General features: G+C 40.7%; 1 protein-coding gene across 2 annotated transcripts; it reads right to left on the bottom strand.

The window, feature by feature from the left end:
- Window positions 1-29,917: 29,917 nt before the first annotated feature.
- NEDD4L (NEDD4 like E3 ubiquitin protein ligase) lies at window positions 29,918-225,846 on the bottom strand. 2 transcript variants are annotated; one of them, XM_075138130.1, is made up of 31 exons: window positions 225,458-225,846; window positions 182,339-182,412; window positions 144,021-144,102; window positions 138,170-138,208; window positions 135,258-135,311; window positions 92,630-92,680; window positions 86,815-86,876; window positions 86,609-86,711; window positions 85,531-85,697; window positions 83,128-83,260; window positions 81,808-81,984; window positions 75,881-75,955; window positions 73,758-73,817; window positions 65,781-65,912; window positions 65,165-65,284; window positions 62,453-62,650; window positions 61,034-61,111; window positions 58,885-58,939; window positions 54,061-54,119; window positions 49,554-49,619; window positions 47,972-48,201; window positions 46,178-46,299; window positions 45,242-45,312; window positions 43,193-43,288; window positions 38,707-38,780; window positions 36,331-36,391; window positions 35,861-35,920; window positions 35,205-35,312; window positions 34,205-34,301; window positions 33,557-33,629; window positions 29,921-31,078 (listed from the first exon to the last, which is right to left on the bottom strand). In XM_075138130.1, the coding sequence occupies exons 1-31, from the start codon at window positions 225,503-225,505 to the stop codon at window positions 30,976-30,978; spliced, it is 2,928 nt and encodes a 975-aa protein (XP_074994231.1). In that variant the 5' UTR covers window positions 225,506-225,846; the 3' UTR covers window positions 29,921-30,975. The 2 variants fall into 2 exon arrangements, with proteins under 2 accessions (XP_074994232.1, XP_074994231.1); XM_075138131.1 differs by lacking the exons at window positions 135,258-135,311; window positions 138,170-138,208; window positions 144,021-144,102; window positions 182,339-182,412; window positions 225,458-225,846 and adding an exon at window positions 130,521-131,699 and having other exon boundaries at window positions 29,918-31,078.
- Between the last annotated feature and the right edge of the window lie 41,157 nt (window positions 225,847-267,003).

Below are 267,003 nucleotides of genomic sequence, written 5' to 3'. Positions count from 1 at the left end.
TTACTTCATCCAGCGAGACTGATTTCATCAATTTCTCAGATCACAGTGCAAATCTTACTGTTCACTGCCCGGTCTTACCAATCTTTTCTTCATTTTTTAATGTTGATTTACTGTCTTTTCTGCATAGGAATTTTCAGAACTCTCAAAGAGCCTGTCACATTTTTAATAGGTTTTACATTCCAGCACACCTATGGGACGGGGAAAAAACCTGAGTTCAGTTGAGCCTATCTGAACACCTATGGCAAAACCAGAAATTAAACACACATTTCAGGACCTCATCTGGATAATCAACAATTAGACTATTGCATAAATTCCCAAATTTAGGGCATGATAAACGTCACATTTTTTGTGAAGGCTAGTATGGGATTTGAACCTGAGATTTCTCTAAACATAAATTGAAGTCACACCTTCAGTATGATAACCTTCCTGATAGTTAACTAATTAGTATTTAATTGCTTACTTCCACTACCTGCTTCTATTCCATTAGGACATAAGTATTTTGTAACAGTCTTAAGTAAAAGTAATGTTTTTTTTAAAAAAGCAAAGTTTTCAATATAATACCTCACAAAAGTGAGGAACCAGGTCACTTTACTGGCTTTGGCTGCATGTGTTCATCCAGCAGCAGCAAACCACTGTGAAAAAAAAATCTGGAAAAAATTCTGTATCTTGCACTCTCCTTGCTTTCCAGCTTTAGTATAACTAGACCTTCGATAGAACCCAAATGCAACTTCTGTCCTTGTTAAGGTACCTTCCCTCACCACTGCCAGGGTGAGATGAGACAGGCCAGTATAGATGAGCTCTAAGAATCAGAGCTCTCCTTTTGTGAGAAGGGTCCTGCACATAATCGATTCAAACACATAATACAATACCGTGTAATGGAAAAAAACCTGAACTACAAAGCCACTAGAACACCCTCATCTTTACCAATTTATGGCATGCCTTTTCTCCTTTAGGTTGCCATGTATTTGGACTGCAAATTTGTCATGGCAAGAACTATCTTCTGTTTCCTAAAATGCTGTTTCCTAAAATGCTGTTTTCTAATCACAGTGTAGCTACAGCTTCAGATACACCAGTAACACAAATAATAATGTTAGCAGTCATGAATAAAACAAGGTGCTGAACTCTGCTTTCTATGCAATAATGAAGCTATATTTATAGGCTATTAGCAATCTTATCACTGCATATACAGTTGAAGATTAGTTTTTCCCCTTATGAAAAACTCCAGAATTTATAATTCTCAGGGATTTAATGAAACATTTTTATAACCTTAGCTGTAAAAACTATGTTAATTGCCTAATGTAGATAATCCAACTGCTTGACTGTACTTTTTTCCAGTTTTGTTAAAGAAAAAGATTTTAATTAGCACAAAGCACAAATTAATGCTAACAGGTGACATTTAGTAGGGAAGCAGAGAATTAAATGAGACGGGAAAAGAAAGAGAGCACATGCCTGAGTTTTAGCTTTCATATTCTGTGCTATATGGCAGGGTATTGGACAAACATAGTGAAATGAAGAGTTTTGTAACAACACAATCCTAGTCACTTGCTTTTAGGTTAAAAGTGCCAGTAATCTGTGCTACCTAACTTCAGGTGCTGTACAAGAAGGGACTCCATGGCTACGTATCAATCTCAGCTGGCTATGCAGCCCCTTGGATGCACTGATGCAGTCTCACTTTTTATCCTTATAAAGATATTAACAGGAAGATGACTGGTGAAATTCTGGAGTGAATCACCATCTGGCTGATCTCTAAATGTCAGACAGAACCAGAATCTATTGAAGAAAAAGAAACATTTCCACTAACTTCTGAAAGATTAGGATTGCATCTACAGCATTTTATGTCTGTATATTCTTTGTGTATGCAGACATCTTGTGCAGTGGCCCGACTGTGCCATGATTGTTACTACTAATAGACTTTCCTGTAATATTAGGAAAAATATACCCCCAGTTACAGCTATTTTCTTTGTTTAGAGTCCCAGTGGTTAAGGCTTTTCGATGGTGCTCACAACCTTTGTGTTACCTTCTGCTCTTGGTCTATTTAGAAAACCCTCCTGAAGCAGGGACTGCTTTTCATTTGGTCTTGATACTACTTGTTTTTTGGTGAAAAGTCTCTCATTTGGGACTTGTACATGCACACAGTATAAAGATGACAGAATTACTAGTAGTAGTACTAGTTCATAGTCTGCCCATAATAGTAGAACAAGGTCTGGGGAAAATATTTATTTAAAAATTACCTAGAAAATTATACCAGAATCCTGTGTGCAAACTCTGTATACCATTCTCAAAATATGGATGTGCATTTTAAGTCTACAGAAGGTATCTGACAATTTACTTAATCATAAAAAGAGGGCAAAAGACCTCCAAAAAAAAAAAAGCCACATCTTGTCCAAAAACAGCAGAGAGACTAAAATGTGCTACTTTTACTCACAGAGGAAACACCACTTATCTGGTATTTCTGGTGATGTGTTTCTGAAAAAAAAGCTGTTTTCCTCAAAATGGTGATCTGCAATTTTAAGTGAAGCCACTGGTGACAGTCTGAAACAGCATTGCAACATTCATTACTGTTGCAGAGTGGTTTGGGTCCAATTCTTTGAAATTAAATGCCAAATTATTTGGAAATTCCTGAAAAAAAAAAAGGAACTGGTTTGTTTAAATGTTAGTAAAGGTGACACAAGGACAAATTATGCAATACACATTGCACATTTCATCTGAGGGCCAAATTCTGCCCTTGAAAATATGTAGATATGACCCCAAGCAAAATTATCTGACTTTGAAGTTGGCACTGCTCAGAGCAGAGGACTGAGTCCTGTGACCTCCAAAGGTCCCTTCCAACCTAAATTATTCTGGGATTCTGTCATTCCATTTTATGTGCATAGCTCCTGTTGACTAAGGTGTCACTATACGAAGGATGAAATTTGATCCATACAAGAGTTCTTTCCTACCATTTTTCTTATATAAAATGTGGAGGATACGAAGAGTGAAATAGAAATCTGAGGAATGGCGTCTTTTCTATGTGGAAAGCGTGAAAGACCAACTGCAAAACTGAAGGAATAATAACTTACAACAGAGGCAAAAACAGGGCTATGTTCGGAAGTTTTTCACACTGGGAAGATTTAACAAACAGTAAGAAGCTATAGTTTGGCTCTGCAATACCTTAATTATGAAATTTTTCAATTAAGAACAACCATTTTGGCAAAAAAAGGGGTTAAATATTCTGTGCATGAAGATCTCACTAGTGTATTAGGAAAATTGTTTTATTCTGTTTCAAAATGTTATGGGCCTACAAGGGTTTGTGAGTGGTATAAATCCCTTTGGAAGAATAAACCTTTTTTGCAGCTGGTTAATTTTGATCATAAATACATTACGTGTTCAGCAAAGCTTATTTAGAAAGCCTGTTTGAAAAGGCTCAAAAAACACAATTACTTTTTTTATTTAAAGTAGATTTCAAAAGCCAGTTTCACCAGTCAGTTCAAACTGAATACTTTCAAATCAGGGTTCATTTACATGACATGAAAGAGGCTCACCTGAATCAGTTCTCGTTCTTTTTGTTTCCTCTACACTTAAAATCAGAATAGTATGAACTTTACATGAAAAGAAAAATAACACAGAGGAGGATCATGGTGCACATGTAAAGTAAGTGGGGAGAATCGAGTGGATTGGGAAGAACTTTCTCTTCCTCATTTGGATGGCCTAAGGCCTCACATTATCCAGCTAATTTATCACAAACCTCAGGGTAAAGTCAGTTGGAGTTTTGAGGGAGAGGGGAAACCAGACCCTCAGTTGAGGATGGAGTTAGAGCAAAAGATTCTGATCTGAAAAATCTGATGCTATAAGGTACAGAGGTTTAAAAAGGAACTACTGAGGCACCAGTCCAGGGAGACCCCAATTCTGCCACCCTCTGGAACCCTGATATGTAACGATTTTCCTTCCCTAGATTCCAGCTTCAGAACGGTTGCACTAATGGCCATTCACATATGAGAACTTGAGTCGTATCTTTATGGCTTTACTCCAGCTCTATCTTTAATGAGCATATGATCAATACTCTTAAACTGACTTGGGGTTGGCTATTTCATCTATGGAAAAATCCTGTTACAATCTGCCAGCTGTGGGCATGGCTTACTTGGTTTAAAACTTTCAGACAAATCTGGGTCAAAGATTTAGGCCGGATCATTTTATGGAGAAAACTGACACGTATCCAACAATATAACTGAATTTATCCCCTTGCTATGACCTATTAATTTCAGTCAATCTATGCTGACTTATATCAGTTTAGGATATAACCATATAATTTTTGAGAGGAAATTGCTACAGGAATTCTTGGGCTCAAAGTAGGCAAAGCTGATATTTACCTGTTTAAACCAGATTACTTCAGCATTCAAGGGGCATCAACCTTCACAAACATTGAAGGAAGCACATTGACCAGCGCTAATACCACAATATAATAGACAAAGGTGAGGCATATGTAGTGCTAGGACAATTTAAATCACAGAAGGGAAAATGCTGTGACCCTTGTAAGTCAATGGCTAGTGGTTAAAGATTACTTGTTCTGGTCATTCTGACTACTAGATAGAGAAAGATTAACTTAGAGCAGTATAAAGTAGAGCAAAGGTATTTAACCTGGAAACCATGATCTCTTCTGATTTCTAGTGGGGCTCAGTAAACGAAATTGATTTGAATTTCCCAATCATCAAACTCATTCCATCAGTTCTAGATCATCCTGGCATTCCCCATAACGATTCACCATCTGACACATCCGACACAAAGAATTCAGGTTGAGGATTATCTTCAGATTAAGGGTGTAAAGTCTAACAATGTACCGGCCACGAAATTTCTGTTTCCCCAGCAAAACAGCTGTGGATAGAATTTAAGCAATTTTGATGTAAGCAGATGGCTAACAGATAAAACTTACGTTTATTTACTTGTCCTTAGGGGGGAACTCCCCACCCCCCAAGACAACTACTCCCTCTGCAAACACTGTCATTTGGCTCCTTAGCGCTAAGTCTTTTGCCCAGGCCAGCCATATTACTTCATTAGCTGAGAAATTAACTGTCCATCAGCGGTTATCAAAGGCACAGAACTTCCTTTTTCCTGTCAACCACTGCTGCAGCCGACACATTTCAGGCAGAGCATTAATCCTATAAGTCACAAGCCACAGCAAAATAAACTGCTTAGTGGTGGACACTTACAAAGAACATAAGATTTTTTAACTTCCCTTCCTTCCTACATTTTACCAGGAGGTCGATAGGCCTCCCTCTCCACATACAGCCAGCTGCGAGCACCGAGTGGCATGGCCATAAACCTGCCCTGCCCCTACGTTATATACAGTATTTTTCTGGATTTGGGTCAGGGAATCAATTTGCTACGCTGCTGTATAGTGATTTCTTTTTGTCTGGCAGCCACTAAATGCATGGAATTTAGTCAATATGCCATAAATGGTGCTCTGATCAGAGAAATGTGTATCACAGCCTCTCTCGTGTCCATGACTTCAGTCTCTCCGTACCACATTAGGTACTGACATGCTAGACACGTGCGATACAGGCAGTTTAATCTTTGAACAGTAAATAAAGGCAAGTCATTTCAAGACTATTGCCCTAAAGAATTTTGGATTCCAAGGCCCAGTAGGATTATCTTTAGGAATCGCCATAGTAAATCAAACCTTTGCTCAGCGGTGGCCTGTGCCACCTACCTCAGAAAAGACGGAAAAACCCACTCAGCATTTGCTACTCTTTTTTGTTACAGATTAATTTACTTTAATGTCTTACTAACTTCTGCTCATATGTATTTATGTATCTGCATGATAGCTTTAAACTCAGCACAGGTCTCCAGGGCTTTACCTGCAGGATTTACCCCACACAGCAGCCACGACGCAGTCAATACGCCGCAGTGGATTTGAGCATCCACTACCTTTTCTTTCGCGCCACGTGAGCTGCACATGAAACAGAGCAGACAAAGCACAACATGAAGGTCTTTGATGCAGATGAGGATAAGCAACTTTATTCATTTTTTATATTTGCAAGTAAAAAACCTGTTTAAATCCTCTTCTCAGAACTTAAGAGACTTTAGTGGCCTGAAATCTGTCCATCGCCAGTCTGATCACCTCAAAGAAGACACAGAGCGCCACGTGCTCATGGAGCAGAGGCCCCACGCTTCACACCGTGAAGAGCGGCCTCGCCAGCCGGCTGAGACCCCATCCCGCCTCCGGCTGCTGAAGGGCAATGGCCTGAGCGGGGCGGGGCGGGGCAGGCTGGGGGCGGGGCCTTCCAGAAGGGGGCGGGCCCCAGGCAGGGGCAGCAGAACCTTCTAGAAGGGGCAGGGCTCAGGGCCCCTGGTCTCCGCTGAGGCAGTGCATGTTCTCTCTCTGCGTGTTGACCGTTCCCTTGGGCGCTGTCTCGCCAGAGGCGGCTGGGCCTGCGGGCGCCCGTTGCTGTGCGTGCTCAGAGGCCGTGGCGAGTGCTGCTGGCGCAGGGCTGGCAGCGCGGGGGCCGCGGCTGCAGAGCCGTCCTTGCCAGCCTCGCCCAAGCACCGGGAACCAAAGTGTCCCTTTCTGGAAGGAAAGGTCAGACTGTCTGGGGGCGTGAAGCATTGCACAGGTGAATTCAACTCCAGCGGCCAGCACCGAAGCAGTTAGTGAAAAGACTGTGGTAGAGAGCATTAGAAATAGGGTGGAAAGGGTGCTCCGTACCTTTTGCTTGCTGTAGCCAACTATAAGTAATCATTATTTATTTAAACTTCTCAGTCATTGGTGAAGTTCATTCTAGATGTGAGTAGTCACAATGCACTTTCCGCCTGCCTCCCCTTGTGCTTCAGGTGAAACCTTTCAGCTTACACAATTAAAAATGATTCAGTATAGACTTTCACACACTTTTTATTATTTTTGCTCTTTTGATAAAAATTGCAGACTTAAAAATTGGTTTGGCATGTTGACAAAATCATTAAGACAACGTTTTTATAACTCCATGTTGAAACTTTAACCTATTCTTCCTCTGCCAGTTTGACCTGGCTCTGGCCAAATGGTGACTGGAAAAGAACTCCCTACAGCTGGCCTATATAGTAACAGTGCATAAAGTAAAAGCCAAGAAGTAGCCAAGATAAGGCTACTTAAATACAGTTTGGTAAGGTGGTTTTTTTTCCTTTTCTATGTTCCCCTGCACCTATTCCCCCAATTAAACAGAAAAATGGTGTGGCTATAATGTCAATGTTTTGGAGACAAAGAGTAGTGACAAAAAAAAATTATCATCAAGTGTTTTGTGTGACGTTGCAGACACTTTCCTTTACACAGCTATGATATTTAGTCTAATCAGATAGTTTACTAACTCGTTTACTATCCTATGCAGCATGAAATTGAATTTCACGTGGTTATTCCAGTCCTGGATGCCATAGCTCTGCTGAACTGAAGTATTTTTCACAAAATCATGATTTCAAGACCTCAGAGAAAATGAATCTGCTGTTTCTTTTTCTAGTCTGTCTCTACAGGTAATCACTGTTCCTGTCAACAGAATGTATCTGTAGGGGAGGGTATAGGCTTCTCAGGTGCAGCTGGTCTTTATTTGCTTAGATTAATGCAGGTGCTGAGTGTCAGGCATCGTAAGTTCTCTTTATGTGTTAAAAGAGATTTCTACAGTGAAAAGAGAAAAAGGACTAAAGCAAGGAGAAAAGGAAGGCAGCTGGTCCTGTAAAAGAGTTGAAGAGCTCTCTCCCTCTTTCAACAAGAAAAGTTTATTTGTTAATACTATGGAAGGGATTTTCTTTCAGTAAGCAGAAGCTGGTTTTCAGTTGGAAGCCTGAATGGCTATAGCATTTGTTAACTGGCCAGTGATAACTGAGCACTTCACATGTTGCAGATAACTTGCACATAGAAACAACAGGTGAGTGAAATATGGATCTTGAGCGCAAGATAAAATGAAGCAGTAGCAATTTCTGGCCTAGCATTGAGAAATGCAACATTATTTAACAAAAATATTGAAAGAGGAACTATTAATCTACTTTAGAGGCTGTAGAAACAGGGTTTGGGAGTTACACAGGTGTTTAGACAAATAGGAAATTAGTAAGTCTTCATTAAGATCAGGTGTGAGGGTGACTCAGGGACCTTTCTAGAGACTTTTGAGTCTGTAAAGTACTCGATGTGGCTAGGTCTTCAGAATAGTCTCTGTTAAATTGGAGAAGCTTACCTATTGTACTGGGTGTTAAATTTACTGGGCAGTAACAGCTCTGGAGTTCTTGAGACTGCTCTTCTGGACTGACTCGGCTGGAGTGAGGAAGCTTATAACTGACAAGTAAGTAGACTTCTAATCTTTGGTGATAATGGGATGACTCTGAGGTTCCAGTACTCAGCAATTAAAATAGGAGGTGTTGCTCCCTTGGCATGTATTAGATTTGATGCCCTTTATAGTATGGACATCTATGGGAAATGAGCTGGATCAGAAGTAAATCACCAGAAAACTTGCCCCCCCCCATCTTCATGCTATCTCTGAGGGTAGAATAAAAAAAAGGGTGTGGTTAATGGAATCGGAGGTGGCCTTGTGTTTCAGCCTGGGCAAGTGGGATGGTGTCCGGTCACTTCTGCTGTTATTGTGTGCAGAATGGCAGGGTGGCTTTCTGGGTGAGGTTGTTCAGGGCAGAATAACAGGGCCTTTTCCAGATCAGCTCTTGGAAATTGGTGAGTTTGCAGACTACTAACTAAGCAGTGTGGCACAGAGCTCCCAAAAATATTTTGCTGGGGTTGATGGACTAGGCTAAGGCATTCATGTCCCAGCAATTTAGAAGGTCTAGGCCTTACTAAATACCTGCTTGATGTTTACACTAGCATCTGCAGCATATGCATTGATAGAAGAACTTAACTGAAACAGGAATGTTGACACTGGAGTCCCAGTAGCTGAGACAAGAGGTCATCTTCCCCCTTGTTTGTGAGTCCTCCTTGATGGAGACCTTTTATTGAAAGGTTGGAGGATAGCTACAGAATGCCAGATCTCATGCAGGCGTCAAGGGATCCTCAGTCAAAATGTGGTCTGGTGTGTTGTGAAGCTGAGGAAGAGGCTAGATTTAGATGAGTTTTGCTGAGGAGCTATTACAGCCCATGCAGTGTTTTGACGCTCAGTATTTAATGGTGCATCAGGTGGCTGAACATCACGCTCACTGAGGCAGAGCAGATTTGTAACAAATGGCAGGGCCCACTTGGAGCCCTGAGTACGTCATGCTACGCATGGATCATGGGACTTGTTTAGCAGGGCAGTGTTAACGGTGTAATGGTTAACCTCATGGGCTTGTTACCCTGTCCAGTAGGCAGTGGGTGGTAGTGTATGTCCAATGCTTTTTTGGTGTAGTGCCCTACAACTCTCTAATTTTTTTAATTTTTTTTTTTTTTAAGTGAGTATTCTCAACAAAGCTTCAGGGCATGCTTTTGCTGGTGTTTGAGAATAAAGAACATCCTATCCTCTACCTCATCATGAAATATCTGGCATGAAAACAAACATTCAATAATATGGTTGTTCCTTGTGCATATTCTTATAATACACCATTGATATGTGACTCTGTGCAAACGTGGGCTTGTTTTCAAAAGAAGGAGCTTGAGCTCAGTGTAAAAGGGAAGAGTTTCTCATTGTCTTGTTGGGTGGGGAGGGGAGATAAGTGATTGAATGCATGAGCTCTTTAAGAAAAACACCTAGGTTTTTTTAAGCTACTAGGAATTGGATGCAAAAATAGGAATTAGCTGCCTATGTAATCACATACCAATTCAGATCAGCAGAGCTTTAAATCTATTGCCATGACTTCACTAGTTTTCCAGGTTATACAATGTTCTGCTCAGAATACAGTTAAAAGAAAAATTGAGACTTCCTTTTTTCAGTGCTTCACTTCTTAATATCTCATTGCATTGGTATTAGTGTTTGAAGGAGGAACTAGTTTGCTGGTCAAACTCATTTCCTTTTTTTTTTTTTTTTTTTGAAATGGAAGAATGAAGATCTACTTGTGAAAGAGAGGAGGGGTTTTTTTAAAGGAAAAAAAAGTGGGGGAGCAGGGAGGAAAATTCTGTTTGCTTTGCAACAAATGCCTAGTTTAAATATCTATGTCTTGAAAAATTTTTTTTGGCGATACTGCTGAGATGTTTCAGTAGCTTTTTTTGGACCAATTTTTGCTGTATTAGTCTATAATAGTCCCTATAGGGATTATATTTCATAGCCACTGTATAGTCCCCATAATGCAATATGACACCCCTCTTTTGCTGAATCATTGATATAATCTTGCTGTTGTTTCTCAGAACACAAATCATATATCCAAGCTACAATTTTCTCTACGTCATGTGAGCTTTTTAAAATACATGTTTAGTCTCGGAGGAGTCCTCTTCAGCTGAAGAAGCTTGAATTTTCTGTTTGGGTTTTTTAATTTATTTTAAAAGCTAAAAATTTCTATTGGCACTAAAATAAAACAACACTTTCCAACCTCTTGTTATTTTTCTGTTGTATTGGAAATCAATTCAACACATGCAATTCTTGTTTTAGTAATCTCAATGAATTAATTTTTATTTTTATTAAATAGGAGATAGGCTTGAGTTCACATAAAGATCAAGTAAAAATTAGTTATTTTCATGTCCAAGTGAAGATTCTGAAACTATGCAATTTGCAGTCATTTCAGCATTATTTACTTTCAAGGCTTATTCAGGGATTCAGAGATTATTCTCTCTGCTTACCCAGTAAAAAAAAAAAATTGTTTTTAATTTTATGTTTGCAGGATAAATTCTGTATGAAATGAAATTTAGAACTCACCTGCTGTTCCTAGAACACTCCTGAAAACTTGTTTTTCTTCTGAGGAAGTTTATTATGACTGGAAAAAAAACAAAATGCCACATGTACAAATCTTAATCTATATCCGCAGTGGAAAGTGGGTTATTTCCTCCAGATATTAGCTGATGTTTTTCCAACTTACATTAGAACGTTATCCTACTGTCTATGTTATGCAGCTTCCTTTGACATTGTGTGGTAGGAATGGCACTGTACAAAGGTGGCATTTGTATCTGCTGTGCCAAAGCCACAGACTGCATGTGCTGCTCTGGGGTCAGAACTGGACCCTTTCCGTGGAGCTGGGCTTTGTTAAAGATTACTCAGTCTGAAACGTATCAAGCACAAGCCTTCTCTTAGATTTGATTATTACTGAGAGTATTATTTCTCCAGGACTTGTCAGTCTGGGCTGTTGTTTACCCTTGTGATAGGGCTTCATTTCTCAGGGTGGCATTTGGAAAGGTCTGTTCTCTAGAAAAATTCATTGCAATTTCAACACCTGTCAAGAGGTTCGGTCACTGGGAGCCTGTTCTGTTGCAGCTGTTAGAGACTGTTAGGTTTTAGGAGCACAGTGCTGTTCTTCCGTGCCTCTGGCATAAAAGAGGTTGTAACTGCAGTACTCGGACTCTCTCGGCAGACTGACAATGTGCTGAACTGAAGTATGCTCTAATGCTGCATGGTCACTGATGCAGAGAGGAATGTATGCTTTAATGTTGTGAAATATGCCTTCTGGTGGGGAAAATGCACAGGCGTTTTCAGTGTGACTGGTGAATCAAGGTACGGTATTCTCATGGATAGCTTATTGGAGCTATTTCACATATGTGAACTTGAGAATGTTAAATATTAATCATTCTTATCAGCCCTCTGTGAGCAGTAAGCCAGCGCTCTGTTTTAACTTCACGTAAATGAACAAATGCTCTGGGGTGATTCATGAAACTAAGTGGTTTGTGTACAAGATTCAGTTTGTTTCACAATTCTTAAATGCTAGTGGAACATAAAGTCCCATTTTAATTTAGGATTGGTGAGTAACTCAACCAGACACAAGAACCATACTGCTGTGACAAGCAAGTCTGGGAAATTCCTGAAGTTTGTGAAGATAGCTTCTCATCACAAGTACTCAGTGAGCCAACTAGGAACGATGCCCTCCTAGACTTACTTGTGAATACAGGGGGACTCGTGGGCAGTGTGATAGTAGGTGGCTGTTTTGGCCACAATGATCATGAAATGGTGGAGTTTAAATTTTTTGGTGTAATGAGAAAAAGGTCAGCACAGCTGTTACCCTGGATTTCAAGAGAGCAAACTTTAAGCTACCCAGGGAGCTAGTTAGCAATGTCCCCTGAGAAACTGCTTTTGAGGGCTTAGAGGTCCATAAGTGTTAGTCAGTTTTTAAGAACCACCTTTTTCTGTTTTGTTTTGGGGTGGGTTGGTTGGTTGGTTTGGTTTTTTCCCCCTTTTCTTTTTTTTTTTTTTTAAAAAAAAAAAAAAAAGAAGAACCTTGCACAGGAGCAGGCAATCCCATTGTGTCGAAAGTCAAGCAAGTGGGGCAGATGACCAGCTTGGCTGAACAGGGAACTCCTCTTGGATGATCTCTGGAAGCTAGGTCAGGCTTCGCAGGAAGATTACAGAGTTGTGGTTTGCCAGCGGTGTTCCTCAGGGCTCAATCCTAGGGCCAGTGCCGTTCAACATTTTTATCAATGATCTAGATGCAGGAGTTGAATGCGCCATGAGCAAGTTTGCTGATGATACTAAACTGGGAGGTGCTGTTGACTCTCTCAAGGGACAAGAGGCCTTGCAGAGGGATCTAGATTGCCCAATGCTCCAATCTATCATCAACTACATGAAATTGAACAAGTCCAAGTGCTGGATTCTGCATCTGGGACGGAGTAACACTAGGCACAAGTATGAATTGGGAGAGGAGTGGCTGGAGAGCAGCCCTGCAGAAAGGGATCTGGGGGTGCTGGTCGACAGCAGGCTCAGTAGGAGCCAGCGGTGTCCTGGCAGCCAGGAGGGCAAACCGCACCCTCGGGTGCATCAAACACCGCGTGACCAGCCAGTCAAGAGAGGGGATTGTCCCGCTGTATTCAGCATTGGTGCGGCCTCACCTTGAGTACTGTGTGCAGTTCTGGGCCCCACAATTTAGGAAGGATGTGGCGGTCCTTGAATGTGTCCAGAGGAGGGCAACAAAGCTGGTGACAGGGCTGGAAGGCATGTCTTCTGAGGGGCAGCTGAGGACTTTGGGCTTGTCTTGTTTAGAGAAAAGGAGGCTGAGGGGCGACCTCATTGCTCTCTGCAGCTTCCTGAGGACGTGGACAGGGAGGTGCTGATCTCTTCTCCCTGGGATCCATGGACAGGACGCCTCGAATGGCTCAAAGATGTGTCAGGGGAGGTTTAGAGTTGGCATTAGGAAGCATTTCTTTACCGAGAGGGTGGTCAAACCCTGGAACAGGCTTCCTGGGGAGGTGGTCGATACCCCAAGCCTGCCAGTGTTCAAGAGGCATTTGGACAATGCCCTTTATAACATGCTTTAACTTTTGGTCAGCCCTGAAGGGTCAGGCAGTTGGACTAGATGATTGATGTAGGTCCCTTCCAGCTGAAATACTCTTTTCTAAAAGGTGTGTGCACAAGTTACCTTGGTTCTATATTGTAATATGCATTAAGTGAAAGTAAGAAAAAATGGGATGGTCCCATGTTGAATTTGTGTGCTAATGTGATCTTGAGAAAACAAGCTATGCCCAGAATGGCACTGAAAAATCCAAGCAGGGTTAGTTATCTCTCTTCTAACCATGTCTGATTTCTTCCTATTGAAGCAATGAGAAAGTAGCATCGCTCTATCAGCTGGTAGGACTACCGAGCATTAGCTGCACAGTAAGATCATATGATCCTGGGATAATCCAGGTTGGAAGGGCTGTCAGGAAGTCTCTAGTCCAACCTCCTGCTCAAAACAGAATTAGCTGTAAGGTCAGACTAAGCTGGTCAGGGCTTTATCCAGTTGGATCTTGAAATCCACCCCAGATGGAGACTGCACAACCTCTCTGGGCAACATGTTCTCAGCTTGAACAGATCTGAGCCTGTAGATCAGCTGTGTGACTACCAGATATCGAACAAAATAACATCAAACAACTGCTCTTTGACCTGAAATATTCCCTAGGAAATTGGTAACGCTGTTGCCTATTTTTGGACCTACACACAGAACATCAGTTCTTTCTTTCAACTTTCGTGTGTCAAACCACTTCAGATGAGCTGCATTGTCAAAAAGCAACCTACTCAAATCAAGGGACGCTTTCTACAGAATGCGGCAGGTGCAGACACCTCTGTTTTGGAAGTCTGCAAGAAGTAATGGACAGTGGCTAAAAGGCCTGGGTTCTTCTGTTTGCTGATTGAACAAAACCAGAATGTCTGAAGTGCACGTAGTGAAAATGACCATTTCTTCCATAAGGTTTTTACAGTCTCGGTAAAAGATGAATGAGAACTTGATGAAGAAGCTCAAGGAAACAATGAGAATTTGCATTATTTTAAAAACACTAGCAGCCTACCTGCCATGCTGTGTTGTGGGGTTTGTTTTTTGTTTATTTTTGCTTCTGGGTGGGTCGTTTGTTTATTTTTGTAGTTTCAAAACAGAGGATTATGAAGGCTGCTAATGCTTGGTTTTTGAGAGTACTGATGTGTCTGTTCTATCAGGTGTGAAAGAATGAAAGCCCTTCATTAAAAATTGAACTGGTAGGCGATGGTTCCCTTTCTAAATGGTAGACAGCTGACATTTCAGTGTTGAACGAGAGTGGATAGTTAGTGTGAGGCTAGGCCACAGAGGCTTTGAGAAGAGGAAGAGTTTATACTTGGGCTTGAGAAGATTTACAAAGAGTAAGATGATGTCATCAGAGCAGCAGCAGGTGAGAAACAGTTGAAACAACATTCAACATCATTTTTTCCCCTTGATTTTACTTTTTAAGCCTGCTGTTTAGGAGGTTCCTTGGCACCACCACAATGTGGGTAGTGATACTGCTTTCTAGGGGCCATAAAGAGGAAATGTCAAATGGCATAATTGTTACTAAAAACTGATTAAAAGGAAGATCAGAGGTGGTAATTAGGTAGTAATCACACACTCAATTTTCTGAAGTTATGTTCAGGCTTATTTCAAAATGTGAAGAATATTGACTGAGAAGTGAGTTATTTGTATTTTTACAGTTACTGTCTTAAAAGACATTAAGAGGGGGAAAATATCTACTCTTGTAACTTTTTTCAGCTCTATCTCAGACTATGTTACATGCCCACAATACCAAAGTAGTCCAGAGGACAGCATCTCTCCTTTCCAGGACAGACCGCAAGGACTTTCAAACTTGCATGATTTGTTATTTGTAAAATTCCAAGGCCGGGGGGGAATGTCTTGGGCTGTCCAGGCCTTTTTCTCAAACCTGTCTGCACTGCTGTAGTTTACAGTGATTCTTTGGGAGTAACAGGTTGAACAAAGTACGGGGTACTGCGGCAGCGCTCAGGAGATGTAACAGCGAAGTGCCGGAGACTCTGAGGGACTGGCCAGAGGCTCCTTGTCAGGACCTCTCTGCGCTGCAGCAGAGCGCGTGGAGTGCGAAGAGAATTGTAACCAATTGTTGTGACCGTGGTTGTGATAGAAATTGGTGAATATTCTGGGGAAAACCCCATGGCAGCACCACTGGCAGAAGAATTCCCGATGATTCCATAGGGCCTGGATTTCACCCTATATGTACTATTGCAACAGGCAGTTATTGTACGAATTAAAGGATTTTGCTGAAAAGCGTAAAGATGAATGACTTGATCTGTGAGAAGGAGCGTGGGATACAGTTATCTCCAAGTCAGGCAGTGTCAGCCACAGGGTTCGCGAGAACTGGCTGAATCACCTCTGCCCCAAAGAGTGAGGTTTTCTTCAAATAAAATTTTCCTGAAACGGATCATTTGACAAAATATTTCAACGCAAGTGGAAATTTCAAACCTAAAAAACTTTCTACTTAATTTGTAACTGCATTTTTATTTAATTCTTGAAAGCTGGCATGAATATTGCAGTTTGAATTAAAATAAAAAATGTTGCTTTTTAAGTCTTATTTAAAATTATTATACTTTTTATTTTATTTGCCTGAAGTTTTGGGGTTTTGGTTTTTTTTTTTAATCCAGCTTTCAGATATTATGGTTGGGAGCATGAGGAGAACAGGAGGAAATTGGGCACAGACCAGCGAAGGGTACTATGTATTGCTTATTTGAGTTCTCTGATCCAGCACCTATTGAAGTGATACAAATTGGAAGTGACGGGTATTGGATTAAGTCCTTAACTTTTAATAGAAATCAACTTCTCTCTCTGTTTTTTTAATTCAGCTATTTTAAGGATAAATTTTTCAATCCAGAGGACCTTGTGTTCCATGCACGACCATTTTAACAAGTTCATTTGATTGACAGATTAAAACCGGTGGTGTGACAGTTTAGATTTAAAGACTTTTTTCATCTTGTTCGCTATACCTCATGAATGAATGTATGTACCTAGCTTATGTCATGTCAGACAGACTATAATAAAGTGTAGAAGTTGGGGGGGGGAAGTATGATACTAGGAAAGAGTTGGAATGCTTTTGTGTGGAAAAAATCATGCATCCCAAATCTGAAGGATGCCATGGCCTTCAGAGAAGGGAAATCTGCTTGATATGGGGCTTTTTGTATTTGCAAGAAGTCTAACAAATTCTTAAAGAACTGAAGCTGATGGGGTGAAAGGGGAAGTCTTCATGTAACCAAATACCGAGCTATAGGAGAGAAAACAAAATGGAGGCAGTAGTTGTCAGTTTGGTCTTTAGGAGTTTCTCAAGGATCTGTAGTGGGCTTTTCAATGTATTTTAGGATATAATTCACATTTCACAATGTGAATGGTTTTGCTGAATCCCTGGCTTGAGTTTTTTGGGTGTTGTTACCCTCCCGCCCCCCCTTTTGGTCTGCCAATAGAGACTGATAGCCAAGAACAAACAAGCTACTTGGTAGATGACCAGATGAACTAACTGTTTGGTCGTTGGACTCCTGTCCTTCAGGATATGGACAGATGTGCTCAAACAAAGCTATTTAAACAGATGCCAGTGGTACAGATAAAAGGTGGTATGGATATATATGTGTATACATACATCGGCCTTAGAGGCAAAAAAGAAAAAAGGAAAGAAAAAAAGGCATTTTGTTATTACTAATGGTCCAACAGTAAAACCTGATGGTAATTCTTTTTGCAGATTAACTTAAAGTTGCTGTTACAGTTAAATGAGTCTCACTTCTCTCTGTTACATGCCACTCATGCTTGTATTCTGTGTTGTTAGATATTGTTAAGTTTTAAAATGTTCTGGATTTTCTTAGGTAACACTTATTTGTGCATGCAGTAGGTGTAGAAAGACCTCTGACTCCCCTGGAGATTGTGTTTGTTTCTCTCGTAAGTTGTTTCCCTAGTAGTTTGTTCCCCTAGCAGCTTGATGTGGACTGCTACTTATACTAGCAGTCTGACTAGTTCTCCCTTCATTCCCCACACCCCAATACGGTCTTATGTTGCCTGGCTTCTTTTTCTGGGGAGAAGATGCATGGGTCCATACCAGAAATATTTCCATAGAAGTTGCTGTAGATCAAACTGTCATTCAATACAAAATTTAAGAATCTGTCGCTTCCTACTAAACTGTGGTGAATACTGTATAACTGCCCTCTGAAGTGCTTTGAATTGCTTCCATCCATTCTTTTTTTCTGTGAGTTTAGATATTAGTGATAGGCTTGGTTTTAATAGTTATTTGTCCTGTGAACAGAGGGGGAAGAATAAGGGATACAATATGTTCAGACTTTGTGAACAAGAGCTAAAAGAAGTTTAGGAGTGGATGGTTTCTTCATCCCTTTCTTTTCTTACAGAGCCAAGTGAAAGCTGTGTAAGGTAATGTTAAGAAAATGGATCTTTTCAATGAAGTTGGAAGGAATGTTCCCATCCATATTGCTCAGAGCCAAGCCAGACTCTGTCCTTACTGCTCCGTGCAACTACAGGGGGTGAAAAATTATGCTTTTATCATCAGAAAGAAAAAAAAAAAAATACAGAGCTACTTGTACTGATGCTGTTAGAAGACTCTGTTTGCCATGCAACAAATAATAACTTTGTAGTAAGAATAAGTAGCAATTGAGATGATAACGGTATACTTCACAAATCTGTAATTGTTTATGGTAAAATTATCAATATATATTGGGTATGTATCACTAAACTGTATTTCAGGGATTTCATGTGCTCTGTAAATGCATCAGAGGCCAGAGGTTTGGGAACTGGATCTGATCTGAGTTTTCTGGCTCCTGCATTCAAGACGTGAGAGAGGCTAGATGCAAAAGCAACTGTTAAAAATTCTAAGGAGAAGGGGTCTCCTTGGGAAGCAGGGATATTTTTTCATTTGTTTTTCATCTAAGTTAGAGATGAAGCAAAAACTTGCTTCCGGGAATCCACACTGGGGGAGATTCAAATTCTGGTCCAAATGTCTGGTTTAGAAGAACTGATACTGTGACTCTCTTTAGTGTTTGTCTCTACGTTTAAGTCCTGATTAATTTCTCTGTGTTCTAAAAGCCACTGAAAGAGGTACAATGCTCGTGACAGTTCACCATAAAAGGTTTTCTTAGCAAACAGTACATCAGCTTCTCCATTATTATGAGAATTCAGAGTCCAAAAAATCTAAAGATAGTTGCATTTTTTATGTTACTGGAGTTCTTACCAGTTCTTCTCCATGCCAGTATGCTGCCAAACTGTAGTTGTTAACAGTAGATAAGCATAGAGCCTTTGCACCTGCGCTTAAACTGTTCCAGTTCGTGTTCTTCTGGTACAGTGCCACTGCCCACATGTAGGCCAAGAGAGCATTTGTCAAATCTATGTTTCTGAGGAACACTTTGATTTGTCTTGAGCTGCTTCCTTGTAGTGTAACACTACCTGCCTTTCTGACTTGCGGGTTAATTCTCCCTGAATATTGGATGATCTGCAAACTCTTGTATTAGGTGGGCACTGTTACAAATAAAAGGCAGAAAGGAGCGACAGGGAGATGTTTCCTGCCTCGCTATCAAATAACAAAGTCCTTTATAAAAGGGGAAGAAAGAATTCATAATTTGGACTGACTGCATGTTCTTTTTTTTTAAAAAAAAAAAAAAACAAAACTAGGGGCACAGTTGGGAAATATTGAGTCCAAGATGTGCATGTTGTAACAAGCCATTGAGATAATGTGTAATCACAATTTCTGTTTACATTATTATTAAATAATCAGAGACCGTGAACCATCTGCATGCTTGATTAGGAAGTAGAACTGCTTAAAACTTGACAATTTTCTTAAAAGCTGTTGTTCACAGAAGTAAAGCACTGGAGCAAAGAAGATTACTGAGATGGTAGGGAAAATGTTGTCCGTTATGGGAACAAGTAGCCCTCAATTCCCTGAACTCTGGATGGACTGCAGAGGAAGGAAATTCCTAGACTTGCACAAAATATTAACCTCTAACTGGTCAAAGTGTTTTCTGGTTTTTGTTCTGTGTAAATAAACCCTTAAAACTAAAGATACGTTCTGCATCAGCATACCGAAATATTTAGAAGTACAGCAGAGAAGTGTCTGTCCACTGCATGCGACTAATATTTGCCAAGTATTGATCTAATGTCCATCTCTGTTATTCTTTAACTTTAGTCCAAGGTTCAAAGTTTACCTTCTGTTTAAAAACTGATTTCACAGGGAGGTCGTGTCCTTTAGCTAATCCCGTAGTGATAGAGGTCTGTAGAATGAAAATTGAGTTTACCACAACTTGGAGGAAAACTCTGCAGCTCATACAGAAAACCTCTGTGGCATAGAGATGTGTACATATCCACAAACACAGCAGTACATAGTGAGCCTGAAAAAGTGACAAAATGGAGCGAGTAATTAGTCCAAATTAGCAGAACAAGCAGAAGCCCCAGGTTTGTCCCACCTGTTTCTGCACATAGGCAGCAAAAATGAAGTTGTGTTTGTAAGTTGTGCAACTGCATCTGTGCTAGCTTAAACTGGCAAGTCTAGATTGTAAAAAAGGGGAAACCAGAGTACAAAAGTTATGTTTGTATCTTTGAACATGTTACTGTGACTTTGCTGCGTGAGTTACTTGCACTAGTTTGAGGCAGGGGTTATTGCTCACTTTGCTGTGTAAATGTGCATTACAGCTAAATTTTTTGTTAACTGAGAGCGAGTGCATTCAGCACTCTGCAAGCTCACTGTATTCAAGTCATAGAACCATAGACTCGCAGAGTGGTTTGGGTTGGAAGGGACATTTATAAAGATCACCTAGTCCAACCCTCCTGCCATGGGCAGGGACATCTTTCACTAGATCAGGTTGCTCAAAGCCCCATCCAACCTGATCTTGAACACTTCCAGGGATGGGGCATCCACAGCTTCTCTGGGCAACCTCTTCCAGTGTCTCACTGCCCTCGTTGTAAATTTCTTCCTTATGTCCAATCTAAACCTGCCCTCTTTCAATTTAAAGCCGTTGTCCCTTGTCCTGTCACTACAGATCCTGGGAAAAAGTCTCTCTCCATCTTTCTTATAAGCCCCCTTTACATATTGAAAGGCTGCACGAAGGTCTCCCTGGAGCCGTCTCTTCTCCAGGCTGAACAACCCCAACTCTCTCAGCCTTTCCTCATAGCAGAGGTGTTCCGGTCCTTGGATCATTTCTGTGGCCCTCCTCTGGACCTGCTCCAACAGGTCCAGGTCTTTCTTGTACTGGGGATCCCAGAGCTGGATGCAGAGCTCCAGGTGGGGTCTCACATGAGCAGAGTAGAAGGGGAGAATTGCCTCCTCTGACCAAAGGATAATTTCAACTTTATCAGGTCTGAGCATCTGAAAGCTAGGCAAAAATTAGGTTTAAACTTCCATGGTTAACCTGATTGCTCTTCCTGTGAATACGTATCATTCCCTATTTTATATTCCCAGAGTCTTATGTCTGGGACCTAACTCAGAAACCAGGCTTCCTTGGCTTCAACAAGTCAATGGCAATTGACTGAACAGCCACAACACGTCATCCAAAAATTTCTTTGCAAAGTCTTCAGCTTCCTGAATGTTCAGGCCTGCAAACCCACCACGTGTCTGTCTCCTGTTCAAGTACTGGTAGCTACCAGATCTCGGTGAGAGCTAGATACCTGCATATCCTGGTGAATCTGGACTTAGCCAGTAGAAAATCCAGCTACGAGTAGGGTGGCTGTTGCCTTCCTCTTTGCTTTCATAGTATAACTTGCTGGAAATGGTAGATGTTTCAAAATGGTAGATGTTGCTTCTAGGTTGTTAGCAAAAACATTGTGGCAAATTATTAGAACACTTAAAAATTTGAAAATACTTGAATTTGAAAAAATGAGCTACAGTCATAAAACTTTAAAGTGGTTGCATTGTTACACACTACTGATAGAGAATTATCAAAGGGAGGAAAATGCGCTGAAATTTAAAATCAAAAACTTGTATTAATAAAGTTGAAATATGATAGGTTAAAAGATAATAGATTTGTGTATTTGTAATCAATATATCTTAAGTTTATATTGTATTTTTTTTTTTTTAAACTTAAGAGTCTAATCTGACAAGCTAAAGAAACACCCACAGCAGATGGCAGAAAATAAGTTGGGTGAAAACTGTGGGTGCATTCGAGCAAGAATAAATTGAATTTGAACAAGGCTCTCAATCAAAAGCTGGGGAAAGCAATCAATGGTAATCATCAACAGATTATTTGTCTTTATGATCCTTGTATTGGAGATGTTTGAAATGGGAGCATTTCCTGTTGGGTTGCCATAGCAAACCCTGGGTGCCTTTCTCATGATAGTATTACGTCGGAATGTAAACGATAGTGGGTTTTATGTAGAGTCAACCTTGGAAGGAAAGAAAATCCTGAAATTCAGCTTGTCGTTCAGTTGGATTTAAAACACTGAAGATTGCTGAAGCAGAGAAGAGGTTGGCTTTGGGAAGAGGGTATGGGCCAGATTTTTTTAAAGGCCTTTTGTGGTTGCCAGTAGATTTTCAATGCCCAAATACTCGGTCTTTTAATGCCCAAATACTAAGTCTTCAACAATAACTGTAATTCTCACATGCACAAATTGCTGTACTGTGTTATCCCTACCTAATTAATGTCCTAATATACATAATAAATTTCTGGGCATTAGGATATACTAGTTGCAAGGTCTGTCTGCCCTGCCATTCTGCGGAGCAGATGGAGTGTAGCCAAGCACAAGGCACAAAGAGTTAATGCTGTAGCGGCAGTGGGTGCCTGATGCTGTCTTTGGCACTCCTGTGTCCTTTTTCCTCTAGCTACACCCTGGAAGTTGTTTTGCACCGGAATTGCGGTAGGCAATTCTAAATGTTACCAGAAGTTCTTTGCCAACCTGCAGAGTTGATGGACTTGCTGTTTGGGTTGTTGCCAGTGACGGAAGTATGACTGTACTCGTCGTCGGTTTTATCTCCCCTGGGTTGTGTCCTGAACCACTGCTAGGACTAGTTTTCACATGAGGGAACCAGCTCCAGGGACCATTTGCGTCAGGCTTTCTTGCCATGGGCCTATAGTCAACCCTTATCTGAGAGATGCTGTGTGAGGCACGGGTGAGCGTAAGAGCCTTTGTTGACATCCGCATGAGTTTGTAGGAAGTGTTGCTCTGACAGCCTTCTGGATTGGAAGCCATGGCAACCGAAGGAAACCAGAGACCTCTGGACTGTATACACAGAGGTAGCAAGTAGGGTAGAGGTGTCTAAGGAACACAAGGATGAACGTGTATGAGATAAAAGCTAAGAGGCGTCAGGTTCAAAATAAAGGGAGATACTCCTTCACACTGAAAATGATCACGGACACTGTGCTCAAGCAGCTGTAAATACTAGAATTTCCCATGACACCAGAAACTATTTATTTAAAAAAAAAAAAAGGCTATTTATTGCAAAGAAGCCATCACCACTGTAGTAGGTCCTTGAGCTGCGTATCACTCGTGTTTGAAAGTGCATTTGCTGGAGGCACTACTATTTGCCCTACTCCTAAGCTGTTTTGGCAGAATCTGCAAATCAGATACTTGGCCAGCTGGACCTTTAATTTGATCTGGTATGGTGGTTTTTATTAACGACAGCAAGCTCAAAAAAGAAAAGAAATTAATTTGGGTAGTGTAGGATTTTTCCCTTGTCAGGAGTAGGAAATGTCAGGGTAGGAAGCAACCAAGTTTCAGGGCTGGAAACGTGAATGTATTCACTGCTGATACAGTTACTGCAGCGGCTCCTACGGGTGGCTACCGAGTAGTGTTGATAGATAGGTATTGATTTGGGATTTGAAGATATTGACGTGGCTTTTTCTTTTTTTTGCTTGCTTCTTTCTCAAGGGCCTTACAGCATATAGTAAGGATTTGCACAGACATTCTTTAACAACTTCGAACACTATCTTGCCAAAATTTATTATTCATTTTCAATTAGAAACACAAATGGAGTTGATGTGGTGGTGTTGTGGGGTTTTTTGTTTTGTTTTTGGAAACCTACTGGAGGTAACTATGCCAAAACATTAATACATGAGTAGGTATCACTGGAAGAGAGGTATGTGGAGGTGTGTTTTGTTTGTTTCTAAACTTTTGTTGTAAAGAGTGCTGGTTAATTGTATGTTTCAGCATTACACGGAGTTTGTCCCTTCACAGTGCAAAGATGTTTGCTCATGTAAAGGAGTACATTAACAATTCAGCTGAGTTAGTTCCAGCACAAGGAAGGCTGCAATATTAGCTGGTAGAATTGACTTTGAAACATGTCGCCTGGCTGCTCTAGCTTAGGAAGAGGTGGCAGCTTGAAGAAAGGGGAGGAGATGGGCAGCCCTTTCAGAAACCAGTGCCCAAGGAAGGAAAATACAGATGGGCACAAATAAAGTTCATGCAAAGTAAATTAGTTGCTGCTCTGTGGTGTTGGTAGAGCTGAACAGTAAAGAGACTGGTGCATTAATTAATAAGGCAGAGTAAGTCATGCTGCAATTGCAAGCTGAGATGATGTACCACAACATCACACATATGCACAAAAATAACTCAGTTGCAAAGCTTAATAGGCCGAGTCGTCTAGGGGTTTGGTGTCTTCAAGAAGTCGTATGCAGCATTAGTGAGCTCCTCGTAAGTTGATTCATAACAGATATTCACATCTATTGATATGTTGAACGGTATTTCTGATGGCAGGTGGGGTTTCTGGGTTGTATTAAGAGATTCTTTTTTGCCTCGTTGCCTTGGCCGCCCTTGTTCCTCTTCCAGTTCCTGGACTCCTGGACACTTGCTTAAGCGGATGGGGGTGTGTGTGTAGTGCTGTGCCTTTTTTTTTTTCTTTTTTTCCTTTTTCTTCAGCAAATTGTGGCTGAAGGTAGCTGCAAGAGTATGCTACATGACCCTTGATGTGTATTAGTGCAAGTCAGATCAATGTTGCATGTAGGCTGTGCTTCATGTGAAGCTCAAAAGCCAGGAGACAGTTTGTTACATACTGATTCTATATTTAAGACTAGCAGATAATTTAGTCCATCTGCAACTCTCTTAAGCGCTGATATTAGCTGGGGGGAACGTACTGTATTCCTGAAGTGAGCTATTAAGTCAGAAGTATGACTTGTGGTGTTTTGGTTGGGTTTTTTTGTTAGGTTTGGGGTTTTTTTCTGTGGGTTTGTTTTTGTGTTGTTGGTTTTTGTTTTGTGGCTCTTTTAAGTTAGGCCTTCGCACTGATTAACAGAAAAGGCAACATTAGTTCCATTGCTGCTACGAAGTTGTTGTTCTTAGTACTACAACATAGGAATTGCAACACTGAAAATCAAAACGAGTTTACCAATGCCTATACTTGCATTGTTAAACTGAACTTTGTTGAGTTTGTTGCAAGTAGGGTGTTTTGTTTGTAGTACATACATTACTATGGGCTGCAGAAAATTCTGCTGTAAAGATAGAAAATATGCAATAAAAATGATTCACACTTATTTCGGGTATGGCTTAAACAGGAAAAGTTTGTAAGTGTGCTGCTTTGTATGGTCACTGCAGAATTGGGTAATTCAAGAACAGAACATCTCATGGAAGTCTGGTGGACTGTTACAGTTCTTGTATTGGAAATGATGATGGAACAGAGGAGACATCAATAAGAAGTTGGGAGAGGTGCAATTTTTGTATTTTATCTAATGACACTTCTTTAGAGAACACTGCATAATCACTAACCTTACATTAATTGTTCAAATCCTTGTAGAGAAAAATTACCTTGAATCGTGCCGTCTGAAGGTGCGTGATGTTGTACTAATCATCTCAGCTTGCAATTGCAGCATGACTTACTCTGCCTTATTAATTAATGCACCAGTCTCTTTACTGTTCAGCTGTATCAGCACTGGTTGTGCACCAGTGACCAGTATCCACTGTAGACTTTTCTCAGGGACACATTCTTACTCAGACGAAACATTACACACATTACTGTTTCATGAGCGCAGTGAGGATCGTGGGGAAAAATCTGGGAACCACTTTTGCAGAAGCCAAAATATGTGTATAGTGTGTTTAATGACTTAAAAATAAACCAGGTACAGATGTGACCCCACACAGGCTACCCCAACCACATCCCAGGTTGTGAAAGTGTTCCTGCAAATTCTGACCTTAAGGCAATTTTTTTTTAACAAAACAAAGCTTCAGTTAGACAAAAAATATATTTGAAGTATAAAATGCTGTAGCTTCCATAATTCTTTATTAAATATTTAATTAAGTTGCATCATTTCATTACAACAACTTCATTTTGTCACATTGAGCTTTCGCTGTCAGGAAAACAAACTACAACTTCTTTCACTGCTCTTCAGAAAATATATGGAAAAAATGACTTTTGTCCATAAACAAATCCTTTCCCCACAGTGTATCAAATCCAACCACTGTTTAAAGCTGTATTAATTGTGAAAATGAGCATTATTTATAAGTATTACTTTTAAAATCGATTTTAAGGTAGTTCAGCATGATTTTGAATAGCCTTCTAGTATAAGGTGATTTTACAAAAAAAGAAAAAGATTAAACAGTGTGATGTAATCTGGAATGTTTTACACTTTTGCATGTTTGGAAATATTAATCATATCAGTTTTAAATTTGGTTTAAAATTTATGTTCACAAACACAGAACATGGCAACATCTTCTGGAGTTTTCCATTTGGGTTTTAAGAATCATAACCTATTCGCTACTGCATGGTTGTGGCAAATCTGCAGTGGAGACAGACGGCTCATGAGCCTCTTGAAACCAATAGAACGGATTAAAGTATAAAAATGCAACATGTACTATTGTATGTGGATGCATACTGTGTATATTTTTACAGCTACATATTAAAAAATTAAGGAAAAAAAAAAAGCAAGGTCTATCTGAAAATAATACAGAAAAGGAAAAAACCCCAACATGTAAGTGGAGGATAAATGTGGACAAACAGATCGTTAGAAGTGTGCATCGACAGACAGGACTAAATATGGTTTGCACGGACAGTGATGGTATCTGATAGGGTTCTAGGTGCACCATGACAGACCTGATGGGTATGTAACATTAATATGGTTAGATTCCAGTTTTATACGTTTCCCATGCGTTTCAAATATGGGTTACTTCTGAGTGCAACATCGTAACAGATGGGTGAAGACTGTAGGGTTTTTTCCTTGTTGTTGTAATTTTACATACAAAAGGAAAATTTATTAAAAAGATAAGAAAATTAATGTACATTTTAAGATGTCCAATCTGGTAATCTACCTTTCTTTCTACTCTACATACTGATAACTAGCCCTTGCAATCACATGGGTATCATCACTTATTTTGAAGTCTTAGAAGTGCAGCCTAACTATGCACTTCCCCTCCCTGGCTCCCTGGTTTTCACAGTTCTGGCCCTTTAGTGTCCTGTAAAATGCTTCACCCAAGGCATCGGGAACAGGTTACCGCTGAACGCTGCAGTCACGATTACCAGTTTGACCGGGCTGAGCACACAACTGCAGTGCGTCCCTCGGGGTGCAGGACAGGCGCTAGCTGCGTGGTTAGTACTTACGGCAGCATCCGCTGCTAATTTATCAGCACACGCGTCACGCTAGCACGGCGCTCGTGCTCCTTTCGCGCAGAATTGACAGAAGGAGTGGTCAGCATGAGAGAGACAGAAATAAGATAAATCTTGTGGTAACAACCAGAGTTGTGGGGTTTTTGTGTTTGTTTAGTTTTGGTTTGTGTGGGGTGTGGTTTTTTTGTTACTTTTGGACTGAAAGATAAAAAGCAGCAGTTTCCAGCACCTAGGCATGCAAAGGGGAGTTAATGTGATCGGTATGGTGTACATTAACTACAACCTTACAAGGCACAGATCTATAAGCCTTAATGTGAACAGGAGGTGACAGTTGCAGACCCTGTATTCTGTATTGTGACTAAAATTTTTATAAACTGGTTGCCTTAAGGCTTCTTAAGAGCAAACAAGTAATGGTTTAGTTACCACCTTTATGGTTACCATTTATTAACAAAAAAAAAGTAGTTGAATAGAACATTTTAAAATACTATTGAGCCATTTTGTGTACTGTGTTAAGAAAGGCACGATACTGCGGTACAAGTCTCACTGGAGTGTTAGTTGCTTTGTTTTAGATGTTTTAAGTAAATGACATTTAGCTACCTTTTTTCCTTCAAATGTAGCTTCAGGAGCTCCAGAAGGACTCCTAGATGGAAAGTCTGGAATCTAGCTTAGGATCTCAGGAATAGCACTACGGCTTTATGTTAAAAGAGCCGCTGCAGAAGAAAATCCATCTCCTCTGCAGCTGCTACTTTGCGCAGCTAACGCCACTTACTTAGCCTCAGTTTATTGCAAAACTGAAGGTAACTTCCTGGTTTTGTCATAGCATGGATCTTAACTTTTCAGCTGCTGTGAGGGACGTATCTGCCCAAGGGTTTAGCCATCGACGTAGCCACCAATAATAAAATCTGAGTTGCATGGGTATAGTACGTTGTAGCAGGGGCTTATGTCCCTGCTACCACTGCGATGCTAAGCCTGATGATAGTTCTAGCTCACAGGAAGGCTTCCGATACCCACAACAAAAGCTTTATGCAGCAAGGGGACTGGGCTGAGCAAGTCCCCTCAGCTTATCCTACAAGTAGTCTTGCTCGTGTGTGAACGGCGACTCGAGGACTTACGGACCCCAACAAGAAAAGGAGTTTCACTTCCATAGCGAAGGGAGCTGTAGTGCATCTGTAAAGGCAAAACACAGTGCTGTGTCCTAATAGTGAAGCTAACTCAGGTAACAAAAGGTAATGAGCCAGCCTACTGTTAGGGTCACCTGGGCTGTTAGGAATAACACCTTCACGGAGCGTTGAACAAACTGGTTCCAAAACAAAAGCAAACTCGGATAGCTGTGCATGGCCCTGCATTGGCAGTGATGGTAGGTTTGCAGTGCAGGTGAGAGCTGTGTCTAGGGCCCAAGAAGCACAAATAGCATTTATTTAGCTATTTGCATTAATGGCATGAAAGGCAAAATAGCACAGATTTCAGCAGGAGCGGTACATGTCTATCAGGGCACTGCATGTTGGGCCTCATTGTCAATGCTGCCGGAGCTGCATCAGGTCTCTTCGTGTGCTGCGCTCAAGGCTGCCACTCTAATGGCACACCTTGAGGGAGTCAAGGGCTTTCTTTTAGTATTAAACTGTTTCCTAAAAAATGAAAACACTTTCTCTGAAGTAAACCACAACAGTCCAAATGCACATTAATTACAATATAGTGGAATTCACCTCACTATTTTAATACCTAGTGAATGCCTTTGCAGTGTCTGTCAGTTTGTGAGAGAAGTGGATCTGAGTAGGAGTGGATCTGAAAAGATGTTAAGCTAAGTCATTCTAAATTTTCTTTAAAAAAAAAAAAAAGAAGAATCCAACCAACAAAAATTTTCCTTTCAGTCAGATCTCACTATGTAATTCTAGCTAGCTGAAAGGACTTTGATGTAGATAAGTATTAGTAAACCTGTTTTAGAAGTCGAGGGTGAGGGGAGGGAAGGAACCAAAGCAAGATCACAAGAGAAAAGGCAGATTCTTAAACACAACCTGACTCCTGGTTCTACCTCAGCTGCGCTGCTGCTAGGTCACAGCCTCCATCTGTGCATGAGATTACATTTCAGTTTCACAACCAAAAAAGTCTTGGGAGTTCTTAAGGTTCTGATGCATGGCACTGGACACGGACAGAGCCTCCAACTGCACCAAAAATCCTCCAGGTTAAGACAGAAAGAAAACAAATGTCAGAGTATGCTGCTTCCCTCAAGGGAGTCCACGCTATAACCAGCTGTGCTTAACATACCGAAGGTCAGTGGAAATACCTGGATTTACCTCCTTCTCTCCACCTTCCCCGCACTCCTTCCCACAGCTAAACGATCGGTACAGTGTTTCGCTGTCTACTCAGATGCAGTCCATTTCTCATGTTCAAGCTCACTCGTCAAATGTAGAAAGGAACGTCAGGAAACTTACTTAGTAGAAAATGAATCTTAACCTGTGTTCCAATAATAGAATAACCCTCCTCGTGCATCTATTAGCGCTTCAGACTTTTTACTAGCACACAACCATTTGCTGAATGTTATTAGCGTTAAGGCTTCTTTCCAGCAGCTGTTTCAGCTGAAGTATTACCGCGCTCAAGTCTCTGCAGTACGGCTGTTCATTCGCGGACGCAGACTGTACTTGCCAGCGGGTGCTGGGGAGGGGGTCAGGGCAGGGCTAAAAAAGCTATCGGCAATGAGGTGAAATTTTGTTTTGGCATGCGGTGTCATCTTGCTTCACAAGCATTAAATGGGCTTTTGGGGATAAAGCCTATATATAGGTGAGTATGTGGGCAAAACTTACAAAATGGAACACTACATTGCTGAAGCCATACCCTCAAACCTACTCTAGGAGTATTGTAACCATTTAACTTCAGCGGATCAAATACAAATCTTTCACTTTTAATCTGTCACAAGAGATGCAACTCAGACATTATAGTTTAAGCATGCAACATGTCATAGGTAACAAAATTGATCAGAAAGCAGTGTATATTAAATAAATCTTTGTGATTAAGTAAAAAATAAATCACAAAAACAATTGCTGAGGAACATGTCTGCAGGCTCAGCTCTACATCTGTTTGTGTTGTTTTTTTTTATACATCAGCAGCAGCCAAATTCACAATTGATAGATATTGCACCAGAAAGACATGTGCAGTGAGAAGGAATATAATCACGTTAATGTTTATGATAAAAAACAGATATGACTTCCATGTGTTACATAAAGTGCCTTTAGAGTTGGTGCAGTTAGAAACAAACAAAAAACCATTGTTATTTAGATATCATTAGCAAATGCATACAAATAGGAGACAAAACAGACCTGTTTTCCATAGTGCCAAATCACATAGTGCCAGGTTTCATTCAAAATGCCTCCATTGCAAACAGTAAAGAGGAAAGGATAATAAAAGAATCACTATACAAAGATAATGACAGGGTTAAGCATCTTTTCCTAAAATGATTAATGCCAACCCTACCCCAAAATGCTTTATAGTACATGTAAATATTACCAATAATGAGGCAATTTCTTTATTGAACATGAGATTTGGCATGCTATGTTATGATTCTCCCTTGACTTGTAACTATTCTAATATTTATACAAAAATGCAACATCCAGTCCATACTTCTGGATACAGAAAAATATTTATGTGCTCAATGAAAGAGTTGCTCTCGATATACAGCCCATGTAGAGAAAATTTCCAGCATAACTTTCTCCTACTTTCTCAATGGTTCGGGAACACAAGGCTCAAAATGTGCTTTGAAAAAATGACACTGGCATCAAGTCTGGTATGAAATTAAGAAAAATGCTCATTTTTCCAAGTATATGATATTTAATTGTAATGAAATAAAATCTGAAAATGTCTAAATCAATTAAAAAGTAAACATGAGTTGTAATACTATACCTGTAAATGATTAATTTCATTCATTGTCATTAGAAATTAGGTAAAATATTTATTAAGGGCTTTGCCTAAGAGGCACAACATAAATAGAGTAAGTCCTGCTGAAATGTGATCAGAGTTCATGTTGGTAATCTGCTGTGGAAACCTCAGAAAAGCCACCCACAGATTACAGTTCAGACTTCTGGATTCAGGCAACTGCACTGTCGAAGGGTTTGCTCCGTGAACCAACGCTGTGCAACTGTTCCGCCATAGTCACTCAGAGTCCTTTAGGCAAACGCAAAAGCGCAAGCAGAACTTGCTTGAAGGGGGGAAAGAAAGTCGACGTTTTAGTCCACTCCTTCAAATCCTTGAGCATTTTCAACAGCCATAAGTAGCTTCTCTCGCAAATCTTCAAAAGATTCATAAAGAGGTAAGTCTAGGCGATTAAAGCTGAAATTTAAAAGGAAAAGAATCATTTAATAATCCACTGAAAAATATACATAATTTTAAAGACATAGAAAACGTTAAATAACTTGGGGGCCTTAACAGAGGATATATCTTATTGTCCAGACCGGGGGCAATCTCCACAGTGTCCTTTGCAAACCTAACTAATGCTTGTGTTCCCTGCAGGTAGCTTCTGAAACCAACCCTGCCTGGACCAAAGTGAGTTGTCAGAAATAACTGTGCGCCTCCTTTCTTTTCAGAGCTGAAAGTGGGAATTTGTTAAAAACCACTTAGGAAAAGAAAAAAACCAACAGAAACCCCCCACCATATTTAGTTGATTTAAAGCATTTCATCTTTGTCAAACGGCTGGTTTCCTAAGACTCAGCAAAGATGTTCTGAATTTATAGGACAGACTCTCTACCCTCCGGGGGAAAAGAGAAGAAACATCCAAAAGGTGGTCTTGAAAAGGTCCTGTAAAATCTAACAGATAATTGAAATGTAAAGAGGATGGGTTGATTTTGGAACGTGTTTTGGGTTTTGTTGTTTTGGTAGTGGTTTTGGTTTTAGTGTGTTTGTTTTTTTTTTTTTTTTTTAGTAAAACTTTTTATTCTATAGCATGATTATTTTTATGGAAAGATCACTATTCTGTAATGTTCTAAAAATCAATACAGCACAATTTAAGTTACCTTAAAAAGGCCATATTCTTGATATGCAACAGAGCAAGACAAAGGTTTGTATTGAATGCTTTCAACATTTGCAAATTCTATAAATTAGGATTGAATTAAGTCAAATGGACTATGACCTTCACTTTTAGTGAACTGTCCAACGATTTATGGCCTTTATGTAGCACGGCTTTCTGTGGCCATGTTTTGTTACGTCAGACTTCCTGTAGTTCATTATATCCACTTACTTACTAGGATGAGGAACAAATAAAATCATGGAAAATGAGAAAGGCAAAATGATGGTGAGAGTAAAAGCTGCCTGCGGCGTGGTGATACCTGAAGTAGAATCACAGCACCAAGGGGAAAAAAAAAGCATCAACCCCTATTTGTACAAGTGGTAGTCTTGCTTTTTCCACTCATAGATATCCTTCGATTTCTTAGTTTTCCAGAAAGAAAGAGGAAGAGGTGATAAATTTCTAAGACATATAAAATAAGGCAATGAATAGTATTAGCCTTACAACGCGAGGCACTATTTTTCCTTCCACTATGCCCTGTCAAACTCCTGTTACCCTTTTAACAGTCTCTCTCTTGGACAGTTTATTGCCTATCCTTTATTTTTCAAAGCCTTCAGACTGAAGGAACAGAAAAGAACAGAGCCTATGTTTTAACATTCATAGAAAAATTACTAAAGCGTAAGATGTAATTCCTCTTGCTGTTTTTCCCTGTCCCAGTTTTGACAGGAACCACGAAGCGGATAGCTGCTCCCATCCTGCCTTTGCCACTACTCTGCGGTATCATGGAGGAGTCATTGGACTCCTCTGTGACTATGTACCCTTACCTGTAATGTTTGCTTGTTGTTTCCCAGGAAACCGGGGGGGGGAATCTGAAGTTGTCCTAATGTGAAAGGCACTGGGAAACCGTAGGTGTTTGTGGTGGAACGGACTGCAACCTGAACGGGATGCTCTGGTAGCGCGATAGGTGTGATGACAATCTGTGAGATCTTGGGACTTTCCCCAGCAGGCACTGAGGATCCTACTCCCGAATTCAGCACAAGATGTAAGCATTCAGTACACCCTGTGCTGTGCCTCGTGTGCTCCGATCTGGATCGTGTTACAAGTACCTTCCATGAATGGATTCTTATGTATTTGATACGGGGAAAAGCCTTCTAGCAGAAGGGATTCAAATTACTTCTATTTTGTCAGAATGTCAGTTTAATTGGCCAGTGCTTAAAGCAATTTGCAGGCTACTATATGGCTTCAAATATGATAGTTAACATTTGGTATATATGGGGAGCAATTTCTTCACATGTAGTATAAAATAAAGTGGGGAAAAGCGATCTCTTCTCTCTAACACACATTTTAACATGCAAGCAATTACTAGAAGAAAAGTCCTGAGTTGAAAGGGTTACTTGGAATACAACAAAATAGCATTAAAAAGTCTTCATCAGAAAGGCTACGATGGAAAGAGTTTATTTTCGATTAATTTACCTGCATTTATTGTAGAACACCTACACCTGTTACTCTATTAATGCAGCCTTTCACAGCTTAGAAACTGTAAGCAGCAATGGCACGGCTCTGCCTCCTGGAATTTTGCATGTTACGGTCTGCAGCTGTGTGTCAGCAGATAAACACTAACTATTCTTTGCCTTTTAAAGACACACACAGAGACACGCGTGTGTGGGTTTCAGCGTATCCCATTTTATAACAAGCTGTATGATCCAGAGCTAAAATATGTTTGAGATAAGCACAGTCATCAGTTGCCCCCTTTCTTGGCAGTATAACAATACAGAAAAGCTATATAATTTTATGCTTTTATGACTTACCACGTGTGAGCTCTGGGCAGTTTATCAGGACTTCCCCATTGCTCTATTGTAAACAGCTGAGGACCATTTGAACCTGGTTGAAAATGAAAATCGTATGAAATACAAACTGCTGGACACTACAGAGACTACCTAAATATTATTTTAAAAATTAAATGTTTGCTTAAATTGTAGGCTAGATTTTTCAACCGGCACAAAATACCTGGTACAAACTCTCTTAATTAAAACTACATTAAAGGAAACAGGAATGTGGTTATTTATTTCCAAGTCCAGTTAGCTTGCTAAGTTTATTGAACTACCTTTGTGTAGAGTATGTATAATGAAAAAGAAGCAAGCTCAGACATTAACACTGAAAAATTAAAGTGCTTGGTTAAACATGCGTTCTGCTCTTCTTCATATGACATGAATATTATTCCAAAATTTTTTCTGTGGGAGCCAGGAGAGCGTCTACGTAACACCCATGGTGTACAAAGCTTTACTCCTTCTCAGTGTGCCCCCCCAAATTCTCCAGCGCTCTTGGCATCCAGAAGGAGAATTCTTATGTGGGGGTCAAAGGTTGGCTATGACTGAATTTCAGTCGTGCCCCGGTTTTCTCGTTCAGAAGCGGTCTGTACAGCCATACGACCTGCGGGCAGTTGACAGAAAGCTCACCATAAAGTTCAGCAAATCCATTCATAGGCACGCGTGACGTCCCAGTAACAAACTGCAGCAATCGAATCCGCTTTTCAGCATCCATCAGTAAAACGGCCTATTGACAAACAAGAGTCATGGTCTTTTCACTTTCACAGCTGTAGTATCATTGTTAAAAAACAGAACAAAACCTGAGTAAATTATCTATAGTAGACTGTAATAGACACGTAGCTCTGAAAGATGTGATACGGGTCACACACCAGGTTTTCTCTGACTACATAAGGAGCATCCTTTTCCCGCTGTCACTGGGCCACGAGGAGACCCTGCTCTGGCGGCAGCTGGGAGCTGCGAGGGCTGTTCACCTGCCGGAGGTACGACCAGTTACCGGTACCTGCCGGGAGCGACGGGGCACAATGGGCGCGCTGCAGTTGTAAACGTGCCCGGGAGGGGAAGCAGAGAAAGAGAGGTGACAGAAAAGCCTTAACCACCAGAGACTGCAAAGGTGCACAGAAGATCAGATCGGTGTTGCACTACAGCAGGACCTCAGAGTCAAGCCTTTTGCGACCGTATCACCATTTGGGTTGATACAAGTACAGAGTCTTCATGCATACCACCCACGGTCGTGAAAATGGTGTCAGAAACCCAGAAACCAAGTTTGAAGTGCATACGTGAAGCTGTAAGGTTCCAGTATTTTTAAGAAAAACAGACATTCCTTCGAAAAATCTACAGCTGTTATGGGAAAAAGCATTTTAGTAGTTTTTCTGGGGACACACACTTTTCATAAAAGTATTTTACTTCACAAATACTGCAAGACACTTTAGATAAAACCAAAGATCCGGACTTCCTATCTTGGGTCTATTTCTAGTACAGTCTCTGATGAGCCGTCATTTCCAACATACACAGATGTATTCTTCAGCAGTTTTCATGAAGAAAAAAGATTTCATAACGGACTCCGCAAAACAATACAGGAACGTTAACTTTAGGAATAGTCGGAGAAGCCAAATGCGGTAAACAATATTACCTTCCAGAACCACTGGATAACGGGATGATTTGGGCAGTAACCATTTTTGTAGATTGTATGTTGTCTCCAGTCATTAACATCCACATCGCCAAGGCCACACATCAGTAACTACATACGGAAGTAAATTGTTAGAGTGTTAATTGAAGACGGTATTGTGTTACCCTGTACGCTGTACCAGAAAAACAAGGCTACGCTTTCCCTCTGTTGTCTGACCTTTTAAAGAGCTAGGCAGTGCAAATATAAATGCAAACGTAAAGGAGAGCTGAGCTGCTCTTCAGGAGAATTCTCAAAGAATATTTCATTTTACTGGAGAAACACTGTACACTATGATGTATTGACAGCATCTTTTATGGTATTTTGCTCAAAATATGACTGGTGTGGGCATAATGGCATTAATTCAGTAAGCCACTTACATGCTTTTATATGCATATACTCAACCACCTCACTGAATAATTACAATTTTTTGTGCTTTCATGTGATCAACAGATTTATTAATCAGGGAGAAAAATCTCATTTCCCACTATAAACAAAGCATCTTTGTCTGCAAATTCACCTACGATGAGTAAGTGATGAATGATGAGCCTAGAACACATCGCATCTTTTTGTGATGAGCATTACTGATCTGTTGTCTCTGGACGTCAATTAAACAAACTCACCTCTAGTTCATTTTCATCAAAAATTTTAATCAGATCAATAGGGAGAAGTTCTGTGAATCCCTAAAAGAAAGCAAACCAAAGTTAAAATTCTCGTACCACATAAAATTAAGTTTTTATCTAACAGGATCTTTGGCTTCAGCAAACCTAACTTAACAACAGAGGATGAAAAAGGGTTTAGAAAATGAAATATTCAGTTGCTGAAGTACGAGTCCCTAATTTAAAAAATCAATCACTAAATTATTTCAAGCTCAAATAATTTAAGCTTGAAAGAGAATGACCTTATTCTCATAAAGGAAAGATTATATATTCTTATACAAGGTAAAACTGTGAAATCATAAAACATAAGCATTCCAGAACTTGTGCGGTTATGCAAAGTGCCCCACTCCCTTAACGCAGACACTGATGTATAAGAAGTCTGCATTAAAAAAAAAAGTATTTTGGGGAAAAAATAAGCAGCTAAAGAACCTTACCTCCAAAAAAGCATTCATCTGTTTTTGAACTCTGTTTACAAACCTCCACTGGATGACCAGGCTGTAGTAGATAAACAAAACCACATAAGCACACTCATTAGAAAACTGCAAACTAAGTGTTTGGAGATTTTAGCAACCCTAATAGTTTCAGTTTCTCGTTTACAACTTCAGCCATCTCCCAACCACACTCTGATGTTAAGGAAACCGAGCAGCTTTTTATTAGTTGTTCAGATTTATCTTGTGTGACTGATTGAAATGTGAAAAAAATCAGTGACTATGAACAAGTTACACTATGAGTATTTTCGCTTCAGCATGCAACACAAACTCTATACATACATGTCCATATTTTATAGCTATGACTTTTCCACATCACCAAGAATTTTTTAATGTAGCACTATCAGATGATATGACATTAACCATTTTGCTCCTATGGAGATTAACTCAAGGATGAACATGGCAAAAAGGCTTGCCTGTGGACCGAAACAGCCTACAAATTCTTTACTGTGCTTTATTTCTTTCTAAATGAGGCTGTAATCTAGGCTCCAGGTGATGTATTTACTGTTACTATTAGGTACCTAAATGACTAGGCATTTTATTCTTCCACAGCTCTCAGTAATTAACAATTCCCAACAAAGTCTACGAAATTTGAGGATAGATATAATTACATTTAACAGCCTGCCTGTAAATAAATAAATAGATGAATAAAACCTGCAATATCAAAGGAAAAGGCTTGTATTTCAATGCTACCTACAGCATAAATACCTCACAGGTTCTAGAGTAATGCTTCAGAAATCCAATTCCTTTCCTACTGAAGCACGTTTCATTCCTAATTTGCACAAATATAGCAATTACCGTGTTTTCTCCCCTTTGAAAAGGCACTAATTAAAAATGCCAGCAAGTATAGTTGAATTTATTATTTTACATTCTGGTAGGCAGAGAAGCAGAGGAAACTTAAAATTAAGCCTAAGCAGCCTGTTTAGATTTGGCCAATTTTTGACAGCAACACTGGCACGGACATCACGGACCTGGCCTGTGTAACCAGCAGAGAAGGATAACGGGATGTGGCCACGCTGCAGAGCGCTTTCTGGCTCATTTTAACCAAGGCGCTTTGAGCCACACTTTGGAGAAGCACGTCTCCTATGTGGGGATTTCAGGAAAACCTACAGTTAATTTAATTTACCCTATTTTTGTTCTTGTATTGGCCAATGTTACGTTAACTGAATTTGGATACTGACAGTGACTAGAAAATTCCTTTAAAGTATAACAACTAGAATAGCTCTATCATAATGGAATTCTGGGGAAAAATGTTTGAAAAATTTTAAGTTGCACTAATCACTTCCAAATGAGAGCACACAAGTAAGATCACACAAGTATTGACTCTAACGTGGTAAAAATACTGTGACTAGCCATGAAAGAATTATCTAGATGTAAACCTAACTCAGTTCTGAATTTTGGCCCTCACATTTTCAAAGAGCTATTAGTTTCTGCACTGTATTGAGATGATGGAGATAAAAAAAGTTTACGATGTCTAATATTTTGCATCTGAAAACTGAAAAAAAAAAAGACACCTGAAAAATTAGAGCTGACAGTGCAAATATATTACACACAAAGTAACAAAAAAAAAAATCATAAAAGCAGAAATTTCTTATTGTTCCACCATTACAGCCAAATCACTGTAACACAAGATTGCAAATGAGATTAACGAGCAAGTACAAAGTTCTCCTTTTAGAGGAATGCTTAAACATTTACAGAGTTCCTGAGTTCTTCCTTGAATGAAGACCACAACGGCAAGCAAATACGAACTTGGTAAATTATACAGACATCCTGTTTTCCTTCTTTTTTCTAGATCTAGTTTAGCACTCAGCAGTTCATCAAGAAAACCTGTACATCCTAGGGTGGAAATTCATCACTACTTTGGAGGTCTCCAAAGCAGAGCTAGTTACCCCAGGCACTCAGGCAACAGACAGAAGCAGGCAAGAAACTGGGCAAAATTCGTACGTCTACTTTAACATGACAAGCATGGCATCCAAAAGGTGCCACTTCTTTTCATCGAGTAATTCAGCTGCAGATGTCTGCCATTCAGAGCAATCCCATCCCTTCTTGAATGTTCCTCATGCCTACCCATCAAGAAAATAGTTTCCTATTATGTCACAGACTCCCCTGATTAGTGTAATTCATAGAACAGTGACGGTTAAAATTCAAACTTGCTAAGGATTAGGGTTTAAACCAACTATGTTAACCACAAGATTTTCTTTTAAAAGGACCTCTGATGATCTATCGTAGTGCAAACTACAGTAATTGCAGGAGGGTAAATTCTAAGACAAGTGCAACTGTTCTTTCTTACACCCAGGACAAATTCCAGAAATATATACATACTCAATATATTCCCTTTTGTTTTCATTTGTTACCATGATTTCTGACCCGTTTGGCTTCAGGTCGACTTGATATGTCTGTATTTCGAAAGAAAAAAAAACAAAATACAACATGACATTATTTCGGAACACACTTCTCACAAAATCGACTCTGCTTGCAGCATTTTACAAGCAGTATCAGAAAATTATCATGCCATAATAGCTAATGAGACATCAAAACATTCCACATTTAAAGATGGCATCACTAGGAACAAATTATTATATGATCACTTACAAGAATGAATTCTTGTCATTAGCAAGTGAGCAAACCATTCAAAAGCAAACTTTTAGTCCTGAGCAGCAGGTTCATTTGGGTAAAGAAAACAGACATTCCATTGCAATAATGCCTTCTAGTTTTTCAAAATGCTTGAAAAAAATGGTTACTTACAATCCACAGAGAAACAGTTTCATAAAAAGGCCAAAAAAGTGAAGTAGAAAAACAGATCACAGAGACTACAGAAATGGTTAAGCACAAATTTGCTAAGGATGGTGTCATCGTGGAGTATAAGATAGAAAAAACCAAATTCATTACAGTTCACAAGAAATTACAGCAAGTCCAAATAACGTATTTATTTCTTCAGAAAGTGGTTTATTACTAGGAATTCACAGAATTAATGCTGGGTAGGTACCAGGAAAGCTAGAAGTTGGTAGCTTTTGTCAGTTAGTGCCCACACAAAATTGTTACCAAACCGTACACTCCATAGCTGCAGCTATGAAGCAGCATTTTTCTGACTGCAGATCCTGGTGTTTACATACAGCATAGGCACAAGACGGGATTAATTTCCTGTAAAGCGTGCGCGCTCGGGTAGGAGAGAAGGAAAGTCAAGTATTTTGTTGCTTGTAAGTCGTCACTGTGATCCAGTCAACTTGTTCCATCACTTCAAAACCATGGTTCCACTGGAAGCAACCAAGATGTGACTCTGTGCACCCTCATTCAACCAAGCCTATTTTTAAAGCTGTTACTAATCTTTAATAATTAAATCAGATGTTGTGGTTGAGTAACAGTAAGACAGTAAATTCATTAGATAATAATTGGAGCCGTAAAAGGAGGAGGCTTGGAAGCTCTTTTCAGGACTGGATTAACACTCACTGCTTCAAGAAAGAGAAAAACAGTACAATAAGACTATTTGAATAAATATACCTATTACTGTATAGGAAAAAAAAGATGACTATGCTACTGAGGAAAAGTAATTAATAGGGAACCTACACCCCTCTGAAACAGTAGTTTATTCATTCCGTAAAGACCAGGGAAGACAGTCCAGAACTAATAAGGAAAAGGTTTGCTATACTGTCAAGGTTAAACAGGATAAAGGGATGAAGATCACAGATGTGGTGGCACAAACAGAAGGCTTCTTGGCGCTTGTTCCTTCCTGCCCACCAGAAGATATGTGGTTTTTAAGAAATGAGAAATGGTATTCCAGAGCCATTAAGAACTTAGGAGAAATGCAGACCTTTTCTTTCTCTGCTTTTTGAAGACAGCTCTCCATCCTCTACATGTTGAAAATATCTACTTTGTATTTCTTACTGACTTTTGAGAACTACCGAAACCGTATTTTTGGTTATTAAGTAAGGAAGAGTAGTAAGAAGATAAGATTTAGGGGCTTCTTGTTTTTCTCTAACTCCAGAAAAGATTTTGGTGATAAATGAAGTATAAATAAATATAGAAGCTTATAGCAATGCAAACCTCTCCCTCTTACATACACAATGTCCTTGTGGAAGCAGTATCATCTCCTACTCAGGTTCCCAAGGGCACCTTCTTCAAGCTTCAGCAGTTTAGCAGTAGATGAGGCAAAACAAGTGGCAAAGTGGGTCAGGTCCCTTGACTTCTAGTAGTCCCCACAGTGCTGGCAATGGCCAGTGGTACATGCAGAAAAAGCCAATGTAGTCAATATTTGCCATAACTTCTGCATTGCTGGAAAGCGTCCTGTACGCATTTGGACTGATAAGATGTTTCAATCTCTAGCTAGATAAATTCCTCCTCACTATAGCACATCCTGTCCTTGTACTACTGAGCTTATTCAGGCTTTTCTTCGATAAACTTTGTCCTGCCAATTTTGCATCTCACCAGCAGTATGATGGAAACAATATTATTGTATCTACTACTATTGGCACTTGTCTGTAACTCAGTGAGCTTATCTGTAAACTGAAACAGAAGTTAGCCAAAAGGACTTCATCGCTACTGCTATAGAGCTAGCCAAAAGCGCCTTCTCCCTCCGAGATACAGGAAGACTGGGATAATCAGCTCAACACCTGGAATTTACATTACAATAATTAGAACAAGAACTGTTATTTCTGTTAATAAACTGGGCACTAAATGAGCACGTGAAGTCGGTTACTCATTACGGGTCCCTCCAACTTGAGCTAAGGCATAATCACAGTACAGAACTAACACCTGCACGGCTGCAGCAGCATCCTGTGGATTTCTACATCAACGAAGACGTGAATCTCCAAAAACCTATAAACACCTGCCATATTATGAAGAAAAACTCTGGGGGTAAGAAGGTGAATAGAAATTTCAGCAACAGCAAGACAGATGTTTTTGATGCCTTTATTTCCCCCCCCCCCCATATATTTCCCCCCATATGTTTCTCTAAAGAGGACAAAGCCTGACTCGTGTACTCTTACAATTATATGATGGGAACTTCCCAAAAACCCCCATGCATACTGTAAGAACGTGGTAAAATGTTATGTTCAAGACAAAGGAAATCATAAATGCCATTAATTACTTTGCACCCATGATATACAGAAACAACACAGGGAGAGATTTAATAAAAAGGTAAACTAAGAAATGAACCAGTGAGCCTCAAGCTGCAGCTATTTTTAATACCAGTTTGTAAAGTTTTCCCGAGAGCATAAACACTCCCGGACAGTCTGCAACTTTTTTTAACTGTGTCACACTTTAGCAGGGATCTGCTGCTTGCCTATACAGTGCTGACCTGCTGAAGAATGGCATCTAGAAGATTAATTCTCTTCTGGAATGAGATGCATCTGTTGTAAATTAAACAAAAATCAATCTTGCTGACAATGCCAGAATTAGCTATTTGAGGTATTAAAAGAGTTAGGAGAAGAGCAAAAAGTATCTCCACAGAAGTTCATTTATGCTTTGAGTCAGGGAACAAACTTCTGCCAGCAGAAATAAAAGCTGGCAGTGAAAGGCTATCAATAATTTGAAGCTAAATTGTTACAGAACAGAAGATAATGAAAATTACCAACACACAACCCAGTATATTACAAAAAACTTTTCACCCTGTGGCTTTAATATTCTCCCTAATTTTCCATGTAACCGATAAACTTATGTTGCTTCAGGAAAAAAGTAATAAGCACCGAGAAGCGGATCAGAATGTTCTTGACAGTACATTGTGTGCATATGTTTTGAAATCTTGAAGTCAGCTTTTAAAAAAGGCACTGTGGTCCGCAATACCAGTGGTACCTGGAACTTGGAATCCAAGATATCTAGGTCTAAGAGTTAAACGAAGTGAAGACACTAAAAAAAGGGCATAAAAGCCTATAAGCAAATTAATTTAAGAAACATAGGTAGGTATTATTAAGTCCCAATATTGTAAAAAATCAGTACGTTTTAGTCATTACTTGTGTGCATGCTGTACAAAATGGTTCCGCTCCATAGCTTGTAAATAAATAAAAAAACCCCAATCGTGGTAGGCAAGTAAGTTCCAAGCTTATGTAAGTAAACTCATGATTTATTTGCCTCAAATTAAATTTAACACATATACTTATGTACAAGACGTTTATCTGCACCCCAGTTACTTCCATCCAGAAACTGATACAGATCTCTGAAGTTCGTTTTAATAGGATTCTCTGTAAAGACCCACTGTAAATCCAAGACAAACTGTACCATAAGCTGTTTTTACACCTTCTTCTGATAAAATGAGTTACGACTTTGGCCAATGAATTATATTCCCACCTACTCACTTTGCAATTGTTAAACATGTATCTAACATTTTTCGTTTGTAACAGAGAAAGTTATCCACAGATTGTGGACCTTTCTACAATAGGCATGCTTGCTTTTGTTGTATCATCTGCCTGCATTATATAAAAGACACTATAAACAAAGCACTTCACTAATTATAATTCTACCACTTACTTTGTCCTTTGAGAACGTATTCAACCTATAAAACCCCAAACAGTCCCAAGCTGAGACTGTTGCTAAGATGGACTGTGAAACACCTTTATTACTCCTCATTGCAAGTATTTTACTCAGCTTCAAGTACTGCTTTTCACAAAGATGTCATATGGCTCACTGACAAGAACATCATTTCCCTCTTTGGCATCCCCAGTCTTAGACAGTTCAGGAAGAACGACAGGTTAAAATTCATAGTCTGCCCGTACTGATCAAGTTCACAACCATGAGATACTGCTCAGTATTTAATTACTTTCTGGCAATAACCAATAATAAGATGGAAATATGGTCTTTCGGGATAACATTTACATACCTGTCCAAAGTTTTCCTCATCTATGCAAAACATGAGATCCAACTCTGTAGGGTCATTTTCCAGGATCCACTTCAAAGAGTTGTAGTATTCGCTATCCTACAGCAGATTGTAATTTAACAAAGTTTGAAAATGTGAACATTAAAAGCATAGTTTAACTTCAAATTGAACAAATAAAAACATCTAAAACTAGAACTCCAAAGGGACTGGAAAGATGAGAACTCATTTATTTGCACAGCTACTGTAAAGCATGGTAAGATGGATTAGTTTATTCATATGTATTTTTCTTAGATGCTATATTATTAGAATCACGTAACTTTTCTTAATTGACTTGTAATTGCATTATTATATCATACAATAAATTGACTCTACATATCTATTTGGTAAATATGTATATAGCAGTGTGAAATAATTGCTTAGAAAATGTCTCCTTGATAAAACTGTACATTCTTTTCAACACAATTTATATACTTTATTTATATACTTTATTACACCAATAATATATTATGCAATAACTGATTGCATTGTTATTATTAAAAGCCTTGAAGTTTGCTGAATAAAAGACCCCTCTAATGTCCTAAAAGGATTGAATCTTCATCATGTATTAGGTTCATAATTAAAGATTGACCCAAGAAAAAAAGAAAGGAAAAAAAAAAGTATGTGTAGCTATCACTAAATATTTCCAAGCAAGGAGAGCCACAAAAATTAATTTCAAAATAAAGTTACAATATTATTTACTCATGTATGCCTCAAGAGAAGAATGACCTGCCAAAATTTGGTGACTATGAGATAATGGGAGCTGGAGGAGAGATTAAGCAGTTGAACCAGCGTTTATCTCAGTAACTGAAAGTCTGTAAAACTCTAAAACATCAAAAAGAATAAACTGTGTTTTATTCTTCTCGTATCGAGTATACTTTTGACAAGACCAAGGACGCTATTGCAGCGTTAAAAATAAGAGGAAAAGGTTTCCCAACTACTTGTAGGAATACAAGAGCCTCAACTTCCTTTTAAGATCCTTCTTGGTATGCACCTCATGAGGTTGGTTTTAAGCTTGTACTTGAGCTCAAGCCATCTCATCTTCTGTAATTTTGCCTCTGTGCTGGGCTTTGAGTCAACTGACTTTGCTGTTGAAGACAGTCTTAGGGAAGCGCAGGACGCGAGTGGCCAGCTCTCAACCAAGTCCTGCCCCTACAGAGGCCATCTGGAGCAGTCTTACCCAGATAAACTATTCTGTATAATGGGTAACAGAGGAAGATGTTAGAAAGGGGACAAGTAACAGTTCCAAGGTTCTCCGAAGCCCACAGCTGTGGAAAAACCGGACAGCCCTCAAAAGGTTAAGAAGACAAAACCAAGTATCATCCTGCTAACGGAATGGAAACCATTTGTATTTAGCTATTGTACATATCTGAAATGTACTGTGTTTCAATACTGGTACACTACACATCTAGATTGGGCATCTGCAGGATCCTATTTACTACGGTCCTTCATTTTACAATACAAAGTTAGAGATTACTAACTTGTAAAACAATTCGTTTTTCTCCCAGGGAGTGCCAAACACAAAAGTACTTGATTGCAATTGATGTTGAAGGTGTGAAAGTAGAGGAAGTGCAGGGAACAAAACCAAAACGGATAAAAGGGCATAAGTTGTGCTGCATTCATTAAGTATATTTTGGAGAGAACTGTTTATCATTTGTTTATCATTGACCCTTTCTCCTTGCAGCACTGTGGGCAACTTCCCATGTTTCCAGGTCAGAACTAAGCCCTTGCATCCCCCTCTTCCTGCATGACAAGCTGTCGGACTTGGTGGTGGTGCTCCCTGTAACAGGGAGAAAGTTGACCCAGGGGAAAATCTGCACTGGTAGTGAAACAGCTGTCCTAGCAGGGAAAATTTGTTTTATTAAAAAAGTACGTACATCTCTTTCTAAAGTTGTTCCAGCTATGACCTTCTGTTTTCCACCATGCAGTTTACTGGAATTGTTAGCTCTTACAAATTTCCCCAGAGGAAAAAACCACGTAATTGCTAATGCTGATACGGCTTAAATGTTATCTTACCACTGACTCCATGTCTTTCAGAGTTATTGGTTTCCCCAGCATCATCTTGTAAAAAGGTCTGATGAAGAAGCCTAAAAGAGGGAGAAGAGCGTTACCTCCACTGTTCTAAATTTTCACCTACAGAAAGATACGATTGCTCAAGGATAATACACCATGATATTTCCTAGTGTGCCAGCAAGAAAGAAACCTCCTGAAAGTAACAGCGCTGTAACTGCTCAAGTTAACACAGCAGGCTCATTTTTTATTTAGGGACAGAAAGTCAAATCTTTCAATTACAAGAATGATGCCATTAATTACTATATGCCATTAAACACCATAACATTAATGGTAGAGAGACACAAAAGATGGAGAATTGAGCTCAAGGTACTCTAATCCATTTAGAATTGCCATTCTTCTCTCAAAGGAGGTGCTACAAAAACAGGATGGTGAGCTTCCTCTTCTAATGTGCTGCACTATTGCTAAATAAAATATAGTCAGTTTATGTTTGCTTGCTTGCTTATTTTGGGATGTCAAAGTTTGGCAGAAATCATATTTTCTCATTAAATCACTCAGTAATAATTTTACAGATCAAAATATGCTGCAGTTGACACCCACACAACTGCTTTGGCTGCAGGATTGCATGGGAATGGCTGATAGAAATTTAGTGATTTTCCTTAGGAATAGTGATTATTTAGCAATGCTGATTCTGTAGTTTTAACATGAGTGGAGAAAGGAGCAAAACTTTATATGAAATGTATTTGTTGAGTAAGACACTATAATTTTTCAATCACCATTTACATCAGGAATGCAATTTCCAACAGTTCCAGTTCCATTTCTTTCTCTCAGACTTTGTCTCCAGAAATACTACACTCTAAAGCATATGAATTATTGAAGTGATTTATTTCATTTAATAAAAATCCAGTTACAGTAGCATAGCCATACAGTGTAATAACTCACCATCCAATAGCTTCCCATGATACACTGCCAGACCAGCAACCCGACCAATAAACGTGAAATACGACAGATGATCTTCATTACACAGACCTGAATTAGGATTAATCTGAAGTGTATAGTTGTCCCTTTTTTGGGGAAAGAAAAGAAAAAAATCTAAATAACCAAGTCTTTAAATAACCAGATATTCAGATATGTTAATAAATAATTTGAGCTTGGGCCATTTCTTGTTCATTTTTGCGACAGTGTAATGATGTAATTTATCCATGTCTTCCTCAACAGAAGTATCTGACAGTTTGTGGGTAGGCTGATCTAATCAAAACTGTCTTGCTATGACCATAATGATTATTTGACAAAGGTAATTAAAACTCCTGCTTGTGGGGTAACAGGATTTCACCTGTGGCAAGTGTAAGAGGGCTGTGCTAACCTCTCTAGTGGATAAAAGCCTGGCATAATTGAAAACAGTAAAATTTGCCATCAGCTTCAGTGGAATGAGAATTTCAGCTAAGTTCTCTCTTCTGCCTTCTGCTGGGCTTGGTTATTCGCTCTTTCCATGGCTTAAATTTCAGGGCTTAAAATTTTAGGATTCTCTTTTGCAGTAGTTATTTTTAGTTCTTGAAATATCTGAAGGTACTGAAGAGGAATTAAGCATAGGCCCACGGTCCACCCATCCTAGGATAAAGAACGTTTTCTCACTAGCATCTTAAACTGCACATACTAGAGAACATCTCTGAAATATGCTTAACCCCCAGGATATTTGAAAAAGCCGTCAAAAATCTTTTAACTTTGTATTAAACACAGTTTAACGTAACAAAGCGTTAAGACTCGTGTGAAAGTGTGTGTCACAAGAAGACATTAGCCTAAAAGCAGTATTTGTAATTTGCAGTATATTCTTCATCTGTGAAGAAAGATATGGGGCTTTTAAGTAGATTTTTTTCCTTATTTCTTAAAATAACTAGTTAGATTTCTGAACCGAAAATGAAATAACATTATATTTAAAATATCTACAGTGACCTATATCCCATAAGTGGAAATATTTCAAAACAAATGTTTATCCAGTGAACTCTATTACTAGTCAATGTTGTTTAAGTTGTGTTTCTCTTCAACAGCAGAACATGTATTTTCTGAGACACAAATGTGAGAAAACTCTCATTATGCAGTCTTTGTTCATCTACTTTACAATCTATTCGACACTTATAAGAGAAAGGAGTGCGTTTGGTATTGACATAAAAACATCAGAACTACTGCCTGCAATTAAGAAATCCATCCTCACTGTAGCCAAGTACACACTGTGGAATTACACACAGCATATTAAAACAAATGTACTTTAAGCAAGAGACTTGCCTCTCATTTACACTAATGCATTGGTCAAAGATTTTAAAATTGGACAAAACCAAATTTAAACTTATGTAAGGCCACTGAAATGAGAAGCCGTTTTATGAGCTAGTTATAAAGGAGCACTACAATTCTGGACAGCAGGTGTTTTACAATGTAACAGGAGGGCATAAAAAGAGTCTTTTGTCTGACATTGCTCCTTTCACTATTACTAGCCTCAAAAATTGCAGTTTTGCTGCAAGCAAGGCAACACTGAATATTGTCTTAACAATGAAAACGTTTTATAAGATTGCAATGACAATTTGAAAGGTTCTCAGAAAAACAAGTAAGAAATGATAGTACAGAACAGAGATTTGACTGATGAACCACGAAGGATGATCTAACTGTTTTCCGGTGTAACTTTGCCTCTTATGCAAAATCTAATGTATATCCCGTATGAATGGAAATATTTTAATGGACACTTACGTTGCTGAATATTCAAAGAGACCATAATAAGGGTTAAACATCTCCTTGGACAAGAGGAAAAACCATTCTCTGGCCACACCTCCATAGTCAAGTCCTTTTTCTGACTCAAATTCAATCCAGAGCCTGGCTTTTAGTACATCAGGTCTCTTCACAGACATGATTCTTCTGTAGGACTCCTCAAAAATATTATTTCTGTGTAGCTTCATCTCAAATCTGTTCGGTATATCAGCCTATATGAAAAAAGATTATAATATACTTGTTAGTCTCAATAAATAAGTCTTCAGGCAAATTACTGACCAGTGGTAACAACTAAATGACAGATTAGACATACGATGTATAAAATTTACTCTTATGTATGTTTTCCAATGCTCTCATATAGTGAACTAGGTAAGTTCCAGTATAGTGGTTCAGAGATTGCTATGATATTTGACAAAACAATGAAAACAACAAGAAAAGTAACAAACAAACAAACAAACAAACAAGGTAAGAAAATGATTGATATTACTATGCTCTATTATAAGGGCACTTTAGCTTAAAATGGTAACAAATGCACAAGATTTATGCAACCGCTTTACTCACATATCTGTAAAGGCCAGAAGAGTTTCACAACAAGAACACCTACAGTACCATACACACAACAGAACTGAATTGCAAAGATGTAAACAAAAGAGAATCGGGCTGCCAAAATGTTTTAGAAGTTCTGTCTAACGCCCATTACGATTTAGCCCAGGGAGCTAAATTCAGAAAAGGCAGAAGAGAACCGAGTTAAGAATTTGTAGAAAGAAGACTGAGTGAGCAGATAAACATGACTGTTACAGCCATGTATAGTTTTCCTGATAAAACTGACTTGAAACAACTGTTTCAAAAGGTTTGCTTTTTCCTGACAACTGAAGTGCTTATTGTCTGCAATCACTGGTCAAACTCAAGCTGAAAATTCAAGGACCTATCAATAAACAGGTAAAGACATTGGCAAGTCCCTCTTCAAATTATAGTTGGTGTTGCCGAGGCTGTTTACTGTTAATTATGAGTCAACATCACATGCAAGCTAATACCGAGTGCTCGCTTACATTAAAGATGTTACTGAAAATACTTTTTTTCACAGAACAAGAACACCAGAAGCTTGTGCCAGACCCAGCACAACTGTGGGCTCTGCTCTGCCATCTTGTTCCACCTCTGCCCTTCAAAGTCCACTGTTGAAGATGAAGGAAACATATCAATCCTCAAGCCTGTTTTCAACCTAAAGGCTTGTAAACTAACATACCAATTAGTCTCAGTTGCAGTGGGAAATAGTGAATCATTGCTACTTCCTTGCTGCCTCATCACTTAGATTTTGCGTTCATACAGAAAAACGTGAGTCTTACAGATTTGTAAATGTTTTTGTTCAGAAACCAATCAAATTCAAACTTTTCTTCATTTTTTTGGTTCCTACTCAACCCCTTTAGGAGTAGCACAATCAAGAAAAATTGGCAGGAGTGTTACAGCAAGATACACCACCATTCTGTATCTACGCTTGGGATAGTCTGTTGTTTCTCCTAGCCATTGCATAATTGATTCCAACACAAAGCAGCACATTTCTACTCACTGGTTTCTTTAGCTTCTTCCGGAAATAGTCATATTTCTGTTTGAACTCCCTGGAATACGGAACTGCCTATCAGAGAGAGAATCATAAATACAGATTATTCCAGCTATTTAGCAGTTTGATATTGCAACATTATTTAAACAAAAACAAAATGTAAAGACATGCTATCTACATATGGATGCCATAGGTCATCTAATAAAACCCACCATGCGTGAAGTACAGCAGCCAAAATTTTCCCATTTCTCAGTGTGTAATTTGAGTTAAAAGGTACGAAAACTTTCGACCCAGTTCTTCTGTTTATCAACTACTTACCCTCATTTTTTTTTCTTCTTTTAGGAGCATGAAGAGCAAAACCAATTTTTAAGACAGACAAAAAAAATTGGAAGGTATTGCTGCCATCCATGTGTCTCATTAGGAAATAATGAGCATGCCACATGATGCTGAATTTTAAAAATGACTAGTGTTACCAAAGAATATGGATTTGCACAGCTGAAAGTGCTAAGCATTGTTAGATGCTACTCAAAAGACACAAAATTCAAAGAATTTTGAAAATGAACCTAAGAACAAATTAAGAGGCTCTAGTAAAGCTATGACTTTAAGAACAAACACTGTTTGCCTCCAAAAATTGCAAGTATACCTACCCAGCAGAGTTAACTAGGCAGGGGAATGTCCATGACTAGAAATTATCTTTTCAGCCCAATGTGAATGAATCCAATTCTTAACAGTTATCAAACTATCATCAAACTATATCAGAACTATTTTGTAAATTACTTATAATGAAAATATACACCTTCATAATGTCTTTAATCCAGAATCTGAAAGCATTTCATAAACAAATTAACGTTCTTTTGAAGCAAGTACAAGTCACTGTGTAATATTTATCTGAATACTCACTCAATGCAGCTGCTGGTGTGTTAGACCACATTTTTAAGTAACAGCAGCATAACAGAACAATTTTAGAAGTTTAAAAAAAAAGGGTACAGTGAAGGTTGGTAGAATTACATTAATCGGCAGAGCTGGAAATTGGTTTCTGGCATATGTAAACACCCCTTAACAAATGCCACAGGTCTCCGAAATATTTACGTGGATTTCCAGATACGTGAAAGGCCTCTCAGGATGATTCCAGACGTGCACAAATCAAGGTTCAACAAAGGTTCTCACAAGCTCTGTCATTCAGAGTTTTGAAAGACATTTCTATTTTAACACTGTGCTTCTCTTTCCTGCTAACATACTGTACAGGGAAGCAAGGATTTGACACTAAGCTAGAAGATGGCCATGTTTGATGTCGATCCGTGCGCCACTCACTGACCATCGCAGTAGTCAGCAAGATGACAGTATTCTTTTCTGCTACCTACTTGTCTTCATCAGACTCCTTTGCTTTAGCACCAGATAGGAAATGCAAACAAAAGTCCAAAAAGGCCAAGCCTTTTAAGGTACCAGGTAGCACCAGACACAAAAGCATCGAAGTGCATCAGCCATCAAGCAGGAGTACAGGTAAGAGCCATCCATACTGCTGATGGCCAGTCCTATGACTGCAACGTACATCACTCAGCCTTCAGATGAAACGACCATAAACCGAAGCTGTTAATTAAACTAATGAACAGGAACAGGCTGGAAAAGTGATACTATGACAGGTACAGGTCTGGCTCTAACAAATATCTGCTATGTATTTAAGTAAGATTCCTTAATTCTCTGTGGGTTTTTTGACAATTTTTTGAGAATTGAGAATCCTTAATTCTCTGGTTTTTGACACTATATACAACATCAATTTAATGAGGGTTTGGAAAGAGCCTTGGAAAAAAGGAAAAAAACCAAAAAGTCTTCCTGGCCTTGATCATAATATTTTCCAACTATATCCTTACTTTCCTTTGCTCTACTGTTCCTTCAAGATGAAAGAGTAGACCTAGTAAAACAGCTAGCTAAACAAACGAAGTGTGATTTCTTGGGAGCAAAAGAACGATTTTGAATTCCACAGGACTGCAAAAGTTACATTCTCTGTTCCCTGAAGGCTGAATGACAAATTGCAAAGCTCTGGTCCAAGTTCAGTTTCTGGGTGAGGACTAGGATTTTGGGGGAGGGAAGGTATGGGCTGGTCTTGAAGTGGATTCATGACTACTTCATGAAAGTAGGTGAGAGCCGGAGGTGGAAATATTTCTATATGAGTTTTCTCTTCTGCACGATGAGACATGAAAAATTTAAAAAAAAAATCAAACTAAATCATTTTACTCTGATGATAATATGACTTTACTATAGCCATTAAATAACCTTTCAACATGTTTCCATTGTTTAAATGCAATGTGAAATGCAATTTAAATACTTCTTTGTTTTTGTCATGGCACCAAAAATACTATTAAAAGCATCAAGATGAATCCTTAATGCTCATATGGCTGTAAAATGGATTTGATCTTGCTTTCTCTTAAAAAAAACCCAACACAACCACACACACAAACACAAATAACTGTTATTTACTTAATTGGATCATGATTGACCCTTATTATCTTGAAACAAAATTTCCCAGATAGTCTTTCTCATTTATGCTTAACATGTCTGGGAAAATAAAAATTAAGCAGTTGTATAGCATACTGTATATTAGTAACTCAAGCATTAAGTGCATGCTAAATAGGTAAATCACTCCAAAAGCAATTACGTTCAAACAAGTGATTATTATTAATCTTATTAATAAACAAGAGCAATTGGAATTACACCATGCGGTAGTTAATCTGCTGTGTCCTGAGACCCTAAAAATCCCAAGGATTTACCCCAAATAAAATGGTATTCTTGGCACCTGGAAACATCTTAGGGTTGGAAGTCTAATCATTCAGAATACCATAAAATGGCATAAACTAGCACAAAAAGGTCATAGAATCACTCTATATATTTGATGTTTTGAAAATTTGGTATTAAAGTAAAAGCATGTATTTAAGGCTGATATTCTGAAATCTCTTAGTTTATCTGCAGTAAGTTTTAGGTCTCTTAAAACTGATAGACCTGATTTTTGTCTTTTTTACACTCTGAATCCACGTCACAACTCTCCCATATCAAGTGGAAACAGCTTTTTATTATCCAGAAATCCAAAAAATTAATAGCACAGTGTCTCAGCTCAGTAAAATTCTACTGTCAGTAATGACCCAGATAATGGGTAAATAGGAACATTTATCCTATACACGTCCCTAAAACCTTGCAATGTAGGATTCAGCACAAAGAACTTGTCTGAAATTTCCAAGATCTTCTGACTTACGATTCAGAGCAGACGTGCCCTTCACATAGCTTAATAAAGAAACATGCTATTTTAACACAATGGAGGAATAAAAGATAAGATGCAAAGATTTAATACTGTTTGTTCCATACGAAGTAATTTATAATATCAGGAAGTGTGGAGAAAGAAAAAATCTGAAGAATATTTTATACCTGCATTATTTTAGATGTAATTTATTTAAAATCACATTTTTTGCCCCAATTCATCTGTTTGGATGTCAAAAGTAAGCTAAAGATATCACTCTACTACTTTTGTCCTGGAATTTCATCATCACAATAAGCAGCAAAAACAACAGCAAAACCCATGTTGTAATCTTCATTTTTTTATTTTTCAGCCAGGGATCATATCAATAATTGATCTCTTTCAGAAACCACATTCATCATCATCACCACTTAGTGCAGAAAGCTTCGTGTTGCAGGAGGAGGAGAATGGAACAAATGAGAAATGATGGGTTTCCCTGTGTTTCAGAGCGTGAAACACCTTTCGGACTATTTAGCTATGCAGCTTCCGAATGGATGGAGCTTCACTCAGAAATAACACAACAATATAAAAAATTAAAACCAGCCAAACAAAAGTCTCCATCCTTCTGAAGAGCCTTCTCTTCCTCCCCGCTGAAACAGAGGTATTCTGCAATTTACTGTCACATCTAATGATGAAGAATGTTTCCTAAACATTCCAAGGCAGAAGCCAACTTCACATCCTAATGGCTGCAAGACAGGAATCATACTGTACCACTGGAAAAATTCCCTAGCTAGGTAGCTTCTGCTAGGAAAGCCTCCAAACTCATCGAATCCGAGCTATTGTCTGACCTGGGAATAGTGTGCACAGCACTGTAGTTCCAAATGTTCCAGTGATTCCTAATTAGGCCACTTACTGCTTTGGACCACTGGCAGCTGGCAGGCTGGAAGAATCCCCAGGGCACTCCAGCCTGTGCGAAACAAAATAGGGTCCACAGAGTGTACAACCATTTGAATGGCGGGGACAAGACATCAGTTTTGGGGCACCTTGGCAGGCTGTCACATGATGGCAGCTCCCCCTGCCCTTGCAGACTCACAAAAGCTGGCACCTGAGCCCCCCATGTCCGTCAGGAAAAGGCAATGCAAGGCAGAGGTCCTGCTTCCTGGTGTGTTCATCGGGCACAGTCTGACCTAATCTGGAGAACAGGCATGACCTGCTGCTTGGTAATGCCTCCTGCCTATACCAAAAGTACGTCAGTCACAGCATTTAATGGAAAAAACCCATAGCAGTACTTACTGGACCAGTAATTGCCGGGTTCTGCAGTCTGGGGTCTTCCCACTGGGTAATTTTATTATCTGTAAATAATAAAAGAAATTATATCATTACTTCTCTGTAACCACACTGTGAATTTATATTGTTTTTTTCTCCCTACAAATGCTTTCCCTACCATTTCCACAACTTAGTATTTCAGGGTTAGAAGAGGCTGCATTCACCCATCTACATCAAAACCCCATCACACTGTTTAGTTGAAAACACTCATTCAAAAATGCAAAACTACAACAGAATCCAGTGTATTTACACGGCTTTTATTTCAACGTCTGTAGTAATAAACATGTTCTATTTGAACATGGATTTGGATTCAAGTCATATTAGAAATACACAGACTTCATGCCTGAAAGGTAAAGGAACCCAAAAATTTGTCAAATGACAGACTAAGTTTACTTTTTTGAAATTTCGCATAAAGATAGCCAAAATGTAATACTTATAAAAGACAGTCTGCATTTAAATTTGGAGGGCATAACATCTCTTAAAAAAAAAAAAAATCCTAGACACTGATTTAATTAAAAGGTTGTAGGACCTTTAAGGGAGGCAAAATTACACAGTTACGGTGTAAGAGATCATTCAGTTTTGGCCAAAGGAGATTTTGGCAGTAACACGACAGAATCCAGTTCTTTTCATCTACAGCTTTTAAGAGCACCAGGAGGGTGACATGGTAAGGTTATAGAGGACCATGGTGAAACTCTCCCTGCCTCCAGACAACTGCTCCTCACGAGATTCTGAACACAACAGAATCACAACAAAATGATGATGTTGCAACAATAAGACAATGCTCCAAAAACCAAACTAGATGCCATCTGCAATGGCAAGGTTTAAGACATCCGTCTCCTGCACTGAAAGGGTAATAATAATACATCTGATTTTTTACATGCACTGCTTTGATTTATGAACTGTGTATTAAGATAGTAGTCCAGATTTTAAGTTTTGGAATTGCTAGGTTTGGGAATAAACACACTAAGTTTCAAGGAAATTGTTTTTATGACTACTATAGGTAAAAGCAAAGAACCAAATCCACTTATATTAAGACACAAGTATATTCCACGTTTCTACAACTGGAAGAGACCCCTAAGTTTTGAGCATCTCAAGCTAGTTTTAAAATGGACTGGGATTTGAAAGGTGACATTCATTAAATCTTACTGAAGAAAATTTAAAAAGATCACAAGTACGTTTCAAGAAATCTGATCTACCAGTTAATTTAATATTAAAATACTATTTATTTCCCTTTACACATTAAGTCTATTTAGTGCTTATCAAAATTATGGAGGAAGGCTGTTAGACTGACAGCTCCAGAAACCATATGAGATCCACAGACCAAAGCCTGCCACAAAGGTGTGACGCCTAATCTGGCCCTTTTCATCTTGCTTCAATCTGTTCAGTCAAATTTCCTTCTGCAAAGTTTACTGGTTTTATACCAATTCATTTCTTATACCTACTTGAAATTGACAGCCACAAATCATGGTGGTAATTTTCTATGAAATCAAAGATAATAGAACTGGAAATGACTGCAAATTTGTCAATTCTTTCTTACTGCCCTACATACTTAAAAGTGTACGACGTTACTGACAAATCTTTGTCTCAATTTTTTTCAGAGTATTACAGTGACAGTGACTTCATATTATAAATGCTATTCCAGGGCTTAAATGCCTCAACAACTAGAAGGGTCTAACCTGACCACTCTACCTGGAATCATAGCTCAAGATTCTCTGTCTTATCCAAAGTGGATGTGGATAACAAATTCATTCCTTTTGTAGCACGTTTTTGAAAATCTCCCACCTCTCTTCAGTTTTCACACAAATATGATACTCTGTCTTTCCTCATAAATTGGGCTCTAGGGCCTTTGAGGATTCCTTCCTCTCCTCTGTTTCCTCTGGTCCCTTTCCAAGTGGTCCACTATTTTCTTGAAGTTTGGGATCCCATGCTAGATACCGTATTATCATAGCCAAGACATTACCAGTGCTGGTGAGATTAGAAGAATTACTTCAGGTCTTACTTAAGACACTCCTGTTGATACATCACAGGATGAGCTAACTCCTGTTCAGTTGATGATATTTTTCATGCCTTTTTCAACCAAAATTCTGCTAATTATTCCCATTCTGAGTAATACTTTGCAATGCTTATTAAACAGCATCTTATTTCACACTACAGCGGCAATTTGCCAGACTCATTCTGATTTCTCATCCTGCTCAGTGAGCACCTCTCACCTCTCCTACACTGTTGTTTTCTGCTGAACTAATGTGTACATTCCCCCTAATTCATTGTTCAAATCACTAATGAGTATACTGAAAAATGGTGGATCCAAGACAGACTTTGAGGGGAACCCATTTAATATATCCATCCCTCTGTCAGTGAACCACTGATAACTGTTCTGCATATAGTTGGAAAACTTTGTGTTTTCCTTCATGATACCTTCCAAGAGGTAGATCATATTTTCGTACAAGGCTCCTAGGAAATGCAGAAGTATATGCACGCTACAATGAATAGAGAATACTATTTTATTAATGGATGGTAAATAATGTTGACTTAGCTAGCTAAGGACAAATCACGGAGAACTTGAGACTGTATTTTTTCTTAAAAGATTGACCGCTGCAGAAATTAGAACTGTTTGCAGTTAAAATCTAAAAAGATTATATTTTCAGGCTACTATGATACAAGTAATACCTAAATTATTTTAACAGTACTTTGCTTTACTAGTTTATATGGCATGCTTAATAGCAATTTGTATTGCTCCACAAGAGGAGGTTTCTGTGCTGGTTGCATTAGACTTTTTTACAGTTTCTCTCAGGGATGAGACAAACATTTCAAAAACAGGACATCAGTATGGGATTATTATGCAGAAAATTACAAAATTTATCTGGGGAATCAGAACATTAATAGTAGCTGAATCTATTAACACTTTCAACATTTCTATTGTATTCTAATAATGAAACTGACTACATTTGTTGCATCTTAACTAATCGCTTTAGCAGAGAATGACTGAAATGATGGCCAGTTTATCATAGTAATGGACTAGCGAGACTTGCATACTTAGGGTGAGCACAGCTGATCGCACCCATGACTGATTTCAGCCTATGCTCTCAAGTTAGCCATGAGACAAGTAGGAGTCAGCAGGCTCTGTCACAAACCTATCATTATGGTCAAATGTTATCGCGTTTCCTCATCGATACTGTAAAACAAATGCTGTTACTGAGATTGCTCAAGCCAAATCTCTGAGCACTGAATGCTGTTTGCAGTCATTCCCTAAATAGTGAGCACAACATTATCACAATGGAGCTGCAACGTGTCCACTGTAATATCACTGGCACCACCTCTGCTCCTACAGTCCACTTGTAGTGGTGTGGCACCAGATTGAGACCAAAAGGATATTTGCTGCAAACAAGCAGCATTATAAAATAACCCTCTAAACTTTTGTAAAAACTGCTCTATAAAAAGCTAAAAAAACTCAGGTCAAAAGAGGGACCAGAGAGAGATTTCAGCTGCAGATAAATTTAGTTTTGTAACAATTATAAATTCTTTGGGGAATTCTAATTGACGCACAACTTTAACATTCCATTTACTTTTAGAGACTAACACATGCTGAAGTAGATTTAGGAGACTGAAAAATTAAAACTTTTTAAGGGAGGTTGGGAGGCTCAACAATTATACAGATACTTTAAATAAGACAGTTTTATTCTGTGACTCTTCAGTGGCATATTTATTTGCCATATTTAAGTTTCCAGATATCTGTTGGGAAAAACAATTACAGAAGCTTTAAAGAATAATAATTCTGTACTGATGTTTGAAAGAGGTTAATCTTGTGCTTGACGAGTGTATTACTTCTAATTTTTATTTCAAACCATTTTTACAATTTCAAAATTCATATTACTTTAGAGACAGTCTTTTAATAATGATTTAAAAATGTCATATATACAACTACAGATAAGCATAGGAGCCAGTGTTACTGATACTGAAGGAAAAACTTAATGCTATCAAATATGTATAATAGTTTAAGATTTTAATTCTTTAAGTTTTGCATAGCATATGTACCCTCTTCTGATGGTTTTGTGAGTTAGCTATTTCTGTGAAGGTTATGCCATCAGTAGAAATAACTCATTAAAAAGTCCAGCTGAAGTCTTTAAAAAAAAAAAAAGAAGGAAGAAGCAGCAGCAACCCAACCTTTCTGGGCTGCTTTATTTTCAAACAACAACAAAAACTCACACAGTAGTTCTGAGATGCTGTAATAAGACAAGTCTACAATGAAACATCACTTACACTAGAACTTCACTAACAGAACTGCGTAATATTAATGGGCTGGGTGCAGTTTAACATGCTATAAATAGGAAATAAGATCAGAATCAGCACTGCCACAAGACCTTCTTAAAAGAGAGGGAAGAGTACTTATCAGTGCTAATTTCTCCAGTGCCTATATGTGGAGTTGTGGCTATATGATCTTTTCTCATCTTATTTTCTATTCCTAGTGTGTATTTTAATTTATTAAGTGCAAATAAGCCACGGGATCATCAACAACAACAACAACGAATCCAAAATATCAACAAGAACAAAAGAAACCACAAAGAAGAAATGTTAATGCTTCACAAGTCAGAGAGGGACAAAGCTTGATGAGCCAATTAAAAGCAAGCTTTCAGTGAATATACAGTACCGTATGAGGGCACTAAGTCTCTGGTATCAATGTCTCCACATATCAACACCTGGCTTCCTAAATGAAGAGTAAAATTATAAAGCTTTCACTTCAATATTTATTACCTCCCTTTGTCTATTTGCTGTAGTACCTGAACGCTTACTTACTATGGTCTATATAAAACGTTCTTCCATCCAAATGTATTCTTTCCTCCCAACCAGGCTGGAATTGGGAAATGAAAAAAGAGAGAGAAATTAAGTGAAATACTACCACTCTCACACATCATGAAGCAATACATTATCCACACCTACTTAAATTGTCTGATAGATGCTTGTGAGGTAGAAAACACAAAACGATCACAGACGCATTATGTCAAGGCCAAAAATCTAGGAAGATTCAAAGAACTGGCTATTTATACAGGTAACTGTATCCAATACAGTAAATACTTTTTTTAAAGCTTGGAAGTGGAAACTTCTTGCATCAGGGTTTATACCTGTTTCCTACTATGAGGAAATGATCACAAAGAACAGATTGTCTATCATTGGTTAGGTTTCAGAGCTTATGCTTCTACTTCTGAAACACATGTGGGTTATTCACAGTAAATATGTAAGCCAGGATCCCATTACTGGGGGACAAGAATGTCTAACCTAGTCCTCAATTCTACCCTTTTTATCCATTCCCTTTTCTCATTTTCCAAATGATTATAGTATAGCAAGGAGAATAAATGGCACACTGTTAGTATATGCAATGCTGTCCAGTCTAGCGCTCATTCCACCTGTACGCTCTACATTCCACCTGTATCAGCTTCTATAAAACATAGATGAGAAAAAATTTCATTTCAATCTTTTTTGAGAAACTCTTGTTAAATTCTGTAGTCATTCCTACCTCACTCAAAAACAGACTGTTTAACTGAGTTTCAATCTGTTACTGATTATATATTTTTAGTGATAAATGTCAGGCTATCCTGATTTCACTGCATGTTTTACCTCTTGCAATTAACAGAATAAATTGTAAATTGGCCCTTCAGTTACTCCCATGCAATCTAAGCAATGTGTCCTCGAGATTAATGCATGCTTAATGTATCTGAAGAACTGCTAAAGAACAGCTACTTCCACAGCTGTTTTCTTAAAAACAAATTGCATTACTGCTGTGTTGTAACCAGGAAATGCATCATAGTAAATATGTTCAGCTGCGCATAGTTTTCAATCTAATCAGTGATTCAAGACACTGGGCCTGACAAATGGCCTAGCTTGATTTAAATACAAGGCAAAACTTTTTGCTAATCAAGACAAGGGCAGTGAGATTTTAGGATGTTTTAGAGGAGGATGTCTGATCCTAGGTGGTAACAGAGGTTATTGCCCCTCACCAAAGGTAGCATTTGTCACCACTCTTGCCCAAAAGCAGCACTCATTTTGGTCTGCTGGCAGAGTGGTTCATCTAAGTAAACTGTAAGCCAGCTCAATGAAAATGAGTAGAATTAAAGACTTGTTATTCAAACTGTTTAAAACTAAAATAATTTAACCTGCCATGTCCTGTAGGGTGGGACAGTAGCCTCTTCCGCTGGCACAGCTCTTTGCAGACAGCTTGTCCGTAATACATGCTGGAGCACTGAGAGTGCTGGTGACAATTAGTGGCTCGTCACTAAGGTTTCCAGTGTTGCAAGTACAATTTCAATGGCAATTTCTCAAAAGTATGCTTAGTATATATGAGGCAACGAGCTGAATTAACACTACACCGTAAAAATCAGCACCTTAGAAAAAGTGCTAGCTTTCATAGACTAGTCTCTGCCATTAAGGATGCATTTTTTTAAAAACAAAGCAAAGCTCTGTATTTGCCATGGCTGTAAATCAATATTATGCTTTGGTTACAAGTGTGACAAAATTTCTGACGTTAAGATGGTAATTTTCTCTGCAGAATATGGAAGTTTAATTGAAAAATCAAAATTTATTTAGATTTCTGAATGCGAATGTATGGTGGTACGTTAGTAGCGCTCGCTTTGAACAATCTGCTCTAGCAACAGGTAATTATCTAAAAGCACGTAATCAGAGATAAAACCAAGGTAACTTTCTTCAAAGCTTTAGATAAGGAAAGAAACATGCTAACATTTCAGAAATACTATGGGCTGGCTTCAAAGAGCCTGCCTGATTCACAGATCACAATAAAGCTTTTTGGTGCTATATATAAACATAGCTTTAATATCTTCAGAAAAGTGATGACAGCAACATATGTGTCCACATACAATATATGACTGCAATAATAAATCATCTCACATAAGATAGCAGGTATATATTAAAATACATACACATTATCACTTACAGGAAGAGGGCCCAAATCATTAGGGTTCAAAGATGCTTTTGATCTCAAATGCACTGGAAATTTCAGTCGTGGATCCTCCTGTAACAGAAATATAGAACTGTAAATCCAACAGATCAAGTTAGATCTACATACTAAGTCAAACACAGAATTATCTGGAAAAGAAATCTTCCTACATTACAGTTATTCTTTTTTTTTTTTTTTGAGAATAAAACATATAAAACAAAACATATGAAAGTGATAGAACATTTAGTATTTGGATGTGTCACATACTTTATTAGGATTCATCTATTGAAATGATTTTTTAAATGTTAAGAGTTAGTTAGGGTGATATAAGATTTTGACTCCATTAAGTGTGCTCTATCCAGAGATACGCTTCAAAAATACAGCCCTATTCTTAGGAATGCATGCGCTCCCCTAAGTGGCATTTAGATACATACGCACATTTTGGCTCTTAAACACATAAAAGAAATAAGCCATCCTATCACAAAAAGGCTCAAAAAGAATGAAAATGAGCTTCTTGCATTTTTATTAATGCACAGGTATTATTACATCAATGTCCAAATGAGGCAAAAAGGGGCAAGTAAAACTGATCACAGAAGACAAATCTAGACAAAAAATGCTTGAGATTTCCATACACATAATTTACCCACATGCACCTGGGAACGCCACTAAAAACCACCATGAAAAACATGTCATGTAAAGAGTCGTCACTGGGAATCTTAATGATGCCTAACAAATTAAAGTACAACTCATATTTCAATGATGATGTGAAATGCTGGGTTGTCTTTGACATTTTTTCCTAGTGTAATTTTATTTCTTCAATTTGTTGACCAAAGTTGCAGAATTACTGAGAAATGGACATGACATAAAACAAGTAATAAAATGGATTCTGTTAACTGAAGATGAACGTAGATTATATTAATAAAAAAGCAGTGCTAGTCACAGTGAAATACAATACAATTATGGACAGTCTCAAACTAAACGACATTGCACTGTATGCCTCTAAAACTCATATTTGGGGAATTTGAAGGCCAGTAGTAGTATGCAATGATTTATTCAAGTATAAAAAGGTCAAATACAAAATGCAGAACACTATTGCATGGTATATGATGTACAAATGCACCAAAATCTAAGAGGATATGAACAAATAAGTTTTCCTTTCTCTGAGTGCAGCAATGGCAGCACTATAGCCATTTCAGGAAATTAGCTGCTCCAGTCTATAGCTACTGTGCATGACTGCATGGAGGATTCAGTGAGATTCCTACATCAGTGTTTTTTTAAAGTTAGGTTGACAAATCCCCCCTTAAAGACAAGACAAATGCCACAATAAAATGGAGGGTGTACAGGCAGGAAAACAGAGATAGAAACATTTAAAACATGGCAGCTGATTTAAAATTCATTATCTAGAATTCCTCTTACCCATGTAGTAGTTTTAGTATTATGATCAATGAAGAAGGGCCTGCCATTGGGTGCTATTCGCATCTCCCAGCCAGGAGGAAGGAAGCTTTGTGCAACTTTGTGTTGTGGTTTAGGAGAGTTGTAAGGTGAGGGCTGTGGAGACTGTGGATTGGAAAGGGTGTCCTTCACTGCTCTGCGCACAGGGGAGTCCTTGATACCCTGAAGAAAATTAAAAATATTAAGATTTGTCAAATGTCACTCAATACTGTAAAATTAATAACTTGGTACCACAGCAAATAGCTTTCATCCCAGATGTAATTAATACTAGAATTAAGTGCTGGGACTGATTTCCTAGAACTTACTTAGCTAAGGTCTGCTCCTTATAACATACAGAGCTTTTTGCTGTGAAGGACACAGTGTTTTATCACTTCCCTCTGCAATGATAATGTCCACAGTATTTACATTTGATTATATATTTTACTGCAGCTGCCCTGTACATGTCAGTATTTCATTTTACGAAGGAAAAAATAAAAGCATTGCTTCGTGCTTCACGATGCAAGAGAGTATCCTAAATGTGAGGCAATGTTACCCACTTTTCAATGCATTTCTCAAATATAGCTTCAGACAAAACATTTAAATATGAACTTAAAACAAGTTCCTAAAATAAATGGAGGTTTGCAATTACAGATTTTGGACAGTTGGGGGTTTTTGTTGGGTTTTATTTATTTATTTATTTAAATAAATGATCGCAGCCGCAAAACTGCTTCACTGATCAATGCCTATTGGTTAAAAACAGGAGTTACATGATGTGTTTGGTTTTTTTAAAATTTCGCTGGGAAACTGCACATTTAGATGCCTAAACAGCTTGAAGAATTTGATCCAGATTTACTCACCTTTGAAAATACAGACTATCACAATCAGAAAACAAGACTTAAGTAACATGTTTAAATCTTGTTTGCATTTGTACTTTTCGGTTACTTTCCAAAAACATGCTCTTGTTGGCTGATGTAACAGTTTGTTTTCTTCTTGTTTTACTAATTATTAAATTCAGTAAATCCACGCATTCTTATTTTGGCAATTCTCTAACTCAGCCTATATTTAATCACTATTTTTTGAGCATTATATTAGAAAACGAAGCATCAACATGGATATTTACAAAATTATTCTAGCCTTATTTGTGGCTTGTTTTGTGCTGCATTTGGATAGAAAATGCAGTTAGATTACAGTGTTCAAAAGGAGCATTTAAAATAGCTTGCATTAAATAAAAGCTTTCCATATGTCTTGTACCCAAAAAAGTTGAACATTTTACAATAAAATAACTATCTAAACAAAGGAAGTAACTTCTAAAAAGTTGAACTCCTTTTTTTTCTAGTGGTTGTATCCTTTAAGATTTTAATATTAGTAAGTCTACACCTTACTTTTTAAAAAGAAAAAACTAATTCAGAGGTGGGTATAAAAAGACAAGTTTGTTCTCTTCAGCACCCTTGTGGTTTCTGAGCATTGAACAAACTAACCACCAAACTGATTAGTTGAATATTCTGAAGTGAACAGAATACAGGTTTTGTAGCTATGGAATAGGTTATTGCCCTTAAAAGTTAGCTTATCGCCCTGAGAAACTCAAGTTTCAGATGCTTAGTCAGTGAATTCCACCAGCTCAACTGTTAAAAATGTCAGTAGGGAGAGGAATGCCCTTAATGTTTTGGTTTAAGATACTCGGAATTTTTAAATTTAATTTATTTAAATTACAGTAAATTTGGTCTTCAAAATTAACACTGGCAAGGGTAGTTTTAAGTAGTTCATTGTTAAAGGATTTATCTGAATTACATATAAGTACAGATAATTTATTTTAAATATGAACCATAATCACCTCACTACAATCTGTCCAATAATCCTACCTTTGTTTAACAATTTGCTCAATAGTTTGAGTACTTTTCAGTATAAGGAACAAAGAAGAACAATGCATAAAATGAACTAAATGTTACAATCTTCACTTGATTGTTGGCAAACTTTTGCAGGGGCAAAGGGGACACAAGTAGGAAAGAGACGGTGAGAGAGGACAAATAAGGTGCCATACTTCAAGTCTGAAGAAGAAATTTTTAAGAATTTACTCTCCTCAACACAGCCATGTTTAACTCATTCAAGAGTTTTAACCACACTTTCAGAAGTAAAACACACATTGTCTTTGATTGCGTAAGAAGCCACTTCAGTTATTCTTCAGATATGTCGCAGTGAACATCATTCAACACTATTCTGAATTACTTTTAAAGATACTTAAAAGAAATTAAATGTCCTTTTGAAAGACAAGGAATATAAAATGCAAGCAGTATCTTAATTCAAAGATTTTCCAAACTCAACTGTGTGCATTATTTTCAAAGATATCAGCATCACAATAAATGTTTCCACTTAAAAAAATATTTCTGATCTTATACACTCAGAGCACTTGAAGGGAGTCACAACAACATATATTTCAGACATGCACACAGATTATGTTTTAGCTGACCAAAATAAATAATCACATATATATTACATCATTCAATGACCATAAAAGTTAAGCAATACTATTGTACAACATAAAGATCCAGATGGAAAACTGCTAAAGAAAACAGCAATATATTATGGCAAAATCAGTAACAGGGAAAAGTGGCTGTGTTGTGTAACTAAAAAGGAAATAAGAAGTTACAATGAATGAGACATCAGACATAAGTGATTTTTGTTGGTATCAGCGTCTCTCACCTCGAGTGGAGCAGATAAAGTTACTGTGGGTGAACTGAGGCTACGAGGCCGTCTTATCTGGGGTTCGCTTAAATGGTTGCTGCTGTTTGCTGTTGACCCAACCATGCCATCTTCTGCAAGCTATTTCAGAAGGAAAACTAAGTTAGCAAGTTGTCAAAAACACAGATCATCCATAGTTAGGAACTTAAAAAATGATGTATTTATTTATTTTTTTATTATTTTTATTATCATTAAAATATTAAATATACTTTCCTAAAGATCAAGTATTTAATTTAATTCCATTGGAAGAGCAAATAATGTATGATACTATTAAGAGATCAACACAACTTTCAGATTCAATCCTAAGAATGCATTTGCCTCCTTTTATTAGTTCACATGTACCTCTCTGTATATTCCTTCCATTGTAGCAATCAACTTACTCTGCACCTTACTATAGTTAAAAGTAGTAACAAAAAAATCCCGATCAATTTATGATTGTCCTGAGTTGTCATGACAATTCTTAGGATTTTTTTTTTTTTTGATTTCAGAGTTCTGAAGAGCTGCTTCAACTGACATTATACTCAATACATGCTAAGTGTTTGCTATTTAAATTGAGCATTATACCAGATCTTCATACCTGCATAATGGGCCGTGTCCATGTTGTGGTTCGATTGTTATGATTGACATAATACGTACGGCCTTTTGCATCCTTTCTTTCTTCCCAGCCTGAAGGTAAGCCTGGTGTAGTATGTACATAGGCCACTGAAGGCTGTTCAAGCAAGAAATTACTGTATTGTTATTTTATAATAGCTAAAAAAAAAAATATTTCATAAGTCTCTTGTTTAAAAAAAACCAACTTGTTAACTTAAAACATTCTTAAACACAACAAACATATAGAAAAATATGGTTTCTTATTTCATTTAATATCAGCTCTTCTTCACATACCTTAGAGTCAGATCATTTTTTCTCACAACAGAACTTTTGATTCACTTTTGCACAGATTCAGGTATCTTGTTCAGAAAACAGCTAACCTTATACGCCCTCAAACTTTTTAATTTGTAGATTATACATAATGACAAAAAGGAACTTGGTGTTTTAATGATTTTTCCTTAAAAAGGTGGATTTTTTTTCCTTTTATTAGTATGGGTAAGTAAGAATTGAAGTAACTGTGCAGTCCAGTCAAGATCTCCCAAGTTTCTGTTCTTTTCTTTACCACAGGGTGTCTTGAATCAGCTGCAAGAAACTATTGTGGGTTCAAAAACTGAAGTTCAACCATTTTGTTACATTCAGAGTTAGGTGTCCTGAAGACACCAGGTACACCCCAAACTGGAGCCCAAATTTTGGTGTGAAAGATTTTTTTTACTAGAAGTTGCACAAGAAAGACATTGTTCTAAAGAACATACACAGATAACGATAACAATGCCAAAGGCACGAATTGTCATTAAACAAGTTATGTCACTATTCAACACAGTAATTATATTATTGCGTGTTGCTGATGTTGTCTTGTGTACTTCCTGTGAGGAAAATATTCAATGCTTAAACCAACTGGACATTTTTTGCTGGGACATACAGAGGAAAAAAAAATAAATGCATTGTAGCACAAACAGCAAAGCTTCTTGAAGAAAAATAGCCTAGAGAGAATTTTTAACACTGACCCTGTCTGCATCTGAATACGTGTTTTAGAAGGAGAGCATGCCCAGGGAGTTATCGTTTTTAGAGCATACCCTCTACATAAATCTACATGTTTATTAAGCTTAGTCACTTTCTAGTTTGGGACTCCTCTTAAGACATCACTTGCTTTTATAACAGATTAAGAACAGGTATCCTGGCTGTCAGTGAAGCAAACAAGAAAATCAGAAAACTCAGGATAGGTGTTTTTCTCAAGTAATTGATGTAAATACTAGGAGCTAGAGAGATACAGGAATTCTGTCATTCACAGCAGATAGAAGCAAACTGCTAAATTCTGCAGGACAGTATTTTTGCTCTCTAATGAAGCACATGTATTAATAATTGCATCAAAGACTTAGCACGTGCAAGGTGCTTTTCAGTATCTATGTCTAGATCTTTGGTTCAAGATGCATTTGGTTTAATTATTACATTCATCACATTAAAATATACATTCATACATCAATTATCAGGAGTCTATAATGCTAGAGATTACTTTTCTCTTTCAAAATATCTGCCTTGAAAGCAGAAGGATGATAAAACCTAAAGGTCTTTATCACATGACAGAGTAAAAAACAGTGCTTGAACTGCACTGTCTTATCAGTTTGTGCAGTGCTTTAATTCATCATCAATAACATTAATTCCTTTAGAAATAGGCAGCTTTGTAGTGCTAAGAAAACAAACCAAAACACCTTCATCTAGCAGTCTGCTTTTATCATGGCTTCCCCTGAAGGGGCTGTAGCAATGTACGTGGCATTTTTCTTATGGATGTAAAATATGAACTTACTGGTCCTTAAAGAATTTCAGGTTTAAATGCTGACAGGTAGAACTGCAAAGCAGCACAGCAGACAGAAAGGCAAAATCTGTACTTGAACTGCTAAACTTATTGTGCTTGTTGCACCTGAATATCAAATTTTCTGTAACGCTGCAAGTTCTTGAGCTGATGCAATAGTTAATGCCAATGTCAGATTGGGAAGAAATGGTTCTGACATCGGAGCTAGAGAAAGGACTTGTATCAATGCCCAAGATGCAGAAAGCAGCTCTGGTTGCTGCCCCTTCCACCCCCAACAATCTGCTGCTTACAAGAAGAACATTTATGAACTCTTTTTAGACTGCTTGGAAAAGAGAAGACGTTTTTTGTAAGACCTTTCCTGAAAGAAGCAGGATGCTGCATTTAAAAACATGGTTTGAAGAAAGACTGACTGTAAAACCAAATGTCTGACAACAGACAGTTACTGGACATAACAAGGGAGGAAGGCTAAGAAACACATGCATACTATGAACTGTCCTTTGCTCTAAAGGTCAAATTACTCCAATGCTCATTAATCCAATTCGCTTCGCGAAGGACTACATATTTAAGGCAATTGCCTACTGCAGAAGTCAAAGTCATGTCTTTATTTCAGACAATAGTATTCTTTACATCTTAAAAAAAAAAAACCTAACAAACCAAAACCAAAAAACCCTTTTTAGGTGGTAAGCCCAAAATGGAAAGAATTCTCATTTACAGTCATACTTTCATTCATTCTCTTCTTCCACAGAAAACATGTTACCCTGTATCAAACATGAAGGTGTATCATTGTCACTTCTGCAATTTCAGGGCATCTCATGGAGAAGATGTGCTGCTGTGCTAGATAAAGGAGAAACAGAGCATACAGACTGAATTTTGTGCACGACGTTAGATATTTTGTTGCCACTTCATATGCAGTCTTTGCTCATTTTGTTAATAACAGGAGTCACTTTAACTACTGAAAGCCAACTTCAAATTTGGAAGTCAATACAAATACAGCACTACACAGTAACACTATGATTTAGCATCAATCCCGATATTTTTATTAGATGTAGAAAATATTTGCTGGGAAGAGTTGATCACTCGCACAAACTCTGGAAGGAGATGTGAGGCTGAGACGTACTACAAGAGAACGAGTAAGCCAATGAACTAGGGGTAGATACAGGGTTTTCTTTCATCCAGCCCTTGGGAGCCTGAGTTAAACCACTGTAGGCAGAGGCATATATGCATCACAGTAATGATATCCACAATTTAGAGTAAGCAAAAGGTGCCGCCTCTTTTTTAAGTATTTTGCCCATATTTGATATGACCACCAGAAACACAGCCTCTGTTTCAGGGCTGATTAATATACAAGCAGCCTAACTGCAGGCAGAAGGAGATCAGCATTACGGGCAAATGATTTTGGCAAAGATGAAAGACTGAAGACTCAGTCCTACAAAGTATTAACATTCATATATGGCTCTGAGCTCTTAAATTCTCACTAGGTGAATGCAAACTGAATTCCATGAGCACTTGGAATGAATGTTGGAATACAACATGAGTAAGAGATTATTAAGGAAGACTCTTTAAACTTTTTTAGTATGATCTTAAAATAAAACCAAGGGAAGAATCAGCCTTGAAAATTATCAGATACCTTCAACATAGGTTAGAAACCAATTGTGAAGCTTTCTAGTTTTAGAAAGGAGTCTTCCCGGTAAAGTAACAACTGCAGTGATGACCATTCTTCTGATGGAAAAAAGCTAAGTATATTTAACATAAAAATTTCTAATCCTTGTAATTAAATTAAAAATCCAACACATTATGAAAAAGTGTTATTCCTACCTTACCATTGCCCTGAACATTTAAAGAGACATTGAGATTGGTCTCCTGGGAATTCAGGGTATGTTCTTCCTCTTATCTGTCATGGCTATCTATAATAAATGATACTTTAACAGTAAAAGGAAGAGTAGTAAAAGCTTAAAAGGACTGAAATTTCAAGTCATGTGAGAAATATCACAAACAGATTTTTAATTATATTGAATTTATATTAATTTAAAGGAAATCTTTTTTTTGCCAGATTTAAAAAAAAATCATTAGCAACTGCATTATGGCTGACAGTATAAGAAAAACCTATAACCACTTACAGCATAGATAGGATGAATAGGATGAATGCAAAATTAATTGGTAAAACTTAGATGGCTAAGGATGATTCCAGTTTCCAGTTCAATATCTGCAATCCATTCATTAATATCTTAAACGCTAAGAGTTTCACTGTTTTTCCTTATTTTACTACTTAGATTTCTCAGTGCAAGTATTCTACATCTTACTACAAAATATATTTTCTTTTCCTAAAGTATATACTGTCCATACTTCCAGTTACTATGCAGACTCACAAGAGCATGAGAAGTATTAAGCTACAACTAAGGCTACTTGCATAGCTGACTCTCTGTCTCTAGATCTTTAGCTTTATTCACCACACTAACCACAAAGCAAGCAAAAAAGTTACTCTTTCCACGTCCTTACAAACAGTGATTTGAGTTTTATGATGACTCCATTTAAAAATATGTATTCAGTGGAAAATTACTACCCAAAGATGGAAGACGTGAATTACATTACACAGTCGAACTTGATAACTCTCTTTAGGCTTCTGAAGGCTCATGTTGAAATTGAGCATACGTTCTTTTTCTACACTCTACATTCTTTGCTCCAGCAAAGTAATAAACTGTAATTCTTGTCTTGTTGCCTTGCTTCATATTCTTAAGACTTTTTCCCAGGACTCTTGCTTAAGTCAGTATATTTGCTTTTTAAGAGAAAAGCATAGTTGACACAATGAACTGCAGAACTGCCTAGATAATCAACAAAGGAAACGAGAAAAGATATTGAATGGGTCAGAAAGTTGACATACTACAATAGGAAATAGAAAACAGAGGAAAACAGATGAGGAAACTAAGTAATACCCACTGAAACAAACTATGAGACTCCGATTTATTTCTTTCCTAAACAGTCAAGTGGTGGAAAGACTATGCTATTTTTCCACTTGTCTTAGTTCACAGAGCTGGCAGGCAATGATAAGGAGACTTCCTTTTCCAAGACTGTTCTAGTGGCTTCCAAATCATTAATCAGTGGTCAATAAGGCCACAGTAAGTGGCCTGAAAACAGTCCACAGACGATGTTCAAGTTAAAATTAGATAATTAAGGTAACTGATTAATCTGGGAGAAATTGAGAGGGCTGACAGTGATTCACAGATTTTCTGGACCACTGGATGACTGCTACACATTCTTACATGTTTGCTCTATTCAGGCTGTTAGTATTGTCTACAGTACAGAGTAAACATAAGGTGTGGATAATTCAGAGATTTTAAAATAAAAAATTGAATCATTTAGTTGTAATAATAGGCAATCTATTCACTATATGATGGCATGCTGCAAATCATCAACTTCGACTGTGAGGATACAGAAACACAAGAAAGATGCTCTAGTTACGCCACCTGATCTTTCCTTTCTCTTTAACACACTGTCAAAATAAATCAGCTGTCAGCAGCCTTTCTCCTTACTATTCATTGTGCATTAATGCAACCCATAATGCAATCTGCAAAACAGAGTTTGCCCTTCAACTTCCTTTCCATATGTTAGATACTAGTGTAAAAGATATTCTACCACATAGAGTAGAAACTTCAGAGATTTATCAAGAGCCTTTTTCCCCAAAACTGAACACTTTTTAACAACTGTCTTAAATAAATGGGGGGGGCGGGGGGAGAGTATTATGGTTAAGGACAAAATGTCACGAGAATAGAGACGTTGGGACACATGATGCACTAACTTATGTTTTGCACAGCCTAGTTTTACAATGTAGCCTTCACAGAGGAACGGTAAAGGATCTTGGGGACTTAAAAACATACATAAATCCTGAAAAGCAAAGTGGTTAATAACCACAGATATATTTACCCAAACATGCACTTCATCTACAATCATCAACACCTACTTCACTGCACACACTCAAGTAACAAATCTACTCATCTTCTGTCACTGACAACATAAAAAGTCAGCCGTGCTATATCTTCGGCAGATGTAACGTTTTTACAGCTATACATAATATTCAGTGTATCTATTTCTTATGAGCTATCTAAATGCTTAGACTTGGACCCATGGGGGGGGGAAAGAAATCAGGTAATGTTGGTTTGCATGAATATGCCCTTTAATAGCCTCCTCAGGCCCCCCAGGTTTGTCTTTGCTAAGACAAACCACAAATCAACACAGAGTTTTTCCTACTTTAGTCACACACTAAAACAGATGGTAACTGCTATGACAGTAATATCAACTCTCACACAAAACAACAGCAATTAGAGCAATCAATCAGGATATGCCCCTCTCGGGTTTAACTGCTGTTCCTGAAGAGGCTCAACTCGCCAGGTGCGTTGGTCACCAGGCTAAAGATCCAAGCATGGTTATCGCTCCCTCGCCAGCGCAACGCGTCTTCCATTCTCATTGCAAAACAGATTCAAGAGGAAAGACAGTCCTGCTCTGGGACTATTCCTGAAAGAGCCATGTGGATTGAATCATCTCACATGTAGGAAGGCACGGAACTCTGTGCTTGTTGCTCTTAAGTAACTCAACGAAGCCAGTTATAAAAAGGGGCATCATCACTTCTTAAGATGCCACAGCATCGCATTTTTGTGCAGTCCAACCCTGTGCCTCTGTGCTAGGCATGCTCCCAGCACGCCTGCAGAATTGTGCTTCTTTAGGGACTGAGGCTGAAGACCGTCTAATTTGCGGGTCCCAGGCCAATAAGGGGTTTTACAGGGATTCTGAAAGCAAAACTAAAGTGACCTAGAAACTTCTACTACTGACAGATTGTACGCCTAGAAACTTTAGGTGCCTAAAGGACAAAGAGAACGGCAACCTTTGAAGATGATGCTTTTGGATTTAAATGCATGAATCCTATTTAAGTCCTAAGTCCTCTGCAGATTTGGATTTCAGAGTATAAATGCACGCTGAATGAAGACAAAGTTGGGGGGTAGGGTCCCATTGGTAAGCTACAATGCAATTAGGTAAAACATCTTTGATATAGCTGTATTAATTATGAGTCAGTGAAGTTTGAACTCAGTTATTTGCAGAAAAATATTAATATTTTGCTCTAAAAAGTATAATCAAGACAAGATGCTCTACCAACAAAAGACCTTTACATTACAGTTCGATATAGCATGCATTTTATCTAATGATTAAGTCGTCAAGCAGGTTTTGCAAGGACACAAAAAAGTTTGCTATTTGCAGGAACAAAATACAAGTATGCTTCTCTGATTCTAAAATTCAAAAAGCAATAAATATATATACAATATTACAGAATGATGCATCAACACCGAAATTAAGATCTGACATTACCACTTACAAATAGGAAACATATCAAGTCTAAATTATATTTCTTTCCCTGAAACAAATTATCTAAGAGCGCATATATTCGTAAAAGCTATTTATGATAGTTACTAAAAGGATTTCTATGAAATAACTTGCTTCAGACTGACATTTAATCAGGTTAAAAAAGAATGGGATGTTTTTGACAAAGTCCAATATAAATTAAAACCACTTTCTTTGTACTATACTTTCAGAAAAGCACTTCCAGAATTTTATTGAACAATCAAAATAAAAATTCAGCCTTGGACTGCTGAACAACTACTGGAAAATGAAAACTGGCATTAAATAAGACCATTAAGAACTGTATGATATATCACTGTACCTTCACGGTTCTCAAATTAAGATCAGCTTTAAGAATTAAAATGAATTAGTCTAATGGAGAATAAGGGAAGACAGAAGCAAGCTAAAAACACAGCTACATGTATATTGATTTAATGTCTCTAATCCCTGATTCTTTCAATAGACAGTTTTTAAAGAATTAGGTATTATATCTTTCATTTTTCAGAAGCCTGTGGTATTTCCTTACTGCACAGATTTGTTAAAACTCAGTGGCACATCCACATCATAAAAACATGCTAGTATTTGGGTGAAATTGCACTGGTTTGAGAAATTTTGAGAAAATTTGAAACAACAACAACAAAAAATAACTATTGATTCAGTGGCTGTGTTTCATTCAACACACTGCTGCTCTGTGAAAAAAAGTTCCGTGCTTTACAGGACCTAAATCTACCCACATTTTATTTAGAGATAGTGCTTGATAAAGAGTATTATTACCGTTGGATCCTCACCACCTGTCACAGTTGAAGAACGAGCTCTCCTAGATGGACCACTCTGCTGTTAAATGATAATTAATGTTAAAGATAAGTATATTTAGTGATGAAGGTCATAGATTACCATCACATCTTTAGGAGTAAGGAATCACAGACACTCAAATTTATTAAAAGAGGGCAATTAGATGGAAATAATGTTTAAGATAATAGCAAAAAACCTGAGTCATCAATCACTGATAACCAAGTCAGAATCTCATACAAAAACCACCAAGGGAACTAATTTCAAGAGTTCTTGTATCCAGTTCTATATGTTCAGTATTGCTAATGATAATAATAAGAACATTCACTCTAAATGTAACATGATCTCCTTTGTTTTTCCCCCAAACAAATTTTGCATGTTCTGCCCATAAACATGGTATTTAAAACCGAAATGGATACATTCTGGTCATCAATGAGTGCACAGAAAAAGTCAGATGAAAAAGATGGAACCGGTACTTTGAATCTTCAGTAAGGATTAATACAGTCAAGAACAGCACTGTACTTAGAAAGAAAGTACATATTTAGTTGCTAGAAGATAAATTATTATTAGCTTAGTAAGATTAAATATGGTTAAGATCAGGTAGCAGCCTTGTTTTAGAGCAATGCTTTCAATTCCGCTGTTTCAAACATCTGCAAATGAATGTTTGAAAGATTCATTTCTACAGTAATAAAGTGAAAGAACTGAGTGTTCTACAGTAATAAAGTGAAAGACGTATCACCAATCCCAATCTGACTACACCAGTTAAAGAAACCCAGACTCCATAAAGTGATGAGAAACCCAAACTCCATAAAGTGATATTAAATACAGAAGCAGAACACCTCTGGAACAGACTGCATTAGGAGACAACTTTGTCTAGTAGAGAGAGAAGACAATTCAGGTGTAATTGTACCGGAAACCACACCATTGTTTACCCAGAAGAGAAAGTAAAGAGGCAGATAATACTTCAGAAGCAGTTCTTTGAACAACAGCTATTACATGCATCTGTAAGCAGCAAATGTAGATAAACTAAACAACTTCTAGAACATGTTAAATTAAACAAGGAGAAAAACACTATGGTTATTGCAAACGTCTGCCCAATAGCAACAGTAAGAACAAGCAAAGGAGAGACATCAGCTTTAATAACAAACTTATTGATATACTCTATTTACTCAATATTTCCATAAAGAAGATAAACAAATTTGCTATTTGTAGATTCACATGTAATGTATTTCTAATAAAAAATTGGAAAAAAATTCCTGGAAGAAAAGTATCGTTTTTAAAAATATTAAATTATTTTGAAAATCTGAACAGTTTTGTTCAAAAGCATATCTTGCACAATCCTATTTTAAGTAGTCTCTCTGTAGCTTACCACCTTTGCAATCCTCATACTTGGTTTGTGGGACAAAATACATAGAACTTTCTATCAATTAGATCAAAGGTGTGCATGGTTATGATGTGAAAGAGAATCTTTTTAAAAAAAACATCTTTGTGTCTTTTCCTGTTTGAAGAATCTACTTAAATAAAATTGCAGAAGAAGCTACTTACCTAAATCACTCAGATTAAAAAACTACAGATGCAATGCTATTGGGTTCTATCGTACAAGGACTATCACAAAAAGGCTCCTTTTAACTACAACTAGGTAAAACACCAATCTTTTTTAATGTTATACAGATTTATATATTCCAAGTAAAATCAATTTACAGGACACAAAAATATACCTGATAGCAGAGTCCTGTGGCTGCTACAGTTCCAAGTGTAGATGGTGCCGCTGCCTTCTCCTACCCCAGCTGAAAACACCGCTTGGAGGATTTTCTGTCTCCACTGACTATATAGCTACGGTTTAGTAAACTAGATTTCTATGCTAGAGAACTAAAGTTAGTGTGAGACTATGCTCTCAGTCTCAAAACATTGTTCCCTCTCATGAATGTCCTAATTTTAGTTGCTGACCATGATGATATTAATTTGGTATCCATTACTATTTGGGATAGTCATATGCCCATACCAGTTACTGATCTATATCTGACCAGAACTGACCTAAGAAAAGATATTATTCAGAATCAGAGAATGTTGAAACGAAAGGAAAGAAATAGAAGTTAGCTTTGGTTTACCAAGGATAATTGAGACTGTTCAGCAACTGTGTCTGTTACGCTGCAAGATCTTAATCTTGAAGAAGGATCCCTTTGCTGGAAACAAAAAAAAGAAAGATGTCTTTAAGTTAAGGTGTCTTAGAAAAATGGGCTTTTATTCAGTAATTTCATTCTTCTCCCATTTAATCCAACCCCTCAAAAAACCCAATTTGTGTTGCGGTGTCTTTAGTTTTAATACTTCTACAGAAACGTGGCAAGCAATGAAAAATCTAAATTCTCAGCATTCCATCCTGGACTGTTTCAGATTAATTGAGAAAAGGAAAGTACTTTGATACACATTTTGTACTCATCTTTAGCATCCAAGTCAGAATGTTTTATTGACCTAATCTAAGAGAAGAGGATAGGCCATCCCATCTGGGAAAACACGCAGGAAAATCAACAGTTGTGGAATCAGCAGTAAAGGGGAAGATTAACAAAAGACATAATGGGACGTGAAAATGCCATGGAACTTTTGAGAAACTACTTTCAAGTACCTTTGGAAGACATTTTAGAGAACCTGGAGGGAGCATAAGCAGCATAAGGAAAATGTAAAACTTCTGGCTGAATGCTGGCAATGTAGTCCTTGGAAAATCAATAGGCTAGAGTTAATAATTTTCTACATACGGCTTACTGCACCAGTTAACCCCTAAATTCGTTACTCGCACAGGGGCACGAGAGGATGCCAATCCTACACAAGGGATGATTATGTGGTTCTGATGTCTATGACATCCTGAGCCTGGGGCTGGGAAAGCAGCAAGTTCTGCAGAACTTTCACTGGGATTACAGCCACAGTGCGAGCCTTGCTGAGATCATCTGTTGCCCTATTAAGAAATTCCCAAATTTGCATCTTAGTACATGATGCTTAGCTTACTCTTCAATAATAACATTAAGAACAGCTTTAAAGTTTACTGTTTAACACATGGCAGAGAAGTGCTCAGAAGTTTGCTGTCTGGAGTTAATCCAGAAATTTCATACGAAACCAAACTAACTGCTAGAGATAGAACTCTATATTATAATGATCATTAGGGCACCTATAAATATAACATAAATAATACCAAAAGAAAAGGACATTAGAATATACCCAATTACTAGACAGATTACTTATGATTTACAGGTAACAAACCTCTTTGTAACAAAATCTCCTGTAAACAGTTAGTATCTACTTCTACTTTACCAGGTAGTGGTATATACAATTTCTCTGTTGATAGTGACCCTTCATATATATTATAAAATGAAAGGGCTCATTCATTATTCTAAGGGAGAAATGTCAACATGAACACATTCTGATAGAAAAAAGATGTGATTTTTTTTTTTCCTGCTATCATAAAAACAGTGGCAGAATGCAGCAGTATTACCCCTGGTCAAAATACTGACTCCAGGAATTCTGGTTTGAACTTGGTGAGGATCAGGTGAATTGTTACGAATTTCTTTGGAAAGGTCAAACAGAAAGGGCAACTCTTATGTTAAAAATCCTCTGTCCCACATGATTTTGTAAGTGATGGGAAATCTTTACATAAAAGCAGGCCAATTTGTCCAGGAAGAAAAAATTATAAGAGGGATGGAAAAAAATGTGAGCAATTAAGCCAAGAACATTGTTTCTTAGACAAAAATTAAGCAGATGACACTTCTCTTAAAACCAGACATTGCAATAAAAACTGTGATACAGCTCTTCAGGGGGTGAATGCTTCACCTTGGTTTTCATTACTTCATGGTGAAATTCACAGATGGCATGCATTATTGACAAAAATTAGGCATCAAAAAATAAATCCAAAATCAAATACTACGGATGAGACCCCAAAGTCTTAAAAAATTATTTACTTTAAAATTTACAGTATTTCTTTTAAAAAATTCAAATCTTAATTTTTCTCTTTGCCTTCTAGTTTCTGAACTTCCCAAGACACATCCTTCATGATCATGAATCAGAAACAAAAAAGCCCTAACATATGCTAGCATGTCTGCTTGGTACTAAAATGTAATTCCTCACAAACCTGTGAGATTTATCAAAAATAAGGTGGTAAAGCACAGTGTCAAGTCACTGAATTCCATTGCATATGGGACAGGCTCAGAATATAAAGGGACAGCACCTCAGAAGTGACAAGGATCAATAATTACATTTTCAACTTGCTACGAGATTGTTTTTGGAACTCTCAGCCACAGAAGCTTCTTCACATACCAAAATTACAAGAAGACCTCCAAAGATAATTTCAGCTTTTACTTGTTGCTATCCTTTTAAAAAATGTTTCAGAAGGAACTAATGTGCCATGCTAATAATCTTTAAGTTTAAGAAGGGACTGCCTACATCAGTTAGCAACCATCACCCTGTAGAATTAATGCCTGGTCTACAAGGTGTAGTCCAACATAATCAATACGACAGTATTACAGTAATTTTGGAATATCCCCATAGCTGGTACCAAGACATCTAGAAGGCATTAGGCATGGCATCAGGAATCGTTTTTGTTACTCACAAGAAATCCCATATAATGAAAAAAATATACAAACACTGTAGTCATGAGAGCTGGCAACAAAGCAAGCCATGAATAGAGTATTTCACTTGGAAGGGACCTACAAGGATCTACTCCAACTGCCTGACCACTTCAGGGCTGACCAGTATTCAATAAAATACTGTATTTATAGAGTATTCAATAAAATCAATCAGCATCTAAATAGCATTTCACTTCAAATGCATTTTCTCACACAGCTTTTCTGTGTGGTTTGATTGAGGTTCTAAGTTCCATGTACAGAAACAAGCCTTGGGTAATTCTTAAACTTACTAATTTGCATAACAATACCTCATCCTTAATCAAAGAGTAACTAGCATTACACTTTTCTGGATATAAATGGTACGGGTATGAATGCACTAATAAACAAGCAAATGACCTAGCATGTTTATAACCACTCATATGGGCACCCTTATGTACCACTGAAAGACAACGAAGCAACACCATGAAGCAAACTATTTGAGAGGCATATTAGAAACTCCAACTCTTACTTGAAAACATCAGTCTTAAGAGCACATTCTGTTAAAAGATCAGTACTTAAAAAAAATACAGAAAAAAAGATGTAATTACACCTTGCTTCTTATGCTAAAGATTAATGTGAAAGGATTTGTCTGACAAATGTATTAACCAGCAAGTCTGAAGTGTTTTCTGGCATTACATAGATATATGAGGAGATTGACAAAATACTTTAATGCACATACAATCACTCCTCAACTATCTGTTGGCAATTTAGCTGTGTTGTAGGTTAACTATGTATGGATGTAGAGACATTGAAGGTGTCTCCATGTAAAACAATCAAAGGTCAGGCTGGATATACTAGCATGGGCATGCTGTTGGGGAAATGCAACTGTAAGGGCTTCTAGTTTCAGCCCACGACCTGCAGATCTGAGCCAGCGTTATGCAAAGCCAGTTTAGAGCTGGTGGGTTTGGGAAAAACCCTGGATCCAAGCTTCCTCCATGCAAAGTTGTGAAGCTGATCTCACAAGCCTTCGGGAACCTGGATCAAGAGGAAATGTCACGTGGGCATGCCTGAGCACATGGATTATAGCTTGTGTCCAGCTGGAAGTGCCAAACTTCTCCTGGCTCAATCCAAAGGAAGCTCTTGGATGTCTCTGTACTGTGCTTGCCAACCTCCAAATTGGGAGGACTTATTAGCCCGGGGTAAGCACTGGTCACTGACCCAGCTCAGACTTAAGTGCTGGATCAGGCCAGTGAGCCCTCAGAGAGGCCAGGGCTGTGGGAAGCACAGTTCAGAGACACCAGCTGCCTTGACAGATAGGCTAGGGCTGCACACTAAACACTGCTGACCCACTCAGCCTCTGCATGCAGGCTTCTGGCTGCCCCAGCAAGGCATCTTAGAGTAATTTCGTGGCTTTTTTCCGTCACTTTCAGTATCCCAACACCCTCTTACACTGGATAATGCACAGTAACAGAGATTTCAAATGCTTTGACAATTTCTTACTTTGCAAGCGTGTCTGATTATAATTTTTATTGCACTGATAAGAAAGATGTTATCACTTAATGGCTCATAAAAGTTTGTGTAGGAATATAATAATTGAATTATTTTAATTAAGGTAACTTTGCAGCTAAACCATTTATTTATTATTTTTGGTGTAAAAAATGTAGGCCCTGATCTTGCCACTGAAACTATTTGATTAACCTCTTGCCCTCCAAGTGAAGGTCTACTAAAAGCTGCAGTTATCTACAAAAGCACAAGTGCAGATGGTTAGCCATCAGAGCTATAATTTGCTAACTAACCTCTAGATAACATTCAAATCATTATAAGACACCTATTGCGTAAGCTCTTTCTGAAAAACTTGCACCTAATCAAGATTCTATTTAATCAGAACAAGAGTAAATATGATTTCTTATCTCTTGAATTGCAAAGGTACCATGATGGCATACACCAAGAATAAAAAAATGAATAAATCATAGCATGATGTTCTGTTTAAAACTTAAAATTGTTTTCTGTAATCACAGACATAAGACATTCCTCCACTGGCAAGTGTATTATCCTTATTTTTTGTGGTATCATCAGTCTGACAAAGTAATGGATAACCCAAATATAGAGAACATTTTTTCGTTTTACCTCAAGTAAACTCTTACAGTGAGAGACAATTGTTTTCCAGACTAGCCATTTACAAACTTGTGGAGGATTTAATCAGAATTACCTACTTTCAATTCCAATCCTTTGTTAGTGTTATAATAGTTAATCCAGTAAACTACGAGGGGTTTATACAATCCTAATATAAGAAAGCACATGCTTTAATATAAACATGTATAGTTAAAAAACTGAACTTAAGAAAAATTATCATGTAGTAAAATGGATGATGACTGAAAGAGTGTTAGCAGTTTTGCCCCTTTTCTTTGGAAATTCTTAGCTTGATACTCTCTAGTATTACATATTTTGTTTCACTAAAGGTATAACAGTAGCAGAGTCTGAAGTTAAACTCACACTAGAAGACGACATTAAATCTAAATTGAGGAATTCTGTTGTTCAAGGCCGTTTGCTCAATGGTGAAATTATGATGCATTTTTTTGAAGGTAATTTTAACTGTATGCTCAGGGTTTCCCGAGACCAGCAATTTCCTGAGACCAGGCTTGGGGAAGAGTGGCTGGAAAGCTGCCCAGAGGAAAAGGACCTGGGGGTGCTGGTCGACAGCGGCTGAACATGAGCCGGCAGTGTGCCCAGGTGGCCAAGAAGGCCAACGGCATCCTGGCCTGTATCAGAACTGGTGTGGCCAGCAGGAGCAGGGAGGTGATCGTGCCCCTGTACTCGGCACTGGTGAGGCCGCACCTCGAATCCTGTGTTCAGTTTTGGGCCCCTCACTACAAGAAGGACATGGAGGTGCTGGAGCGTGTCCAGAGAAGGGCAATGAAGCTGGTGAGGGGTCTGGAGCACAAGTCTGATGGGGAGCGGCTGAGGGAACTGGGGTTGTTTAGCCTGGAGAAGAGGAGGCTGAGGGGAGACCTCATCGCGCTCTACAACTACCTGAAAGGAGGTTGTAGTGAGGTGGGTGTTGGTCTCTTCTCCCAAGTAACTAGCGATAGGACAAGAGGAAATGGCCTCAAGTTGCACCAAGGGAGGTTTAGATTGGGCACGAGGACTAATTTCTTTACTGAAAGAGTGGTCAGGCCTTGGAACAGGCTGCCCAGGGAAGTGGTGGAGTCACCATCCCTGGAAGTACTTAAAAGATGTGTAGATGAGGCACTTAGGGACATGGTTTAGCAGGCATGGTGTTGGGGTTGATGGTGGGACTCAATGATCTTAGAGGTCTTTTCCAACCTTAATGATTCCATTCTATGATTCTATGAATTACTACCCATCTGTGTAAATGATTCAGATTAGGTCAAACTAACAGAAGATTACAGTAATAGAAGTTTATATAGAAAGAGCAGCATGTCACGTACAATCAAAGAACTGAGTTGTTCCCCATTGGAATCAGGAGTGACCTGAAGTCTTCTGCTCAGTTCCTCAGATAGCTCCTGAGGACTGGTACGGGATACTGGAGATGCAGGAGGAGGTGGCAATGACAAGCTTAAGGAATCTCCACTTGCACTTGCCTCCTCTGAAATGGTTTCCCAAGGCTAGCAAAAGAGAAGAAACTATGTTAAGGATTTATAAAGACAGATTGAGTCTTCTTTCCCGTTGCCTTCTGTGTGACCACCTCATTGTGGCAAAACCAGGTGTGATAATCAGCCTTAATATTTAACAAAATAAACCAATCTCTGGAACACACAAACAAACACTCAGTGTGAAGCAGTCACAGGGAAAAATGGTTTTCATGTTGACTTCAAAATGGTCTTCATGTTGATGATGACACAAAGCTTTATGATTCAACACAGAAAATGAAGTAGATGAAAAGATGCATAAAAAAGAGCTCTCATTAAATAAATTCTATCTGAAATTTTGTTCGAAATTAACTAATTCTGCACTCTTACTAAAAACTTGTAAGAAACAACTGTTAATTTTAATTTAGAATAAAATGCATAATAGAAAGGACTCATTAGCATCTGTGATTCAAATATTAACAGGTGACGAGTGCAACAATATTTTCCGCAACCTATTTGTCGCTCTGAATAACATCTAGTGAACTAAAACTAGCTTTCACGAAGAATTTTGTCTGTGATTCACATAATAAAATATTCCTTAAAGTTGAATGGGATTCGAGCTTTGCACAAGCTCTCACTTAGGCCTACAAATATCTATCAAATTTAATTTATTTAGTCTAGCTATAAATTAAACAAACACTCACCCTGATTAATAAAATCTCAGAATTCTAACTAAAACCAAGTATTTTGGGGAAAAAACCAACAGCTTCTCTTTCCTCTAAATCAAGACATTAAAGAAAATTGAAGTACATGGCAGTTACAGCCAGTATGTTTCCCTTCTTTTTATGACTTATTCCATTGTTATTCAAAGCAGAATATTGACAGTGTTTCTATCAATGTATATATAACAAGCAATGCTTGGAATTATAAACGTTTCTCCCAGCATTTGTATGGTATTTAATATTGTGCATACATTATCAGTTATGCACAAATGCATGAGTCCTTAGAAGTATAGCTCTGTTTAGGATTTTTATTGTGTCATTGGCATTTTACTCAGGCAATTTCCATAAACACCATGTAAAAACGTTACTATGTATGTTGTATAGTAACTAGCTTACAGATGAGAAACACATCAGCTTGAAGTTTAGTCAACTTCTTAAAACCAAGACCTTTACATACCTCAGGAATGTCTCCACTCTCCACAGGTTCTGGTTCCAAATCCTCACTAATGTGTCTCCGAGAGCGGAACCGCCTATGGGCTGCTTCTTGGTTTATTTGTCTGATATTGTTATCTGAATCAGATCCCACATCACTGGATAGTGGGGAAGAGAAAGCATGTGAAGGAGAAAAGAACAAGAAAATAATGAATGTTAAACTAAACCACCTACTTTGTCCATTGCTTTCAAAACCTCATTAATGCTTTTGATTTTAAAAATCATTATTCTTGCATACGCCAGGCTTCATAAATAGGAGACCATTTAATCCCTCAATCCAAAGTAAATAAAACTGGAAGCACTTCACAAATGTCATGTAACAATGGAAATTACCATTCTTTATACATCACAGTTGGGTGAGCAGAAATGGAAGTCCACACTCAAATGTACTAACCCATCATTACTCTTCCTTTCCTGTGATGACCAGAATCATTCCTGACACAGAGATTTTACCTTTGCCCCTGTCTTTAACTCAACTATTACTTTTCTTTTTTTGATAGCCAAAGCAAATGCAAGCTGTTGCGGTATGGATAACTTTTTGAATTGGCTGCAACCACTAGCTTGGCTCACACCAGCAGTGGTGGAAATGGAAAATACCCCAGTTCCCTTAATGGAGACCTGCCTGGCTTGTGGAACTTCTCAATGTGCACAGCTAGATATAAATCTCTATTACAGTACTCAATGGGCAGATGTTGTTAGAAGGCAGTATTGCCTTTAAACCTCTCCTTCAGGATGAGGGACTGTAACTGTGGAAGATGGTTATGTTCAGGAAAAACTTCTTTGTGCAATCATTTTATCATTGCACATTTTAAAGAACTATGATAAGTGAACTACTCTCATTTTCATACTGCAGACACGGACTGTACAGCACTCAGTGTTTTTCCTTGATGACCAACTGAGTCACTGGCCTAAAAGTGAGAGGTTATGTATCCTACTTTCAGCCTCACGAGACCTTCCGCTCCTAGTGGTTTCATAGAATTTAAAGGCTAAACAGCATCATTCTAAACTCTTCACTTCACCAAATCTGGTGTCATGCATAAAGTTTATCAGTAGTAATTACGCATTTGTTTCGAAACTACCTGTGATGATACTTAGTTAAAAGCGAACCCCTGAGGCCTTCATTTTATATACCCATCTGATAATGACGCTTTCTAGTGATGATTACTTTTTGGTATCTGCCAGTCAAACATTTCTGAATCCATGTACTCTTTACTTCATTCCGCATAATCGGGTTACAAGTAGGTGCTAAATCAAATAATTTATAAAACCTGCCTTTTTATAGACGCTTATTGACCATTACCAATCATAATGATAGTAGTTGATGAGAATTACTTGACAAAATACGCATTGCTTAGTAAATAGCTCAAATAGTTCAATAGTAAATAGTTCAAAACATACAGAACAAAATGTAATTCCATTCTAACTAAGATAAATGCATCAGACAAGAAGAACAAATAGTGCCTTAAATAAGGACAACACACATTTGTGTAATTTAGCTACGATTACGAATTTTCAAGAAAGAAGAACCACTACTGTTGTAATAAGCAATAGTGGAAGAATAGTCGCTACATAAAAATAATGCAAGATGTTTACCTAATACATGATTTCAGTATAACTCTTAACATTGTCAAATATACATACTTTTAAAAATGTAAGCTTGCCACAGCTTTATAAATCTAATCATAAGAAACATATAATGAAGCTTGAACAGGAACTCCACATAAGCATAACCAGTGTACATAGGTAATGCAATCTATACACTGAATAATAATCAGGATCTCCTCAAAGTTAATCAGTTTTAATTAAGTTAAACTAATAGAGTTGACTTCTTTTTCTCCTTACCTTTTCAACAAGTCTCTATTGAAGAAAGTAATTCATTCCTTTTAAATTACTTACTGAAAAATTCCACATCTGTCTCCCAATATTCTAAGGTACATTGTTAATGTACTGACTTCCCTCCCACCCCTTCAGATTTCCTAGAATTTCCCAGAATACCTATGTGAATATGTGATTTGCTGGGGGTGGGGAAGTCTCTTCTCATTCTTAAAAAAAAAAAAAAAAAAAAAGATTTTTTTCTTTTTAACTGAAGATCTCCAGATTTTGGTTCTCAATTTACTAGCACATCTGTGAAAATTTTTCCATGAATAAAGTAGTTTCAGATACGTAGCAGAGTTAGCACCAAAATCATAATTAATCTGTTACTGAAAAGAATAGTGTGCCTTTATAAAGTGCTTTGTAAAAGTCTTGCTTAAGACTTTTTCCAGCCTTGAATTTGTAAATACAAAATGGTTATGTTTGTTGGAAAAAATCACCACTTATTGATAATTTTGCATACATCCACTAAACGTTGCACTACACTGCCACTTACATTAAACTGGGTCGATGCCACTGAGTAGTCCTGTTGTTATGGTTGACATAGTAAGTCCGCCCCAGGTTGTCCACCTTTTCTTCCCATCCCGGAGGCAGCGGAGGAGGTGGTAACTCCTCCTGACGTTGAGATGCAGAGTCACTGGAATCAACCACATCCCATCCATGCTTAGGAATGGGAAAAAGAAAAAAAAAATTAAATTTTAAAGTTCAAGTTAAAGAGAAGTTATTTCATTGTTACTTGCATTAGCATATAGGTGCAGATTCTGAAAATTTTCCAAAGAAGTTCAAAATTACTTAAACGTAAACCATATAGAAATAGAGTAAGCTCCGTGGTTATAGTGTGCACCTCACTTCAATGTCAAAAAACCTAAAATCCCATCAAGTCTATTACGACAGAGATTCCCAAACGTATTTGGGTGGTTGCTCACTCTAGTGGTGGCCAGGTGCAGATTCCCAATCAAGAAGCCAAAGAGAACCAACTGCCAACTTTTGAGCTCAGAGCTGTATGGTTTGGGATGAGAACCCTCATTCCCAAGTTACAGATGACTGCTGCACACTATTAGTAAGTAAGGCAAACTGGGGCTGACATTCACTCTGTCAGCCCTAATTGCAGCTAATTCTTAAAGTGGATGATGGTTGATAAGAGTGCTGAGAAGTCTTTAAACCTGCTGTGCTTGCATGAGCTTTATTCTCTGCAAAGTCAACGCTACCAAGGAAATAAAGAAAAATGTTATAACACCTATTTTGAAATGGCCTCTGAGGAACAGCTACCTAATACATTAGGTTTATAAATTACTTGCATAGACTTTCTGAATTCTTCTACTTGGCATGAGTTCTGCTTCTACTTGCTCACAAACTGAGTCAGACAGACTTTAGAATTCATTGTGGCAGCTGAAATACTTTGAAATACTTGAAATGGTTGAGAAAACACCAGGCTAAAGTTAAAAAAAAAAAGTTGGGGGGGGTGGTGCTACTAACACTGCTACCAGGGTTTTATCTTTCAAAGGTACAGCTTTTTCTACAATTATACTTGAATCTCTAATAACTCGAATGCTTCCACAAGCATTAAGCCTTACCTCAGATTCATCCCTTTGATCATTGTTTTCTTCCTCTTGGCCACCATTTTTAGGCATATAAGCCATCTTCAGCCTCAAGAAACCCTTTACACGAGATTTGTGGCTAGAAGACAAGGAGGTACATTTCATTCAATAACCTTAAATACTTGCAAATAACAAACCTTGAAGTAAGAAATGTTTTAAAATACAAAGGTCCTCTCCCTCACCTTCTTGGTCTGAGAAGGAAATCCTTAAACGTGTATGGCCTTTCCATGGTTGGGTCTTCAGTCTATAAGCATTTAAGAAAATGGCAAATTAAAGGGCTTGCCCACAAGTAGAGACATATAAAGAACATTCACATCACAGATGCGGTAGAAATGCTAGAGAAGACGTTTAAATAACGAAGTTATAGCAGGCAGGCCGATGTTAACAGACAGTTGCAGCAGCAGCCCACTAGATGTCACTGCCAATAGCAGTGGTGGGCTGAACCAAGTCTCATCTGAAAGCGTACACAACATTCACAATTCAGAAAGAGGTGGAAAAGACCAACTAAATAAACCCTTTCCAACTTCTTCCAGTCACCCAACAGCAGTGTCAGAAAAGGTTGCATCCATTTCGAAGCAGTATTTTTTTGCACGATAGAAAGCAATGAAATAAAACTCCTCCTCAGTTGGCCTTCATTTTTTATTTCAAAGTTGAGACTTTCAAAAATAATTAAGACTTTGAAATCCTTTATGAAGTACATATGTAACATTATTAGGCTGACAGGTTACATCTTCTGATTTCCATTTAATTGTAAGTTTCATAAAGCCTTAAATCTTGAAAACTTTCTATTACGTGAGAATTTCCACTTTCTTATCAAGTAAGTTACATCCTTCATGTCTGTGAGAACATGGACGCTATAGGTACAAAACTCGGATTTAAAAACGACAAGGTAAATAAGAGAATCAGAAATCCATATACATACTTAATTGTTTGGGGTACTTTATTCTAGTCGATCGTACGATTTGGGCTGATAAAATTGGAAGCATGAACTGTGTTACACTGAAAGAGTAAGCACATTATCATACACATTCCAGTGAGACTAGAGATCTAGTACCTCAGATTAACACCAAACTTTCTCCAAATGAGCACAAAGTTAGTGGGTACTTCTCAGAATGTTGCGCCCATCTGCCATCCACTAAAAAAATGATACTATATCTGTAGATCCCTTCCCAGCCCTAGCCCTACAAATAGGAATACTTCTCAAGTCCAATTATTTAACTAAACCTTTCTAAACACAGAATAATCTAACTCCCAGACTATTATTCATTAAAAGCTTTGTCATCTCTTGTATTTCAAAGTCAATAAATAAGAATTTAAAAATCAATCCTAACTCATTATTTCAGGTACTGTACCAAATACCATACAGACTTTCACGGAATGAACTCTTCTCCTGCAAGGCATTTCCTGCACTGAGTGCCCACTTAATCTGAGAGACAGACTTCCCATTTTTTCAGAGTAGATTTTAACCAAATGAACAGGACATCAAAGCATGCATGATCAAGAAGTACTGCTTTTTAGTACTCAACTGTAAGTAATATACATCAAATAAGAAGCTGTATATTTTAATCAAATTTTGCAGATAGTAATTAGACCATATTAGAGAAAACAAGGATTTTGACAAACACATCAGCAGTACAGCTAGAATGTGAAAGCAAACATTTGTTAATACACCACGATGTCTCTTATTAAGGTACTGGAAGGATGAATGAGGAAAATATCAATTAGAACATAAAGATATAAGTATGTTTCCCAGAGCATCAAATTAGTACCCACACCTTAATAAGCATATAAATAACTAATTATAACAGAGTATGAGAACACACCCACGGGCAGGTAGGTAAGCACCCTGTGGAGACACTGCTACGTTACAGCTATAGAAAGAATGACCATTCCGAGACACATATTGCGAGCTTTCCCAGAGGAAATTTTTTGGGGAAAAAAGTGGCTTCTGGAGCTGCAGAAATTTTCTGCGAAGATGGGGAGTGAGGAAGGATTTTGTGCAGGAATCACACTCACTTTCTAGTGAGCCTAGAAGAAATGGGAAGTTCTGGACTGCGAAATTTCATCATTTTAGCGTGATGATTTTATTCTTCAATGGCAGTTAAGTAGCTGAACCAGGAAATTTTACAATCTTGGATTTTCTATGTAAAGACAATAGAAGACTTTAAAACCATTTGAAGAAGTTTAGCATTCCACTCAAATATGAGCTAGAAAGAGATATGCACACTCATGTTCTATGTAAGTCCCCAGTAAGAGGAGAGTTGTTCTCTTCCTACAAAATATGGAAGGAAAACAAAAAGCTTCTAATTCCTCAAAATAGCTCACAGAAAGTGTGTGACATGTCTATAGCTCTATCTCAAATCTTGCTGATGATTTTTAATTATTAAAAATAATGTTTACTAAAAAGGAACTTTAAAATACTACCTGACTCTACAAAATAGGCATGCACTAATATGTCCCTCTTAATTTTATATTTCATAGTACATTTTTTGCAGGACACACGTAGCTTAGCAGTAGAGGATTTTTTCTACAGTTATGTACAGGCTATTTAGATAATGTCTGTGCATATGGATACACGTAAATGGAAATATACACACAAGTACGGATAAAATAATACTACATGAGAATGGAACGATGCATTTTTCATCAGAATACATTTCTGATCGTTCCATCATACTTTTCAACTATTATATTTTATAAGCCAACAACAACGTTATGACTCAAGATCAACCGTAACAGACATAGCAAAATACGCATCACTGTGAAAGTCATTACAAAGCCATTTTCCTCCTACAGTAACATCCATCAAGAGCAAGAAGTCAAATTCAGGCACAAATAGCAACAGTCATGCTAAAATCGACACCTTATTTTGATGTAAACATTTTCAACAACTTCCATCATTCCCACGTTCACCCATTCAAATACAAAAAAACCCCTCCAAGCTCACGGAAGTGAGATTAACATGTACAACATTTTAAAAATACTAACTACATCCAGACAATGTTAGTCATCCAAAACATTATATAATACCAGAAAACACTTATACCAAGCATAAAACAATCACTGTATAAATATATATGTATATATGCATATATGTAGAATTTACTAGAAAACTTTGTGAAGTAGAAAGTGTATTTTTTACTATTTGCATAGAAGGTGAAAAACAACTGCAGTGTTTCATGCTTTTTGTGCCCTGTGACCTTCTAACTTCAGTTCTTTTGTCAGTGATTGAATTCAGCTTTGAAGTATAGGGTAAAGTACAATATGAATACAAAAAGCCAAAAGAAATGCTTTTTTGGCACAAACATTTGCGGCAAAGTTCATTTTGGAATTTTGTCTACTAAGTGAAAAAAAAGAAAGACCATACTACAATACTGAACAACTGAAACTGAAGCAAATCTACCCATGAAATAAAGAATTCATTTTTACTTATCTTTGAAAAGATGAGGCTTGGGATTGTAGTACTATAGACAAATACCTAGCATCGTATAAAATTTGATTACATTTAGGACAGCATTCACTAGTCTCTGAATGTTGAGTGTCTTTCTCTGTACAGATTATATGCACAATCTATAAAAACCTGAAGATGGAGTTTCACATCAAAATTTACAGACAGCCAGTGCTACGTCAATTCTATGCTCGTAGAATTAAAGGAGGAGAACCCCATCCTTGATTAGATAGTAAATAGAAATTCCACTTAATTTAAGCTGGAATTTTCCTCGCTGTGTGAAGACCATGCAGAATCCTGGCTGCCAGGAGGAAACCAGACAACTGGAGCTTTACAGAATTACAAAACAAGCTTTACGCTTAGAATCCCTCCATTTATTAAGAAACAAAAACAAATAGAGAAAACATTACCACCCTCAAATCAAACACCTCAAATATTTGATCGTTGACAATAAAATGATTCAAACTCTGTGTCAATTACTTTTAATTTTTTGCTATTAGAACTCTTACTGCTGTCAAAGAATTCAATTTCAGCTAAAATAACGAATATACCACATAGTTACTGCAGCCTTTTGGCTTTCCATGCATTTGCTGAACAAATCTGGTAAAATGAAGCTGAATCGGGCTTATCTATACCACCTGTTTTTTTACACAAAAGGTTTCTCTGACCATAGATGTGCATCCCTTCCCATGCAAATCTGATGCAAACCAGCAGAACACACCTCTATGTCACCACTTCCAACAGTAATGCAAGTCGCTAATTGAAGTCACGGGTATGTCTTTCAGCAGCGGTAAGAGTCTCCCCTCCAGTGATTATTCCTGCCCCAAAGCCAGCACAGCTGTTTGCGTGGCCATTTCATAAACTGGACCAAGGAAACAGTCTGAGTTAAAAAATAAACTATGCAAAACTAACTAGTTATGAATAATGCAGATCTAGTTCAACACGTGAGCATTAGACCCAGGATAATTAAGCAGGCAACCAGAGGATGCGAATGAACAGCAGGGCTCTGCCCAAGCAGACGCCACTGCTTACAGAAATGCGCACTGAAGTACACGCCCAGGACACAGCGACAGCAACACCTACAAAACCTGGATTAGCACCCACAGTATGTGTGTCTACTGTGAGCGTGACCTCTCCCTCTCCTAGTCAGAGTTCGTAACACGCGAGGGGAAGCAACCAGCCAGGCACTCGCTGGCCCGACGCAGTGGTGGGGCAACCCTCAGTTGACGCGCTCCAGTCACCTCACGGCTCACCTCTTACGCGTTACAGAGATGCCAGATGTGAAGCTGTCACATCTCAGTAACTAGGACTTTACCTCTCTACATAAAACAAACTGAGGTACCTGTACAATGATACGTTTGGTGTTTCAGAAACCATGTGTAAATAAATGACACTGAAAGCAGGCAATAACCCAAGTATTTAAACTCTAACTTTAAAAAAAAAAATAGAAGAAACCCCTCCAAATATCAGCTTTTCTAAGTTATTTGATTCTTTTTTTTTTGCATATAATGTATTTAAGCTGCTTAAAATTGGGAAAACATCCAAAATACATACTTCCCTATCACACAGGACGGGCAATAGGCACCTACGTGTCTCTTACAGAAAAAATCTATTTATACACATATAGACATTAAAAGTTATATGTATGCATATTAAAAGCTACAATGTATGCTCCGACAATATCACAGCTTGTATAATTATTATTATCAATAATGTCCAACGTCATTGTCTAACGAATGTTGTTTTATGTGCTATGGCACTCATGAATATCTCACTATTTCCATTATTACTTAGGAGTCCTTCAGATATGTTTACTTTCAATCAGTAAGAAATACAATAATTTTACTCAAATTTGTTACAAAGATCAGTAATTTTGTAACATTTTCAGAAGAACTGAATTCTTGTAACTTCTTAAGATCCTGTCATGCTGGTTCAGCAGTTTCTCTGATTTCAGTCTGTGGGTATTGGCTTTACAAGCTTTGAAGTAATATCAAAATGTACTATCCACTTTCCCAGACAGAACTACTATCCCATAACCTTAACAGCATATTATTTAGACAGAAAACGTTTTAACAAAAGTTCTGAAGGAAATGGAGTTTGCTAAGGAAGAATACAACTGTTTCAACTGTAAGGGAAAATCATGGAGAGGAAGAAGCCAGAAGATTAATAGGACAACGATCACCAATGGTAAGGTGAGAAACAACCAGTCTATTGGCCACATGTCATTCATCAGTTGACTCAGACCAGACAAGGATTTTAAGAAAGAAATAGGATGAGAAGCGAATCCTGGATGTTGAGAAATTTAACTGATACCAGAGAACAACTGTCTTCCTTGTCCCTGCAAAGGGAACCATTTCTCCCAATTCCTATGCATGGTGGGGCTTTGTTGTCCATAACCTTTTTCTTTAAGCCTCCAATGCTATGCTGGGAATGCTTGCTTTAAGAAAATTTAACTGGACTACTTATGGATATAAATTCTACATAACATCAGGGTTTTTCACATCTGGTGATGACAAAAAAGAGCACACTGAGACAAAAGCACTGCTTACCGGAAGGTGACTAAGTGGCACATCCACTTGACCCAGGAAGTCGTCTCTAGTCTGTCAAATAGAAAAAAAAGGCAGAAAAAGGAGTAATTTTACCTCTAAGGTCATCTTTACATCAGAAAAGCAAAAAATGATAAACATCAACCCAGTCACAATGAAGCAAAAATAAAGATGGTTGAGAACCATTATTTTAGCAATTACTGGTTTCTACCCCTTTATTGTTGCACATTATCTGTTGTTATAATTTATCTATTTCAGCAGAGCATTTTCTGTGACAGTCCACAATGGCTCCTTAGTCCACAGTACATATGCTAAGTACTGACGAAATTCTGTTTCCTCTGACAACCTATGCACAATTCAAAGCACAAAGTAATAACCTATTCTTTCCATGAATTAGTCTCCACATGCATTAAAAAGCAGAGTGAAATTAACGTTCACCATGTCATTGCAATGTTCATGCCAAAACTTGGTGACTTTTTTTTTTTTAAGAAAAATGTCATATGCACATCTGACAGGGAAGGGAGGGGAACCCAACATCCAAACAGTGAAGATAGAACTGCATGAATTGTAAACATTTTTTCCCCCAAATAAAAATTTGTTTTATCACTTTACCAACCAGAAACCAAAGTATTAGAACTTTGGGGGTTTTTTAAAGAATGCTCTGCCATTAATTCAGAATGCTTACTTTGTGAGGAACAGTTATACATCCTTATAACCAGCCTTTTGAGTAATCCTGTATTTCCCACTTGAAGACTTGACCATTCATACGCCGCTTCAGGTTAAGCACGTGGATTACCCGAAAGGCTGGTTATACTGACATTAGGGCCACACAGCGCCATCACAAATTCACCTATACACAGCTAGGACCACATAGAAGTGATAACACTACTTTTCTGCACGTTCTTCACTGTCTATTCGATCACCATATTCTCTCAGAGTGAAAAATCCAAAGGCACCATCTCCCATAAAGGTAATCTCCAACAAGCTGATTGTGGGACTGGGTGTCCATCTAACTATACCTTTATTACTGGGTATTTGAAGCATTACTCTCAACTCCACCAACTATATTCCATACCCATTTTACAACTATGAAGATGAAAAGATAAAGAGAGCCCTTCAGGATCTAGAAGTTCAAAGATCTATCTAATCTTTGCAATACTCAGTGGTTCTTCAAGATGCTCAGACTGGACTGCATGCAGTGGCCTAATCACCCATTCATACCTACCACTTTAAAGAGCATAAAAATTCACACAAGAGACCTCAGTGCACTTCTAGCAATCCACTTACAAGGACAGACAGAAGAAAAGGAACGTGAAATATTAGCAGAGGTGGACAAACTAAGGTAAAAACTTCGAGAGGGTAAATGTGCACTGTTATCACTTACTTTACAGCTCAATAAAGCCTAGAAAGAAATAGCTCTCAACAATTTTCTCACCAAACAATAATGTCTGTTCAATCTATATATTCAATTACACTAGATATTACGTTTCTAGCTGAAAATATTTCTGTACTGAATGGACTGTGATTGCTTTAAATAAATTTTAACTTTAAAGCACTGCTCAGGTGTTATCTTTATCACTTAGAGACACCTCAAAACTACTTCAGCATTTAACAATTTTTATGATTAACAGTGTCACCTAAAGAGCAAAGTTGCACTGGTACCTTTTATTACCAATTAATCTAAATCTCAGGGGTGATTTTTCTTTAAAATGTGGCTGTTACTATCCATCCAACTTCAACGCATCCCTGTGCAAACCAAAAATGCAGGCCATCTCCTTGTTTGAATTATATACATGTGGATCAGTTGATCTGCCCTGCTAGTAAGTAATAGAGGGCAGCCCAGAAATAAAATCAATGAAAAGCACAGACAGTACAGTCAGGCACTGCATGGAGAGATTCCTTTCTGTCTCTTAGCACCGCATTACCTCAAAATGCCATGCGTCTGAGTAGCTTACTGCTATTATAAAGTATCCCGGAATGTGACAGAGTACTCGCACGCTGAAAATGAATCAAGTAACAAGTAACAAGTTCCCACCAAAATACAGTTCATAATGAGAGTAAGACCACAAGCAGCAGCGTACTGGCCTGCAATGCCAGGCCCAGGCGCTCTCAAGTGCTGTAAAGAGAAGGAGTAGTGACTGGACCAACGATATTCAGAAGAAGCTGTGCAGACACCAGATAAATATTCCAATTTTTTCTTTATAAACAGTTCACCTTTCTGACAGATTTTCATCGACATGTTTGCACTTAACCTAACTGGACGCACACAGTACCGCTCTGGACAATATCTAGGGAGGGTATCTTCAGCGCTGTATGGAGGTTGCCCACATGGTAGTCATGTGGACGTGCTGAAAGCCAGCTCGGCAGCTAATCTAATCTACTCATTGATTATGATCATCATTTGCTCATTTATAACAGCAATTCACTGTTCTAGCAACTCGGATTAAGATTCCTTCCTTCCTTCCTGTGATGAAAGCCATTAAAGACATGGGAGAAAACCCAACAATCCAGAAACTCCACAAAACCACTGAGGAGCCCCAGGCGACTTCTTGTTGAAGGGAGACTGTGGGAAGACAGTCCCAAGCCTCCCTTCGTGCAACCAGACCGCCAGAGGAATTGGGCAGCTTCTGAGCCCCCATGGAAGTGACAGCGGCATCTCGGGGCACCAGGGGGTCATTCCTCTGACCCCTCACCAGGAGGGGCCATTCTCCTGCTCTGCGTCCCCCAGAGGTTAACCAGACGCCTACCTTCAGGGCTGTAAAACCTCTCCTGAGGCCAACACAGGGTCCTCACAGAAGGGATCAAAAGAGGGATATCACACTGCTGTCTCTACACTCCTAATTCCCACCGGTGCTTATTATTTCCTTCACAATCCACCCACGATTGAGGAAACCTTTCATCTTACAATAATTTTGGCCTGAAACGTGGCCAGCCCTGAAACAAATCATCTGAAATGTAGATACTTTTTCATAAATCAAAAATACACAGGCTGTTCTAAACACAGGGTAACCCAGTAACGTGGCCATAGGGACAGCTGTCACAAGACCTACCCAAAAGCACCATGCCGACAAAATGAGGCCCGGGCCGCATCTGCTCATCTCTCACTGACCAGAGGCGGCTGGTATGGGCCGGAGCAGCGAGACCAGAGATCCCTGCCCTGCCGCGGGGAGGCCGAGCGGAAAGCTCTGCCGAAGGAGCCTGGGCGGCGTCTGCCCGGCTCCCAGGCTGCGGTGTGGGCAGGAGGGGCAGAGGAGACAGGGACGCACTGCAAGCAGCCCCACGGCCCTGCCACGCGCTCAGGGAGGGAGGCTGGAGGTGGTGACCCAGGAAACCGCCGATAATCTGCGTCACGGGGAGAGAGTGGCAGAGACCAGCCGGAGCCCCTCCACTGGAGACCACTGGTGGCGTGCCGTGGGAGCTGGGAAGAAGTGAAGAGCGGAAACAGGCCCCGGTGGGGCCAGCGCACGCGGGTCCCGGGCGGTGCGGGCCGCTGAGCCCGAGGGGAACCGCCACGGCGAAGGCGGGCTGCTGGGGAGGACACAGACCGTGTCCCCGAGCCCACGGCAGCAGGCACCGCCGGGCCACCGCGGGGCCAGGCACCGCCGGGCCGGGGCTGCCCCGGCCCCTTCTGCTGAGTGCCCGCGTGCAGGGGGTCAAAGAGAAACCTCAGATGAGAAACCACCACCCACTCGTGACACCCAGGTTTTATTAATACATGAAATTTAAAATTCATGCCACTGAATGGGGTGGTTCTGTTCTTGCAGCTACTCCATCCCAAACTCCTCCATAACAGCAAGTTAATAAAACAGAACAATGAAGCAGAAAACACTGATTCTTGTAGCTTATTAAGAGCTTGAACAGTAAAGGGAATACTTTTCTAAAGATTTTTAAAAGCCTATTTAATTGAATACAAATATATGATGTTTCCAATGCTATAGACACACGCACAAATAAAGGACAACTCCCTTTAAAATTAGTTTATTTTAAAGCCAGACTTAAACCATTTCTTGGCAATCCTACGCTTATCAATCATTTTAGTATCTTACCTAAACATGATGAATTCTAGCATTTTGATCTAGATTGGAAATGTTATATTCAGCATTCAAAGGAATGAAATTTGGGCAACAGATGAGGTATAAAGTAATTAATTAGCATAGATGTGTTTGCTTTGTGAGTTGGTTACTGTGCTCGATGTATACTTGGTATTCATTAATAAGATACGAATTTTCAAATAAAGCATAGTGCATGCTTCAAAAATCAACTGTCTGCCAGGGAAAACAATTTCTCCCAGATACTGTTTATGATACCAGATATCAACCCTAGTGATTCCCAAATAACCTGCTGCTTATTTATAACCACGCTATGCACAGAATTCCAGGAAGTGCATACTGCTGCTCCAAAGCCAAGTTTACATATTTCTCATAGCAGAGCATTAAGTTTAATATTAAAATTCGTATTTTATATGATAACATCACAAGAATTCTGTTTCTACTACAAAGATAGCATAAAGTCCCGTGATCCCCAAAGCATGGACACATACTGCTGTGCATATTATATGCCCATGGAACAACACAAAAAGAGTATCTGCACCAAGGAGCCTGCGTTTTTTCCAAATTTAAGTAAAAATTGGTAACAGATTTTTCATTACGGAATTTTGACTATTAATCTTCTTCCTAGCAACTACTGGAAAAAACTGGTAGCATGCACTGCTTTTAGAGAATTAACATATTTCTCCCTTCATATTGGCAAATACCAAGTACCTTCCACCTCCTGCTTCAATACAGTTACTCAAATATCAGAAGAAAATATATACCTATTTCTAGATCTCTTCATGCAGCTTTTAGTTCAAGAAAAACACAACTCATGGACATGGAAAATTTTCAGGTTGGTTAGAAACAGAACTGTGACCAGACATGGATGCAGTTTCACTCTGTATGTGGGGAAGAGGGTCCTTCCTCTGCGCCCGAGATGGGGAGGAAACCCCACCGGGGCTTGATGCAGATGGTGGGGACATAAAGAGACGAGTCTACAACGTTCCTTCAGGGTACTTCTCAACAGACACACACACTGGTGACTTACATGCAAGTACCAAGCCTGAGATATCCGATATATTCTGTAAGTAGTGTCATAGACATGCTGTAAGTATACCACATATTTATCTGATTTTAACATATCTAGAAATCATGCGAACTGCTGCATCTACACTGAATAACTGATTTTATCTGGTATTTCCAGATGCTCTACAGCCTGGCTGTGGCTACAGGCACAATGGTAAACTGGGCTGTAAGAACTGTGCAAATTCCAGACTGATGTTAAAAGTCTTCACTTCTACCCAGACCAAGTTTTCAAGAATAAAAGTAAACCCAGCCTCAAAAGCAGCTGAACCAACAAAATCTGTTCGTCTGTGGTTTTAGAGTGGAACTGGAAAACCCTTAGTTTTAGCCTGGCTCTGCCAGTGAGCTGCAGTGACAGTTTAAAAAAAATTACTTCCTCAGCTACTCCTACGGTCATCTCTACTGGGACTAAGTAAAACTGGATTCAGTAAAACTGAATCTTTATGCAACACGTTTGACTATACACATACATTCATAAGAAAAATTATTTAGAGGGGGTTAGTATATTCATATTTAGCATTTTAGAACATTTTTGTTCTGTGAACAGAATTTTGTCTTGCAGGCCTCCACATTTCTAATATTTAGGCATTCTCATCTTGGGGTTTCCTGCTTCCAGAAAAGGTACCTCACAAGCCACATGAACCTTTTTTCCTGGTATACCATGTATTGAATTTCCAGTACCTTATTTTTCACATTTCTCATTATAATGCCTGTTTCAAGAATCTCTTTCTCACTAAAATAAAAAGGGCTATCCAATCCACAGGCTTGCCTGTTTAACTGCATATTGCACTGCTGATTCCTGCTCAAGTCGGAGCTTCCCTCCCCACCCCCCAAGACAGAGAGTAATCCACTCTTAACAGTAAAGACACAGTATGCAGATGCTTATCAACCTACAACTTGAAACAGATTTTACCAATCAGAATTACTGAACTATTCTTCAGAGCTGTTGGCTAGGCAATGATGCTTCTATGTATCATTGTATCTTTTATTTTATATAGGTCATTATATAACATTATATGAAGGTAAGCAGTTATTTAATTTTTGTAAGCAGTAAACAAAAGGAAAAGTTAATTCACTGGAGAGAGCCTGCAACTGCCAGCAAAATCTTTGCTGCCAGTTTTATTGTTTCAGGTTTATGAGAAAATCTTGATGACCAGCTGGAGTAGTCAGAAATAGTCACTCTCAACATATGCCTTCCTCTTTAGAATGCCCCGGCAGCACCCACGGCTGTGTAACGCCTCGAGCCGCTCTGCCCTCGCCCATGACTGCTGCACGCAGCAAGATCCCTGCAGGACCGTGCCTGCGTGTTGGACGGACTGCAAAACAACGCTTGTGTGAAGCATCTAAGTAAGGCCCTGCACAAGTTACACAGCTGGGAAGGATCACGAAGGGACAAGAAAACTGCCAGCATGCATTGTCTTTTGGAGGGGCCAACCCCTGCTTAAATGTCACTGTTGTCTCAGTATTTATTCTGTGCTATCTATAACGTGGCTTCTGTGTGGGCCAGATAAGATCGGAAAAGCACACGGCAGGGAGGGGTAGAGGCATGTCTTAGATGTTTTATAACAGTCTTGCTGCAAATCCTCAAAGTATAACAAAAGCTATCCCAAAACTTTCTATTTAGTCTTTAACACTCCAGAGCAATTTTTAAAAGTTACGCCATCCTCTGTTCCAAACGACCACTTGCCAGAAGGGTTTTGTTTGGTTGGTTTAGTACATTTACTTCTGAAGAGAAGAAAGTCAGTGAGAAGATGAACCAATCTGCTTGGTACAGAAGAGACTCCTAGAAAGTTTTATTTTTATTTTGCACGTCGCATCACAAACTGACAAGTATTCCTCACCATCCATTTTAAGTTGGAATTAAAGGAGGACAAAAGCCCACTTTAGAATAATGATATTTGAAAGTAACAAAAAAGCTTATGACTATTTGAGTTAGTAAATAAGTATTATTTTAAAAATCTGGTATTTATTCAGTTTTACAAAGGCTCTTTTACAAAGTAAAATCTCATTACTTCAGATACTGTCCTATTTTCCTGCTAGCTCTCTCAAAATGAAAGGTAATCACTTCTATTTTTTGACAGAGACATAAATAACATCCTGTCTATTTAGGAAACCCCAATCTGTCCAACCATCTAGTTTATTTAGGCATTGATCTTGTAGAAAAGCAGCACTAATGCAAGAATCCTTTCATTTCTCTTCTGTGTGCTCAAACACATCAGGCATGTTAGGTATTCTGTACACTCAATTTTCTTGAGTGTGTGAGAGTTACCCGTTACATCAGCACAGACACAGACGTTACAGTGAAACCTGGTCACTATCATGGAATCCCAAGTGTAGACAAAATCTCAAATATCCAGCAAGTTACAGTGGGAAAAAGGATGCTTAACCTGTTGAGGTTCATGGAACCCATCCAGCACAATACATTTGTTTTAAGCCATGTCCGACATAAGGGAAATAAAGGGAGACACTCCTGCTTCAGTACTCAAACAATTCAATAAGACATTAAAATATAATATAATGTTAAATGTTGCAGCTCAATCTGCGAGTTAAACCGATCACTGAATACCATTCACCTCAAAAAACAATACCAAAAATCTAGTAAGTCAAGCAGCTGCTGAAACGGTCAGGAGCAAATTTTAATAAAACGCAGTACAAGAACCACCCAACACAGGCCCTCAAAGTTCCCAGAAGCCCCAAGGAGAAAAAGATTAACCACCCATTCTAGCCTGAAACTCACAAAAATCCAACTGCAAACCCAAAAAGATTGCACGCAGGTATGCCACCCCATTGCAAGAAGGACTGAAGTCGCACGGTGAGAGCCAACAGGAGGAAGTATTTTGCTACCAACCACTCAACTCTTGTGCGTATCTCAGACAACCAGTACAGATGGTAGTAGAAGCTTAGAAAAACCAACAATTAAAGAATGATTCACTTCTTCCTTGATGCCTTCTATTCCCTCCCATCCCACCTCCCAAAAACCATCAGGAAATTTCAAGGTCAATAAATTGCTTCCTCTTAGGCATAGCACGCAGAGACTCTGTGTTAAGGAACCTTTACACTGGACTTTACACTTGCATACTCATAATTACTTTTCACTTCCAAAAGGAAGTAAGTCTCAGAATTAGGTACTGTTGTTGGGAGCAGTAGGAGTGGCACGGTTCAGGCACCTGATTTTCCTTTTAATTTAGAAAGTTAATACAGAAAAGGAGATAACGTGCAATCGAGGAGGATAAGGACAAGTAGCATAAGTAATAACTGCTGGAAGAAAAAAAGATACGTTTAAAATAGATGTAGAACAGAGTAAATGTATGTATAATTCTACTATCTAGTAAAGTTTGTCTGTATTTTACCTTTTACCTATGGTATCATTAAAGATCAAAATTAGAAGATAGCTATCATTAAAGGCAATGGCACGAGAAAACACTTCATTACTATTAAGTGTTATTAGTAGTCAGTGACTTAAAAAGCTTTAAAAAAACAACTACTTTAAAATTCTAACTTGTGCCAAACAACTTACAATGTGAAACAACTGTTCAGCATGTGAGATTTAGGTGACAAGGTGACACTCGTAAGCCAAATGCATGTAAAAATTAGTCTGCAACTTGATATATATCCAAGCTGCAAAGCCAGTAAGAAAAGTCTGGGATAAAGTTACAGCACCCTAAAAGCCCTTGGTCTAGTAAAAAGTATAGAAAGGAAAGCATCCATCAATATCTAGGTACAAAAACATGAAAATTTAGTTGGAAGGTATACATGGACTTCAATTTTACTTAATACTGATGCAAAATGGGAGTCACATTTAAAAAGAAAAAGTATGAATAAAGTATTGTATTGATCTTAATTTCAAACATTTAAGTTTGTTGTTTTCCAGCAGGGAAAGTGTCTGTAGTGAACAGTTAAGCTGTTATAGACCCTTAATAATTGACAGCTGATTTTTTAACAAAATTACAGAATAATCTCAAATTCAGAAAGACAACACTTCAAGAAGGGTTCTAATAAGCTTCCAAGAATGAGAAACATGCTAATTGGTCTGAAAAAGGGTCACACGGATAAAGCAGCTCTTCGGAGAAGGAAATCCCAAGGAAAACTGGGACGCTACTTGGTACGCATGAGCTTCTAGATAAGCACGTACCAATGAAAGTCTTCCTCCCCATATATTTTCGTACAAGACAGGTTCTTGCAGGAGTACCTGCTTATTTCAATTCTTGAATAAAAGATAAATATTACCTCAGAGGTACCCTATTATTTATCTTAATTCTTTAAGTATGCCTAAATACAGTATTCACTATAAGATAAAACAGGATATTACAGTAACCATTGCAAAGTAAGACAAGATCTGAGTAACGGCTGAGCATATATGAATAATTACTACAGGCAGCTTAAGTCCGCTTAGCTTTATTCCAGCCTAAATAGAAATTAGAAGTTCAGAAAATAACAGAGGTACAAAACAGGTCAGTCAGGACTTTCATCAAAATGTTGCACGAATGATTTGAAGGATCTGCAGGAGGAGCGGGCAGATCTTGTAGGGCAACAACTACTTGCCGCAGTTGGTATTGACAAAAGGGATTGCGCTTTTTAGCTCTGTGTACAAGTATCTGATTGCAGGGAGTAAAGAAGATTAAGCCAGACTCGGCAATGCCTAGCGACAGGACAAGCAGCAATAGGCAGAAACTGAAAGACAGGAAATTCCATTTAAACATAAGACAAAACTTACTTTACTGTGAGGCTGGTCAAACGCTGGAACAGGCTCCCTAAAGACTGTGGATTTTCCACCACTGGAGATACTCAAAGCCCTATCGGACAAGGCCCTCAGCAACCCGCTCTGTTTGACCTGGATTTGAGCAAGCAGCAGACTAGCCAATCTCCAGAGGTCGCTTCCAGCCTCATTCATTCAATGATTCTGTGACTAGTAAGTAGAAAAAAATCCTCTTTTTAAATTGATTTAGGTTGGATAAGATGGTGTGGTCATGTCTGACCAGCTGCAGGCACACTACACTGAAAGAAGGCCCAGCACGCAACTGCAGTTCTCTCCCAGGACCCACTGTGTTCGCGCAGAGGCGTCCGGTTCCAGACACTCAAGACCTACTTCAGACGTAACTGCTGAACTCAAGTATGTCAGGCAACCTCTAGTAGATAATTTCTCTGTTAAGTGTTTTTTTAAATACACTTTCCTGCTAAATTTTCACACATACCATTCTGGTTTATGTTTTTATTTTCATCTCGCATCTTCTAAATGATTATTCATATATATTTCCATGTAAGCCAGTGGTAAGTTAACACATTATCATTTAATTGATATGTCTTAGAGGGACTTGAAAAGAAAAAAAATCCTAATCAACAGAAAAATACTGTTAAAAAAAACCTACATGTGTACACAAGCAAACACTCCTAGTATACACAGTTCTCTTCCCAACCAAAGACTTTAATGCTGCAATTTACTAATAGGTCAAACTGGCGAAATCCTGTGTTGCATCTTCTGACCCCTAAGATGCACTTACATCATCGACAACTGTCTCAATAGCCCTGGGTCTTGTACTTTTGAAAACCTTCCTGTTTCTAAAAACAGAACAATATACCATGTTGTTAAAACTGATCACAAGTAATGCAGCACGAACTTCTGAAAGTGCCTGAAAATTTTACAATGTCCAAACAGCAGTAAAAAAAAGGCATTTTGGCTATGCGGCAAAACTTGATCAATATGTACTTAGTTATGCCAAAAGCACAACTCTCTTGCAGAACCTGAGATTTTATTTCCATGTTAATGAATTCATGTCAGTGACATGAATCTAAAAAGTCAACAGCCAGGATACTTTGAGCGGTTTACAAGCTATCAGCTGAGATGTAGTACCTCAAACACCTACATCTTGTTATGGTATCAGTGCAGACATCTGATTGTGAAACAGTGTGACTCAGGTATTCACGCGATACTGTAAAAGTAGCATATCAGCAGCTGCATCCAGTCATTTACTAGGTAAACATAAGAAAATAATTTAGATAAAGGATTGCCTGATGTAAGAGTTCCAATCCGTGCAATGGAATTTCCATTTACAATCATTACAATTAGCATTTAGCGACAAAAGCAGATCAAGTCATTCCTGATGCCATGCCTTCTGCTTGTTCCCTCCCTGGCACTGTAGTATCTTGCACCTCCCATTGTGCTCGCACGAACTAGATCAAGAAATTAAGCTGGCTTTAAAAACAGAACATTAATTGCCTGATCTGGTTCACTAAGCAACGCTATTAATAATTTCATTGGCATAACTGAGGAGGATGGATGGTACAGCACAAGGCAGGAGCCAGAGCAGGAGGGGCAGGACAGATGTGTTGGGAACGATCACAAATGGGTTCCCACTGAACACTCTGCTTGTCTGAAAACGTGCTGTTGGTCGCCTTGGCCTGGGAACCAGCCACACCTGCAAACCACCGGAGTGATGTCTCACCAACATTTGTAGGTGAAATTGAAGTACTGGACAGAGAGACAGGGAAGATGCAAAAAGAAAAAAAAAATTAAAAGATACAACATAATCTGTGTTGCTGTATGTTGACACCCCTCTGTGATGTGGAGGTGAGTCCTGATCAGCTGTGGTTATCAACAATCCCACAGAGGTTTTCAGAGATGTTTTGGTTCCCTGGCCAAATACCAGATTGGGTAATAACACTCCACCCACCTACGATTCCCTTGGCATTTTCAGTTGATCATGATGTTCCCAGCTTCCTGACCTAAAAATTGTTGTGTACTATTTCTGTGCACTGTTTAAACAGATGCCACATTCCAACCCAGATATTCTTGATTTCAGAGCTGGGTGACACGATCCCCATAGTAAATTTTACTGTTTTTTTAATCCCTGCAGCTTCTGCTTAAAGTAAAATACTCGAAGTCCACACTCTTCTCAGACCGCAAATGCCCTCCACCATGTTTCAGCGCACAACTATGTGCCTAAATTATTAGGGCCTGGACTATCCAGGGCTGATGGCAAAACAGTCTGATGAAGTTCCGAGCCCACCTTATATTTAAATTTATTCTAAGTAAATTAAAGCTATGTTATTCCCAAACTTTTCAAATCATTGAAATACTAGTGGGTAATACCTAATGTGTCAAGAATGCTTGTGTGAAGGACACTCATACGAACATAATTTGGTGGCTCTGGATCACAACAGAGGTACCCGTGCAGGCAGTGATCTGATGGACGCACTTCCAGGGTCAGGTGATGAGCAAGGGTGGGTGTGATATTAAACTGTTCTGAGACCACCCTCTCCCAGCAGTGCTCCACCACAAACATACAGGATGGAGAGGTAAATGCATGGAAGAGACTGCAGAACTGTGTGCACACTTCTGCACTGTACTCATCAACTAACTGGGTTGCACATGCGAGACCTTCAAGCTGCAAACAGAGCTAGATAATAAAAAATAGAAGATGTTTTGTATTATAAATTCAGACCTCGTGTCCTGTGGGTGCCTATGGGTCAAATCTTTATTTTCTGTGTTTAGCTCCTCATCTTTCTTTCATGCCTAACACCAGGAGCTCCTGGCGCTGGGGGAGGGCAATCCACTGCAGCGATGTGCCCTGTCACGTAACCAAACAAGGCTGAGGGGCTATTATCATTATGGGACAATTTTAACACTGGCAGCCTTAGTTGCAAAGAATGATCAGTATGTCAGTGTAAATCATCCCCTGAAGGTGCAGAAGTACACGAGGCTTTGGGACATACAACCAAGCTTTAAGCTGATGTTTTCCAAAAGCCAAAAGCTAATGACACAGTTTAAGCTGGGAGAAACTGGCAAAATAAACCAACCTGGCAAAGAAAAACATGAGACTGCAAAGAGGCGATTACCACCACTGAGCAAATTCAGCAGCCAAATTGTTAGAATACAAAGTGTAAAATTAAGCAAGAATTAAGCAAATTTTACTTACGTATTACTTAAGCCCTGCACTTGAGATACGATGTACCATCACTGCCAAGTGCCAGGGAAACCGTTCCAAGAGTTCTAAAGACTGTCTCGCTTATATACCACTAAATTTTCACAACAGGAATACAATAGAGTTGCACATACCAAAAAGCAAAATACCAATCCGATAGCAGAAAATACCTGCTACCTTTCAATAAAACTACATGAAATCACACATAGAGCGAGCTCTTTTCCCCCTTAATTAGCAAACACAGAAACACATTGCAGTGATGTAACAATGTAGCAAAGTCCTGGTTTTGTTACTTTATGAACAAAACCAGCATTCATTTTACAAGAGCAATTATTCTAATATAGGAAACCATTGTTGCATTAAAAATATTTTTACAGATAACACAACAAAAATCAATCTTTTTGTCCTCCTCAACAGGGGAATGTGTTTAAAGAAAACAACAGAAGAAATGACAAACTGAGACACATACATTCCCTTCTCCCCACAAATGCAATTAGATCTTCAGTTCCCTTAATTTGTCTCTTCACTCCTAGAGCCCTTAAGATTTATAATAAGGTAAGTGAATGGGGAAAACACCGAACTTCACTTTTACTGAAGGCTTTAAAATGACAGGGACCCCAAAAAACAACAAGGATTTGTGTTCCTAAGTATTTTTTAATTATCTTTTTGAAAACTAGCAGCAAAACATGATTTTATTAATTGAAACAAAGCACATTCATCTTTAACTGCTTTTGACTATAATCTTAAAATATTAATTAGCCACCACAGATCTCTTTCTGCACGTAAGGCATATCAACTCTCTGATCTCATTCGCATGAATAAAGCTACAATGATAATTTTATTATATTCATTTATCATTTGATGAAAGGAATACCAAAATTAAATTCTTAGTTGGCAAGTTTCAGAACTTTTTCTCTCTTCTTACTAACTGAACTGCAACAAAACTCTTTTCATTTATATAAACTTAAAGGAATTCTGTCAGTTGCTAGTGTAACCTCTCCTTTCTTAAGCAAAATATTTTCATCAGTACTTCCTAGTTCCCAAGCATAACTAAAATTCCATTTTTCCACTTGATAACAATGGCAACTTATACTTTTGCAGTTAATCTAAGTAACATGGACACAAAGATTTCTAATCTATTCTTAATCAAAAATGTTCTAACAAATTAAAGGTTTGAACGGTTGTATCTCGAAATCTGAGCTGAAATTGAAGATGGTTATCACTTTAGAGTAACATATAAGAAAACAAAAGGTCACTCTCCCCAGAATTTGCAAAAGTTTAATTGAAAAATCTCATTTAACAAGACATGAAGTCAAAGACTACTCCTGTGGCAATCCCTGAAATCATTACTATTCCAGTGTATTTCAAACATAGTCACCTGGATTTGTATGACAGAACCTTAAACTCTGGTTCCAGTTAAGGAGGAAACCAGTCTAATGAGCTGATTTGTCTAACTGTACTTGCAGTCTCTCCTTCCTTCCACAATCATGATAAAAATAGCTTAAAATAAAAAAGAAAAACTGTCACTGATTCTGCATTTTAGACCAAATGAAACACTTTCTTCCTTGTAAAATTATTCCTGTACCAAGCTTTTATTAAAATTGCATTATTACAAAAGTAAGGCTAACCTTTTTGCATACAGAACTCATGCTTTATTTCTGCACTTAAGACATGACAAAGTAGGAACTAAAAGCAAGAGGAGGAACAGTTAACACTAAAATTATCAGCTTAGAAATCATTAGATTAGAACTAATTATAGTTCATTACTACTGGAATTAATTATTAGAACTTTTATTTAAAAGGTGGCATTTTAAATTGTATTCCAAATACTGACAAAATAGATAAATATTCATAAATCTAAACTTAGTGTTCTTAAAAGCACAACCAACGTGGAGCAGTAGTTACACCAGTCCTTACTAACTGCTTTCGTATTTGGAAAGGCACTGCACTGTAAAATGTTTTTCTCATTACCAATGCTGCCTTCGCAGGGAGCTATTTCAACAGCAAATCAGTGATACCCTGTCTGTTTCCAGCCTCTCCAAATACCTTATTAACATCCTCTCCAGATTTCACAAATCTGACTACCTTATCTGTGTTAGATATGAATTCACAAAAAGGTACTATTAGCACCTTGTATCTTAAAGAAGTCCACACTGTGCTCTTCTCTTTTCTGCAAGCTTCAAACCTGCAATCGTTTGATCTCATGCCAGATTGAGAGAAGGCAGAAGTGCAAAATGGGCAGCGACAACTCAAACGTTTAACTGACTAAAAACTTTTTTAGGCCGTACTTTCAGCACGTACAATTTGACTGCATCTTTCTTAAACACATTAAAAAAGTTTTCCTTCCCCCTGGCTGCACTTTGAAGGAAACGCTAAGCGTTGCTTTGCACTGTGGCACAAAACTTACCAGAAACCAACTTCTGGTAACGCCAGCCAGCCCATCACATTCACTGCCACCCCTGGTGCTTAACACACTTGCTCTTCTTTCTAATTACTATTAAACACACTCTTCTTAGACAGAATAAAACAGAAACGAGAGGCAGCCTCTCCACTGTGCAGTGCAGGGCATGAGAGCGGGAAGCGCAGCGAGTGACTAAAAATGGTGGTATGGAAGTTGATAGATAAAATGCACAAATCATTTGGCTTTTACTCCTGTGATGTATGGTGATCACAACTAAGGGATACTAATTATTCATACGCAGGTTGCAAATTGGCTATGTCCAACAAAAAAAAGAGAGTTACTAACTTCCCTGGTATAGTAAGGATGCAACTAGAAAATTTTAACTTCTAAATAAATACTGCAAACTTTGTGTTTCTGTAGAACAAGCTTATGATCCCAAGGGCTTGGGACCCCCCCTATGCCAAGGCAGGTGCCCAAAACAGACAGGGGATGTCTTTTTCTACTGACCAAAACCAGATCCTTGATCACAAGGATCACAAAATGCCTAATCTCTAGGTAGTTAAGTTTGGTAAAAATACTTTCATCCAAAATCTGACTTCTTTTTTTAATGCCTGATCTAACATGTTGTTCGTGACGTTCAGGATAACAGTACCTTTAAGAAGTCTATTTCCTAACTAATAATAGGTAACTTGACACAGCATAGATGATTTATTGAGTTGTTTCTGTCAGATTCTTTAAGTATGTAAATACTATCTTCCATTTTTCAACCAAAATATCTGAATGCTGGATTTTTAATTTTTAATCTTTTTTTTTCCACTATTTCTTTTTGTGACATAAAACATTCAATATTTTTGTAAAAAAAAAAAGATGTTTCAGTAATTCTTTCTAGAAAGCAAAGTATTTTAGAAAAAATATTTTACATTGCAAGCTTAAGTTTTGTGGTTGAATGTATAAATTTTTTTTTGACTTGGTGTTTTCTATTTTTAATTCATTTTTACAAATAGCTCTGCTGATAGAGGCTCTACATGAAATTTTTACTTGGGGACAGAATTTACTACTTAACAGTAATATAAAGTTATTCGGTGTTTGTATTCAACTGAGGCATACAATTTAACCGTGGAATAAAATAGAATAAATTCTGGTGGTAGTTGTTTTTCCTATACCAAATCTCTAAGTGAAGGCAGAGCAAAATACAAAGATTAGTTTTATTTCCTAAACAATTATCTTCAGTTATTCATTTGTACAAAATAAATAAATACTTACTGTTCCTCTAATAATGTTCACAGAAACTTAATACAAGAACCGTGTCAGTTATATTTTAGTTTCCACAACACTTTCTTTCTCAACCCAAAGTCAAGTCTGTTGTGGGGACACATTAATGTGAACAATGCCTTCCAACTACAGGCTAGCTTTTTAAAATTTGTCCATTTACAATGCTTTGTAACAACTTGGAAACAGCAAAGAAAAAACAGGGTACATCAGGTATATTAATAGACTCCAAGAGATTTGTATGTATTATTCTGTGTGTATTAATGATACCCCCTAGAATACTGCTGCACATCAGAACAAATTTATTCTCATTCAACCAGATCTATCACACGTTAAGACTTTTACTTTAAGGCTTGATTACTGTAAACCCTCTGGTATCATTTCCATCCACTAAGGATAGTTAACGATGAGACTCTGCACAACTGGCTCCCAGGATATTACATACACTTGTGCGTGCCTGCTCAAGACTAATGATCTTTGACAAGATAAAAACGTGTAACATGCAGGCAGAGGCCCTTCGCGAATCAAACTAGAAATACAAACCATCATGTTTAAGTTGCAATTTCGGAGATGAGGCAGTATTATTCAAAAATTGCCACAGCTGAGTTAAAAAAGTCGACTTCCTAGCAAGCATGGACAACCAGGGCAACTAGGTCCTTACTTAAACGGATTAAGCAGCTTGCAGTACATAAGCATAAATTATTTAAATTCTAAAATATTTCTCTTGCATTGCCACTGCTTATTTAAACGTACTAAAAAACATTGGGCACCTATGCCAAGATCTGATGCATTCCTGAATCATGAGTAACATCCAAAAAAACCTCTGGACGATGCCAGGGAAAAGACAGCAAGTTAAAGATTGATTCCATTCATTATAATAAAATGGCTTCCTATTTAGATCCCTCTTATAATTAAATGTATGACACACAGGAGTGCTGGAAACAGACTTCTATTTCCTCGCTCTAACATGGGTCACAGTTATAAAAGGCTATATCTGTGACGTACGACAAGAGTAAATACCTGCTATTATTAGTATTACTGCATTACGAACTGCCTCTGAAAAGATGAGAAACCATTTTTCTTTAGATACTGAACAGACCAAATGGGGAATAAGTAAAGGAGTAGCCTTCGCAGGAGAAGGGAGTTGATGCCTGAGAGATCCTTGAAACAGGCCTGAGTTGTGAGAGGATTTGGAAAATAGGAACAGAATCAATATGCATAAGTGAAAGAGTAAGTAGAAAATCTAGAACAAATTACACGTGTTAGGGCAGTTTCTGTCCCTTGTTCCATAAGAAATGAAGGAACTATTGACAAAAAAAATCTCAGAACAAAAATGAAAAAAATCTATGAAGTTTCAGTATAACTCTTCAAGAAAGAACAGCGAGGCACAGTGAGAAGATGACACTGAAATGGACTACAGATTCACAATGTGATAATCAAGTAAGCACCAGCAAGTTCCAAAATATTCAAAGTATTGTGCATGAGCTGAATCCCAAGCGTTGAAATCACGCTAGTGACAAATTAAAATGAACAACCGAAGCTATAAGTTTATGGCTTCTCATTAAAATTAGGATGGGGAATCACCACACAGAAGGAGCCATTACTGGAATCATAATGCTGAGAGAGTTGTATGTTCTTGATGACAGAAACTCATCTGTAATTGCAAAACGGAAGACAAAAATACGGCAAAAAATGGGACCCTTACCAGTAAGTTCCTACAGCCTTATTTATGTATTGATTTGAAGTCACTCCTACCAGCTTTTGTTTATACCCTTCTCCATTCCTGAAGGAAATGCCTGTCTAAGTTTCTCATGGCAAAACGTGAAGTATTCACCAACAAGAGTTCACCTAGACAACCATAGCTGTATTATGGAATACTCTTAATCTGTTAGTGACATCTAGCTGTAACTTTTCTTTTAACCTAAGTCTCCATGGTTGAAAAAAGATGGGACAAATGTCTCTCCATCTTTCAGCATTAGAAGAAGCCACTAATGCAGAAGGAACAATAAGAACTGTAAGCTGGTGGGGCAATTTTGTCCCATAATCTGCTCTATGACATAATAGAAAAACCTGACCTCTCCAATCTATATCAATAATTTCAGCACATGATGCTAAAAGAGCATCCCCTTAAATGTTAGCTGCAGTAAGGGGAGTAGCACAGAACTAAGGAAATCTCTAACTTGTCCAGATCAGTTCATCTACTCAAAATCACCAGATCGCATGTAAAGGCATTGCATTTTGATAGTTAATTTGCAAGCTGTGTAACGATGTAAGCCAATCTTAACCTGTTTTTACTTCACACTGGTTTTGTCACATTTATGAAAAGGGCAGCACTGTAAGAGCAGTTTTCCAAAGAACTCTTGCTGAAACCCTTTTTTCTTCACAGTTACATGAAGTAACTTCCAAGTTACACAAAGTACAATCTTGCATATATACCTAACTTATTCGATGACTGTATTTTAAATCAAGGTATCTATATATTTTAGCAGCATTAGGACACGACGCTATAACCCGCTTTGTGCAAGTCAAATCTTTTTAACTTCCTTGGGACATGAAAGCATTGCAAGCAGTCAAAATTTCAGAGCCATCCACCAGTTGGAGGCCAGTCAATATGGTAAACCCTAGGCTGGGTCCTATAGTGTTTAACTTCTTAATTAGTGACCTGGAAGATGGGACAGAATGCACCCTCAGCAAGTTTGCAGATGACGCAGAACTAGGAGGAGCGGCTGACAGACCAGGGGGTTGTGCTGCCATTCAGAGGAACCTGGACAGGCTGGAGAAATAGGCAGAGAGGAATCTCGTTAAGTTCAACAAAGGGAAATGTCAAGTCCCGACCTGGGGAGGAATAACCCATTCCCCAGGAAAGGCTGGGGGCTGAGCGGCTGGGAAGGTGCCCTGCAGGGAAGGACCTGGGAACACCAGGCTGACCATGGGCCAGCAACGCGCCCTTACGACAAAAGCGTCCAACAGCCTCCTGGGCTGCGTTAGGCAGCAGGTTGAGGGAGGTGATCCCTCTGCTCCAAGTCCTCAAGCCTTTCTTCCCTGAGTTACAGCGTCAGAAAATAATGGAAGAAAGCAACATTCTCTCTTGATGTCAGGTTTGGAAAACGTTGCTCTTCAAAACAGCAAAGAAATGTTTGTTTTATGAAGCAGAAGTAAAGTACAGAGAGTACACGCAGTGCTCCAGCAAATGGTATATAACACAAACACGTGCAAATCTCTTAATAGCTGAGGAATTACTCAATTTCCAAAAGCACACTACCCGGGCTTAGAGGCCTCTCCAAGAACAGTTTACTGAACTGTGCTCGAAATGCTTGTGTGTTTCAAGGTACGAAGAATCAAACATTGAGGAAGACATCTTAGCAATCTACCATTATCCTACCATTATTCCTTCTGTTAATAGTCTAACGGCTCTAAAAAGTTTTACCAAGTGCTCCAATACTTCTTGTCCTCAAAGTTGTATGTCTGCTGTCTTTATAAAATTAAATATGTATTGCCACTGGTACAGGGAATAGAGGCAAAAGCACTTTTCATACTGAATACGTTTGAGACTGCACGGAAGGATTCACTATCCCTCATATCTAACAGAGTAAACTTTATTCAATTCTACATTTTTGTGTATAAAAAGGTACAGAATTTAGAAAACAATGATATTCAAAGTTGAAAAATTTTAGATGAGAGGCTAACTTGGTAAAGTCAGAGAGCAAAATGAAGCCAGGTTTACAATAGGAGGACTGTTCCAAGGAAGAGAGGCTGGTGTCTCTCCAAAGTACAAACAGCTGCACTTTGCTACTTGGAACTTTCACAGAGGCCCAAAAATTCTTCATTTGCTCAGACTCACATTTAGCATTGCTTCTTGCCTGGGAGAGGGCAGGCCCTGGGGAGGATGCACAGAAGCACACTACAGCACACAGCGTTTGTGAACGGGCACACAACCTACCCACAGCTACTTGTATCCTATAACTAGTGATATAGGTGAGGTATGACCTTGAATTTCCAAGTTTATACTGTAGAAAAATGATGATAAATCAACGCAGTGTGGGATACAGAAAACACCAACAACTTTTTTTGTGACCATGTGAAGAAAATGACTAAACAGTTACGACATTTCACAAAAACTTGTGAAACACAGTTAAATGGAAAGCATCAGATCCCATCATTGTGGGATCCAATGTGGTCCAATTAAGGGTCAGAGAAATGCATTTTTTCTTTCAGATGTGCAGACTGGCAAAGGTCTGAAAGACTGAGAACCCAGGTCGAGTTGTGTTCTAGCTGACTTGGACCTCCAACACAGAAGGGCACCTGCCTTCAGCTCCCTCTGTCAGTGAAGAGATGCAGTTCAGTCGGATTAACGGGTTATTAGATCTGCTCAGACCTCCAACGATGACGGACAAAAGCCTCCAGTAACTGCATTTCTCAGTCAGCTAGGTGCTTAAAGTTAGCTGCCATACATGCAGGACCTTGCACTCACAACACATGAATTCCGCGATCTTCCCCACAGAAGTGCCTATTTTATTTAAACTCACTCCTTGTGTATTAGCAAACATATATTTTACTTCCTTTCAGAATTATTCACTACGAAGTACTGTTGCTCACACAGCTCACCTTCAAAAACCAATAATTCACAAAACTATAGCGAATGGATTTCTAAACAGCGAAGTATAACTGTAGCTGCGAACTACTTCTGCTAATACTGGTAAGCAAGTGAGGTAGGCTTGGGAAACTCTGCTATGGTATACAATATTAAGCAGATTAAAAAGAGGATAATTAGCTGGCAAATTGTTCATTAACATTGCTTTGTGTTGCAGACACTATGAAGCATTCAAATGACACAGAGGTTTTTTTGTCTCTATTACCATTTCTTCTTTTCTCCTCTTCACTAATCTACTTATCCTACCTTTTTCTTTTGCTCAGAGAGATGTCCTACTTTTTCTGTTTCTTCTCCTCACAACAACAACAAGTTCAGCCCTTTATTCAGACTTTTGGATTTCACTATACATCTGTCATGACCAGTTTTTCTATATATGTGCTTTCTTGGCAGAAAGCAATTAAGAAATATAATCCTCAGAAAAGCCAAGTACTGTAAGAGTATAAATGCGCTAGTGTGCTAGGGGGATTTATCTTCCCTCTAAAGCCATTCCAATGCTTATAATATATCCTGAAGAAGTGCAGCAACTGAGATCCAAAAGGTGTAAGAGTTCAAGATGCAGAACGTATGCAACTCTTGCAACCATGCTGAAAGATTAGCAATAGGATAGCAAAAAAAGTTAAAAATGGACATCACCTCCTCTTCTAAAATGTTAACTTTTGCCTCCTGCTGCTTCTTGAAGAAGGCAGCTGAAAAGTAGGACAGCATTCTTCTCCTATGTTGTCTTGGCCATACACTAAGATTTGACAGGGGGAAATCACAGAGAGGTTTAGAGCCTGTTGGAATGCAGCTGCCTTTGAAAAATGCTAAGACTGTGACTTCTATGGGAATTGAACATGGACAAAACTGAAAAAATCCAGAAGTCATAATTTATTTCTCTTAAAATTGGTCAAAAGTGGACCTGCTATTTCAATAAAGAGCTCAGAAAACAGAGGGCTTAGTGGGGGATCACTTCCATAAGGCATAACATATACATATTCTGCATACACATGCGTAAGCAAGCAAAATGGTGTACTTCGTAAATTTTCTAACTACTGATTCTTCTCTCTGCAGCTCTTCTTCCACAATTTCTGGTCAAATTTACTGGCTTTCTCCATATAAATTAGAATAATTTTCAAGCAAAGAATTCTGCAGCAAAGAACCATTTCAACGGTGCAAAAAAAGTTCTTGAAGAACAATCATATTTTCAGTCATCCATCACACACGCATCATAACACTGATGTAATATTCCTTTATTACTGAATAGTATTCCTGAATTTGTTTTCCTCAATATGTACACTACCGTACTAATTTCAAAGTGGCAGTAAAATATAACAAAACATGACTCAAGGCGAAATAAAAGTCCCCAATTTTCCATTCAGTACACAGACTAATTTCTGCTATTTCATACTCTCCTTGAACATGCTATACGCTTGGGCATAAGCCACTATAAACAGTTCACAGCAGCCTGAAGGACCAGTAATCCCCACAGTGCTTTGAAATTCACTGTAACTTGACCACATAACACAACGTACTCAAATGACCAGAGACAGTTTTTGAAAGCCACTAAATGTTTATCTGACCCCTTGTGAACTCTTAATAAAATACTTGGCTGTATGGGCAGACAAACAACCAACATTTATACAAGCTACAGTTCCCACCGAGAGCATATCGGTTATGCCCAGCTACCAGAATTACATCTCCTTCACCTCAAAGCTGAATTCTCGCTTAGTCTGGAGAAGCTGAAGGTGCGTCTTTATTAGCAACATTCTAGAAAACTGCAATTGACGTCAGCCTCAGTAAAAGTGTAGGATCGGGCTTTTTTTAAAAATTACATGCTAGACCTTCAGCAGAAATTCTGTTCCTCCTAAATGATGTGTGTCTTATAAATTGCCAGAGATGAAAGGGAGCAGAAGTCACATTAAGCACTTTCTCTAAGTATTCAGTTATATTACATTAGGACCCATCAGCATGTTTATCTTGGACCGTGATGCAGTACTTTAGGTATGTGGCTGATGGAAGAATCATAGACTGAGGTTAAACAAAAGAGAACAGTGACAAAGAAAAAAAAAAGTCGTGAAAGTATCAGGAGGCAGAGAAATGAGATAGCAGTAACGGAATCAGAGAAAGCATGCTGACATTTATTCAGATGAAATTTTCCAAAGGTACTAAGTACGTTCTTTCAACCATCTGATCCGAGCACTTACGTTCAAGAAGGCATTAGACTTGGCAATATTTGACTAATATTTTGGCTTTAGTGATTTTCCTAATGTTAAGGAAAAAAACCAAAATATATTGTAAGAATTCTAAATGCCAAGTTTATCTGACACAAGAACGCATTATACCTGTTACTTACTAGGACACTGAGGAGAAACATGGCTGTGCGCTGACAGAGAGAAATAGAAAACTGCTTTATGTTGAAGCCATTGAAATGCTGATTAGCGGACAGTTAACTAGTCGTCTGAATTTCTTTAAATGAATGATCATTTACACCAATACATGTTCAACCACTTTTTTTCTTGCTGAGACAAAGAACCTTGAGACCTGCTAAATTCTAAAGGTTAGAAATAACACGTTTGTTCGTAACAGAAAGGATAGCCAAGATTATGTTGACGTACTGGTCTCTCACATTTCCAGTTCTGAAACAGACATGCCCATGCTTCCCTACAAGAACTTGTTCAGGAGCCCCTTTTCAACTGGGATTATATTTTGCATAGAGGAAGAATGCAGCGGCTTTGTTTGTACTTTGGCTTGTTTGATGAATTATGCTATTGCTAGATTACTCCTCAGAAGTGACCTTTTGGAGAGTTCACAGACTGATACAAAAAAAACCCTCCAAACAATCTATATTATTACCCTAGCTCATACTTTATGACAGGAACCCAAAAATATACCGATTTTAACTATTTCATTTGGTCAGTGAAAGTTTTCCTCTAATATAACTTGTTTCTGATGGAATTTAGGACGTTATGAAAATTCAACTTAGACTAACGTGATTTTTTTTTTTTAATTAATTCTTCAAGAAAAGGATAGTTATTAGTTCATGTAGATCAGTCAATAATATTTACTGCAAGGTCTTTATGGTGGGTAATTATTCATTTAAATTTCAGTCAGTAAAAAAACCACCAGTAGGGTAACTGGTAATACAATCTCTCAGCGTGAAAAATAAAGAACACAGGGAAAAACCTTGAAAAGTTTGTTTCATATTGTCCAGTTTTTTTTAAAGTCAGCTGCCAATCTATTTTGTTTGTATCCTGAAATGCTGCACAATGAGTTGATGTTTATATATTTAAAATTTGATTACGACAAAAAGCAGGAAAGCCAGGACTCCAGAAATATTTGCTGCAAATGTTTGGTCAGAAATGCTAATCCCCATAAAATTCAGGAACGTAACAAAAGGCAAGAAAGAGTTCTCTCTAACTCCAAGCTCACAGAAACTGATTTGAAGGAGACTGCATTTGCTGTGGAAGGGAACACAATACAAGGAAAACACAGACATCAGCTCCATGGAGAATGGAGCTGGCACTGCAAACTGACGACTCCAAATTCTTTTCTCCATCCTCTTCCCACATCTGTTTTGGCTGACATCCGACACAAGAAATCCAACTGATGTCAACTGCCCAATCCAGCACTGCTGTAACTCACTGCTCAAGACAAAAACAAATCCAAAAAGCGGGCAGACAGCTCAGCAATTTGGGGACAGGAGAGGCAGTTTATGCAGAACTGCTGCCTGGAGCAGCGCAGCGTAAACTTGCCAGTGAAGGCTCTCTCCATCCGCAATTGCCGCTCTGTCACCTCGCAGATCCCCAGCTCTTGCTCTTTAGTGAACAGTATCAGGGCAGCGTGTGGTGGGTCACAGAACAAATAGATCAGTAACAAATGCTGATCGTAACAGCTGTAAAAAAAAAAAAAAAAAAGAAAGAAAAGAAAAAAAAAAAGAATTAAGTATTTTGAAGTCATGCGCAGGGAACAGGTCACATGCAAGCTCCCAGAGACAAAGTGTGTTTTGCAAACAGGACTCCCAGATTTGGGATTTCCTATAGGAAAGGAAGGCATTGTTCTCCTGCATAATGCTTTCAAACAGAGACATACGTTGTTGCATACCCCACAGTTAGAAAGTTTAACTGCCTTCTCTGTTTCCATGTGCTCTTAGCTTTATGATGGAGGAACTATCGAAGATAAGATTATACTCCGTAACTCCAAATAAGTAATAAATTACATGTGTATTGTAATAACACCCAGTTTTTAGTATCAGGAAAAATTAGGCAGGATTGATAAATTCCAAAGATATCAGGTCCTCCTGTGGGATAAAGATGCATCTATTTAATGGAAAATTAAAATATTTTACATTTTTATGTACAGATACACTCTGCAAAGTTGGGCAGTTACTTAATTGCACCGAATTCACAGTATTTACAAGCCTATAAAGGGAGAGCAACCAAATTCTCTACAGAAACCCTTCTCTATCCCCTTTTCTAATTTCTCCTAAGTTAACAGAAAACTAAGTATCAAAAAACTAGCATAATGCAATGCTAATTCCCTAAGATAAAACCACCACAAGGTTTACTGTGGGGATGGCAACAGTAAGACACAGTTTTCTTTTCAGTTCTCTCATTAAATATAAAGCAGGTAAGGTTTGCATTCACTTAAGACGTTTGCATTAGGGCAGATGTTGCAAGGCCAAAAAGATATTAAAAAATGGTGACGTCAGACAAAACCAAATCTATCAAGACCAGTTTCCCACATCTAAAGGGTTACTGTAAGGTTTTCCCATACTCAGCTAGTGTATCGTTGTTACCCACAAAGCCCACATCTGCAAAGAAAAAAAATTGTATTTCACTTGCTCAGTTAAGATCAAACATTTTAACACAGTAAATTAAAAACATGTAATAGATCTCAAATAACGGCACCACAAATTAATTGATTTCTGAAAACCCCTTTGGTTTTGGCTTTAAGCACCAAATTGTAGCTGCTTTTTTTGCATTTCATACTTCATGTATTACTAAAAACTTCCAGGAGTTGCTAGTACGCAGCCTCACTTCAAAGAAATAGTAATCGTTTGAAAAATGGAAATATAATTTATTTCATGATGAAATTTTTATTCCCAGAATTGACTCACAAAAGCATATTTAGGCCCTGGGTTACATCCAGTTATGTAATTAATTATGTTTTAAACTCTACTTCCATTATAATTCCTAATATTCCTCATTTTACTTGTTCTTTTTTAGTGCTGTACGTGTGACTGCACACAACTCACGGGAGAGCAAAAAGGGCACCAAACTATTCAGTGGACAGATGTTAAGAGATAAAAGTAATCACAGAGTTGGCATCAGATTTGTTTTCTAAAATTCAGAATCAGATTAGTCTTAAAATAAAATGTCTATCTTTGAGGTGCTTACTGAACCATAATGCCGTAATACCGTTCATCCGGGATCAGGAGAAAATATTCAACATATTTCTGAATGTAAATCAATAAAACAAGCAAATCTTAAGTACATTAATATCTCACTGTCAAAGAAACAGCAAAGTCTGCCTTTTCAAAGGTGTATCTGCCTGAGTAACACCAGCAAAATGCAGACAGACTTGCACGTCTCCTTCAAAACAGTTTTTCTTCCCTGATGGTTGCTATGCAAATAGAAGCAACCTTTTATTGAGAGTACAGATTGTCCTTTTAGATGAATAACCGTCTTCAGCACATTTCCTTCACATTTACTGAATCTTTCCTGCAGAGAAGTATGTTCAGAGAAAGCTCAATTTACAGTTCAGAGTGGGTTTTTTTGTTTCTTTTTTCCCCAGAGCTGAATGGTAACTTCATCTAGAGTAGGAGACAAAGCAGACAATCTGCAGTATGTTGCCAATATATGAACAAACTAAAATAATTTTTTACTTTAAAATACGTGAGAATTTAAAATTCTTCCAATGACTCAGAAAGACTGATAATCGCAGAAGCTGACAGACATAATCCTGAGGACTGGAGGACCTGCCACCACTTTTGAAGATGTTAGTACTTTCTGCATGCTCACCTGTCAATAGAGAACAGACTGAAATATAGAGTAAATTGAGACCTGCAGACTTGTCGCTGAGCAAATAAATTCTGCAGTGTAGCTGTGCTGACTGGCAAGCTTTCCTAGTGGCAACCAGATAATACTGTGCTTTGAAGGTATGTTGTTTCAGCAAAGCTTGTATGTGTTCCAAATTGTCCGTCTCCCTCCTCCGCCTCCCCTCATCCTGTTTAAAAGGATTACTTGTTTGCTGCTATGCCTTGAACAGCACTTTGGCTGGAATTGCTGCATTGCCATTACGGTTTGGGATTCTGTCCCGCACTCTAGCAGATACGTGTTTACATGCAGAGTAACGTTTAAGCGTGGACCGTACGGACAGTGAAAATGACCTCTGAGTCGCCAGTTTGAGCAGCTTCCGATGACCTTAGAAGAGCTACTGAGTTGAAGCTTTTGGAATTACTATGACTAAATGTAAGAAAAGAGCAGTAAAAGGAAGTTAATGAGGGCAGCTTCAATCATACTGAAGTCAATGGCAGAATTCCTAACAACTTCAGATTGCTCAAGATTTAACCACGTACCTTCAAATCATACAAACCAGCCAAAATCTTATATTGCTGTCTGAATCTGCAACACGTGGGTGACAAACACGAGTGAGTTGGACCTCCTAGAAGATCAGGCACAGACACCTTTGCTATCTTCACTGAACGTTTTCATTTACAGTGGTTACGATTAGTTCTTTACAGGAAGCAATTCCTACCCCTCTTTTTCGCCCAGCTAGTTTCTCATTTATATTTGGGAGGTTTTATCTCAGCCTGCAGGGAACAGAAGCCTGTTCCTGTGACTCACTCCACGGCGCGGCCGGGAGCGAGTCACACGGCAGCGCAAAGCGCTCCCAACGTCAGAAAGGACGTTTCGCAAGACTGGAAGTGAATCAGGAAAGCTGATAGTGTCACAAGTACCGTAAACTATATAAATAAATAAAATCTTTCAGAGTTACTCTGTAGCTTGACTAGCATGGCTTGTAGAGTAGCTCTTGCAATCATATACCTTAAAATGTCAACTATTACAAAAAACCTTCATGAATCTGTCTAGGGCTAGTAAACCCATATTACGGCTTACTGAATTCTGAAAAGCTGAATGTGAGCAAACACACTGCTACATAACTGCAAGCTGCATCACCAAATACACTGCAATCATTTCCCAACAAGTAGAGTTCACTTGTGTTTATAATAATTCAGTGTGCTGGCAAGCGCACTCTGATAGAGTTTCTAAAAATAATGAAGCGTTAGTAATACAGCAACTACAGCAGCCTCCACTTCCAAACCTTTGGAGAAAGAGCATAGGACTTTGCGTGTGTAAGTTGAAGGAGATTCTGTTCAACTTTTCAACCATAAAGTTTAGTTCCACTTCCACGGAATTTGAAGCAAATAAATGTCTTGTGGTAATATGATTCTGTGAATGTAAAACCATGCTTGAAGCAGATTTCAAATAACTAAATGGTTAGCATATTTGTAATTTAAAGTCTTTACCACACTAAGTACTAAAAGATAAATGTATTACGGCTAAAATGCACAAAACTTAAATTAGAGGAATTTTCCACTATTCAGGATGATATGTGCAAAATGTAATGGGTATAATTCTTAGTGTTGATAATAATGCTTTAAATTTTGTTTAGCGACATGAAAATATTTTAAACAATTGTGATTTAACGTAATCTCTCAAACAATATTGCTATTTCCACATCTTGATATGCTGTGGTTTTTATTTACAGGACGTGGAGTAGAAATAATTTTAAAAGCAGAAAAACGTTTGGGTTTTTTTTTTTTTGACAAAAATTACATAAACTCTTTTAAACACTCACTTGAGGTAAAACTTAGGCTATAACTTTCTCAAGAAGGATTATTACTAGCCTCTAATGTCTTGTTTGAAAGGGTTTTCACCGATGAATACCTTCCTTTTTAATTTTAAAGTAGCTTGCTTTCGATAATAAAAGTATTTAAGATACCATACTCCAGAGTTTTATGCTTTTGTGTGTGTCCAGCAATCTGTTGCATACTAAAGTTAATGCTGAATAAGTAGGCTCCTGTTGCCTTATTTATTATAAACAGTGATTATATATTATTCTTCGCCATTAAAAAAAAAAAAACTCTACATAGTAGGATTAAGAATATAAGACTTCAACAAGTAACTGAAAAGGTGGCCAGTCAGGTCATAGAAATTTATAGCTGAATCTTTTACTGAAGATAAAAATCCCACCTTATAACAAAGTTTATATTCTCTTACTCCTTTCTAGAATACATAAAATACAGCCTGGAAACGCTAGTCACCCAGAAGGTTATATTTTTCAACCTAGGATGAAAGGGAAGATGAAGCTTTTTACCAAAGCAACTGAAAAATTCTGAATTTACACCACAATATATAGTGCAGTTATGTATTTTATTTGCACAACTCATCTACTCAGAAGCAAATTTTTCTTTTGACTTTCACTTCCAACACACTGCACCCCTCTCACCCCCATGGCTTGAGGAGTCAGCACATGACAGACCTGGAAACCGGAATATCACTAATTTGGTAGTGATAACGCCTGGGCCTTCAACTCTAGAATTAGCTTTTCCCATCTATATAAGACACAGCCCAGCATTTTGCTAGGTTTATAATATCAGAGGATTTAAATAAAGTGAAGATGAGCTTTTTCCTTTTTATTTATTCATTCTTTTTGGAGACAGAAACCTGCATGGTCATACTGCTGATTTTATTAATGTATTTTTCTATATGTAATTGCTGACTTTTGGAAGCTACCAATGCCATCCTGTTAGATGAAAAAAACAGATAAAAGCACCAGATTTCAGATGAACGTATGCAGTAATATGTTTTACAATGAGATTTAACCTGGAAACTAAGTAAGCAGGATAGATTTGGATTTAGAATAGCTTTTTGGATTTAGAATAGCTTTTTGAACTAGAACAGTCATAAAACATTCCTAAATTCTTCATTATTTGACAGCTTTTCTCAAATAGGAAAACAGCTAAATAGTACCAAAAGCAATCAAAACTCTGTATCTGGTTTATTATCTGTAATTTTCTGTGGCTAGATCTATACCAGAGCTGCTCTGGCTGGCACCTTCAGCGTGAAGACTGTGTCAGCATTTCCATTATAAACTGAGGGCCTTATAAACTCAGCTTTAAAGAGATCACTGTGTACTGAAACTCGGCACACAATTTTTCCATGCAGGAGCAAATAGTTTATTACCGCTATTAAAAAAAGTTATGTGATTTCCAGCTCTTCTGCTCGAAGTTTTATTCTGGTTTCTTTACAGAGAAATACCAAAAGATACAGCTTTCAGGTAGAAAAACGCCTAACAATGAATTCTAATAAAATCCAGAACTGTTTCCCAGGGAACTTTGAGAATGTGTAGGGATAGGGTAAAGACAGCACTGCCAATTCTTGAGTCAAAATTATGTATGGGTTTCTTGATTCTGCAAGCTAATTTACACTACTTGCAATGTGTCATTTGTCCTCCACTCACATGAAAAGAAAAGAAAAAATAAAAAAAAATCAGTCTGCTCCTTGGTACTTTCCTTCTTGTAAAACGAGCTTCTAATTCTGTTTGAACACCACAGTCTGCCCCTTCCAGGACAGGAAGATCTTTTAAGAACAGATGTGCAAGCTGATAGAAAGGCTAATTAAGAAGGGGGCAGGTGATTTCTGAAGGGGAGTGTGGGGGTGTGTGTATATAGAGAGATATATATACGTGCGTGTGTGCGCGTGTGTGCGTGTGTGTGTATTTATTTTACACATGAAGGAAAGGCCCAAAGTGGGCTGTAACCTATGGCAGATCCCTGAACAGAAAAGGATGAGAAGAACGGTAATCTCTAGGCACAGTCTACTGTGGTCAGGGAGATACCTTTCTTTCAGTGCAACCCAGAGGTCGGTTTGTTGAGGAGAGAGGAGGGAAGGAGAACCGATTTTGTCCTTGACAGAAAACCTAGAAAGACTTGAGGAATGGAATTCATCACCTCTACCTGCAGATGTCAACAAAGTCCTTACCTGCACAGAACAGAGGCTTTCCAGATAGTCATCTGCACTCCGTGTATAGCAAGTGAAGAGACAGAAATTCATAGCACTATTCATTTGAGCTATTTTAAACATCTCGCTAAGGGCAGCATGAATTATGTTCTAGAAATGCCTATTAGAGTCCAGACAGCAATCCCTGAATTAGGTCTCCAAACTTAGACATGTGCAATATAAAAGAGAAAATCATGTAGCGTTAGTCCTGTGCACTGGAAGAGAAAGCAGCCTTTTAAAGGTGCAGAACACTTCCCACAGCGTTTGTCTGCTAATGCCCGGGTGCAGGTGAGCTATACTGATTCAGCTGTCCTTCCTTAGGAAGAAATACTTGCTTCCAACATAGCTTTCGCCTGGTTTAGAGGACCTCTAAATATTCAAGAATATGCTCCTGGTATAAGGAAGGCTAGCAAATAAACCGTTAACAATTTGACTTTTCTTGTTTTGTACCATTTAGAATGTTGTACCGCACTCAGTAATTGCTTCTGAAATGGAAGAGGCAGGAACAGTTCAGCACGGCTCAGCTACAAGCATCGCACACTTGAACACCAGAAGTGTGAGTGCAGCCAATTTTAACTTTCTGCACAGGTAATTGCCGCTACGCCTGCACGGATGGGTGAACAGACAGACAGAAGGAAAGTCTCTAACGCCAAGTGTGTTTTCACTCTGCATGTTAGATCTTAATGGAGTGACTGCTGGTTCTAATATACTTCTTCATCCACATGAAAACAGGAAAACAGTTATATAGACGTTACTTAGGAACAGGATTTGTCCCATTTTTGTCTGTTTATTCTTTGGAGTTCTCAGACATTTAGGCTTGGTTCAGAAATTACAAGAGAAGCAATTAAACCTCATTTCCAATTCAAAAAGCACCACCATTTCCCATACAAACTCAAGCCCTAAAAAAGTACCAGCGTGGGGGCTAGTTAAAGATGATGAACGATGTTAAATTAAGTGCTGATTACTGTGTCAAGGACAGGCTGGTGAATGACCACAGAAGTGGACAAGAGCAACACTAAAAGAGAAAATTAAGATCTCTGTGGACTGCATTAGCTAACCTGAAACAAATGAACTCTTGCAATGGTTATTTGAATGGGGCGGGGGGAATCCCTTTTAATTTTTTTTCGTCTTTAAAGACTTCCATCATTTTTTCTTGCGCTGAAATGCAATACCTAAAGCATTTGGTTTCTCAGTACCATCTCAGGAAAGAGACTTTCAGACTTTGCCATAGTTTACACTGAAACATCGAAGGATTTTTTTTCTTTTGTTTAATCAAATGGATCAGTTTATGTACAGAAGTAAAAAACCAAAAAATTCAATCCAGAATTGAATTTCATACTAACCAAAATATGTCTCTTATTTTTCAAATCACACTGGTAAAAATACAGAACAATGTTATTCCTCCACTGCCCTTTTTAATTGTCATACAGGGGTATATGCCTTATAAATTAAGGCTTAGCACAGGGCAAGTACGAACAATAGCTACTTGTTCATTAGAGCTAGGTCAGGTCACAGGATGGAATTCCTAGTTAAGAAATTCTTCTTTTCCAACCCACTGGATCCAAGACAGACTAGAAATTTGAAACGAAAGGATAAGGAAAGTAAATAGTATGGTAGAAATATGGCCTAAAGATGTGGCCAAAGCAAGCTCCTCTACAAATTCATCACCTTCAAAGGATTACAAACACTGACATTTATTTCCCTTTCTTTTGCTTCCTGCAGCGAAGGCTTAGCTAGCTGACGGTGATTCAGGTGTTTCCTCCTTGAATACCACTGTGCACAGGAAACTATCTCCAGTTAAGAGAACAGCGATCCACAATGCTGAGAGTGGTAATTCATGAGACAATGATACATAGAAATATAAAGAAGATGGCAGCAATAAAGCAGACACTTGCAATTGAGAACTGTATTATTTGTGAGACTGTCTACAGAATAAATACTCAAGCTAAAAAAAGCATAATGTTGGTCATCCCTTAACTAGTCTTCATTTTTTATTTAAATGTATGACTTTTTTCCAATGTGTAAAATGGAATAAAAAAAAGTATTTCCCTCGTTTGACCCCCTCAGCTACAAAAATAGGATAGGATTTAACCAAAAATAGGATAATAGTAAACACCAATCTATAAGGCAAGTTATAATGGCATTTTTTCCCTTTTATTTGGTAATGTATGATATAGTATGTCACGATCACCTCCCTTTTCTGACAAATTGCTGTCAATATATACAGCTGATGGGTCAGCTATATATATTTTTCTGCATGGAGAATTTGTATGCATGTCTGAACATAAGATTCTATATATCCAACATTAATTCACAGTCCAACTAAGGTAGAAATATTGTAGTAGGGTTTCACTGTATAAGGAAGGCCTATATAAGTGTTGAATTTTTTAGATATGCATTTCTAATCCTAGATAGAGCAGAAATGTGCAACTTTATATACATGATTTAACAATAGATACTATTTTAGTAACACTGTTGAACGCTAGAAAATTTTCACCAGGAGTTCCTCCAAATCGACCAGCAATCTCATTGACCTGCTTTCTCTCAGGTCAAACCCACAAATAAATAATCCCCAGTATGATTAAACAGATTCGACTCATAGCTCTCCCTAGTGGGATATAAAAAAGGATGGTTCAAGGTTTTAAACTTGCCTAGTAGTAGCCATTTTCTGAGTGGATTGCTATCTATTCTTTGTAAAGTTTTGCCCTCGTAGAAATCTATTCCAAATCACAGGAAGTGACTAAGGTAAGAAGGGGTTACCAGCAACCTTTTTACGCTGAAAAGGTATCACTGAAACTAAGAAAAATGGTGAATGGAACGAAAGAACTAAGAAGAGCATTCATCCCCTCTAGAAAAAATAAACTGTCAAAATCCATTGTACTTTATGTGATAATATAACAATGCATTAAAATACATTATTATATGATTATGAATGAGTTAAGATTTTTCCTCATCTGCCTTGCAGTCATGTAATTGTCAGTTGCTAATTACTAATTTTGTAGAAGGATTCTAGCAAACAACTCTGCCTTTCCAATACACAGCTTTATTAACAGTAGTTGGCTCTGCTCTAGGCGACAAAAATTATTCCTGATCAAACACAAAGCTCACCACCGACACACCTTGAAGTCCACTGCCTCAATGACAGGCAGAGGTCTCCCATGAAAGCATTTCTATTATAACAATGGAACTGGTACCCCTTTCCCCACGAAAATTAAGGGTATCAACAGAAGCATGAAGTTTTGAATGACCTACCACAAAGGGCAGAGTTAAGGCAGGGAAGTGGATGCTACAGCCTTTGGGAGAGGCAACAGCAGAGGAGAAGCAGTTCCAGCTCCTTAATTCCATTGAGTTCCACATTCTCCAGATGAATTTTTTAACCACTTCCCATGGAGTCCCTATGAAAGCCTCCACGTGCATTGCACGTGTTCACCCTGCTTCCACTTTCATGTAAAGGAAATTTTGCCAAAGACAGCATCTAAAGCTAGAGTTTAGGCAATCAATCGCTGGTTTGCCACATGGCACCAGCCCGAACGAGGCACACGTCTTAGGTGCCCAGGGGCAAGTCTTCCGGCCACTGTACAATGCAGAATTTTGGTCCTTCGTTATTGCTGGACTGCGTTTATCCCAGCTTGCTCTTTTTGGTTTACATGCCCCAATCCCAGCTGATATCTTAGGAGCATAAGTAGATTCTCTGTACTTTCACAACAATATTTATTCTAAAATTATTTCTAAGAAAGGAAAATAAAAGCTGACTTGTGAGAAGTGCAGACTTGCAGAGTCAAGAGTTGCCATTTCTGTTTGTTAACTAAATATAATTCAATACTACTACAACAACAAGATTTTGTTAGGGCACTTTGTATTTTTATCACAACAAAGATGCCTTTGTCAGGTCTCTAAACCAGTTGTCCAATATATTAGATTTTTGAAGTGTTTCCCACCAATACAGCTATGCACTCACAGACCCCCAATTATAAACAATGTGAGTATTTGTTATATGCCACAGTATATATACACACTTAGCAGCAGCCTATTGCATTACATGTAAAATATCACAGTAGTCAAAAGAATTTGTAACAAGGCTTCCAAATAAAATTTTTCACAATTGGACATAAGCTCATACTTTACTTAATATTTTATAATGACTTGTAATGAAATACATCCTGCTTGCCCAAAAACGCTTCTGTCTAAAACAGAAGATATTTGAAAGGTCATAAACACTTGGTAGCAGTAGGACTGCAGACGCCCGCTTGAATGTTTTCACTCAAGATAAATAAGGCTGTAGCAGCTGCTGCTTACAGCCCCAGGCCCATGCCCTATATCAATCAAATACACTCAAACTTGTTTAACTGGAAAAGTCTAGAATTTTTTTTTTTAACACTGACAACTATAAAACATGGCAACTTTTCCCTTCAGCTTAACAGAACAAATATTTCAGGCACACCCTTACTTAGCATCATAGGTCCTCCAAACAAACTTCTGTGGGATAGATTAAAAATGACACCTTACTAAAGAATGTTTTATACGTAGACAAAATAAAGCAAAACTTTCACCAAAATGCTCTCATTCCCCACACTTCCTATGGCATCTTGCCTAGCCAATCACCTCTGCCCACAATATTTCTGGGCTTACTACAAATATGAGAAAACACCACAAAAAAGTTTTAAGTTTCAATTAATTCTTTATTTTTGAAACTTTTTGCACTAAAGAATGCAAGTACCATTTGGACTGAGTGCCTCTGTGACTGCCATGCTTCATGGCTGACTAAATTGATTTCACATGGTAACTAAAACTAAGAGCACATAGGAACAAATTTCATAATTTTCCTCTGGAAACACTGAAGTATGTCTTTGCTATGTGAATCATTATTACAGTGAAGATCAAAGAAGTGACTCTGGGGGGTAGACCCTTTAGGAAAATGAGAACTATTGCAGAGACACTGGGGTACATCTCTCTGTAACCCTCTGATGCTTTTGTACTAGGTTTGACATACTATAGCTACTTATATAATTATATAGTGGTTCTCCATGAACAGCTATTATTGGAAAGGAACAGAGGATAATAAATAGGAAAGGGAAAATCAGACATACTTTTTTTTTCATTTAATTTTTAGCATGAGATTTAAATTCATTTTAGTACGACAACACTTAACATACTGTACTGCATACATGAAAGCCAAATGAAGAAGAAAATCAGTGAAGCTTCTGCATTGCAAATTTTCCTGCTGAAATGTTCTTAGGCTGGCAGGAAATACACTATACACTACTTAACAAAATTGCTAGCTTATAAAGACTGAAATGAAACCTGTACTGGAAAGGGATTTTTTTTTTTTTTTTTTAATTTTACGTTTTTAAAATAAAAACTTAGGGATACTTTGTGATTTTCTACTCACAATGTCTACTGAAAAGCTAAAAAGAAGGTTATACTAGAATAACTTGGAGACCATTAGCTTTTTCATAGGAAAGCTGCAGAGTCATCATATGGCCTTGCTGCAGTGAGCAGCTGTCTTTCTGTGCTATATTTCACTGAACGAAAGCGCAGGAGAATGAGAACACACAAGCAATGAAGACCGAAATCTCTTCTAGTGAATCTGTTTTCACAGCTGGAGACAGAGTGCTTACTATTCTATATACAGCATCACTGAGCTTAGGAACTCAAGTGGGCAGTGTTAAATTGCACAGTAAAGCAATTTAAGCAAATGACTAATCTAAACACTTAAGTTTCATTCCTACTTTGGTCTTTTAAAAACTGGCTTAAAAACATAAAACATCAATCCTCTCCCATTCCAACAAAGAAAAACCAGAAGACGAAATTTGTCATCTTAAAGCAAAACCAAGGCAAATACAAACAACAAGATAGTTTACTAAGTTGTGCCAAGCTACTTGTACAGTTTTTTGATCAGGACTTGTGGCACACAAAAAACAGGACATGTTTTTAATTTCCAGAAGGCCAGAAAAGAAATTTACTGTAAGAAAGATTTTTTTCCTAACTTCCTGGTACCTTATCTGCTAAGTCAATATCTTGACTGGAATTATCATAAGATTTCTCTAGTCTTAGCTACTATTGCATTAGAACACACATTTTGAAATCGTGCAGAAGTACACACGTGTGCACATTATTCTTAGAAGGTGTCAAAGTATTTTTTTTTAAAAACAGAGTGCATGAAGAATTCTTCATGCAGCAAGGTCTCAGCCTACTAAATTAACACGAACACTTAATTTGCCATTTGCATGGTTTGATTTTTAAAAATCTTTCCAGCTGACATAACACTGAATTAAGAAATGTGTGACATTAGGATCTCAAAATATTACACTAGATGTAATCATAACTGAGAGCAAAGTTACATTAGATTAGAAATAGAGATGATTCGTGGCTTGCTCCAAAGAAATGCAGAACATTCTAGCTCTAACAATGGAAGTGCTTCAGTTGTCTCAAGTCTAGAAGCCTTTGTATGGCAATTCTGTGTTTTACTAGCGTAGCACACTCAGCATCATACTTACTGTGGTGCTGGCTGTTGTAGGACCAGGGGTGCCTCGACCCTCTTTACCAACAACCTGATTTTGTTCTTCAGGACCACGGGTGACAAGAATTCTGAAGTGCTGCTGCCTCGTGTTTTGATCTGGTCTGATTTTAAACAAGCATCCCTGCCCTTGAGGAATCCGCTCTACTGAATTGCTTCTAGATATTTCTGACCCATTCCTGCCATTTCCATGCAGTTCTGAATTCAATCCATCATCTGTGGGGCTAATCTCGTTTTTTGGTGGCTGGACAGGGTAGGAAGTACTCCTTCCTAGCTGTATCCGAGGATACCTCACCAATCTGTCCCCTTTTGTTCCAGTAAAACCAAAGTTATATTCGCCTCCTGCACCTGTACCACTTGTCTGCGGTTGCTGTAACTGGAGCACAAAGAACTTTTTCCCTGAATTTGCTGACATATCTGGCACATGTTGCAAAGACCAACGCCGGGGTTCAGGGTTGGGAGCATTATTTTGAGCCTCAGTACCAAAGGGTAGTAGAGTAACCTGAGGCACGTCTGCACTTGAAGCCCGATGCTGAATCCTCACACCGCTTATGTTTAAACCTGAAGCTGCTTCATTTGCCTCATCTTCTGGGGTAGTTGATGAAGCATCCTCACTCTGGTTATTAGAAGGAATAGTACAAAATATTCTACGATTACAGCAAATAGTTCCATTAATCTGTTGCCCTAACTCTTCCGTCAGCCTGGGTGGAGAATTTTCAGGTGTCACCTCTGGACTGCTTGGAGAAGAGTGGTTTTCACCAGGGGGTGCATAATGCTCCCTGAAGTCAGAGAATTTACAAGGAAGCGTCTCCTCAGGAGATTCCAGGGTTGCGCACTCGTCCACGCAGCCATTCGCAGCTTTGCGCTGAAGAGAGATCTGCATTGACGAGCTTCTTGTCGGACGCACATCAATACTGTTCAGCAGCTGGGGAATAAACATAGATGTACTCCTTTTTAAGGAGCCCACTTCTTGCAGATCACCACCACCACCGTAATCTGCTCCGTGTCGGGAGAAAGCGTGAGGACTGTTTCTTCTTGGCAAAGTGTGGAATGCCATGAAAAAGTCATCTTCTCTCTCCCGGTCGAGGATCTCCGATTCGGGGGCTGTGTTGCTTCGCCCAGAGCCAAAATGAAACCGCAGCCGATGGGCCATGGTTTTACAGAGAGAAGAAAAGGAGAGGGAGAACAGCAACAATTCAGGCACTGCCAGAAGTTAAAAACCAAAGACATAAACTCCAAGAAAAAGTGTCCCATCTGCCAAACTGTTAGCACTGCAGCCCTGATAGCGACAGATAGCAGAAATAGCCCAAGTGGCAAGCAGCATTCCAGGCATGATTGGGTAAGAGCAATCAGCGCTCCTACACACTGTGACATAGGGTAGGATGGTGGGAGTCACGTGGCCTGGTTCCCCCTCTCCAATGTAAGCTAGCGGGGGTTTTGTTTTTTCTCTTTTTTTTTTTTTAATGCCAGCAAGAGCCTGAAACAGCACCTTCACAGCTGCTCCTTTTCCATCAGAGAGGAGCAGCCCCAGCGGGAGAGCTCTCACAGCTGACTAAGGCAGCGAACATGCTCGGCACTGCTATAAATCTAAACCACATCATATTCACAAGGCACATTTGTATAAAGCACACACACAAAAATTTAACTACAACAGAAACACTTCGATATAGTGTTAAAAGTCTAAGTCAACTCCACATGCAAATGAGAAAAATTATTTCAAGCTTAGCATTTTGGTGTGTGTTACAGCATTAGGCTATCATGGCAGAATATGAATAAATATAGCACGGTTACGCTTTCAATTTTAACTGTGCTCATAACATGATTAAGCAACAAACTTCTTGCCTTTAAAAAGCCACAACTTTCACATTGTCCCTACGACCACAGTATAACCTACACTGCGCAGTCCCTTTTAGTAATTAAAAATTACAACAAACAAAGCAATCGTACATATGGCAAAGATTTCTCACACAATAAAAACAGCAGAAATGTGCAAGATGGCAGGAGACAAAGTTTCTTTTTCAGTTTTACCAGGCAGTAAAGACGAGTGAAAACCGGAGACGGGTGTTGCATGTCGTTTTGTACCGATTTGTCTTAAACACCGTACAGAAACTCTGCCCATCGCTGGCCAGCCTCCAGTGAGAAAGTTAGCAATATTACGACGCGTGTGATTGCCAGCACGGAATACAGTTACGCGCTCTGAGAGCCAAAAGACCTCAGAAGAAGAACAGACGGACAGGATACACCAAAACGTAAAACAAACACCCTAAATCAGCTCTATTACAAGGCAGAAACTCAGTGGTCTGAGGATACTCACATTTGAAGCGTGCTCACAATAGCACTTGTTAGCACATACTAGAAAAGAAACTGTTTAGCAAGAAGTGTAGCTTCATTTCAATACATGGACATTTGTTCCCTAGGAGAACTTGAATGCTAAGTTTTGTCAACAGCTCTGAAAATTTGTAGGTGGAGGGTCAATACTCTATCTAGACATTTAAACCTCTGTTTGCAAGCAGCTTGTTTTCAAAAGACAGAAAGTGACCAATCACAAGAGAAATGGAAGCTTAAAACGATATAACTGCCAACAGACAGCACAATCCCCTATTGTTTTAAGTGGACTATGAGCCAACAAGAAGAAAACATGAATAGCTTCTACACAGCAACAGTACTGTAGATTGCCTTTTGGAAGCACATGTGTTGATATTATTTTATCTTATTTCTCAGATAAAATGTATTATCCAAGGACACAGTCTCTTTTTGCACCAAAGATGAAGCTTGCATCATATATTCTTCTTTATTTTCATTGGGGGTAGAAAGAAAAGGACGTACTGCAAAGACAGAAAGTGCTTTGATAATTTGGGAACATGAAGAAGAAACAAAGTTCTTGTGATAAAAGCCATGTAAGTATTGACAATGAGTATTTCAGAGTAAAGCCAAAATAATCAGTTCAACGTCTCCTCATTCTGTAAACATAACCTGATGGAAATCTGCTTCCCTAAAAACCCCAATGTACTTGCTTTGTCAGTAGCTCAGAACACCTTCTGAAAGGAAGCAATGGCTCCTAAACCGCAGGTTGCTGCCTTTGCAAGAAGGTTACGAGCCCAAGGGCAGACTGTCTACAGGAGTAGGATCACAGGAAGAACAAAGAGAAAATGGCTCAACAACAAAGCAGTACTGAAATTGCCAGTATAAGGCCAGTACTGCATAGAGAAATGTAAAAATCTTCAGCAATACATCTGAAGTGAGTACATCGACACGGTCATTTCTTGGCTGTCACGGCGTATAGAATATTTTTCCTGAACCGCCACCCCGTTACTGCCCACACGGACATCCCCGTGCATGCCCTCTGCAGGCCAGAGCGAAGCCTCTTCCACGAGTTCTGCTTTGTCCTTCATGCCAACACAAACGTATTCCAACCATCCCCCAAGACACACACAAGCCACGCGGTAATGTCAGCACATGACCCTCAGCCCGGGCTTACGTACTCTGCCTCACAGTTACGGTTACAGGATTTCTGCTTCAGCGTTGTTTGCATCAGCTGGCAATGGAAGAGGACCTTAAAGCTGGGAAGAACTGGCCAATGATCTCCTTTAAGTTCAAAAGGTATACGACAGTTTTAATAGTGCAAGTGGTCATTCTGATCATTATATGTCAATAAATATACTCACAGTCAGCCCACTCTAAATACACAGTGCCACAGATTTAGCGATTTACTTCCTCCTAAAGGAGGATATAATCATTTGGCTATAAGTCCTTTTTTCCCCAGAAGATTACAGCTTGTATGTTTTTCTTTGCTCTATATTTAATAGGAAGACAAAGGAAAAGAATGTATTTTTTTGAAGACAGATGTTTCCATGTTTTTTTTTTAATAAAAGGATCTTCAACAACACTGATCCTAATCTTCACAAAGCAAACAAGTTTAGTAGAGATTGTACTGCACCCAACCAAGAAAATGTAATACCTGATCTCATAAACAAAGAGGTGGTGTTACAATTTTCAAAAGACAAAAACTCAAAAAAGTCATTCACCCAGTATGCTACTGCACTGGCATATTTAACCTAATATGTTCGGAATGACAGTGTCACTTATTCCACGTATGGCTGCGTGAAAACCTTTTCTACTTAATCATAACAAAGCAAGAGGCAGTAAGATGTTGGAAGACTTCTCTAGAAGAGCTACTGCATCAGACAAATTAAGTTCAAGACTAAACCCACTAACAATATGCTGGGCATTATGAGGCAGAGAACTGAAAACATAACAGAGAGCATTATTTTCCCATGACCTTAAACCTTAATACACCCACATCTTGAGTACAAGGTGCAGCTCTGGTAACCACATCCCAAAGAAGGATGCGGAAGTATTAAGATACAGGAAAGAGACCCTAAAATGATCAAAGGATGAAGCAGCTGCTTTGTAAATGACTAAAAAGGTTGGGACTTTATCAGTTTGCACTGGAGAAGCCTAAGGAAGAATATGATGAGGTTTTCACTACGAGAATGGTTAAGGAGGACCATTTCAGTCTGACCCAGCAGGGTACTACTTTTGTGTTTAATGCTCTGTTAGTCCCCAAACCAGATGCTTTTTATGCTTCTATCTGCATTTCTTAGCACACTTACTCAAATAACAGTCAAAAATACACCTTTAAGATGTGCTATATTTTCATTAGCTGTGTGACACAGAGCCTTGTGATTAGTAAAACACAATCAAGACAAGCACTCACCAATCTGTTTTCATCAAACACTTCAAACAGGAGACGATGATTGGTTGGGTTTACCTATGAGAAAATTCAAATAATGTCATTTTATGTTCATTACCTTGATGATAACAACATATGGGTTCATACAGCGATTAAACCAAGGCAAACAGAACAGGACTAACAGGTTTTATGCAAATCTTTAGTTTTACTTAAACTGGAGCACTAGAACACTTTGTTTCTAAACCCTACTGCAACTAGAAATAGCCTAGCAGTTAACATTAAAAGCTCTCACCTACTGTGTTCAATGCAAGACAGTTACTGCATTTCTCCTACTACGGAAAGCTCCGAAGAGGAAAGGCATGGCTGCTGCATAACGCCGAGCTGCACGCAGCCGTACGGCCGAGAGGAATTTATTTGGAGAGGACATCCCTGGGCAAACCATGGCTGCTTCTCTCTCATGTCACCCCCAGCGTGTGCTGCATCCAGGAAGGGCTAACGGGGGGGCTTCAGCTGCCTTGAGCACACCAGCAAAGCTCACCTGGTCTCAGGGAAGGCAGCCTGGCCAAAGGGACAAGCTCTGTGTTTTGGGAACAAGTCCCAGGCTGGACAGACTATCAGGGCTCCCAGATTTTTTTTGTTCTACAGCTGCAAAGCTCAACTGAAATGTAGGGAGCAAGACTGTATTTTACTGTATTTCTTTCAGATTTTCACAATCATCTATATTTTGGACTCTCTATTGCTCACCATTTCCAGCCCATTTATCCCAAGTGCCTGTGGAAAACCCCACAGAAGTCTCTCCAACACTTGAAAACAGCAAATATACCTCTAGAAAATTATTTACATTGAAGTAAATTTAAGCAGAAAGACTGCCAACATGTAAAAGGAAAAAACAAACAAACAAAGAACTCTGGCAGGAAGACAAAACAGCCACTATTAAACAAGAGAGAAGTATTTGATCCACTTGATATATTTTTTCAGAAAAACTTTTTAAGACAGGTTGCTGTGTCCAACTTGTTTAATTAAGAAAATAAGAAACAATATTCTGCAATGGACTGACAGTTCTGTGAGGGTGGCGACGGACTTCCCGGTTTTGAGAAAATCAGAGAATTGTGACATACAAAAAAGGGTATGCATTACTTTATATATTTATATAATCCTGAATTGTTTAGGATTTTCCAGATGTTTTAACAAAGCTTCTATGAACTATAGCTGTAGTTTAAGCAACACAAATTGTGGCAGCTTTGTGTATTCTCTTTTCCTGGGAAAAGTAAATGATTAAAAAGGCTACCTTGAATAATATCAGTTAGAATTATAAACACAAATATACATAACAAGCTTGCTTAATCCTGATTAAATATATTTCACTGTAAAACACATGAATTTGTTCCTTACAGTCTGTCTTACAACTCAGCATGTTTATGAGACCAGTATTCAAACAGATGAGCTTATGGAGGTGAGGTCACCCAATTCTGAATCACGTATGCAGTCGGGATCAAATTTGGGAGAGCCTGAAATGTCTTCAGATAGATAAACAGTCGAAAACTTTCTTTCACTTCCCTTTCCTGTGCAATGGTCATGATGGCAATACCACTATATAACTTGTCCTCTGTGCTAAGGCAAAGGCATTTGAACACTTTACCATAAAATGCGCTCTTTCTAGGATAATGACTTTCTAGTAAAATTACAGTATTAAAATTCCTCTGCATTTTTACAGGCAGGTGGCTTAAGTTAATGCATGGTAGAGCCACCTCTACAACGAGAGGTGTGCAAACATCAAACACCATTGTGATGAAAACAGAAAACCTTAGGCCCAGTCATAATTTAGTGTCAAGACTCTGCGTAACTTCAAAAAGTGTAAGTCCGTATTTTCCCCTCTGAGTACGTTATAAAAATCAAAATATTTCATTAGATAAAGATTATTTTAGATATGTATTACCCAGTTGCAAAACCTAGAGAAGCTATTTGGTACATGTTTAAAAACAAAAATTCCACTTAAACCTCAAAAACCTGTGTATTAACAATTACACTGGTGGGAACTATCTATCTAAAAGATCCTATTAGCAAGACAGTCAATTGCTAAGACTCTATAAACTACGTTCGATACGATATGCGTTTTTAACAATCTACAATGACATCTTTTCTCAAGCAGCTGTTTAAGATTAAATTTTAAAAACCACTGAAATTCTACCTAACCTTCTTTTGTGAAAGCTACAGCTGCACTAAAATTAAGTCGTCATTCTTTGGAAAAATATTTTCAGCAACTAAATAACAAAGTTGTTATTGCCCTTCTCATTTATATTATGTTTGTTTTGATAATCACTATTTTACCACTTTCAAATATTTAAAATTATTTTTTTCGGATAAAAATCACTCAGTTTTACTTGTAACTTGGTTTTCATTTTAATCAAGATCTAGAAAGATTAAGGTGAAACTACAAAAAAAAACCAAAAAAAAGCATATTTTGACCTTTCTGGCAAGTAACATAAAGCCCAAGAGAAATTACTTTTTCTGTCTTCCTTCTCTATGTTTGTATTTCATTATTTTTTGCCATGATAACTTAAATTTCATACAGCTCCTGGAAAGAACTCTTGATTGTTTGCCACTGCATTAACATTTTAAAACCGCAGAAAACATGCTCTGCTAAAAATACATTTTCAAGTAAAAAGAACTTTTTTATTTTTCAGATGAATTAACTCAAAACTTAATCTAAATAAAATCTCAAACTGTGACACAGTCCATTTCTAATTAACCTTATGCCAATTTCTGCTGATCATTCCATCACTCCAGAAAGAGAAGAGCAATTACATCTGGACAAGCATTTTTTTATGTAAACATATAAACAACAAATAAAAAATAAGCTTCTTCCCAACTTCATAAAATGCCATGTGATTAATCGTACATGTTATAATAATGATTGCAAGTAAAGGGAAACTTACTCTAAAATAAAATTCTTCATTCCATTTTGGATTCAGTGTCTGTAAAAGAAATAAACATATTTACATACTAAAATTTCTTTCGGTTTGCCATTTTGCAATCATCAAAATGTGCATGCAAGTGACAATTTTCTAGGAAAAAAGAAAAAGGAGAAAAAAGCATGTCATAAAAAGATTGAAAAAAATATTGCCATCAAATTATTTAGAGATTCTCTACTGAGTAAACCAAACGTGGGAGGGTATTCCAGTCAGATGATCCTAAAATAGATATTAAGTATTAATACGATTCTATGAGTAAAAGGCAAATCACTGAGAACTTATAGAAATAAAACCTGAAGACATTTCATTCTCAAGATTAATTTAAACCCAGATGAAAAAAAATAGGTATTTTTTAAACACAAGGACAACTTTAGGGCTACGAAAATAAGGACAGATTTATACTGTAAATTAAACAGAAAAAGAAAAAAGAACAAAAGGAAAGGTTATTTCCTTTGAATAGGTATGATACTCTTCCTAATCTCCCCCAAGCCTATGGAGGATTTTAATTTTGTTTTAATAACCTGAATAAAACGTGCAAAATAAAGTATGCATATAGATTGCAATCTGAAGGGAGCTCAAGCATGAAATAATAAATTGATAAAAAAAGAGATCAGAACTACAAACATTAATATTTTGGGCAATTCAAATTTGGATAAGTTTAAAAACAAGTATGATATGTCCAATAGTTTTGTTTTCATGCCAAATCATTCCCTCATTCTCTCACATAGCAGAGATTTACCAGAAGAGCTGACAGTAAAAATTGGCTCTACACCCACCAAAATTTTGTTATAGCAGAGAAGGAGAATCTTGGCTGTTTATCTTAACTCCTTCATATAGATACAATATAGTTATCATGTCCACGACACAGTGGCTCACTGCACTGCATTTCTCTACAAAATGGAAATACAGGAGTCATATTGTAGCTCAACACGCACTCGTATGATCACATCGTGCTGACAACTGTACATCCTCCTTTCCCCTTTAAATTGGGGCTGAATCTTAACCCAACATACATGTAACTAATTATCAATGAAATCAAATACTGAAATTTGAAAACCCTGTTCTAGAAAATTTATGGGGAAAAAAGGAGGACAAAAGGAAATAATAGTATAAAAAAAGATCAAACTCTAAACCTATATAAACAGCTGTGCAAGTGGTTAACAGTTGTACTCTCAGAAAAGTTTTACCTGTTTATCCTAAACAACCTTACGACAGAGCAGGAAAATATTCCGTGACAGAAAAGGCCATTGTAAAGGGTAGATGAAAAGAATAAAATGAGTGTAGATGAAGAGTAGGGATAGGGGTTGGGGGCAGAGAGAAACTTTCAGCTTTTTTGCCTTAAGGAGCACAAATGTATTCAGAAAAAAAAATGAGGTAATAAGAAAAAAATGTTACTTTTAAAAGATTTGTATTCATCAAATGCGGCTGTTATTGGCAAGAGAGGTTCCATGTAATTTAACAAATGAAGCATGGTCTCGTACTAAATTTGAGGGCACTACTGTCCATCAATAATGCATTAATTTTGAATGCGGCTTAACCACAAATACAAATTTCAGGAAATATTTGATGTATTAGGCAGCACAGTTTTTAGTAAATGCCCTGGTAACTGGCAGAAATTTCTTCCACCTTTACAAGTCTAACAATTAGTAGGTCAAGTCAGAAAGTACAAACACTAGAATCCTAGCAAAGGAGAAAAACAATTGTAAAGAAAGGCTCCAGAAATAAATGCATGAATAACTTCATAAAGGATATTAGCAGGGAAACAACAACAAAAAGACTCATCAGCAAAAAGAGCTACATCCTAAAAAGGGCAAGTACTGTACAGATAAAGAACTGCCAAGAGTCAAGCTGAGTTAGATCTTCCACAGGATATTAGAACCACCACAAAGAAGGTTTTTCAACCATATAAATAAAACGAGAACACGGAAATAAATGATGCTACTAAGCAATGAAGCTCAATGGGGAAACTAAGCATATTTAGATGTAGGAAATTATGTTTAACATTACATATGGGAAAGGCAGAATAACTAAGAGGGATCGGTACAAAGGTAGAAGTTGTCACAACTGATGTAGAAGTGAAGTCTTCAGAGCTCAGCACAGTCAAATTGAGGAAACTGGCCAATCTTCATTCAGGTTATTTCTTTTAAAAGAATCAACACATGAAATCACAAGCCTATCAGCAGGAAGTTAAGAAACGTACTAAGCATCTTACAAGATTGTAAGACAGCAAACAGCAAATATGGCTTTTTCTACTGCAGAAAGAAGAGAACATTTCTAGCAGGCCATTCAAAACACAGCTCCAAAAGGGAACACAAGGCATTAATCAAATTTTACAGTTGGAATAACTAAATGCGTGGAGGGAGGTAAATCAAAACAAAAAGTCTCAGAAATTCAACATAGCTAGATCATGCCAGATCAATCTGAAATTTTTCTGATAACTTTATTTTTCCAGAGTAAGGAAATAATGTGCATTTAATCCCTTTGGCTGTAACTAAGCACTTCATAAGGCTAGGTCCGGCTGTACAGTAGGATATGTATCAGACAACTGCACAGGTAATGTAAATGGAGGAAAAAAAAAGGGGGAAACTGCAGTCCTCCTGCCTTCTTGAAGGCACTTCCTGCAAGACAGAGCCACACAGAAAGTTACCCATTAAACTGAGGAAGATAAAAATGAGTAGAAAAAGAAGAAACTAGTGAAGGGTTAGACGCCGTCATATTAAAAGAAAAGTTACAGAGCTGAAGGAGGTAATTGGCTGGGTCTTTCAGAATCACTCCTGAGATTGATTTTGCTCAATATTTTTTTGTTAATGATTTTAACTCAAATCAAGTTATACTAATGATGTTTGCTATTTATGAAATAAACAGAGATAGCAAATTACATAGGAAAAATACTGCTTTGAGGGCAGAAGTCTTGAGATGAAATTTAACAATTCAAAACAGAAACAACTAACTAGGACTTTCCAACAGATGAGTTAATAGTACTATTATGGAAATGACTGAGAAAGTCCAGGCTTTAAGTGACAGTTACAAGAACAGTGAAAAAAGGCAGATGCAATCCCAGGAATACATCACAGAATCATTTAGGTTGGAAAAGACCTTTAAGATCATCGAGTCCCACCATAAACCTAACACTGCCAAGTCCACCACTGAAGATCATCATCCTCATCTCATCCTCAGTGCTGTGTTTACAGTTGGGTGGTTGTGCAAACATCGTCCTTTTTCCTCTTTCTTCCTAGGGCAGCACTAAAGCCATGAGTTTCTCTCTTCCTTGATACAATCAATACCATACTTTCACATCTTTAGTACTTTTTTTTTTAATTTATGGTGGTCTTCTCAGAAGCCTTCTTATTCTCCTTTCACATGGATCCAAAGCTGGTAAGTTGCTTCAGACCAGCAGTAATGTTACACCCTTATTTTCAACCTAATGCTCTCATTTCAACCTAACTTTCTGCACTATAGCCGTTACACTTCAAATGTGTAGGAGCCCAGTATGCCATGTATTTAGTAATCATGCTTTATATCAGCAACATCCTGTCAAATATGGACAATGTTATTCTAATAAGAATTTAAAAATTAATTTTAAAAATTAATTACTTAAAAAAAGAAATTAGAAATTTAATAAAACTCTGGATCACCATTATTTCCTAAGAAGCAAGGGGAAAAAATAAAGTCCTATATCCATGCCACACTTCCTACCTCCTCTGCCCCTATTTCACCACTTGCTACAGAGGATTTCTCTCAAAAGCCAAAGGATCCTTGCACCTTCATGGCCCGCCTCACATCCTCTCTGCTATCGTAATTGTCCTGAGTTTTAGTCACAAAGTTACAGAACAGTTGAGGATATCCAGAGGTCCCTTCCAACATCTAGACTCACACTACTCACACTGAAATTCTTCCACTGAAGTGAAAGGTGAAAGACAAAAACCTCCCTCCCATCCTCAGGCATATGCAGTTAACAGAAGCTACCATACTATTTTAAGACAATACTACAAGAACTGGACTTGTCTAGACAATTATTTTGCAGTAAGCCATTATTTTTCAGGAATCCTGAAGCATACATTTTGCAAACAAGCCCATGAAAGCGAATGCATAGACTGTTCGTAGGGTGCAACTGTTCAAATGTCTCTGACTTCCACTGAGTTTTCTCCAGGTGAAATGAGTTGTCCACTTAGTAGCTGGTGAAGTCTGAGCCCATATCGCTATTGATGCAAAATTACTACAGTGGTCCAACTTGTTTTTTAAATAAATAAGAAAATAAACCCTCACCTACACTCATTTTATTCTTTTCATCTACCCTTTACAATGTAAGAAAGATTTATCAGTACACAGACACAGGTGTACTGATTTAATATTTGCTCATGAATGCTGCCATTCCATAAGAAGACAGTCAAAGTCAATCTCGCACTTCAGCAAGAACATGTTAGTTAAGATTATACCGGAATTATAATAGCCAGGTATTTCATAATAGCCTGAAAATGACCTATCGAGCTTAAGTTTCTCCATTCATATGATTTCAAGAGCAGGACTTGATTCCATGCAACTGCGTCCCAGGAAATGGCATGACAACAAGCACGCTCTCTACAAAAACAAGATACACATATCGTAAGAAAACCTCCCACATACTTGTACGGAATTGGCGATAAATCTTGATCCTATTTAAGGAAACAAAAAATGCCACAATCCATGTTGTTACTATAGCAACAAACTAGGTACTCCTTTTTGGAAAAGTTAACATTTTTCTCACAAATTTTAATGTCTAAAAACTTTACATAAAACTAAGCTAGATGGACTGTAAAGAACGCATTTAAAAGGAGTCAATGAACGTAAAAATGCTATTGTGAAACAAGTAGTACCAGTGGTTAACCAGGATATCTTTTAAAAATTACTTTTACTTTCCAACATCAAACATGCCCTGGGTCCTGTGAAAAGTTCTGCTTGAATCTTCCATGCTTCCAGGATTTCACATCGGTTTTCTCACGACACCTAATGTTCTGATTTTAGAACAGCATTATTCTATTTTGTGTGTTGAAACCAAAATTTTCCTCACTATTCTGTTTTGCAATACGGATTTCAATTGAATCATTGATTCTAAATATCTTCATAAAAATGACAACTCATTATTTTGCCTTTACTTTTCATACGGATTATGACTTTTTTCCTCTCTGCCATCACTACCAGTAAATTCAAAAAAAAAAAAAAAAAAAAAAAATTTCTTAGGGCCTTGATAATGACAGATATCCCCTGAATTTTTGTTTGTGTGGAATGAAATTAAGAAACCAAAGGAAATTTAATTTTGGCTCTAATTAAAAATGAAAACATTTTCAGTGCATTTCTAGGCTTTTCTTACAGCATATCTTCTGTCATTTGGCTATTTTAAATTCCCATATTAGGAAAATATTTTGAAAATGGAAATTTTGAAAGGGAACATTAAAGAATGATTATTTTTGCTAAAAGTCAAATAAATGATAATTAAAACAGAGTTTCTTAGTTCTTTATTTCAGCTGTCTTTCATTAAAATATGACTTTGATAAAAGAAACAGTGAATGCTGTAATGAGGTTTGATAAGCCAAGGTTTAGAGAATAATATGCAACACACTAGGATTTTTTTCTCTTTTGTTTTTCTGTCAACAGATCATGCACACTGAAGATGCATGCACTCGTTTTCTTATTTTGGTTTGAAAAAAAAAATACATTATTCAGTTGCTATACATGTATGCAACAATTTAAATAAGTGTTGTATTATGTTATAGAATTGTGTTCCAGTATTCTTAGTATTTCTGAAACAATGGAATTAAAAAAAAAAGTATATACATACCTTTTTAATTGTTTTTGTCTGCACAAGAGCAAGTTCTCTGTTCTCATCTGCTACATACAAGGAAAGTTTCACATACGGGTCACTGCAAAAGAAGATGTCATATTTAATGGGAATATAATTTTACAGCCAAATATAATTTCAGTATAAATTTGTCATTTAATTGGATAACAATAGCAGCTCTAAACGCTTCTAGTGAAAGTGTTTTCAGTGAAACTTAGTAACTGTAACAAGCTACTGAAACATTCAAAAGATGTGTTTGGATATGCTCAATTAAATACTGACCATAGCATTAAAGATAATTTAACCTGCAGCTTTGTCCCGTTGCTATGGACAAGAACCACTTGCTTGCATACAACTTCTGCTCATGAGCATGCATGTGGCAGTCCATTAAAACGGGTCAAGAAAAAATTTGAGCCACGGGTTTTAGAAGAGACTCACTGTAACTAACCACTTGAGGTTGACAGGAAAGGGAACAGGAATTATCTTGAAGAAGTGGTTCCAATTTTATTGAACCATAAAACCAAGCTGCATGGTATCAGTGGTGATACCAGTATGGCCCTTCTGTCCGATCCCCCTGCCAGATCCTGAGCTCTCCTACCCACGCTATGGGTCTCCTCCTCAACAGCTGGTCCACTGTGGTGCTCGCTGCAAAAAAGTTGGACTGGGCTTTGAGCAGCCTGATCTAGTGATAGATGTCCCTGCCCCACTCGTCTCACAGGCAACCCACACTCATGGGTCCCCCCCAAATGCTGTCATGGACTCCCTCCCCATCTGGTACCCTTGCCCAGACCCAGGGCCTCCCACTCCCTGGCTAGTCCAGCTTGGGGTATGCTAGTGAACGCCACGTGTACTCTCCCATACACACCAGGTCTGGGGGAGATACAGACACTCACTCTGCCCCCCACAGCCGGCACCCAGACTGTGACCAGCAGCCCTGCTCCAGCCACTGGCACCGAGTCCCTCATCTGCACCTTGGACAATCTTAATGAAGAAGATTCTGCCGTCTTCCGCATATTCTTCCACACTGAATAGCACACTGACCCTGCTTCAGCATTTTAGGCCCTTCTCATTACCAGGGTGCTGAAGATCAAACACTATCATAAAGGTTTGCGTTAAATGCTTCAGCCTCCATTCAAATCCAATTTCCAAGGTCAATGAAGCAGAGTGAACATTAAATTTGCAGCTATCAGGTATTATAACTGCTACCTATGGGCTCTACTGAGTAGCAAGTAGAACCACCAGCAGAGCTATTTTCCATTAGAGTTTATTTGCACTTAGGGTAAGTCTTGCCCACTGTGCCAGAACCAGCCAGCACAGACAAATCTGGCCTCAGATCTCCCTGCCCAGCCCCTCTTCCTCTTTTCAGAAGGAGGAGGAAGTAGAGATATTCCAGAGACCATACAGCGCTCTATGTCAGACATCTTTCAGATACAAAATGTGCCACTAAAGGAGGTCACTGCTTTCACCCTAACTTCAGCTGCTTATCACTGTTGCTCTGCTGCAGGTTTCTACCCTCCAAATCTGTGCTTTCTCATTTCTTCCACCAGTAAGGGGTGATGTGGAGGAAGGCTCCATGACACCAGTATGAGATGACAGTCTGCTAGAAGTACCAATAGAAGAATACTACATCTGTTGGGAGCTCTAAACGTTAAAGGACTCCACAAGATCTGAAGAAGGGAATCTTGTATGCTAAAGCAACCTTAAGTATTCCACAGTAGTCGCAAATAATACATTCAAATATAACCTTTCTTTTATGGAATAAACTAGCATGGCCACGAAAATGATCCGAGAGCTGGAACACCTCTCCTGTGAGGAAAGGCTGAGAGAGTTGGGGTTGTTCAGCCTGGAGAAGAGACGGCTCTGGGGAGACCTTATTGCAGCCTTTCAGTATATAAAGGGGGCTTATAAAAAAGATGAAGAGAGACTTTTTACCGGGGCCTGTAGTGACAGGACAAGGGACAACAACAGTTTTAAACTGAAAGAGGGTAGGTTTAGACTGGATATAAGGAAGAAATGTTTTACGACGAGGGTGGTGAGACACTGGAACAGGTTGCCCAGAGAAGCTGTGGATGCCCCCTCCCTGGAAGTGTTCAAGGCCAGGTTGGACGGGGCTTCGAGCAATGTGGTCTAGCGGGAGGTGTCCCTGCCCATGGCAGGGGCGTTGGACTAGGTGATCTTTGAAGGTTCCTTCCAACACAAACCATTCTGTGATTCTATGTTGAAAGGACCCAACTGGGAGAAAAACATCCTGCAGAAACAGAGTAACTTCATACAGGTATAATGGCAGAAAGGGGAACTGGAGCAGTGCCTCTGCTTGAAGAGAGGAAATGGCTGGAAGAGTAACCGATACTTCCCGTTCAAGATTGTAGCACAGTCAACTGGATGCCAATCTAAGGTTTCTTGAAGGAAGGATAAACAACAGACATTCAGATTACCAACCATTTCATCCAGAGATTCAGACACACTCAAATACGTTTCTCTGATGCTTTTTAAATTTAAAAAATAATTCTGTGACAGTATCACTACAGAATAATCAGCAGTTGAGTATTCATTACACTAGATGCTTAATTTACTTGGAAAATAAAATACCACAGTAAGGTTAAAAAAAAGAAAGGTGAAAAACAAGACATTGTGTTGGATTGATTATTGTATCAGTACTACACCTACTTAAATGGCAATTAAATTCAGCATTAAGCACCAAGGTTTAAAAGAAAACAAAGCATCATTGTGATTAAAAAAATGCTGATACTACTTTGAATTGCTTAATGTACTGTGCTGCGTAACATTTACTGGCAAAATAGCCTATTGCAAGAAGCAGTAGAAACCAGATATTCATTGAAGCTTGCAGTTGCAGCGTGGGTAAGAATCAAACAGAGCCTTTCTGCCATAAGCCAATGCGAAGAAGGAAGTTTGTATGGAAGAAAGAGGATTAAAGGGCAAAATTAAGGACCTTATAGGGCTGTGAAATGGAAGTCTTAACCCCAACAATGCACAACATTAAGAAACTAAGACTGACTGCTAACATTTGAACCCACAGAAGGATTTAGGCATGTTTGTGGATCTCACGTTCAAGCTTTTCTGCAGGTCTGGCCCTCAGCCTTAATTCAATGCTTAGACACTGAAGTCCATGTCTAAGAATGTAGTTTTGCCTTCAGTTTTAGCTGGTCTAAGTCTGCTGCTGAAGTTAGCCTATCCTCTCCTTCACCTTTGGCCATATATTCCTCCATCACTGCTAGTCAATCAGATCAGACAGCTGATGTGACTGAAAAAACCCACTACAGAAATAACAACAGTAATAATTACAAAGTAAGAGTTTTCAGATATAAAAGTTCCTGGAAGATAGGGAGGAAAAGAAATGCACAGCTGGGATAAGGGGAGGGCAAGCTTGCTTTCAATGGAAGCACGGACTCAGCTTAGCTTAAGTCAATTATAAAACCTCACTCGTAGTTACTTCTGGAATCGAAGCCTAGAAAGTATTATTTTGACAGCAATTTTACTGCCCAAGACATTGACAGTCATATGTAAAACTGAAACAAAAAGATCACGTGGGTATAGGTGGACCTACATCTAAACATAATGCTACTAGCTATGCACACTTGAAAAATGTGAAGGTTCTTAAAGAAAAGACTCTCTAATGCTAAACAGGTGGGAGTAACACCCTCCCAGTTTTAAGTAATCAATCTATACGTGGGCAATGCTGCTTCCATGAACCCTTAGAAATACTAGAATTTCTTAATCCTAAAATATCCTGGATGAATCTTCTGTCTACAGAAAACAAGGAACTGTGAAGGTGGCAACAGATTTTTCTATTTAATTATTATACTTTTTTTAAAACAAGAGAATAATTAAGTTTATTACAGATTTCAGTAAGAAAATTTTGCCTTTACTGAACAGACTATTGACATCTCTGCCCGACTAAAAGCGGCACAGACTGAGTCAGACTAAACTGTACCAGCAAAGTTCTCACTCCTGAATGTGAGGTGGGAATTCATCCAATTATTAGATATTTGAGACTGTTTACTTATGTGCATTTATTTACTTAAAATGAACACATAGCTGGACAGATACTATAAACCAACATAAGCTGACACTGCTCTGAGTAAAGCTGTCTCACACCACCCTCTACCCTGGCCACTTGTTCTGGCCGTTGTGTTGTCCCTTCTTCAATGGCAGAACACCTCTGCGTGGAGCTACGCACAGAAACAGAGCGGGAAGGATTCAAGTGAAACGCAACAGGCAGTGGGGAAAGGAGACGTCACTTTCCAGCGCAATCAGCACCCTGGCTCCTTTCAGTGTGCAAACGTGCTACCATTTGCTGTTCTGGGAAAGAGAGGATACACAGCAGAGGCAGGAAGGAACATCAAGGGAAAGGGCAGAAATTTTTATTTTTTTAAGTCACGATGTCATCTTAATGTTTTCTAAAGTCTACCATCTGACTTAATCTTTCAACAAATTAAACACTGCAAATAAATAGAAAACAGCATTTGTTAAGGACATCTTTAAGCCACGTGAAATGCACTGCCAGCTTGGTTTTTTGTTTTTGTTTTTGAATAGCAATGAGCATTTTAAAGGAAAAAAGAAAACTGTTAAATAGAACATAAGGAAACAAGTAAAGAGGAAAAGAAACAAGACTTGCGATTTACCACTACAGTTTCTTATCCAGAAGCTGGGACTGATGTGATTTGATGACAGCTTATAGAAAAAGTTGTTTAAGTCACATTATCTGCTTTACATACTGCTAAATTCAGCATTTCATTCACAACTCTGGAAGCTGCAGCTGCCTAAACAAATCTGACAGTTGGTAGGTTTTTTTCTGTGCTTTGAGCTCATGATCTGTCCTGAAGAGCTGTGAAACTTCATGTGAAAGCTCTAGGAACTGAAGGATCAGAGAGCCAAACTCATTTAGCAACAGTGGCAGAGACAGCATCTCATTCACAGATTGTAGCTTCCAGGCCAAAGTTTCCTTAAAGAATTTAGTTATCTGAAGAATAATCACCACACACAACTTCTGTTCACGCCATCAGAAAATAAGAGGACGTGAGTATCAGATACCACAGAACACTGAATTTGTAAGAGTTTTCTTCCCCACTTGGAATTAGCTGTAAATAAGAAATATTGTTGAAGTCTATTAGGTTGCTTCTCTCACCGCATAGCTCTAACTAACCCAGCAGAAGTTTACAGGAAATCATCTAATTTTTCTTCATTAGGATGCAGCATCATGGTAATCACACTGAGTCATGGCAGGGGCTAAAACCAGACATACCCAGATTCATGATTTTGGAAGTATCTTCTGTGTCCAGATAAACACAGACTAAAACTTATTTTCAAACACCATACACACTAGTTCTTAGTTTAGAGATATTACAGAAGCCAATTGAGCTACATCTTTGTTCGGAGAAAGCTGTGTTTTTACATTAGTCAATTCAAAGGAAGGTCTTAGTGAAAACAAGACTGATTGTTATAGCTTACAGGTTTCAGCCAATTCCACTGGGGACAGGGTTCCATCACCTCTAACTTCAGTGAAGTTAATGTCTAAATTAAATTGAAATATAGCAAAAGGAATTGTTTCTAAATCAGCAGATCTTAACAAAATAAAAAAATGGGATGACTCTACTTTCTACTGCAGTATCTAGCCCTCCAGGGTTCAGGAAGACTTACTAGTTTCAGCACAGTGCTGGACTGAGCTATTTCCAAACGCTTGAATAGGGTTGTGACTCAGCTAATAAACCCACCGAAAAAGAAAATGCCGAGAAGAAGAAAGCAGATCTTCCAAGGCGGGTCTGCAAAAACCGGCTCTGTCCAGCAAGGCCGATGCCGAATTCACTGGATCTGGAGCTGGCACTTCAGCCAGGTGCCTACGTCCTCCGATCTCCATAGCATCACAGCACCCATGCTACTCGGGCAACGGGAAAACTCTGACATTACCGGACTTGCTTCCCACAGCTCCAGATAATATAAGCAATCTGCAGAGAGCAAGCTTCTCCATTACTTCTAATTATTATCCTGGACAAACTTGGTAAATGGCATCAAGGTAAAGTAAATATTTACTGCAACTTTTCTCTAACCACGCCTCTTTTCAAAATACTGCTAAAATGATATGTTACATTTCCACAAGGATTTCACTTCCCTCCCATAAAACACCTGACTGATTCTCACAAGAAGATTGCTAAACAAAACTTCCAAAAACTACAAAATTGTGCTTGAACAACAAAACGCCTCATAGCCAGAATGCATCGATGTTAAAGAGCATATTCTTTCTGAAGAGAAGGAGCCATTAAAGAACTGCCACTGTAGAGACATTACTGTACAATAAATAAGGTAATCACTTTTCTTATGCTAGGAACATACTCTCACACTTTGAACTTAAGACTTCATAAGCTCAATGACCTTTTCATGAGAAGTGTTGTTAAAGAAAAGATCAAGTTTACAATAATAATAAGGTTGGGTTTTATTCGTTTGTTTGGTTTGGTTTTTACAGTTTCTTTGTGATATTTCTCTTATACCCTGGTGCCATGCCATCTTTAAACTTCTGTTGTTGATCACAAATGAAGGCTTATCCTCTTGAACTCTAGCATTACCTGCAAAACTTCTTCGAGAAATTCAAAACTTATTTCTGGGCGGAGATGCAGGAAACCAAGGATATTGAAATATCTCCATAATGAAAACATACATGAGACTAGGAGCCTTCTAACGAAGTGAATTCACTGCATCTTCAAAGGCCTGTAACTAGAAATGCCATGCCCCTATTTTAGAAAAGTAACTGCTGTTAAAATCTAAACAAAACATTCAACTACTGTAGTCATGAAAACGTAACAATATGGATCCGTCACTAGAATGGCTGCTCTCAGATGTTCATTTAACTAAAAACCACAAAACCCAAACAAACACAAACCAAAACCAAACAAACACAAACCACCATGTCTAACCAGACCAGTTCTTTCTAGATGCCTAAAAAGAACAACAGAAACACAAGAAATTAAGATGAAAGGTTCAGGACTTCAGAATGCCCCCAAAATATATAAATACAGTCAGCCTGCCTCTGTTTCTCATGGAGAGATTGTACAGTGGAAGCAATAATCTCAGGCATTTTACCTAAAGCACATATTAAAAGCAATTAGCAATGGTTATCCCTATATAGAAAGTGCCTGTTACCGGGACATTCACCAATCGGAACAGATCTGCTAAGCAAAATTCAGAATATGTTACCATACTCTGTCTCCCACATGGTTTTACCATAGGGCTCTTAATACCTATATATAATTGATCAGGTTTACAGGAAGACTTGTAACTGTAGCAGCCTGAACCTTCCGATGCACTAGAAGCCACCAGTGAAAGCACAGCTGAGCAGGGAAAGGACTAGATGCAGATCCAGTAAGTATGAAGGGCAGTGAAGGCACAACCATGGCATGTGACCGAAAGCATACATCACATAGAAGGAAGCGGGCACGCAACGTACTAAAGAAATTTTAGCGGGTGGAAAATACTGTTAATAATACCAGGGAAGGTGGAAAGGGGAAGAATGGTAGATACACTTGATACCCTAGAGCACCATAGAAGAATATGCTTATTATTGAAACCTTGTTTACCGAAAACTGAAAATGAATCTACAGATTCAACCAACCAAAGTCAAACCAAAACCCAATAGGGTATACGCAACTTTTTCCCCAATGAAGAAGTCTACTCTGCTTTATAATTTCAGCTTATCCATTCAGTTCTGGATGGAAGATATACTGGATATACCTGGATGGTGCATCTATTTGAGACATGAACATGCATGAGTACTCCTCTTGACGCCTCTCCCTCCCCAAATGCTGGGATCCTCCAAACGCACGCTCACAGAACAAAGTAGCACTCAGGGTACTATTCAACCAAATCCTGGTAATGCTAGGGAGGAAGATTACTATGAGCTGGATTAGATAATAACCAGCAGATTAGGAAAAGACTTCTGAAAAAAAGAGAAGTCAACTTGAAAACAAGTGTAATGGAAGCACGGTACTTTTTATTTTTTAAACAGTGCAGACAGAAAGGAGGGGACAAAGCAGCAGCCAAAACCTGGTTTGACGTTGCCAGAAGCTGCCCCACTGGCATCGCCACCTCTGTCTAGGCTGGGGAGGGCATCCTCCCCGTCGGACACCATGAGTACCCGATAGTCGACTGACTGTCCTGGCTCTGTGCGTGTGTGCCTGTGCGCGCACACGCCGTTAGCGGATTATAGGGGACAGCCCGGGTGCATGTAAAGTTACAGAAGCTACATCCCCAACAAGAGGTGTTTTAGATCCCGAAACCCACATGCTCCAAAGGGCCAAGGGCTGCTTCTAATCCACACTGCCAGCAACAGGGGCTGCATGGGTGCACGAGACAGAGACTGAGAAAGAGATTAGAATTTTGGGGGATTGCATGTGGACAGGTGATCATTCACACTTCGTAAGCATCTAGTATTGCTGCAACCTGGTGTGACCACACAGCTGACCCTGCTTGGAGAATAAGGTTGGACTAGAGACCTTCTAAGGTCCCTTCTAGACTGAATTTTCCTATGGCCCTATGATTATACTCAAGTAAAACTATTAGCACTTGTTGATCCCAAAGTCAGTTTTTAACAACAGACATCCAAACAACTTCACACTTGGTCCCTACCATCGCTACCACCATTGTTTAAAGATCTCTCTACCCAGTGTATTTCAACAGAAGTTGAAATTAACTTGCTCCAAATGTAAAGTTTCAAATCACATTGTACGCAGCTCATTAATTTAGATTATGTTCTATACAGAACAGTTAAAACACCTAAAAAATGAGTATTTGTAAGTGTGGTCAAGGAATTGGCTAAGTTTTTTAAAAAATCAATAAATCAGACAAAGAAATATCATTGAATAGTCTGAGTAATCATACTGCAACCGATTCCTTAATCCAGCACATTAACCCTTTTTTTTCTTTTTCTTATTTTCCCCCCTTATTCTTCCAGTTTTGGTGCCACTCCCCAGTTTCCAAAGACTTTTGATTACATTTGGCTCCTCTGCACTGCATGTTTCAGCAAGCCAACTATGCAACCTTGTGATAGTTCTTAACAAATTTCTCAAGTAACATCACAGAGTTTCCAAGTCATAAATATAATTAGGCAATTCTTTACATTGCAGTTACATAAACACTTAGTGACTAGAATATTTCTGACTAATATTAAACTTCTTGTGTTTGGAAGTCTATAAATAAAACACACAGTAAAACTTTTAAGAAACTTGTTACTTACAGTCAGGCTCAGATTGCAACAACTACATAAAGCATCTAATTTTTAACTGCCACTAATTCAGTAGCTCCAGATGAAATATATGGGTTTGTACATCCACAGAAAGAAACGCCTCACTCGCCCGAAACGACGGCAGAATTAGAGCCCTGTTAGCAGAGCAAGGACATTAAGACAGCCTTATAGGAGTCAACATTAATCTTCCCAAAAGGGTTGCAGAAAATGAGAGAAGACTATCAAAAGTAATTCATATTATAATCTGCCTTTTCATCCTGACTCACCCAATTCCATTTTTAAAAATTAAATTCAGGTGAAAAATGCACAATATTTTAAACATTTAGCAAACACTACTTTTCTATCCTTGTGGAAAAAATACTCAACCATGTATCTTGTTAAGTTTCTAAATAATTCTGCATTTGTTATATAACAAAGTCATTACTAGCATGCACTTACTGTATTCAGTTAAAATGGGAAAGGATGAAAGCATTCATTCCACTACCTTTAACTGTTCCACATGTTTTGATGCGTAAAAATCTTGAATCTACTCCCTGCCAATAATTTACAATTTGAAAATCTCTTCCTGGCATTAGAATATGTTCAACCAGAAAAAGTCAGAACTGACTCAAATTCTTAATGAACATTAAAATAAGCCTTCCATTTAAGAAAATACATACCCTAAAAAAAAAAAAACAAAACCAAAAAAACCCAAAAAACACCCATCACAAGCTTTTGTTGCATAATGAATCCCTCATACAATAAAACCTGATACATATCTTTTCTAAGATTAACTATATTTATGAAGAAGGAAACATTGACCAGAATTAGCAGAGCATTCACCACACAGCAGTGCACACCATCGCACCACGTGCGCCAGCGCACACCGGCATGTCCAGAACAGACCTTGCTCTCACACCACCGTCAGGTACGTTGCTGCTGGCAGCGGCAGCAGCTCCTGCCTGCTGAGCGCACAGGCAGTCACCCACCTGCTTCGGGAGCCCACGCGCACTGCAGCCCCCAACTCCAGGCTCAGTCTGTTGAGATCTTCTGCAGGGAATTAAGGTGGAGTGACCAAAACATGTAACTCCTCCAAAAGCATGGCTTGCTCCTGCAGCAGTGCTGCTCCCACCTCAGCTCCCGAACAGTTGAAGTTTACTTCTTAACATGTTCAGGTGAAACAGCAGTTTGGTTCACCCAATACACCTGGTTGCAAAACACAGCAGTTCAGCTGGTGAACCACAAGCTGTTCAGCTGTCACCAACGCAGGGGAACAACTGCTGCAAGGCAGATGGGACAGAGAGCTGAAGGGTTATTCCCCTGCAATCGAAGCATCACAAACTGCATGCCAACTGCCTTAAAGAAGGCCTGTCCCACCTCCTCACTGCAGCCAACACATCAACTGGCACAGAGCTTCCAGTGCCCCAACACTACAACCACGGCTTCTGGATCAGCTCCTCTCTCCATTACAGCTGATACTTAACTCGCCTTACAGCACCCAATGTCTAACAAAAACAGGGACATGGAAAAAAACACACTGACCGTATCAGTAATAGTCCAGTCACAAGGGTGCTGAGACAGGGTTTTGTAACTCATGCTTCAAGCCTGCGTTACCTCAGAGTTCTTGCACGACTTCTAGAAAACCTCTTCTCTCTGTGCTTCTCAGTGTTGGTAGCACAGCGTCACAAAGACGCGTATGCAACTAGATGGAATTCAACAGGGTGTCAAGCAAAACCAAACCAACTGTTATTACTAGTAAAATGCACAGTCTCTTGTTTCTAATCTGTACAGCTGCCAAGTATACTAGACATCACGCAGTACCAATAGGTTTCCTCAAATACCATGAATACATCCAGCCACACCAGGTCTTAATAAGTTAAAATAACATGTGCCTAACATTGAGATATAGGTTAATACCTGCAGAATGATGCTGGTCTCTAACTTCTGATTATTAAGAAATCTCATCCCATACATGTCTGTCATCTGCTCTGTGAGTTACACAACAGAAGTTCCCGAGATCAATACACCTAACTAGGAAAAACTAAACAAGCTACAAAGTAAAGGACAACAGACTAGCTGAGACTTCTTGGAGAGCAGACATAGTAAAAGTATTGAGCAAACTGGTGAAGAAATCAAAGAATGGGAAAAGAATGAAAGAAGCAGATCCACAATTAAGAATATAACTACAGTAGCAGAACAAAATATATAAAAAGTATCCCAGAGAACAGACACTAAACGTCAAAGCAGTAGTAGAAGCACTGAAGGAACTTTACCATAGCTAATTGCACCCTGAAGTCCCATCTAAAATCAAGTATTCTAGATGACCATGGCATCTTTGCAAGGTAATACTGGTACCGACATGGAAGATTTATTAGACAACATGAAGATCAGTAAAATGGAAGAAAATTTGCAGAAGCACAAAATATAGCATCTGATCTGTTCAAAAATCAGTGGGAAAATTATCAGCAAATCGGAATGAGATATACATGAAGACAAGAGGAAATACCAGATTCCTGTCTAACGGCAGTATTTGTAGAAGTGTTAAAGAAAGGAAATCCTGATGATCCAGATCACAGAAGACACAGTAATAAATGAGACACCTGCTAAGAGTACTCAGAAAAAACAACAAACCAACTAGGTTAGAGGGAACTTTTGAGCACAGAAAGCAGGCTCAGATCAGTTTGAGGTTGTACCTGCCAGATATTTTCACCCTGAAATTGATGGATTAAAAGGAGGGGAGACAGGGGATTAAAAGAAAGTATTGTTTTCTTGACTTTTATAAGGCAGACAGATTCATTCTTGAAGAAAGCATTATAAAAAACCCCATATGGCACTCCTGGTAACCACAATTACAAGCGATGTATGAATACTTTTATTGTGCTCTAAAAAGAAGTTGAAAATAAAGCAACTCATTCCACAGGTCCTTGTGAGCATCAGTCTCTGACTTGAATCACTGCTGATTTGCATCAGGTTTTAAAACTGAATGCTAGGTAAGTTTAAGACGATGACACTATATGAGCAGAATTAAGCCTATAGTTCATGTAGGTGACACCATGTATCTGACGTATGTTTGAACGAACAGCTTTGCAATTTGCTTGGAAAACTCGCTGTAGAGGTAGCTTTGAGAAAAAGTATTGGTTTTGTCTTGGGAAGAGGGTAAAAGATCAGATGAATAAATGTAGCAAAATAATAAAGCAGAAAACTACAAGTAGAAAACTTAATCTGTATGAATTTTTACACCAGTACTAGTGTTAAAATGCCATCTTAATGAAACCTGCAACACGACAAATTGACAAAATCATGGACTTCTAGAAAGCTATTAATGTGAAAATTTACACAGGTGTTCTAGCAGAATCACTGTAATAACAGAAAGTGGATACAGAAAATGAAACTTAAGTCTGGAGCCTAGGGACAGTACAGATGGCAGTTCTTTATAGCCAGCCCCATACCCGATTTTAGACTGGCCAGCTTTCAAATAGGATTACACACCAGGGACACCAACAAAGAGAGATGGCAGATTGACAATGCAAGCAAGGTCACTGTGACCAAGAGGCTACCCACTGAAGAGACAACCCGACTGTAACAGTAGGACATAATAAACCTACATTTAGCAGAATAAAGAGCAATTTTATAATACCCTCCTTATCTGTGAAGGTATTTCTTGATGGAAGGGAAGCTATTTTTTACAATGAAGATTTAGTGGGGAGAGGGGTGAGGTATGTAGAACTTTCTTTAACCCGCTATAGAGCTCCTTCTTTCCAGATAGTGCTGCAGAAATTACACCAAAAAAGCCAACCTCAGGTGCACTCATAATAAAATGCAACAACATAATAAAAGGGGGGGTGGGGGGGGTGGGTGTTGGAAACCACCCTCCAGGTGCAGTGATGTAGACAGGCACAGCTATACTCACAGTCTGAAAGGTTACAGGTTTTAATGCGTTAAATTTCTTATACTTGACAATATCATCACCCACCAATATCAGAAGTCAGCAGATATATTCAGTATGTATTATTAGGCATTCAAAGGACTAAGCAGGGTTTTAAAGTCAGGTTTTTGTAAAGAGAAACGAGCCCAGTCATTATCATACCAGTGACTGGAGACGAATGGGAGTTGATTTCTTGAACACCTATCTATAATATTCCTCTTTACAAAATCCCAAAATGATTAAATACAATAATCTCATCTATCCCAACACGATCTGCCTAAACCTAAAGAGAATGTCAATGCCTGCTCAGATTAGCGGAATTTTGAAGCTCATAAGTTTTTTGCAGAATAAACTGGAATCCTAAGAAAATGATGTTAATAAGAAAAGTTATGTTAATCATAATCACAAGTTAGTGCGAAGAGAGTTTGGCAGAGAAACAGCCATAAAAAAACTCTGAGGTCTTAAGAAATCCTTTTCCTGACCTTCTGAAATCCCTCAGACATTCAGAATTATCCATTTGCCATGGTTTTGCCAACTCTCAGTATTTGGTATTTTCCTAAAGCTCAAGCAATTGTAGATATATATTTATCATCTTTCATTTGAACCTTAGCTTGAAAAGGCAGGCTTCCACTTCTTCTTCTTGTGGAGGACAACAGAAAGCACTGATGACTTAAAAACCCTGAAAATAATTTGAAAAAAAAGCCAAACAGATCAGCATCCTTTAAAAACTGTTATTTCAGAGTACTGTGAAACTGGGGCCCAAGAATAATTTCCTATTTGTTCACTTGAGTTTGGAATTGCATTTGCTATACATTCTTGAAACAGCTTTGAAAGCAAGTCTCAAAACATCTTTTGCCAGTGACCCAATGTATTATTTATTTATTTTAAGCCACAAAAGAAGGGAGTGGAGAGCACAGGCATATGTGAAAGAACAATGAAACTACTAAGCCCTACACTGCTCTATTTTTATTTCAAAAGCTGAAACCGCCTCCCCAAGTACAAAATTTAGTATCACTTGTTATGCAAGTGCGTGCACGCCAAGCTTGTCACATGAAGGCAAACTTCATATTTCAGAATAGCCTTACTGTTTCAAAGGAAACAAGTCTTGCACAAGATGACTATTCTGCTTCTGTAAGAAATGCAGGCGCACTCCCTTTGTGTTACCCCTTTCCCGCTGCTGTTCCACATACATGAAGGAAGCTCGTCAACAGCTCATGTAATGCTGTCTAGAGAAATACTCAAACATGAAGGCAGAGAAGGCTTTTTCTTGAAGCGACATCCAAGTTCAATTCTTTCCGTGGTCTTGAGAGGACCCTCTATCTGGCTGTTGGTCAATTTTCAGCCAACACCTTTTCCTACCCACTCACCCCATCAAACCTACCTGCACTCTCTTTAGTGTCCAGTGATGGGGGGAGATAACAAAACCCTTCTCGAGCCCCTTAAGGCACGTGCCTCCCTCTATTCCCGAGTAATATAAAATTGAATGTTTTAACATTCCCCAAAATTACTAACTTCAGATTTTGTCAAGTACATTTGTAGACCTCAGGTCATCTTCTTCCCATGGAACTGGGAATGCTAAGGACTCTGGGTTTGTCTCGTTTGGAGAAAAGGAGGCTGAGGGGTGACTTCATTGCTCTCTGCAGCTTCCTGAGGAGGTAAAGTGGAGAGGGAGGTGCTGATCTCTTCTCCCTGGGGTCCAGGGACAGTACGCCTGGGAACAGCTCAAAGCTGCGCAGGGGAGGTCCAGACTCAACATTAGGAAGCATTTCTTTACCGAGAGGGTGGTCAAACCCTGGAACAGGCTTCCTGGAGAGGTGGTCGATGCCCCATGCCCATTAGTTTTTAAGAGGCATTTGGACAACGCCCTTTATAACATGCTTTAACTTTTGGTCAGCCCTGAAGGGGTCAGGCAGTTGGACTAGATGATCGTTGTAGGCCCCTTCCAGCTGAAATGTTCTATTCTATTCCATAGCTGTCTCCTCCACGTCCAGTTCTAACAATATATATGCGGAAGACTGATCTGTTTCTGCTGTTTAGTTTGGAACTCTGAGACTTGGCAAAAGACCCGTTCACATCACTTTGCAGAAAGAAGGAAGCAAGCATCATCCTACCTGCCTGCAGTGCTAAGCCAGCCTCTCTCAGCTGTTGCAGAGAGCAGTCACTGCAACCCCTGGCTTTCACAAGTCACGCTTAACCGTAACTGCGGCAGACACCAGGACAGACAGAATTCGTATTTTAACTTAACCTCTGTGAAATTTGAAGGAAGGAGAATAAGCAGAATGCGTTTGAAATTGCTACTGCCTTACATTATTGCACTGAAATTTGAGGAAACTCTGCATAGTTTGCCGGTGCTTAACCCCTCCTAAACTGGAACAACAGAAGCACACCAGCCTGCCGCTTTCCAGGTATGACAGATTAAATACGAGCGAAGTAAAATCTACAGGTGCAGGGAAAGGGACAGCAGTGCAATTAAACCTGCCAGAACTCACTTGTCAGAATTTTTTTTTAATAATGTATTTATGTTACCCCAGTCTTAAGGCAGGTAATATTTATTCTCACCAGGATATTGTAAGGATCAGAAAATGCCAGCACTAGCACAATTCGTTAAGATGTCAGGGTTGAAACAATATACTCGGCGAGAGGAAGTTCCTTGAAGGTGAAAATGTTTTACAGAATCATTTAAACATACTTAGAGACAACTCTGTGCGCTTCGTAGAGCTTAAAAAATGATTGATACTTTTTAAAAAATCCCACAGTTTTGCTTGGTGTTTTTTAGATTCAAAGAGATGATGAAAACAAAGCCCAAAATATGCATCATTAAATAAGGTTAGAATAATAATGAGATACTTTAGCAAAGTTTTACGAAGAGTAGTAAAAACAATGTTATAAGGCAGAATATCTCTTAGAGTCAATAAGCATTTTTCCTGGTGAATTTCCCCATTCCTGCCACTGTAAGAAGGGAGAAATACAATGAAAATACACAGAAATTAACTACAAGGAATGCTTCAGAGGATATCGTCTGCATTTGCTCACCGTTTTTCATTTTAGCATGAGCCTTCTGGGGTTCATCTTCCTGTCTGTACCATATAAAATCCATTATGACTTTTCCGAAATGAGAAATAAGATTTTGCTCTCACCTCTCATGTACTATGACTAAAGCAAAGTATGAAGTGACTAACTGCACTAGAATAAAGGAATATCTGCTTTCAAGAGAAGAAAACCTTACCTTATCCTTCACTGAAAAGCCAAACTTGCAATCCATTGTGTCTAAGCATCCTAAAAATCTCACCTCTCCATACTAAATCCCAGAGCCATTTTACAGGCCTCACATTTTCATTCTAGTTTTTTATTTTCCAAAGAAAGGCTTGCAGCTCATCTGGCACTACAAGAAATTTAGCAAGGCTTTATTCAAAGAGCTTCTAGAGATAATGACTCACATCACAGACAGCTGCAAAAAAGTGCCTGTGGGTGAAAAAGGTAGTTAAAAATTATATATCAAACTCCACCTACAGTGTCTCCACCTTCCTAGGTTGTTCCTTTAAAATGCTGTGTTCTAATACAGAGTAACAGGACCAGATTTCTTTTGCATTTTTCCTGTACTGAGAAACACCCAGAGCATAAAGAAAAGCTCGGTTTCCTAAACATGTCTCAAAAAAAAAAAAGTATCTTTTGATCTTATAAAAAAAAGATGGAAGTGTAAACATATGTATTTTTTCATTTTCCTTGAGGCCATTTTTTGTGACGGTAAGGCAAAGGCAAATGAATGCTCTAACAGAGAATCTGCGTACATCAGCCCCTAGATCTGATGCTATTTCACACTCCCAAAATATCTTAACAACTTCTACAATCCAGAAAAAAAAAAAAAAAAGAAAATTCAATGACACCTGACTCTTGGAACAGAAAAGTTCAACACAGGAATTCCAGGCAGCATCCCTACCAATGAATACCACACACACTGGTTGCGTTCAGGAACAGGCTTATCCAGCTTGACACAAACCGACAAGAGAGGCCACAATTTCAGAGACACTTTAAATGACCTAATTGAGCACTGCTGCTAGAAGCTGGCTCATCCCACCACTTGCTCCCGTCCTTGTGCTCTCCCCTCTTCTGTCAACAAACACATACCTCACACAACAGAGATGAAGCAGAAAGGGAAATGAACTTGGGCCAAACTTGGGTTAAGCCTTCCTTCCTTCAGTCCAGGCTGTCATAAACCCAGACTAGGTCCTTCATCCAGTTCACCGCAAAGCCTCATAAATGCTTGTGCTGGTTGCTGGAAGAGTTGGTGAAGGTGAAATGAGCAGCTAAGGTAAAGGACAGTGGGACTTGTCCCTGCCACGCGACGTGCAGGTCTGGTGAGGCTCTCACACGAACTGCTTTGGTCTCTCCCTACTGCCCTGAAGAGTCTCACTGCTGCCACCCCCTTTTGTGTCAGATAGGACAAGGTGAGCCTTCACAGGACCAAACCGAAGATGACTGTTAGCTATTTTTGCCAGGTTTTCTTCTCAGCAAAGGAAGGAGTGGTATGAGCAAGACTCTGGCAGTACTGATTTAGCAGGTGTAAATTGTCATCTCATCCTCAGAAAGCTTGGCTGACCACCGAGGCTGTTAGTCCATCCACCAGCCACAGGTCACAAGAGGCCCCTGTGTCCTCAACTGCTGCAGACAGACACGTGAATCCTGACATGGGAGCAGAATGATATCTGACAAAAGTAAAAGGCAGAAAGCAAAGGAAACATATAATTAGTCTGTGGAATTCACTGTCGTTAGGGAATTAGCCAGGTTCAAAAGGGACCAAGTTGGTCATGTACATAATAAGAGTAGTCAGCTAATTACATCAAAAAGTTTGAAATCCTCTTACCTGAAGTCTGATGTTAATCTTTAGTTACTGAGGTAAAACTGAAACTTACGAGAAGCACATTATTTTCTTGCTAATATAGGTTGAATTACCTGGTAGAGATCACTGTGAAGGCCAGCCTTCCAACAACCTCAGATTAAAAAATCCTGAATTCAGACTTAAAAGGAAATTTAATTCAGGACAGTCTGCGAAGTATGAGGTTTTCAGTGCAAAATAAGGAGCTGGCTATCTTTCATCTAAATATATTCAGTGTTCCTTATTCTGCAACACACAGAATACCCTCACAGGCAGGGAGGAAGGGTTATTTTTCTAGCTATTTCATCCCCTTCCTACATGAAGTCTTTACCAAGAGCAAACAAGTTTCATGGTGATTCCTCCTCTTTTTCAGCACCATTCAGACCCACCCCACAGTCTGGGAAACAATATCATAGGTTAAAGAGCACTAAGAAACAAAAAAGAAGAAAACATGACACTGAAAATCACTTATTCCACGGATGCTACTTCTACCAGTCTGATTTCAGTGCAGCACACAGCTGCTGTTGGTGAGCCTCATTTATGTCTTTCTGAGAGAACGTCTTTTGTTTTGTGCAGATGGAAACAACATGAAGTTTGCTACTGAAGAAAGCCATTTTACAAACACCCCAAAGCACATTGTGCGTTAGTGGGAACGGGAAACAGTAACCAGACCAGAAAGTAAAAGCAATATGGATTGCCTCATATCCTATAACGTCTCAAAGTGCAAAGTGTTGTCACGCGGTTACTACTGGACAGACACATTTGCCAGCTTTCTTCCTAAAAGCATCTGTACTCACAAGGCTCAGAGATTTACAGGCAGCTGAGCTACCATAAAGCATACGGCTAGAACAGACCTACGGGACAAGCAACATGCTGTGCTTGAGCTCACGTCCCGACTAGTGCTTTCCAGGACAGCTGAGAGTGCTATGAACATCTACCTTAAAAGCGACAGAAGCTGATGAGTTCTACTGACTTCCAAAAAGAGAGAGGCCCGATATTTATGCAAGAGAGACTATCTACCTTTGCAAAACTGTAATTCTTATGGATGATAAAGTCACATGAAACAGGTAAAGGAAGACCTCCTCACCTAATACAATTTATCATTAGAAGTTTACATGGCAGATCCCAAATAACTCTAACTTCCACGGGGACAACTAAAACACTTAAGTCTTTAAATTCTCTCTCTGAAACCACATACATCATGCCAAGTGCAACAGCAAATACCCTGCAAAAGAAGCAATGGTATTCCACATTCTGTTACCCTCGGTGTTAACAAAATAAACTGAAGAAGTGTCAGTTGATGAAAGCAAACATATCACTAAAGCCAGTGACATTACCCCCATTTCCAATACCTAAAGACTGGATCTTCAGCTTTTTCAGAAAAAAACCCACATACTGATTGTCTCAGAATTCTATGTAAATTTCTAACCAGAAATGTGTATTTTAAAAGTACCAACTTGAGAGAGTGACATCTTGTTATAACCAGCCACAAAAAGTTTGTATAGAATTGAGTCAAGCGCAAAACATAGGCAAAATAAAGGAACTAAAACACTGTTCAGCAACTTCCACCCTCACCTCAGTATCTTCAGCTCTTTGGGGCTGTGTCTGGTGTATCAGAACAGCTACTAACGCCTGTTCTTTGTCATCCGCATCATGCCATCACTATGGCGAGTCCTCCTGCTGCCTCATTTATGGGGACACTCCCAGCACCGAACAGCCAGCCTTAATACGAGTGAATTTACACAACAACAATGAACAGTGCTCTCGCAGATCCTCTGTCCTTACACTAATCCATTACTCTCCCCTTCAGCCCACTCCCAGCTGATGCACCAAACATATTTTCGGTTAAGAAAACAAAACAAAAAAAAAGCAATTCTCTTCCTTCCACAGCATGGTCCTCTGTGTAGGATAGTCTTAATGAAAAGACAAACAGTGCTGAAACTGTTAATCAGACTGGACACACCATGGTGTTAAACAAAACACTATTATTCTACAGGAGCATGGTGTAAGCTGAATCATTAGCGTGTGAAATAAGATAAAACATTCAAGACAATCAATGGAGACAAATTACTAGTAAGTTACAGATGATCAAGTGTAGCGTGCTGAATACTAGGACAAGTGACAGAAGAATACAGCAAAGGATGAAGAATTAATGATTTACACTGTACAACACATAACATCATCTTTTAAATCTTGACTTTTAACAGCCACAGAGGACATAGGTGGAGACATAAACTAAAAATTCACAAAATAAATGACTGACATTTCTATTATGTTTAAATTTTAAGGAAAGCAGCAGGAGGAAAAGTTTCTTGCTATTTATCCCAAGTACAGAAGATAGCAAGTTCTGTGCAAAAGCACTACCATTAAGAGACTTGAACCATTGACCTCTACAACAGGAAGGGAACTTGGCAACAAAGGTTGGGTTTATGAATTAAATTCTCCAGCCATTACTGTGTCAAGAATTGAATGAAAAATGCAAGTTATGCAAACACCTCATAGAAGGCAACTGGCCTCTATTGTTTCCAATGAGGAGCAGTCACCAACATCCTACAGGTTAGGCAATGACGTGCAGCCAGATCCTTCGCTGGTGCTGGCCAACCCCATTCACATCAGCCACATAAACGTCTAAATGGCACGTGCACTATTAAAAGCCACAAACCTTTAAAGTCATTAGTAGGTAGAAGGCCAAAACTGTTAGACAACACGAACATTATTCAATCAGCCTGGTTCCCCCCCACCGGCTCCGCACCCTCCTGGGCTGATAGGTAAATGTCTATCTCCATTGTTTCTCCTTGAAATACCCGATTTCATTATTTTCTTTCCTATGTGAAAATTGAAAAAGTTGTCCTCTCCAGGGTCAGTGTGCTCTCTTAGCCACTCCCCTTGGCAAGCCAGTCTTTAACCAATGCTATTGAAGGATGTGGCAACACAGCTATCTAAAATTCTCCATCCGCTAGAAAAGGAGATGCATATCATGGGTTTATTGCCCAGAAACAAAATTTCATTTATTACTCCTAAGAACATTACTCTTCACCCAACTGTATGAGGTAAGTCTGAACTCGTATCTGAGCAGCCCCTTCCTAAGGGCTTTCTCCCAGAAATGCAGGAGACTTACACTTTTGAACAGAACTTATTCCTGATCTGAAGAAAGATTTTTTTTTTTAATCTCCTGGTGCAAACATGGGTGCAGCTTCAAGACAGCATGCATTTGCTATCCACAAGATAGTTTCCGAGACTGCAGTTTAATTAAATTGCCTTTCTACATCTAGGGTGGACAGGGGCCATAAGTTGCCAAAAGTTCCCATAAACCAACATTTGTGGGTGCCACAGTAAGTCAATTAAAAAGGAATTACTACTAAACAACTGAGAGTACAATACTGACCACCACGCCAGTGAAAATAAGCATAACCCAGCCCAGCAACATCTCGATTAGGACTGTCCTTTTCTGAGACCCACACCTCGGACCCGCCTCGCTTTCCACAGCCCCCCTCCAGCCTCAGCAGACAGCAGCTGACTCCAACCCTCTACGCGAAGCCGCGTTTCCAGCACGGTGCAAGGCCTAAACTGAACACAGTACAGGCTCTGATGGCATCCGGCACCCGGTAACTGACGCTATCAATATAAACAAGAAATTCCTTACCCAAATGAGTGACTGATTGAGTCTGCAGCTGCCTTGCATGGCACCTGGCAGCCACACTGCAAGGCCCCGCGGCCAGGAGCTCTGCCAGGCGGGACGCCCCAGACCACCGCTGCTCCTACCACATCCACACGCAACCGCTTCTGGCAAACCAGAGCCCCCGAGACCTCCCGTTTTAACCACAACTCTTTGCCTTTTATTATAAAAATGCATCAAAAACTGTATTAAACGCGTTGTTACGTTCACAAAGCAGTTCAAAAAGGGCCGAACTGCCCGTGCAGCCTTCGTGTGCAGGCACTGTGAACCTGCGAATACACGGTCAGACATGCTTTTGCTTCCCACAGCCGCAACTTCTGCACCTTTGCACTCGACGTGTGCCCTCGTTTTTATTTCATCCCAGTTTACTTTGTTCAGTGTTTAGCCTTGTTCTGAAGACTGAATGATTAATTTCCTCATAGACTTTTCTCAGGCTCCGATTTGCAGGATATTGGACTATTTCACAAGCATTAATCCTGCCCTCCAAACACCCATGGAAACCAAGGGCTGGCATTTTTCCACATTTTACGATTAGCTGTCCAAGACACTAGAAAGAAAAAATGAAACCAAACCAAACCAAACCCTCATACAGTAATTTTCTGTGCTGCTTCTCCGACCTCGATGTTTGCAGGGCTGTTTCTCCCACTTTCTCCCTCACTCCCTCTCCCGCCCGGGGTCTGCGCCCTTCCTTAAGTACGCTTTTCCAGAGGTGCCTCCGGCGTCGCTGACAGGCTCAGCGGTGCCCTGCGCTGGGGCGGCTGCAGAACCGGCCGGAACCGGCCCTGTCTGGCACGGGGCAGCCCCAGGCTCCCCTCACAGAGGTCCCTGCAGCGCCACTGCCAGCACCTGGACGTGGACACCCAACATGCCCACACACTTAAAATCCAGTTTGTGAAGAGTACTTAGTATTCCACAGCATTTTATAACTATATTAATGCCGCTTTTGCAGGCGGATGTAAGCTGTTGCTGTACTCCAAGCCATACAGGTATGAACTATACTTTGCGTCAGCTCTGACACTCGTCAGACAACATCAGGAGCTGACTCAGCCTACTAAACTCAATAAAAAATGGTCTTGTCCCCCATTTGCCACCCAAAAAGAAGGCGGACTGCTTTCTGCTGGGTTAGTGAACTAAACTGGCTCAGCACGTGGCCCAACAAGAAGTCAGTGAAGGAAGGGGCATGGGCCGGCACGTCTGGGGCCCGCGGTGAGCGGGGCGAGAGCGGGCAGAGACTTCGGTTGTTTCCGAGGTGGAGAGCCGCAGGGTGGAGGCACATTTTCACTTCTCACCACCATCTTGCTCAGAACCAGCGCGTTACAGGAGACTGGAGCAGGCCCTTCAGGTTCATCTCCTGAAGACAGCACTTACAAACCCCTATTCGTGAAAATCCGTTTCCTCTCCATCTCACAACAGGATTTTAGGTACTAAGTATTCACCCTTACTGCAATCACATCCAAAAAACACGTATAAAATTTACAGGGTTAAGTGAACTCGTGCCATTAGAGGAGCCATTAGGACCATGCTTTAGATGTTCAGAAAAGGCAAGGCTTCCATCAAATGTCTTCCTCCAGCTGCGACTGAAGAGATCCCACCCACAGCCTGTCCCAGTCGGTTTCCATCACGTCCCAGCTGGGAGCAGCTACCCTCCAGCACCCCCCCACCTGCCCCGCGTACAGGTCCTCTCCCGTCCCGGCTCCTGTCCGGCCGAGCAGCCTGCGCTACCCCGACAGGAGCGGCAGGCTTCAGCAAAGCCAGCCCTCCGACTGCGACCGGTCGGGTGGCGGCCACGCTCAGGCAGTGGGCTGGCAGGTCCGCCCGAGTGGCCGCGGGGGAGCAGAAGTAAAGCCAGGAAAGGTGAACCTCTTCAGCTGGTGTCACACTAACCGCACTCAAAATACCCATTCTCCACGGCTGCATTCGGAAGGCAGTTACACGATGAACTAAGTGAAATCTTGAAACGCACAAGGCACCTTTAGGAACAGAAATATCACCTTGAGTAACAGAAGCACACTTAACAGCAACATTTTGTATGCCAGAACAGGAGGAAAAAACAAATCAAGCCAAGAAAACTCTGTCTTATTTTAGAGATGATAGGAAATTTGCCATGAGTCATCACCCAAGATGAAGTTCTTCGTTACAAAGATGGTTATTTGTCATAAGAATATCTTTATTAAGATGGAGTTAAGAAAAGCTTGTGTGTACAGGGGTTAGTGGTTGCCTGTCAAAGCTCTGCAGCTACATCTGTAAAAGAGAAGGCAGCTGCTTTCAAATAGGCAAAGGGAGGCTGCAGACATGAATTACCTAAGAATTCTTAGCTTCAAGAACAGTAATCAAAAACCGCTGAGAGGGGGAGTTCAGTTTTGTTCTTGTGTGCTATTACTCATTGTTGCAATGAGGTTTTGATGAGATTCACCATCACGCTTTCCATCTTGTCAAACTGCTCCTTCTGTCAAAGAAGGTACCAGGGAAGACAGTGAAGTGTAGGGCTAAGACAAGCGATTTCCCCACAAGACAGTTTCATATCACTCTATAGTGTCCCACTCAGTAAATATTTACACATGTCCTCAGACATACAACTAACTGCTAAAATTAAGAAGTGATCTTTTAAAATGGTTAGTTTTCCAACTCTGGTCACATAGGTCAACATTATCTCTCAAATACAGGACTCCTGAATAAGCCCCGTTCTTCATTTTGTTTCTACTCTCTGTAGCTATTCATAAAATTTGCATAAATTTATGAAACATTCACATGCAACACAGCATGTTAAAAGTCACAGTTTGCTGTGTTAATAATGGCATTGGGTAGAGAAATAGGTGACTGAGCATCCAAACTACGAGGCAGAAAAAGGAGAATGAAGCCCTGTCACGCTAAGGCAGCTGTAACACAATCAAACTTACAGTCCCTATAGCAATACCTCTGACTACTCTACCTGCTCAAAGAACTCATGAAGAAAAGGACCTGGGGGTCCTGGTGGACACCAAGCTGACCACGAGCCAGCAACGTGCCCTTGCCACAAAGGCGGCTAATGGTACCCTGGGCTGCATTAGGCAGAGCGTTGCCAGCAAGTTGAGGGAGGTGATCCTTCTTCTCTGCTCAGCACTGGTGAGGCCACATCTAAAGTACTGTGTCCAGTGCTGGGCTCTCCAGTACAAGAGAGACATGGACGTACTGGAGAGAGTCCAATAAAGGGCCACAAAGATGATTAAGGGACTCCCTCATACAAGGACAGAGAGAGACCTGGGACTGTTCACCTGGAGAAGAGAAGGCTCGGGGGGGACCTTATCCATCTGTATAAATACCTGGGAAGGGAAGGGATAAAGATGAGGGAGCCGGATTCTTCTCAGTGTTGCCCTGAGAGAGGACAAGAGACAGTGGGGACAAACTGAAACACCTGAAATTCCATCTGAACACAAAAAATCTCGTTTTTTACTGTGAGGATGGTCAAACACTAGAACAGGCTGCCCAGAGGCTGTGGAGTCTCAGTCTGTGTCGATACTCAAACCCAAACCGTATGCAATCCTGCACAACCCGTTCTGGGTGACGCTCCTCGAGCAGGGGTTGCACTAGAGACTGCCAGAGACTCCTCCAACCTCAACTGTTCTGCGATTCTCTAATAAGACTGAACAAAAAGGTTTAGCAGCCTCTCATGTCAGAGCTCAATTTTGCACCTCAGAGTTGAGGAACATCTCACAGCACTGTTACAAACTCTAATTTTAAGAGAAATGCACCCCTGTTTTCAGGGACCCTATTCAATGATGAAGCCATTAACTACAGGATTACTCTGTACTATCGAACTAGAATCAGCTCCTGAAAACTGACCTTGGTCTTGAGTTTCTATTTCAAAATACAAGTTAGGGGAAACAAACTTTTAAATGAGATCTAAAACTTTTCAAAGTAAAAGAAAATTCTTAAAATCCAGATATGCTGGAAGCTATGCATAAAATCTGTGCTCATTTCCACAGTGAAGTATACAAGTACAGATAAAAGATATTAAATGTTATCAGAATAACGTTTTTATCTTCTGACAATCTATAAGCAATAGTGCAACACTTTAATACCATCACAGGATTAAAAAAAAGTTACATTTAATTGCATTATATTATTTATTGATCTATTTCTGCATCAATTTATTCACATTCATTTTCAATTAAAATAGAATATTATATATTTATTCACAAAATAAGAGTTCTAAATATATAGAACTTCCATATACCTACTTCAAAGCTCTTTACAAAGGAGCACAAAACTGCAATCCTCTTCTTACTATTTAGAAGAGTAAGGAACAAAAAAGGAGAGCCAAACCTTGATCACCCACCCAGGGTCTTCTACTTTTGCTACACAGCTGAAAATTTAGCACTGTGTTTCCTGATAGGTATTATTGAAATATCTTCTAATTTACCTTCTACCTATTCATAAAACAGTTCAAGGACATTATTTTATTTAATTCTCAGAACAAGAACACTAGCATCTTAGTTTTCTGTAGCCCAGAAAACAGTAATCCGATAGAACTGCCGCTTCCTAGAAACATAATCAACATCAAACCCAGGACAGCTTTACTTCAGCTAGGGTAGGGAAAAGAAAAAAGGAAACAGTGGATTTTTCTCATCCCCCTCCTTAGGTATGACTGTTATACCCAGTCACAAGGGCTACACTTGCACTCTTCACAGTTCTAATAAACCTACTAAAAAAGGGAACCGAAAGTTACATCTGCCACCCTGTCCCTAACTCACCCGACGATGATTCCATAGCGAAGCCCTAAGAATACAGAAAGACAGACTGTTTCTTGGCAGCGTGTCCAAAACAAAGCTTCGGGCTGCGAGTGCACATCACTCTCCTCCCCCCAGTAATGGAACCGTCTTTATGGAGTAATAATACATGATTGCCCCGGGGGGGACGCATGGACGGACACCAAACAGGCTTTAAAGCAAGATGAAGTGGCAGCTGCGCAGTCACACAGGCAACAACCGTGCAGGCTCACCGACATTATGAAACGGAGCATGGTTCCTTGGGCTCATGGCAGCCTGGGTCCATAGACTCATTCAGAACAGCACTTTGTGGACCCAGCAGCAAGTCTGGTCCTATCAGGCCCCCGGAGCAGTGAACCTGTTCCTCAGCAGGGCTCTTGTCTTTGCGGAAGAGGGCAGCTACATTCACCTCCAGTACGCCTGCCGATCTGCATACGGGCACGCTCTACCCTCAACACCCCCAACCCCGCCTCGTGCAAAGACCGCCAGTTAAGGGCTGGCTTGTGCACCCCAACACCACTGGTGCCAGCCCAGGAGTCTTCCGAGACAGAAACAGAGAAATGAGTAGTTACAGCATCCTGGTTAAATTTGCATCAAAAAATTGAATTTAGAGGGTTAATCCACAATTTATTACCTCCTAAAACGTGGACAGAGGTAGCTGGGTGGATGCTCTTTCTTCTCTCAGGGCAGCATTGGCAGGCATGAAACAATAAATTGCATGCCACTATATTCAAGCTCCTTCAGATATTATTTTTTAAATTATTTCAAAAATGGACCTCACAAGTTAGGACAGGCTTAGAAGCATTTATATCCTGCTTTTTATGCCCAGAAAGAGTAACTGGCGTACATGAAACTTTCTGGATAAACTCATCTTGACCGAAATGTATCCTCTACAAATATTAAACCTGCATCACGATTTCCATTTGGGGAAGCAAGGAGGAAACAACTCAGTTCTTTAGTTCACTGACAATGACAAATGCATGTAGAATCTGTTGTCTTTTAATGCACATCAGAAGCACTTACAGCAATAGAAACGATATTGGCCAGCAGCAAAATTGCCAAAAAAAAAAAAGTTGAACAAAAACTAACCACCAAATTATACCTGCTCCAGTTACTCACAGAGAAGTCAGGAAAAAACACTAGTGCTAAAGCAGTTATTTTTGGAAGTGTCTGCATTCCTCTCTCTGCTTTCTTCTCCCCACATTTGCCTACGCTGCAATGGCTCATGCTGCCCATAGCTTTCTACAGACCTCCACCTCAGCAGCTCCCATGCCTTTACTGCAGTCACAGCCTCCAGCCAAACCATTACCCCAGGGGCTGGCTGCCCCCCCAGTCCTGCTCTCCTGACTCCAGAGCCGGGGAGAAGGCATTCATCCCCTCGCCGCAGGCAGCGTGCTTCGAGCCCACCCCAGAGCGGGCATGGGACGGGAACGGCTGCCTCACCAAGGGGCACCCGCACGCATGAGGACACGCTGACAAGTCATCCTGGCACCGCAGACTGTCTTGAATTGACCGTTTGAGGAAACGCCTCAAGAGACACCGGCTCCATTAACTGGGATCAGCTCGCCTTTTCACCCACAGCTATCACTACACCAGTCACCACACACAGCTGATGGGGAGGGTTCCCAGCGTCAGGCAGCCGTGGTCCTCCTGTCCACCCCATCGCAGCCAGGTGATGCGCCACATCCATGAGCTACCAAGCAGCTTTAATCATACGCTCATTTTCAGCCAAACCATCTCCCTGCACTGACATGCAGCCGTGCTCGCCCTTCTGCGAGTAAGCAGATCCACGCCATCAGGGCACAGCAAGCTGGAAACAGGACCACAGCAGCCGCTACTTAAGTCGGCTTAAACCGCCACGAGTTTGCACCTGATGGTGCAAGAGCCAGCCCCCTTGAAAGTGACAAAAAATCACTCTTTAATTGCATCAACACATGTTGCTCATCAGCAATTACTGTTTTGAACTCGTTATCACTAGTACTGACCACACACGCATACCTGTATTTACAGGAGTGACGTTTCACTGGCACTTTAGTGAAAAGCAGACAGAGCAGTAAAACATGTTCAACTCATTTGGGAGATCTGCAGAGGTTTAAGAGAAAGAGACACCAACATAACATAAGCACTAATTCTCATTAAACGAAGATTGAAAATAGAGTAAAAGCCATTTGAAATCTAAAGTGCCAGACATCCTTAAATGTACATGCACAATCCCAGGCCTGAAAATTTAGGACAGAAAGAAATACTTCACACACGAAAGAAAAACTTCACAAAAGAAAGCTTCTCCGAGTCTGACAGACAGCTGTTCTAGCATCGCACTTGCAAACGATGGGTAAGCCAGCTGGACTTTTGTAATAAAACACCACCTATGGCTGTTGTATGCTTTCCATAACTACAAGATGAAAACATAGTTATAGGCTCACACTGTTGAGCAGAGTAGCAATGTTTATATTCATTTATCAGAAAAGAAACAATACAATTATGCTGGGACTATTGATTAGTTCAAATGAAGTAGAAATAAATATACATTGCATCCTCGGAAATTGTCAGATATGGACAATCTTTCAACTATAAGATATGAGACATTACTAAGCTTAGGAGGAAAAATTAAAATTAATTAAAAAGTAGAAGCTGCTGATCATTTCAATCCATTCCGCTGAATGACTTAATGTGATCAGTAAAAGAGGAAGAAAAGACAGAAGTTCTGCCTCAAATATTTAAGACCAAAAGGTTTTCCTTAGAAGATTTTGTCCACATGCCCCTTTTAGATTCAGGTGAACTAGTAGATCATAGTAGATAGCAGGCAGGTAGAAAAAACTGAGTGGCTGAATACAAGCACTTCCTTTTTCAAACAATGAGAAACATTTTAAATGTGTGTATCTGTACACAGAAACTTTTCTACTGAGCAATTATCTGATGAAAATTATTTTTCACTATGACATTATAAACTTTAGGAATTATTATTAAGTACTCTTACTCATTAGCAAGACCGCATACTCGAATAAGCAGTATTTCTCCAATTACAGCTACTGAAATATATACCCAGTGCATCCTGAAGAACATAATATGTATAAATGGATACAACCCTGCTGATTTTGGTGAAAAACGTGAAAGCCTAATTTCCTCGAAAGCCATCAAAGTACCAGTTCGTGGTAAAAGCTGAGGAAATTCTCTGGTGCCCTCTGCTGCCAGCTACCAGAAGTGAACTAGATCTGACATAGCTGGTTCCTCCCATGCACCCTGCATTTGATTTACTTTAAGCAAAAGTCAGCATGGGGAGTCACTGTGCGTCCACCCTGCGGGAAGCCCCCCGCATAAAATTAAAGCCACTGCACCAATTTAATGAATATACCGATACATCTTATGCCCACACTTGGCAGCCTAATACTCCTTCATTTCACTCACCTGTATGAGGCAAAATCAACATAAAGGTTTCATAAGTAAGTATCTACTATCCAACGTATTTCTTCTGAACAGGCTCTAATCTCTTCTGATAACATCACCCTCTACTATCCACTAGTCACACATTTTGGATAAGTCTTTGTTTAGCTGTCCCTTGAAATGCTTTCTTGAAATACAGCCCAAAACGTTTTCTGTGACCGTAGTCTGAGATTACGTGCCTGGAGCGCCTGGCTCATTCTGCCATCGCCCACTGCTCCTCTGACCAGGTCGTGGGTCGCTGTCCCCTTCTGTCACACCAGCGAGACCAGGGTGTAAACCCAGTCACCTTACGAACAGCGGCAGGTAAAGTGACAGAGTAAGGTCAAACTACGGTGCAGGGATGAAATGAGCTGCTGGAGCAGTCAGACAGGGACTTGGGCTTCCTGTTCTCGCAAATACACAGACTGCAGCATCTTTACCTTTCTTCACCACCTCATTGATAACCTCTTGAGGAAAACTGCTAAACAACAGCGAAGGGTCTGCCCCAGGACTACCTGATACCACAACTATTTGAGCACATATCTTGCAAATCTCTCAGGAGATGCTTAACGAGACAAGAAATTACAAGGGGACTTACCGCACAGTAGGAGTGAGAAGGAAAGAGACGGCTCTGGCTCTTGCAGTTACTGAGGTGATGTGTTGCACATACCGAGGGTGTACTACCACTGACAACGGCTGCTTTCAGAAAACAACCACCTCTGCCTACATTGGTCCATTTCTCCTCCTTTCCAGGCAGGCATGCACACCTGCTTTAGACACAACGCTGAATGAGTTCATTTCATCATTTGCCCAAGGCCGCTCTGATTGCCTTGTAGTTTTTATTTGAGCATACTAATTTAATAGGTAAAGCACAAGCTGTGTGTGCTACCTGAAGTTAAGTAGTGCAGATGCTACCTTGTCAAAGATACTGCTTTCTTCTGGACATCCTCCCCAACTAGAATTTTACTGTCAGCCTCTGAACTTTTTTTTTTTTTACTCCTTTGCCTTCCAAAGTACAGCTTGGTTTAGATTTAATGAAGCTCTCAATCGGTTTCTTTCCCTTCCCCCTACTCTGTAAATAACATGTTCATTTCTACTATACTAGAAAAACTTCCATTTTTTCACTGCAAATTGAGCTGTCATTTAGAATATACTGCCAGCAAACTTTCCCTCTCCAATGCAATACTATAACTAATAGCCATGTGTTGAATCATTCATAATTTTAAAAAAAGTAAAGACAGTGGTGATAGGAACTTGTCACGGTTTCATCCCAATGCCTACTAGAGCACTCACTCAAGTTCACAAGAATAAAAAGTCTTATTTGATTCTTATTTTTGTTGAAGTACCATACCACATCATGATTTTCTAGTGAAATTCAACTTGGATTGCCCGGTGCTCCCTCAAAACATAGCAAATGCATGGCAAATGAGAAAATTAAATATCGATGGTGTGCACAAAGCAGAGGTAGAGAGCAAGCGTACTACTCTCTGGGTAAGACTAAACACTTTTATTGATCAACAGCATTGCACAAAACTCAAGAAGTGGAAGGTTTGTACAGCTTTGAAAATTCCATTTCTCAAAGCCTTAAACCATCAGAAAAGTGGTTTTCTATACTTTTTTTCCAACGAGAAGAAGGAAAAAGAAACACAGTATGAACTCTATCCTACTTGAGCAACTGCCATCTAGTCAAGTGGCTTTGTGGAATTCAGTCATTTGAGAGGTTTGCAATACAGAACTCTCTAGCTTTGCTCCACCTCCAGGAACTCCCTGGGGCAGGGTATATGCAGTATTTGCACTCTGGCATATATGCCATTTTGCACTACTGAAACACTTCACCAAAAATTACTTCTACGAATCTAGCCAATATAACATTTTTGACTAATGGCTGATGTCAAAATCCACCACAAAAAATAATTAAAGAGTTTGAGTTGTGCCTGTTTTTACATCCAGCCAGTAATTTTGAAGGAAGCAGAAGTTAGGGATAAAGCCCCTTCCCGGCTGCGCTGCCTGCTGCAGAGCCAGCAGAGGGACGACCTGCTCCCCCGGCAGCGCCGGCCACGCTGCGGAGCCAGCTCGCCATGAGCCGGACTGTTTTAAAAAATCGTTTGGTTCATTTTTCAGAGACACTCACTTCAATCAACCTCTCTGCGCCTGACAAAGGAGGTATCGGTACGAGAAGGAGAACAGGCTGTTTTTAAAACCCAGGTCCAAGGTAGCACATTCACTAGGGGGTATGGAATTTTTCCATCAGTTAAAACGGGATATACCCTAACTCGAATTGGACTAGAAATAGTGCTAGTGGACTTAAAAGAATAGCTAAAAGGTAAACATTTGCTACCTTTGTCATCTGCAAGGCATATTCAGTGTCACATGTGCTCTCCTTCCATTGCCAATCCAGAGTAACAGAATACTGTCAATACAAATATGAATTAAAGAATTCAGCCACATTTCAAGTAGCCTTGTGCTCACCAGGGGTACACAGTATGATTTAAAATACCACCAGATGCCTGGAGCCTGCGTGACCTAGCACTCACACCACTACCGCTAAATCGCTGATCTTGGACACAGGAAATCAGAACAGAAAAGGGGCTCGCATCTTGTCTGCGCCTTTCAGGCTGCAGGCTTTTCAGAAAAGAGCAGGTAAATGCAATAAACCCACAGGCAACCCATAATAAGCTATCATGTCATTGGAACTGTAGCTACCTGTTAATGAAAAACATCCGTAATTTTAACCGAAAAGCACTTTACCTTGCAGACAGTCACAATTTCCACTTACTTCACGATTTAGAAGGCAAAAGCAGCAACTTAGAAATTCGATCAGATATACCCATTTGCAGTATACACACAATCCTTTCTTTCTTTCCAAAAATGTTAGTTTAAATAAGAACATCCACAGTGTCTTATTTCACACAACCAGTAATAAACAGAAGATGTTTTCTTCTCATTTATACATATGCATTCGCCTTTATTACTTGTGAGAGCATTTGGGTGTATATGCAGAAACTATTTATAAGAAGCGAGTCACCACTGTGCCAAATAACCCAACAGCCAACCTAGTGCTACTTCAGAACTGCTGTATTTTACTTATTTATACTTTTTAAAAGTGGGAAAAAACCAATCAAAAACCCCAGTCCACACTGGACGTACCTTCAGGGAAAGATATAAACTGGTCCACTGAGGCAGACCGTGCTCAGCAAATAGACCAAGTCACTGGAGAAGTACTTCTACTTAGATTTCAGTAATATGTAAAGATATTCAGGAGAGGAAATTTCATTTTATATTCCAAGGTTCTCTAGGCAGTAACTGCATTTGCGTGCAGTGACTTGCACAGTACAGCCTCAGTCATCATGATACTCATAGCATCGTTCCTAATGTGTGAGTAAAACCAAAATAGTAATAAATAATAATAACTGTAGTATGTTACATGACTAAGATTAATTACATTATAATTTGCATTACTTGATTACATACAAGAATACAAATACTAGCTGAATTCATTAAGGCACTACCTTTAAGAAATTGAGAGGGAATCAAAAGGAAATAAATGTAAAATAATAATGTATGTATTATAATACCCTATATGTCAGGTGTTAAACATATGCCAATGCACGAGACAGCAACAACATTGTAACGTGTCTTTCAGAGTTAAGCATGCAAAGCTAATACTAAATTCACAAAATTCCAGTTTGCAATACTATTAGTCATCAGTATGTATCAAAGACTTGTAATTTTACAGGGCAAAACATAAAACAGGTTATAAAAAACCACTTTTATCTACACCGACTAGCCACTTAACGTCCACCTCAACTAAAACGATGTAGATGAAATTCATGACGTTTAACCATCACCTCGGGTTGCTCATAGCTACTATTTCATTCTATATTCTAGTATACTTTGTGTCACTGTAATCGTAGTTCTATAAATTCCTGAACTCTTACATATCATTAGTTACAATCGAAATGATTCCATAAATCGAAAAGAACTTCAAAAAAGCAAAATCAAAAGCATTGAGTTTTCTTTGTTGTTACAGTCTTCAGAAGAAAAATACTAGATTCTCTAGTGCTCTACACTGGTAAGAGACTTTCCTTGGATTTAATCAGGCAAGAAATGGCTTTCAAACTCTGCAAGCCTACAGGCAGTGTTTTGTAATGGTAAAGTTGATTAAAAACGGCAAGGAAAACCCACTGAGATGCAAAACACAATGTATGCCTCGTAGTTAATCTTTCACAGTTACAGGGTAACTTACTATTCTGCCCCAGCATTAAGCCCTGCATGACTCCACCATGAAGAGGCACATCAGCTGCCGGGGCCGTAACTTTGCAATTCTAACATCCTTCCAAATGACTTTAGATTAACTCATTCTAAAGCGTGCAACTATCTAAAATATTTAGCAGTCACTTGACCTTCCTTCTCACAAAAAGGACGTTACAAAGATCAGGAATTTGTCCTCAACACTTGATTTAATTTCTGAAGAGAGACAAAAACCCCATGTATTTGTCCAGAATCCAGAAGCGCCGGTTAGGAACGACATGCAGAAATCCTAATGTTTCGTAGCGTGCGGGATACCACGAGTGTGTTAAAATCCTCAGACCGCGCTGTTGTGCCTTTGGGTGCCGACGCCTTCTTTTCTCTTTGCTGTGACAGCGGCAAACACACAACGCAACCCCGCAAGTCAACCCTGTCCAAATCTACACCGGGATGAATCACAAGGCATGTTCCTCTGTTCTCAAGTGTTTATTTTTCAAAGCAAGGCCTATTTATCTGCACAGTTCCAAAGACAGAGCCCACTCATCGTGCGGAGCTGCCTCAGAGCTTCGCTCCTTTGCCCCCCCCCTTGCGTCGTCCTTGCTGACCCGCACCCGCAGCCGCAGTGGCATCTCCCCGCCGCCTTCCTGCAGGAGGGACAGTCGCCCGGCAAGACGCCGCAGCGCTGGGCTGCTGCTCCACCCGCGCGTCCCCTCGGCAGAGGGAAGAGACCTTCTCCCTTGCAGCCGGGCAGGCGGCGCGGGCGCCCAGGGAAATTCAGCCCCGACCCCACCGCCCGCAGTCTCCTGCCCGCCTTCCCGCGGGGCTGGGAGGCTCCGGGAGGACACTTGGGTACTCGCCTCCCAAGGGCAGGAAAGGGAGTTTTGGGGCAGGCAGTCTCCAACCAGTGCAGATAAGAAGAGGAATGAGGGAAGCGGGAAGATTTAAGAGACCGCCAGCTGCTGCGAGAGACACCTTCTGTCACAAGTACGGAGAGGATGTTCAGGAGTGGAAGTGCAGAATTCAGCAGTTCCTCCTTCCCCCAGCAGCACTACTGATCCCAGGGGCGTTCTGCACCTACCAAGATGATCCTCAGCACGGCCCACTGGGTTATTTCATCCTTTGCCACCGCTGCTGACAACGGTCTCAGTTACCACGCACCGCCTAGCAGCCCGCACCCACCGCACTTACAGATTCAAATCACTCTCACATCAGACACCAGCCTGCAGCTGTGTGCGGGAAGTTACACCATATCACCAGTCAACTTGAAAGAGTTCACGATCTCATGGAAATTATTTATGGGAGAGAGGGAAACAACAGAATGTCACGGTCTACATCCACACCAGGAGAAGAAAATACACACAGACAGGACTAGTTACCGCTATTTTTTAGGGATCCTGAACATACGCTACACAGTAAAAAACTATGTGTACAGTTCTAACGCCCGTAAATTTTCCTTATCCTCTTGCTTAGGTCAAACATTACATGTTTCTCCTCCGTCGCCCCAAATGAGAATTTAATCACCTACTCCGTACTGATCCTCAACAGAGCTGTTAATGGGACAGTTATTACACAGCTATGTTAGAATGATACCACCTGTAGCAACTTAAATCACACTTAAGATTCAAGCAGCACGAAATGTTAGTATCTCAGCAAGGTATGCGAGGCCCCTAAAACAAACAGAAAAATTAAATTGGAACTTTAGCCAAAAAAAGAGAACTTTCTGAAAGCTTGCCAACACAGCAATACAAGCATTTCACTAAGTTTATAATACATGATGCTGTTAGTCTCAGCTTTTACTAAAGAACTGTTTAAAACAAAGTTAAAAACATAAGTTGGGAATATGTTTTTAACTCTCTGGTTTTATGGAAATCTTACTGACTTGAGACCAATTTACTTAAATATTTAAGGGCCACATCAATAGAACTCAGTTCAAATTTCACTTGGTTTTAACTTTATGCATTTTAAAAGACAAAAGGTATTTTTACAATTTATCAATTCCTAAGCAAATCTTAGGAGTTCTTTTGAACACGACATCTTAAATATTTACAAAAGTTCTACGAGAAGTGTGGCTGAAGGAGATACGACAATGTCGGAGATTCAGCTGTAAAGTTTCCAATGTATCCTTAACGACTCAAATGAACACTAGAAAGATTCCCGCTTGTCTCAGATTACTTCTGTGAATTTGCCACAGCACTTCAACATTTATATAAAGTTCCTCTTAATGAGCAGATTCAATATTCCAACAACTAGCTTTGCTTTTTTCAAAAGAAGTGGTAAAATCTGAAGCTCTGGAAATAATGCAGAAACAAAATGCAGCCAATTAAATATATCAAGTAAACCAAAAAATCTGTAATCATATGAAAAGGCCAAATTAAACGAGATCCAGAAAAAGCAAAGTTAGCACATAAATATGGCAATTCTAGGGTTCATATTTGCAATAGAAATCTTGTTTTCTCTGTGCCTTAGTCCCATCTTTTCTCTAGAATTTGCTCCTCCTCTCTTTTATTTTGGTACCGCAGCATCCCAACGCCCACTGCAGGAGCCTATGAGGTAGATGCTAATGTTGTGAGCAAGCAGTAGTACTCCTACAGTGCGACCCAGCGACACGATTAACAGTACTACCTTGGATCTCCTCAGCAAGCACTACGTGTCCGACTACATCTACGCATGAGCTGCTTCTTTTGCTGCTTATGGTCAGCATCAAAAGCTGTTCTTCAAAATAGCAAATTTGGGGAAAGAAAATAAAAAAGCTTTGTCTTACCATATTCTGCACACAGCTACCAAAGGAACGTTTGTTGCAAATTTCACAAAAAAAATTAAAGTTGATTAAACTTTTAATTGCTGCTTTCATGTAGTTTCAAGCTAGATATGCAAGCTAATGAACAATTTGTAAGCATCATTAAAGAAATACAGGAAAATCCACAGGGAGGCTCATTTATACGTTAAGAAATTAGTCATTTCAATAACAGCTAAATTGGATACCACTAATTCCAAACTGATAAAAACTTCCAAGTAGATTAGAGCATTTGCAGTAAAGAATTTCCTCGCACTTAGGCTGGAGATAGCAAGAGTGTCAAACCTGAATTAACCTTTGGGAAAAAAAAAAACCAGTGTTTTCTGCTTGTTTTGGCTTCAGAACCAGCTTCTCCCCCAATTACTACCTGATTTGATTCTTTCAGTCATTGCACAGCAAGCCTAGACTTGGAGAAAAGCTATTCCTACACCTGTGACTAATTCTTTCAAAACAAAAGACTTGACAACATACAAAGTGACTGTATCTGTATCTTTCCATTAGACCATTTAAAACCAGTTTTCTTGTTTGACAATTTTTATTTTGTCCAAAGACCATGCAAACTATGGTCTGTTCACCCCATCTTTTAATACACTGATGAACAGGGAAGCAAGCATATGAAGACTGCCTTAGGCACTCCAAAAACTTCCCTTCTGCCTCTCAAGTCCCCAATTTAAAACTCAAGGTGGTTCAAGGCTCAACTGGAATTAAAACCTGGGCTTGCCATAGCCTAACAGAAAAGCACTAAGTCAGCACAGTTCACTGAACTCTTTTCTACGTCAGTACTTACTGCTAGCCTTCTCGTAGCATAGGCTGAACAGAGGAAAAAACTTTTATTGCCTTTCTCTCTAAAAGGTGGACTCAGTGATCCTTATGGGTCCCTTCCAACCTGAGATATTCTATGATTCTAAGGTACCATCCTTAGGAACTGGCACCTGGATATGTCCGAGACCGAGAAAACCCACACTCTGGCTACAGTCAGACTTCAATGCCTGGCCCCTCAAAGACTGGTAGTGAAAGCCAGCAGGGAAAGTAGAGCTTCCTCAAAATAAGACTCTACTGGTCTTTTGGCTGGCTTTTGGTCTTTCTTGCATTATGTGGGGCATATGGGGAAATAGGTGGGAGTCATTTTAAGTATTGCCAAATACTGCCAAAGTTTGAGCTGCTCCTCACACGCTCACAGAGCTAAGGCAGACGGTGAACTCGGTAACGGCTTCCTGTGGTGGGAGAGGGCATGAACAGCCACTGCTGTGATTAATGGCTTTCTTGCCAACACACAGTCCATAATTTGCACTGGCTGTAATCAAGTAATAGGATGTCTCATGTTTATGAACAATCAATTATAAAGCGTCCTTGCTCTGCTAAGTTTATTCTGTTTAAATGCATAAAATAGTCAATGCAGAACACCTACCTGGCTCCGAAGATGTCTTTTTTCGCTAGATCAATGCCAGAAACCACCTTTACCCTGAGGATACGAGACTCCTCCTGTTAATAAAAAAGAAAATGGGTTTAATGTTCATTCTGTAATTCATTTTGAAGATCAACAGTTCACGAGAGGTTAAGCTGTGAATGAACTCTTGGCCTTCAGATAGCAGGAGTCTTTCCTAGGTAGGATTTTGAAAAGAAAAACCTCTTCGAAGGAGGTATACACTTTAATCTGCTAAAGAATAGCCTGAATCCAAACATGAAAAGCATCCAACTCCAGTCAGAGCTGTTAAGAGTTAAATAAAGGCAGAATAAGAGTAGATAACAGTAATAACATCATAGTGATAATAATAGTAATAAAAGTAGAAGACAATTTGCTGAGCAGGGCCATTTCAAATCCTAAATGATCCATACTCCACAGAAATTCATTCTGCTTAGACTCTGAAGCGATCTGTTCAAACACAAGGAAAATATTCATAACATTTTTGTCCAATCATGCTAATACCTCTTGGTCAGAGAGATGCCTATGGTTTAAAAAAAGGGTGCAAGATTAAAAATAAATCCTTAAAATTACATTGTTTAAACCTGTCTCACTATCTTGGTATATACATAACTCAAAAACAAGTCTCAACGACACATGCCAATTTCTGAAGATGCATATTACTAGGACACCAACCTGGTGCTCAGTTTATCACTTCATTACGTTAAGTTCCTGAAGAACATTGGTATAAAACAGTATTTTTTACTTCCCCCCCCCCCCCCCGTTTGACCTGTTTATTTTAGCTACACAAAGAGGCCATCAAAATTAAATCTGGAAGGGATCCTACAGAAAGAGGTTCTGCAGTCACCCGTATCAGTTACACCTTTTTCTCCTCTGATAAGCCTTCCAGCACTGCAAGATACAAGATTCAATTACGGTAATTTGAGACTCCGTTCCTTGAAGCTTGTTCAGAAAACAATAACATTTCCCACAGGTTTATCCTGGCATGACCATATTACACCTACTCTATTTGCTTTAGATAGCTAAAAGCAAGACACAGATTTGTTAGCTGTATCTGAGATTTCTGAGATTATTACGAAGGTCAGAAACACCCCAGAAGCAAACCCATACCTGTCCAGTCTAATATCATTCCTCTGGAAGGAGTCAGAAACAGATCACTTCAGAGAAAGAAAAACAAAAGTCTCATTGAACTCGTCTGCAGGGCGAGTTTCATCCTGACACACATCCTGCCGTAGTAATTGTGCTGCATTAAAACAAAAGCTTGAGGATTTAAATCCTTTCTGAAAATTTGTTTGTTGGTATTCTTTCCAGCAGCACTTAACACTGTTCAAAGTAGTTTCTAATCAAGGAAACAGGATTCCTTCCCAAAAGAGCCTAAAGCTTAGCAGAGAGGGTGAACAAAACAGTATGTGAAAAAGAACAATTCAACGGTGTTATGTTAGTGGATATTGAAATTTTTTTTCATATGTTAACTTTTTTCAATCTGTTAATGTCAACACAACATGCCTGGTCTTCTAGTGCGGTTTTAATAGACAAAAGACAATGAACTTGCAAATTGCGATCAAGAAAATTCCTTCATTAAGAGAAGACAGCATAGAAAAAAAAAAAGTCAGAAATTCTGACCTTACTGAAGGAGAACTGGAGGATAAGAAGTTGTAATACTAAGTAGAGTGACAAAAAGAGGGATTTCAGACAGTTAGTATGTTATCAATGCTACTCAGATTTCCTCCCACAAAGTCCAACATAAACTTTGCTGGAGTGGCATCTTATTTCTACACTAAAATCACCTCTGCGTATTACCTGGGGGGAAAGGAAAAAAAAAAAAAATCACAGAGCAGGAGGAAGTCTAACTACTGGAGGATCCCTAATTCAGGTTCTGCAAGACACAAAAGATGATGTTCCTGACTATCTAAATAGATAGACTCTCAAAAACATGCTTGAAGTTTCACTTCATACTTTAAGTACACCAGAAGGTAGACCCTGCTCCCTCCCTGCATGCAGGCTCTCAGCCCCTGCTAAATATTCCATTTTACCAAGCAGAAACAGTGCTTTTGCAAATGTTTGTTCAAATTTTCATATGCATGAAATATATGTAATATTTTAAAAAATAATTAAACCACCTCAATTAGTAACAAAGCCTCACCTATCTACCCTCAAAATTTTTCCTTCAGTCAGCAAGACACTTACTTCGATAACATCTACTGTATACAAGGAGCAAGGTGAATTTTGGATGATGGAAAATTCTTCTGCAGAACATGACACTTTATAATAGTACTCTGAACCATACGAGTAGCTGTTCAGACAGCTTGTCTGTAAAATAATTCTTTTGTAATGCACTGAACTTTTCTTACCTGTATCATTTTGTCTAAAAGCATTCACAAAAGCAGCGTAACAACACAAGTATATTCATGTGCACACATATGCATAAAAAGCATAAAAAAAGAATATTCCAGCTCTCCTGGTTTTGGCTGGGATGGAGTTGATTTTCTTCCTATTAACTGTGTAGTGCTGCGTTTTGGATGTAGTGTGAGAATAATGTTGACGACACACTGATGTTTTGGTTGTTGCTAGGTAATGTCTACACTCGTCAAGGACTTTTCACCTTCCCATGCCCTGCCAGATGTGCGGGGGGCTGGGAGGGAGCATGGCCAGGAGGGCTGGCCCAGCTGGCCAATGGGCTATTCCATACCATATGATGTCATGCTCAGCATATAAGGCTGTGGGAAGAAGGAGGAGGGAAGGACGTTCAGCGTGATGGCGTTTGTCTTCCCAAGTCACCGTTATGCGTGATGGAGCCCTGCTGTCCTGGAGATGGCTGAACCCCTGCCTGCCGATGGGAAGCAGTGAATGGATTCCTTGGTTTGCTTTGCTTGCGTGCATGGCTTTTGCTTTACCTGTTAAACTGCCTTTATCTCAGCCCACGAGTTTTCTCACTTTTACCCTTCTGATTCTCTCCCCCATCCCACTGGGGGGGAGTGAGCGAGCGGCTGGGTGGGGCTCAGTTGCCAGGTGGGGTTAAACCATGACACCAGCTCATGCGACTACAAAAACCTCAAATGACATAGATGAAGGGTTCCCAAATTAAGCTTGCTCAAGCATCACCACGGGTAGTAGTGGGAACCAGCAGCAGCTCCCAGCTTTCCAGGCCGCGCAGGCTGACACCTCGAACTTGTATTCCTCTGATCTCCACTTCCTTAGCTGGGAACACTGCCTGGGGGGAACAGCAAGACTGAAGGGCAGAAAAAACCCACATTTTTTATATTCTTACGCTTGCTCCTTGCATCCCAATTTCTTCATTTATCTCCAAGCACGCTGTGTCTAAGATAAAGGAGTTAAATTTTCACAGCAATAGAGAGGTAATCTCACCTCACTGTCCACCAAAAAATCAGATAAAGGATTGCTTGGCTAGGCACAGCGAGAAACTTGAAACACAGAGCATCAGTTACCTGACACACGTTTCCACCCACCCTTCTCGGAAAAGACTGTACAAGAAAAGAAAATTAGGATTTTGGTTTGTTTTTCTTGTAAACCCAGGGCACGACGACAGACAGTAGCCAAGACAAGATCACTAAATGTAGAAAAATTATGAGTGAGAAGACCCACGATCTAAACCCTAAATAAAGTGATCCCTTTGCAGCTTTGAGCCTGAGCTAATCTTTAGTTAAGCAGCGCTTACGCTTGTTGAGATTAAGGACATGTTTACGCATACATTTCTTTCAGTGGAAAGTGACAACTTAAACATCTCTCCCCTCCCATTTATTCCATTCCCACCGAGGTTTTTCTGAGCCTAGGTCAACACCTTGAGCCAGTGGAGCCCACAAATGGCACGCCAACAAAACTGAAGATAAGGGGAGGAAAAAATGGACAGCCAGAGAAGAAGGATAGATGGAGGCAGCTGCTTAAAAGCCAGTACTGCTATGCAGAGATATAGATAAAAGATATTAGGATGAGACGAAATGGGCTCAAGTTGCGCCAGGGGAGGTTTATATTGGATAGTAGGAAAAATTTCTTCACCGAAAGGGTTGTCAAGCATTGGAACAGGCTGCCCAGGGAAGTGGTTGAGTCACCATCCCTGGAGGTATTTAAAAGACGTGTAGACGTGGCACTTAGGGACATGGTTTAGTGGTGGACTTGGCAGTGTTAGGTTAACGGTTGGACTCAATGATCTTAAAGGTCTTTTCCAACCTAAATAATTCTGTGATATATGTAGCATCAAGACCAGAAATTCGAGGCTTCAGTCTACAACACTCAGTAATATTCAGCTGAGCTTAAAAAATGCTGACTTGGCCTTTTATTTTTACTCCAAATACCTAGATTTCCAGGATGGGGAAGTCCTTATGTACAAGCATGGAGAATGTCTTCACTAAGTTCTCTGTCATCTGGAGACACCTTATGGATTAAATAATAATTAAAAAAGCCAAAGACTTAACCATCACTCCAGAATTAGCTAACTATAAACCAAGACCACTTGCCAGTAAAGCTAACACCTCTTGTAAGCCTTGGGCTCATTGCTTATGCTCTGCACAGTGTGATTGATGCCTCTGAAAAGTGTAAGACCCGAGTCAGTAATCCAGCACAGCCAAGTCCAGTGCCACCTGTAAACACCTATGTGTATGCTCACCAGCACCCAATCTGATATATCCTGCAAAGACTGAGCTGTCTCTATTTAGTAGGCAGGAAAACCCCAGACACAAGTAGAGAATGGGATGAGGAAACAAATTTGGAGGATTAAGAAGTGATATGTTGCAGAGCTGTGGTTCTTGCTGGGATCCTCTGCACTGGAGACAGGGTGTGCAGTGAGGTTGAAGGATATGTGGGTGGACATACGGTTGGAGTTCCAGTTTGCAAAATGTGTAAATGAACAAGACCACGCAGAGCAGGTTAACAGGGCTGATCAGTGAAGAGACATTCACAGGCACAGATCTGCGGGGACTTGGATCAGGGAACTAGACATACAAACCACAGAAGCAAAGCTCCCCAGTGCTTTTACACTTGCTCAGTGCGCTGACCGGAGACTGACCAAACCGGCCATCGGAAGTGGGAAAGGAGGGCCTGCTTCAACACCACCGCAGCTGAACCACAATACGTACTCTTCCTCAAGCATCAGATACAAAGTGGAAAGGGATGCTGGAGAGATCCCTGACCAGAGCAAGGTGATTTTTGTTGGACTTAAAGGTACTTGCTTAATTAGCCTGTGCATATCTTGGAACAGATGCCACATGACAATACCGAGTTCTTCACAGCTAAATAGCTTTAGGTACCGCATGAACTGACATGCCGCTGAGCAGAAAGACAACCTTAAACTGTCCAGACAACAACCTGATATGCACAAATCCAGTAGAGCACAATTTACTGGCAGTTAAATATCCTGACTGAAAGACTTTCATGAGTAATCAATCATGTAACGCGTTCTCGTAGAGCAGTTTTCCCAACACAAACAAACTTCCATTTTCTGGCAACTGTATCTAACATCCCTCTGAGTCAGTGAAAAGTGAAAAGAGGCAATCGCTTACCACCTACCAAGGTGGTCGGGCTCAAGGACACAATCTTAATACTCCCTCCCTCCCCGCGCGCCTACCCCCGCTCGCTCAACAGCCCACCCCATCTTTCCACTAGCAGCCAAATTTTCCTTCTTGCAAAATCACAGGGATCGGGAGGCAGGAACATGCAAGAGGGGTACAGTAAAGGGAAGACAAGGCTAGGAAAGCTGAGACCACCTGCCAGAAACACTGTCCTTACCGGAGGACTTCAGCTATTTAGAAGCCGCTTGCTGCTCAAGTTGCCGTTCCCAGCACGCTCTAAGGAAGAGGCAGCAGACCACAAGAGCACTCGGGAAACAGTTCATGGTCTGCAGTCCCCACTGGACCACCCTAACCTACCCAAAATGAGTTAATACTCGGTGTTCCAAGGTCACTTTATTCAACTCTGCATATTTTCACAGCTTTGCTCCATGTCAACAGGTACCAACCACTACACTGGCTGTATGGTCATACCATTTCCAACAGCATCTGCACTAAAACGCAAAAGGGAATATGGGAATATTTGAAATCAACAAGATCCCTTTTCCTCTCCCCACTTCCCCAATACCATGGATGGGAGCTTTTGACCTGGATTCCTTCCTCTTCATTTTATATTTAGTAATCACAGAGAACTGGTGCTTAGATGATTTAAATGCTATGATACTGACAGGGGTTAATAGCAGCGACTTATCTGCTGCATCCATCTTTAAATCACTTTTCATTATTTTGCTAAGTGGGTATATAAAAGGCACTCTTCTGGTTCTGCTCAGAGTGGAAAATATGTATCAAAAAGAAACACTCATCTGGTGATAAGATTAAACGGTATCCACCTTCTGTGCAGTTCCTGCACTGTCTGAAACAACTACTGTTAGCCACTGACAAACAGCAAACTAGATGAGATGGACATCTAACTCTGCAATTTCCACTGGATTCCGTTCATTCTGAAAAGCATATATCCTAAGCTTCTTTTTGAAATGCACTGTTTGAAAAAGAAGTTAAGCTCACCCCACAGAGGAATTTTTCTATCATTTTAAAACCTTGCCTTAGCACAGTAAGCCTGGGAGGGTCTCCGTAAAATGCCAGGCGCTGCCACGCCCTAGCCCGTCCAGGAGCTGCCGCCGAGCCTCCAGCGCTCCTGCTCCCGGCGGCGGGGGCGTGCTCCGCCGCGGCACTGCCACCAGCTCCGGCACAGCCCGGGATCGGGCACCGAAATTGCATTCCTCCCTCCCTCGCTTTTTTCAACTACAATGCAGAACGTGTCTCGGAATTTAAAACTATGTTGTTCAGAGTACTTTGATTAAAAAATTTTGCAACGCTGGTGGCTAGAAATCCAAAGCTGTGCACACACATCAGGATGGCGGTTATTGGCTGGCTGCTAGCAGTTAAGCAGTAAAATGCTAACATTTATGAAGCCTCACTTGTCAAAGTTATTTATGCCTATACTCTTTCTGCCCTCGCCCCGCTAACCTTAGCCTACCTCACCCATTGCAGCAGGGGTACCATAAAGTGCTTGGTTAGGTATTAATGTTGAGTTCCACCACTAACCACATTCATACTTACTTCTGCTTTGTCCAATGATTAACATGAAGTTTATGTATTCTTGCCTCCCTGAAAAATGTCAGAGGTTACATAGTTTTCTTCTTTGCTGAAGGATAACCTTTATACAGATTGTGTTTTCTCATCTGTAATTCACATTGCCATTTTTGAAGACATAGCTGATTTAGGTGGAACCAAGCTAGGAAACCAAAAGCCAATCATGCAGCAAAAACCAGACTTCACTGACAATGAACAGACCCCAATTCACCTCAGAAAATAGATAAGAGAATACAGATGCGTCTACAGATTTAGAAGACTTTTGTGTGCATATTTATGTGTGTGATTCACATTTTTTAATTAATTTTTAAATTAACACCACATTTACTTTCTCCAGGTGCTCTGAAAAGCAAAGTAGTTTCTAACACCTATTAAAGCATTCACACAAAGAAAATCTATTTAAAAGTCCTCCTGCCCTTGGATTAATCAAACACCCTGGAGCTGGGAAGTTTAGGGAAGGGTTACGGAAGCAACAGGGGAAGAACGCGGGCAAAACGCAGTGCCCTGAGCTGTGCGCTGCCTCCCCACCGGTGAGGATGCAACGCCACCCCTCAGCGTCACCCCCCCGAGGAACAATCCAGGAGAGGTAGCTGAGTCCACAGCAGCTAAAGCAAAACGGACGTGCTATAAAAAGCAACCTGAACAAGTTTTGGAATATACATCCCTATGTTCTAAATACACATAAGAAGAAATCCACAGCAATCCACAGTCCGGTGTAAGAAGGAAAGCTGTAGACGTCAACTTCCTACAGGCCAGAAAATCCCATGATACACTTAGAGTATGCATTAAGAGAATAGCACTGAAATAACAATCGATATGGGTATAAAATTAGAAGCTTGGCTTTTTTAAACGAACAGGCAAGTGTGAAAGGCACAACGTTTGGATCAATGCAAACCAATACTTGAACAGATGCCATGCAGACCAGAGAAGATTAAACATTTAACACGTTCTTCCACAACTACCTTATAAAAGGTATATAAAGCCATCTGTAAGTCAAATGCCTCAAGATGGCCAAATTTCCCTTCATATTTTCCCAGTCGCACAAAACCCCAGCCAGCCTTCGTCGCAGCTGCGTCGGGGACCCCAGAACCAGGCAGTCGCCCGCGCAGCTGGAGCGCACCCAGGCGTCACGCCGTGGTCTTCCTGCCAGCACCGAAAGCCGAACTTACCAAGCGCTGCCCGGCTGCTTCGGCGCAAGACCCCCACGTCAAGGGCAGGCCGCGTCTCCGGGAGCGTGCTGCGAGGCACCGCCGCGGCTCAGAGGGGCCCTGGCAGCCTCGGCCGGCCAACGCGGAAGTTTCGCTGACGGCGGCAATAAATGTCCATCACCAAGGCAACGAGGTGAAAGGACAGCAATCTAGGATTTCACCTGAAGAAAGCTTAACAGGAACCGCGGCGGGGGAGTGTTGGTTTGGTTTTGGTTTGGTTTTTTTTCTTCTCTCTGTGTATAGACATTTTTGATTTCAAACCAAGATAGGCGTCGGGGAGGTAAATTTCCACTGACTGGAAGGAGAGAAACCAGATCACACTGGAAAGTTACCTGCACGCAGAGACTCTGTGAATCTGGTTTCATCCACTGAGCACCTCATCTCTATTTTTATTATACCTGCAAGTTTGCAAAACATAACAAAATAGAAAAGACAACAGATCTTTAACTCAATGTTTTGGTTGCAAAACACATCAGAATGGAAAAGACAACAAATCTTTAACCCAACGTTTTAACTGTTGGAACTTTTGTTATCCTAAAGGAAAAAACACACACAGAGCCCCTGGTGTGCTGGACATAGTAAAAACAGTCAGTCACCCAAAGAAACTGCTCTTTAATTCTCCCCATTATTGTGAAATATCAACTCGTTTCAAAACAAAATAGAATATTTGTCATCTACTTAAAAAAAAGAGGAGAAGTGTTCTCCATGGCAAGCCTAACAATGTTAGGCTACTCCTAAATCTTTTAGCAATTGAAAACACGGAAGACAACTTTAGACTGCAGAAGAGTCATGCTAATCCTTACGTCGATTTGTTGGTGGATTAAACCAACCCACATGACGGCCGAGCGAAAAAAAACATACTCTAGGAAGCTATTCCACATCAACGCCTTACACGTAACACCACCAAGTCAGATTACCCTCTGTTCCGACCCGCAGCCACCCACCTAGCACCAAACAACGTGAGGGCAACCCAAGAGGGGTGCCCTGCCCGCCGCCGGCCGCCGCCACCCCCGGGGCCAAGCCAGCCGCCTGCGCACCGAGCGGGCCCAGGAGAACTCGCGCTCCCGCGCTGCATCCTGCGGCCACACGGCCACTCGGGAAGCGAGAGCCACCGCCTCGCCCGAGCTGCTCCTGCCTCGGAAGCGGTGAGGTGAGGCGAGGCGAGGCCTCCCCTGCCACCGGCCAACCCCTCCGAGCTCCCCTGCCAGAAGGCAGCCGCAGGCTCCTGCCAGCACACTCCAGCCACCGAACACCACGGCCCCTGAAACGCTCCACTTCCAAATGAAAATCTCTGCATGCGTTTAAAGGAAAAACAACAAAACAACACAAAAGCAACCACAGTTTGGAGGAAAGGCCATGAGCCAAGCAAGGCAGTCAGTCAACATGTTTAATACTGCCACCCTCATTATCTCCCAACAGCACGGGCAGGGGGAGCAGGAAGAAGCTGGTGTTCTTTCTGGAGACAGGGGGAGAAGAGAGGCATCCAAAGTGAACAGCTCAACCCCTGGGGACATCATAGTGATTTGTCTGAAGGCCATAGCAACGGTACGTGGTAAGTCTCAGCATAATTCTTGTGATATCTTAATAATCTTGAAATTTGTCGGTGGCAATTTTGCAAACAGTCTTTGATAAAATCTCAGTTCTGCAGTGAAAACAAAAACAGGCACCAAGGGTACAAACCACATCTCCACTCTCCTCTGTGAAGTTCAGCACAGGAAAACAAACTCAGAGTAAAGGTCACTAGGTTACAACCACCTACTTATCTGGCTCAAGCATGGAAATTAAAATCTCATTTCAGGTAGCTTCACCTCGAGCAACCTGGGAACCCACCTCAGACCTTCCTCCCTCCAAGCGCCGATCACATTCCCCCTTACAAAGTCCGAGACTAAAACAAATCGTGCCTTTTCTTTCCCGCAGACTTCTCAACCCTCGCTGCGTGGTGCAACATATTTAAAAACAACATTATTTTGTCTAAAGCAGATCTCAAAATCAGAGCAATTAAACCAGAAGCCTTTGGAGGAAAGAATGCCATGTAATTTGGATCAGAAAGACGCTCCTGGCTAGACGGAGCCGGCCGGTTGCAGAGCGCCAGCACCCGCGCTCCACAGCACGTCTCCTCCCGGCTGAGGCGACGACCTCCCGCACAGCACGGCGGCAAAACCCCAACAAACCCGAGTTCCGAGGAAGCCAGAACTCTGCTGCTGAGGAAAACCGGACTTCTCATCTTCACGCGACAATGCCCCGAGTTGAGGGGACCGGCTCTTCTTATCACTAGAACAAGCGCGTATCCCTCAGCTCCCTGTGCTGGAGCGGGAGGAGGCGGCAGCGGCTTTGGGAGCACGCTCCTTCTGCGGGCGAGTCTGAAGGGCTGGCAGAAAAGACGAGGGGTTTAAGTTCACAGGACGGTCCTATGAAGCCAAGTTCCTCAAGTGCAGCCACAGACCATGTCAGGCTACACTTGAAAGGCTCTGATTATCCCGCAACGCTACAAAATTTATTACTGAATATCTTACTAAGGCACTCCAGAGCCACATCAACAGATAAAGCAAACACCAGCAAGCATTAAAAAAACCTGCAGAGTTTAGAGAACTGTGGGAATCTTCATCTTATACCGCAGAAAAATATTAAATGTTCTACAATAATGATTCAAGTCCTACTTCCAGGACTCGGGACCTCTAGGAAGAAGCACCATATTCACGTTTTCCTTGGCCAGATTGACACAGTTCAGGGGGCAAAACAGCAGGCAAAATTTCAGAAAGGCACGCGTTTGTCTTAGAGGGACAGTACCGTGATGCTGCTCTTGGCACGTGGACAAAACGGCACACAAAACTGAAGTGAGCAAGTTAAAAACACACACATGAGGAGCAACGTATGGAGATCAAAGGTAAGCGCGTATCAGTGACAGGGTTAGGAACCAGGACTCAAAACCCCCAGTCCAACGTTGAAAGCACGCTATTAAGAAACAGGCTCAAATCACAGTACTGACCTCATGAAAATCTGCTTACAAGGTATTTTTACTGCATGTTTAAAAAAAAAAAGTAAGCGTTCCTGGTGAATTATGATCTATTGTTATAAAAATCAGTTGAACTCCATGCAACTAGACATACTTGAGCAAATTTAGCAAGCATGTTGAACCAGGTCACCTGTGGTCTTTAGAAATACCTAAGAGAATGCAAAAGAACTTTAAATGAATGGACTTGCTGTACTGCACAAGACTTTATTCTCCTTATTTAACATTTAGACCTATTTATATCACTCACTAAAGGAATTCACTTAACCGACACGTTGTTTTCTGCACAACCTAATTCACTAAACTCTCCAGTAGTCTCTTGCAGGCCGTGCATAGATGTCTTCTAGATCCACCTGTGCCAGTAAAGAAAGAATTCTTATCCAACAGCTTTCTTCCCAATTTTTAACACTGCCAGAGGTTACCATCTCCCATGACATGGGAGATGACAAGACCATGAGAGAGACCATGACAACCAAAACAACCCAGGTCAGTTCATTAGACTCACTCCCTTGAACAGCTTCAAGCTCATGAGCTCTCAGAGCGGTGGCTAGGGAGGAGACATGACCTCTACCAAAGGGGCTGCGACTGCTCACTTGTTTCCCTTCATGTGCTCCTGTTCTGGGCTCAGGCTTGGTGGTTACTTGGCTTTCCACCTTCTTGGCTCTTCCAATCTAAATAGGCAGACACTGGTCTAAATACCTACTCCTGTCATTCACACTACATGACGGACTACCCCTGAGAAGCTTGCAATAGCAACAAGTTTGCCATAAAAAGCACAACGATCGCTCATATCTGCTTAATCTAGCACCATTTTGTGGCAGGTATCTCAAAGGAAAGAAAAAAACAACGTAGCATGAGACAGGAGAGTATGTTTGCTGAATCATCGGTATACGTCACAGATTTATGGTATGGGAAATTCTTTTCTGAAGGAAACCTCAGTCTGCTTTTCTTTGGACAAGCCAAGAGAAGTATTTAATCTTTGGTGGTAGCAAAGAAAGAGGAAAAGCATTTGTTACATGTCGCCATTAAAAATACGAACAAAGCTTTGACCAGGAATTACTGCTGCATTTGCAGAAGTCTGTGACCTGAAAGTGACTCTCCTATATGGACTTAGCTTTAAAAGGAAAAAAAACAAAACACACCCACACCAAACCACCCAACCCTGATCTTGCACCAAAGATGAGCACCAAGATCATCTGCATCCAAACTGAAAATTTACTGCAAGTTTAAACAGAAAATTCATAAAGGAAAATCTGACAGTAACTTCTTTTCCTTCCCTTAGGGGATACAGCAACTCAGCTGATTAAAACCTCAACCTTTTATTTAAACAAATATCTAACTTTCTAGCATGCAAAAATAACCCTTCAAGTATGAACTACCATAAAATAAAGGAATGATGTTTTTACATGTAGGATGATTACATTATACCGGCCCTGACACTGGTAAAAGCTTTGCCAACCACAGAGTGAAACAAGGCCAGCTGGTTTAATTTCAGATATTCATTATCCTCGGGTCAACGTCCGGACAGATCTATTACTTTCCAGCACACAGAAGAGAGCAGTACTTCAAAACTTATTGGTCAAAAGAGAAACACAAACCATCCAATTCTCCAGTGAATGTCTAACAATTTTGCCCAATAATGAAGAATGGTCTAAATTCCCAATTAAGAGCCTGCAGTAAGAAGTCACAGAAGGACGCAAGAGACCTGTTTTCAAAGCATCTTTTCTAGCATGACAATTAGGTTTTTACCTTTCATTAAGCCAACAGTTAAATATTTCTTTTTCTTAAACACTAAACATCTTGAAGTGTTTTTTGATATGATTAAATCCACCAGGCCGTTAAAATTCAAACTTTTTAAAAGTGAAAAATTATGAATTACACTTAATACAATCCTCTTAATTTTTCCTATGCAAAATACGACACAAATCCAGGTGTAACTCTGTATTTTAGACTACCAGGTCTCATAAAAATCCACTGATCTATCAGAAAGCCTCCATGAGTAAGCAGTACACACGACCTCAAACAGAATCACAGAAGGGTTGAGGTCGGATCGACCTCTGGAGGTGATCTAGCCCAACCCCGCTGCTCAAAGCTGGGGCAGCCAGCGCAGGTTGGCCCGGACCATGCCCCGTCGGTTCTGCACATCTCCAGGGATGGAGGCTCCACCACCTCTGCTGGCATTGCTCTGCCTCACGCAGCCCAGGAGGCTGTTGGCTGCCTTTGCTGCAAGGGCACATTGCTGGCTCCTACTCAACGTGTTGTCCACCAGGACCCAAGGGATGATTCAGCAAACGTACTTCTCTACAGAGCTGCTTTCCAGCTAGTCGGGCCCCATCCTCTCCCGGCGCATGGGGTTATTCCTGCCCAGGTGCAGGACATGCACTTCCCTTTGCTGAACTTCACGAGATTCCTGCTAGCCCATTTCTCCAGCTTGTCCAGGTCCCTCTGAATGGCAGCACAACGCTCTGGTGTATCAACCTCTCCTCCCAGTTTGTATCACCTCCATCTCACAGTTTGCTGACAAACAGCAAATTAGACTGGGGCACAAAGGGGAAGGCAGTGTTTTCAAATTTAAATAATACCACTACTACAAACGACAAGTTAGAGATGACTTGGAAACGGATAAAAACAGAATTCCCAGAAAAACAGCCTCAAAACAGTTGTGGTTAGGAAGCAGGCAGGTAGGAGAACAGGCTTAAAACAACTGTGGTTAAGAATCAGGCAGGTAGGAAAACATTAAGCTTGGGTTTTATTTGTAGGCAATGACATGTGCAAGGCTCCAAGGAGATACATGCTGGACAAAGGGCAACTTATATTTGCATGGAGTCAAAAGCCGTTCTGAAAACAGACAGCTCTTGCTGCTGCTAGGAATGCTTACCTGGTTAGCTGTAGCTGTGCTGTGTTATGCCTTGTGGTTTGCAAAAGCTTTCAGCGTCACCCAGAATGGCACCAGGTCCAAAGTACTTCCTAGTAACTGTTATTAATTGCTTAAACTGAATTTGAATATTCACAATATCATCACATCACTGTTACTGCTACTGTTCCGAGAATCAAAACCACACTGAAGTTCACCAGATTAGTGAACGTTGGCAAGATTTATTTATTGCAAACCATCCAGGGAAAACTATGCAGTAAGAATAAGATCTGTTGAAGCCTTTGCAAATATCGCTGCGCTTACGTCCAGAAAAAAGTAAATCTTAGCATGATTCTTCTGTAATTAGCTATTACACACTGGAATGACTGTCTTGGGATGTACCACAACAACAGAAACTCCTGGTGCATCTTAGGACTATTTTAAATAAGGCCAGATAGAGCAAGTGTTACGAACCCTCTGCTCGCAGAGCAGGGCCGAGCCGGGGGGATGCCCCGAGCGGCACTGCTTGATCACAAGCCATCAGGTCCTAAGGATAATTAAAACAAGTGTGATTTCAATACTGTTGTTTCACTTCCTATTTCCAGGTTAGGGCAGGCACACGTTCATCCACTACCGTCCGACGGCAGGTGATAGGTCTTCAAGTTACAACGCCCGCGTCAGTACCTGCAGACTGAGCAGCACCAGAAAACGTTCCCGAGCAGCAGGGCTCCGCCGTCCGCCCCGCTACCCTGCGGGAGCAGTCCCTGGCACAGCTTTGGCTCGGGCAATCAGCAGGCTCCCAAACAACGTCTGAGCACGGTTCGGGAGGCAGCACGGGATGGGGACCCTGCCCAACACAGTCTGCGTGTGGCCAGCACCCTTGGACGGCGGGGACTTGAACAGCACGCACACAGACCCTTCTGTGCCCACGGGCCCCAGTGTAAAGGCACGGTCTTGAGTTTACTTAGCATACACTCGGGCAGCAACTGCTACTTGCAATCACGGATGTACACAATAATCAGCTGTAAGAGGTGGGAGTTTCCTATGCATATAGGAATAAACCATTATATGTACAAAAACCCAAGGAATTACATACAATTCTATGTTTACACATGGGTATCTTGTTTTCCATGACCAAAATTTTAATTATTTTTAGCATTTGACCAGACTTAAGACTTGTGCACTTTGTTTGCAAGACAAACATGACAACAGTTCAGAATAACAGACTGGTTATTCTACCAGTCAAATGAAGATCATTGATGTGCTTATGAAACGTGTTACAATTTTGTTAAGACACTTAGAGGTGGGTTTTGGTTTGGTTTGTTTTGTTGTTGGTTCTTTTGTTGTAGGGGGGTTTTTGGTGGTTTTCTTGTGTGTGTGTTTGGGTTTTTTTTGTTGTTGTTGTTGGGTTTTGTTTGTTTGTTTTACATTCACTGGCTCTGAAGATCATGATCCTGTATTTCAACAGCTCAGAAAAAAAGGCTTATATACAGTTTTTCACGATGGAACAGCAGTATGAGAAGAGTATCTCAAAAAGATGCTTCTCCCTCGCAGAGGAAATAAATCCACCTTTTGATGATCACTTGTTCCTTTTGTGGAAAACGAGGAAGATGTTCAGCAGAATAAAACTTGAACTCACCTACATTTCTGTAAAGGCGATACAATCCTGATACAACCAACGCACACAGCCCACCCCACCCCCAAATTAAGCAGCAATATTAGTTGGATTAACGGTATTCTGAAATACTTGCAGGAGCAGAAGAGCTCTGACCAGAACTCGACCTGTACCTACAGCTCAGGACCCTGCTCAACTAGACCGAAACATGACGGGAAGCAGCGAGCAGAGCTGCTGTATTTCTGCGGCACTCAGTGAACAGAGACCTCGTTGGGACCAGGTCCCGGTTTCCTCCTTCGCGCTGCCCAACGGAGCAGCCTGCGAGTTCGCCAGCGGTGACTATGCACGCACAAGCGAGGCGGGAGGCGCGGAAGAGGGGAGCAGGTACCTCCATCTGCTCAGTGCTGAGCTTCCTCATTTCAGTTGCTCATCCTGACCAGCAATTAACACCGCCACCCTAACGAAGGAGCCCTGTCTTCAGCTGCACATGTGACATTACGCAGGTTTGGGCACTTGCATCACACCCGGGCTCATGCCAAGCAACCTTTGGACGCAGCAGAATTAAACATGGCAGGCAGAAGTGTTGTGGTGTATCGGCTGGTGAGAAGCGTGCGTTTCCTGGCAGAAAGGGATTAAATGCCTTCCTTTAGACATGGTATGAAAGCATTTCCTCAGAAACTCATTCGCAAGTAATAACCAGTGCTGGAGACCCAGACATTTCATTAAAAGTGGGACTAAAGCTCAGATTAATGTATTTCAAATACCCTCCTTAAGAGCCTCTGCAATGGTCAACAGTTAATTTTTAAAGTTCTTAAGAATGGACTATTCAACAGCTAAGCAGAAAAGGCCAACAAACATCAAAAGAAAACAACGCCCTTTTAACTCACATTATGGTCATTATCAACCTGTATTTTATCCCTGCCATTTCACATGCTTCGAAGGGCAACTTTAAAGCTTCTATCATTTCATATGATAGCTTGAACATAAGTCTTAGATAACAACTTTCCCAACATTGCAGAAGTGACAGGCTGTTAAATTGCACAGTGAGGACCCAGCTGGTTTGCTGCAAACCAGTCAAGAGGTAAGTCATCAGGATTCCCTCCCCGCTTACCACTCTCCGAGGAGATACTCCCATTCCGTAAAAGATGCTATTTTCATACACATATTCTGATAGACCAAACGTCAAGATATTTATGTTTCAGAGAAGTAACTGCTTCCTATGCACACAGGATATTGTAGACATCGTTTGTTTAAAGCAAGTTTTATGAAAATTCTGTTATCTTTTTTCTTTAAACTCTGAGGACATTGACAGCTATAATTAAAGTCAGTGTTGATTATCATCATGCCACAGATTAATATTCACACTTCCTCAGCGAAAAGCCTAGAAAGTGACTGTAGATAACTAAAAAAAATGGTATCTTACAGTTCTATGCATAGAAAATGTACATTCACAAGTATGGTGCTGGTCATCAGCTTAGATTTTTTTCTTCCTGTTTGGTTTTTTTTTTAAAGATATGTAGATCTCAAATACCTACTAAACTTCTCACCATTTTTGAAAGGCTGATTACGCATACAAAACATACAAAAGAAGATCCCGTATCAAATGGGGGAGGTTTAGTTGTATTCATTCCAGTAGCCCAATTAGTTGCCAACTGATCACACAAGCATATTTATGTAACCACAATCTATATTCTTGTTAGATATTTAATGATTTTAGACCATAAACAGTCAGCTTTATCTCGGGTCCACTGTGTAATGACAGAACTCGCATTCAATAAAAACGTAATCCAACAATAAACTGTGATTGGAGGCTTGTTTCTAACCCAGATAACTTGAGTGACCTATTCCACAGCACACACCCACCCACCGAAGTTGCACCGCTGGCTGTTTCACCTGGAGAATGACCTGGAGGGCAGGTGAGGAACGGGGCCAGGAATTTCTTAAATAGGTTTGCTGGAAAAACCTTGATAGCAGGAAAACTACACTAATTGACAAGAAAATGCCAGTGACTCTTAAGACCTTAAATACCTCTAAAAGGAGAGATTCTTACTGCAGCACTTCAGTCTCAGAAAATATCGTACCAGGCACATTTTCAGAATGCGAATAGATACTAGTCGCTTTTAGGATCTGTTGCTCTGAAAATGTAACACTGGCTTTACCAGAGGGCAAGACACACTTTATCTTGGTTCACTGGAATGCATAAATTAAAACTCTTGTTTTCAAAAGATTTTGTAGACATGCACAAGCAAAATACTGCAAACATAACACATGAGCTTGACTGATTCCAGGCACGCTTTGCATCAAGAGGAGGGAAAAAGCTCTTGAAAACTGAACAAAATCTGGAAAAGAGCAAAACGTAAAGAAATTTCCAAGTTTTTTTTAAAAATAGCTTGATTTTTCTCTTCTGTTCAAACCAGAGATCAAGTGTGATTATAATGTCAATAATTATGCCTTCCAAGCATGAAATATTAATGCTGGATTATTACATTTACTGTAATTTATCCCAACGCATTCAGCAGTGGTAACTTCAAGCATACTAAGAGAACAGTACCATAGAAGATTACTGCTTAACTAACAATATGGTAAATTCTTAGGTATAACGTGATGTATTCCTATTCATCCTGGTTTGAGCTGTGGAGGAAAAATAAGCAAAGATGTTAGAAAGCAATATGCAGTGCTAACAAATCCAAAACACGTATCTGAAAGCAATTTTAGAAAGATTAGTGAACATTGCCGGCATTAAACCTTACTCTACAATTTCAGTGCTCAGTGTGTTAATTTACTACAAAAAGACCTTGTTTGAAACTTGATTCACAGCAAGCCTGATGAACTGTAAAAGTAAAAAGGATGAACTATAGGCTGTAATCGCAGAATTTGATCAGGAGCTGGATTCATGCATTTTGGAGAACTTCACCAATTTCTTTGGTGTTCTATGACTCGAGTATATCAGATATTCTCCAGATTTACCTGGCTAAACAAAAACAATATACTAAATCAGGGGAATGCAAAACACCTGTATTTTCATATATATATACACATACACATGTATGTGTGTGTGTTGCCTGAAAGAAAATTATTTTAATTACTGTATATTTTACCAAAATAGAAAGGAAATAATTCGTTTTCTAGGGTGGAGAGAGAAGAAAGTCTGCAGGAGCACCATGATTAACATAGTCAAATAAAACATTTCATAAAATAAAATACTACAAGAACTGTAACAAGAATAAGAAATTTGCAAAAAAGAGGTCTGCTTTGCAATACAGGAGACTGGGAAGGCACTCGGCGATCACGTGCCACCTACAGCGCAAACAGGAATTGCACACATTGTACGAAATCCAGAGCATTAGCTGTGGCAGAAGAAAAGTCAGAGCAATGAGAATATCTGTCTAGAAAATAGTCTGGAAACGCACTGCATGGGCGATGCAAAACAGTCAAGGCTGGTACCGAAGACGCTCCATGTCTGTACAAAGCACGGCATACCGGGGTCTGGGGCACCTTACTTTGGTGAAGGACGCAGCCCTTCTCCAGCGCAGCCCTTCCACATACTCGGCCAGCGACTGTCGGTCCCAGGCTTTCAAATACAGGCCTGCGACACGCTGCAGGCGCGAGGACACGCGGCAGAGATAAGCGTTGGCCAGAGGGAAGAGCTGCCTACATTACAATTACGTTGGGATACCACAAACCGCACATCACCTATCTTAATGCCCCACTGAATGCTTAATGTGACCAGTGCTTTGTTACTGTTTGAGAAGACTGGGGGGACAAAAAACGTATTTACTCCTGCCGGAGGCTGCCCTGACGGGCAAAGGGTGCGGGAGGTAAAAGCAGCAGGAGAGGCTGAGGGAGGCGGGTTTGTTCAGCCTGGAGAAGGGAAGGCAAAGGGGCTGTAACTGCTGCCCACCCGACAGACTCCACGGGGACAACCCGGTCCGCCTCTTCACAGAGCCTGCAGCAAAAGCCCAAGTAGTAACCATCTCAAGTTGAAACAAGGGGAATCCCAGCTAAATAAAGGGACACGTTTTCCACATCACCACGTAGTTAAGGCCTGGGACGAGGCCCAGAGGCTGTGGAGCTCTCACCGTTGGAGATCGGCGACACAGGGCTGGAGACAGCCCCACACAACCTGCCCTGACGTTGCCTGGCTTCGAGCCGGGGCTGGACCACGCGGTCTCCAGGCATCCCTCGCAGCGTGGGTGTAGGGCTCGGTCCCCTCCACCAACTGAATCTGGCAGCAACTCCTGCAGAGGGTCTGTGGCACAGCCCCGCAGCCTCTGAGACCAGGAGATGTTATAACAGATTGCTTCAAGGTTGTACGCAGCTGCACTAACTCCTAACTCCTACTGAATACATGCATGCGGAGAGGAAGGTGGACCAGGACAGATGTGTCTGCTCTCTGCAAGCCTGTTGAAGAGCCAGGGGCTGCTGCATGGTGACAGCGCAAGCTGCAGAGCCCCTCAGCTAAGTTCGATCACTGATCAGCACCTATCTGTCCCCACGAGAGACGAGTGCCAGGGCAGCAGCGTGACAGCCCCCGCCCGTTCCCTGCGCGGCAGGGTGATGCCGGCAGGGTGATGCCGGCAGGGTGATGCCGGCAGGGTGATGCCGGCAGGTCGCTTCCCACTTGGCGCCTCGGTCTTCCCGGTGAGGCAGCGAGATGCAGGAGAGGCGCACGGCTCTTTGGGATGGCGGGGCCGGGAGCGAGCCAGCAGACGGTGTGGGACACGGAGATGCAGAGCTAGAGGCCAAAAACAGACCCCAGACCTTCAGAGACACCAAAAGCCTGATGTCTGAAGGGAATTCAGCCTGTACTTTTCACCTATTCGTTAGTTACTTTTTTTAACTACTGTAATAGCTCAACTGCAGTTGACTTCAGCTCAGAGCAGAAATCAGGAATGTCAGTTTTCAGAGAAAGACTCCATTTTCTGACACAATTTGTTTTCTTGCATGAATCATCCTATTATCCAACCAGAAATGAAATTAGATCTTCCAGCTCTCAACTGAAGTTAATAATTAATGTTACTGTACGAGTTTCTAGTCTTCCCTGGTGAAGAAACTCTTTCCAACACATTAACATTTCAATGAGTGCTGCTGTCAGTCAAACTCAGCAGTTCACCCCTTGGCCTCTCTTCTCTGCCTTGATCAAGTTGCTTTTGTAAAAAAAAATACCAGGTTATATCCTCCAGCAGTACCTCTTTTCCCTTAAGGCAAACCCGACCGTAAGCTCTGCTCCCCAAGGACTTCTAGTTTTGGGGGATGAATCACTCCCGTTACAGCCTCTGCCCAGATTACGGGAGGGAAAACCAGCCTCTCCAAGCTGATGGAGAAGGGATCCACCCTCACCACAAACGTCTAGTGCTCAGGCTTTTGTATCCTGGTGGTATTCCTGCCGTTCCCAACATACTTGCGCTTTATGTTCCACCTCTTTCTCCCTCCCTTTCCTTCCTACTCGCTTTAAAAACGCAGCAGCCGTTTGACAAAGGCTCGACTTTTTTTGTTCGGCAAGGAGTATTTGTCATTTAAATGTATACTCTAGGGCTAGCAAGCTCTTACAGTTGAAAACTGTGGTGTCTTATACAAGAATGAGAAAACTGTGCAGTTTCTAATCTGGGCTTAGTTTGATTAGATTTGGGAAGTTAAGCAGTGAGCAAACACAGACCCTCCTGGCTGGAGGACGGCAAATCCCACAATGGAAGTCGACGGTTTCCTTCTCCAGTGTGCCCACTGACATACGAGGGTCCGTTCTGAACAGCCAAAGATGTGGACAAAAGTTAAGGTACTGTGAAAAATAGCTGTAGTTAAAAAAACGTATTAACAAGAACATGACCAATGCCGGAGACTAAATTTACGTAATTTAGCTACAAAAGTTATTTCCTATGCATACATGCATTTAAGATGCTTTTCAGGAGGAGGAAAATTAGTTACTGTCTTTCTTTTAATTAAAGGACATACGATCACTGCTCAAAAATGCCAAAGGCACACCTGAGTTAATATACACAGTCAAAATAATCAATTATAACAAGTTCATCACTAGCGAAATAACAGGATTGAGTAAAAAATACATGACTCCTGCTTGGAGGAAAAATACTTGTTCAACAGTTAACAAATGGTTTACTGTGGTTTTTTTAATACTAAGTTATTGAACTGCAGAGCTGTATCAGCATTCATTTGTCCATATGATCTTTAGCATGGGTTAGCAGCATTTAGATCCACGTCTTATTTTCAGTGTGCAGACCGGTGAGCAATGCACTCAGTCCGCAGGCAGCCAGAACACACTGGTAGCTGTATTTGCACCATGGAAACGCTGTTAATACCCACAGCATTTTTTTTTCCTTTAATGAATTATGCTCACCTTTCTCACATTGTAAAAGAAGAGACCCATACAAAAAAAAGGGAAAAAAATACAGCCATACTGAGAACTTTTTTGTTTGTTTTATATAAATAATTTCTGCATACATAAAGGGTGGAAGGCTCAATGGTTTTTTGGTTTTGGGGGGTTTGGTGTGTTGTTTGCTTTGATTTTGGGTTTGTTTGGTTTTTTTTAATTTTATTAATTGCTCATAGGGAACTCCTTAAGAATATTTGAAATCCTATAAATAAATGGATTGTTGCTGGACAAAGCTCAGAGGATAGCTCAGTCACTTGTTCCCAAAATGGTACTTGACACTGACTAGACTAAGAAACACTCATTAAAATATTCAACACTCATTATCCAAAACAAAGGATGGACTTTGTGTTCTGCCAGGCATTCTGGATGCAAAACGTGGCTCAATGCACCGAACAAAAGCCACATTCAGAATCAATGTATGGCAGAAGATCTGCAATAAGGTCAGTCATTCACCATCTCCGAGCAGGACCTCGTCCCAGAGAAGCACAGATGTGTGTTCTTGGAAGAAACAGAAAAAGAAGGGAGCAGAGGGCACAGCAATTCAAAACTCCTTAGCCAAGTTACAAGGCAATTGAACAGCTTCCACCTCACCTTCTGTGGTGTTAGCAATGCGATACAGGGTCAGTAATAAGCAGATGGAAGCAATAATTTCTTCACCACAACTGGTTGCAGTCCAAAAATTACACAACCAGTATAAGGTTTTCAAGATTCGAAGTTTCGTATTAGTTTCCTTAGCTGTATCTAACTCAGCAGCCTGTGATTACAAATATAACCCATTTTTGTAACTATTAACATCTTAGCTCATCATTTTAGACGTAAGAGTTTTAGATTAATCTTGAGCCTAGTCCTGAAGCATACGACGTCTCTCCCTAGAACAGCAGAAACTCCCCAGGGAAGCAGCACGGGAGCTAACACACACAGCTCTTTGTGAAGCGTGTGCTTCTAACACTGTGAAGTCTTTTACTTTTAGAGAGCTCAGTCAAGAACATCGAGAATCAAGGTCAGGATTTTTTTTCCAAGACATAACAAATGAATATTACGGTGAATGAAGTACAGCGGCAAAAAGCTCTCGGGTAACACAAATGAACAGGAGAAGTCTGCAGAAGAAAGTCAATCTCCTCCAGCAGGTTTAAATGAAGTTATGTCCCCTTTCAGAAATAACAACAATGATCTACAGAAAGTCCAATTTTGCTTCTGAATTATTACTATGGCTGCACAAAGTGAAGGGAGAAAAACAGCTAGGAGCTGCTGCAGAGATACCAAAATCCGACTGCACACAGAATTGCCTCCTTTAATAGGCTACCTGCAACAGTATACCTACTTTTGTATATGTTGGGAGTTTCAAAACAATATGTAGCCTTAGACATTTTATGAAATGTTATTTGGCCTATACACAATTTCATATTGCAGTTGCTTATATTGAATAGAGCAAAATCTGCCCAGAAGATCACGTAACAGCTCCGGAAAATGCAACTGCTGGTAACGAACTTATGACACTAGGTGCTAGATCAGTCAGCAAAAAAAGTCAAGTGAAGCTGACAGGCACCAGCAGTGCTGCGAGGCAAACAAAATAAAACCATCCCTCCTTTATCTCTTCTCTCCCCCTCACCACACTTGTTCAAACCTAACTAAAAGCAGCTTTAAGTTGTTGCCCAAAAGTTAGGAAATGCACAAGTTACCCACAAAAACACACAGCCATGGCCCTCAGTTAGAACCAAAGCCATCAATAAGTAAGGGAATGCAGCTGTAGTATGTTCAGAGATGCCATCACGAAGGACTACGGAGAAAAAATTTCCTAGAACAATGCTCAGGCAGTGCTAGTGCGCAATGCCAGGGTAAGTTGTTCTGTCTATTAAGACTTTAGACAGACTGTGTTAAATCACCAAACACAAAATAAGAATGAGGGTGGCTCTGCTGAGATTTATTAGGCAAGCAGATAGTTTGGTGCAAAAAGCAAAAAAACCAAACTTCCCAAAATTGCTATACAATCCAGGTAACTTCCCGTTTGCAGCTGAATACCACCCAGACAATAAAAATCGTCTCCAAAGCAATAGCATTCTCACAGGTTCAAACAGAGGATTTAGCGGGGAGAACCAGCCAGCATACCCGAACTGCACACTACTAAGTGAAAGTCTGTTTACAAAGTCTTCTGGGCTCTCCTCTCCTCCCAAGTTCTGCAGGGACACTCCCAAGTGCCGAGTACTCACTTAAAAACACATTCTCTCTGCATGCAAGATCTCCAGTAAACAACATGTACAACTCGGAAGCAATCACCAAGAAAGTTCAGTTAAGGAAAGTATCTGAACATTTTGTCAAGCTTTTGGCTTTTTCACAACCCCCCCCAAAGCATCATGAAGAAATCTAGTTGAAGTTGTATTCTGCAGGCAATGTTTCAAAAGACAAATTAACTTTGAACACTGAGAACAAGAAAAGACACAGCATTTTACCCTGTGCGTTCAATCGCGAAAGAGGCCCATAGATGAATTTGCTAAAGCAATATAAAGGGACTGGTGAAGACACATCTTCTAAAATGAAAGCGACCGAAGCACAAGATACTTTTCCCAAGAGATCAAACAGACCTTCAGGCTCCTAAGCTAACCCACACAGATATCAACAATTTACAAGCAAAAAGGAAGCTTTAACACACCAAAAACAGAAAAAAAGACTCACACAGCAGACTCTCAGTGACCAAACTGCATTATATTGGCTTAAGCCTAACTGCAATTACCCCCAAAGAGTGCCTGTCCCCTCCACCACCATGCACTCTCAATACCTCCCTTGCATCTGATCCACCACTCATATACAGAGCAAGTCTGGTCAGCAGGTCAATTTGACAGAAGAACCCAAGAGAGAGTCATTTTCTGCCAGTTCAATTCACTGACCTGACTAGGTTTGCTGCTCTCAGTCGCTACATCTGATGGAAGGGAAGGGGCCAAGTCAGATTAACCAATTCAATGGGACCCTACGCTGCTGTAACTTTACTCTTCTGCTTCTTGGTAGGAAGCTGTAGTATACATATTCTTACTGTACACAGAAGGGGAAGAAAATGGTTTGAAAGGTTTACTGAATACAAAATAAGTGTTTTGCGAACGGGTGAGCTCCTCTTGTTCAGAAATCTGCAACCCTGAATCCAATGTTGCATCAGGGAACTAGGGGGAAGGAAAAGGTCGCAGCTACAGCAGAGCCATCTTCTCCGGTGGTGGTTTGCAGGTCCACGGCAGTAATTCCTAACCCAAGGAATCAGCCTGGTGTCCAGGACTACCTAATATCTGCTGAATCTGGGCTTGCATTCCAACACAGGCTGCAGACGTAACGGGAACAGTCCCAGCCCTGGGCCGGGAAAAGACAGTAGGTTGTGTGGCACAAGTCATCAAGGGAGGCTTTGCTACCAGGGGAAATCTGAAAATCACTGGCCTAGAGAAACAGACTGCCAAACAACAGTTCTGTGAAGCAGGTATCATTCAGAGGTATTTATTCTCTATTCCCAAGCATTTTCATAGCAAGGAGTTAAAAAAAAAAAAAACCACCACAAAACTTCGATACCTAGTCAAACTGCTGAACACAGAGTGATGCTGTCGGGAATGACAGCATGAGCAGGCTGGAGAAAACAGCGCTAGAGGAAAAGTACAAGTTCCTCCCCTGTAACAAGTAACCGCCAAGGGATGGGAAGATGACTAAAACAGAAAAAAGTCACAGCACAATAGGTAGGTTGCCAAAGATGCAAGGCAGTAACGAGAGTGAGAAATTAACATTAATCACTAAGCCTTCAACCTTTTGCAACAACTTTGTCTTGTTTCATTTTGATCATCTCAGAGGAAGAAGCACGGCAGCTTTTTAGCTCAGTAATTTTCCAACTGGACCATTCTCCATCCCAGCAGCAGCACGGCCAGAAGAACTACCACTAAATTGTAAGTCCACTGAAATAAATGGAAGAATCTCACAAGTAGTCTCTCCCAAGTCACTGCTTGAATGCAAAAGAGTAATTTTTATTTAATATTCTCTAAGGGTGCTGGCCAACCCAGCAGGCTGTTTCACTGGCATGCAAAGCCTGCTACTTAATTTGCTACTATTTTCTGATAGGAATATCTAAATATTTCTGCATCCATCAGCAGTAAAGTGCTATCTCCTCACAACATTTTTAGCTCTCAAATAGTGATATGGCCATGCCATTCTTTCCTCATCCAGCCTTCCCTAAAACCTACAACTGGGGTCAGAAAATTGTAAAAGATAATAGTAAATCAATATACCACCTGTCCTGTGCTCTCATACACCTTTTGCCTTTAATGCGCCTTTCAGGAATTTAAAGCATTTTTGGAATATTGCGGGGGGGGGGCATCTCTCTGTGAAAAAGCTTTTTTAAGGTGATCACACAGTGCAGATCATTCTCTGCTTCCACTTACCAATAACCACATCTTTCCATTTGACTGGAAGATTCTTGTTCAAAAAGAAAAATCTCTTTAGTGTCAGTGAACCTGCAACTATGTTTCAGTCTAAGCTACATAAGACTAGGGACTTACACAACGTTAACGGCCAGTTTAACCGTGGAGAAGAGCTCAAACCTCTTCTGAAGAGTGCGATGAATACCTTTATCTAAGAAGACAAAGAGCACAGATTGCAACCAGAGATGAGACAGGAAATCCAAAGCTCAAGAACTGCACCCATCCTCATGCACCAGCCCTTAACAGCAAAGACCAGATACACTTACTCTTCAAGCCTTTGTTCATAACTCGGTATTTAACACCGACAGCAGTGACGCGGAGCAGAAGAGCGCAACCGTCTGGTTTCACAAGTAGCAGAAACGCGATCATGATATCCGGCAGGAAGAAAAACAGAAAGTGCCTCAAAAAGAAAAAAGCTGTTGCTAGGCAAACTCGTGACTTACGTGAATGCCAGAGCAAGAAAAATTCAGGAAGTCCAGATAAGAGCTGTGGACGGCTTTTTCCACACAGAGGTCCTGGATTTTCAGAGATATCACAGTTACAAGGATCATAACAAAACCACGCAACACGTGTTCCTGATAACAGGCTCCTCCCCACACGACCTGTCCTTACCCAAGGCAGCCACAGCTGTTGCCGCAGAAGGGCGCTTGGGCGAGGCAAGGGGCTCCCGTGAGCTCTGCCCTCCGCTGCAGCCCCGGCCTGGCCAGGGACAGGGCGAGGGTCCCAGCCCTCGGGGGACAGCACGGCCCCGCAGTGGTTCCAGCCCGCCCCCAGCTCCCCAACCCCAGGAGATAAGCTAGCAGACGGCACCTTGGAAAGTAAAGCCAGCCCAGGACACACCTGAAGACCGTCTGACCTCCTGATGGGAGCTACCTCGGGTCAGACATCCAGCAGCGCCGGCGTGGCGCTGGGCGGCAGCGGCGTGACAGCCCCGACGTCCACCAGCCCCGGCACGCGATTCCAGGCGGGTGGACATCAGCTGCAACGCTGCCTCACCTCTCCGATAAACATCAGGATGCCGAGCGTTAAACACACCGAAACCAGCTGGTGCTAAAATTCAGGTTTCCACAGCAACGCTAGCAGTGACACACAGTGCTTCTGTAGTGCATTCCCGCGTTATCGAACACTATCGGCATGTGTATTCCAGCTTGCAGAGTTACACCCGTTTGAGGACCCTAATTTCATTTCCAAACGCTGCAGTCCTGGCGTCTGAAGTATGGAGCCTATGGTGCCAAAAACCCAGAGGTGGTCACAGTGCTTAAGGACGTCCCTCACCAGCTACAGGCTGCAACAGTCATTTCACCACTCACCTTCGAACACCCTCTCACACGGGGTTTGCTGCACAGGTTAATGGCTTTGCTTCTTGTGCAAGTTTTAGGAATTCGAGACAAAAACTCCATCCCTTGTAGGGCACAGACAAGTGAGGGCACGCAACGCATGGCAGCCAAGCCAGCTCGCTGGTAGCTGTGCGGCGCAGAACACGCTCGCACGGGTTACGGTTACCTGCGCTAATAAGGTCTAATCATCTCTCACTGGAGTGAAATGAAGAAAAACAAATGCAGTTACTAGTAGTTCAGAACTGAACTGACCGGACTTAAAAGAAAATCAGACTCCGTGACAGTAGCACAATGGATCGAAGATAAATTTTCCACAGTGTCAGCAGGATGAGAGAACACCACAAGTCTTTGCTAAATCAATTCAAGCAAGTGTCAGAGGCATTTCTTTAATAACAATATCAATCAAAACACAGTGACTGAACTCATGAGTGAAATACTTTAAAATATGTACCAGTTCCAACCCAAATTTTGGACAATATTCTAAGGAAAAAAGTGGCACAGGTATGCACATGATATCAGAAGATCTCCACAAGTCTGGCAAACACGTTAGCTACAAACTTTACCGTCTTAACTCTGAGGACTTTGAGGCTGCTCGTTAACAGTTATGAAGGACCCGTGGCTTTGACAGCTTCCAAAAGGGGCTCTCCCAGGATCTTGCATTAAGAGCGCGCAGGCATATGGTGACAAAATGACCTCGTAGGTAATCCATACCCAGCTTGTAACCACTTAGCAGTAGTCTGTTTTGCAATATTTTACTTTTAAACTACAACAGAAACTACTAAGACAAAAACAAAACCTGACTGTGCAGCTCCACTTCGCACGACCTCTGGTACAACTGCAGGATGTCCCTGGACAACACAGCTCTAACCTTGTCCCCCAGCCCCGGCTGGATCTGGCAAGCCCAGCGTCTGCAGGACAGGGAGGTCTGCTGGACGGTCCTCGCTGCCCCTTCCCGGGGTTCAGGAAAAGCACAGCCACCACCCTTCTGGGAGCAGCTGGGCCTTAAACTGAATTAGGTACACATGAAATCACATCCTCGAATCAGGGGAGAAAAACGCAAGAGCTTCTTTATGATTCTAATTAGATCACAGAATGAGAAGGCACCTTCTCAGATAAAAGAAGCAACAGGACAGCACCGTCAGGAGAATCCACTTTGTAAAAAAAAAAAAAAAAAAAGGAAAAAAATATATGTAGTGTTACCTTAAAAGAGAAAGATCCATTCAAGTTAACTGCCCATTATTTCTATTAAAGGCTGTTTTGAAATACTACTGGCGTTTATGTCTAGTTTTCAAACCTTTAGCCCAGCCTTACCGGTGGCCAGGTCATGCCCATTTCTGTTTCTGCCCAGCTCTCAAGCTGCTGTGGCACCAGCGAGCATCCAGGCAGCACTACCTGGGCTCCTGACACGCCACTGGTGCTCACCGGCTCGCTTGGGCAGGTACACAGCCAGCCAGATGAGGAAGCCCAACAAATCAAACAAAAGCCTCCACTGATTCCTTCAGCAAATGGTCACTGGGCAAAGGAGATGCCTTTTTAAACTTGGCTTTGACAGCTATTACTGTCAGAAAAGCACTCAAAAAAATAATCAATTGGTTAGTCATCCCAAAGCCACCTCCTAACCAGTTGGGTAAATCGAGGCACACAACACGAATCTAGAATACAATAAACTCCGAAAAGTGGAAAACCATGCTCTGAGAAACTATACATCTGTTACAGTACTTCAGCAGCCCTGGAGACTTCAGCGTCATCGAATAATTTGGATTACAAGGGACATCGCTAGCCAAAGCTCCTGCTCCCACAGGGTCAAGACCGACTTCGGAGCAGCTGGCTCAGGTCCAGCTGGGTCTTCAAAAGCGACTCCTCAGCCTCTCTGCCCCAGTGCTGCACGGTACTACCAACCGACGAACAGATGCACAAAGAGATACACGGCAGGTAAAACATTCTGGGCTTACTAAAGGTAGCACCGCATGAAGTTTCTTTGATGAGTTGAAAAAAAAATTGCTGCACAAAGTGTATGTTGTAACTCTTGCTCATCAAGACTTCAGTGAAGCGACAATGACACAGCACAGCAAGGACTACTGCTAGTTAAACAGCCGGTTATGGTGACAACCAGAACGAAGCTTGTGAGGAAGGAGAAACCCCTGTGGTACTCTCAGGCTGCTAATAGCCTAGGAATATCTAGTTTTTAATGAGAATGCTCTTGGACTTGTCTCCTACAAGCCTCTTATCAACCATGACTGTTAGAAGAGGATTAGTACCAGAACTGTGGGTGAGAACCAGCACAAGATCTACTGTACTGTCATCTCCTTGGCCAGAAGAAAGCCCTCCTGCTGGGTAAGACCATGAGATGCAGAGGCAGGGAGGTACCACCAATGGAGAAGACAGGGAACAAGACTCATCCTACCTACTGTGCTATCTAATAAGGCTCTGCTCAAACAGTGAGTACCAGTGAGTCACCGTGAAGGACACTGTCACGACACAGGTGTGTCACAGTATTGTTGAGACCAGCCTACCCTGCAAGGCAAAACAAAACCGCAAAGCTCCTTTGCACAAGAAACAGAAATGCGAAGTGCCTCCTCAGGCCAAGGCTGCGGGAGCTGGCATTATTCACCCAAAATCCTGGCTGAACTTGCACATGAATTTTTAGCATTGTGTTTGTTATTTCCTACCTGACCTCCAGGAGTTAACTTTTTCCTATAGACACTAGAAATGAGGAATAAAATATTAAGTGACAAGACTTGACCAGATGGAACTGAAACAAATCAAATAGCAAGGATGAAAATGAAGGTCTTTCTCCTGCCCATCCAACCACACCTCCACCGCTTATCTGAGACAGCCGCAGGACTGTACGACTGCATAGCTGGCAAATTTAACTCACTGGAACAGCAGAAAGCTAACCTGTTGTAAATTGTGATTTATTTTTAATCCTTTCAGCTGAACTGTATCAATTTACCTTGATAACAGAAGAGTGCCAGCACAAACGGCAGGGAGGGATCACAGCTAGAGCTAAGGAAGGGTAAGGGGAAAGCCAAGCCATCCAACCTCCCCACTTAAGCTGCAACGAGATGTTAATCTAGCTCCTTTGATGTACAAAAAATAAATCACATCTTAAGAACAACCATTTTTGTCATAGTTGGTGAACGTCTCCTAACCATAAAGAAAATGCTACTACTCAGTCAGTAACTTGATGAAATTCAAGAAGTTTCCGCAAGTTTAGATAAGTAACTGTACTTCCACAATGCCTAGACTGTTTGTGCCTTGTTTAAATGTATTTGTAGCCATTAAAAATAGTAAAATTCCTTACTCAGTACAATGCAATGTATAGTACTGATGTACTACTTAAAAATACAAACACAAGACTTAATTTTTGGTATTCCAGCAAAAAAAAATTATAAGTAATTGGAAAACCACCCGAAAAGTTCAAAATACCCAGTACTTTGAGCATTTCAAAGTTTACCAAATGCCACTACAGGCACCAATAAAGAGTCGTGCCTGAGGATATGTAACGTAAGCAGTGAAGCAGCTCCCTCACCATGGCACACACCTTCTCAGGTGCTCAGCTTCTCAACTTGCCACTCCCTGTCCTCCTGAATCAGCTTTCTCGGCAAGTGCAGGGAAGATCACCATCTCCTCAAGTGTCTATCTACTGATCTATTTCTGTGTTAACTTTAGCACTAAGACTGCATTTTAAATAAGAGAGGGGCAAAAAAAAAGCACATACAAACAGAGCCAGGGAAGAGAGCCCAGTAATACTGAGACTTTAAACAATTACAACATTACCACAGCTATAAAATGAAATTGCATATATGCCATTTATGTATTCCATACAGTCTGCAGCTATCGTTTAGTCCACTAAAGCAAGACTTGTCCAAAACAGAGTATTTTCAAGTTCTTTGGCTCAATAGTTATAACCAATGGCTAAAGCCAATATTTTATAATACATATAACATCATCTTACTACGAACAGAGGTTAAGCAAGTACATTGCTGCTTGCTCTTTCAAAATAAGGCTAAATCACCACAAGCAGAAAGCTTTTGTCCACACACCTTGTGTGGAATCCCATCTCTCACCAGTCCCATCACCACAAACGTCATCCCAAGCAAACTCAAGAAACCTTTATTTTCTCCACTAGTTTGCTAGGGAGTTCGTCCATTTAACATTTCCAGAAGCCTACAGATGAGCTGTCTTTAGACAAACTGACCACAGATTTCATCAGGGTGAGGATTCTAGGCAAAGCTTTGGATTCATAAGATCCAAACAGCCAGCTTGATAGCTCATGGCCACCAAACAGTCCTGCCCTCCCTTCTTCGCACACACCCTCCACCACCACCCCAGCAGCTCCTGCCACATACCTCTGACTCTCATCACCTCTCTGGCAACTACTGCAATTCGACAGCCCAGCAAAGAGACGGGCAGCTGTCTGCAAATTAGCAATTTTTACTGGTTCACGGAAGGTCCCAAGATGCATGAGAGAAAGCAGGACCGCCCTTTCAGCAGTGCAAATCCACTAGATTCCTATCAGCTGCTCAAGAAGCCATCGCCTAACACCAGGAGCCTGGACTGCCTCCAAGCACAGGTGGTGCACATGCACTGCCCTAACGCCCAGCCACCAGTCACACCTAAGGACTCGCAGGTGGCAGCGAGATGAGCACCAGCTGGAGGTCCACACCACCCCCAGCCGAGCCTGGCCCGGCTCCCCAGCAGCAGGAAAGCAGGGTAAGGAGGGAGCCACAGCATGCAGCCCAGCGCATTACACTGAACCCATAAACCCAGATTTCAGTTAATTTTAATAACTTGGGCAACCCCTCCGCTCACCTCGCTCCAGAGCGGACCTAGTTCACCCTGCACGTCCCACCGCAATGCTGCTCACATCTGGGAGCTAGAACAGTCCACAACTTCTGTGGCCGTAGGGGCAGAAGCTGGCTATTACAGAGCCAGACGATCTACTGGCCCTTTCCAATTTAAGTTCTAGAGATCTGTATTACTTAAGGAAGTACGCATATCAATATGAAAAACCAGAAGGACACAAAAAGACATCCTTTAACTTGTAGGTCTAGACATATCAGGGCATATCAGCCAAAGGTACAACTGGGCCAGCAAATGGCTTCCTATCCTGACTAAAAGCAAACACCGAAAAGAATAAGATATGGGCAAAAACCTGGCAACATCAAAATGGTATTACCACCTAGCTTCCAGGGACTTACGGCTCAAGGACCTTTCAGAGACCGAATCTGTACCTCTGAATTCAAAACCAAGAGAGTGAGGCAATTGGTTTATAATAGAAAGTCAGTCTTTCATTTTCATTCAGGTTTTGGTTTTTTTTTTTTATTACTATTATTTCTTTTTGGACACAGCAGAATGGGGATCTGATGACTGCAAGGCTATGGTTTCCATTACACACTGGCCAGAACACATTATCACTAGCTGGCCATAAGGAGGGGTGGCGAAAACTTATAAAATCAGTCAAGAATTTTTTTTTTCCCCAAAAAATAAATGGTCATTTATTAAGTTTGTTCAAACAAACAGACAAAAAAGTTTGAGTGAAAAGTTTCTGCTTTCATTTAGCAAAAGAAATGAAGTAAGATTTCATATAGGCACCACCAAAAGCTAGGAAGAAAAGAAGCCTGGCTGGTGTTCAGCAGAAAAAAATAAAATACTGAGAATGTGAAGCAATGTCTCTATTGTAATTTCTCAATGATTAAAAAGTTAAATACTTTTGTTGACTTATTTCAGAAGTTGATGACAGTTTACGTAAGTTACTCCACGGCATGAAGGAGACCTGATATTCTCTCGCTCATCAGAGAAACTGGATAAATACATCGAGGAGGAAAGCACAAAACCAAATTCCTTTGGCTCTCCTCCCGTATCCCAGAAAACTTCTTCCTTGCTGTTAGTTTATCTTCCAGATCACTTCACTCTTGGAAGATAAAATGCTTCTTCATCCTCCAAAGAGCTTAAATACAACCACAACCGGCCCCGTGGGCGCAGGGGAACAGAAGCGCAAAGCACCGTTTGAGCTGCGATGGCCGCCTCACGTGCACACGGACACCAGCCACGGCTTACGGAGCAGCGTGCTCAAGACCCCACGTCTCACCGGGAAGAGGCCAAAAGCGGAGTTTTTCCCCACCACACCAGTTACCGGACAGAGAGTCGATGAGGAAGTCATCCCAAGACGCCTTCTACTGAGAGTAACTCATCGCTCCCATCTCTCCAAAATGCTGCCATGAACGCAGTGTGATCACCTACATAAAGATGCTTAAAAAGAGTAAGACTTTGAACTGCTTTCAATTAAAAACTAACACAGAAAAGCACAGATTATATGAACATACTTCCATCCTCAAGCCAGGATTATTCAAAACTAGGCATGATTGTGCACCATTCCAAACACTTCTGCTCTTCTCCAGCAGATAAACTACCTTAAAAAAAGAAAACCTGTCTTGAGTTAGCAACACACCAATAAAACAACACTAATCCATGCAGTTAGGCACAAAAATAAAATAAAGTACTATAGCTTAATTGCAAACTCATTCATGGAGTTATTCCTCATATCCTGCCAGTGTTCTCAGAATTGTAGATATTTCTTTTGATTACAGGCAAGGTTCTTAATTCCTAGAAGTCAGGATTCTGACAAATATCCACATCCTGTCAGTGCACAGGAATTAAGGTTAAAAGAATGGAGGGAGGAAAAAATGAACAATTACAAATATATACATTAAGTTTGTTGCCCAGTCAAGACATCATCTGGAAGACAGACATTTCATAATACATTCCCAGAATCAAGTTTTTGGATTTGTTTCATCAGGGCTTTGGGTTGTTTTGGTGGTGTTTGGTTTTTATAAACTATTTTAACTGCAGTTAGCTTCCAGGCCTGTGCAATTTAACCACATCTCTTATTTTAAAATTAATTACTAGTTAATTGCTGCTTCTTTGCAGAAAACAATCCCTTTCCTAAGGTTTTGTTTTTCTTCCTTCTTTGTGGGAGGGGAGAGGAAAAGACGGAGGGAGCAGGGAAGGGAGCGCTCCAGCATTAGGAACTCAGCAGTTTAAGAACCTCATGCTGGAAAAAGTCGGCACGACAGCGGGTTAAGTACTTCTGAAAGCTACGGTTCTCGTCCCGGCTGAAGGTAAAACCCCTGGCAGGTTTTAATAATGAAATGGCAGCAGCTCAAGTCCTGAGCTGAGCACGCCAGCAGTAAAACCACATTCCTTTCTCCCGGTGCGCAAGTCGGAGAAGTCACCCAACCTGCCACCGCATTCTTACCCAGCTTACCGAAAATAACAGTGTGTTTACAAGATTACACTTCATTTCTTTCTAAAAGGGGACAGAGCTGCCTAGTAGCATTTCTTTTACTGCTACAGTAAAACTTTCTTATTCAACACAATTAAAACAAACATTTAAGAGGAAGTAGCAGAGAAAGCAAAGATGAAATTTCTGAAAGTTACTGAGATTTTCTCTGTTCACCAACACCAAAATTTACAAAACTAACTAAATCAAGCTATTTCTATCGATACTGCATCTACAACCTTTTATTGATTGAAGCTGTTAGATAATCCATCCCTCGCTGCTATTAAAAGGCCCAGAGGTTTCCAGCTTGCTCAGAAAAGTCCCAGTTTATATGCCACAGAGTTTAATTAAGCAAGAGGTCTTGGCCCCATATAATCCTCTTGGACTAAGAGGTTGTCCATTTAGCCTGATTCAGCTGAAATCGGTTAGCTGCCAAACAGGCTGCATCTACATCAGATCTTGCGACACAAGCACACAGCTGCTTCACATAGCCCCCGCGGCAGATGCCTTGTTTCGGCTTCATGCAGCATTACCCACAAGTATGACATGAATAAAGATAATAGCACCGAGTCCCACAATCTCCGATGTGGCCTCTGGATCTTACAGCACCTGTGGAGATAGTCCATCTTGCATAATGAGCTGTATTTGGTTTAGAAAGGATAAATACTATAACTCGTTGAACCTCATCTTTGTCTGAAGACAAACTCCAACCTAGAAGCTGCAGTGGTGCACTCTTTCTTCCCATAACATCCCAAGATACTAATCTTATTCCCTTCTGAAAGGTAAGCTCATTTGGCACTCATATCATGCCTAGTTATATTTTCAAAACAAAACACAAAAAACCCTATTAGAGGTTCATTAAACATAACCCCCAGAGAAAGCTGTGCCCCTGAGATTGAGAAGACTGCTGTGGCAGCAGAAAGGTTTTGCTCAGCAGGCGTGGGGCGCTCAGTCCATGTTTACTTCACAGGAAAATGGTATCTGTGCAGAAACAGATGATAACCTTGAGTTTACATTTACCATTACACAGTGCCCTCCAACGGCCAGCTCATACCATGGATCTTGAAAATACTGAACCCAAGGAGATGCTTATCGACCCTTCCCCAGCAACAGCGTTTGGGCAGTAATGAAAGCCATGGCCGAAGTACCTGCAGCACCATCCCTCACCAGCACTCGCAAGTCTGTAAAATAACCTGCTCACTTCACAAGAGAGCAGGGGCGGAGGAGAGACAGAGCTATCTCTGAATGGGTGTATATATAAAACTGAATTTCTTCACTCCCTCAGACCCACATTTTAATACAAACCACCTTAAATGTCTTTACATTAATTTTACATTAAAATTAGAATTTACTTAGTGTCAGTAATAGTGACCGAAATATGCGGATAACTCATTAAAAGCAGGCTTAAAATGCAAGCTTCTATACAAATCTATTGACCTATTGAGAACCACAGCCTATTAATTTTGTTATTATGCCACAAGAAGTAGATATGCAAGCCCTTTCATTTATGAAATGCTCCCTTATCTGGACTTTTTAATCATCATTTAAAGTTTTACGTGCTATCCCTGGGAAGCCAATGCACTTAGAATCTATAAAGCCAATTCAGGGTTTTTTTTCCATTTAAAAAGTCAATAAAAAAGTTACTACTCTGAATTGGTTATTATTAAGACACTGTGTCACTGCTGTGACCAAGGGAGGCCCCTGCTCACATGCTGATGAGAGTTATGCTTTTACATAACCAGAGTATTCAGAGCAGAAACAACAGACCTCTCTTTTTAAAGAGCCTGCATTCACAGCGCTGTTCACGAAAGGTGTTATCTTCTCAGGAACTCAAGGTTTTTTTCTACATAAAAGCTTCCTGCTTCACGTAAGCAGCGGGCTGAGCTGGAGCTGGCTGGCCCCCTCGAGCTGCTCTGCCCGTTTCCCACCTTACAGCTGAGATTCGGCAGCGCTCGACGAGGCACCACGATTGCCTACGAGCTGCTTCTCTGGCACGTCAACCGCAGCGATGCCCCGTGCCCTTTGAAAGGTGGTCATCCATCCAACGCTCTTCCAGTGCCACAACGCCCAGTCCTCCCTCCAGTCCTCCCGAGCTGCTCCAGGGGCCGAGCTGGGAACCAGTGCGAAGAGGGGACGCAGCTCCAGTCCTGGCAGGGGCCCTTGGGGACAGCCCGGGCTCCAAAAACCTCTGGCCGTACAACTGCAGCGCAGAAGCAGGGTGAGCAGCAAGAGACAGTTTTACCATCGAGGCAACGTATCAGGAAGCATTACCTGAAATCTAATTACAACCATCTAGACTATGGACACTTCCCCCAAGAACTCACCATCAGGCCTGTTCCAAAAATTTATGGTTTGCTTAAAATGCAAAGGAGAGAAATCCAACACTGAACTCCACTATGTCACTGCTTTGTCACTGAGTCAAGCGGGGGAGGGAAAATTGAAGCCTTTTTCCTCAGTAATAAATCAAGTTGGTCGGTAGGCAGTGCGATAACGTACTCCTTTTGAAGCCTTCGCAGCCCCATCTCACGGACGGCACCAAAACATACACAGACAAACTTCATTAACACGACATTCAAGTACAGGGAAAAAGACACCCTCAAGGGAGATCATTCCAGAGCAACAAATCCATCAGGAACATGTAAACACAAGACACAAAAGCCAACTTCCCACATGCCTCATTTTGAAACAGTTTGCACAAAAAGAGACAGTTTATCCATTGTATTGCAGCCATATTCCTTGTCACCTCATGGCCCAAGCTGTACCTCACCGTAACATCACTGTGGCAAATCTTATTTTTCTTCTTTATCCTGATGTTAAGTGAAGTATAGATAAGCCTATGCTTTACAGGAATTCATCCCATCCACAGGTACCATATTTCCACCATACCTCAAAACTGGTTTTGCTTGTATTTACCAAAAGCGTGTCTCATTAAAAGCAGAGTGCCAAAGAGGCTCCCGAGGTCTTGAAATCCTTCAGGATTCATTTCTCACACACAATGCTTTGCCCAGTACAGAACACAAGAATTAAGATGAGAAAAAAAAGGTTAAGCTGCAGTGACTATATCCAGAACTATTTATTTTAAGGCATATGCAATTATATCTCGCGCATCAAGATATTTTCATGAACATAAGCTTCTTTTTGACAATTTCTAATGCATGACAAAATGTCATCTCAGTAGGAAGCTTGTAATTTCAGTTTATTCAATCACAAGTCATGGAAGTTGAACAGAACTTGAAAAGAGAAGAATGCTGGAATTGGAGAGAGCAGTTTCACACACAAACCTCTTTTTTGCCTATGTTTTAAAATAGAAAAAGATATTCTTTCTTCTTCTTCTTTCTGAAGACACGATATTTATTCAACCAAATGAGATACTAGAAGCTGCAAGTTTTTCTTCCACCCAAGCACACTGAGAAAGGGGAAGGGAATACTTGTGGAAACATCTGTTTTGTCTGGGCCACGTTCAACTCCATGACTCTCGAGAAACCCAAACTGAAATGAATGAGAGGTGTACTTCTCTAAGGGACATGTTTCCTTTCTTCTTTCGGGGGGGCGGGAATAAAGATGACTAAAAAGTAAATTAAGTTTATGAGATTACTCCAGTAATTCCTAAAAATCAGCGGTCCTGAGGTATTCAGTGGCTCAGGAACTCCCTAAACAAACGAGCACTGGAAGCTGGGGGAAATCGCTCACGTCACTTGGGCTGCTACTTCCAGTTTTGCTCCCTTTCTCCCACTCCCGAGGCCAGCACTGAAGACCCGTCACTGCTAACACCAGGAGCATTTAACAAACAGCGGCCGTCTCGCAAACCAAGCGCACGCAATGGATACACAGCTTCGGTTAGAAGGAGGAGTGCTCTACGTAGGAACACAAGCATTTTCAGCTACCAAAGGGTGTAAGTTTTTAAACACACTTGTATTTAAAGATTGCATGAGAGCACCTAAGCTTCCAGTAGCCTATGTAAATATTATTTCACAGACCGGTGGAGGTTGGCAGGGACCCCCAGAGGTCATCTGGCCCACCCCCCCTGCTCGAGCTAGAGCTGGTTGCCCAGGACCACGTCCAGATGGCTTCTGAATAGCTCCAAGGAGGGAGACTCCACCACCTCTCCGGGCAGCCTGTGCCAGTGCTGAAGTCACCCTCACAGTGAAAAATTTGTACGAAGTGAATTTGATTTACAGCTCATTCTAACTAACAGATTAATCTAAAATTTTTTAGAGCTCATATTTACAGAGAGGCAGATTTACGAAAACAACATTTGAAGAAAAACGTAGTCTGACAGTGGCTAAATGCAATGGTTGGCTTGTCATCTGTGACTCAGTAAGGCCCTAAACTACCGAGCGTCTTAACGCCTATCAGAGTATTTGAACAAAATAGGAACAGATGTCCATATTGAAGGTATCCACTGAGAATTCTAGCTATTTACAGAGATTAATGTAGGCACAAACTCTGCAAACACTCAAGCATATGCTTAATTCAAGACGTGAAGTAGGCCTACGGACGTGTACATCTACTGCGCAAGTAGAAGTTAAGCCTATGCTCAATTATTTGTAAGAGATATTCCATTTTTATCGGAAGCCATTAAACAAGTCTAGCCTACATTTAAATAACTACTTTTTCCAATCAGCAAATGTGCTAGGACAGGTAGTTCTACATAAGGCCTACTTAAAACCATACATAAAACAGTATACAACAGAACTGCAAACTGTATTTCAAACTGAGGTAGGAACAAATTAAAATTAATAGCCTAAATACATCCTCATACGTGATTTGGCCTCTCAAGACTAGCAAAGAGATTTTGCTTTTCAAAACAGAGACAAGTCAAGTCCAAGCCAATGCTAATGGGAAGTCATTACCCACAAAAGCCAGCATGCAATGAATCTGTAAACATACCTGCCTTTCTCAACCACTCTTTAGATTTACCTTTAATGAAGCTTACTTATAGCCGCCTTCCCCAGGGAGATTCTCCTCCTTCAGCGCTTTGCTTCGTCCATACGTTTACCACAGACTCCACAAGGGTTTAGGCTGCTGGCGTACTGGAACTACAGCCCATCGTGCTGCGTGATACCGCCTGTGTTCTCCGCCATGCCCTGCCTCACCCTATCCCTTTTTCCTCTTTCTTCCACCCTATTTCCATTTGCGTATTTTTAGATGATCACTGCTCTGTTCCGTAAAGTGTCCAGATTTACAGCAATACAGAAAACAAAGACCCGGTCCACTGTTCCTCACAGGCAGGGTGGCTGCAGTCATCACCGCATCCATGACATGGGACCACCGTGGGTCACCGCAGAGAGACCAAGGGCTTGCTTTTCCAAGCAGTTCTTTTTCAAAGAGCTTGGTTTTACCTCAGGAGGTGAGCGACAGAGGCCTCTTCTTACCTGGACTGCCATGCCCGCCCGCTGGCAGGCCAGGTCCCTAGTATCAGCCGGGGGTGCGAGCACCCTTACAGCAACTGCCCCTGCTCTCCTGAGATCCCTTCCACCTCAGAGCCAAGGTGGAGCGCGCGGTGCTCAGTGGCACAGCCAACGGCTGCGCTTCTCCGCCCAGCGGATTTCTCCATGTATTCGTTTCTCTTTAACATTCTGTGCAAGTACCAGCGTATGTCGAGGAAGGAGGCAGGGACAAAAGATACGGGCGAGTACACAACAAAAAAAGCAGCAGCCAGACTCCAGTGTTATGTTCCCAGCCACCTATTCGGGACTCAGCAGGATGGCTGACAGGTTTCCCTTTCCCTCACAGATCATACTTCCTAATATAGTCAAATCTGTGAAAGCACGTAACCGCCACCAATCAAGTGTTTTGGGGTGCCCGCGTTGGGACAGCGAGCCCCGCCGGCCTAGCCGTTCCTTCAGCCCACACAGGCCCTCCAGCACTCTGGGAGCAGGCAGGATCACCGCAGATCGCTCGGCAGCGGGCCCGGGTTACCTGAAGGGTTGGCGACACCGAAGCGCTCCTGCACGCGGGAGCTGGCCGGAGCAAGCTGCTCGGGGGACTCCTGCAGTCTCGGCGGCTGTCAGCTAGGCTTGTCCTCACATAAAGGCTTAGGAAAACAACCCAGGGAGGAAAAGATTCTCCTCCGATTTTGTGCCTGCTATCTTAAGCGCCCAAGGCTCTTGCAGTGCACTCTCTTCCCCCCTACCTTCACACACATACAGAGCATTTTAAATCAGACTGCGCTCCATAGCTTTATAAACCAACAAAAGCAGAACTAACCACCCCCCTTTATAAAAACACCCACTCCAGCCAAAGAACCTCCTTTCCAATTAGAATTAAATGGTACAGTCATCTAGATTTGGTGCCATTCAAACATAATAGGTAATAAAATGAGCTGGCAGCTTCTACAATCAGAAGATTTTTTATGCTAGTTTCTTCTATACCACAAAAACACTGACAGATAGCCCTTCACGTTTAGTCCCGTAACACCGGACGTAATATTGTTATTATTATTCACTCCTGTAAAAATACAGCCCAGGCAAGCAATATGCCTGATACTAACAGCTGATATACCGAAATCATGGAACAGTAACATAGCTCGTCCCTTTCCTGATGCTTTATTACACTGCCTACTAAGAAAAAGGAGTACCTCAGTACAGCAATGAAACAAAAAGGGCATTAACCACAATTTTTAACATTCACGTAAGATAAAGTGGACTGTTCTGCTTATGCATATTTAATTTGCTAGCACTGCATATGGTTCTGCAGAAGACATCAGTTGATAAAGCCAGAACACGGCGATTAGTTATCACGAGTCCTACCTAGTTTATCAAGCTCCATCTGCATTAGGCACCAGGCTGTGTTTGACACCAGCTCCCCGGCACAGGCCGGGGCGGGGGGACCAGCGGGTCGGCCACGCAGCGCCTTCTCTTTGAGCCCAGCGGCCTCTCCCCCGCCTGCCCGGCCGTTTCCCGGGGATACCGGCAGAGCCGCGCAGCCGGCGCCGGGCAGAGCCCGTCCAGCGAGCCAGGCGGCGAGGCAGCGGCTGCCGCCCACCTACCGCACCTCCACCGCCAGCCCGGGCCTTTGTTCGCCACCAGCCCCGGTCCGGGGCGCCCCGCGCAGGCAGGGGCGAGAGGTGGCGGCGGGCATCGGCCACGGGAACCGGGCACAGCCCGGGAAACGCTCTGCGGCGGGGACGGCACACCGGCCGCCGGGACCCCTCCGGAGCCCGCTCCCCGGCCCCGCGGCACAGCGGGTCCGCCCGGCAGCCAGGCCGCGGACACGGGGTGCCCGGGGGGCTCCAGCCGCCCGCTGCCCCGGCCGCTTGCAGGCGGCGGCCGCGGGGCTCCGGGACGGCGCGGGCCGGGCGGACGCACCTGCTGGGGCGCTGGGCGGGCCGGCGGCGGCTGCCGGCGCTCACCGGGACTGGGCGCCCCGCTCGGCCCGCGGACCCGCCGCCACGTCTCCCCGCCCGCGGCCGCTGCCGGGCGGGGACGTGGAGCCCCTCGGTGCGGCCGCAGGAGCGGGGCGGGGCGGGCCCGCCGGGCGCCCTCTCGGACCGACCCTCGACCTTCGCCCGGCCGGCGGGGGCTGCCTGCGGGACCGGCTGCCCGCAGCCAGCTCCTCCGGCTAATGGCGCTGGGGCGGCCGGGCGAGGGGCGCCCGGCGCCCCGCGGCGGGCGGGGCTCCCCGGAGCCCGGCACACTCGGGCACGGGCGCGCACACGTGCGCGGGCGGCGCGGGCACAGGCACACACACGGGCACGGGGGCACACGGGCACGGGCACACACACGGGCACGGGGGCACACGGGCACGGGGGCACACACACGCTACCGCCCTACCACCCGCGGCCCCGGCCCGCCCCAGGGTGGCCGCGGCCCAGACCACCCGCGGGGGCTCCCGAGCCGCCCCCCGCCCCGACCCACCTCGTCCTCCGACAGCCCGTAGACCGGCTCCACCGCCGCGGTCGCCATGGAGCCGCTGCGCGGGGCGTCCCGCTCGGCGCCGCTCCCGCCCGGGGGCTCCGCCGGCCCGGCCCAGGTGAGCCGCCCGCCGCCTCCTCCTCCTCCCGCTGCCGCCGCTGACTCCTGGCCCCGCGGGCGGCGGAAGGCGGCCGGCGGGAGCCGAGCGCCGGCGGGAAGGGGCCGGGGGCGGTGCTGCCCGGGGCCGCCGCTCGGGGGCGGCGCTGGGTCCACCCGCGCTGCCGCCGGCGGCTGAGGCTCACCGCGGCCGCAGGAACGCGCCCTCCCCGCGGCGGGGAGCCCCGGCGGCGGCGGCGGCCCAGCGGGGCGGGGAGAGGGCCGGGCAGGCCCAATGGCGGAGGCGGCTGCCGGGGCGGGAAGCCCCGCCGGGCCGGGCTGGTTTGCTGCCGCCCTCCCCCTGCCGGCCGCCGCGCGGGAGGGGGCGGAAGGGCGGGGGGCGGCACAGAGCGCGCGGGGCGGCGCTCCCCCCCCGCTCCCCCTCACCCGCCGCCGCCCCTCCCCCCCCCGCGCGGGCCGCCGCGGCGGGAGCGGGCGCGAGGAGCGGGCGCCCCCTGGCGGGCGGGAGCGGCGCCGCCGCCGGGCCTGTGCGGCGGGACCGCGCCCCCTCCGCGGGCGGCGCTGCGGGTGGGGGGGGCTGCGGCGGCGCGGGGCGGGAGCGCCGCCGCCCCGGGAGCTCGGGCGCGGCGGGGCTCCGACTGGGCGGCCGAGCTGCAACTGCGCGGGGTGGGGACCCCGGCGACCGTTCCCCGAGGGAGGTCCGCACCTCGGCCCCGCGGGGCAGCCTGAGGTGCCGGCGCCGGCGCGGCTGAGGGCGGGCGTCACCGGGGTCCGCCTGTCCTCCGCCCCCGGTGTGCAGCCCCGCGCCCGGGCGCAGCGGGGCCCGAGGAGGGCCGAGGGGCCGGGCTGTGTCTCTCGCAGGGGTGTGGGCCCGGCGCGGGTCGGGCCGCGCTGCGGGGCGGAGGCGGAGGCGGAGGCGGCTCCGCGCTCGGTGCGTCCCCGGGGACGGGGGCCCTGCTCCATCCCCGCCCGGTACCGGGGTCGGGAGCGGGCATCCCGCGTCCATTTGTGTCGCTGCTTGGAAACGCGCCCTCCCGCTGGCTCGGGGAAACGGAACAGGAGTTTTATAACGGAGAGGTAAATAACCCAGGGGAGCGCCGCCGGGGAAGCGGCCGTTCTCCCGCTGCCCAGGCCCCGCTCCGCGGGGGAGCAGCCCCGCCTCGGGCGCCGTGACCGGGACACAAACAGCCGGGAGCGGCTTCAAAGATGGGAAGGTCCTCGGGGAAGAAAGGGGCTTCATTAAAACGAGCGTTTCTGCAGGTTTTGCCGTTCGCCATCATCCCGCTGTTCAGGGGGCACGGGGGGGGGCACCCCGCTGAGGTGTGACAGCCCCGTCCCCGGGCCGGGCGCTGCCTTCCCGCCGCTCGCGCGAGGGGCAGCGGTGCCTGCGCGGCCCGGGCTGGCGCCGGGCCCTGCGGGCGGTGCTGGCCGGGCTGGCGGTTCTTTTAAGGTAAAGACCGGCCACCGCGGGATCGGCAAGAGAAAAGCAAAAGCTGCCCGCAGATCTCTCAAGCAGTGATTGTTATTCACCGTAGCTTTTTCACCACTTACCGTCGTGGGTTTTAAGGAAACAAAATATTCTGGGCGTTTGGAGCGAGGCTGGTTCTGGGCAAAAGCAAGTCACACTTCAGTTCTAAATTACTTCCTTATTTGATTTCTGCTCCTTCCTTAATTGGCTCTCGTCCCCTCCCCAACCATGCCCCACCCTACGCTAATCTCTCATTTATTATCTCTGTTACATTTTGGCAACATCATAGTACTTAAGTAGAGGCTAATGAGCTATAGCTTATGTGAAAGCTGCCTCAAACCCATTTATGCTTTTACAGGGCAACAACTCATTTCTACTATGTTTACTTTTAAGTACGCAATGCATTAATAAAGCCACATAGAGCCAATGACACAGGAAAAATCTTCCATCAGCACACCGCAAAGCAAGGCTGTCCTCGGCACTTCAGAAAGAGGTACGCAACAGCTCTCGCTGGCTTTAGCTTCACCAGCCAGGAGCAGGGCTCAGCTCGGCGGGGTCTGGTGCGCAGTCCGGTTCTGTACGGTAAATGGAAACCAGCGGCCGTTTACGTGAATGCATCAGGCTCTGAGACTCGGCTCATCTCCTGTTACCTGTGTCTCCTGTTCAGCAAGCTAGCATTGCACTGGGGACATCCCGTAGGAGGAATATGGCAAATAACTGGGAGACAGTAGCCCGTGAAACTGACCTGTCACGAACAGAAAATGATCATGATGGCCCGTTCTGTGGTTTTACAGCAAAGGGTAAATTGGCCACTAACAAAAAACCATCATTAGAGGAGCTTTCAACTAACTGCTTGACAGACATACCAACCTCTGTATGTTCAGATATCGTCTTACACCTGTTTTCTACTCCACAGAGCCGAGGGGAAAGGGAAATAGGAGATCCCTTTTTCTGGAGAGATTCCACAAGCAGTCCGTAAGCCAGAAAGTTTTTTTCCAGCCTTTACGAAAGCTCTTCCTGGGGAAGGAAGGATTTGACCTCTGCCCAGACAACAGTGCACAAGAGCTAAAATGGCAAGCTGTTACAGTACAGCTTATGAAGGCATTAGCCTTTGTACTCGCATGAATGTCTCCTGGTCATAAACTACATATGATGTAGTTAAAAACTGGCACGTCTAGGCAGGGTCTTTCCCAGCACCATCCTCTGAAACTGCTTGTTTCCCCTTCCTCGGAGGATCTGTCAAAGCGTCCCCTCAATGGTCAGGTCCAAAGGAGCACCTGGCTCGTTCAGCGGTTCTCATGTCAAGATAAATTCAGTTTTAATACTCTTTCTCCTGAGCTCAGCAGATCATTCTCAAATCTGGATCTAGCTTTTTTCCCATGCTTTTCAATCACCTACTTTGATTCCTTAACAGAAGCAGCTCCACCACCTCTCATCCCCTGGGTGCCACGGAAAGTCGGGATTCTCCGATCATTCCTTCCCCAAGGGTCTTTCTCTTCAGTTACCTCTATCTTGCTTTAACTCTTCATATTACAGCTTCAGAGCTCTGAGCAGGAGCACAAGTTACTTCAGGCTTTCTCAAAAGGCCACGTTTTCAATAGTCTTCTGTGCCAGTTTGCCATTCTACAAGCCCTGCCTCATTGAGGATCTGAGCACAAGGCAGAGGTAAACTGAGTCCAAACCATCTGAAGGGCTAGCTCTGGGAAGTTCAATTCTGGATATCTTAAACTGTATGATTTCAGGAGTCCTTAAAATATGTTTTTCTGTAGTCAGTTTCATAACCTTGTCTCAGTTCTTTGCATGCCTGCATCTTCAGGTATCAGCAGCTGAGACCATTAGCTGTAACTGGAAACTGTTGAGAACCTGGCATGGACTACCAGGGACGTTTATATTTCTGAAGTATAGAATGGAAAGGAAATAGGTGACTGTAATTCAACGACTGTAATTGGACTGTAATCCAAACATTGTAAAGCTGGTGATACAAGGAAATCTCTGAATCTGGATCCTTTCTGCAACACATGATCGCAAAGGGTGAGCTCTAGGCATGTGTGCACTGCCAGGCTGCCTCTGGGCCCGTGAAACCACAGCAATGGTTTTTTACTTCCACGTTAAGGCATCTACACTGTTGTTTTTGTGAAATCAGATAGCGCTCCCATCAACAGGTTCTCCCCAAGGGAAAAATATGTATGTGCATAAGCTGAATGAAAGGATCTCTGATGACAGAGCAGAAAATTAGTACTCTCTGCCACTAACACATCAACCTGATTGGATTGTAAAGCTTTAGTATCAAATCCGTGATGAAGATTACTTGTTTATTTCCTCGTGAATATTACATGCATAATTCCTCTTCAGAATCGTATTTAGAATAATAGATGGCCCCAGAGAGATGCAATTCATTTGAAAATGCTGACATCAAAAATCTCTAGGTGCAGCTCAGATGATTTATAACTGGCCTCTTTATATAACAAAGGCCCATTAATTATTTAAAATTTTCAGAGAAAAAATAGATTAAATATATATTATGGATGGCAATTCTCAAAGATTAAGCTTCATACAACTGTGTAAGATGGAATGCACTCGGGAGTGATGAGGATGCAGCACTCCCTGGCAGGTATATATTGAAAGGTATAGCGGGAGGAGTTACTGTACCAGAAGAGGCATCGTGCCTCGCATAGCGACGCAAGATTGATGATTCTTCTGAACCTTCAGCCACGGCCCCAGCCAAATGTGCAGCGCTGTGCCAGAAAGGCGGAGAGGGGGTTCCTTCCTGGTCAGCTGGTGATTAGCTTATGGCCTGGGGCTGGAGGGTGATATCCCTCGTAATTCCTTTAACCTCATCAGCCTAACATCAGAGGCTACTCCTATTCATATAAATGCCTAATCCTTTTCTAAATCTCTCTAACCACTTCCTCAGCAATATCCTCCAGCAGCAACGTACCCCGGGCTGACTATACAGATGAATAAAAAAATTTCAGCCCTTTAATGTATGTGTGTGCTTGCCACCCATTCTTTTGCTCATACTAATTAGCCAAATAATGCCCATACGTCCTTTTCCGTAGAAAAAAGGAAAATACTTTATCTACTTTCCTGCATGGACCCACAGTCCATTGGCTTTTAATTCTCTCATATGGCAAATAAAAGTCATAAAAATACCTCAGCACGTGCCCATTTTTAGCCTCCAATCAGTTCTCTTTGGAGGAGATTTGCTCAGGAAATTGTTATTGTTAATGTGTCTTTTTTTTCCCCTTGGCATTACAGTGTAAATGCTCAAACATTCTCCAAGTACAACAGGGATTTTTCTTCTGCTTTTCAATGCCAAGTGATAGACCATATTTCACAAAAAAAAGTCTTTCAGTGAGAAGGATCAGAACTATCAGTTTCTGGACTAGCTTGAATTAGCAGGGTACTTTCTTGCAATCCAGCAGTCCACTGCTGGATGATAGACAGGGTCTGCTGAGCAGACAACATAAATAGCATTCTATGTTTTTATCAGGTATCAATGTATAGCACTGGAAAAATAAGGTAACAATAAGCTGGTAAACAGGAAAACTTCCCACTTTGGGTTCAATATATTCTTAAAACCCTACTCATGGAGCTCACTCTATCCCAATGTGCTAGACCTCTTCCAAATCTCAAGCAGATATTTCAAATCTCTTCCTCAGAATGTGTGTGAAAAATTAAGAGGAATGAGATCAGAAATTAAGTGCTCATTTACCAGGGAACACACTTGCTCCCTGTCTCTTTCAATTACTTTTTTCTGTATAATCTGAACATAAGTTTTGTAATATACTTTTCTTTTTTTCTGCATTGCACCATCAACACTTGTTTATATCAGATTTATATTTTTGTTTTATTTTTAGCTCAGATTGAAATATAATACTATAACTTTTGTACTAATATTGGTCTTATCCCTTCCAGGTAATTTTTCTATTTTTCCCACAATGAATTGATGATATCATGGTCTCTGAGCTATGGACTCCTCTAGTGTGAGAAAGCTTATAGCCCCATTGCGCTTGAAGTGAATTATTTCCAATTACAATTATTACAATTACAATAAAAATAATTTTTTTTTAGCTTTTCGGTTTCTTATTAATGAGAAAACATTTATGGGAGGTTCATGACATATTCTGTGATTTTCAAATAGTTGCATCAGATTTAATGAAGTAAGCAGATTTTACTTTTCAATCACTTCAGCTCTGTGTTTTACTGCTGCTTGTTTCTAACGTTCCATTTTTATGGACACAAGGACCGAATTCATCTGACCTAGTCACTCCGGGATCCTTTTATCCCAGGAGAATCAGGAGCTTTTGAAATGCAATTCATCTCGTCATCCTGAAGCAGACATCTGAAAAAAGTCAAATGAACGTTACCATGAAAGTGCCTCTTTCTCTCTATTGACTGTAAGAAAGCCCAAGGCAATGAGCTCCAATAAAGGCATCCACGTCACAGGCGTCCAGCTGCAGGTGGGAGTGGGATCGTCCTTCACAGGCAGCCTAGATTCACCTGACCCAATTTTCATAATTTTTAAAAACTAAATGCAATAGTTTAAGAACGCGTTTCTCTTCAACGTGTTGAAATTTGAGTAGGGAGTAGGGAGTATTTTAACTCAACTTCTTAACCAGTAAAACAGCAACCCATCTAGTACCTGAACTACAGTTCGTGCAGAGAAAAACAGAGGCGGAGTGTCAACCCTTTACTACTGGCAGTGCCTGCCAGACAACGTTCATTTCTTGTCATTTAGATTGTGTCCCGTTAGCAGGCACCGAGGAAATGCACTTGACAGAAAACCCTTCCCTCAGAACTAAGCGGTTGCCAAAACGGCTTGGCCACAGTTCAGCTGAACACTTACGTGCTTTGCTAAACTGAAGTGGATTTAAGCATGTGCTTAAAATGAAGCACTTGCTGTATTTCTTTGCTACGTCAGGGCCCCTAAGATTAACTCCTATATTTTTTTACATTAACTTGGAAATATTTCACAAACTATTCTGTATCAATTGCATGTTAAAAGAAGTTAACACATCTCCTGTTAGTAATCTGATCAGGTTCACTATAATGAACAACATAAAAAGAACTAAAAAGATGTTCCAAGCTCTTCCAGTTGTCTTGGGCTGCCAGTATACCTAGAAAACATGTTAGCACCTGAGCAAATCCTTAATGTCAACATCAGCATCATATGGAAAATAATTCCTTAAATTTCCAAATTTCAGGAGGCTACTGTAAGAACTCGTCCTGAAGCCATTCTCAGAAGTAACCCAAATGTGAATGCAGAGCTCATTTCCTCTGGCTCGCGCTTCCACAGTATGTGTGACGCTGTGCTGGCAAGTTACGAACACTGCAGCATGCTACCGAAAACGGAGTAGGGAAATAACAGTAACCACGGAAAAGTTTGTCTCCGTGCATTTCTTGGCTGCCCCGCTCCTTGTGTCAGCTCTCACACAGCAGCTCCTCTCCGGACGGAGCCACTCTCAGCCCAGCCACAACCCCACCTGTGTGACCATCTTCCCCTGCCTCAGCCCATCCTTCACTTTTTAGCATTTTCCTAAGAACACGTGGAAGGAAAACCAAGCATCATGGCTTGGATTCGCAGGCGATGTGTGTTTGTGTACAGCCCACACTGGGCTCTCCAGCTGACGTACTGAAGCGAGTCCAGCCGAGGCGACTGAGGTGGTACGGGGCTGGGGCACAGGGGGGCTGAGGTGGTACGGGGCTGGGGCACAGGGGGGCTGAGGTGGTACGGGGCTGGGGCACAGGGGGGCTGAGGTGGTATGGGGCTGGGGCACAGGGGGGCTGAGGTGGTACGGGGCTGGGGCACCCGGGGGCTGAGGTGGTACGGGGCTGGGGCACAGGGGGGCTGAGGTGGTACGGGGCTGGGCACAGGAGGGCTGAGGTGGTACGGGGCTGGGGCACATGGGGGCTGAGGTGGTACGGGGCTGGGGCACAGGGGGGCTGAGGTGGTACGGGGCTGGGGCACCCGGGGGCTGAGGTGGTACGGGGCTGGGGCACAGGGGGGCTGAGGTGGTACGGGGCTGGGGCACCCGGGGGCTGAGGTGGTACGGGGCTGGGGCACAGGGGGGCTGAGGTGGTACGGGGCTGGGGCACCCGGGGGCTGAGGTGGTACGGGGCTGGGGCACAGGGGGGCTGAGGTGGTACGGGGCTGGGGCACCCGGGGGCTGAGGTGGTACGGGGCTGGGGCACCCGGGGGCTGAGGTGGTACGGGGCTGGGGCACAGGGGGGCTGAGGTGGTACGGGGCTGGGGCACACGGGGGCTGAGGTGGTACGGGGCTGGGGCACACAGTGGGGCTGAGGTGGTATGGGGCTGGGGCACACAGTGGGGCTGAGAGCCGCGTGTGCTCAGCCTGGAGAGGGCAGGGCCCCGGGGACATCGTACCGCTGACTACCACTACCTAGTAAGTTGACGTAGAGAAGATGCAGCGAACTCTTCTCAGAGATCCACAGGGACAGGATGAGAAGTGCCAGGGGCAAGTTGGAACATGGGAAATTCTGATTTCATATGGAAAAAATTTTCACTGTGCGGGTGGGTAACCTGGAAGAGGTTGCCCAGACAGCTTGGGGTCCATCCTTAGAGATATTCCAAATTTGACTGGACAAGGCCCCAGGCGACCTGCTACAAGTGCTGCACCAGTGGTCTGCAGAGGTCCCGTCCCACCTGCGCGATTCTGTCTGTCACAGGAGCTCCCTGGAGCTGTATGGTACCTGTGCATGTAAGTATAATAAAAAACATTAAGTAATGCCTTCTTGCCAAGTCATGCAACAGAATCTAAGTTAGTGCTACTTTCAGGAGAAAGGCAGGAGGAAATTGGGGGGGCGGGGAAAGAAGAGAAACATTACCCAAGGGAGCTAATTTAATATATTAATACAAATCCTACAGGATTTGGGCTCTCAAGGGCTCTTTGGGGCTCTCAGGCAGTTGCTAGGACAAATCTTTAGTGACTGCTTCACCATTCTCCTAGAAATACCATGCATACTTGATACAAAAATGTTAACTAAACATTGCTGTGTAATTAAGAAGAAAAGTTCAGTAATTACGAATAAAACAAAAGCCTAGTGAATAGGCTGAAACACTGCAAAAGCTTTGCTATTTCCACTTTTTGCAGCCATTATAGACTGCAAAAGCTTAGCTATTTCCAGTATTTGTAGCCATTACTCGTTTTCCTGCTGGACTTAACTGTACCAGCTGTTACTCAAATACTGGGAGACGCTACTTAGAAGGTCGCTGTAACGTGCCAATATATAGACGTTGCAGTGTAAATCCCTAGTACTTTTAATCATCCACTGACAGTAGACACAAAGAGAATCTAAATAAAGCATGATCTTCAGAAATACAGATGGTTTGGGTTTTATAGAATTGGCTTGAACAGATTAATAGAGCCTCAACCTAAGCAGAAAATGCTCTTTAGGAAATCAGATGGACGCTCCACTGGCTTACCAAACAGCATTATGAGAACAAACTGCTGCCAGAGTCTGTCCAAAATGATGTGTTATTCTATTTACTGGGAGCTGCAAATTCACAGCAAGAGTTTCTAAACAACTGCGGTGAAATGAGAAACGATAGCGCAGAAGTCCCCAGCAAGAGAGTCAGCGAGTGTACCCGTGCATAAACCCCTGGCCACGGCTTCCCCGGCTGTAGACCTCTGAGCTGCGCTGCCTGCCCGGAGGCACTGGGGTTTAGAAGTCTCCAATTGCTTCTCCTGCAGGAAATAGCTATTGCTTTTCTCCAGCAAAGGTCTTTACTTTCTCCTCTGGCTGTCGCGGGACTGTGGACATCAGGAACCAGCACGGGGCACCAAAGCTTTTCTTCCCAGTCAGCTGTTTGTCAACACTTCTCAGTGCCTTGCGGGGAGAGCGTGCAGCCAGGACGGGCAACGGCTCCGGGTGACGGGAGACAGAGCAGCGGCGAGGCAGGGCTGGCAGTGCCGGCTGCGGCTCAGGGCTCCCAGGCCCGGCTGAGGCTCGGCGCTGGCAGCCCCGGCACAGCCCTTGCTTTTCCTCCCAACGCGGGGCTGCGGTTTGGCAGCAGAGCAGAGGCCGAACCCGACAGCGGGGCGTGGAGGACTCTTCCTGGCCGCACCGCACCGTGCCGGCCGGCCACCAGCCAAGGGAGGCCGTGGCGGGCCCAGAGCCAGCAGGAGAGCGTTCCCTCTCCCGCGGGGCCAAGGGGACACGCTGCTGCCCGGCCCGCGGCCCCACCGTGCGCTCCACTCCCGCTCTCCCTCGAGTCACCCACGCAGCCCCGTGCAGAGTGCCGAGGCGACAGTGCCATCACCCACAATGACAGGCACCTCGTTAATTACATGAGCAATCGAGCTATTTTTAAACAAGCGTTGTTACGATTGAAGTATTGAGCCACCACTGCGGAACTGATTGACTACCCAGCCTCGTTAGATCCAAAACACAAATAGTCTGGCGTGAAAATAGGGCATACTGCATTCTCTCTCTTGCAGCTTTAGATGCTGTGTATGACAACGGTAGTTAAAAATCACGCAGACAAGACTACGTTTCATTTGATGGGGTACTAGCGGCACGTTGATTTTTGTAATTCCTTTGTCTTTTAAATAATTATTGCACGTTAGTGATTTCAAAAGGGATTTTTAAAATGTTCTATTCACAATGTATCGCTTGTTCCACTGAGCTTAACAAATCGTAAAGGTAATAATGGAAAGTTATAGATGTCATCCTACTGTCTTTCCGGTCCTTAGTTTAAAACAGAATTTCATTATTCTATTTCCACAGAGGATAAAATAAATCTACATCACACTGAGCCAAAAGAAGGCTGTTTACAGACACGCTTCAACATAGTTCAATACTTAATGGTGTCACTGAACAATCTTTTGCTGAAAAAAAAGGCTTTTCTCACTGTGAAGCTTGTCAATGGTGATAGTTTTTCCCTATTTATGGAAAAATTTCATAAGAAATTTTAATATTTTATCAGGTTTACATTTGAATGACAACATTGCATCTATATTTTCAGTATGTATCTTTCTTAAAGCATTATTAAAATGTCTAGGGGCTGAATATGATTCTGAACATGAAAGATTAACTATTTAAAAACATGCTAATATTTTGTAATCTATCATTGAAAATGTCATAGAAAACTCACCAAAGCTATAAACCAAGTTGAATGAAAATCCCACAAAACATAAATAGCTTTTCATATTTTATTACTAATCTATTTTCTGAATTCTGTTCTTTTCTGGTTTCATTGCTTTATGAAGATGAAACAGTAATCCCTGGTCTATATCAAGATACCCTTTTTAAAAGATTTGTGGTACAGTATGGTAAAAACACCCAGTAAACACCTCAAAAGATAGAAATCTTCCTGTTGTTGGGATTGGACTGAGCGTCTTCTAATGACGGTAACATTGTGTGTCAAACAGTTAAAAATCCCACACTAAAATTTCCTTTAGCTGTACCTCATCAGCAGATAATGTTAAAGTATGAAATAGCTTTAGAGAATATAAGCTGAGGCCTCAGAGTGGCCACCTTTTAAGTCAATCCATTTCATTAGTATTACCCACTAAATGCACAGGGTGGATTAATCTCACCTTTGTGCTAGGCTTCACCATCTATAACGTCAGTGGACTTTTTCTAACTGTCTCCAATGGTAGAAAGGTCTGACCTGACTTTTGGCTAGGTTAATTGTCATTCAGTTTCCAGTAACAATATAATACTTCAGGCATGAGCAAGATGCTTGCCCCTCCTTTGACAGGATTTTACTGTGTTGTAACTTCCCTGTGGTTTTGAACATTTTGGATGCATGTCAAACAGGCACAGGCAGAAAGTGCTGATGCATTATACATAAAGATCTGCTTTCATAACTCCCTGCCTAATGTCAGCGGTAATGCAAAACAATCAAAACAATTTCAAAAGTAAGACAAAACATTTTCTTTCTTGACTCAAGATCCAGCACAATGTCGATGAGTGCCAGCGTCAACAAAGGAGATGCAGCAGAAGCACGTAGCTGGGGATGCCGTACGGAAAGAAAGAAGGACCAGCGTTTTCAGCTGCAGCAAGCCGTCAGATCACCCCAGCTGCAATGTACAACTGAAACTGCACTGCTAAATCATGCATAGACCTGGTGTTGGGCTAATGCGCTTGAGGATCCCTCCATCTCAGGCCTGTGTTTTTTCTCTTAATAGGAGAAGAGAACTGCCATGTAATCAGTGGCTTATTCAGGGGTGACAAGAAGATGGAGTAAACACAGATTTAAGGAAAACAAAGCAGAGAACATTCAGCTTTACTGGAAAAATGTGTTTTCTTGAGAAACTACTAGGAGAAAATCAGTGTGAGCATTGACAATTATTTTTGTTGGGCATTTCTTTACAAAATTGTTCTGCCTCTGAATTAATATTTATGCTACTGTGGCATATTGAGACTGCTACGAAAATTACATAATTTTAAAATAAATAAAATCTATCATAAGTCACCTAAGATCAAACATTTTATCTTTTTTCCCTTCACTTTTAGCTCATTTCAACAAAGCATTCATTTTTCAAGTTGTCTCTTTCTTGTTAATTAACTACTTTCTTCAATGGCCAAAGAAACTTTGTAAAATTCATGTCAATCTACTTTGCTTATAGGGAATGTAGGATTATTCAGGAAAAGTGAGTTGATCTGCTTGATTTTCATCAATCAAAGGGGTTTTTTTTGTTTTGTTTTCAAGAATGATTTTTAGGTACATCTGAATGCTCCTAGTTAGGACCTGAACTTACAAACACTGAAGTCCATGAAGCCAATTTTATATTTAGGATCACTCTACCATGTGAAGTCCTATATATAGAAAATGCATGTCTTTAATATTTCCTGAAACAGCATTTCTCAGAAGTAGCAGTTTTTTTACCTTCAAATTTCAAAATTCTGTATGTCTTTGTAAATTTGAGCCAATAAGCAAAACTAACATTAAAGAAGTTGAGAGAAGGTCTGTGTTTCTATCAGTAATTCATAGTTTACAGGAAAGGAATAAAAAAAAATATTTTGGGGGTATTTTAAAGAGAGTCTTAATAGAATTGTATGACTTGATCTGTGAGGTGTGGTATCACAAAGACTTTGAAAAGTGGCTGCTAATTATTCTTAAAGGTCTTTGATGTAGTGGCCTGTTTTTTGGACAATACAGGAAATCCTTACAATTTACTGTCTTTCATGGTATGTCAGTCTTCCAGTCAGTGGGGTAACCTGGGTGAATGGAGGATACACGTCCCCAGAGAGCAGTGTCATGCTGGCAGAAGGCCCCAAGCTGATGAGAGACAGGGTATTGCTGTCATGGTGCAGAAGCTTTTCTTCTTTCTCGGTAATTAAGCTGAGAATGTCGTACCTTGCTTAGTTTATGAGAAATGCAAATATCGTGAGATTTGTTATGCAAACTGTTTTTTTCACTTGAATTTCATGTTCTGTCTGTGTTTAATAAATCTTGGTTTTGTTCAGATGACTGTGGTACTGATAATCCCAGGCAGACATCCCTGGGGAGAAAAAAAAAAAAGGAAAAAAAAAAGAAACCTGAAAACTTTATGGAAAAGTGATGAAAAGTAAAGTTGCTCAAATTTACATGTCCTGTCAGGCTTACTCAGCAACGTATGCGTCTAATTTCCATGCGACACTCGCCGGTGTAGGTAGGTGGTAGGTGAGGGAGAGCATCCAGCAGACCACGAGATAACATCTGATGACAGACTTAGACACAGAAACTTTTAACAGATTCACTGAGAAATACAGTTGTTTCAGATGAGTCATACACGACACTCACTGTAGCACTGCCTGATTCAGGACTATAGCCTCTAATCTCTGTGGCATCTACAGAGCAATGCCGTCTCTCCTGTCACACCACCCAGGGCATGTGCCACACCACATGCCACCGGTCAGGGCTGCTGCCCGTTTAGCATCCTACCCTCGCTGTGAGCTGTCCTTACTAATGCTCTATGTGCCGTTCACCCCTTGCGGGGAAAAAAAAATCAGACCCATAAGACTGGTGTAATTAATGTTCAGGCTCGTCTAGTTTGGCATCTCGTCTCTGCCAGTGGCCAGTAGCAAACAACAAGGCAAGCATGCAGTGACACTTCCACTGCGTAACCTCCCAGCTTCCAGTAGCTTGCAGCTCAAAGGCTTCCTGAACCAGAGCCTGTATCTTTGTATTTTGTAGACTTTGATATGTTTTTGTTCTCTGAACTGGTCAAAATCCTTTTAGAACCTATGTAAATATTTGGCATTATCCCAGAATAACAAATTCCAAAATACTGTGTGAAAAATTACCTCCTTCTGTTTGCTTCTCTGTAATTTTAACTACTTAATTTTATTTCTCCTGTTTCTTGTATTATGGTTAACAGGGAATAATCATCAGCTGTTCAGCTTCTCCAGAGATTTATGCTTTTACTGGCTCATAACCCCCTCCTTCTGTTCCTTTCTAGGCTGTAGACCTGTAGCACACCCAGTCCTTCCAAGTACAGAAGCTTTTCTTAATCTTCGCTCATCTCTGTGGCCCTATCACACCTTTTGTTAAGTTTGTTACATCTTTTCTAGGCTTTAGTCTCTAAGATTTGGGGAGCTGAAGACTGGATATAATCACGGTGAGGGCGCAAAGGGATTTATACTGTAGCATTTTAGTGTATTCTGTTCAGTTTGCTGTTTCCTTCCTAGTTATTATGAAACAGTCTGCTTAGGAGGGGCTGGTTTGGTTTTGTTTGACAACTACAGGATATTTAGCTGATATTTCCATAAACCTACCTACAGCAACGTTAAGACCTGAGTAAGTAGGGCAGAACGTACCACTGAATTTTTGTATTGGGGTTGGCTCTCTGTGCTACTTTGCATTTATCCATATGTCATCTTGCTGTACTACTGCCCACTCATTCAGTAGCATGAAATTGTTGTGCAACTCTTCTCAGCTGGCTTTTTTTTATTATCTCTAATAATTTAATAATCACCAGTAAAACTTTTCAGTTCATGATCTTTAACAAATTATTTACGAGCATACCTAATATTAGGTTGCAGCACAGATCCCTAAGAAACTCTGCTTGTCATCTTTCTGCATTGTGAATATCGATCATCCTATCTCTTCTTCTATAATCAATTATTGGCCCGTGGAAGGAGCTTCCTTTTTCACCTATGACCACCTTGAAAGTTTTCATAAAACCCAGCTCTGTCAGGCAGATCGCTCCTGTCCACATGCTCGGTAACTTTTTCAGAACGATGTAGCAGACACATGAAGGCAACTTCTCACTCCAAACGTTGTTGACTCTTTCCTGCTATTTTATATTTGCTCATGTGTTTACTGATGTTACCATTTCTGCCAATTTGTGTACAAAGTTGGACCTGTTGGAGGGTGGTTCCCCCCTAGAGCCCCTTCAAAACTGGTGAAACCGTTGTCATCTGCTACTCCTCTCCATAAACAGCGATTTGTTACCGCACTCAGCACTTCAGCAAATCCTTACTTCGGTCCCTACAACCACTGAACTCCTCGCAGTTTGCTGTTGCCTGCTCTAATGGCTTTGCTCCAGAGCCTCTTCTGCAGATACCTGCCACTTTGAGACCCTTCCCCATGGAGCAGGATGCCAACGTGAGCACTTCTTTGACCTCTCCACTGGTGACCACTGAGGCGAAGATTTTGGCCAGCTCTACTGCCAGGACCTTATCGTGGAGTACTCCTTTTATGTGTCGGTCATCAAGTGATGCCACAAGGTTTCTCACTTTCTGATGTGTTTGAGAAACACGTATGAGCTTTTATACCTTACAGTCTTGTCTTGATTGTCTTATTATGATTTTATATTTAACTTAACAAATCTATGTTTTTCTCTCCTTTCCTTAGATGGGCACAATCTAAAATTTGGGAGATACAACTTTTTACTTAAGGCAGTTCGTTGTTTATCCAGGCTTCTTTGCTCTTTTTAAAGGTTCTTTCAAATCAGAAATATACCCTTAAATTCTAACACAATTTTTAAAAAGAATATCCACCCTGCCTGCATGCAGTCTACCCTTCTGATTCTTCTTTTTAATTACCTTTTCTACCAGCTTTCTTAGTTTTGTGTAGTTCTTCAGTTGGAAAGTCCTACAATGGATCTCTTTCTGCATCTAAAAAGGTATTGAGTCTGAGTACGTTGGATCACTGTGTCACCTTTAGAGTGACCCGTAAAAAAATCCATTTCAGCATTTTTGGGTCTAAGCAGTGCTGGCTTGGGTCTTGACTTAAAAATAAGAAGAGGCTCCTCTTCTCCAGTCTGTCCATACACAGCCAATGGAAGGATTCGTGTTTTAGATCCTGGAACATTTTTATTTCTCTGTAAAGTACCATGTATGATTTTTAGGTTAAGTATAAGATATAAGATGGACAATGTCATCAATTGTGTACTCAATTACCACGCTGAATGTGTTATAAAACTGAAAAAAGATCAGAAGATGTTGTTTGATGCTACTGCCCTTCTAGTAGTCAGCCTGAAGCTCAGTTATCTCCCTTTTTGAATTTCCACATGAAAGGCTTTTCTAGTCCTAAAACAGACAGCTAGTTTCTACATTTTTAGCTGCAGAGGATCCATAGCCTGATTTAGAAAACTGGTAAAAAAAGCAACTCACCAGAGAAGCCCCCCACTCTTCCAGTATCTGCTGCAGGCAGGAAGGTGCATCCATCCCCCATGAGGACAGGCTAATGGCTGTCCATACGCATCGTTTCTGCCCAGCTACACGGGCAGGTGCACAGCGCTGGCCAAAACCTTTAAAAGAGAATATGCAGGATTTCTGTGAATGATTGCCATACACCTGCTAACAATCCAGCTTCAAGTTTCATAGTAACAGCAGGCTTTTTTCTTATCAATTTCCTTTTAGTTTTCATCGGAGTGCAGCACGGAGGCAGGTGACCCATTCATTATGATCAACCACTGAGAAATGGCAAGCCTGTTTTTGCCAATTTAAATAGTCAAGTCACAAGTGATGGCAAACATTATGTTCAGTATATTTCTAGATAAAGTCCTGGGGGCAAGCACATGGTTAAAGACTGAAAATATACCATGCTCAAGCCAGCATTTATTTAAAAACTCTGCTGGTCTCCTGCATTTTATGGCAAATGCATAACTTGTATATTGGGAGATAGTTATTCAGCTGCTGTGATAAATCTTGCCCAAAAGTCATTATTTGCCATTGTCATGCCTTAATAGGCTGTGCCTCAAGGCTATGATTTTGTGCAACCATGTTCTCTTGTCCCTTGTGCTATTAATAGATTTTGTAGGCCACCTGCCTTTTTAATCCCCCTGTCCTCTTTTTTTTTTTTTTTTTTTGCTATAGCACAACCTCTTTTATCCCCTCCTAGCCCATTACAGGTTGGCTATTTGAGAATAAGAGCACTGAAAAACACAATCCTGTGTCAACAGGCCTGCGGCTTTCTATAAAAGGGACTTTTGGCTGAAGATTTGGTACTTACAGCATTAGGAAGGCTGCCCTACTAAATATGTCTTTTCTTAGCACATATGTCCTATTAAATCTGGTGTACCACCTTGAGAACTGGCATAATGCCACTTTAACACATGGGCATGGTGGTACACTCTGTATAAGCTTGAAATACGTTTGCCGAGGATAGGATTCCAAGCCCAGGATACTGCAATGATATTTTTGGCTGGCATACCCACAGTGAAAATCCTGAGCCAATGTTTTCAATGTTCGCTAACCTCCAATTTTAGGCATTTCATGTCTGATTAACAGAGATAGTAAGACTTCAGCAATTCCAGCTTACCTCAATGCCCCTAAACAATATCTCTGCCGATGCAGAAAAGCTGAGCAGTAGCTTCCTTTCCCCCCACTATGCTGGAGCTGCTCTGCAACTCTTGGGACAATATAGACAAGCTATCTGCAGTGAAAGTTGCCTTTCACTGTTGAGAATTCAACAATAAACGACATTTATACAGCCAAATGCAACCAGCTCTGGGGTCTGGCCAACTGGAAGGAGGAAGGAAGAAAGAGAGGGGCCAGCTCGAGTCCCTGCCCATGGGAAGAGGGACGCGTGAATTTAGGTCTCTCAGAAGTTTCCAGATCATTGCCTATATTGCTCATTCTCTGCAGGATTATCAATGAGGAAATTTGCACTATTTGAACTTGACCAATGGTAAAAGGTTACATTGTAGGTTATTTCATTTATGAGAAGCAGTCAAGATAGGCTAATACGCTTATTTTCAGAAATGCATAGTCTTGTACTGTTGGGCACCAGGTACAGCTTCCCTGTTCACAGGTCTCTTTCAGCAAGCACATCTAAAATCCTCTCTCTAGACCTTTCTTGAAGGAGACATTACTGTGTTCAAGCTGGGAAGCTCTGGGGAGGAGCACAACCTATCATTTAAATCGCCTCTCCTCTATCACTCCTGCCCCAAACAGTAATCAGCAAAACCACCCCACCCATTCCATTTGAATTCCAAATCAGGCATGCATATCACTCGTTCTAGGGTGGAGATCTGTCCCTGTATTTTGGGTTTCGTAACATCAGTGTTTGTGTTGCAGATGACAATTATTTCTCCTACTGTGTCTGCAGGGTGCTGAACGGCTTCTCCCATTCCAAGTGCAAAGTGGCAGCACAGTAGCTTTGGAAAGGTTTATCCAAGTCCTTCTCCTGCTCCTGGGAGGTTTTAGAAGCAGAAGGACAGCTTTTTCTCTAGGCTAATTCATTCTTTGGCTTCTCGGCTTTGGTAACTAGATGTTTTTTGCACACCCCCCCACACACCCACCCACTCCCACCCCCCCCCGATCAAGGGACAAGGCCAATGTGTGCTGCAGCAACTTTCCATCCCACAGGCTTGGGTATCCTTCCTAACGCAGGTTCTGAGCACGAACCACACTGTGGGCTTGGGTCTTGTCTTGACACAGAGCTGGGAGACAGGCTGTGGTGCACACCCAGGTCCCTCAGGCTTGTCTAACCAGTAAGGGTGCCTGTGCTAGAGGGTTTTCCTGCACTACACCAGGCCTAGGACAAACACACAACTAGAGCAGAAGAGTAACAGTTCCACCAAAGTAAACAGAACAATGGCAGTTTGTACCAGTTGCTAATTTGGCCCATGGTTTACTTTGCGGATGTACGCTCACAGTGAGTTTGCTGTAGAATAGTATGTGTCCGTATGAATATCCGAGGGTCACACACCTATTACAATTATTTTTTTTTTGTACGCTGTTCTGCATTACTTTTTGAAATCACAGAAGCTGCTGTAGGAGGAATCACTATCCTCAGCATGTAACATATGCTAATACCTTCCACCTTACTTTCACTGCTTTTCATTTTCCAACAATGATTATGGTATTAACTGGTCAGCATGGACAGGGACTCTTCAAAACAGCAGAGAAGTGTGATAACAGTCCCACTAAAAATTCAGGTTGGAGGCGATAACAGGAATTACAAACAGCAAAGAGGGAGTGAAGAAGAATGGGAGTTTAGTGTACACCTGTGCACATGGCATTGCTTGTTATTTAACTAAAAGGTAAGCTGGATGCAAGTGAGAACATGAACAGATTATCCTGAGAGTCAGTAACTTTTGTTTCTTACCTTTTGAATTATTAAAAAATACATTGCCTTTAGTAACGTTTTCCCCAATACGGCTTCCAGCTACATTTTTGTGTGCAAACTACACGTGGTTTGAACTCTCTGGGGTATTTTGGATTGGCCTTGGCTATAGCAGCAGAGAGAGGGTGGTGGTTCACCGTCGCACCGTAGGCTCACAGATCATACCTCTCAACTGCTCTGTATTAGGAGGGCCTGCTTTCGGTTTAGAGCATATTTGCCTCCACCCCACACAGATCTTCTGGCATCTCATTTTCACTACTCTAAGCCACTCAGGTGATAAGCACAAAACTAAGGTGTCAGGCAATGTTATTTATGTTAATCCTACACCCTTTGCTCTTTTGCCTCATTCCTGAAGTCCTTTATCTTGTTTCTATCAGTAATGATCATTGCATACATTTCAAAACGGCCCATTAGCCCAAAAAGGCTGAGGTGAAAAGGTGTCACACAGTAGTGGGAGACACCCAGCACACCCCTGCTCCTCACCATCGCACCCAGGCTATGTTCTTCTTAAAGGAGACCAGATCTACAGCACTGAGACAGGGCTCCTAGGCTCTTCCAGGCATTACATACATAGGTATCTCGTTTGTCTTTCTTTCTTCTCTCATTTTGTTAAAATAAACTAGCATTAAGAGCAAATGACGAAGGAGAGGCACGCTTAAAAGTTCTCCTTTATAACTACACCAACATGAAAGCTAAATACAATCACTCGTGTACTGTTACATGAGATCCTATTGACATAACTCGGGAGATTGATATACATTTTAGTATCTGACATTTTTTTCTTGATCAAAATCAATTCAGCTGCCTTTTACAACCTATTTACAACCACTAAAATTCTTGATTTTAAGAGCTTTTATAGCAGAATTGCCCCTTACTACCAGGTAGTCAGGTTTATTGCTCACATCAAATGAAAAGATGTTGTGAGGGCTCTGTGCATGCAGACACGTAAAGAATAAGGGTGCTTACAATAGGAGTGGCCTGTAGCAGCATGCCAGCTCATTTATACAAAGCGGTACAAAGCGGTGTTTGGTAATTACAGAGCACGTGCACGCATATTCAACACTCCACATGTTAAGGGCATCTACATATGCTCTGCCAAGAAAGTGACATGATCTGCATCGCAATGATGAAGCCAGAGAGGAGCTGCAATCAAACTGCTGCGAACGGCAACAGAAGGGAAGTCCTGGTCAACAGCCATGAGGCAAACAGCCTCGTGGTGAAACACGGACCTGCTAAAAGGATTTGTATCTAATCACTGCCTGAAGCGCAAAGCGACTATAATTTGCAAGTACTAGTGACTGTATTGTTCACTCACATGGTACTAGGTTTTGTTGTCACTCATATTGAGCTCTACTATTTCTATGAAAAGTCCAGGTTAGCTCAATATAAATATTCAGGGAGTCATGTATATCTTGATTTATCTGATGGGATTTTCTACAAGTCTTGTGTACCCTTACCTGATTTTTCTTCTTATGTTGTAGCTGTTCTAGATCCAGTAATTAGAAATACTACAGCCATTTCCATCCACTCTTTTGATGAACTGTTTATGATTGCCTCTGACCAAGCTGAAATTTTGCATACACACACACACACACACACATTCCATTTTAAGACCATTACATTAACCCATTAGAAGTGCTGTTTCCCACTTTGTTAGCACAGGCAGTCTACTAAGAAATGGAGAATATATTGCTACTTCTTCTGCAGAGAGAAATGTAAGGATTGATGGGGAAAATCATTAAAGTTGAAGCTAGGAAAGGCTAATTAGATATTCCTCCCCATGTATGCCATTTTATATTAATAATGAGATACATCATTAGGGCTATCCCTACTTTTTTAATGTCATATTTATAAAGGAGAATTGGTTTGCTTACCTCAAATTCAGAAGACCCCAGGAATTTGCTTCTAGTAGAATTCAAGGCAGGTCAGTCAAAATGGATCTTTTCCACAACCTTCTGTATTCTCACGGCAGAGTCACAGCCCCACTTGATCATGCCTGAAGTTTCAGGAGGAGCAGCAGTGATCCCCAAAACATGACCTTTTAGACCCTTTAAAATGTGACAACAAACATACAATTAATAACATGCAAACTACTTCAAGGGGGTATGTCAAGAAATCTCAGCCCTACCACCTTTTTTCCTCTCATAAAGAGCGAGGTTTGATCTCCCTCTCTCAACAGTAGTAATAACCTTTACCATTTCTGTGCCTTCATTTTGTGTATATAAATTAAGACAATACTAACAGAAGGTCTGGAGCATTTCCAAGGCACATGGAGGTCTTCAGGTGAAAAGCCTGAGATAGAAATGCAAATCTTTATTAGTGTTCCCTCCAGTTTGTAATGTTTGGTTTTCTACGTCATGAAGAAACCAGCCTTTTCTCTGTCTTCTATGTCGGCCATCTAAGACCAAGTGACACACCTTTTACAGTAGTTCTTGGATTTGTACTTTTAGCTGCTGCCTGTAGAGAAGTCAATGATCTAAGAAAGCCTGAGAACTTCATTCAGATTACACGTTGGTGTAAACAATTTTACTGAAGTCCAAGAAAACAGTAAAAGGATTACTTTTTTTAAACGAAGGACTCATATAGTTGTTTCTTCCCTCAAAGCTGTTATCTGCCCTGCCTCCCAGTGGTGCTAAGGCTAGGAGCAGCCCAGGAAATCTCATGGAAGCCAACATCCTTCACCTCACTTCCAGCAAAAGCAGCAACAACACTGACAAACTCACGTTGGCCAGGTGTGCTCTGCTGGAAACACCTTGTCCCTAAACAAGGTTTCAAGCATATTAATACAGGGCTATGAAGATTTGGAAAAAAGTGACCTTTTGTGGTTTCCTCCAGGTAATGTCCCTAAATAGAATCTTTCAGAAAATACCTGCTCTTGAATAAAACATGCTACATTAAGAGAAGCACAATTATTCTTATGTTGTTGGGGTCTGTTTGGGTTTTTTTTTGTGAAACCAAAGGGTTTAGTTGTCTCCTAGCTATAGCAAAGCAAAGTTTTGTAAGGAGCAAGTCACCTGCCTTCTCTATTGTCCAGCTGCAGAAAGCTAGCCTGGAGACCTGGAAGATCCTCAGGCACAGAAAATAACAGCATCACTCTGAAAGGGATGGAAGATTAGGCTCCAGCCCCACAAAGTGATTGTCAGGATATGGCATAAATCCCATCAGTTCAAGCAGAAGCATTTAGATATTAGTGTTTAATGAGCTGTTTGGTTCCATTTAGTTTCGTATTGCTTTTAAGAATTTCTGTGCATTCAACCAAAGAAAACTGTAATAGCACAATTTGTTAAATGAACTTCTCAACGAATCTTAAAACACGGGAATTCTGTACCAATGAATACTGCAGCAGTAATATTTTAAAATGTAAAAGAAACTTGTAAGTATTTCAGTAGAATTTTCATTAGTGTGATTGCACTATGAAAATTAATCAGTCATCTGTATGTTAGTTGAATTATCTTTATAAACAGTTCATTTGCAGACTAAGGAAACTGGGATGCATACCAGGAAATCAATGATGTGTAAAATAGATCTGAAATATTTTCCGTCTGTTTTCTCACGCTGTTTGTCTAACTTAAACTCAAGCTGCAAATGCATTTCTGTATTGTCAATAATGCTAGCCATAAATGCAGTCTGTATGTCTGCCTGTTAATGAGATTACAGCAAAAATATATATGAATGAATGTGGAGCTGGGCCAGCATACGGTACTATGTATGTGCTGCAGTGGGAGGTAGGTGTTATGGGTTAACCCTGGTGGGCAGCGCAGCCCCCCCAGCCGCTCGCTCACTCCCTCCCAGTGGGATGAGCGAGAATCAGATGGGTACAAGTGTGAAAACTGGTGGGTGGAGATAAAGGCAGTTCAACAGGTAAAGCACAAGCCGCACGCGCAAGCAAAGCAAAAGGAGGAATTCCTTCTCTCCTCCCCGTCGCAGGCAGGCGTTCAGCCACCCCCAGGACAGCAGGGCTCCATCACGCCTAACGGTGACTGGGGAAGCCAAACGCCATCACTCCGAATGTCCCCGTCCTCCACCTTCCCCAGCTTTAACTGCTGTGATGCCGTATGGTCTGGGATATCCCTCGGTCAGTGGGGTCAGCTGTCCCAGCTGTGTCCCCTCCCAGCTCCTTGTGCCCCCCCAGCCTGCTCGATAGCGGGGCAGGGTGAAGAGCAGAGAAGACCTTGAGGCTGTGCACGCGCTGCTCAGCAATAGCTAAAACATCCCTGTGTTACCAGCACTGCCCTGGTCACAAATCTACTATGAAAAAATATCTTTCCCCAGACACTGGAGATGAAGATGATTTGTGAGAAGCAGCGTCTCTCTTCAAAATACAGATTCAGAACCTTCTAATAATTAATTAAAAATACTTTTTTTTTTTTTTAGTATCCTTTATAAAGACCTGCCACAAAGACATTTGATTCCACATTTAAACTAATAGTATGCATGTTGCTACAGGATTACACACCCTTTTTTAATATTAGATTACATTTGGAATTTAATTATGGAACGCATTTTAAAAATCAAAATGATTTGTTATTTTATTCAGCTTTTCCACATTTTGACTATAAGCTACAACCAGTTTTGATACGTTGCTTATTTGGATGTATCTGCCTGAAAATTGTTTTACTTTAGCTTCATCTTTCACAAGGATCATATTCTGACTCCAGTGATACTTTTGCTCAGTAGTTGAATTCCAGGGTTTGTAGGCTGGTTTCTCAATAAAGAAGAAATGTGAGATACAAACATGAGGTATACTCTAAATAGACTTTTTATGTACCATAAGCAGAAAGCAATTGCACTAATTCCTTGTTCGAAGAGACCAACTGTACTTGAGGAGCCTTGATTGGAGATGGACCTCACTGATTATTCACCAGCTCCTTTTCCAAGAGCTACCATCTCTAAACAACCTCACATAACAGCAGGTTTTCTCAACCCCAACCACTTTCTGCACATGAGAAATAAGCACTTTAGGAGTACGTAGCTGTCATAACAACCACTATTACCTACACAGATCTGTAAGTATATCCATAAGGCTGACAGAAGCCATCTAGAAGTCTCGCTACTTAGGATTAACATTACAAGAGAGTTCTGGCGTGGAATAGGGAATAACAGTTAAGAAAATCCATGTACCAAAATACTTATGGAAACAGTCAGTGTAAGTCTTCCAAGGAGCTCAGAAAGGCACTTCACCCTCGGTTGTGAAGTCCACATTGGACCCTTGGCCACGCATTCTACCAGCTAGACACTTCAAGCACCAGAGACGAGGGAAGAAGAAGTGGGAACGAACAAAACAAAGAAGAGCAAAATGAGATGAAGGGATTAGTTAGAGGAGAACTGGGAGGAGTGTAGTGAACAAAAGGGTGAGTAGGAGGAAAATAAATCTGAGATGTAGGCGGGTGAGAGGTACGTAAAGCCATGAAGATGATACCACATTACAGAGTCGTGAGTCAAACACTGAAGCATGAAACAAGTCTACAAAGGGTATCCCAGATTCTTCTAATTCACACCAAAACTTCTGCACATAACACTCTCTGCCAGAGATATGTTACGCAAAATCAATATTCATCTTTGTAGGTTAAGTAATGTTTAAAGAGTGAGTCACATAGCTGATGCATGTACGTGAGTTTGAGTGGCTACACAGGTTCAAAATGTGCGCAAAATACAATAAAGGAAAAGAGTGGAATTAAATATTGTGCAAAACGTAAAAACTGAAATTATTTTGAAAATTCTCACTCTGAAAAAGGAGGAATTCACATGGGTCATACTTACGTGCCAGACAGGTCCGTTTTTTCAGGATCTTGCCACTGTCCCACAGGTCTAACGCTTCACTGAAATCAACCCTCCAGGATGCAGAGTTACTTTCCTCCGGACTTGTTTTTGCCTCCTCAGCAGTCTGGTATTTGTGTACCTCGGAGCAGGGATGTCTTTCTCCTAATCATGCCTGCAAAACAGGGAATAATAGAAATTATTTTTCTTTTAAAATGAAGGCCACACATACAGACACAGCCCGGGATGGCTAGGCAGAGCCATGGGGATAGGGTGGGCCAAGACCAGGCTGGGATGTCAGCCCACTAAAAAACAAGCCCTTCACGACAAACGGAGCGAATTTAGGTTCTGAAGTGGAATCAGTTCAATCCACCTAACCTCTCAGTTACACTCATGGACATTTCTTTCTTCATCAACCATACAGGGAGTTAAGACACAACCTGGCAAACAAAAAATGGCCAAAACCACATTATGTGAAACCCGTGGTGTTTTCTCTTGACTTAAAACCTTACCTACAGTTACTATTTATTTCTGTAAGTTTACACTTCTTTACAGCATCTCCTAAACTTGGCCTCATGGACAATAGTCAACTCAATTTTCTTCCTAGACCACCAAATACTCATCCGTAATTACCCTTTTTATGTTTCATGTTTATGTGGGCTATTTGCCTTTAACTAACCACGGACTCTCAGACCACCACTGCGAACCAGAGCATTTCAAAATGCAATCCTGTATTAAATACAGTGTGGGACTAGTCCAGCATTCCTAAGCTGCTCATCCTCTATGCTGCTAAGAAAATCACTGAATTTTTAGACAAATACAGATTTTGGTAGAGAGAAATTTGACTTCCTTTGTTAGGTGCTTTAGTGGGTATTTCACTTCTCATTTCAGAATATTGCCTCCATAGAAATTAAAGTAATTCAGGATTTTATTCCATATTTATACTTTCCCAATATCCTTCTTCAGAGTTGCAGAGCCATGGAGGACTCATTAATAACTAAGCACTTTCTCTGACTGAAAGGCTTTTGAAACTGGAATTACTTTTCCTAACCTGTAAGCCTCTTGTGTTGGCCACTCGATTCTTGACCTGACGATGTGCAACATCAAAGCAGTAGCTTTTCGCTGGCAGCAGAAGCAGCAGCATCTGTTGCAGCAGCATTAGCCGTATCGACTGAGACTGTACACCTCTCAGCTAACTTCTGCTCGGTCCTCATTCACTGGAGATGGTGTCCCTGCTGACTCTGGACTGCGTGTATGCAGCAGGGGAAATATTTTATCCATCCTGCAAAGACAAGAGTGCAAATGCTGCAAATTCATGCCAGTATCTTCTGGCAAGTATTCCTTCAGTGTTACTGGAGCACATTCATTATTTTACCTGAAATAAGACTGAGAGTATAATCAAGCCTACTAAAATAATAAGCTGTATAAGTTTAAAGAAATACAGTAGCTGCAAGGGTGTTGTGAGAAAGTCGAGTGTTTGCGGTAGCACAAGTGGTGCTGTCTGCAGCTGCGCTGGGGAAACACAGCATCCGAAAGCTGCAGCTGGAATGAGAGGCAGGGCGATGCTGCCGGCCCAACACCAGCAAGGACTGGGGGAAGGGCCTGGGAGGGTAGGAGCAGAGCTAAAGGACAGGTCTGTGCCTGAGCAAGTACAAGAACGGGCTGCAAAGCCAAACACCTTTGATGTGGCTCCCAGGAAAGAGAGCAGAGGTGGCAGAAGCACAGCTCACAAGGGGAGATTTCAAACAGGCATCACACCTTGCCGAGACGCTGTTGCAAAGACTAATCCCTCTCCTCGTCCTTCTCTTCATAAACATTTGGGAATGGCTTTGAGACAAGTCAGGACTTTCTGCCCGACCAGTTCTTGGCAGAGCAGCGAGGTATTTCATTCAAGGACTGCGCTGCCCTGCTCTCCGCTTCCAAACACAGAACAGTAACTGGGGCACCCGCTACGAGCGTTTTCTACTGGTTCAGAAACAAACCAAAACAGAACTAGAAAGTATCTTTTGATGGATAAAACATCTCTAGTCATTTTTACTTATTCGTGCTGCTGTAGGTATTTACGTTGCTAGCTTGGGACATAACACTTCCAGTGGAAAACTGGGGGAGATGTTTCTGCAGCTTAGAACTACCCTGAAAGCCTTGCAGGATTGTATGTAAGTATTTTCAGACTGGTTTTGAATGGCCTTTTCTCCTCCACAGATTCGATTAATAAGTACAGGATAGTGAGGTATAGTAAAGGATGATTATAAAAGTGCTCTCCCCCAAATTCTTTAGAATTTGCAAAGTCAGTGTATTTCACCAGAAACGTAAGGTCTGCTTTTCAGACTGCAGCTTTACCTCCCAAGGCGGTCTCCCTAAGAAATGTCCACACATACAGAGAACGCTCAGATGTGCACATGAGTGAAGACAAATGTGCAGAGAGGAGAGTGGATACATAAAGGTATGTATGTATGCATATGTTCAGCACACCAAAACATCTGTGCAGGACAGTGGAACACTAACTAAGGATCCACTGATGAGCAAGGTCTTGATCAGTACCTGGAATTATCACCTATATGAGTTTAGTGATATAAGCAGGAAGCTTAATTATGAAATTGTAACCTGTGGAGAATGATAAACAAGCTTAGCCCAGCTTTTACTGCTTTGCTAGGAGGAGCTGAACTTTAGCTTACTTGTGCAGCCACTTGGGATCCACAGACGTCCCAGCCAGGGCGCTAGTAAGACGTAATGCAAAATATGTATGAACCAATTCAGTGCCTGGGTTCAGAGGATTGGTGTCTGTTCTGAACTCCACCACCGCTAACGTCTAAGATAAAGCCTTTATTTCCTTTCAGCACCAAGGGCACAGGAAAAAGCAAAAGCTGAGCATAGCTGGGACCACAAACTTAGCAGTTCTTGTGAAATAAGAAAAGTATTAGTAGCACTGTACCCTTAGCTATTCAGTTCCTGTTCTTGAGTCTTGTTAGCACTCCCTGCGGTACAAATGTTAATGCACTAGAACCATAAACCCAAGAGAACTAAGAGTAAAACTCCTCTGGTGTTTTCAAAGATGAAACGTTGTGTGCTGCAGGAGAGACAGGGTGTCAGCTCTGTTTGAAAAGAAGTTCATGGCTCGGGTTGTTGATATTTCCGGATGAAATTCAGTCCTTGACTGGCTAAACATCACGTGGAGTCGGTTCTCCTGGTGTTTCTATATTCATCTCCATCTGGTGTGCTTGGAAGAAGAGCCAGAAGAATGCAGTGAGTGATACCTCTTCTTGCCAGAAGACCCTGCAGGTAGCAGATAATGCCAATGGCAGGACATGCTCTTCAGGGAGGGGATCACGTATCTCATTGACTCAAACAACCCTCAGAAGAGCAAACTCCTCCTCTGACACTGAAAGATCTGTAGATAAATCTTCATCAGCAAGGGAGACCTACACATCCATTAGAAATACTAAGTCTTAAGCTACCTAAGGTTCAGCAGATTTGCATTTCTGTACCAGAGAAACATTTTTTGCTTGTCTGTTTTTTAAATTCTGAACACAGTCTTTTCTGCTGACACTTACGGGGATGGCAACATCTGGTAGAGGGAAGCTGAGGACAGGACATCTCAATCCACTGAAGTCAGGCTCTTCAGAGCTTCTCTGCCGAGACAATAATCTGCAGTAATTCTGAGAGCAAGATGGTTGCCATTTACATGCTGCTGAAAGAATAGAAAATAGCAAGATATACGTGAAATGTTTATGCTATTATTTCCTTACTGTTTATTTCCAGTGACTTGCAGCTCCGAGGCTTTCCAGCAGCATGACGGGGTCGCCAGCTGGACAGCATTGCTATGGAAGTGAAGCCGTAACCAAGAATTCCAGTTTCTGGGAAAGAAACACATGACCTGGGAGGACTCTGTTAGGCAAACACTATCTGCAGGCAATGTGAATCAGCCAGTGTCAAGCAGAACCTAAACCTTTTGTTTATCTGAGGATACTGGTTGAACACTACAAGGAACCCAATTCTCAACCTACCCAAGCAAGAGTCAGATCTCTCCAGAGATCTGTTAAATTATTCTAGAATAAGTCTTATAATGTGACATTTGTGGAAGCCTTTGCCGTTAATTTTTTTGCCGAGTGGGAGGAGGATTAGTATAGAGAGAAAAAGACATTAGTTAAGGTATTGAGTCTTCTGTGTTGTTAAGTATGCGTAACTCTGTAGATAGCTATACATCTTTACATAGTCAACACAGATTTCTTTGTGGTTCTGCCTGATTTTTAATCAGCCACAGCTTTATTGTATACCTATGATTTTCTGTCTCAAAGCTGATCAGTCATATGAACTCTTTTTTAATTATCTTAAATAAAAATTTTGGGTTTTTTTGAATTAGAAGATTAAAAAAACCTGTGGTTTAACCACCCATTACAAGAACCTCAGCAAAAGCTCTCTGGCTTCAAAGCAAACAAACAAACAAACTGACCACCCCCCCATTTTCCAGAAACACTCATCCTTATTTAAAACTGTAAATGAATAAAAATTATGGAATAAAATTAAGTTTTCTTGACATCATCTTCCGCAAAGGCACTGGTAAGGTAGGTTTCTCGCTCCAGGAACACCACACATCTCACCGGTTCAGAGATACCATCCTTCTCAGACCCACTAGGAAAACCCAGACGTGCCAGCTGGCCCTAGCTACTCTATGTGCTTCCCACTTTTTACAGCGAATTTGTGCAAAACGGGATACAAGGTCTTGCATTCAGCCAGGCGAGCGGGGCCGCGGCAGATGGCCGAGCAGCCGCGAGGGCGCAGGTGCCGCAGCGGCAGCGGGCGATGGTAGGACAGGCTCTGTTCCACCCGCCCGCCCCCAGACCTGCGCCTGGAAAACGCCTGCCGCTGGTATTCCCTGCACCACCCCTGTATTCCCCCCACCCTCCCTATATCCTTACTTAGCGCTCATCCTCCCTCTGATCTGTGTCTGCGTTCCCCAAACACACAGACCCCCTTTGTCCCCAGACCACTGGTCCCAGAAGAAGAATTAACTGCCCTCTCCTTCTCCACTTCTCTCCCTTCTGTTTTTTCTTTTCCACTTGAGCCACCTCCCCATTTCTCCTTCCCACCAGATCTCCCCAGTTCTTCTTCCACTTCTCTCTCTCTTCTAGGCTCCCTATCTCCTTGAGTTATTTTCCTCAATCATATTTTTATGCTTCAATGGACATCTCTTTTTGGCTTGAAAGCCACAGTACACTCAAGATAGACCTAAACACGTTACTTCTAAATACCATCCCCCAGCAAGCAGCGCAGATGATGGGCTGTATACCAGAGACAGTCTGGTTTAGCTAAGCAGCAGCAGCAATAGCTGAAATAATAAAAATAAATCTGCCTTTGAAGCAAGCTGAGTCAATAGATGCTAACTCACCAAATTTAATAATTACATGCTTCCTCCTGTGAAACTTGGAATAAAAGGGTCTATTTCCAAGACTCTGTATTTAAGCAAATCAACAAACAGAAAAAGAATGCATGTTTATGTGGGTGCACACATATAATATAAATATATTATTCAATATTTTTTGGTCCAAATAGCAGCATTTTCGGAGGAGCTGCAAAAATTTAATGCAGATGTGTCTACATTAAAATTGCTGACATTTTTATAGAATACCACACATAAAGTATAAATCACATTTACCAGCAATCCAGTGCTTAGGCATTTCCACTTTGCTTACTTTGGGAGTTTAATCAAATGAATGCTATCAACCTCTAATATCATAAGTCAGCCATTTTAAGAAGTAAAGAGGGCTTAAAGTAGCATGATGAATGAATTTCTAGTTAGCTTATGCTTCTCTGCATACTAATTTTAAGTCTTGAATTTACTCCAAATGCCTATTAAAAAAAAAAAATCAGAGGGATACATTTTTACTGTGCATATGTCTGTTAATAATGAATTCTCATTTATTACAGCACTAAATACGTGATTCTCTCTGCTTTGCAGTTCAAGAGCACCCTGAAAAATGTGAGTGTTCAGAGAGGACGCAAAAACGAGCCAGTTGCAGAAGATGCCATGCTGCAGCACTGTGTACAAAGGCTCCAACACCTTCAACCCCTATGAAAATGGTGACAAGCCCAGATGTTATAGTCCAAGTTCTTCCAGTTCTAAAAGGATGGGCTAAGAGTTACAGTGGTGAATGGAGCACCCCAAGGTCCCAACTATTATTAGCGCAGCTGGTTGGCAGGTACAACTCTCCCTCCCCTCATTATGTTTTAAACCAATCTTTCCCACAGCTCAGGGAACTTAACATGAGCTCTGCTGTGTGATTTCTTTCATGGAAGACTTTCCTCTTAGTTTCAGGCTTCAAGCCATGTCTATAGGGAACAGCATTTTAACTTCCATAAAGCATCTTTCTGTAGAGATGTGGTACACAGAAAGAGGAAAAAGACCAAAAAAATTTATTTTCACTGTGTATGAAGTTTAGTCAATCATGTCAGTACTTCCCATCTTGTTATATTTTAGCAAAGACTGAACATATTTTTTGACTACAGTTAAATGGATGCAAACTTGCCATTACTACTTGAAATCATCCTCACCTGAACACATGTGCTCCGCTGACTAATTACTAAACAGCACAAAACCCCAGTGGGAAAGTGCCCACTGCCCTGCTGACTCTCCTTGTGTGTACATGTGTTAAAGTTATGCACAAAGCGCAGTACCCACAAAAAATTATATGCAGCCTGCAAAAGAACCACAGAAGCTATAAGACAGGAAAAGAAGAAGGATGCCGTGACAGGTTTTTTAGAAAGAATATATGTGGCCACTTTATTGTAATGCCTCTAAAATATATATAGCCATGGCTGTTGATATAAGCCCACTCATGAAAATGTTACGTAAAATGACTCTTGAGAGGTTGCTAAAAGCAGTAACTTCCCTTAAAAACAAACAAACTGACTCACTTTCACATGGCATGTCTCTGGTAAAACAAGAGACGCTGCTACGTGATGGATAAGTACTGTGAATCCTGGAGACAGCTGCAGACCCAGCCCCAGAGCTGCGCTGTGCGGGCACACCTGCAGCGCCCGAAGTGCCCCGCGGTGCCACCAACACAGGCAGGTCACGAGTGCGGCAGCGCTGCCCTACCTGTCGCCCAGCGCCTACGTGCCCAGGGAGCCCTTGCTAGAAATCTCTGTGAAGATACGATTTATCACACAGTGCTGGATGTCCTCCTTACAAACTATTCTTGAAATAGGAAAAAAAAATCCACATAACCTATTATTACTTTTACATCTTAAAATTGTGGCAGCTTGTCCAGACGTGCCAGACCGCGTAGCAAGAGAGCAATTGTAGGGTATGAGTCCACGACATAATAACCTATTAAGAGCATCTGGATGCATAGCCTGCAGTCACCATCATTTGTCCGTGGTATTCTTCTACTTTCTCCTTCGTAATCGTATTCGATGCCTGCCAGAGTGTGCAGTAGCATTTAAGTCACTGAAATTACTTTACTAGAATGTACCTCTTGGAATCGCTTTAAGGATTATTTAATGTTTGTACAATACTTGGAATGTATAAGTAATATTATTGCTTTAATACCTTTCTTTCTCCTGGGGGATTCCATTGTTACAGTGAATTTTCATAGAATTATTGCTAAAATTGCCTGGCAGACTGGTTTCTCCCATCTTTCTAGCAGGCCAGCAAGTCAGGAGTACACTAATAACCAATGTATACTATCTGGGATAACAGTCCTAAGTAAACCCTGCACAAAGGACTCTATGAATAATGTTATAGTAATTTCTGATGATAGAAGTGCCTCCAACAGTAGCTGCAGGGAAGCAGAAGATGGATTCCCTTTGTAAGCTACATAAAATAATAGCAGTTTTTGTTGCTGCTTCAGTCAAGCCATCATACATTACCTTCTCTCAGAAAGTATGAAAGCAGCAAATTACCCAAAATGTGCACGGTTTTGTGCATCCAACAATGCAGGTCACAAAATCAATAACGTACAAAAACAATTGCTCAGAGATGAACAATGAAATACATTACGCGTAAGCTAAACAACGATAATGCTCCCTTCAGGAAAGACACATCAAAATCACAAAAGACAGCTTGCTATACAGATTGCAGAAAAGAGAAGTGACAGTCAGAAAATAGTGAATTTTGATTTGTGGAAACACAGACTCATAGGGAGAAAAAAATAGAAAACATCCTTCTACAGTAAAAAAAACCAAAAAAGGTAGACCTCCTAAGTGTACTCTGATGGTAAAATTTCAGTTTTCAAAAGGGTCCAGAGACCAGTTCTGTAAGAAAATCTAAGGCCTAAGATAAAACTTGAAGTCTGTAACACAAGACTACAGTCTTCTCACCTTTTCCTTTTTTCACCCAGCTAAACAAACAGCGGCACTCGCACAGGGCAGGGGCCATGCAGACCGCATGGATGGAACGGTCCTTTCGCTGCTTTACACTGATGGCGAATGCTGGCAAATCTGTAAACAAAACTCAATTTCCCACTGAAATACCAACGGGCAACCCGAATAGGAACAAAGTGCCTAAATACTTGCATGGCTCCAGGACTGAATCATTTCAGCTCTTTTGGGGCGGGGGAGGGGAGAGGAAGAAAGAGAAAAAGAAATTATCTTCCATTAAAACTGTATTAGATACTGAATTACGAACCTGCATGACAAAAATCCACAAAGGTCCAAAGTGGGTCCCATTACGGTGCAGGAGTAACAAATGTCTGCCTATCTCCGGAACGGTTTAATGGTGGCTGGCGCACGGAGAAGCCCCTACTTTGCTTCTTGTTCTCTTTGCACAATCCTCTTGTCTGGCATGCTGTCACAGAGTCAAATCCTAATGGTGGTCTTTGGCAAATTCCCCAGTTCAGAAAGGAAATACGATGAAAACAGGCACAGAAATCGGGTCACTTGCTTTTCAGTTCCTTGGTCTTATCCAAGAGTCCTTCATTTCCAAATATTTCTGTGAATATATTCTACTATTCTGAATTTATCATTGAAACCAACATCATTTGTAATTTCACAGACTTCAGTAACTCACAAAGCACTGCAACAGCTGAACGTATGTCCGAAATTTATCCAAACCATGCAGGATTTCCATTCCCTTCTGCTTCCTGAACTAATCTTAAGTCACAGTAAATATACCTAATGCTTTAAAAGCATTATTTTGAAATTTCACAGTCAAGATTTCAAAAGTGTACAACAAAGGTAGCTGTCTTGAGTTTTAGATATTTTGCTCGAGCCTGTACTTAGTGAGACTGAATCTCCAGGCGTTCAGTACCTGTCCCCTGAAAAGTCTGGCTTCTTCTAAGTGTCTTAAAGGCGAGTTCATAAAAACCTTCAAAGCAAATAACAATTATTTTCCAAAGCTGCTTAACATGACAATAGGATCATATTGCAAATCCAGTTCCAAATCCAGAGCACCAAATTTTGACGCATCATCTCTCAGACATTCCACGCATTCAAGAAAAATCTATTTTATTCTGCATAAATCCAAGCTGCTGCTAAAATGGGTGCCTGCACCTTCCCTCTTCTTGTCTCTGCTCACTCCTACCAGTTCTTTACAATGGGCCACCCTTCAGGCAGCCCTGTGACTAGCCGTATTAGGCAACTGATCCAGCTGAAGCTGAAGCTTTTTTCTTGGGGTGGGGAGATCAAATTCATTTTCAGCCTGGCCATTTTGCGGACCCAGCTCATCGCACAGATGCACAAACGCTACTGCCAGTATAAAGGAAATGGCAAGAACTGGCAGACACTGGTGGGAAAGACAGCATGATCTCCAGTATGAGGAAGCTGCAGATCTACGGTTCATTGAAATGACTGTGTAACCTTGCCTTTGGAGCAAAATGTGCTCCGTAACAACCTGCAGCAACCTTAGAACCATTAAGTATGTTGGTCAATGCTTGACTGTTGCTGCAGAGTTAACGGCAGGTATTTCAGTGGTGTGGTTCTCCATCTGTTGGCCAGAGGAAGGAATAACACTGATGCTCACAAAAAGGGAAGATGACACGCTATGCTTTCCAGGGCTGACATCTCACCATTTTGTGGTAAAATGCTTTACTTGGATAGACGAATATGTAGTTATAACACGCTGAGTCTTTTCTTTTTTCTTTTCTTTTTTTTTTCCTAAAAAAAACCCCTTCCTTTTAGGAACAGCATTAGTACATAAAATGCACAGAAACAAGTGGTTTTGAATTATACATTTCTTTCTCTGTCTAAAAATCACTTATTGATTTATTCTTTGTATTTGTTGTTTATGAAACTAAATCTCAAATACTTTGTATAGTTTCTGGAGATTAGATTAAACACTATTCGCTTTAAAAGCCAACAGTATCATCGTAGGTTTAGAAAACAGATGGACTCAAGGGTTCCTTCTGTATCTGTTAGAAACATTAAGCCCTGATTTTACAACTAGACCACTTTCGGAATAAAGTTGCTCTCCTCATGTGAAACATCACTAGCTTGCTTGACTGCAAAGAGGATTTTTTTACAGAAACAGGAATTTCTATAAAATCCATGTGTAATAGTTGATGGATCATAGTCAGAAAAGGGAATGTTTAGGAAACAAAAGCTTTTGAATAGTTGGAATTGGAAATTAATTTTATTCTCTGCAATGGATACAGTTATCAGTTGAGCCCACTGTTATTTTAAGCTCTCTTGCAAAGCTGCTATACTATAGTTTATACTACAGTCCCTTACTGAGTCTTCACATATGTTACCAACGCTCACGTATGTTACTAGGACAAGCTGGGATCGTGACGGGTGACCTGCCACTGGCACCACCAGCAGATCTACACTGATGCTGAATTAAGAAATTAAGGCATTCGCAGGTACAGTCAGGCAAAACCGAGGAGGCAGTGGGGTCTCACACAGCTCCATCAACAGTGCTCACCAGGAAAAAAAACTTGGGCTTGGGTATCTCCTAACCTATTACAGCACGTCACACAGCTGAGGAAAATGTGAACTCACACCACGGAGGGCTGCACCCTGCGCAGTATTCCAGCTGTGAAGCGGTTCACAGCCGCACAACATCTGCACAAAGGAAACCGAGATCTATACATCATCTAATTGACACCTTTAGGCATCCAGTTCCTGCAGGTAGAGTGAGAAAATGCATTCTGAGATCATTATCAAGTATCCCACGAGTATTTCAATTAATAAATACACTGAACCATTAAATTAATAAATTAATAAATCAATAAATTGATAACAAAATTAATTTCAAGTAACAAATAAGGAACAGCTACCAGTCTATTAATGGAGGATGATCCTTCTATTTCTATAGAATGCAGGGGTCAAACTTCCTCCACATCTCTATGACTATGCCATGAAAATTCATTCGGATTACTTTATGTGTATAAGCATGATGTAAGAGAACATCCCTTAAAACAGGGAATAATGAGGCATGCTCTAAGTGTAGTTTAGCAGACATTTAATCTTTGTGGAATTCCCTGCTGAGCTGCACTAACCTCAACACTGCTAATTAACAACCAAATTGGAAAGGATTCCTCATTTAAAGCAGAGCTATCTCTAGCAAGTACAAAACATCAGGCAGGAAAATGTATCTACGGAGAGATGACCTTCATGAGGAAACCTGTATTACAAACACACAAGTCACCTGTGAGAAAGCAAAGGTTAGGAACTCCTGCTTCTGTATTTTGCTAGATTACCGAGTCCCTGGATTATAAATTACTGTAGAAAAGTCTCTTTGCTCATCCAGTTAACGACACTTTCATTTTTACAGTATCAAGCTTTGGGAAAAAAACCACAAAAAAACACCTTGCAAAACTTGAGACTATTCTGGTATTAGAAGAATTTTTAAGGTTGTGGCACAACAATTGATTTTAATGACAAATGATTTTAATGACTAATATTCCTCTGAAATCACGTTACTATGTGAAGAGACATGAAGGCATGGGTATTCTTATGGCCTGAGAATTTTCTCTAAGAGTTCTGTCTACTATTGATTTTTTGGTTCCTTCACTTTTAAATACTGACTTCAGGATATTGAATCTTCCAAAGCTGAAGCAGTAAAAGATCTGACACAGCTGCTTTGACACTGAAACAGGGCTTTAACCTAGGAAGACCTCTAATCTATCAATTTTATCTGAAAGCTTTTAATTTAAATGGTGAAAAAAAACCAAAAAGAGGAAAAAAATTATAAATATTACAAATGCCTCACTTCCAGCTTCAGCTCCAAGTAACAAATGGTTAAACACTGCCTATCTTCTCCTTCTAATTAACTAATGCAACCTGCAGTGAGAAGGAGGAAAAAAATAGTTATATTAAAAACCATATAGTATAAGGAGACAGACTACTTTGGGGCTCTCAAACCTGTCTTCAGATCTGAAAGAGAATCAGCAAACACACAACTAAGTACAGGTTAGGAACACTCACTCTCAGTCTAATTTATGATTTACGTAGTTCAGTTAAGCCCCGTTAAATTGTCCCCAAGCTGCACTTAGCCTGCAGTCTTTTGTTTCTGTTTTGGAACTGAGGAATGGCTTATGTACCCCAGATGTTCTTCAGATGTTCTTCATGATACAAAAGTTCTTCAGATACAAAAGTTGCTGTTAAAAGAAGATATTACGTCTCTGTACAAGACTTCTTTTTCCTTATAGCCTTAACTATTAGAGCCATAAAGTTATCATTATTACAGGATGGATACAATTATATTTTTTATGTTTATGACTGCATCACATCGGAGGGTCTGGTGCTTACTGTGGCACTGCAAAGTGCGCCTAGTGATTCAGCTTGAATCTCTGCCATGCTGAATGTAAGCCATTTGGAAAATATAATCCAAGAGTAGAAATTTCTTAGTCAAGTTATCAGAGCAGGTCCGAGTAAAAAAAAACCAAACAACTGGATCTGAAAACATGCGTTTTGCATGTAATTGTTGCATACAGAAAAATTTCAATGGAGCTTTTCTGAAAAATGGTCACAGCAAATAAAAACTAGTACTTTTGAAAAAATACCACAGCCAGATCTTCATCTAAGTCAGAAATACCTTAAATCAAGATATTTTAAAACAGTTTAAAACAGATTAGCCTTTATGAACATGGAAAAAAAAAATCCAAAGCTGCCTGTGAAATGTCAAAATAAAGTTGTATAATTGTAATAATTATAGCAATCCTATAATTATACATTTTCAAAACAGGCAGGCCAGTGTGTCTTTCGCACATTTTGATCAACATAGAACACACAGAATCTACTTTAGCATACAGTGTTGTCACAATTTATTTTCTGTCTTTACAAACTATACAAGTTCTAGCATCCACATTTTCCGCAAAGTAATAATTTTCAAAATTACTGTCTAAATTACTTTTGCTTCCAATTTAGCTAAAAGATATAGAGAACTTTTTTTCCCCATTTGGGTTAATTGGTAGAGAAACCAATGGAAAGATGAACAGGGAGAAAATTGTTTTTATAGCACAGCCTGTGAATCAGGGAGGCTTCAAACTGGCAATTCAAACGGCTTCAAGCCCACTGCCAGAGGCACTACAGCCGGGTGTGGATGCCGTCCTGCTCCGGGCTCCGCAGGACGCCTGCAAGGCTTGGGGGCCTCGTCTTTCCTGGAACACGGCGAGAAAGAGTCCTACCAGCTGATGGCTTCTGCACTAAGAAATCTGTCTTCAAAGATGAAGTCTGGCGCAGAAATAATTGGTCGTTTCACAAACTTACAGTTGGTCTTTGTTTCAAAGTAAACTGAGAACATGCTGGGATGACAAAACTTTGTTATGTGTTCAATATCCTGATGGTAATGCCATGCTCAGCCCCCAGAAAGAGCTTTTCTAGTTGAATGGCAGGTTTCAAGAATGGAGTTACATATAAAACATGAAAGAAAAGAAAAGCCACATCATTCCCTGTTTTCTGCATATTAGGAAATGATTCAAATAAGAATGTGAATAAATATGTGTTACAGAACTGCTTAAATATATAATTACCGATATGTATAACCCTTGATAAACAGGAACAACTATTAGTGTTTGGTACAAACCAAGTGCCCATCAATATTTTTGAACAATTAGTTATCAGCAAGAGTGAACCCTGCTTTGAGTGTGCTCAGTTATTTAAATCAAGATCTGCTCATTGCTTTAAACCCCACCCCATCATTAAAATTGACAACCAAGGGTTGCTATTGTAATATTATATGCTTATTTTATACAGTTCATTCTGAAAAGGACTGCATTGATGATCAAAATAAAAGAGAGCTTTTGGTTTTGAGAGACTAGACCAATACTCAGAAAGTTTTGGGTGCAATTTCAAGTGTAGCCCCAAACTGCTACTATGATTTGAAGAAAAAGAAATTCAGTGCTTTTGTGTTTTTTTTTTCCCCTACGCAAAATGTGGCTGTAATTCCCACTTCTCAAAAAATTAATGTCTGAAGTTTTAAAACATTCTCGTGATGAGGAATACAATGAAACCAAACAAACTCGGGTCATGCACCTTTATATTCACCTTGGGAGTTGTACAGAAATCTGTAGAAGATCGAGGGGAAAATAATAGCCTGCGTGGCAGATTCAAAACATTACTGTAGCTGTGCTTGTTGTCGTTTGCTTGTCTCTAAGAGATTATGTTTATTAAAAACAAACTTGCTTTCCATCCACCAGGAATTAACAGATGCTAGGGTTAACATCTTCAGAAGACAGTAGCTCCTTTTGCACGGCTTTGTGCAGCAGGGCGAAGGACACACTGGTTTGTTACGGAAGGTTACATCCTTCCGCAGGATGCTGCCTTGTCCCCTGTGCTCCCTTTCCTAGAAACTCCGGCGGAGAGCAGAGCAGGAGGCTGATCAGGAAGCAGGAGTACGGCAGGGCTGGGGACACGCTGTGTGCCGAAATACGCATCAACTCGGACACAGTGACGGGGCTCGTGTTTCCACTGGACTGGCAGCAAGGAGAGGCCAGGCAAGAACCGTTTCTGCTCAAGTCCTCCCAACTTCCCAAGAAGATCTGACGTGGTGAGTCCCAAACACTGACAAAATGGGACAAATAGGAGGAGAGGGAGGGAAAGAGAGAAGGAGCAACAGTGCAGAAACGAGTGTATTTTTGACTAGAGCATGTTGCTATTTTGGGGCAAAGGGGCCCGAGAGAAAGATGAGATTGAGGAATAAGGGAGAGGAAGAAAGTATATAGGAGAAAAACCCAGAAACAGTATTGGAGATGTTTGCTGGGACTGACCAAGATCAGGGTCTGTGAGCGGCAGCAGCAGCAGTTCCTTCATCGTGCACGCGATTTACAGAATGGCTGCTGCATTTCCCTCAAGCAAGGACCAGTACTTTGTTAAGTGTAAAAAATAATATTTGGACTGGGCCATTAATCACTGCTATAGCAATTAATCACTGTTGAAGGGCCTTTTTATCTCTAATAATCTTCTTCCTGAAAGGGTGTCATGCAAACCTAGTTGTGCATACAGCTACCTAATGAAAACTGATGTAGAAACCAAACATTCAGCCCTGGACATGAATTAACTTCCTGGACAGAAATGGAATTGTCAAAGGCATAAGTAAACCTTTGCTGCTTTGTTAAGCCAAAATGTTACTGATTTTTAATTAACTTTGTTTTTATTCCTGTGTGAGGAATTTGAGGCAGGTAGTGAAAGAGAAAAGTGCTGAAAGACACAACTTTGGAATCCAGCATTCCATTTTAGGTCTAGGGAAAAAAAGTCTGTTTGAACAAGACTTTTTCTGGCACAGGAAAATTGAGTATTGTTGCTACTGAAAAATAAACCAAGCAATCTCTTACATATCTGTCAGTCCAAAACAAAGATCACTTTTATTACAGAGCAGCATCCACAAGTGGGCAGATTCTATTTCTGCAACAGCTATTCATTAATGAATAGCTAAACAGTGTTAACCTCAGCGAGGTTCTCCCATATCTATAATGATCAAACACACTTTTATTAGCTAAGCCTGCAGCAAGAGATCAAAAGGTTTGATGGTGTATTGATTAAAAACTGCAAGATACCAAGCTTTTTCTTCCCCCTCTCCTTTGCTTGTATACCTGTTCAATAGTAAGATTAGCGTTATGCCAAACACTAATCTAAGAATGTATGTAAAGGTAGAAACTATGTTTCTCATTTCAAGAATAGAAGAAATTCTACTGTAGTCTTTCTCACTCATTTTCGTAATATGACTTGAGTAACAAAGCTGTGACAGATCAGATGCTGGTATCCCTATAGCCATATGGACACTATTTCCTGGACATAGTCACCTGAACCCCACCATGTTTAAACATGGATAACATCCTCTTCAGGAGGGGGGTCTGCATAAAGGGGAGCAAACCAGATGCCTTCCAGGGAATTACGTTTCCTCCTTACCAGTTGAAAGACAAGGGGATTTTGCGTTACTAAAATATTCTGGTGTATGAAGATGCTTTTCATTCCACTTAGGTTTGATCAGTATGGAAAGTTTCAGCCCAAGAGGCAAGTGGATGGTGGTTTTAAAATGGATGACAACGCTGGAAATTCCTGCAAACACTAGTCGCCGCTTTGACGCAACCTTCTGTGGGTGAGAAGTGGAGCTGGGAAACAGCAGCTGGTTCTTGAGGAGAAATTAACCCAAACCATGCAAACTGACAACATAACAAAGATCCCAAAGCCATACTTGGTGTGCATTTAAACCAGTATTGCTGCCCAAATGTACCTTCTTTCCAATTTTGAGCACCTTCCCCTGTTTTCCTCCACCACTGTACCACTCTCTCCTCCGTGCAA

The sequence above is a fragment of the Calonectris borealis genome, chromosome Z (assembly GCF_964195595.1).
Source record: "Calonectris borealis chromosome Z, bCalBor7.hap1.2, whole genome shotgun sequence".
NCBI lineage: Eukaryota > Metazoa > Chordata > Aves > Procellariiformes > Procellariidae > Calonectris > Calonectris borealis.
This window is presented reverse-complemented; position numbering and strand designations above follow the sequence as displayed.

Coding starts and splice junctions, on each gene's coding strand:
- NEDD4L (XM_075138131.1), bottom strand. CDS start 131,693: ATGGCCCATCGGCTGCGGTTTCATTTTGGCTCTGGGCGAAGCAACACA. Junction 83,261..85,530: donor TGGCATCGACCCAGTTTAAT/GTAAGTGGCAGT, acceptor CCCACTATCCAG/TGATGTGGGATCTGATTCAG. Junction 81,985..83,127: donor AGAGTGGAGACATTCCTGAG/GTATGTAAAGGT, acceptor CTCTTTTGCTAG/CCTTGGGAAACCATTTCAGA.